This window comes from Colletes latitarsis, chromosome 3 (assembly GCF_051014445.1).
Source record: "Colletes latitarsis isolate SP2378_abdomen chromosome 3, iyColLati1, whole genome shotgun sequence".
Classification (NCBI taxonomy): domain Eukaryota; kingdom Metazoa; phylum Arthropoda; class Insecta; order Hymenoptera; family Colletidae; genus Colletes; species Colletes latitarsis.
Window position 1 is genome coordinate 41,716,441 of NC_135136.1, and position 232,598 is coordinate 41,949,038.

Genomic DNA, 232,598 nt, shown 5'->3' on the forward strand with positions numbered 1-232,598 from the left:
GAGTCTTTTCGGCCTATATTCCCTTTAAAACGTTCACGGACCCTACTGGTGTAATCAATTAGGTTGAATCACCGACGAGTTTCGCTTCCCCGAGCCTAATATTCTAAATGGCCGAAGCGTGGGCGATAATTTCGAAGGGTGAACGTAACGAGTGACCGTTGCAACCGAGAATATACGTGCACCAATTGAATTGAGACATGAAAACGTTCAGCGGACTCGGGGATCCCGACAATCAGCGGCGAATCGAACAAAAACGAGACGTGAAATATGAACGGGCTGATTTAAGGCGCTAGATTATCACCTGGCGAGCACTTATCGCGTAACCAAACGAACATTAACCGCGCCGTCAAATAGCGTCAAGGGCCGCGGACGGACGCGCTTAATGCGCCTATTCCTATTTAACTTCTCAATTAACATAAGCGCGTGACTTCGTTACTGCCGTCGCACGCAACCCCGTTTGCGTCGAATGGATAATGCAAGTCTTTCGTCGTGCTTACGTCTCTTGCACCTGCTATTCAAATTCGACGCCCACCTGTCACCCCTCAAACATAACAACCACGTGCCGTTCCTTTATAGAGTTTTGACGTAAATTTCATCAGAAAATCCCTTTCGATTTCACGTGCTTTTGCTGTCTACCCGTTCCAGCGATTCACTCTTCCTTTCATTTTCGTGCTAACCATTCGACTTTCGCTTCGCTGGTTCGAGGCGATAGTCTGGGTTATGTCTTCTTTCATGCATGGTACTTTAATAAAATTTGTAGCTTTCCATCCTCCGCAGAAATAAAGGAGGCTTTTGAGATAGTCTGCGAGAAACAAATTGCTTCAAGGCCCTTCGAAATAGCTCCTAGGGTCGAACTGGCTACCTATTTTCGAAAGGATTGCGGTCGAGTTGTTGCCGGAAACGGTCATGGATTCTAGGGTGAATCGGGGGAAACCGAGATCCGAGGCGAGAGAATAAGAACGACCTTGTAGAAATTTGGTCGAGGACTTCCGTCTTCGAAGGGAGAAAAAAAGGGATGAAAAAATTGCGGTCTGAATTGCCGCAATCCTCCGAAAAGTGAAATCTGGCCGTAGCCTCGCCCCATTTTCCAGAAGGAAACGTGTTCCTAAATCATTGCAGATGGACGAATTTACGAAGAGGATTTTTTTATGCAAAAGAAAACCCACAGTAAACGTTATTGAAGTCCTTTTTGATTGTTTGAACGGTGAAGGTACGAAGTAGCGAATGCTTTACGTGCGTGGCAGAATAGAGGAAAGACAATCGCGTCGTTTTTCCGAGTTATTGCACGATCCGGTTCGATAGCGACCGATCGTTTCGTGCGTACGTAATCTGGACGATTAAACGGTCGTGACTGCGAGGGAACAGGTGATAGAACCAAAGTTATCGTCATTGTAAATCATAACGATGATCGTGTATTATTCTTGCTTTCTTTGCGCTGTATTCTAACAACCGATCGAAGACAATTTGTTTAGATCTTGTGTTTCGTAATTCCTCGACTATTTGTTTGCAGAATCGACGACAGATTGATGGTCGTTTGAAACCCGCCAACAGCCAAGAACGTATACAATCATTCGAAGACTTATTGCCGCCTTTATGTCTCGTTATTCGTAATACTTTCTTGTTGAAACGGTGGTTTGAAACGATAATCCAAGTTCACGCGTGAAATGCACAGATCATACGAGAGACATTTTCCGTTTTAAGCGCTTTCGCGTCGGCGTAAACCGTGAATGAAAGCTTATTCATATTTTAGAAGATTCGCTTCTCCGCGTGTTCATTCATCGCGATGCTCGAGAGGTAACAGTAATACTTTTATCGAGTACAGCGAAGTACTTCGTGCCCTCTGAATCAGTTTTATACGTTCCGTGTCTCGATCTTGAAGGATCAAACTCGTTGTCCTTGATCTGGACGTTGGGTACAATGTTTCTGAAGGAATAAAGATTTAACGATGAATGCTCAGACCGGCATTTATCGTTCAAATAAGCAAGGAGGACTTTAGTAGCAATTACTGTACGTTCCTTTTGCTGCAGAAATGTATTGCAATGTCTTCTTCTTCCAAGAAAACGCGGTAGAATATTTTATTAATTATTTTAAACTATTCTGTGCTTTTGAAGACTGGTGTACTCGTTGAATATAAGAAAATCGAAACGATATAAAGAAAATAAAGTTGTCTTATTTTGGTTTTGCTGAAAGGAAGAAGAGTATAGCGGTTACCTTATTTTACGCGGGAAACTCGACAGTTACCGATGCATGCAGTTAAATCAAGTTACGATATTCGACCCATTAACGTCGGTTATGAGGCATCATGTACTGGAAAACGACGACGTTTGAATATCCTGGGGACGCGATAGGCGCGCGTGTTTCGAAACCGATGGAAAAATCGAGATTCCCGCGCTCGTAATCAAACAATTATTGCCCCATATTCGCGATGGCAGAAATTTGAACGCAAATAATAAGAACGGTATCACCATGCTGCAGAGTTTATGCAAACGATACACACGATCTCACGCTTCATACTTTAAAGGATGTCACGCGTATCAGTACATTCGCGTTACTGTCGTTATAGCCACTGAAGGCTAGTTACGATCGTAACTTTAATACGAATTCTTTAATAGTGGAGAATGAAAGCGAAACGACGAGTGTATAAATTCGGGGAGCCCTTGAACACGATGAAGACACGTTGCAATAATTACACGGAACGTGGTTCTTAATGTTCGACTCGACTGTTCTGATTTATAAATGAAACGTAAAGGGAATAAAATTAGCCCAGCTCGAATCCTCGAATCACTGCCGACGGCACACTGCGACGATCACAAAATCGTTATGGCTTCACCATTTGGGGCTAAACGGATGTGTCTAAATTGTTCTCCATTTATGGAAAACTCGGTTCGAGGGAACGCGAATAAAAATTGTCGATGAACGATTGAACACTCACCGTTTTCGGACAGCGAAGGCCGATGTTCACTGAACTCTGGGAGGAACTCGAGGAACTTGGCGAGGCAACCGAATATCCTCTTCGTGGAGTTGACACGCGAGAACGAGTCGCAGAACTGGCAAAGTTTATGGTATTACTGACGCCGATAGGTCCGGAACAAGTGGCCAGACATAAGTAAAAGTCTCTTCACCTCTCGAATCGAATCGAAATGGGGTGCGGGTATCCCGGCTGCGGTTCCGGGTTCCCGTGGACCCTGCGTCGGCGTCGTTGCACCCTTGCGCGGCCGTCACGGCGCAAATTCATTCCGTCCCCCTTTCCCGAACGTCGCGTCCCGATGGACGTCCGCCCTAATCCTCCTCTGTCGCCCCTCTCGCGGTCCCATCCTGCCTCCATTTCCACCACCGTCACTCCATCGCGATCCTGTGTGCGTCATACAGGGACGTTTCTCTCAACCCTTAGAACGCACCCTTCTATCACGGTCCCTTTCGTGCCTTTCGTGCTCCTCTTCCTTCGATCCGCGCTGCGTCTGAAACATTCAATCGCTCGAGTTTATCTTTCCCTTCGAACCGACGCTTTCAACACTTTCAAACGAGCATCTTGCTGCAACAAAAATACAGCCATTAGGATACAATAACCATTGTCGATCTGGGGAATAACAGTAACAGTTAAACTAACGTCCAAAATACCAAAAGTTTGTTGAGTAAAAGATACAGATCAAATATGTATGATTGTTAGAAAGTGAGATCTAAATTCCCGTGGTCCATGGTTGACCAAAGATGGCAAAAGAACGCCAGTGTCCGTAGAGATATCGATGGCCATGTTTCGACCGTTCCAACATGGCGAGCTGTAAACGCGGCACGCAATTTTCTTGTAACTAAATGAAAATAAATTCACGACCGCCTAATGATATTCCCTTCGACAGGGCTTCGGCCGTGCCTTCGTGGGGTTTTATGAACACAAATTACAGAGCCCGATGGCCGCCTCCTGCCAGCGCCGACACCCTCGGTGTTTCAGGGCCTTGGTAACTTTTTCAATTTCACGGTCAACGAACCTCTAACCTCGTCTCACCCCGTCTATCCGCGATTCTGCGATCCACGAGGATATTTTTTATCAACCCCTTGCGAACGAGCTCGATTGCAGGAGTGAAAACGTACCCGATGACTCAATTTCCCTTACGCATATTTCAATAATGCAATTCTTCTTCGATGACGAATCGAATCGTGACCACTCGATGTTATTTCTTTATAATAACACTCTGCTCGGAGTAATTAATAAGACTATGTGTCATGTTCATTATTATTAATCAGATTTAAGCCACTGAGGACCCCGCCCCACGTATATATCTATAATTTCGAGAGGGTGGACGATGTCTGGGGCGTTTAAAATTGAAATAAAAGTACGCGAGATTCGAGATTCCGTCGGTTCAGCGAAGTCGGGAATTCGGCGCAGACCGATCGTTCAAGGCAAAAACATTACCGGCGTCCAGAAACCCGAAGAAACATAAAAGAGTTATCTCCTTCGCGACTGGCGTCGTATCCCCGCTTTACTATTTCCTACCTAGCTCAGGATCTTGATTGTTCTCCCCTTCTTCGTCTCCTTTCGGTCGAATTCCAACCCCACCCAAGAATTCAGCAATTTCCACGCGAATCCTCTCCGTTCAGGTCCCTCGATGTTTAATTAGCAATCTATGAAAACGAGATAGGGGAGTAACGACAGTGGGGAAAGGTCACTGGAGGGAGGGTGACATCGTCAACCCGTTCGCGTTCGTTTCAACGCATCGCGCGTCGTAAACCGGGAACGCGATTATGCGTCCCGAATCGTTCGTTACGCGACAGTTATCGTGCAAAAGACGATTATGGAAGACGTAAACGGGTTAGAAATAAACAACTGCAAAGTGGCGCTTGTGGTTGCTCGATTCCTCGATCGAGGATCGATTAGTCCGAAGAAGAAGAAGAAGCGTCGTCGCGAAGAAACGTTTTCCGTCGTGTGTTCCCGGAACACGAACGCCAGCAGTTTAACGGGTTAATGAGCGACGATAATTCCCTGTCCCGTGAACGGAACCGCCATAAATCGCCGTGTAAACCTTTTTATCGTCCCCGCCGGTACAAACTCGAATATCATTCGCACCCAATATAAAGAGCACCACCGCGGACTGAAAATTGAAGCTCGCGTCCGGTTCGACTTCGATTTATTAGTATCGTACCGATCGATACCACCCCCAGGGTGGAAGCCACTATAAATTCCCAGCGACCAGATACAGGGGGAGGTCGAGAGCCACCCAACGGCGTTGCAGCGGCACGAGGAGGTCGTTGCGGTGGTCGTAGGCGGAGGCTGGCTCAAGTTGGGTCGATTTTGCGTCCACCAGCGGGGGTGGAGAGCCAAGGGTGGAAGCACGTAGGGCTGCGTGCACAACGGAAACCCAGAGAACTCGAGGAACAGCCAATGGTGGCGGCTAGAGGGGGTGGAATGGAAGAGACAGAGAGGAGGACGGAGGGATTTATACCGTTGGCTGTCGTCGTAGGTTGGATTGAGAGCCGCGAAGCATAAATAACGATGCGTCAACCCCCAACAAGGAGGGGAATGCAACGACGACTGAGCTACCCTCGAATTCATCAGGACGAAACAATGGACGGATTCCGGGCATGAATAATTGAACGCGTCGGGGTGGGGCTGATCGGGGGTGGTAAGTGATTCGCCTCCAAACGATGATGGGACGTGGAAAAATCATTGATAATGCGTTTCTGATGTCTGTCGCGTTAACGAGACCTTCACGGGAAGCATTTACTGCTACGTAGGTGGACGGTGAAGTCTATTCGACCTTGTAACAGGAAGAAATCGTTGTTCCACGGTTTTACTAGCAGTGGTATTTCAATATGAAATACTTCGAATTACTCTTTCCTACATCCCGGCGACTCGAAAAAGATCTCCCGCGATGGCAGAATACTGGTTCAACCTCTTCTCCCACCGGGAGTCCACTCGGTTTTCCCTCCTCGAGATTTTTATGCTGTTCCAGCTCGAATTCCACGGACTCGTGTTCTTTTAAAACGCCTTTTCTGTCCCCCGAGTGTTTGTGCGAGCGAAAGTAGATAATCTCAAATACCTATCCACATTCTTTTCGTGGAACAGTCGATTTGCAAGAAAAAAGAAGAAAATTAAAATGTACGTCATCGTTGAATATTTTGGTAGTATGGATTTTACGAGGGAAAGAATGCAGGATATGGTGCAGCCCGGTTATTTTCCCAGTTTCCACGTCGCATACCAATGCCACCCCTCGGGTTCGGCTCGAGCACTTAGAGTTTCAGTAAGCGGTAGTTTATGAGATCTTAAACAAGCTATGAAAAAGGTATACCGCGAGGACGGTTCGCCCGCGAGTAGATAATCGCGGAATATAGTCTCGCGATTATAAACCATACGTTATTGTCCCACGAATTACCATAGTTCCTCCGATAACGATCTCGACGAAATCAATTTTCGAATTTCTGCGGTTTCTCGACGATTTTCGACCGTTTTAAAGAACATTGCGTCCAGGTTTTCTGTATTTTTAGAAGGCTGGAACGAAAGTCCAACCAGGCGTTTAATCTCGAAGGGATTCTCCAATTAACCAGGTCGAAAACCGTGCTACGACGGAATCCGAGATCCCCTGGTAATCAATATAATCCTTTATGTCGACGTTGTAGAATTACGTTCCTCGTTCCCCGGGACGTCCTATATAATACGGTGTTCCCTTAAGAGCTGTATTTCTTCCTCTTATCCCCGTCGGTTCTCCGGTTGCCGTCGCTTCAGCCTCGTTCCTCCACACGCTGAGCGTGGATCCAGTCCGCCCTCGGACAACCTCGTGTCAGGCAGGCTTAATTCATGGCCATCTTAGTTATCTCCACGAGTTCGTATCTCCTTATTCCGACCGTCGGCAGAAAAGGAACGGCGCAAAAATCACGGTGGACACGGCTCTCGGCTTGGCCCCGTGCCATAAAGTAACATTAATTGAAAATCTCGTATATTCGCCTCCGATGCGCGTCAACGCGAGGACAAAGAGCCTGGCGAACATGGCGGAACGGTTTACTATGCGCTAGATAACACCCTTAACGATCGCGACGAGCCTCGAACATCGACTCGATGATCTATGGGTCGTACTATTTTCATTGTTTCTACTTGGGAGCAAACTACAGCGAAATCAATGCAATAGAAATCAATCTACGTGTTTCTTTTCTTTGCGCAAACTAACAGAGAAGAACCACCCCTTAACGCGTTCTCTGTCAGGTAAAACCCGTACAATTTTCTGCAAGATTAAATTCAAGGAGAAAACCACATTATTAAAGAAGTAAAAACAAATTCATGTATCGCCCTTAATTACATCCCTAACGAAGAAAACGTGGAAAATCCTGTCGCCCAAATATGAGTGGCAGTCAAAGAGACTCGCATCGACTAATAAACGAGATTTGCTATTTTCTCGATTCGAAGAAACACCGAGGCGAAGACGCCATCGTTGCATCTCCGGGGCTTTAATCTCCGCAGTAAAAGAGCGAGCAATCCGAGTAGAAATAATTCTTGGTCCACCCTCCTCGCCGGCGAGGGGAGAACCAAGAAGCAAAGGACGGATAAGAAAAATCTCTCATGAATAAGGGATGAGACGAAATCCCGTGTAGCGGTGTCAAAGCCGAGGAGTCTGAATGACGAACGGAGGCTCGGTTTCGGTGCGCGGTACCGCGCTTACGGCGCCATTAAAATAAAATAAAGCCTTCCTCTGTCTTCCAGCTCGCACCCGACGATGCTCGTTCTGGCTGGTCCATCCCTCCTCCCGTTTCTCCCCGTCCCGAGTATCCACGTTTCATTTTTCTTATTCTCCATTTTGTGCTCTTGGCACCGCAGCTTCCTATCCTCCCGCCTTCGACTTCCTCTCCCGCCATCAGCGTTTTCAGAATGTTGCCAGCGCGGATAGCCAGGGCGTAAACGTAAAATCATTGCCCGGAGTATACGAGCAGAAGAGCCGTCTGCGTGCTCCTCTCCTCGAGAGAGGGTCCGGCGTCGTTCCTGCGGATCACGACGCTTATAATAACACTTAACCACCGACAGCGAATGGCCGCAAGTTGCAACTTCTCTTCTTTGTGCTCCTTCCACGCTTTGTACTCCTCTACAACCCTCGGTTTATCTTCGTTTCGCGGCCACCTCAGTCTTTCGAACCTTTTGTCTCTCGAAAATATTCTAATCGGAGCGACTGGGAGCGTTCGAGTCGCGATCAGTTGCAATAGAAATCAATCTACGTGTCAAAACCGTACAATTCTCTACAAAACTAAATTATTAACTATTTAGAGCCTATAAAGTTCTAACAAACGACGAAGCATCGTTTCTCATTAGTTTCACTCCACAAACATTTAATATTATATAGCAATCTCTTTAATAATAAATGTGAAATCCTTGTCTGTGATTTTCTACCCCATGCGTTCCAAGGTTTGTTGAAAACGGCCGACAAGAGAGTCGATACCGATAAGATTCAGCATAGTTCGAGTGGTTCCGTTCGACACAATGTAAAGTTATCGCCTCCCGGGCGTATTGCCGTACGAAACGTTGCGTTAAATATTTACTCTCTATAAACACAGAGCGTGGCCGTAAAAATCGCGCCAAGTGCCACGTGGTATGTGTATTGCGTTGTCGTCCAGAACAAGAACGGACGACGACGCCTCGAACGCGCGTGTTTCGTCCTAAATTTAGCCCTACCTTCGACCTATGGTCCAGCCAGGCTCCCAAACTTCCTATTTCCGGTGGCCAACTCCTCCAAAATCGAACGCGAGTAATTTCAATCTCGATATTTCACGAATTCACGCATATTTTTTCGTCATTAAGGATTCGTGTTTTGAGGCGTCAGGCATTTATTTTTATTTATTCTACGACTCCGCCCACGTTTTCAAGAAGGCGATAAAGAAGAGGAATTGCTGTTCGTCTTATCGTTGTAACAAGAAAACGCGAGAGTACGGCTCTTCCGCTCGAGGATCTATTTCGTACGAACGGAACGATTCTATTAGCGATACCATTAACGAGTCGGGTTTATTATGCTTGACGCTCGGTTTTATAGTTATAACGCGGGCCACATTCCCCTCCGCTCCCCTCCAGAGATTTTACCGCCGCGATAGGGGATGACTGGCACCAATTAGGTCCGATATGGATATCCAATTCATGGGGAACGTTTATCGACCCTTTTTCGAGCACAATTATTTATAAACTATCTTGAACCACTTTAGTTTTCAAGACAAACTCATCCTCCTCGAGTTCTTCGACTATCCAACGTCGAGAGGCAGGAAATAGCTTCTTTGAAAAGTAATGTTTTCCGAGGGAATACGAAAACGCCTCGAAGGAAAAACGATCGAACGTCCCGTGGGGACCAGCTCGCGTTTAGTTAGGGCGAGGTTGTTGCGTCACGAGAAGGGAATGGCAGCCCTGGCTTAACAATCCCACGCAGGGGTGGGATTTGTATGCTTAAGGGCGGGTAACGACTCCGGGAGGGAAACGAACGAGGGAGAATAATGTCTACGGAGGACGAGAAGCCAGGTCCACGACCACAGTCGAAGGGAAAATTCCGGATATTACAAACGCACACGCGAACCCCCGTGCCACATGCGTTCAATAAGGGTTGTTGCCAGCCAACCTTCCACTTCCTCTCGTAAATCTTTGACTTCGTTCCGAAAGAAAGATCTTGCAATCTTTCGCGAATTATTGGAGAACGCTTCGTAAATTAACTTCTTCCTATTTCAGTTCTTTTAATAATAAATGGGAACTGTTTCACACAATCAGGCCTTTATCCAGGCTCGGAGGTCCCTTCAGGATAGTAATTTTAACAATTCTGCGTTACACGGTTCTCAGAACAATTGTTTATGGTACTCGAGTCGCTTAAGAGCGTGTAACTTAAGGGTTGTTTACCCTTGGGCTCCTTTGTTCTCAACTTTAACGATGGAAAGAAAAGTTAAAATCTATTTTTTATTAGACTCTTCGAAAATTGAAGCTTCAATCGAGACGTGACAATGTATTTTTTTTAACTTCTCGAGGACGTGGCTTTATCGATGTTAAACGACGCTTTTATCGTCTTATCGCGGTTAAAAGCGGAGATTGCGAAGGGAGAATCGCGGACAACGGTTCAGGAAATGTCGTCGCAATTCAACCCCTTGAATACCTCGTCGTTCGTACTTACGTCTCTCGTCGTTGCATCCCTTCATAGGCGACCCTTCCGTGTCGAACACGGTGGCCACAAAATCGCTGAAACGACGGCCATTATCGCTCGTTCGCATTCCCGGAATATTTCACTGCCGCCATCGCGTTCCGATAACAGTTCGCGGAATCGATTCTCGCGTCGTATCGAAAATTACACGCGTCGTTTGCTTCGTAAAATGCTGTATAACTATCGCGATGTCGAGGTCTTAATCAAGTGGCCCTAGCAGGGAAGAGTTTGCGAATTATTCCACAACTTCATTTCTCGATTCATCGTCCTTTGACATTTCCAATCGACGAGTCGAGGACGATGATGTATAAAAATTGCAAATAATTTAGTCAAAATCCACTTCTTATAAAGATCGTAAGATGTACCTGGTCCTGTGGGTAGAAGATTTTGATTTACCACGATTTTACCACAGATTTATAGAAGCTTGGACCAAATTGGACCCCGTCAGAGGTATCTTGGCGCAATAACAATCGGAGTATTGTCTCACGGAAGTCGATCCGACCGAAGCGAGCTCGTTCAACTGGTCGTTTGATGGGCAATAGACACTCGGTGACCGTTCGACCGGTCATTCGGCACCGGACGACCGCCTCCCGCTCTTCCTGTTAAACGATTATTTTTGTTGTCGTCGTAAATCCTTTTAAACGCACCACTCTTCTGGATCCTCTGCGTACGTCCACACCTAGGTCTCCCCCGAGGACTATCGTCTCCTCCTGATATCTCACTCGGACGTTCCACGAGCGATCGTTTCGACATCGACGCGTTTCGCAAACCGATAGCACTATTCAGTTTTCCAGCAGTTTTCCGTGTCGTTTCTGCCCTTTGCGCCTCGCGAGCACGACTGCCCGCTACCCAGAACGCCAAAATCATCGACCCTTCGACGAACCACAGGGTGCTGATTTCACCTGGTTTTCTCTCGAGTTTCTATTTTTTTTTTTTGCACTGTGTTTAGTCGTTTCCCTTCCTCCTTCAGAGGTTTTCTTTTTGGCTGTACATATAAAAAGATTGTCGAATAGTTTTTGAAGAAACTGTCTCTATTTTATAGTTGAAAATGGACGCTGCGGAGTATCCTCGAGCAACGACCGTGATTGCATGGACGCGATTAAAGCGAGGCGGTGTTATTAGCGCACTAACGAGGACCGTAAATGAATTAATCAAGATGTTTAATTGAACCTTAAGTTCTCACAGCCACAGTTTCATTATCGTCGCTGTATTCCCACGAGTAAGTTTTTGCTTGACCCTCGACGTAGCAAGCTTTTATTAATCGAATTAAATTCTGTCAACTATTCCGTCGATCTCGAGCTTTTGTCCCAAGGAAGAGCCACCTGTTTGGCTACGCTTCTGCGTTCGCCTTACGAGCTTCCTGCATTACAATGGACTTCGAAGGATCGAGAACAGTAATCTGACGCGCCATTGTTCTGGACATCGTAACTCAGTAAGCATATCTAGTCGAAAATCATGTTTGTACAATCATTTCATAGGAAGTCTCGATCTACAAAAAATTCTGATTCCATCTAGAATCGTTCTTGGAAAACTGTGTTTGCGTTTATTTTAACAACGACCCTTTGTTTTTTCCTTGCAAGGGCTGCTCCTGCAACAGGATTACGCGATTCCTCGAGGTCATCCCGGAAGCAGAAAGTAGGTAGTAGGTAGTCGAAGGGTTCCCGATGACCTTAATTAGTTTATTGGCAGGGATTACGTTTTGGTCGGCCGCTGAAAAGCCTCCTTTTCGGCATCAAAGGCTGCAGGTCGAGCCATTTCCGCATTCCCCTTTGAAAATTTTTTTTCTCGGCGGTCTGGACGGTTTCTGCCTCGCTTTCGAACGCAACGAAACGTTCAGATCGTTTTAAAACAGCAAATCTTTACGAAAATATCGATAAATTGACTTCGAAACGTGGCCATTTGTTTCTGTTACAATATCTCGTTCGATTAAATGTTTTATTTTTATTCGATGAAACTTTTTACCCGGACTAGAATTTCGCCCATTCTCGAGATCGATATAAAACGAGACGTTATGGCGTCATGAATCGCTCGAGCCTGTAGAAGCTTCTCTATTTCAATTTCTACTTTTTTTCTCCGATCAAAAGCGCCGCTTTCTTCAATGGACTGTCACGATACTATCGTGACGAATTTCATCGCACGAATGTCGCGTTTTTCTCGATCAAGGGTTCCGTTCGACTCGGTCCATTGCGGATAGGAGTCGCTGGCACTTCCAGCATACTGGGTGTCCCGTAAACTACGCGAAAAGATCCGAATGAAACGAGGGACTTTGAGCATTTTGTAATCCTCAAGTTTATTCTCATCCCAAATCCTCTTCATTGTTGTAATAATGTTATTTCTCAAACACTTTAATTTGTTTATCCTCGTGGGAGTTTATAACGAGAGACATTTTTAAAAAAGAGCATCGTACAAACTATTTTATATGAATTTGAGAAGATGCAGAGGTGCAGGCTCGTAAAAATGTAGAAATATTTCAAAGCAAATCGTCCGTGAGAAAAGGAACCGCCATGTGCGTCCTCTTTCGTGGCATGGGGGGGAAAAAAAAAGGAAACAGAACGACGAAACGTCGCGGACAAAGTGGCTTCTGCGGTAAAATAGTTCGCCACTCCCACGGAGGCCAGTTAAAAAGTTGAAATCCCACCCACTCCACAGTTCCTCGGTCGCCATTACAAATAATTTGAAACCAGTTCTCATCGGGGACCAGGAATCGCTCTTGTCGGGTGTGTCGCCACGTTTTAATGCCCCGTTTCGCTAGAACGGAACGCTCTGTCCCTTTGGTCGTCGAACGAGAAGCGTGAAAGGTCCCTTATCGGCCCCAGAGAATTCCAGTGTAAAAGGAAACCCGCTCCATCCTGCATAATTTAATCCTTCCGCCGCCTTTCTTGCGTCCGCGTTTCGTTTTAACACGATCGGGGTAAACGTACTAAATTAATCGACGCTTCCCGCATTTTTAGTTAAATATTAAACTCGAAGAGGGCGTTTTATCGGTCCAAAGACTCTACCCTTTGGAGACACAGTATTTACAGCGGCCATAAAGCAAGAAAAATGTATTGGGAATAAGTACTTCCGAGAAAAACCTTTGGTTAAAATCGACAAACGAGGTAACTTCTATGTTGGGTTTCTGGGTAGCCTAGATCGAAGTGGCTCGTTAGCTGAAAAAGTAATTATCGCGTCCAGAAAATAAAATTCTCTGAAAGAAATTGTAAGAGAGAAAGAGTGACGAGGAAACTCGAAGGTGAAAAAAGGGGCGTGCCAAAAAGAAAGATGGACGAAGCGTAAAAAACCAGCTCGAAAACGAATTCGAAAAAGCGAGAAAAAGGAAGGTGGAAGGTGAGGAGAGGGTGCAGGGAGCAGTAAAACGACCAGCGGCCGCCAAGGAGATCCCGCGAGCAGATAATTGTGTAAGTGGATCCCGTTCGTTCCTGTGGAGAGGCTACGTCGACTCCAGGACGACTCCGAAAACCAGTCCCGAGGATTATTCCACGAGCAAATTGGAGGAGACACGAAAACAGGGGAGAAATCCTCGGCCGTCGTTCGGTAAAAGCCGCCACGATTTCAGCAAAACGCAAAGTTCGCCCCGATTCCCCGTGTATTAAGTGGTCCAGCCACAATTGGGGCCAACAAAATCTAGAAACTGAATTTTATTTGAAACAAATTGTGGTTCTCTAACTTGGAGTAGCAAAGAAAAGAAAAAACTCCAAGAAAACACTGTTGCTGTTCGAATTTTAAGTTGGATTGTGCTTCGGGAAGATGAGAAACTTGTAATCTCGTTTCTTAATCGTTGGATCTAGAACCTCCGACTGAAGTATCACGACTGCTATAAAACGAGAGGACCCAGCAATTAGCGATTGAGACCTCAAGGAATCTCATCACTTAACGAAGCTAAGACAGTCTTCGTTTTACCTTCTGATAAAAACACTTGGCTCGTGTATGGAGCTTCGTGTCGCGGCCATTTCGAATATCAATGGAGCAAAGGAATTCCTCGACGACCTCTTGCGAGATCAACTGGCATATTTTTCATATTAATACCGATGTCTGAATGTTAAACTTAATGGAACATGTCGAACGATAACAAGGTTTCAGAATTTACTTGACGACCAACAATCATCCAACTGGAATATTTTTCGTACAAATATCAGTGCCTATAAATGTTAAATTAAAAGCTAATGGGACCTGTTGAACGATACATTCGATGTATAAATTTTGATAAATGTAACAAGGTACCAGAATTTATTTGACGATCGGAAAGAAAGGATCGAGGATCGACGAGGCCGTTCGTCCTCGAGGATCGTGGACGCCTGGCGTCGTTGTATCGTGCACATAGTGTGAGCAGGGGCAGCGGTAGCATTTATGGGCATCGCCAGCGTGAATATTTATGCGGGGACCATTATCGTCTACATAATAGCGGGCATGGCGAACACGGATAAGCGAGCCTCGAGCCCGACGCACGATGACTCGGGCTCTCGTGCCTCGGAACGAGATAAAGCGAGCAGGGCCGTAGCGTAAATGGTTTCGAAATGGGTGTGCAGCCACGCGGGAACGACCGTCCTTTGTCCAACCGACGGCCAAAGTGACCGTACGAATTATAGATCGCGATAGCGAACAATGTTTCGAAGACCACCCGGTGTTGTGCAAATTTCACTCGACTCGTAAACAGCTACACAAAATTCGCAGCTCAATATTTTATCTTTCGTTGTCAAACATACCGAATAAAAAATTTTATTCGCTTCCTGGCTAATTCGCGTAATTAAAGGTGACGATCCTCATTAACTTTAATGTTTCTATATGGCCAACGTTCACCCCCCTCATTTTTATCGCCGATTTATTCCCAACGTAAATTATCCCCAAGAGACTGTCTTAAACTGTTTCTAGAAACGCTAGAACTAAAAATTGTAAAAAATTCACTCGACTGGATTTTTGCAAATTTATCGAGGTTCTCTATAAAAGAGGGAATAGATCTCTTTGGTGCAAATAAATACACTATAATTGTCGGTAGTTCCAGTGTTAAAGAACGTAGGGTTGATTCGATCGGGTTGCAAGGTTGATTGAAATGGGGGACACGAAATTTCTGAGGGTTTGGAGAACCGTAATTTCATCGTTTTTCCATGGCAGTGGCCGGTCGCCATTTTCTGAAAACCGGTCCAACCTGTTAGGTTCTCGCTGACCGGTGGTCGAGCAAGCGGGAATCGGCGTACGCTTTGAAAATCGAATCCCTTCTACGGTCCTGAAAACGCCCATAGAGCCTGGTTGGAGAACTCCGGAGAACCATGGTTGGTATCTGTCCCGAGGAGATACGAAACGCCCATGGAGCGCAAGGCCAAGATCCTAAATCACATTTGACTCTGGTAATAGGATTGCTTGGAAAGCCTAAACCCCTCCGAGGAATGAAATCCGTCTGATAGTAAATCTACCTCTTCCTACACCTTCTCCTTCTTTCTGCTTTTTCTTACGCGCCTCCTGCGGATCGCCACGGTTCAACGTTTCAGACCCGCGCATTCCACGCGACTGGAATGCGAGCTCGAAGGACCCTCCATCCACGCGAGATTGGAACACATTTTTCAGCCTGTTTATCCCCGCGGTGCATTTTTCGAGTCATTTAGAAACGCGTGGCTCGTTAACACGTTGACCAGACCCCTCAAATTGCCCAGGAAAACGAAACTTTGTTTTTTGACAACTGGAAACTTGGCATACCCATCATTCGTTGTTGTACTTATTTGTACAGACGCGTTAAAATTCGAGACTTCTATCTAGATTTATTTTCTTTAACGTCTAATCTTGAGAATCGATTGTTTCAACCCCTTAAAGTTGAAGGGCCCTTGTATTAATTTTTGACTAGTGAAGTTTTCTTTATTTCAAAGATATTGATTCGAATATTGCATGAATTTATTACTCGAGAATTGATTAAAACACACTAAATAAATGCAAAAAGAATATACTTAATTTCTGATAATAAAATTGAGATTTCTAGACAGTATAATCTCGTGCATTGCAAGGAAAATTGTTTCTACTACTTCTAGTCGAGTTCTTTTAGCTGGAGGAAGCTCGAAAATTCCGACTCCCCCACGAAAAGAGTGAAATCGAGGCTCGAGTACCCTTTTTGCCTGGACGTTCCATAAAATCCTTTCGCGGCTGCAGGAAGTGAAAACGGGGGGCGGAATGTAGGCCAACGGGCCAGTTTTTCCGTCGAAATAACAAACGACGAGTGCTCCCGAGCAAGATGTTCCCGAAACGGGATAAAAGGCGCAGGGAAAACGCAGAAAAAACGGCGGAAAACTCGAGCCAGGAAGAGAAACTGAGAAACATCGACCCACCAAACGCGCCGTCAAAGAAAACATTTCCGTCGGTCCTTTTCAGGGGCGCTTCTCTGAAAATCTGATTTATTATTTCAAACCCTTCCTCTGTTTTACAAGGATCGCTCTAGACATTCAGAATTTGTCAAGATTGCTAGGAAATTCAGGCGTCGAGTAATATTAAAAATTATTTACAGGGTTGCAATATAATTTAAAGACTATCTAACTCCATTTAGGAGTTTAATTTAATTCGATGCAATCTTTCGTTAGATATGCACACTTCCACTAAAGATATCAAGCGTTTGAGTTTCTAGGGCCACCAAAGCACCGCCATTTTAATGGTGAGATCTAAATATGGATCTAAATATCGATAACGCGATAATACAAATATGTAAAGGAGTTTGAGGGTGTTCGGGAGTTTAGGGGTGGAACGAAAGCTATTCCTCGGGCGTAGAAAATGCGGTCGAACGACGACGAAGAAGAAATCCACCCCGAGCGTGTCGGACATGTTCGTGGCGTCTCGTTTCACGTGTTAATAAATAGCCGGGTTATTACCGACAAGCTAATTCCTCAGTCACTCTCTTCATTTAACGAAGCCAATTATGAGAGGCATAAATGTAAGCAGTTAATAGTTGTGTACACAAGCACACGCGCGCGAAATTCTGTTCTTGAACCAACAGAACAGTCTCGATCTATTTCCGCGGACGAAACATCGTTGTTTCAGTACCCCCTTTACTGTTACGAAACATTCTCCCATTCTGTTTAAAAAGATTTATAATAGAGACACTCCTTTCAAAGAAAACATTGCTAACTTCGCACTCTAACATTTGTGGAAAGTTTCATAGTGTTCTTTAGCATTCTTTTGTTTAGAGACGATTGTGGATAGTCAAAATTAAATCTGATTCAAACCTGAAGATAGACACGAGCGCCAGAGGGGTCACAAAGGACCCTCGGAGGCCAAACTCGACGGCAGCCATCTTGGGGGACGAAGGAATCAAGAGATTGCAGCCTGTGGAAACACTTTTCGAGCCGTCTGCGCACGTTTTGAGGGTTTTAAGGCGATCCCTCGCGACAAATGAGACTCGAAGGAAAGAATTCGAGGCTGAAAACCCGTTTCTATTCGTTCGACACTCCCGGACGAGACTGAAACGCCGCGAGCGGTTCGCGGTCGAGCAAGTGCTCCGCTTAATTGCCGCCATGATACTTTTATTGTGCGTTAATTCCGTGATTGTCGTTACGAAATCAATTTGCCACGATACTTGGGGCCTCGTAAAGTTATTTAACGCGTATTATAAAAACACCACGCGGTCACGTGACCACCCCCACCCCCTCGACGACCAGTTTTCTTCGATGAATTGCCAACCAGGCCACGCGCCATCGTAAAATTCCATGTATTGACTCGTTATTCTATCTCGAGCTGCTTTAGGCGCTTTTGGTGCGTTTCTTGTCGCGAGGGTAATCCACTGGGGACGCAAAAGGGTGCAAGAAGAGACAATTTTGGATGCTGAACGCGATGGCGGATGAACGAAACTTAATTTCCACGATTATCTTTGTTTATAAGCTATAATTCTTATAATACAAAAATACAGAACACGTTATCCGTGTATTGTAAAATTAATTCTCAAGTCGAAACGTTAAAGGAAATAAATTCGATTAGTATTCATAAATTTTAGCAAAGTTAAATGTTAAGTTGCTTGTAATTGTTTGAGATCAAAGCATAGGTCTTGCAGTCAAAGACTCAAGTCAGAATCGTGTAAAATTAAATCCCAAACTGGAGGCTGCAATTAACGATAGTAAAAGCAATGTATATTAAGTTACCTCGACGATTCGTTGCAAGCTCTTGGCGGTGGACTCGAGGAGACTTCTTGCACGGAACATACAAACTGTTCAGTCCATCGTAGACTGTTCTTTTTTCGATTTTACACGATGGAACGCGATGCAGTTACACGTGTTGCTCGCGAGGGACTGATCATTTGCAGCGGCCACGTATCGCTGGCTGGCCAAAGCGACGGCCGTCGCCGATTATTTGTTCGACGAATTAACACGGCTGTCGTGCAAACACGCGGTGTATCTTTTAAAAGCTGGCTACGTACCTTTCGAACGGGTTCTTCTTAGGTGGCAGCCTCGAGCAGCCAGCCGACATTTCTTTTTCTCTTTCTTTTTATTTCCAAGACACGTTTTCCCCGGCGTGGAAACCAGAAACGTGTCCGTGAAATTCGTCGAAGATGGAAGAGCAAACATCACGGGAACTTTGGAACGCCTCGACGTCGCGTAGAAATCGCGGCTCGTTATTAGATATCGTCTGGGACGAAGTGGAAGAATCACTTCCATGGTGTACAGACTGCTTGGATCGAAGTTATGCTACTTACCATGGTGATCCAGAGGTGGACGATTACGTGTTCTGTGGATGAAGCCGGAAGCAAACGTAGACTTAATTTGAAACATATTTTGAGAGGAAAAATAGAGAGGAGTCGGTTGGAAAAAATGAAATATATATTTTGAGAAAATCATACGAGACAGTTGGATTACAATATAAAATAAATATTTGATAAATGCCAGTCGTTTGCGTGTATGTTGCTGGAGAGTCATCTAAAGATAGGAAACTATGAGGAAGTAATTATGGCATTAAACGCAATATACTGACTATAATCATGAAATAATTATTGTAAATTAAAATTTGCATGATACGTATTATTAAACATTATTGTAGGTATTGTCTGGTGTTTTAATTGAGTGTACAGGTCACTGAATTGAATGTACTGCTCCTGAGATCTAATTTTAATTGTTTCTGAAGTAATTAAACTCCTCCAATAATTAGTTTTAAGTACTCTTGGAGTCCCTGTACCATTTCAGTGACAAGTACAATGTAATCGATTGAGGATGGAATAAAACTACAGCATTATCAGCAATAAATTAATAATTTATTCATTATTAACGATTAGGTGACAGAAAAATGACTAACTATAAATTAAATAACTCATTCTCTCTCGAACACCTCTACTACAGACGAGTTATATACTCCATTTACGATAGTTATGAATAAACAGAATACTGTGAGATTATATGTACGTTAATCTAATTAATAAACGGTGTCTAAAACGTATTATTACTGTAATAATCACAGTAGTGTACACATAAGTGAATCACACTTTTGCCCACTTAATTGTCCGTTTACCTTGCCCCTTACTCTAAGGGCGGACGCTTAAATGGGGAGTCTACCTAATTGACTGTATATCTATATATATCAAAACGACATCTACCATAAAACGCCCAAGTTTGTCGAGAAATAATTCATTTTTTACACACTAGATGGGGCACCAATCATTTACGATCGAAAATTAATTTTAATTTATTTATTAATGCAACAATAAAATCCTTAATAATATAGATCACTTATAAATGCTTCACAATTAACGCTACAGGTCCAATTTTATCCAGAAACACTCCTATTCCTGTCAAAAGACATCGTTAACCCGAGCTTGACACTCCAACACATATTCCTAGATTCTACGTTTCTTTGAGCAAATACACGGTTTCAAGCGTAACACACATTAACTTGAGACTGTCTACACGTCAGTTTAATTAATAAACACTGTCTAATTATTCCTGAAGACACCAGTAACCTGTGCTTGAAACTGCGACACATATTCCTATTCTCTATGTTTCTTTCAGTAACTACACGTTAACTTGAGACTATATGCACGTCAGTCTAATTAATAAACAGTGTCTAAACCTTATTATTATCATAATAATTGCAGTAATGTCCACATAAATGAACCACACTTTAGCCCACTTAATTGTCCGTTTAGCTTGCCCCTTATCCCAAGCGCGGACATCTAAATGGGCACTGCTCTACCTAATTCACTGTATATCTATATATATCAAAACGACATCTACAATAAAACGCCCAAGTTTGTCGAGAAATAATTCATTTTTTGCACACCAGATGGGGCACCAATCATTTACGATCGAAAATTAATTTTAATTTATTTATTAAGGCAACAATAAAGTCCTTAGTAATATAGATCACTTATAAATGCTTCACAATTAACGCCACTGGTCCAAACTTATCCAGAAACAGTCCTATTCCTGTCAGAACACACCCCTATCCTAAGCTTGACACTACACACATCGTGTCAAATGTAATACACATTAACTTGAGACATGTACGTCAGTCTAATTAATAAACAGTGTCTGAAGCTTATTATTATTATAATAACGAAGTAATGCACTGTATATTTATATACATCCTCTCTAGAACTAAAATAAATTGGTACGCAAGGAATTTATATATCCAGAACGTTTCTTGTCCTTATTTTAATAACTTGTTGCTAAAAAGAGTTATTAGATACCTTAGAATACAAAGTAATTGCAGGACAATCATGCCTCAGCTAATCCCTTAAGATTATGTGAATTGAACGGAACTTCTACACGTTGCACGAGGAATCCTGTAAGATTTTAACAGTGGCCGATGTCATAGCTAGATTATAGTGTTTTGATGTTGTTTTGTGGGTTCAATGAATTAAATATAGAGTCAATATATTACATTGTATTTATTGAACACATAGAAATATTAGGTTTACAAAGAAAGACATATTTATAATTTATACGTTTCTTTAGGCTTAGTATCTGATTTTACATCGTGTCAAGCATAATACACATTAACTGGAGACTGTATGTACGTCAGTCTACTTAATATACAATATCTAAAGCGTATTATTACTATAATAACTACAGTAGAGTCCACATAAATGTACGCATTATTGCCCACTTAATTGTCCGTTTAGCTTGCCCCTTACGGTAAGGGTGGACATCTAAATGGGCACTGCGATACCTAATTCACTATATATCTATATATATCAAAACGACATCTACAATAAAACGCCCAAGTTTGTCGAGAAATAATTCATTTTTTATACACTAGATGGGGCACCAATCATTTACGATCGAAAATTAATTTTAATTTATTTATTAATGCAACAATAAAGTCCTTAGTAATATAGATCACTTATAAATGCTTCACAATTAACGCCACAGGTCCAATTTTATCCAGAAACACTCCTATTCCTGTCAAAAGACATCGCTAACCCGAGCTTGACACTGCAACACATATTCCTAGATTCTACGTTTCTTTGAGCAAACACACGGTTTCAAGCGTAACACACATTAATTTGAGACTGTATATGCTTCAGTTTAATTAATAAACACTGTCTAATTATTCTTGAAGACACCAGTAACCTGTGCTTGAAACTGCAACACATATTCCTAGTCTCTACGTTTCTTTCAGTAATTACACGTTAACTTGAGACTATATGCACGTCAGGCTAATTAATAAACAGTGTTTAAGGCCTATTATAATTATAATAACTGCAGTAGCATCCATATAAGTGACTGCATTATTGCCCATTTAATTGTCCGTTTAGCTTGCCCCTTACGGTAAGGGTGGACGTTTAAATGGGGCAGTACTCTACCTAATTCACTGTATATCTATATATATTAAAACGACATCTACCATAAAACGCCCAAGTTTGTCGAGAAATAATCTAATATTTATACACCAGATGGAGCTCCAGTTATTTACGATCGAAAACTAATTTTAATTTATTTATTAATGCAACAATAAAATCCTTAATAATATAGATCACTTATAAATGCTTCACAATTAACGCCACAGGTCCAAACTTTTCCAGAAACAGTCCTATTCCTGTCAGAAGACATCACTAACTTAAGGCACAGGTAAACAGTGTCTTCTGACAGGTATAGGACTGTCTCTAGATAAATTTGGGTCTTTGGCGATTTATAATAGATATAAACACTGTTCATTGATTAGACTGATGTATATACAGACTCAAGTTAATGTGTGTTACGCTTGAAACCGTGTATTTGTTCAAAGAACCGTAGAATTTAGGAATATGTGTTGCAGTGTCAAGCTCAGGTTAGTGATGTCTTCCGACAGGTATAGGATTGTTTCTGGATAAGTTTAGGCCTTTAGCGATTTATAGTAGATATAAATACTGTTTATTAATTAGACTGATGTGCATATAGTCTCAAGTTGACGTTTAGTTACTGAAAGAAACATTGAGGCTAGGAATATGCGTTGCAATGTCAAGCACAGGTTTCTGGTGTCTTCAAGAATAATTAGACAGTGTTTATTAATTAGACTGATGTATATACAGTCTCAAGTTAATGTGTGTTACGCTTAAAACCGTGTATTTGTTCAGAGAACCGTAGAATCTAGGATTATGTGTTGCAGTGTCAAGCTCAGGTTAGTGATGTCTTCTGACAGGAATAGGATTGTTTCTGGATAAGTTTAGGCCTTTAGCGATTTATAGTAGATATAAATACTGTTTATTAATTAGACTGATGTGCATATAGTTTCAAGTTGACGTTTAGTTACTGAAAGAAACATTGAGGCTAGGAATATGCGTTGCAATGTCCAGCTCAGGTTTCTGGTGTCTTCAAGAATAATTAGACAGTGTTTATTAATTAGACTGACGTATATACAGTCTCAAGTTAATGTGTGTTACGCTCAAAACCGTGTATTTGTTCAAAGAACCGTAGAATCTAGGAATATGTGTTGCAGTGTCAAGCTCAGGTTAGTGATGTCTTCTGACAGGAATAGGGCTGTTTCTGGATAAGTTTGGGCCTTTGGCGATTTATAATAGATATAAACACCGTTTACTAATTAGACTGGCATGCATATAGTCTCAAGTTAACGTGTAGTTACTGATAGAAACGTAGAGAGTAGGAATATGTGTCGCAGTTTCAAGTACAGGTTACTGGTGTCTTCAGGAATAGTTAGACAGTGTTTATTAATTAAACTGACGCATATACAGTCTCAAATTAATGTGTGTTATGCTTGAAACCGTGTATTTGCTCAAAGAAACATAGAATCTAGAAATATGTGTTGGAGTGTCAACCTCTGGTTAGCGATGTCTTTTGACAGGAATAGGAGTGTTTCTGGATAAGTTTGGGCCTGTGGCGTTAATTGTGGAGCATTTATAAGTGATCTAAATTACTGAGGACTTTATTGTTGTATTAATAAATAAATTAAAATTAATTTTCGATCGTAAGTAATTGGGGCCCCATCTAGTGCGCAAAAGGTGAATTATTTCTCGACAAACTTGGGCGTTTTGTGGTAGATGTCGTTTTGATATATATAGATATACAGTGAATTAGGTAGAGTGCTGCCCATTTAGATGTCCACCCTTACCGTAAGGGGCAAGCTAAACGGACAATTAAGTGGGCAATAATGCAGTCATTTACGTGGACATTGCTGTAATTATTATAATAATTATACGCTTTACATACTGTTTATTAAGTAGACTGACGTACATATAGGCTCAAGTTAATGTGTATTACGTTTGACGTGAAGTGAAACCGTCTATTTGTTTAATAAAACGTAAAAATAACAAATAGCAGTTACAGTATCACACATCACAACCGTCTTAGGTATCTAATACATAACTTTTCTCAAAGGATCGCGTTTACTATTCTTCGAGCCAGGAAATTGTTTATTCGAAGAAATAAATGTTCTTTAAATTATTGTATTATTATATGCGTGTAAGGGTCGACGTAAAATTACATAAAACCTCGTTGATTTTTAGCAACAAAGTGACAATAAGTATTATAATTCCGAGGCATCTTGCATAGGGTCATTCAAAGAAAAAGTGTAAAGTTTGCCGTGGGCTGCCCGTTATTACCACCCATAAAATTTTACGAACCGAAAATATCAAGCCCGTTCAGATGTGCTACGTGCCACTCAGACTCCGATGTCCTATGGTTTCCTTTCGAAAGCTTGAAACGAGTAGAACTCGTCTAATACCGAAATCACTTTAACATAAGTAAATACAGAATATACAAAAATTATAGAAAAAGTTACACAACTCATTTAATCCCTACTAATCACATCTAGAAGCTATTACAATCAACCCCCGTACAACACAGTGCTTCTGGAACACCATTTCACTCTAATAATCATGTCCACTATAATTACCAAAACGAAATAATAATTCTATTAATTGGAATCTACGTTTGCTTCTCAAACAAACTTCTTCAGCGTTTTCTAGAGGTATAACTAACGTGTTATACGGGGTTGAGTGTATGATAATAGCTACTGCTTTTTAACTATGCTATTTAACCACAGTATTGGACATAATTCATAGACCATTGGGGGAAGGCATTAGTAATTAACAAAAGATGAGAAAATGTATCAGTTTGTGTCCATAAACAAGTAGGTGTTTAGTTTACGATCAATTTGCAAGTTTTACGAATACACAAAGCCCGACTACGCTTCACGAAGCGATGATTGACGATCAATTCATCAGCCATGTTCTTAGCAGCGCGAAAGTAATTGCTGCAACAGCATCCCTGCGTCCGGTTACCATGGTTGTAGGTGTTTTTCGCGCGGGAATACCTGCCACGCGTTTTAAATTTATGGCAAACGCATAGTAATTTCGAAGAGACTATTATTTTAACCACGACGCGGGAACCCGAACTTTTCAACAGCCTCTGACAGCCATAATGGACCGTAAATTCTAAAACGAGCATACACACTGCGACGAAAATGTAAATTGCAGCTGAAACATATTTGGAGACTTCTAAACTCCAGTTAAGTTCCTCTAGATATTTTTAATGCTGCAAGAAATCAATCCTTGGTCCTTCGACCAAATTGCAAACAATATGTTTATTGTTAGAACGATTAGAATGTCTGGTTTCTAAACTTAATGACCAGATATTCTAAGGATGTTATCGAAGGGAAACAATGACCAGATCGAAGCAGTTGGCGAACTTGTTTCGAGGACGCTTTGAACGCCAGCAGGCGGATTTTACGATCGAAACACGATTGGCTCGACGGAAGAACGACGAACGTTACTTTTTATCGGTCTTTTGGATGGATCGGTGAGACCAACTGACGATTCAGCACAGCCTTACCCGACAACAGACCGGTGCCACGAGGAAACTGCCCCTCCGCTTACGTACGACCTGATAAAAAGACAAATGGTCGATCGAACTACTGAAATTGGTAAAATTAGCGAACGTGGAACAGTCTTTCTTCTCTTACACGATGCACAGAGTTGCTATTATTAACAATTTTACCCGATATTTAACTCTAAACCTACCGATACTTCATTATGTCAAGATTAGTATATTAGATTTCAAAATAAACATAGAAAACAGCATAAATAGTAATAGTTTATATGGTCATCGGATAGGGGATGAAATACCCTTTAAAATGAGCGTTTGTGAGAGTCGATAGCTTCATTAGTTCCGGAGATATAGCGATTTTTGTTTCAAGTCGATCGCGTCAAAGTAAATTGCAAAATAAACATAGAAGACAAAATAAATTGTAAAAGTAGTTATGTCCATTGGATAGGGGATGAAATGCCCTTTAAAATGAGCGTTTGTGAGAGTCGATAGCTTTATTAGTTCCGGAGATATAGCGATTTTCGTTTCAAGTCGATCGCGTCAAAGTAAATTGCAAAATAAACATAGAAGACAAAATAAATTGTAAAAGTAGTTATGTCCATTGGATAGGGGATGAAATGCCCTTTAAAATGAGCGTTTATGAGAGTCGATAGCTTCATTAGTTCCGGAGATATAGCGTTTTTAATTTCGCGTCGATGCGGCGGCTAGTTTCGGAGATGCAGTTTGTTTACGATTTGTTGTGCGCTTGCGAGTTCATTGATTACGCGCGCGTGACAATAGTAAACAGTGCGTAGTAATTTCTTGGAAATACTACGCCGTCACTAGGTCACGAGACTCACGTACGCGAGGTAGGTCAGCACACGCACGTGCGACAAGGAGGTCCGACTCCGCTAGACGAAGACAGAGATAGTCGAATTACAAAAATTAACATTTACATAAATTGCGATATCTCCGAAACGGAAAGTCCGATCGACAAAAACCAAAAGCCATTTCAAAGAGGAGGCTTTGCCGCTGCCAACGGTGGCCCGATCATGGAGAAAATGTTAATAATTTCGTAACTGCAGGTAATTAAAGTTTTTAGTAATTTCAATGCGCGCTAGTAGCCGCCGTAACACGGGAAGCGCCATAAGAGGATTTTCTAAAAATTACCTATTTACATAAATTACGATATCTCGAGAACGGGAAGTCGGATCGACAAAAACCAAAAGCCATTTCAAAGAGGAGGCTTTGCCGCTGCCAGCGGTGCATCGATCATGGAGAAAATGCTAATAATTTCGTAACTGCAGGTAATTAAAGTTTTCAGTAATTTCAATGCGCGCTAGTAGCCGCCGTAACACGGGAAGCGCCATAAGAGGATTTTCTAAAAATTACCTATTTACATAAATTACGATATCTCGAGAACGGGAAGTCCGATCGACAAAAACCAAAAGCCATTTTGAAGGGGAGGCTTTGCCGCTTCCAACAGTGGCTCAATATTTAATAAATCCCTAATAGTTTCGGAACTGCACGCGTCTAAAGTTTTATGATTTTTAATACGCGTTAATAGCCTTTTCTATGGCGGAGACGGAGATCATAGCGGAAATTGAGAAATTACCCTTTCACTTAAATAACGATACCTCGAGAACGGGAAGTCGGATCGACAAAAACCAAAAGCCATTTTGAAGGGGTAGCTTTGCCGCTTCCAACAGTGGCCGAATAATTAATAAAACATTAACAATTTCGGAACTGCACGCGTCTAAAGTTTTAGTATTTTTAATACGTGTTGTTAGACTGTTGTAAATGAAAACTGAAGCTTCTCTTCTTCACAGCTTGACCGGTCGTCGTAGGCAAGACAGATTACATATTTTTCTCAGGAAACAAATAATAAGAATAGAAGTGAATATTGTACGTATACTATAAGAAAGGTCGTGAAGTTAAATGGCGCTAAAATGACATTGTATATTAAAAATTCTAAATGAAATTTTAAAAACGGTCATTTGAGGAAATTGTATGTTTAGTGTTAAAGAAGCTATACTAAGTACGCAGTCATTTGCTCGGCCCTACCCTGGAGGAAAGTATTTAGAATACTTTCGTCGCAGGTAACACCGATTACCAGGTCTCACCACGAGGAGGTTGCTGCGATTGGAGACCCATTTTTACTAAACTAAAGAAATAGAAGGAAGCATAGTTCCTTCGATCTTCTAGTTCAGTTATGTCAAGTAATTATTTTGTTTAAAAGAGGGATGAAGCTAAATCGTGGGAGATGCAACGCGATTTGTTTGACATTGTCGATTATCGATGACCATAAGGTAACTATTATTGATGATGAAATAACCAATGGCCTATTAAAACCACCAGGAAATCGAAGATCTATTGTGTCCATGCTTATTCCAATACTAATAACCATCTTTTTATAAGCGTAAAGAGTATCAAGAAGTTCACAGTTTTCTCTTATAATCTTGTAACACTAATTGAGCAGCTGCTGCCCGTCGGTAGACGTCCAGAAGCAACGACCTCCACCCTGTCGCTCTCAGAAGAGACATATTGGCGGACGTTACTGCCGTAGTAGCAGGTTCTCCGATCGTTTCCAAGGAAACAGAAGATATTAACGAATAAAGAACACCGTGATAAGCTCCTCGCCTCCATTCTGCTCGCCTTTAATGATTTTCCACGGACATTTTCCTCGATAGCCAACCTAACGACAAGATGGAACGCGTGGGATGCAAAGAACTCACTTGAGCAGAATCTAAAATGATAAATTATTATTACCGTGCCATCAAACCTGTGATTAGTCATTATAATTTCTGAGTAATCGGAAATTACGATTGACCATCGATATCTACGTGTATCGTATTACTAAAGTAAAAAGAATTGGAGGAGATACTGTTCGAGGTTCACGATTTCTGTCAAAGAATTTCCAAGTTTTTCGTTCCGGTTGTATTTTTCTCCCTTTTCGTTTGGCCGTGTTCAGAAACGACCGCCATATAGGTGCAATAAAATCATAACTCCGGCGGTCCATTCGTCGAAATCCTTTCGTTAAAGAAAACTCCGCGAGACTACCTGCACCGTGTTACACCTCAGAGATTTAGCTATGGTTTCGTCTCGGTCCAGTTTTATTACCTTTTTTACCATTTTTTCGGGGCCAGTTTTCCGTCACGATTCTCCTCGGTACCAGTTCGATTCTATTCCACGGTCGGGGCAGAAGTTTTGTTGCGCAACACTCGCGTGGAAAACGTCAAACATTTGTGCTTTTTAATCCGTGCAATCTGCACAGTGTGTAATAATTCTTTCACGTTCGAGTAAACATTTTGTGATTCCAAGATGTGGACAGAATTCTGTTCTCTTTTGATGTACAGAAGAATTCTGAGAACAAAGTGGATAATTTTGCACATTCGGACGTCACAAGGATCGTATTTATAACATTTAACTCAATTATAAAGCAAAATTCCCATAACTTCTATTAAAATTCACTTAAAGAGTCCAACTAGATCGTATTAGATTAGTTGTGTCGCGTAGGAAACGTCTCTATTGACGATATTAGTAGAATTAAACACTGATTTGATATTGCAGTTGGTTTCTTTGCATGAACAGTGCACAAACAAAGTTTTCGAAATGTATAAATACAATTAGATCTTGAAAGAGTGATCTAGAAGAATGTATATATTGACTTAACGTTGTTTAAATTATCCAATTTTGCATTATATCTTTAAAAAAATGCTCGAAGAAGCGATAGATTCGTGAAACGCCATTTCAGTGTACGGTGAAATTATCGAATTTCTCTCACGCCCCAGAGCCAAGATGGTCGCTCCAGTATCCATGGAAACACCCTTCGACTTTCATATCATCCCTCTCGAAACGCTTGCACTGGGAATAGAAGGGGCGGTACGCAAAGGGGGGTGAAATTATCCCGAGGGTTGAACTCGAGATAACGCGACAGAGCCATGCAAAGAAAAATATTTCGTGGCCATCCGTCGGCCATTAAAAGGACCGATATTTTCGACTAACAAAGTGTCGTTCATCCTAGTTAATAATATTAATAAACAAATAATATTCTACCCAATTCGAACGACTCGACACCTCGTTTAAGTTACATAATTTCGTCAGTTTTTCGAATTTTAAGCTTCTCGAGATCTCAAATCATTCTTGAAGATTCATTCTATTAAAAATATTTCGTAGCTATCCGTCGGCCATTAAAAGGACCGATATTTTCGACTAACAAAGTGTCGTTCATCCTGGCCAACAATATTAATAAACAAATAATATTCTACCAAATTCGAACGATTCGACACGTCCTCTGTAAGTTACATAATTTTGTCAGTCTTTCGAATTTTAAGCTTCTCGAGATCTCAAATCATTCTTGAAGATTCATTCTATTAAAAAAATGTCCCTCGATAGTCTAATTGCACGCTCGTTTCGTTCAATATTCCATTGTCTTTTACTAGCCGAATGTTTCTAACGTCGGCGTATCTACTTAATTAACTTTGTTGCCATTTTATTCCCCGAGGCGAACGGAGGGAGACGCATAGTAATTTCCGGAATGGATACGATAAAAGCCTACGGCCCTTCCCCTGGAAATAAGTATTCGGTAAATGGATCGAATACTTCCTACTCGTCTTATCTGTGGAGGACGACGAGGAAGAAACGAGTTTTTACGCGGCCAGGAATTTGCAATACAAGTTTATTGGACGATAAAGACAAAGCAGCGAACTCCGCGGTTTTCAAACTGCGTAAAAGCTGCGACGTGGGAGGGTTAAAAATCTTCAAGTGGTATCGTAAACGTGCCAGAAGCCCCTCGACCTGTCATCAATAAATTCTGGACTCTCGAGAAATAAACACCGACCTATCGTTGCTGACACTAAAATTATTAATCGACAATCGGCATGCGGCGTCACGTACCGCGTGATCGAATTCGAGTCGCGACTATCGATACCAGACATCGTTTGATATCAGTAAAGCATCGACGTCGAGCTAGGTCGACGACGTATTAATTGTAAGAATTATTTAACACATATTGAATTCCTTCTAAACTTGTTAGACAACCTATCAGTGTACAAACAGGGTGTTAAAAATTCAATAAGAGAAATCCACGTGGCTTTAAACCAGGTACGAGGCGTGCAAGTTATTTTTATTTGAATAAAAATCACTGTAACGATATTGACAAAATTATCACAGCAGCGTGCCTTAACTTCTTAGCTAAAAATAGAGAGTAAATCTCATAAGAATATTCTCTGATACTGTGATAGTATCTAGTATCAGTTTCTATGCCTCTCTCTATTACCCCAGCTGTTAATTTGATTCCATAATTGGAAACGTAATTTTCATCGAACGAATCACAGTATATAATCGGTATATAATTTGTATATAAAGTTAAACAACGCCACTGTACTAGTCTAAGAAGCAGCTTTGCAACCAGTTATTTCAGAATCTATTTTTATAAACGAAACGCTAACGAGGACAGGGGAACCACGACGTCTCGTGTAATTTATTGGGTGGTATATTTTATTTAAAAAAATATATATTCCCTTGCACGCAATCGTTTCCCTGCAACGAATTCGCGTACTTGGAAGCTTCCCTTTTGCCAGAAAAAGGTATTGGCCGTTGGCTGTTGTAAAAGTCTTTTAGTAGGTCGCACGTTGGGGTAAAAATACGACGCGCGGACCAATGGCGTTCGTTTCCTCTTGGGGTTGCTACCGTGGACCGGGTGCCTCGTTGCAAATCGTAAACCCTACGATGGACCAATGGGAACCACCCTGTTCGTGCTCCAACCGCGGAAGGAACCCCCTTTGCTTTCTGAAGTCTGCTCGTTCGACGTGTAATGGCGAATATCTCGCAGCTGATATACTTCAACGACTTTCATCAAACGTTAGTTGTCTTAAATTAATCTCGTAAAAAATGAGGGTCAAGAGGGGAACGCGGACAGGGGGAGGTCCGTCGCGAGAGAATAAAGGTTTTATAGTTTCGCCAGATGGAGTCGTCCGTTAAATTGGAGGCAATTCTAATTTGTCTTCTAACTATTTTCAATTATTGTTATCTGACATTAAACAAAACATTTGCTTTTTGATGCAAACCTTGTTCTTATGGATGAATTATCCTAATGTTTCACGAGCAAGCTTCGAGAAATACCTATCAAATTACTTTTAATCAATGTGTGCCCTTAATTAAGCTAGTATCAAACGAGTAAATAACAAGAAACTGTAAATCTATAACTATAAATCTAAATTCGTTTATTATATCAAGTAACAATTCTAAATTCGCAGCCATTAACTCGGTCTTACCCACGATAGAAAAGCTTTTTTATCGTGGGTGACACCGATTACTGCGAGTGGAAACCCAAAGAGAGATAGATGGAATCCAAGTTCCATCGATCTCCCTTTTACATCCTTAGAAACTAGATTAGTCATGCCAAGTAATTATTTTGTTTAAAAAGGGAAGAAGCTAAATTGTTGGAGACGCTGAACCGTGCAGCGGATCCGAGGATCGAACCTACTGCCCTTGCTAACTCGATCTCAACAAGAAAACAGATAATTGCAACTCCGAATCGAGGCCTCCACTTCTCCAATGCAACCGGCTTAGGTCTGGGTTAGGAGGGTCGACAAAGACTAAATAACATATGCCCTTTTTCTCGATTCACCGAAGCTGCCCAAAGTAAGTTCGGACCGTCTCGTGGGAGTCGAGAGAGAAAGGCTCACACTTCCCTTCTCGCTCTTGAACAACTAATATCCAACCTCCCGTCAACAGGTTTCCACTGGCCTCTGCTGACCGCTGCTGACCACTCCTGGAATTTCTGACAACGTATAACGATTACTATTGACGTCTGCCAGCCTCCGCTGGCCTCTGCTGACCGCTGCTGACCACTCCTGTTACTTCTGACAACGTATAATGATTACGACTGGCTACTGTTAGCCTCTCTCAGCCTCTGCTGGCCCCTGCTGACCACCGCTTATATTTCTGACAACGTATAACGATTACTACTTGTTACTGCTTGCCCCTGCTGGACACTATTTGCCTCTGCATGCCTCTGCTGACCGCTGCTGACCACTGCTGACCACCGTTTATATTTCTGGCAACGTACAACGATTACTACTGGCTACTGCCACCCTCTGCTGACCTCTCCCAGCATCTCCTGGCCTAAACTGGCCTCTGCGAACATCTTCCGACGTCAGCTGACCATCGCTGACCACTGCTGACCGTTGCTGACAACGTGTGACATGATGTAATATAATATAATATGTTTATATGTATTAAAGTTTTATATAATGTAAATTTATATCAATAAATGATATAATTTAAAAGATTTCTATCTGTTCTCATCATTTTTGACCGTTCTTTCCCTCTCCAAATCATTCCCTTAGTTATAAGACTCGATCGACACTCCGTATCTTTAAAAATTTTCTAAGTTCTTCGGAAAGATTTCAAATCTCCCGCCGCCAGAAAATTTCTGGGAATTCCTGGAAATGACGTCATTTCTAGGAATTCCTGAAATTTCTCGGAATCCCTGAAATTTCTCGGAATCCCTGAAACAGATCGGAAATCCCTGAAACTTTACGGGAGCCCTGAAATTTCTCGGAAACCCTGAAAATTCTTGGAATCCCTGAAATTTCTCGGAATCCCTGAAATTTCTCGGAAGTTTCAGGCAGCAGCTGCGGCCTGAATTTTTCGGCAAAAATTTTAAAGAGCCCCCCCTGAAATCTTTCCCGGGCACTTCGATATTTCTCTGGAAGCCCGGCTTTCATCTCTCCTGCCAGCCGTCAACCGCCAGTGCCTCGTGTTAGCTGTGGGACTTTGAAATTTTTCCTCCAAGTGTTTGTTGTCCTCCTGTCAACCGTGGGACTTTGAAATTTTTCTGGAAGATCGTCGCTGGCGCCTTCTCCGCTCTCCGCCCATTGTTGTTGTCTCCTGCCGGCTGTGGAACTTAGAAATTTTTCGGGAAGGAACATCCCGAAAATTTTGCAGCGACACCCCCCCCCCCCCACTGGGTGGGAGACCGCCAGCCAGACCTGGCCGGACCCCCACCCCCCCTCCAGGGGAGGACCAGCTCCTGCCGGCTCCGCTGCTGCTGGAGATGTTGCTGCTAGGAAGGCATGTCATGAAATGGCCCATTTAGAGTTGGGTTAACGAGTGTATATATAGAAACGAAGGCCCGAGCGAGCACTTGTGAGAAAGCCCAGGCGGCGGTAAATTCGAAATCTTTCCGCGGGACTTTGAAAATTTTTGCCTCTGGCAAGCGGCGCAATATTTGAAATCTTTCCGGGGAACTTAGAAAATTTTTGCCTCTGGCAGCTAGTACGCGGAGCTGGCGTTTGCCTATCGACCGTAGCTATGCCGCTGACGGTTTCAGGTCCATTTTAGACTTAAAAATTTTTATCTCTGGCAGCTAGTACGGGAGCTGACGTTTACTGAATGAATGAATAAGTATCTCTAATCGACCATAAGTAAGACGCAGATGTTTTATGTCCATTTTAGACTTTGTTATCACGAGGAAATGAAATGGGAAGGGGTGGCACGTATCTTATAAGTAAGGGAATGGTTTCGAGAGGAAAGGAAAGGTAGAAATGATGAGAACACATAGCATTCTTTGAAATTATATCATTTATTGTCATAGATTTACATTATACAAAACTTTAATACATATAAACATATTATATTATATTATATCGTGTCACAAGTTATCAGCAACGGTCAGCAGTGATTAGCAATGCTCAGCTGACGTTGGGAGATGTTGGCAGAGACCAGCTTAGGCCAAGAGACGCTGACAGAGGCCAACAGAGGAAGGCAGGAGTCGTAGTAATCGTTGTATGTTACCAGAAATATATATGGTGGTCAGCAGAGGCCAGCAGTGGCAAGCAGAGATCACCAGGGGCGAATAGTAGCAAATAGTAAGCGTTATATGTTGTCAGAAACATCAGGGGTGGTCAGCAATGGTCAGCAGAGACCAGCAAAAGCATGCGCAGACAGGCAGAAGCCTGCAAAGACAAGCAGAGACTTTTAGGGGCATGCAGTAGCAAGTATGAATCGTTATACATTATCAGAAATACCTGCAGTGTTCAGTAGCATTCGGCAGAGGCCAGGAAAGGTCAGCAGAGACAAGCACATGCTGACAGAGATCAGCAAAGACCAAAAGAGGTTAGCAGAAGTCAGTAGTAATCGTTATAGGTTGTCAGAAATATAAGCGATGGTCAGCCGAGTCCAGCAGAGGCAAGCAGTAATCAGGAGCAGTCAGTAACAGTCGCTGTATGGTGTCGAAAGTTGTCGGGAGTTCTGTACTTTTGTCAGCACTGGTCATCAGAGGTCATCAGAGGCAAACAGAAACCAGGAGTAATTTGCAGAGTTCAGTAATGAACTCTAGGAAAGGCAAGTAAAAATACCTGGGCAGTCGAGATTCCGAATCGTATGCCGTTGACGTGAGGTCGGATGTCAGTTGTTCAAGAGCGAGAAGGCAAATGTGAGCTTGCCTCTCTTAACTCCCATGAAACGTGTCCATGGTGCACCCGGCGCTTCGTCTGGCATCTCTGGTTTATACCAGAGATGACAGATCACGCGTATGTACGTGAGCTTGAAGTGTTTCGGAAAGACGACAAAAGTAAACTGACTGCTCTCCTTCAAGAGCCTCAGGCTCGCACGAGGCGACCCGAAATTACTTCGGGTAGCTTCGGAGAAAGAGGGCATTTCAAATTAAAACTAAAACCATACACTATTGAAATTATTATTTTGAGTGAATATTCATTTCCAAATTTAAAAGAATCTTCATGTTTCTGCATGTAAAATAATATGTTAATATATTTGATGAGCTCTTTGTACATGTATATAATTTTTATAAAAATGGTTATAATAGAAATCCAAGCCTGCATCTAAACTGAAACTGAAACTAAAAAGTTAATTATATCAAACAATATTAAACAAAATATCACATTACAAATCACCTAATATAATGCACAAGGAAAAATATATAGAAAAATATAAATACAATTACATCGAACAGTATTAAATAAAATATCACATTACAAATATATCACACAATGAAAAATATATAGAAAAATATAAGTACAATTACATCGAACAGTATTATACGAATATAAAGAAATCTTTGAATAAGATATTCTACCTATATCCGTGCAATGCGAGATAAAATTTCCACACCAAAGACTTAAACAAAATGTTCCAGTAAATGTTACGAGAATTGGAGCAACAACGACAAAACAAAAACCACAAATGTTATTACTATCGAAACAGAGAGAGGAAACATTCATGATAATCAAATAAATTCAGATAGACAAACAAAATTAAACAGACATTAAACAATCAAATAAAATAAACAAGTAAATTTTGTGGCAATAATATAAATAAATGGAACGGACTTACTACTTATTGTTAGTACATAGGTAGATACCAATGGGTCATCTATAAAGTAAAGAAACATTTGATTGTCTTCTCTCTAAAGGTCTATACGTATACCTCGTCTGTGGGTAAAAAGCCCAAGTTTGTCATGGGATAGTTCGTTACCTTCAACGCTAGATGGCGCTTATTTACCGACCTCAAGCCCCCTGGTGCTAAAACGCCCAAGTTTGTCGTGGAATAGTTCATACCGTCAACGCTAGATGGATTTCTCGACAAACTTGGGCGTTTTAGCACCAGGGGGCTTGAGGTCGGTAAATAAGCTCCATCTAGCGTTGATGGTAACGAACTATTCCACGACAAACTTGGGCGTTTTAGCACCAGGGGGTTTGAGGTCGAAAAATAAGCGCCATCTATCGTTGAAAATAATAAACTATTCCACGCAAACGGGCGGTTCTCTCGACTTTACGAGGCGGTTCGAAAGAGGGCATATGTCAGTTTGTCTTTGTTACTCTACAAGCTACGTACGCATGATCTGGCATAGTGTGACTAGTGCACCCGATGCTCAATCTTGTATCTCTGTTCATAAATGGGATGGGCGTTAGGATTGTTTCTTTACACGCTGTGATCGATCTGAATTAAAGTAATTGTTTATTTTATTATCGAAAGAGTTGTTTTATTTAATGACAAGATGACGAAAAGTTGGCATACGTTTCTATTTGTCCTATATTTTATGTGGCAAGGTAAGTCTCAATGAATTTTTAAATTACCCATAATTGTATACACCATTGTTATAAATTAAATTCTGCTTCGTTGGAAAATAAGATCTTCGCTTCATATAACCTCGTTTTAATCGATGCAATTAACAGTTTATTGTGATTATATTTAAGAGGTTATTAACAAATATATTTGTCTTTTAGTTGCATATTCCCATGAAGAATCTACTTGTCAAATTCCTACTGTAATAAGAGGATCATGGTTTTCATGGGAGAATGGAAGAAATACTTTGACTGAAATAAATGCTGAAACAATGACAAATCGTGGCATCTGTGTGAATATGGTAGAAAAGTATTTGGTTAATTATACATTTGTGTTTAGAAATGACAAATGTTACCATTGTGTTAACTTAATTGTTCGTACAGTAAATGTGTTGGAAAAACTTGAAGGTAAGGAACCCAGAATAGCTTGAGAAAAATTGATAAGGAAGCTGTAAAAACTATAGGTTATGTGTCTTACGTTTTCAGCAAGTTGTGTGAATTTGCCTAATGATGTTGAGCCAACTGTGGAAAATGTATGCAAAGGATTACAGCCAGATCAACAGTTAATAACACTATTTTCTGAAAATCATGTTCCTGTAAATTGTAGATCATCTCTTGAGGGTGTTTGGCAGTTTGCTTATCAGGTTAGTATTTAAATGTGCAATAGCAAAATGATTACAAAGGAAATTAATTATTTCATTCTTGTTACAGAATAGGTTCAGATTTACAGGAGAATGCGATCATCCTGATGCACAAATTCGATCCTGCCAAACAGCAGGAACACAGTTTTTGATAACTAATCAGAAATTCAATATAACATATAAACAGTGTTCGGGTATGAAGAACACTTTTGATGGAGGTAAAATTTCCTTTACTTGACCAAAATCCCAATGAATATTTTACATTTTTCTCACAATTTTTCTATTATAAATATTTCAGTTGTGGAGTATAGCTGTTTGGGAGATTGGTTCGTGGATAAGAATCATTTCTTCGCGGTTGCGAATACAAAAGAATCTCGAAAAGACGAGAAATATCGATGTTTCTTAAAAAATCGCGATGACGATCTCTTCATTGGAGTATCGATCACCGCCGAATGTAATACGTTGAAAACTGTTGAGAAAAGTCCTGAGCGTCTACGAGTAACGCCTGTTAAAGCTGAGGTGGTAGAGCCAGGATGTAGATTACCGGAAGACATGAGTGGACAATGGATAAATACCGCTAATATCGATGCAGATATTTTCATTAACGAAACGCATATAATCGAAACTTGGTATCCAGACGAAGGTCGTTACAGACGTACAATTTACGTTTGTCGCGAGTCGAGAGACAGTAGAGTCATGATGGCAAGATTGACTGTCGACGGATGGTATGTATACGTTGCATAATAATATATCGTGATGAATATCGTACCTGGTTATGTTTTCACAATTCGGTGAATCGTCTTTTCAGTCAAAAAGATTATGTTTGTTTCGATTTCGTGCGTCGACATCACAATATCATTAGATATCGACGCGGTATCGCGGTTATCAAAGACGATTTCCACACTGTTTGTTCTTGGGTGCAATTTCCTAACAAAGAAGCTTGGAAATACGACTTATTCTTGGGTGGGTGTAACATTCTTCTTACAATCGTACGGCCATCTACAATCGATATTTTTCATATCGATATCTTTTACACTTTTAGCAAAGAATCCGGTACCAGTACGTTGCCCAATAGCCGGGAAATACATGTTTACTCAAAAAGGGGACGTTCTATTTGAAACTAGAATTTTAGGCGGTGTTACATTATCTCCCCGTCCGAATATCCATTGCCAACAAAATATTTCAGATTTCTCGGTTTGCGACACCGATCAGAAAGAAATCGCGATTGACGAAACCTACTGCTTGTCGGTGGATTATTTAGGGAAACCCGTCGATATTTACAGTAAGTTTCGAATTGTCACGAGTTAAAAGATACTTCTTACGCGTTATTTTATTTCGACCGTGTTAGGTTTGCCGGATTACAAAATGAAGTGTATCGGATTTTGGAAAGAAAATTTGAAGTCGTACTTGATAACATACGACGAGTTGGATCCGTATAGTAAATATCGTTGTTGGGTGTATCAGAGGGCCGATTTAAATAGAGTCCTTATATCGCAAGCTATTGGTCCATTCTGCGATCTTAAACAAGACGTTACAAGTAATAATTATACCGAAGGCGCGGCAGTTGCATTAGAACTACAGGTAAATTGAAATTGATTTTACGTATCTTTTCTAAATATACAGGATGTCTGACTTTAATTTATAAGTGCAAATTACTCGTAATAGCGAGTTAACGCTATTTTAATCATAATTTTAAATGTAGGAATACGAGAGAGAACGTGACCAATGTCCGATGTATTTCGATGATGGGGCTAATCCCTGGGTAGTAACCGAAAATTACATCAAAATATTTAAATATGGCAATGGAGGAGTACAAATTTCGAGTTCGTATGTATCATTCATTTCGATAATTAGCGTAGTTCACATAGTTTTAATTAACGCGTAGTACCTTTAATGTCTGCTTTATCATGATAATATTAGTGTTATTTAAAGGTACTAGCAAAAGTATTAGACTTTCAATTTTATACCTTGATTTTTATCACTCTTGATATATTAATTCCGTCCATTTTGTGTACATACACTTTATTAAATCTGAATGTTGTCTACATATATCGAATTTTATAATGCATTTTTGTAATATACATTATAAATTATGAACAAACTTTTCTGATATTGTAACATATTATGATTTAGATTAATGTATGTTACAATGTAAAGTGCCTTGGCAAGTGTGCCTTTTTATATACTACAATTTAATACTAGTTTTAAGCATTATTTGTGCAAATCAAAGATATAATTGTAAGACTTCTAATTCCATCCATTTTACAAAGGCCTGATATTAAAAGATTTTTTTACAAGCATTGCAATGAAGTACAATCTTATATAAGATCAAGTATTAATTTTAATATTATTTTAATTATTTATATTTAAGATATGTAATAAATGTGTATGAATAAAGTTTTATACAGTTAAAATGTATATAAAGAATTTATTTTGTCCAGCTGACTTTTGGTATGTCAAAGTGTTCTGTTAAGCTATCCAAGTGCCTATTGAATTCTTCTACCCTCTGTTTATGTGTCATGGAGGCCTTTTGTTTTATCCTTTCATTTTGCTGCAAATAACATTCACTCAAATGTAATTATCTCTTAAGTTTAAAGGTTAAATAGATATTTACCATCTTTTCCTGCATTTTTTGAAATGCTATTTCAGCTTTTGTTCGTTTGATATCTGTTGTCTTAGATTTTTCTTCTTCTACAATTTTTGATACTTCCACTAGTTTCTTCTTTTTGCCTTCTTTATGTTTTTTTCTATATTCCAAGAGGTATGATAATAGTAGTATTGTTATTATTTATTAATAAGTAATACTTCTATTTTAAACAATATCCAGGACTACATGTAAGAACATTATTTCAGAAATTTAATGCAAATGAAATAGTATTTTATTGCAATTACAGTAAATTGGACTTTGAAGAAACAGTTTTAATTTATTATTTACTATTCGAAACGTATATTTTACTCGAGACCTGTCAATTTCAACATAACCTATATTAAGTATGAAATCTGTCATTTACATACTTCTTGCTAACCCCTTGATCATTTTTTAGTTTCAAAAGGCCCTTTGCTGCGTGTGCATAAGGGTCGTCGTTAGTTGGTGCCATTATTACTTTTGCAAATAAATATTTTTCTACAAAACACTATTTGTTTTCTACGCGTGAGACTGTCTTTCAACCACGCAGTGTGACAGCTCACACACAACTGTGTTACACAGACAAGAATTCTAATATATCGATTCTCGACACAACGTTCAATCGATTATATGGTGATGTCATACGCATCGCTGACGAATCAAAATGACTCATTTCAGTTTGAATGTTTGTTAATTTTATCCTAAACATTGTCATTTTAAAAACATATAATATTTTATTATTTTTGTCTCTTGATAATAGAAATTTCTTTAAAGGCGATCTCCCATTTGAAAAAAAAATGGATTACATATTTTTATTCCGTTATATATATATCTGTATACGTGTATATACATAACACAACTGTTATATTTTTAAGGATCATAATAAATCGGTATAATATTGTTAATAATTCTCCATTAATTATACAAGTTTACTTAGCATCATGTTCGTGTACATACAGCGATCAAAAGTACTCTATGTCGTGACGTATTAATCTTAAGTAAATAGTTCCGAGAATATGTACTATATGATAATTGATATTATTATGCGCCTGTATTCATACTAGCTGAAACTGTCTCTATGTTGACCAGTAAATGCTATTTTTCTTTCATGGTTTTAAGTTACAGAAACGGCACTGTTATTTAAACAGACTATCTAAAAACACAATATAAAAAAGTTACTTATTCCTAACGTGCTTGCAAGGATGAACGTGTCTCATTATTGTTCACACGAGCATATTTGGCTTAAGCATAACATCCTTGGTTTCTTTTCATTCAATTTTCGACGAGTTATATATTGTTTGAACGAAGAACAGCTAAAGCTTAGATACAAAAAAAATTTTCTACAGTAATAAATCAATCCAATGTGAAATCATCGCTGAACACTCCCTCGTACGTTTGATCCCAATTCTGCTATCAATATTTTGGGCTTTTCGATAAGAATGTATAAGTATGTAAAATTTATTACACGTATTAGCGAACACCACTTCTAGAATGTGCTATAAGCCACTGCAACGTAATATCGATATTGTCTTTTTCTTTGCACGAAATGCTATAGCAACAGATCTCGCGATCTTGAATAGCAGCTAAGTTCCTAGAAAAATATATTATTTAGTATTGTTTTGCCACTGTACTCATTTTCATTTTTCTCAAAATAATATACATACATTCTATCTATGAGTCCGTTTTCATCTAAAGCACGGTCTAAATCCCTTTTGTTGCCAAGAACCAACACTGGTATACCAGCCAGTTGAGGTTTATCCAATAAATTGTGCAACTCATTGCGACTTGCTTCTATTTTGTCAAAATCTGCTGCATCTACCATATAAACTATCGCATTCACCCCTCTGCAATATCTTTCCCACATAGATCTGAACCTTGGTTGACCTCCAATATCCCACACCTTTATGGTAACGTTGCCTTTTGTTATTTTGCGCATGTTAAAACCAACAGTTGGAATCATGTCTTCGCTAAATTGTCCAGACTGAAAAAACAAACATGTTTTTACGATCGTCTTAGACAACAAAACATTTTAAAACAATATGAGTAGTATCCTAAGAAATTATATCAGTATCTAAACTCTCATTAAAACGTATTAACATCTGAATCTCAATGCAAAGAATAAAAGTAATAGCCATTAAAAACTCTTTCCTCTAACAAAATTATCGTAAAAATGCGTATTTATGGAATTTTGGAGCAAGGGCGGATACGAGAACAATTTACATCTACGATAGACGAAATTATTTCGAACGGGTTATAGAATATAACCAAGACGGTGCATGTTACATTGTTTCGCAAAGGTGAATTTTATATGTTTAACATCAAACGACCATAAATTTTGAAGACCGGGAATAATAGAGTTGCGACAACGGTTAGAAACTTTCGTACCGCTATGACATTTACGAAGGTAGTTTTTCCACTGTACTGCAAGCCGACGAGAGTAAGTTCCATTTCCTCTTTCCAAAAGAGGGACTTAAACCAGTCCAAAATCCGATTGATGAGGGCCAACATGTTTTATACGATCGGAGGAAATCCAGCTCCACCGGTAGAAATTATAAATTGTTCACTTAAAGTGCGCTGTTCACTGTCTTTGACATATAGTCATTTGCGTTCGAGTACGACGTCAGGTTGTCAGATCCAGAGGTATGCACCGCGCTAGTCAGTAACTGACAACAACTAACCGCGCGGCACTCGAGTGTTTCTGATGCGTCACAAGATGCTGTGCCCAATTTTATCTCTCAAAAAACCGATATCTTGTGTATCAGACGAGTTTATCGTGGAGGTAGTCTACGGTGTCCAAGCGTTCTTAACAGTTCGGGCATTGACGTGCAACAAAAGACGTTGCAGCGATTCTCAATTCGACGTTGCCCGCATTTTGGTACAGTTCCGTGGATTAATAATTCAGCGACCAAGTAAACGTTGGCGACCTCTGTTCGGTTATCCACCAGTCTATTATCGCGTGTATATGCACAGCTGCTGTCATAGTTTTACATTGTCTATAGAAAATGCATCCGTACTGCATATAAAGTTTAAAATTATGCAGTGCTCGTAAAATTGGAGAGTTAATTCTCTGAAAGAGTAGATTTCCTACAGAGGCACGCGAACGATTGGTATGATCAAGTATAAACGTTCTGTAATATTTATGTTAATTTATTTGACTAATGAGTACGTAGGCGAAGAAAATAATTATGTGTCATCGCATTGAGAGACGATAACGACCGTTATTATAGACGAACCGTCGCGGCAGTTGATTCTCGACAGTTTCAGGTTGCTACATACATTGTAGGTAGACAGTGGTTTTCAACCTGGGATTGTAATAAACGAAGTTTTGTAATTTCGTTCTTTTTAATGTCGTTACTACAATATCTAACGACTTTTAACAACTTTTCATGCAAAAACGAACCGATGGTTTAGGTTTCTATTCGATACATTTGATGTTGATTTGTTTAGGTGTTACGTTAAATAAAATATTACGACGTATCGATTGAGAACTATTGTTTCTGTATTTATAGAAGCCATCACATCGCGCATATAGCTACATGCAAATGCACCTGGAACGAAATCGATTTATTTCTCTTGTTATCCGTTAAAAACATTCTAAAATTATTTAACGATAAGCACGAATTCGTAGCACAGTAAATTTCAGTCGGTTTATTTAATCATTTTGTAAAACCGTATCGTGTGAATAACTACATGACAATTACTAAAATCTGGTATCTTATCGGCGTACAGGATAACGAGGCACAATGCAATTAAGTCCATGTTGCATACACGCGATAATTAGTTTTAAATTGTTTTATTCTGCGAAATAAAAGAATAACCAGAGACTCTGAAGATACATAACGTCACTCATCGCTGTCCATATTTAATTCCATACTTAATCTTCATTTAATTCATTTGGATCCGTCTAGCAATTTGCATTCCAGCGTCCTGTTTATTACATCCCATCGTTGGGCATATAATTTAATCGCCTGGTCGTGTCTCGGTTCGAGAATAATAATGTCGATAAATATTAAGTTCGTGTCTAGACAGCTTTTTTTTTTACTAATTTAAAAATAGGAAAAAATAAATTTAGCATTTGGAGAAGGTTATGTTAACGTAAGAAGTATACAAAGTTGGTTTTTAATATTCAAAGCTGGCGATATGCCATTGGAGATTGAGCCAAAACGTAGACCGGAATTTGATGTAACTGTTGTTTGCTCGACAAAGACTGGAAATGTTTTATTCGAATAATAGATGACCAATAAGACCAACGTGTAGCTTTTAGTCGTAACGTTTATTCGATCGAACAGTTAAATTTTTATTTAGTTATCGTTTATTCGTTAATAAAAATTTTTATCTAGATAGGAATTTTGCCTATCATCGATCGAGTTACACCATAGAAAAATTCTTTCTCGCTATGTCTGATATTTAGAAAATGATAGTTGTTTACAAAATTACAATGTAACTTAAGTAACAACAAAAAGAGAAATAAGACGTTTAAGACTTTCACGGCCCAGGATTTTACAGTCGACACTGTTTGAGGTTTCTTATAATGAAAGCCACAAACGCGACGGTTTATTGTACGATAAGATGCTCGTCGAGTTGCAACAATAGTCATATTACAACGTTGTACTTCCCTCCAAGATTCACTTTAAAATTATCGTTCAAAGAGTCGTATCTACGATACTCGTATAATTTATTATTAATAGCGTTATAGGGTAGATTCATCGATGGTTTAAGTATATGTTTGTTTAAGATTGTCATTATGGATCATCACGCTCGGATTTAATCCAGACGCATATTAGTATCTTGTTATTACATTAGAAAATGTTCGATACTCGATTTTATATTTAGTATTTTTTGGCAGGTTGTGAGGAGGGGGGAGATACGTTTTAATTCGTAGTGTCTTATATTGGCATCAGTTTCGCTTATTCGAAAGTTTATGTACATAGCCGCGATTACAAAACAATCATTAATTTCTGTGTAAATTTCTGTTTGCTCCATTTTTTAACAACTCTTTATTCGTAATAATATCTAGATGTAGATTCGTACGTAAATTATCATTATGCGTGCGATACTTATGGTATCTGACTTTACTTTTATTTCTTTCTCATTTCCTTTCATTCTTTAAGCTTTTCCGTTCGTGTGTCGAAATGATTGCTACCTTCGTTTCTCATTATTATTATTTTTTTTTTTTTTACCTTATGACAGTACAAAACTAACCTACCTATGTACAAGGTGTACGAAACGTGCAAAGCGAACGAAACACCAAGTGGACGTTTTGTGCACATCGATCGTATTCGTCGTAATTCGATCTTTTATGGTCTGTCCGCATGGTACAAAGTTCAAAGGATCAGCGATCTACGCGATCGGTTCCCAACCGCTACGATTGTACTGATACTTACTAGTCGCACAAACGATTGATGCTGATTAAGAAATTTCTATAAAAAAGAACAAACGTGAGCAAATATCCATAACAATATTACAAACCGCGATCGCGCGAAATTTGATGATTTAGACGGTCGGAAAGAATTTTGATTTATGCAATACACGAATGATTTACATCACAGATCTCATGGATCGCGAGCGGTCGCATAAAAAAATAGAAATAGGTAACTATCTGAGGGAGAGGAGTGAAGAAGTATTAACGGTGCAGAGTCTTAAAAAGTTTGCTAAAAGAAATACAAACGCTCGCTGTTCTAAACTCTAACAACAATTTCAACAACCATGATTCTGAACGCTCTGTTAACGATTTCGTTCTGAGCAAAAGATTTAAATACAGGACAGCGTGGTAAAACAAAAAAAAAGGGAAGTCGGGGAATTCGGTGTCTGTAACGATGCGTTCTGAATCGAAACCTTAATGTCTAGATCACAAGTGACACGCGATCAAATACGTTTCGGTAATCACAGCTCTGATATCGGTGACCGTGTTGCAGACCGAAACGGGACGTTTTGTGCATTCGTTTACGACGAGACATCGACGACGGATCGTTCGTGGCGCGCCATTATTAAGTTTCGTTGTGAATTTGAACGATCCTCGCACGCGCGATGGTTAGAACACATCCTAGATATTAAGGCACATCCGTTTACTTTCGCAAGGCACGTTGGAGGAATCTAACATTTGGTCGTCGAAAACGTACGTTTCCTTTGCTTTGCTCGGCTTCGCGATGCGTATAACATAGTCGGCAAAAAAGCCAATCAGCGAGAAGTCCTAAATACGGGGTGGACCGTCAGAAATGTGGATTAAAATTGTATCGTTTCATAGGACAAACGAGATGCATGGAAAGTTATCGATACTTTTTCAATGAAACCGTATGTTCCTTTCCCGTTTAGGCCGCCGTTGGTCACCGGTGACTGACACTTCGACACACGACGCTCTCTTAACAAATAACCATAAATAAACTAATGCTCGTAAAGTTCTACGTAACGACAATGTCATGGGAAATACTCTAAATTAATAAGTACACCATTCAAATATTTAATATTCCTAGTTTTTACATAATAATTTAAACAAGTACTTGGGATAATCCAGAACGCCTCGGAGGCGGGAGAAGCATGCAAAATTCGCTCGTCATTCGTGATAAAGAATTTTCGTAAAAAAGAAAAAAAAACAAATTTAATTTTGGTAATAATATCAGCACCTTCGCTAACGAAACGCGTCGATGCGGAAGGTCATCGATCCGAAGTGAGTCCGTTGTCTTACGAAAAGAATACAGATTTCACGAAAAAAGATATCGATGACCTCGGTTACTCCAGAAACTATCCTGGCGTCTAATTCATCCTACAAAACCATTAAAAACAGACAATCATGCATTTAGTTCCTACTGGACCACCCTGTATGTACCTACAATCAACTATACAATAAATCGTTAGATCGTTCTTATTACCGATTAGTAGAAAATTGCAAACTTTGTACAATCCTTCGATTTCTCGTTCAATATAGATATATATTCATATATATATATATTTTTAAATTCGAACTGAGTGGCTTTCGAGTCGAGCATACCGAAAAGACGATGTATTTTATGTACAATGCTGAACATATCGTACACCATGCACACGACCGCCGCGCAGATCGAGCGCCTGCCTCTCTAAATGCGAATTTATTGGCCAACGATTCGGTACTGTCCACGGTTTAAATATGCAAACGTTTGTACGCGTAAGACCAGCGTACGACTCGTTTAATTTCCATCCCGTTGTTTGTCCTGTTAAATGTTTACGAACGAAGATACACGTGAATTTCGTTAAATTTTCGTGCCTGCGCGCGCGAATGTTTAGAGATCTTCTGCGCATGCACGCGGTTTACGTAACGCTCCGGGCTCCCGTCTCGAGACCGTTCCCCGTTGGATCTGAATTAAGGTCACCGGCTCTCGAGCAACCGACAATAAAAGGCAAACGAATAATTCTAACGGTTCCGACACCGAAAAAACGAGATCTTCCCCGAATTGTATAATCGAATAACGATCGGTGGCATTGTTACGCAATCCTGATCCAAGACTCACCGTTAACTCTCTTATATAATTCCCTGTTTTTATATAATCTATGAACCGTCGTTGCCACCGCGCGCGAGCACAACCGATGACAGCAAAAATATTTTGCGGGCTGGCATCCCGCGCCTTTAAAAATTATGTAAACCGTAAATATTGCTCCGATGTCTGTTCTAATGAAACGGAGTGTGTCCGGAAGGGGGGAAGCGAACCAGCCAATTTCACGCGGTTTGCGAGATAGCGAGAGTCCCCGTCTGGCCGCGGAAACCGCGGCAATTTCACCACGGTCAATAAAAAACCATTACTCCTCCCCGTCTTACCTTGCTTCTGTACCGTAATGCGACGAAAATCACCGTCTCTCCGGCAATGTACGATCGCCGCGAACATATGTATCCGAATTGCTCGTTGTGTAATCGTCGCCTGCGTCCCCGGGTTCCCGTCGCGATTTTATTAACGCGAAGGTTTCCTTGCTCTCGACGACGGTCGTGGGCGGGTGTACGAACAGCGTACCCAGGAAGGGCGTCACGGGATACCTGGATCGGCGATCCGTGACATTGAGTCGCGACACATCCGGGTCGCACCGTCTCGGGCACGTTCCTCTCGTCCTACGCTCACCCTTTGCTACTCCTCTTTCTATTCCTCTATTCCTCTACGAATACGCGGAACAATTTTGTACTATTTTACTGTACACATGCTTTCTCGATGTTTCGATGCCCCGCTGAGATCGCGAAGGATCGTCGGACCGGAAGCGCGAACAGAGCGAAACCCGGATGCGACTTGGAGGATCGATGGTACAAGGGGGATGAGATGAATCGATGACGATCTAACGACGTGGCGCGATCGGGTCATTCGGTCGTCGTGTAAGATTTTCGAAGGTTCAGCTCCGACGCCGCTAGGCTGTCCCCCTTCACGTAATAATCGGCGGCGTCCCTTCGTCCCGACGACAACGAGTTACCAACCGCCCCGTTCGACACCCCGTTCGCGTGTTGACTGTTCGACTGGTGGCCCTTTGCGACCCCGTTCGCCACTGATCGTTTCTTCTGCAGATAACTCTGCTGGTAGAACTCGTTGAACAGGAAGAAGAACATAGTCGCGTGCAGACCGATCCACCAGACGAACGCCTTCGGGTAGTTGCAGTCGATGAACAGCAGCTGAAACGCGTGGATCATCACGGCGACGAACTGGATCATCTGGAAAACGGTCAGGTACTTCTTCCACCAGAGGTACGGCTGCAGCCTCGGGCCCATCGCCGCCAGCAGATAGTACGTGTACATCACGATGTGAACGAACGTGTTCAGGAGCCCGAAGAACGTGCTGTGGCCGCCTGGAAATCAAAAGATCCAGCTTCGGTTAAGGTGGGAAACCACTGTGATCGATTGAAAAAATAGAAATTTTGTATCTCTTTTTAATGCTTGGGATTTTAAGAATTACCTCCTAAAATATCCAAGTAAAATTCACTAAAGGATACATCGAAAACGAAAGAAAGAAAAGCTTTGTTGGGTCTTACGTGACACCGGAAACTCGGGACACCTATGACGCTATTTAGTTTTATTTTTATCTGAAATTTCAATAACCCTGCATTAGCTGCACGCTGACAAATCGCGTGTACCGAATTTTTTTAACGGCAAAAACGAAAGTTTCTGTGTCAACGGAACGAATAAATAATATTAATCGAAGGAGAAAAAGAATCCGATCCAGGGCATACGGACACGCACGTGTTTAATGTCCAGTTTACTTTTTATTCCCTGTTCATGTCTCACGAAATAATCTCACGATGAGTAATTTACGGGGTTTACAAGCTTCGATTTAATATTGGTAAACTTGTAGTAGAATTTCATGGCTGTTCTCCCATTTGGGCGATGCAACAATGTTAATTAAAATCAATTATCGGTTGATAAACGGCGTCACTCGACCCAACGCAACGAACAATTGAATTGCTGCTTAATCTTACGATTTAATCATCGATTCTACGTACCAGGTGTAAATTTTACGCCGAACCACACTGACATTGGCATGCAACCATGGTGAATGACGTGCAACGTCGACACGTGATCATTCTTCTTCCTCAGTACGAAGAAGATCTACAAAGACGACGAACAACAAGAGATCTTAGACAATTGGTTGATGATCGAACGCTGAGGCTGATCGTTAAGACTCGATCTTTACTAGATTACGATTACTTACCGTGTCCATGAATTCCGTGAATTTGGAGAAGTAATACCACCAACAAACGTGCACCATCTGCGTTTTGCAAAATAACGATTAAACTCTTATAAGTTCGAGATCGTGTGAAACGTAGCAAGAGAGGCAAATCGTCGGAGATCGAGCCATCAGCAGCGTCGAGATCAAGTCTAATATTTGCATAGTAATCCTCGATCCCATCGCCACTGATAGAGTAAGATTATGCACTAGTTATAAACAAAAGAAACTGTAATAGCAATCAAATGCTCCAAAGATTTGCTCTTGATAGGTTCGCGGGAACGATAGTCTGTAATTTGTTCGGATGTATATCGTTCTGTGAATCTACGGTGATAGCTATCGAGTGATGAACTGTAAGTAAATAAAATTGTCGTCGTGTAAGTGTATTTATTTTCAAGTTTTTTTTTTTGTTCTTTCGCACACAATTTGTTAAGTGGTGTTAATTGCATTAAGCGGCTGGTTTGAAGTGAGTTAGCTTGCCCGATTAACTACTGTCTTTTTCAAATACTACTTGGAAACTTAGTGGCGTGGAACGGTAAAGTTGTCGAGTAAAGATCATGTTAATAGAAAGAAAAAAGGAAAGACGCGAAAGAGAACGTAAACGTTCGAAGAATTAAAAAGAAATTATTTCTCGTCTGAGAAACAATTTTCGTTTCAGAGTGTCGTAAGAGACACTTCGAAGCACAATTTATTTTTACCAAAGTAATTCTTTCGTAAGAAATATTAGTTGCACAGACTCGACTCAAGATTATACTTTTCAGGCGAATTTCCAGTTTAATCGTGTACTCGACAGAATGTTTGGAAAGTGTGTTGGATTTAGTGTAACGTTTGAGTGTTAATTGGGAATATCACCCACCCTTAGTACTTGGGGTCGATCGCTGTAGTCTACGGGTTGACACTTTAGAGAATAGTCGCCAGTCAGCCATCCGGACATTCCTATCTGCAACCACAACCGCCCAGAGTCCATTCTCCGATCAGTGAAAAAAAAAATAAATGGAAGAGGCACAAGGAACAAGGTACACGCGAAACGGCGTACACGCCACGTGGAAAAGCTTATCTACGACCGCAGTAATGATCTTTGGTTGCACACCGTTAATTAAGGTCGATGTCTTACCTATGCACAGGCTGTTTCCTTGAAATCAAACATTTACGAAACGCTTACGGATCCGTCGATGAAAACAGAGTAACGACTAATTTTCCTTCAGAGAATATTCGCCACGCCTACTTACACATCGATGGATTGAGGCTACGTTGCTGGAAAGAGGTCGGAATCGAAGGAAATAACATATACAATATATTCCCGTAATAAATGTAAAAATATTATTCTTTTATCTATCATGGACTGCTTTTCACGTTAGTCACTAGACTAATTGGAGTTTCACATTTATCCCAGGAATACAGTATATTGTTTCTACATTCTTTCTACCAACTTAAGCTCAGTCTATCGATGTATAAGACTGGAATCAGACGAGGGTCGAAATAGCGTACCTTCCTATGGGAATATACACCATTTTAACACACGTCCGTGCATGGAGTAAATGGATCTTAATCCAGCTAGAATGATCATGCAAGCAAACACAGTTAGGAACAGTACACGCACACAAAACAGACGAGAGACAGATATTCGAGGCTGCACAGGGTAATTCTAGAAAATGAGTCGTAAGCGTTTTCTTAAAAGGTCCATCGATGCATTTGCAAAGAATGACTTAAACGTTTGACAATTATTGCAACATGTTCCTGGTAACGATCGCTATCTTCTCATATTATAAGCGGAAAAAACGACGGTATTGAGAATTTCCTATTATCATTGAAAGCGAAGATTCGTCGAAAGATGCCACCGCAATTACACGTGCATCGACGCATCCTTTGAAATGGATATTAATCATGGGAAGATGCATTCGATAAAGTAAATTTTTCCCGACTTCGTTTGAACAAGTTTCGTGCCATGACCCAGTTTCTAAAATTATCCCCGTAAGGCCACACATGAACTGCAAGCTCTAAGGTAAGTAAAGACTCAGAAAAGCGACTGCGAAGACACGCGACAATCAAATAGTAAAGAAGCGTCAAGCGTTTTAGTACGATCTACTCCTCCTTAATAATTGAAAGCAACAAACAATCCGCATCATAGCATTCTTAAACTTCCACCATACGAGGCTCTTGAAAACATAGGACTTTTTAACATCAGCATATGCATATACGTCGCCACACACGAGTAAATAATTTCTAACAAATTTAAAAGGAGGCTCCTAAAATAAAACGTGTCTCTTCTTTACGAATTATTACACCCCTCGTATGTTACTACGATTCTCGTAATTTTTTAATAAATTAATTCACGTTAATCGGTTCAGTCACGTGTCGTTTAACAGCAAAGTAACAAAAGTTTTTCTCGGTATTTTCGTATTATTTCCATCATCGACTTCAGAACTGGTTATACTCGCTTTTAACAGGAAAATTATCGTTTCAAGCTTGATTAGTGTCTCGAGCAATCACACATAACACAATTTTTTGTTACACAGATACGCGCGTACGTATATACATATTTACAAGTACAGTTGGACAATTCGAATTGGCATTTGTTGAGTTCCGTCCCGTTCGAATGGCGGTCGATCATCGTCTATCTGCGAAAGAGACTACAGACAACTTACCCTCAACGCGATTGGATTGTTGCTATAGTCCACCGGTTGGCAACGGAAACTATAGTGGCCCCACCATCCGCCCATCAGGCTCTGTTGTTGTTGTTTGCAAAATTAACGTTTAATCCAGCACTCCTCGCTTTGCATTCAAATGCTTATATCGTACTTTGAGGGAAAACTACCCCTAGCTTTATTTACCAGCGTGTACGAGGTAAATAAACATTTCTTACACGACAAACGTGCATCAGAGGCTTCGTTTTGGTCCACCATGCAATTGTGTGTGTTTTATTTGAAAAATGGCAAAGCCAGTAACGAGAATTACGCAAATACTAATTAGGATCGCGTCATCGACGAGAGTCGACGACGATCTCGAACCCGATGCCTCGATGCACATTCGCGAAACATTTTTATATTTACACAGAAAATTTGTTTTCCACGGAGGCAGCAATTCATGCGACGAACACAACTTTGTTTGCAAAGATAACACGACATTCGATACAAAGGCGTGCACTTGGACTTGAGCACGACGGAGCACGTTACCTCGTAGAACAGCCATGCCGAGAACAGCATTTGGAGCATGTTGTAGAATACCAAGGTGTTCTTCAGTTGAAAGGGTTTCCTGTTCTCCATGAGTTTCGGACCGAGAACCTTCACGCAGTACACGTAGAACAAGCAGATGAACAAGGTGGGAAACGGCGAACTCATCATAAACCAATTCGTTGTTCTCTGATCTGAAACGAGAAACGAGCGACACCAGATAAAATTAACGATACATTTTGATATTTTGTTTTTAGAATTCATACATATTAAAAACGATCGAGCATCGATATATGGAGAGTCCTTTCAGGACAGCGTAGAAAAAAGGCCTTTCTGGCGCAATGGAAAAACGATTGCGAAAGAAATTTATGGATTGAGTTGGGTACCACGGTAAAAGTGTAAGAACCTCGACCTTGAGGTTTCTCCACGCGATATCCTTTCCTCACCCTTCGCGTCCTTCGCGAGTTCAATCAACCATCGCGTCACCGTGTTAAAACCAGTCGAACAGTCCGTTTCATTAACTCTCCTTGTCATTTACGCGTTCCGAACGACCTTGGTGCACTTTCATCCTGTTCTTCAGGGTCCTCCCGAAACGTACAGGAACGTTTCGAGGGAACCAGGATCCCCGGGGGCCTCTTTGTTCGTTCGGGGAAAATTCTAAATTTGGAAGCGAACATTCCAGAAATGTGATTCCATATGGTCGTATTTATGGCAGCAGGTTCTTCCCAGGACACGTGAAATGAATTATTCATTTTCGCCGAAATGCAGCGAGATGCTTCGTAATTCTACCCCTCCGGTTTCGTGGCTTGTCCATTCGTTGAAATCACCGACTCCGTGCCTCCCGAGCGTCCATAGCGATTCGCATTAACTCCACAAAAGACGTACAGTGATTTTTTAAATCTTCATAGCGTTGAAACTTTTTCCTTAAACTGTTAAGTTACGAATAAATCGAGCTTGAAGACTCATTTCGTTGTTCTTGCATTTATAAAACCGCCAAAGTACTCGTTATCCTTCCCATATAGTTTGGGAGTATTGTTCGTCCGCGAAAAGAAGGCTAACGAGTGTTTACATCCCCCACCATCACCGAGGACAACCACAAAGATCGACAATCGATGGCCTCCGCCAATAAACGCACCAAAGGTACGCAAATTGTCAGAAAATTTGTTTTAAAACTAAATAATAAATATGCATTTTACAACCGGTGACTTTCACGAAACCTTTCCTCTGTTTCTAAAAAGATGCTGCCAAGTCTACGTTGAACTTATGTAATCTCTTATCTGAAATATTGTTTACAGGAGAAAAATGAATAAAAAAATTTAGGATCCACGCTTTCGAGCGAAATCCAGACACAGATACCGTAGTCGGCGAAAGTTGGCATTACGAAAGAAATCGATGGGTTAATCTAGTCGATTCATTACCATCGAAAGTTGTTGGATATTAAATTTGGAAAATGTTTTGTCCCAGAAAGAATTTCGATATCATCGACAGTAACCTAGATATCGACCCTTTTGTTCCAGAATAAAAATTCTTGTAAAATAAAAGTCTTGCGCTAGAATTCTTATTTTGCTTTGTATTTTAGAATGATTAGAACCTCTTGTCCACGATCATGGTCACGGACTAATATGTGTACCTTTTTCGTCGTTTGTGTTTATCATTTGCATCCATTCATATGCTGACGCAATAAAGTGGACATTACTTATTCATCAGTTCAACCGAATTCTTTGTTGTCATTTCGCTCGTATCTGCATTATTTACATGCACTTTGCATCCCGGCTACATTTCGCTTTTTGCTTGTTTGTTTACGCTAAAAATAAATATTGGCGAACGTATTAAATCGCAATTATTACGTTCGAGTATCTAATTTTCTCGTTTCTTCGTATTCCGTTCGCGACCGTAGTTTACGCAACGCGTACGATTTCTTGCCTCGTACTATTGCAATTGCTTTTTCCCCTTTTACGGGTACATGCATCCGATTTACCGAAGATCCACAACGGGATCGAGAACGACTTATCGAACGAATGGTTCCATTGCTAAAAATGTGAATTATCACAAGCATGGTCACGAGCAAAATATTATTTTTTTAAATCGTCGACACGAAATGTAACGCGCAATTGCAAAATTGGAACGCAAACGTGCTCGACAAGTAAATAAATATATTTAATCTTTTATTATTGCTTTATACAGAGTTGTAAGTTCTTTTCCTTATGAAGTTTAAAAGATCTAAAATCGATTCCTTGAATTTCAGTGAAGTTGTTTCATGGAAACGTACGAGCCACGAGGTGGGGGGTTGTTATTGTACTTTTAAATTCATTTTTAATTTATTTGTCACCAATGACACAGACATGCCCATGAATAATTCGAGGAAACAAAAACCAGATATTCCGCGTAAATAACTCGTGAATATTCTACGGCGAAAATTGAAGGTAACCTACTTTTAAAATAAAATATTTAATTCGAACAGTGATTCTGCCTTTTTTCCATTGAACGATGAACTTAAAATATTAAATGAGCTGGAAGTATCGATGTTCCGACCAAGGTGCAAAGTTCAAGGATTCCATTGTGTTGTTTCGTCAATTCTGAAAAAGCTGGGAGGAAAAGAACGAAAGCAGAAAAGGAAGAACGAAACGGAGCAGCCCAGGACCCGGTCGAGTCTTTCTTGTTTCACCTTAATAAATTCGTGTCTAGTCACCGGGTGGCTGGTGATCGTCCCTGAGATATTTCTCAATGCTTAAGGTACGTTCACAAGAACGTTCAAGCTCCAGGAAATCGCCGGTTCGCTTACTTATTTATAAGGCTTGCTTGTTGCACGCTTACCTGCATGTTTGTCAAGTATCTCGTGGAGCCGGTCCACGTACTGCATTACAATCGACATTGTTCCTCGTTTTTTCCTCTCTGAGGGTGCCTTCACGAGATCCTCGCGACGTCAGAATCAAGGGCGTAGACTTCCTCGATCGAATTCGCGAGTTCCTGGAACAACGAACGACGGAAGGGTTAAGAGACGTGTCTTGAAGACCAAGGTCGGTCAAGATTTTTTTTCATTTCATTTGCCGTGTAAAAAATCTTGCCGCGCAGGAAATACGTTGCTTTCGGCCACCTTTGGTGGGAGGGGGAACAAATTCCCACCTGTTCTCGCGCCAATTCGGTTGGAGGCGACCATTTCGATTCGTAATTTAAATCTACGCATCTCGAATCTGCAACGACTTTCCTTTTAGACAATTGGATCGTTTTCCATTCGTCGATACGGTTTTTATACGAAATTACAAGGTGTTTGAAGGCTAGACGAACCTTTGGAGGCTCTCAGAAACCCGAAGCCACGTTATTCCCCAGGGTTGGCGGGCACATGAGAGCTCCGGTCGACAACGAACTTCTTTTGTTACACGAACGAGGTATTACTTAACGTCCGCGTAAAACTCCCCGGTTACATAAAATGTCGGCCGATTTGCGTCGCGATTTTCGGCGTGGACGTTGAATTAGAAGCGATCGACCCGGCTCGAAATTCACCGCGCGCCCCGATCGCTTACGAAATCGAATGCATAATTTTTTTTGTTATGGATTACACGCCACCGATCCGGACTCGCGCAATTCACGACCATGAATCGCCACGGCCTTGAACCACTGTGCCCGAACGCTCCTGCTTCCACCGTCGATCGGTCGAATTTCACTCGCGATCGTGATCGGTTCAGTTTATTTGTTCGAAGAACATTTTTGCGACGTCTAGGATAGATTAGAAGCTCTTTCTAGTTTAAAATTGTTCAAAAATAATTTTTAAATTCCTAGTTTAATTAAGTTTGCCCACCCCTAGCCTCTTCTTGGACTGCCAAATTGGGATCTATAGCGATACGCGGAGACGTCGATCGTTTCCAACGATTTTCCTGGCGTTGGACGCGGAAGAATCACGATAGCGGTTAATTGTTTATTTCGATGCTGTGGTTATCGGTGGTGATTAATGGCGTCCCTGAACACAACCTCGCGTCCGTGCACGTACGTCCGCCCAGCATGGTGGTCGGCTCAACGGACGCGGTTTGGTAACCCGTTGAATTTCGCTTTCAATACAACTCGGCCGACGAGAGAATTCTCGTCAAGGCCAATCGACAACGGACTTGAATGGGTGTCGTCATTTATCATCGGCCAGCCGGTCGCCGATTTGTACACGGACATCGGAGTCTGTAAGGCCACCTACCGTCCACTCGTCCTGTCCTTTCACCGATCGATCGGGAGGGGAAAAAACGGGGATCAAGATCCTACAGCCTTTCTGGATCGTGACAACCCCGGAACGATAAATACTAGCGACCAGAAACGCGGTAGTAACTTCGTTATCCGTACTATTAGGGGGTTTGGATCCATCAGGAGGCCGCCATATTGGTATTTTCACTTATAAAATCATCCAATAATATTTAAATACAATTGCGTGAAAGTCGCGCTGTAATAAAAGTTGGATAACACGGAAAATGGAACGGTGAAAGAATAAACGAGCTTTAAATACGTAATTATTAATAAGAGAAAAGATGGCGAGGGATAAGGATCTGCCAACGCCGGAAGCGTTCGCTGGTTACGAATTTCACAGGGAAGGGAATTGTACTGTAACGTTGATGTAACACGCGTTGCTGAACTATAATAAACCGTACGAGTATAAAATTATTGTCGATAAACGTGGAATACCAACAACATTGAAAGTGTAAACGTATCGGCCTCGTGACGGATTTTTCTTAGTCGCGGCGACGATCAGGTTTCGCACGATTACGAGATAATTGACCATTGTGGTGAAACGAGCGACACAATATACTGTCACGCACAGTCAACCCTCCCGGTACAACGCGAGTGTTCAAAAAAATGTCGAGTTTAAAGGACAGAGGAACCGTTTTCAGACTAGAAAGGCGATTCTTTTTCGTTTGATCGCGTCTTCGCTCGCGTTGCAAAACGAAAAGTCAAAAACGCGCCGAGCAAGCAAAATACCCGAGGAATAATGTTGCGAAAACTGTATACATTATAATGGGCCGGGCGCAGAAAACGGGCCAGCGATGGTGCGCCTCTTCGTGTAAGTTACGCAAGGAAGAATCGACCGCTCGCTCGTGTCCGCGTCGAAGCTGTGTGTCTCGACACTGGAATCGTCATTAACGATAGGATGAACAAACCACTGACCTCAATACGCGCGGGCTAAATGTTTCGATTCACTGGCAACAACCGCGACACAACACACGCACACTGTCGCGAATTAATGCACCGCGGTGGATCCCGAAAAAAAATTTACATACGCGCTCGATGATACTCGACCGATCTTTGGTCCGCCATCGCGATACCACCGGTACCCTAACGCAGAAACGTCGCTCCCATACGTTAGGATTAACCCCGACAAGGAACTGGGCCCCACAAATTAATTTCCACCGCCTTTTCGTGGGTCTAGGATCACATATTAAAAACGTCAAAGTGGGTCAACCCATCTGCATCTTCCAATAACACTAACTTTTATTGTGCCAAGACTGTGCACACCGATAAGTTCAGTAATCGAGTGAAAAGGAAGATAGAAACCTAGGGAATTAGAAATAAGTATATGTTTGGTACAAAGACGAGGTACAGTTATATGTCATTATTAACCCAACCTTGAGTTGCATAACTGAATGTACAACTTAAAAAGTAATCGAGAGGTATTCTATCGATTTCGATACTGGAAATCATTCGAAAGAGCTTCGTCGATGTTTGAGAGATCGTTTAAAGCTGCGAGGAAATAGCACTGATCGACATTTTGGAAGATCGTAACGCGCTCTGGATCGAGCGTTGTGTCAGCGTTGCAAAATAATTGCGCAACAACTCGTGACCCATCGTGGCGGACTGTTAATTGTTGGAAGGTGTTGGGCCTCGTCAAGGTTAAGAACTGCAGAGAAGTAAAAGTTGCAAACGGTTTAAACTGAAACGTTCAGCAAATACCTAGGAAAGAACAATATAGTTTTCTGGAGCAAGGATCGATGACGATCGAGAAACACAGTTTCGTGGCGCGAAGATTCGAATCGAGTCGAATAAAAATTTGAGGTTTGCTCGCTTCAGGCGGCTCTTATGCATTTTCCTACCCGACACGCGGCTGTTGCTATACTTTGTGGCATACCTTGGCTACGAATCGTGCTCCTTGGTTCGGTTATCGTTGCGAGAGATATCCGTTGGCGTTATGAAAGCTCGTAGAAGCGCGGGCGATGGAATGCTGCGGTTCGCCGCGCGGAATCGATACAGGAATTTGCTTTCTGCGGTAACAAGAAGACTCCTAATAATTCAAGCGGATTATTTTCGGTCACGAACAACGCAATTCCCATGCCATCTTTTCCCCGACGTGCTCGTAAACAATTCTACTCGTTAGCGGATACCGATATCGCGTGGAATAATTACAAACGTGTTCTCTCTTCTATTGAAAGAATCAAAAGAAGATGATTTATCATCGAACGAAAATAAGATAAACGTCGATTCTTCACTGTCTCGGGTACCAAAGTAAACATAAAAGCGTAAACTCCGTTTAAAAACTAAATTAACAATAATCAGAATAAAGCTCAATCGTCCCGGAGGACACTGAACTCCCACATCGTCGATTAGATAACGTCTTTTCGACGAACGTTGCAAAGTGTATTCTTTTTTTTTTATCTCAAGTCCATCACGTCGCCGTTTACCAGCGATATTAAACGTCAATTAAGCGTTTTATTTGATTATCCGCTTACGCATCCGTATCTGCCGGGAGGAAGTTTGCACAAAAAGGTGACTTTGGCCGTTCCGTGGGGGGAAAAGAACTTGCGAATTCGTGTTTCTCGGAAGCTTTCGAGACCGCTGAGATCACTGCTCATACCTCCCAGTGACACAATCGGTATTTATACTGGCAAGTTATTCACAATACAGTCGGTGCATAATCGTCTTAGGAACAGGGATTACTGGCGAGCGGTAAAATGACGAAAGCGACGTGATCGATCATTTCCAACCGATTCCTGACGAACGGTGCATTCGCGTGATGTGCGTAGATCGCGTAGATCCACGCTTTCGTAACGGAGACAGTGAAAAATCGAGTCTCTTCTCAAATATCTAGCTGGCTCGTGAAAGTTAATGCTCGACGCAGCGACTTTAGTCGCGTACAAATTATTTTAAATGATCTGCATTTAAACTGATAGTTTTTTATCTGCATACCAGCGACACTAAGAAGAACAGCGTCGTTTCGAAAACAGTATGTTGAGAATTCTCGTTCTAAGAGTCCCAGTTCTGGTCGATCAACGAGTAAATAAATAAGTATCGCGTGATTGTCGGGAAATTAGGCGTTCGCGGAGTTAGTACGATAGCTGGGCGCATCTTTATTTAACTCAAACTGCACCTAGCCGGAGTCTATTCGCACTCCGGCGTGTCTAAATATACTGTCACTCGAACCTTATCTAAATGCGGGAAAGATTATTGAATCTGAACGATGTCACTCGCGTCGAAATGGTATAATTTAACACGCGAACGGACTCGTACCATTGCCGTACGAAGGTGTACAATTAACGTTATACAATACCGGTCGTTAATTGCACGAAACAACTTCGTTGGACGCCAGTTGTTTACACGTGTCGCGGTAATGTGTAATTTAGCGACAGAGACGACCGTGCAGTCGCGCAGGAAACAAAAATTTATCTTCGATCGGGCACTGCAATCGAGCCTCCTGTATGAAATTAATTTATGTTTACGTCAAATAGACGATTTCGAAATATTCGGGCTGGATGTAATTCCTTTTCTTTTCACTTTAATTCCCATTGACGAGTATATCCTGTGCTTCGCTACGGGATTATAATCTGCAACTAACGACAGGAGAATGTGGCTGGATTTATTCTCGATTTATTTATCGTACGTTACTGCAAAATTGATTGCATTTGAGACACGAGTCGAATGCATTTGTACTCGTCGAATTTCGCGCTCGGATCCTTTTAAGAAATAAGTAATAATATTTTCGCAACTACGCGTCGAGCAATTTCCAATAAATATTCTTTGATCGATTGTAGATTATCGCGCTTGTGAAACGTCGGTTTTTAGGATTTGTCAAAGTTTGCGCGTTTGTTGCAACATTTCAATCAATTGCACGGGGACCAATTGGAATTTCGAAATCGTATTTTCACCGAAACCTGCTCAGATTCTTTTAGAAAGCACCTGTAAAATTCCATAACAGTTTAGTCGCGTTCAATCGATGCTATTACAGAAATATTTATCGTTCTTTTTAATTATTTCCATACATCGAGTGTGGTTCATTAAGTTTTCCTTCGTTTTTCTTAATGGCTTTACAGAGTACTTTGGATGGAAAATTTATGTTCTTCGCTAAGTTTCACGGAAAATAGTTTATGAATGTAAATGAAGTTTTTTAATAACTAGTAAAACAAACATTAACGTCATGAAACGATACTTTGTAACCGGAAAATGAACAGTAGATGGACTCGCCATGGACTCGACCTCCCATTAATTGCACATATTAAAAACCAACACTTAATAAGCGCTCAAACTGCTCATCATAGTTCAATCAGTCGACTCACGCGTTCACAAAGAATTACTTTTAACAACGATTTTCTAAACAAACAACTTTTATTGTATATAATTAATCCTATCTATAATAGCTAAAAAAATTCTGTTATTTTGAAAAAGGAAAGGTTATGACTTATAGTTTGAATCATCAGTCTCGAATGCGCCAAGCCAGATCGACCTATCGAGAAATCCATGCGGCCCACAACTGGGGACCGCACATCGAGAAAGCCTGCAACAATACAGTGTTTCCCAACCTTTTTTGGCTCGTGTCCCCCTTCTGAGGCTTATTCACTTCTCCGACCCCCACCTCCCACGCTCTTCGATCAAAACAATACTATAAAAATGTACCATAAGACCAAGTCCACTAATATACAGGGTGTTCGGCCACCCCTGGGAAACATTTTAATGGGGGATTTTAGAGGCCAAAATAAGACGAAAATCAAGAATACCAATTTGTTGATGAAGGCTTCGTTAAACAGTTATTAACGTTTAGAGTTCCGACTGTACTGAATTTTTTTTCTCGAAAGTGAGTGGGATTTCGGGGGTATGTCTTATGACCAAAAATTATTGCAATTGAACCCCCTAGCTAAAAATAATTTTTTTAGAACGATTTGAAATTTTTTTTTTCGCCGAGAAATTTAGGCACCTACTCCCTGTCGATTTTTCTTAAAATTTCGTTTTTCATTTTTAATAATTTTGTTTGACATCCTACGGAAATTTTGTCTAATACTTATTTGTAGGTACCCATGAGCTCTACTTCAGAAAAAAGTTTCATTGAAATATATTCACAATTGTAGGAGTTATGGCTGTTTGAAAATTGGACCACTTTTATGGGGTTTCTCGCATTTTACGGGGTCAAGGACCAACTTTTCGAATATTTTTGCAATTTGTACATATTTTACATTAAAATACGCGTAGTTTGCTTTTTTAAACATTAAAATCGTCCAATCCGTTCAGAAGTTATGACGTTTTAAAGATACACATGAAATTTCGGGATAACATTTCTAGCCAGAAATTATATTTTCGGTAAGGAATTTTTTTCTCGAAACTGAGTAGGATTTCGGGGGTATGTCTATTCACCAAAAATGCTTACAATTGACCCCTGCAACTAAAAATAATTTTTCCAAAACGATTTGAAAATTTTTTTTCCCGTCGAAAAATTTCACACCTTCTCGAATTTTTTTCTCGAAACTGGTTAGGATTTCGAGGGTATGTCTATTCACCAAAAATGCTTGCAATTGACCCCTGCAACTAAAAATAATTTTTCCAAAACGATTTAAAAATTTTTTTTTTCGTCGAAAAATTTCACACCTCGAATTTTTTTCTCGAAACTGGTTAGGATTTCGAGGGTATGTCTATTCACCAAAAATGATTGTAATTTATCCCTGCAACTAAAAATAATTTTTCCAAAACGATTTGAAAATTTTTTTTTCCGTCGAAAAATTTCACACCTTCTCGAATTTTTTTCTCGAAACTAACTAGGATTTCGAGGGTATGTCTATTCACCAAAAATGATTGTAATTTACCCCTGCAACTAAAAATAATTTTTCCAAAACGATTTGAAAATTTTTTTTTTCGTCGAAAAATTTCACACCTCGAATTTTTTTCTCGAAACTGGTTAGGATTTCGAGGGTATGTCTATTCACCAAAAATGATTGTAATTTATCCCTGCAACTAAAAATAATTTTTCCAAAACGATTTGAAAATTTTTTTTTTCGTCGAAAAATTTCACACCTCGAATTTTTTTCTCGAAACTGGTTAGGATTTCGAGGGTATGTCTATTCACCAAAAATGATTGTAATTTATCCCTGCAATCGAAAATAATTTTTCCAGAACGATTTGAAATTTTTTAATTTAATTGTTAATAACTTTTTAACGAAACCTCCATCAACAAATTGGTATTCTTCATTTTCGTCTTATTTCGGCCTCTAGAATCCTCTATTATAATTTTTCCCAGGGGTGGCCGACCACCCTGTATATTGTTCGTGGTCCACCCATGAGCTGTGGTTTTCTATTTTTGTATAATATGAAACAAACATTAAACGAACGGATGATAATTGAATTTGCAGATGGATATCATTATAAAATCGTGCTAATATATGATTTGGAAGTCGTGGATCTGTTTTCCAGCCGGTGTTTCAGAGAGATACGAATGTGGGGGACCAGATGGGCCCGCTGAGAGTCGCTGGTACAGAGGAGGAGATTAACGAGAGTGCGAGAACAACACCCGTATAGAAAGATCCGGTAAAAATCGCCGTGCAAGGAACTGGTTCGAGAGGCCAGACGCGTTCGAAAGAGGCTAGGAACGGTCTCGGGTAAAACGACGCTCGGCGGGAAAGTCGAAGTCGCGTGGCTCGCTGACGGGCCCCGGCATGAAAGTGCAAGTGTAACTATTACAAGCGACGCAACCGGCCGGTGCTCTTAAGTAATACGCGGCGAGGCTGTTGCGCGCCTTGAGTAACGCGAAACATAGTGGAGATGCAAGAAAAACACCCGGGCGAAAGGAGAAAAGGAGTGGGAAATGGTGTTGAGCAAAACGGGAGGGGAAGTGAAACGGAGACAGAATGAGAGCGAGAGTAGGCCGACGATGGAAAGGAGCAACCACACACGCCGTCAAACCTTGTTGACACTCGCGAGAAATTGCGGCCGCGTACACGCCGAGAAAACTGGAGGACGTCGACGAGCTTTCCAGCAGGTTATCCTATCTTATCAACGTCCATTCGATTATGTCACCATTTTTCTCGCTGTCCAATCGATTCCGCCGCACCACTTCGAGCAAATCTTTATACGAACCAGTCTTTCCTAACCTTAAGCCTCGAACATTTGGACCTACACTTGGATCTCGAATTCTCGAAACGAAAATGCACCGTTCCGACCGGGAAAAGACATTAACGCTTAGGAAACTGATCGAGTTACGCCAGACCGGACGTAGCCGCGATCTGTTCGACTTGAAAAGAGAGTAACATGCCTCGCGAGTAATTCAAGCAAATCGAGTAAAACTGAAAGTCAGTCAATTAGGTCAAGTAAGTCGAGTCGTTCGAATAAGAATAAAAGAGTCGGAGACCAAAGCTATGACTTCGTTCGACGTACGAGCCGCCTGCCATAACCCTTAAGCCACATTCCCACACGCGCCGAAGACATTCCGAGCATTCAGGCCAACGATGGCGAGTTCGATTCCACCTGCCAAAAGCGAAGAAAATCATTTTATCGCGTTTCGAATCGCAAAACTCGAAACATAGTTTGCGATCAGACGAAATTTTCAAAGTGAAAAGTAAATGTCGATTCCATGCTTATGGAGAATCGAGCACCAGGCCATTTGGACCTCGTTTCTGCTCTCTCAATGGGAATTTCTCACACCTGCTGCGTTACTATGCTACCAGCACTTACACCAGTCACGTGCTACCTTCTCCCACGCATCGAGCACCTCGTCGTCGAATTTCCCCCTCCAAACGAACGCTGGCCAATCGCCTCAAAGCTCTAGCTTCTCGAAGAATATAAAATATCGCGTCAAGGACATTCTTGGCGATTATCGTATCAAGAATTCCAACAAGCAACAAGTCTAACTCGTTACTTGAAGCTTTGAGCCGCAGACGGAGTCATCTTTTAGCAACCGATCGATTTCCAGTATCCACATGCTGCATTCATATTTTTCTATTTCTACGTAACAGCGTGAAACAATTACTCGACCAAACGAAGCACTAATGTCAAGTATAACGTACGACATTGTCGCATCGTTGGCCTTATAACCCGATAGATTTGTTCAGAATTGCGGTGAACGAACAGTTGCCTTCTAAGGTTAATTCTATTAGAGTAATTGACCGAAATACTGCCACGATACCGAGCTAGAAATTTATCGTACGATTACCAAAGCAATTCTTCCCGACAACGAAACATTGTACAAAACTGTTTTATTCTACATATTTTTTATTTGGTCCTGCAATTACTGGAGACACTCTGTATGCGATATAATTTTCTATATTTACTATTGAAAGGGATCCAATTTTAAAGCCAGCGTACAGTTTGATCTATAAATATGAAGTAATTCTGGAAGCTGAGGACTACAAATTTTTTAGAATAGTAAGAATAGTAAGATATTTGAAGAAGGCTTGGCGATCTTTTTTCGAAATTCTAGTTCTGGAGGAAGGCAGGTCTGGTCAGCGACGTAGCTTTGGAAACACGTATACCGCGGTACGTAACAAGCAACGATACGTGAAATCGTCGAAGTAGACTGTATCGAGGTCAGAATAGCTTCTGTATTCAGAACGTTAATTAAATACGTAATTTTGTCGTACGCAGAAAGAAAAAGTACAATCCGAGCCATTGGCAGTGTCTCCGGATCCTTGGATCGCGCAACGAATGATCAAATACAAAACAGCCGGTTGATATCGCGCGATAAATCCTCCTATTTGCCAAATAAACATAATCCCCTGCCTCGCGTAACATAAATCAATGGAATTGCGTCGACGACGGATCGGAGGGTTTCTACGGGCGTGAAATGAAACGTTAATCGAATCTTTCTCGGATACTTGCGAAACCAGAGGCTACCGACAGTTGCCTATCATCTTCGTTACAAAACAAATCCGTCGACATTTATTGCGAGCATCGTAATTTACCGCGGCTAATCTTGCATTTGAATTAGAAACTTGTAATTTGATTAAAAGAACCAACCGTTCGTTTGACTTTTCAAAGCAACTGGCACACACTCGCGTTTCTGAGTTGTAATTTTATCGTTCGATTATTATTTTATTATTATTTAACGCGTTCGATCGTCGTCTATTTTATTTTTTATTTAACCTGGGCAATGGACCATTTACGTGGGGTATCGAAAAGATTTGAGCTGAAGGAAAGAAATTTTTCTAAGCGTACGACCACGTGGAAAGCCATAACGATCGACCATGGTCTCGATCAATGGTAACGTTGCATAATATAACGGTATAACGCAGCTATATCTCGCAAAGATGATTTGGCATTCGTTCAAAAAATTTCGAGTTAGAAATGCTGCCAGCGACAAAATTATGGAATTACGTAACTATGCGAATCCTAGCGCATGATAACATCGACTAATAAGGCGTTTAAGTGACACCAAACCGCGTGAAATTAATTATGCTAAGACATTGGGTGCCAGGATTACGCAAAATCATATGATCGGCCATGAAATATCTATTATATATTATAAGAGTCTTACGAAGGTCAAAAACAGTGATCGAACAGTTAATTATTATTCGTCATTGGTATTCAGTCGTGTCGTTCGTAATGACACACGTTTGAAGCTACTAAAATGGTAACTAATTTTTTCAACGATAAAAACAGTCGGACCAGTAACTAAAATAATCTTTGTATTTGATTCTTAATAAACACAACCACGTGTAATGTAATAATACAATTCTCTACATTCAATAAAAATTCTACTCTATTAGATGTATTTATTATCGGAGTTGTTGAATTCTATTTCGAGTATTTTAATCGATCGAATAGTGGAGTTCTGGAAAAAATGGAGTATTCCTCGGCTGGATTTTCGATTGTTTGGATACATCGAGCAATAACGAACAAGTTTAATCGACGGATGTTCGCAAAAGGCGTCATCGACTCGAACAAAACGTTGCACGACCGGATATGCCGAACGAAAGGGAACACACACGGAAGCTTTATTGTTCGCCAACGTGGGTGAGGTTTGCGCCTATAGTGTTGGGAATAAAATTCAATACGCGCTCGCAAATATAAATCGATTCGACAACGATTTATACGTTTAATACTACAATCACAAAAAAGATTAAATTATTCAAATTGTACGTTTCCTGTGTTCGCTACGTATTTGACATCGATTGTAAATATGTTGAAAATATTAGCAATTCATAGGTTTAAAATAAGGTTACGTTAGTATTATGTTGCTCAATGCCAAAGGTGTGTTATTTATGAATTTAACGCGCGGAAAATCGAATACATTCGATGCGAGACACGTTCGGTTCCGAAACTATAAAACGGTTTTAAATCGTTGGTCGCAAGCGTACATACATAGATGCGAGGTGTCTGTATATCGCATTATCTGCTCGTATAAGGATTGAATGCGTTAGGTTAGGATCACGATCCATGCTAGCCTTTAAATAAATCGAGTCGCATTTTATCACGATGCGACGTTTTCGATTTGCTCTTTCGGTCTTCTTCCGGTACGTAGAGCTTTGGTCAAGATTATAAATAAACAGTCCTGAGTGTTTCAAAAAATAAAACTAAAATTCAGATCCGAGGAACGAGTAAACCAGACCAATAAATTTTCAACGATCTATTTATCGAGTTTCGATTACTGACTGCGTTATGGTTGATCGGATCTGCGATCTATGGTGCCCGGTAGAAGAGAATGCGAGTGTTAGCACGTGTGACGAATCAAGCATACGATAAACCGCGTTGAACGACACGTTAACAAGGTCGACAGACTCCACCGTCTCGAGGTTACGTCCAAATTTTATTTATTTATTTATTTATTCAAAAATTATACGAAAAAGCAGGTTGCTACCCGAAGGAAGATGTTCCCCCTGGCGGCTACAATTTGTTTTTCCATGCATCCTGTATACTGAATACTGTATTTTTAGAACACCCTAAAGAAAAATTGTGTATACATGGCTGTGTCCTTATTACGAACATTTCATTTGCTTAAAAATTTCAGAGACCACGTTGTTTTGGGTGAAAAAGCTTGATTTTAAACAAGGAAGCTACGAAGGAGGCCTTGAGCGAGCATAGAGTTTTATTAACTCAAGAATGGTAGGATAATTTATTTGGCCATTAAGAATTTTAAATAAGAAGATAGCATCGGCCAGCTTCCTACGACCTTCCAGTGTTAGCATATTCAGTCGACGAAGGAAACGATCACAGTTATGCTCGGTGCAATCTACTTTGTAGCAGAGATGGGCAAAATATTAACAAAATCAGCGACACGATTTATGAAACCAGAACCGTCCAAAGATTTATTAATCGTTTCGATAACATAGTGTGAACGCACGAGGATCGATTACCTCGTTATTTCGAAAAACGATTTCACTAATGTAGTGACGAGAGTTACGAGTAAATTCCATTGCATGGCACTTTGATATATTTGGTTCCTGGTTATTGACCCTACACCAGGTTTCAAGTTTATGTAAGTCGGCTTGGAGCATTTGAGCATGAGTTTCGGTGCCAACTTTAAAGAACAATTTTAGATCATCGACATACAAAAGTATTTATATAAGAAAAAATATTACCAATCTCGCTGATAAAAGTAAGAAAATATAACGACTTTGGATTATGGTCGCCCGGGACACCTGAGAACGCGCGCAGCTTGTTCGAATAATGATCGATGATTAAGGACTCTTGCTATTTTTAAAAAATATTGAAAACGTAAGCAGGTCTTCGCGTTAAAATTACTTTTCTGAATAGGTGTTATGATCATAAATCGAAACCTTGTTAAAACTTGTTGAAACCTAGCATAGATTTACCGTGGTGCGATAATATTGCAGGAAGCGCGCAAATTACACAAAAGCTGCTAATGTTTGAGCAAAATATTCATGAAGAAGCGTTAATTTGTTAGTGTTCAAGGTTACTGGTCCCCCTGTTAACAAGAATAAAACACACCGCGAAAATAGATCCCAGTTCGAAGTAGTTTGTTTTGCGACAACGATAGATCTAACTGGGAAGAAAACGCGAAGTAACCAAAATTAAAATTCCAAGTACGGTCGAAGATAATTTCAAGCCTTCGAAAACCATTAATGTCCATCGTCGAATTACCTCAACGATTCGTTCGAGCAGTGAGACGTTCTTTCGCGAAGTAATTGCGCAAACCTAGACGGTGGATGGACTATTTGTGCAATTTCGTTTGGCAATACGAGCAATCTTCTCGACTTTACGAGATAAGAAGAGAAACATACTTCGCAAGGTTCTTCCTTGTTTAAAAAAGAAATTTTAAGAAGCCTTACCGTGTTATCTCGATCGTCAGGAAACTATAATCGAGAAGATCGTTTTTGTATTTGCAAACGAAGTTGGCCAGTCGACGTATCGTTTACGTAATTACCGATAATTAATTAGAGCAGCCAAAGTACGATCGTGATCCAATAGCTCGTTAATTTTTTCGCGAATTTCGCGTTCGAGCAAGTCAATGGCTCGTGTTTCGCGTACTTTCTAAATGCGCAAAAAATTCTTCGCCCAAAGGCTTCTCCCATCCTACAAATCCGCGATTGTATCTTTAGGAAGACTGCTTTCACTCTCGAGTGCCATTTATAAACGATTATTATTACGGTGCAACGCGAACGATGACCGAATTCATTTTACCACGCTATTGCATATTCCTGTAACAATAACATCCACGCTCGTTACGTCGATTGATCAAAATACGCGACTGTTTGTGTGTGCGTTTCACGCTGCATCGTCGTACGAAATTGTACTTGCAGGATTACACGCGTTCGATGATCGCGTTTGCGTGGCCTGCAAATATAGTAGAGCAGATAACGTTACACGTTGTTTACTATTAAACAATTAAGCCTGACGTTCTCATCGCACGGTGGTTTACGGTTGCGCAATTAACGACTTCCCAGGTATGTAAAAAAAATCAGAGATGCACTAAATTCTTATCTAGATTAAAGATAAACATCTGTTTCTCCGTTGCACGTTGAATAACAGTAAAAATTACAGAATGGGATGTTTCGTAACGAAGTGACTTAAACGTAATCGTTCCTTCCATTTATCGTCGCGAATTAATTATATTTTTCTAAATGGGGGACGTAACCCTTAATTCTGCATTTCTGCAATTGGGAAAATTGTTTGAGGGAACTGGGAGAAAGATTCGAAGGATGACGAATCAATGAAACAACGGGAGTCGTTTTCCGCGAGTCGTCTCCCTTTCTATTCGTGAAATCTTCACAGGAAGAAGAGAGGAAGACGATCAAACGCGAAACTGATCGAGTTTTTTTTCCCGTGGAAATCAAAGACCGCGGTTTATCGGGTCCCCTGCAGCCACGGCAAGTGCAGGGAAAGTGCATAGCTGCATGAAGTTGCAAGTTCCACAGAGCCGCTGTAACGCGTTAATGGTACCGCATGACGGGATCTTGGTTCAATATGGTGGGGATCGAGAGAATCCTCTTACATAACGATCGCTCTGAAGTCCTTTCTGAAACATCGATCAACAATCACGGAAAAACCACCAAACTGCATCCTTCGTCCACCTCCTCGAAATTTCAGATAAATATGGGCAAATAAAATTTAGAAAAAGAATAATTCTAAACAAACATAGGGGAGTAAAAAAGAATGGATGTTTGATTCGAACTTCGATCTAAGAAGGAGGGTAGCGAGATTTGTTTTATAAAGAATCGACGTAAAAAAATTATTTTCTGTGATTTACAGATGTCCCCCTTACACTTTTGATGAAAGTTTAATTTGAATTAATAATGATTTTTCCAGAAAAAATTCACAAATGTGAGATACTTGATCCTTGATCCTTCGATATTGCGCGCGACTACGATGCATTGAAGGCGTATTATTATTAATATATTTCTTGAAACACATAACCAAGGAATGTAAGACAAGGTAACAAAACCTGTAACGCAGGAAAAGCGGGTATTTAACGATAGATCGGAGATCAATCGCGGCTCGCCGTAGATCTGCGCTCGTTGCCGCCTTTTCCAGCATCACGCGCGCTCTGACAACTTGTCTCGCGTTTCCTTCGTTGTTTGAAGAGGCCCGTCGTTTTATTATATCGACTGCACGCAGCTCCGATGGACGGTAATCAGTCGAGAAGTGTATTTATCGCGTCGAAGAGATCGATAAAGCTGTCTCGATCTTTCGTCGCTGTATCCAACGGGTGGTTAATTGTTCGGTTGCACGTCAGTCGGATTAGAACCGATCAGAAGTTCGCGAAGTCGCTAAATCTACCCCGTTTCGTCGACGTCGGGGCTAACGAGCGAACCAACAATTAACATACCTACTCCATTTTTTTCTTTCTCGATCGCCTCGCGGTTAGAAAAATACCGACAATCCCGGCGGAAAGTTTAAAAACTAATAGAGAGAAAGCAAAACTCGTTTCGACCTCTTTCAGAAAATTGTGTCGCAACGTCCTCTCACGTAATAGCTAAACGCGTATAAGTTGTACACGATTGCTACGTCTGCGTGAACCAGCCCCCATATATCAAATATTGAAGGGAAAATTGGATTCTTAGCTTCTTCGGGGGTCAAATGATAAATTATAGCGAACGCTAATTTAACATCGTATCTACGATACCTGTAAAAGTCTGTATATTTTCGTATGGGGATTTAAAAAGTTACCAGAGGCGCAGAGAGTCGTCGAACGTTTCTGGAAAACGGAATATGTAAATATCTGATAAAGTTTTGCTGTTTCGAAGGCGAATAGAAGCTCGTTTTTAGAATAAATGACGATATGTTAGGTGATTGGAGATTCACCGCGAATCACGAAACTCGAAAACTTCCGTGTTGAGGCTCTCAAGCAGGGAGGTCGTTGTTTTAATTCGTTGTTCGGTTCGGTATTCGACTATGACGAATAATTCTACACACGGCGTCACTTGTCAGAGAAACATGCATTATTAACGATACGCCATGAATATTGCGTATCAGATTAGCAGGGTATGGCAATTAAATTATACCGTGACGCGATTGACGCCAATAGCAATTTGTGACATTCAAAACAATGAGTTATTAAATAATCAATCAAAAGCATTTCGTTTAATCCTTCGATCCGTATTCTGTACGAGTATCACGCAATAGAGACTCTATTATTATCATATTTAAACTCGAGCCTTTATTGAGCAAACGTGATACAAATTACGATTCCAAAACATTACGAAAACGAGTCATGTTCATAGTAAAACTGATGTTTTTGAAACTTTCTAGCTGCAATTTTATTATTTTCTAATCGGTGGATGAAGGTAGAAAGTTTCTTCTGATATGCAAGAAATTCGCATAACCATAAATTAAATTGTAAGGCAAGCGGTTAACAAGCACACTTCGAAATGAAAATGTTTTAGCCAAATTTCCAAATGTATAATTGCATATTTCGCAAGAGTAATTATAGTAACGAGAAAAGTCAGTTCCTTCCAGGCATGTTTTTCTACCGATCGTCGTAATCTTGCAAAGTATACGATTTCTGTGGCGGAACGAACACAGGCCCTATTTGTTCATCTCCTAAGTGGGTTAAAAGATATAAATCATTCCCGCCTAGATAAGAATATAAAACGCTGATAAACGCGAGTATGAACTGAGGAGATACCGAAACATCTTCGATCCCACGGGCCTTTACTCGATAAACTTCCAGAATCGAACAAATTCTATTTTCGATCAACCGATACAAACTTTTAGTTCGATCGTGAACAACCTGTTGCGTTTCATTCATGAATTAGAATCCGTTAATGAACGTTTCCTCAATCGACGTCCAGACGACAATCTCGGGCAAAGCACAGCTTGCGAATGAATCTAAAATGTTTATTCATATTTCTTAATCAGATTCGACATTAAAGCGTCGATATGCATCATAATTCTGTCGCTACAATGAGTCTATTTATTGCTCGTACGAGCAGCAAGAAACGTTGAGAACGTAAATACTAAATTGATAAATAAAAACCGAAAGTGCATAAAAATAAAGTGCATTAATATTTATACCAAAACGATGGCGAGACTTAGTTTCACTTAAAGTTGATCGATGCCCCTATTGCATTAATTCATATTTCCACATAATAAATACCGAAGGAACAGACTTCCGGGCATTACCCAAAAATTTTTTATTTCTATAGATCGATCATCAAGAAAAAAATTAATAATCAGTCATATTTGGCTCCCGCGTTTTGTGTACATCGTTTTTCGAAGGTTGTGGGGACCAGGAAACGGAAGAACGCGTTCCTCAAATCTTGTAGCGAGAAGGATCGAAAAACATTACGATATGCTAATCGAGCGAACCTTGACATTTCTAGATCTTCGCGAAATTTTTACGGAAGACGCGTGGGTCGTGTCTGAGAGCCGTGAAGGACACAGCGTTTCGAGGATCGAATCGGTAATTAAACCAAGGATCCAAGATTCGCTTCTCCTTCCGGCTCTCGATCCCAAGGAACAACCGATTCGACGATTAATATGCGCTTCGGATCGTACATCGGATCGAAGGAATACAAAAAGTGTTCCTTTGTTGCTAGCAACTGTTTATTCCAACGTTAGTTTCATCGACCCTACAATAATTCTCTGGATAAAAATTTTAGATCTGAACTCTTTGTACCCATAATGGCTACCTGGAAATAAAAGATACTGGAATACCTGTGCTAATGAAGATCAATTCGATCGATCAATTACGAACGACATTTATTATGTAACAGAGGTAATAATTTACAGATTCGAAGCAGACGTTAGCGAGGGGGGACGATTCTTTTTTGTTAAATTCGTGGTAACTCAATTACGAAACGAACAGATACGAATGCATATTGTATGAGTTCAACGTTACGGTGACAGAGTCGATTACTTAGTAACCTATCTTTATGCAATTTACGACGTTATGAAGATACGATAAATACTACGTACTCGAATAAACGTCTAATTTGTTTGCGATTGATTTATCATCCCGAGTTCATTCGGTTTTCAAATCATCTCCTGTCAACTTTTATCGAGTTTCGTAACGCGAAGCATACCCATCGGGTCTGTTGTTCGCCGAACAGCTGACGATAACTTTTATTTTACTTTTCTGGTATTTTGCGAGCGCCGATGGAGACGGAATCTCGCGTCGCAAATATTTTCCTCGTCGAATGGAGCGAGGGAGTCTCGAAAAAAATTTGCATGGCATTCGAAATTTGTCGCGATCTAAACTCTGGACAGAAGACACACGAAATGAAAACTTTTGGCCTTCGAAACTCTTTCGACAACAGCCTAGTCTAGTGGCTTCAAACACGCCCCTCGAATAAGCGCGTGGCGAACGACTGGAACGTGAATCGAAGTCAAATCGACTGCTCGTACGCGATGATTCACGAAGGGGCGTGCATGAGAGTGGAAGAAAAGACTTTTCACGAAGATGACACTACTCAGGATTCCTAAACTTGGAAATCTTGAAAGTCTCGAGAATCGTAAGACTTTAAAGATTTCTAAAGACTCGAATTGAATCGAAAGCAATTCGATTTTCGTATCGTTCTCAAACATCATCGATTCGAAGTCTATTTAGACCAAGAAAATTGCTCGCTCGAAGTCTGTTTGTTCCAAGAAAATAGTACAGCAGCCCAATTAACTCTCGGTACGATCGAATCCACGCGTCTGAAAACGAACTCCGGTTATTCGAAAGGAAAATCAATAGGTAGCGTTAAGAATTAGCGTTTGTCCCAATACAGGTTCGGATAAAAGAGCTAAAACTAGATCGAAGCACGAGCCCACGACTCTTGGAAGATTAACTCCAGCTATTCTTGCGAAACTAAATTAATTTTACACTTGCGGTATTTTTTTTTAAATTTTCTATATAAAGAAATAATCTTTTCGTGTTTTGAACTGTTAAACGAGCGTTTATATTTAAATTTCGAAGGGAAATCGAGCGTCCAGGCACACGAGAATCATTTCGATTCGACGTTCTCTCGGCTCCTTTAGGAAAACGAAATTGCATCAGCGGAATGCTCCCGACTACGAACGACTTTAACGATTCCGTCAACTTGTTCCACGGATCTACGTCCTAGTTTAGAAACTCAGTTTCAGCAGTTCGATGTAGCCTAGCCGTGTGCATGTACAGCATATGAAAGCGTTTTATCCGCTCGCCTCGAATCTCCTCGTTGGACTCGTTCCTAAGGTTTTGTCTCGCTTCGAAAGTAGATCCCAAAAAACGCATTTGTTCTTCCCGAGCAAATAAAACAGGGGCTAACGATTTTCGGGCAATCTGATGTTTGTCTTCGATAAAATATCTCGTTGACAACCTCGGAACTCAAACGGAGACCAAATAGGGACTCGTTCCCGATCTAAACACGCGCGAAAGTCAACGAACATGGGTTCAGCGGGCTCTCGTTTCGTCGAATGATTATTTCTATTCCTACATCAAAGATAATATTTTTATAGTTTGTCCGAATAGCGTGTCCAACTCTGGTTCAACCGATAATATTAACGATTTTTTGCTGAGAGATACTAGTATACAATTTCATATTCTTCTAGCGTCGAGTAAAGATTGGAACTCGAAATACTCAACGATCAAAAATTTATCTGCGATTCGAAGGAACTTCTGTCGATTTCTGGCGACCAGGTCCGCGAAAGATCGTTTCCGCGTGACTGTTGTTACGTCAGAAGGAGAAACAAAGTAGCCACGGTTGTCTAATACCGGGCTGGTTCCACGACTAGTTACTTTCTTCACTTACCGAAGAATCGAGCGACCACTGGGACAGCGATCTCGCGTAATTGTCTCTTCCTCTCCCACAATGGAACACACACTTCCCCGTTTTTCTCGTCGTTGACACTGACGACGATAGTCTATTTATTTTCTAACGATCCGAAGATCACGGTAGCCGGGCACGACGGGTCGATGATTCGCGACGACTTGTTCAGATCGATCATAGAGGAAGCATTTGGTACCCGGAAACGCGTGACAAGATGCGAATGGATGCGTGTAAAAATTGTAGAAAATATAAGAAAAAGGCGGGAGTGTGCGTTTCGCGACGCGGATAATATATATATATATATGTATGTATGTGTGTGTATATGTATATATACTCGCACGAACGAACGCGCTACCGCCGTGCCAAGTCGCGGACTGACAGTGGTTACGCCGGTGGATTGCTTTTAACCGAGCCGCCATATTGGTACCGCATCCCTTCTACTCTTTTGCGATCCTTCGATCGTCGACGCGGGATCGAGCAACGTTCGTCGCGCGCCTCTTGCCGCCCTTCGCGATCTTTCGTATTTTTTTTTTTTTTTTTCCTTTTCCTCTCCAGTTTTTTTCCTCCGCCTTTCCTTTTCTTCCGTTCCGGAATTATTTCCACCTGCGAACGCATTCCGTGGCGTCTCGTTATTCGCTCCCGGATCAACCTCAAATATGTGACCAGCGAATTATCGGGCGAACCGATAACTTCGTACGCAACGAACGGACCAGCACCATTTACATCAAACTTATCGTTTGCCCGTCACTTTTTCCACAACACGGTTAATCAGCGCGTAGACCGTAATTCGTGGCGTTTCCGCAATCCTGCTGTAATCTGAAGATTATACCGCGTTTAAAGCTCGCGCGATCGGCGCACGTCGCTGTAATAATCGCGCCAATTTGGAAACCGTTTAGGACAAATTTCTTGTCCATTTCCAGAGACGGAAACGTTTTAGTTTTTATCGATAAATAATTATATTACGCTTTGAATGAAACTATGGATCCGAGGAACCTGAGGATTCTGAGTTGCAATGACGCTACTTGAGACGGTTTCTGTTCATAAGTACGAAAAACAGGAATGTTATTAAAAACACAGGCTGGCGATTGAAATGTTATAACGAAAATATAAAATACGAAGGCAACGATGACAGACATGCCCATAAAAGGAGTGTCTGGGAGACGGTGACTATAAGCGAATCCTAGAATATAAATTACAGACAATAATGCTGTTAAAGTGATCCAACTTGAATCTATAAAATTTCGGCGCGGATATACCGGGCGTTTCTTCTCAAGGTTCTACCTGCTACAAAGAGGCTACTTTTTTTCTCGAACGGACCAAGGAATTTAGTATGATCATCGATGACTTTGAAAAGAAACGGCGGATCATTGACCGTTCTATGTGTTTTTTTTCGGGTGGTCGTACATCGAGGCCGCCCAAAGATGTTATCATAAGCGTTACACAAGTCGCGTAGGAAAAAAAAATGGATTTGAAACGATACGAAACGCGATTCCTTCGATATTAGAAGAATATCTGTTAAATCTTGCTTGAGAATTTTATTCGCAAAAAATCTAATCTCTCTTTAGAAGGTTTTCGTTTCCGTGTCCATCCAGATTCTCGATTCTCGATTTCCAATATAAATATTGATTAATACAAATATTTGATGCGAGTTTATATCGACAGTTAGAAAAGAATCGATTTGTATTACTACCGAATAAAAAGCCAATCGAAGATGGCTATCGATCGTTGACAAAAAAAATAAATATGCACGAGGCAGCGAACGAAATATGTAATTTGAAATTTAGGAATATAGGAGAATGCATTATTTTGCATAAAAATGACGTCAATGAAGCCATTATTTAATTTTTAAAATGGTTTGCGACCAAACGGAGGACCAATTTAAGCGACGCATCGATAAATAGTTTGTGTTTTTTGAGTTTCCTGTAGTCTTGACTTTTAAAGGAATTTATTCCATATTATATTCACGTATGCTTATATATATATCGAGAACTAATTTACAATTTAATTTACAAATGAAAGTACATTGAAACTAGTTCACGAATAAATCTAAATTGATTGTATATCAAGAGACACTCATTAAATACGTACTATTACAAATTCAATCTTGGTTTAACATTGTTAATCATTGTTCACACACGGTCGAAATGTCAACACAATGAAACTCCTATCCAGTTGCGTTTATACACATATTTAAACAAGCTTCTTGCACAATCGTGGAGAAAAATGATCACAAATTTTCAATCGAAAAATCCACGTAAACTACATCTGAGCTCGTTTGAAAAATTGGTCAAGACTCGAATTGTTAATTAAATGTCAAACGACGAATATATATCGTGCTACGAGTATTGTATTTGGACATCGACTGCAAAGATTGAGAGATTTTCTCTATTGTAAATATTGGAAAGATCTCTTATGACACTGGATGCATCCTGGTTGTTCTAATGCCAGCATACTTTTCATTTAAACCAGAAATTGAATATAATAATGAAACAATAATGAATTCTTTATTTGTCAAAGTGTACATGCATGGAAATTAGAGTCAAAGTACAAACGCCAATTTATTTCGCGAAATTATGTTGGAATGTTCAACTTGAAAACACCGACCGTCACCTTGGCTACGTTAAGTAACGATTATTTGCAATTCTTTAACATATGTTTCCTGAAGCAACCGAGGAAACTCTGCGAAATTAATTGTGTGACGACAAAATACTTGGACGTTGGATCGTTCGTTGCCACTGCGCACATGCACGGGCAATTTTATTCACGAAAACCGTAAAATAATTTGCATGTACGCATGATAGTGAATTAAAATTGTAATGGTCGAAATCGTGCTTATACATATACAAATCAACCACAATCTTAGCTTTTCGAAAAATATATAGCAGTTCCTTCAAAAAAGCAAGTTAATCGTTCAATAAATTATGTGCAACGGCTTTTTACATTACAAAAATTTTTTTATAATATTCCATGTAATTTTCCATGCTCGTATCTTATCATTTGCTGTGGACACGATGTAAATAACGTGTAAGTCTATCGAGTATTGTTCGGAAAAAAATTTATGAATTATTAAAACGACCGTTTTTCTTCAGATTCAACAAGTATACTTCACGTATTCGATCAATTAATATTAGTTCCAAATGATTTCTCATAACCTTGTTGCACATTGCGTGTAATTTTTTTCAAGATTTACGGACATCACGCTGTCGATCACATTAAACTGTACGGTATTTCTTTTGATTGAAAAATGGAGATTCTAGAAATAGTTTTTAGTTTTTCTATGACTTGGATCTGTTCAAAAATAAAAGTCAATTTTAAACATCACGAGTTTCGCGCTCGGAAACAGAATTTTTCTAATCGATTGGAAGGATACTTGTCAAGAAAATAGTTTGCAACAGACGCGATATCCTGTATAGCCATAGTTGGCTCAGAACAAACAACCCGACGGTTAAGAGTATTGTATAAGTACGTAATGTTGGCAATAGTTCTACGATCGGTTCATAATTGTAGTTGTTATAGGACGCTGAACTCGCTGTACGCTGCATAATGCAAAAGTCTCCGCGAGGAGCTTTTTCTGCCTCGAATTCTCGCGTTTATCAAATCACAAACTCATATTTGATAAGAAAGGGCTACATACAAAGTATTCTTTCGAAATGGTTTCAATGTCATCGATATTTTTCTAAGGGCCTTGAAAATAAAAAATCTCATATCTGAGCACCTTAGAGAGTCACGTAATATGATTTAATAATTTTTTTTTTAAAATATGTTCGAAGATTTCGAGGTCGTCGACATTTCTTTTACCGGAAGTCCGTATTTTCATGGCTGTTACGTTGTAACCGATGTCAAGGCGAAACTTTTACTTATCGAGCGGGAAGGTAAAGTCTGAGAAACCCTGTTCCAGCGAGCACAACATTGAGATTAAGGGCTTTTTTATTGGGTGTCGACCTTAAGAATGACGAGGCAACTTTCAACGCGAAGGCTCTTCCGGTTGCTCCTGCGAAAGGATTGTGAAATTCGCCATTTTGAGTCCCGAGAACTCTCTCATAATTCGGCATAGAAATCCAAGGACCTCTTCGCCCTGGTTCCGAATATACTTACAACAGCGAGGCAAATTTAGAAATCCTATTTGTATAAATGAAATTGCATATTTTAAGATCTTCTCGATTTGTATTAACGCTAGATTTACAAATTGAAGTTACAGAACTCGTAAATATTATTTAATAAAGATGTTGAATGTGATTCGTGTAATTATGTAAACATTTGTAACGATTGAAAGAAAAACCGCATTTTAATATAACCGATAACACGACAAGTTTTAATAAAAACATGAGCAATTAATTTCCATAAATCTAGATGTTAAACATCACTATTCCGTTCCGTGTATGTTAAAGAACATAATAGACTAATTATCAATCTCTACCAAACAGATATAAGCAATTAACAGTTATAAATAAAACATAATTGCGTTTGTTGTTTCGCTATTCTGTCAAGTTTAAAACGTATCCCTAAAATAGACCATATTAAACATACAATAATAGCGACAATTTATTATGTATCGTGTATGAAATTAATGATCGACTGACAGCACGCGTAGAAACAAAAATAAAAAAAATAGAATTGTCAATTTATTGGCAATATTAGTAATAGATTCAATGACGACGTTGTTACTGTCATAAATGTTGGACTTCTTATTTTTTACAATGATATACAACGACTTTATTCGTCAATTCAAAAGAAAAAAATAAAAATGTACATAAAAGAGTGGATAAAACGGGTCGAAAGGGCAAGGTTAATCGAGCGAGGCTGATTTATAATCCAAAACGATGTGTATATCTTGGTCGCAATTGATTGTTTGTATCGCGATTAAAACTGATGAAATATCATTAATATATAATGCGAATAATAATTGGCCTAAATGTGACGTGAATAAAAGTAGAGTTGCATAAAAAAACTTCCATTTCCATTAGTAATTTCCAGCTTTTGCTGGAATTTTCTGAAAGGACAAAGTTTGTTTGGACGAGTATGGTCATCATGGATTCTTGATATTTTATTTTTTAACCTTCCGCCGCCTTTTTATACAAATTTGCGTCATCGTCTTTTTTTCAAGGCGTTTAATTTATCCCAGATTTCAACATTTTCGAGTTTATTCGACTGGATATTTTGGTCATTTTCACTCGTCGATCGCGCAATTTTTTTTTCTTTTCCTTCTTATGAAAATAATTTGCAATGCGTAAAATAACGATACTTATCTAAATTGAACGAGACGTAAGATACTGCATCTCACACTAGGTTGTCAATAAATTAATATTACATTATGACCAAAGTGCTCTTGATATATGAGTAAATAACGAAATAAATATTGATCAAGGCATAATGAATTGTGTCTGGGTAAAAAAAATTCTCTAATTATGTAAAGTATCATAAGAATTGAAATGCATACGAATGCTTTTTGCACACGCTGTAAATGAGTATGAATGCGTAGCAACGACGCTTGTTCTTACGACAAATAAGCTATTTGTTTCAGGTCGTTGATAAACATACGTCAATGTATGTTTACGCGGTATTGTACTTGATAAACAGTGCAATTATAGGATTCTAGAGGCCAAAATAAGACGAAAATCAAGAATACCAATTTGTTGATGGGGGCTTCGTTAAAAAGGTATTAACAATTAAATTCAAAAATTTCAAATCGTTCTAAAAAAATTATTATCAGTTGCGGGGGTCAATTACAATCATTTTTGGTGAATAGACCTACCCCCGAAATCCTACCCACTTTTTAGAAAAAAATTCAGTACGGTCGGAACTTTAAACGTTAATAATTGTTTAACGAAGCCTTGATCAACAAATTGATATTCTTGATTTTCGTCTTATTTTGGCCTCTAGAATCCCCCATTGAAATTTTTCCCAGTGGTGGCCGAACACCCTGTATAGTAACAAAAATAAAGAAAAGTATAAAAACGTAAATTTAATAACAAATGAACGTGAAACGATACGGGGGAAATACATTTCTAAAAATTCCAAGCAACGTATAAGAAACAAACGAATCTAGATTATTGTCGTCGGTCGTTGTTATGAATTCTTTCGCTCAAGGAGGTTACTATGACGCATTAAAAGAGTCAAGGACCGGTTTCTAATAAAAAGTCAAACACGTTTCATTAACAAATAGAACACACTTCCAGGAAAAGTTCAATATCCAATTTTTCATTTTGCAATTCAAAATATTCCCTACACGAGTAATACTAAGTTTTGGTCATTCGCGCTTGTTAATCTAGAGTAATGCTTATTTTAAACGCCAAAGCATTTTCGATCAATCAAACGCTTTGAAATAATACTCGTGAGAAAAATGATTAGAATCACGCGTTAAAGCTCACGAAAGATCTGCTTGACTAGGGAGTAAAATAGCGGACCTATTCTATAGTATCAGATCAGAAAAAATATCAAAGTATTTTTTGATTTAAAGGTTCCACGTTTTCGATAACATCGTGCTTATACTTTGGGTCGCGCTGTAAAATAGGTCGTTGAACTCTTCCGCGTATTTTGTTTTATTAAGTCGTCGAATAAAAAAAAGAAAAAGTAAAATAAGGTACGTGTTTATTTAAATGACTCGAGTGTGACGAATTGGTCACGACGAGGTAAGAGTCAGTTCGAGGATGCATTTTGTGTTTTATCGTATTTTGGATTTGCTTCGAAGGGCAAAAATAACAGACAAGCGACGAAATGATTGAGAAAGAGAATCCCAACTTTAAAAATTGATCGATTACGCGCGCAATGGACGTGTCAATCGGTGATCCACGAAAATTGCCTATCTAACTCCAAGCTGCGACGTTCGTAAAATTATTTTACAAACTGTGTCGGTCCCTAAGTTTATTAAAATTTGTTTTACCATAAATACCGTTCCAACCTTCTGCGTAATGTAATATTTAAACTAAGAACCCGTGTTCGTGGCGACGTCTTCAAGGACGAGCATCTAATGATTTAGACGATCGTGTTAGATTCGCACGATGAAAAGTTATTATCATTTCGCCTACCTAGGATCTACGAAAATGAATGTGCCCATAAAACCAAGGTCTGCGGGTCTTAAGTAGTTTCGATTAGACTGAAATAATGAAGCTAATTGATTAATGGAAACATTTTTAAAAAGAAATCGCGTGGAAATGATCTCGATCGAATATATGAATTTGTTTTCAATTCGCATGTGCCTAATGACGCAGATTAAAATTTTCCGTGTAATTATCTGAACTAGATGCAACGATTAACCGGTAATCGATGTCCTGAGAGTCTGTTTCAATCCTTACAATAAAGATTTTTAACCTTGAAAAGTGCCGGAAGTTGACCTAAACATAGCGTTAATGTACAATTGTTGCGAAATTTAGTTGTTCCAACTCGAGGGAATCGTTTCGAAGCAAGGATTGCGTCAGACTCGAGCTGAAATCTACGAACGTATTTGCATAAACCGAAAAAAACGAAACCGATTGATTATGATAAGTTCAAGGTCAGGTATAATATTAAAAAATCGTTCCTCTGAACGCTTTTAACGTACCGATTACCAAATTCGACGCAAATCGTTCGTCCGTACGCCTGGAGGGAGTTCTTCGTGTCTTTGAACTTCCTTGACCTTTCAACCACGGGTCTTCTAATACAGAAGAACGTCGATTATACGAAAATTTATTATCCGAAAAACCGATTACACAAGCCTACGAAAAATGTGATTCTCTTTTAGTGTAATATATTGCTTCGAATCTTGTCTGGAATTTGTAAAATAATATATTTAATGTAAGATGGGTCCTAGTTGAAGATCAACCGAAAATTTGAGGAACTGAAAAACTACAGAGAGACACGTATTACTTTAAAAAACTCCAGCGTAAACAAATTGTTGCGAAAGAGCAAAATCTTTGGTTTTTTCTCGATTTGAATTGAAGAAAGATCTGTAAAATTCCACGCTGGCGGATCCAAAGAATTTCAATTTGAAGTTTTAATTTTAAATCGAAGATTTATGAGAAGCAAAAGTTAGCTAATCTTGCAGGTCTGTGTTACGAAAAGGAACGAATATAATCGATGTAGTATCGCGAGTTGCGCGTGTATTATGAGTAATAAGTCAACGATACTACTATCTGCCGAGACAAATTACGCTTGCTCGTTAAACGATCGAGCTAGACGTTAATATCTTAAAGGTATTAATAGTAAGCGTTTTTACGATGTAAGTTGTGAAACAAACAATAAAAGAAAAGAACGTCACTATCGTTAGACGATTGCTATGTCACTGTCGACGGTATTCATTAAATTTGTTTAAGTTCGAGTCTCGTGTCGTGCGTTCATTATCGTATCTTTACTTATAGTTCCTCGTAAATGTAGTTTCTAAAGTTCATGCCGTGTCAACCTTAATATACTCGAGGAATTGAAATACTGATTTCATGAAGTCTTAGTGTAAAGTCACGCTGTGATTAACGTTTCAAAAATTTGTCAATGTTTTGCGATCAAGACTGTCTGCCCACTGAATCGAACATTTTATTAGAAATTTTAATATTTCGACACTCCGAGACACTCTACCGTAATATTTATGTGCATTTTTAGTAATCATTAAAATGATAAATTCAAATGTTGTGATTACTACTAAAAATCGATTCTAAAACGATGTTTCGACGCAAGAAAAAACTCATGCATAAATCGAAGCAGCTGTTCACGGATATATACGAGTTATTTTAAGCATATTCCAGTCATTTTGTTGTAAGATATGTCAAAATAAATGTACATTACATAAATTTAAATACATTTAACTCGATACAACCATCCAACGCAAAAATCTATATTACTGTCGGCATAATGAGTGATTTCCTTTTTAAATAGGTATAAAAAAATATCGAGTATCTGATTCAGTGGCTCGGTAGTTACGAATCTATGACAATATTTTGTTGCACTTTCGAACTGCACTATCGTGTGAACCAGATATCGTTATTTGAGACCCTTAATGACGCAAAGTCTCTGTTTGCTCTTCTGCAACAATGCTCGAAATGCCTGAAGCATTAGGCAAACGATTACACTTTAACGGACGACTATTGCAAATGTGCTCGCTTCAAGGTTCGGGCACACCTTTTGCAATGTTTCCGTAACACGTCTAATATCTTCGTAACACTCGTCGCGTTTCGGTATCGTACAAGGATTGCAGCATTTCGAACCACTCGTAGCCGAAGTAAACGCGTGCACGAGTTTCGGATGTAATTGCAATACTGACAACGAAAACTACGAGATTGGGAAACCCCCACTCCGAAATAAGTCTAACGAACCAATGAAAGACACCCATAATAGCATCGAACGATCCTAGCCTTGGGGGAGTGTTTCCAAAACAATTACTGTCATTGACCGGGGGTGAAATCGAGGAACTTTTATTGCCTACAATTACAGGTAACACTCGTGGCCTTGCAACGGTATAGTGAAACAAGCTACAAGGTTCGAAATAGGACAACAGAATCTAATCAATATAAACAAAGATGCATCTCAAAATGCAATCTACTGCAATACTTAAGCGATATTAAATAACAGATATAAAAAGATATTAAAAGATATTAAACCGTTCGGTATACTTGATATTTGTTCAATCGTCAGACGAATGAGCGTAAGAGAGTCTCGTTTGCAGCCTCCAGCTCTCATCCGTGACGGATGACAAAGAAATAATTGTGACGCGGTGTTCGATCGCGTTTTTTCGCGATTTCTGACCATCGTGCCCCGATTGTTTCGATCGATGGACAACGTTCGACGGCACAGAAAGGATTCGAATTCGTCCTTGGCCCAGTTTCGTTCGCCGAACACGATCCACCGTGAAAAATATCGTCGCGCCGATAGTCGATTGCACAACCCTAGAAACGTGCGCCCGCGATGTGTTCTTCCCTGATTTTAATGGAGCACACTCGTAACGTTTGTGAATCGCGATTAACGCGATTCGGTATGCCCGACATTGTGCCCCGTTTTTCCTTTCAGTCAGCTGATGGCTCGCGCCTCGAGGCCTCCTGACCTACATTATTTTTCGCAACTCCGACCCGCCGCCATTTCGGGAAACGATACGCGCCTCGAGTCACGTTTCCACGGGAAATCGAAATTTTTATTCGTCTCTTTCCGATGCTTGGGGTTTTAAGAACAACTCGGTGCCTATGTCCGTCGACGATCTTTCGAGTGTACACGTGTCGTACCAAAATTTCAAGGTTACGTCCGTCGATCCATCTCGTGACCGTAATTATAACATTCCGTCGAGGATAGACAAATGTTTGAAGAAAAAAATTGCACGTTCGTAAGTTTAGTAATTTAGCGATTCGATGCCAATGGGTTGGGTTAAACTTCCTGGAGCGTTAACTATCAATACGAATCGCCTATTAGAATATTTGTTTGTATTATGTAATCGTTTCGCGAATTCGAGAGAGAAGAGGGGCCCTAGGAAGTGGACCAAGCCCCTGTCGAACGATTCAGGGGGTAACTTGGGGGGAGAAAAATAATAGTTTTGAACGTTCGATGCACCGGGTGATTCCTCCTGTTGACGTCGTTGTCGATTGCATCCGAACGATTCGCGCATAGAGACGGAGAGAGGAATTTCTGATCGAGCAGGCTACCGAAGAGAAAGTTTCGGTGTCGACGGGAATTACACGCCGTCGAAATTATTGTTTGTCCGCGCAAATGCGTCTTCGACCACAACAAGCATCGCCACCGGGGTTGGAACCGAATAAAAAGCCAAAATGACCGCGGTACGTCGCGCGATCTTCTTCGAATCTTCGTAAATTATACTCTGTTTAATACGATTAATCTTTTCTCAACCAAGTTACATCGTTTAACGTTTGCTTGTATTTTTCAAGGCTGTAATTGGCCTTAGAAACTGCAACATTCTCTACAATCAATTATTAATAAGAATCACAGATACCTAGTGAATCGAAAGACAAGAATGGGCACAAGGAATTTAGCGCGCGTGCTGCAAGAGCCGCAGCGTTAACAAAATAGAATTCAGATATGTGAGAAAATAGGTATAATATATTCTACTTACGACTTTTAGCCGTTTTCGCCTGGTTTCCAACTTTTCAGGAAACGCGCTATCCAGATCGTCTGATGCAATCGAACGTGGAAAAACGGAAAAGGTAACCATCCGTACGAAAAGTGACTCAATACCGTCGAAAACTATCGGACCCGTTTGATTCCGCCTTTCTAATTGCCCAATTTCACGATTAGACGATACAAAGAGCCCTCCTTTATTACAAACCATTCTTCGATACTCAAAATTTTGGAGAAAAAGTGTTCCGATGAAATACACAGATAGATCCATAAATCGATAGTATATCAACCGTTTGTTAACGCGTTTCAGAAATAATCTGTGAGTAGGGGGGTTGAACGATGTTTCCTCTCGGTTGGATTAGAAAAAAGGCGCGAAAAACTGAAATTAGACACGTTTATCGGTCTCGAGCGCCGCGAAATGTTCCCAAGGCCTGGCTATGGGGAAATATCTGCGACTACGAGATCGGAATACTTAGAGGATCGTGTAAACACGCGTGCCTCGTACTCGGTGTCTATGTACGTCAACGCATGATTCACGAATGTGGTTCATCCGTTCGCGTTAAAATGAAATTTTACGGAATTCCGTTCTTTACGTTGGAAACCATGCACGCGGCTCGATGCAACGCGTTACGCGCCACGCACGTAACACTTTCCCGCGCATTTTTCTTTTTTTATATTAAACACATTACGTTTCTAACGATCCGATATTATACTTTCGACGCACAATCGACCGAACGAGAAAACTCTTGCGCAAAGTTTCACGTATCAATCGATTGACATAAGGTAAATAATTCGTGAATAGTCCACGCTTTCGTCGATGCACTGTTTGCCCGCGAGAAGATGGCTAGTGGGTCAATGTTATGGTTACGATAGGTGGACACAATTGTTCCGGTTTTAGTTAAATAGCTTGGTAGAAAAATTGGTACTGGTTTTTAAAACTTTTTTTACGAATGAAAAATTCAATTCAAAGTGGATTGGGGCATCATAGAGCGAACAACGTTTCACAATTTCTATAGGAAACCTATGGTTCTCGGATTTTTGTGCCACTTTCGGAACCGCGAGTGTCGAAACGTCCTCTATTGTCACGAAATTGGTCAATACCGGTCTAGTCTTTATCGACTTTCCCACTTTCGATTTTTCTACCGATTTACGACACACGTGCCCGTGGAACCTCGACTTTTGAAGCCTTCGTAACGATCTCGATGGCATCGAAAAACGCGTTTTTCGACGGATGTGTGCGCGATTTTAGAATTTGTGTCAGATGCCAATGTAGGGGACAGTTGCCTAATACGTACTACTGGCCTAAACAGTGCCTCCTCGCCAATTGACAAACGATATTTCACCGATTTCTAAATTATATTTCGAAAAAGTCTCTTACGCTTAATCGTAACTTCATGTGCATGAGAAATACTTAAAAATGTTCTCGAGAAACAGGAATGAAAATCTGTCGAATAATCTCGAGAATTCTCGAGCACAATTACTACTCTGATCCTAGTTGACACCATTTTTCAATATTCAAGGCTCTGTTTTACTACGTACCGATGCTATTTTAAGTTTGCAAGAATCTAAACTGTTTCTGAATTTATCGTGTTCGAACCATAACCTTGTACGTTACATAATGTTACATTCACACTCGTATGGCGGTTCAATTACATAGCACATACGGATCCTTCGTATTTATCCTAATCATTCTAGTTTTAATATGCTCTGTTTTCTAAATTTTCTTACGACACCGTACACTTGTTTAACGTAATCGAAGTACGACCGGAAAGTGAGCCATTTTGTATGCAAAATCAAGTTAAAGGTATGGAATAAATTCTTTTTATATTATATATATAAAAATATTAATATGTACATATGCATAATTAATTGTACAAGAAATTTCTGACACTGTGGAAACATTTTGGTCAATTTAAATAGAATCTGTACTATTAAGTTACAAATATTATTACAGCAATCCAAAAATGCTGTCACGTTGCAGCAAATAAACAAATTGTTAAAGAGACTAAATCGACGTTTCTAAAAGCTATCGTTATTCTAAAACCGTACCATTACGATCGTAAACCATCATCGTTTCCAGTAATAAAAAAGACTGGTTTTTCTTCCACTGCAACGAAGCACATAAAAAAAAAAAACAAGATTCAGTGCATAAAATATTCATTGCGGGTTCATAAAAGTTGCGAAAGAGTTAGAAAAGAATACAAAATCCATAAATATCTCATTTGTTATCGACGATAGGATATAATGCCACCGCAAAACACTGTTTGGATGTAGCAAACACTATAATAATCGAGAAAATGTTCACCAATCTATATTATTCAAAATTTTAAGGTCATCGACGCTTCTTAAACGTAATGACAAATTCAATAGTCTATAAAACATTAACCTTCGGAGAACTTCAAACAAAAAAGTAGTCGGATAAGTTAATTCACACTATTCACTGCAAATATGTACCCATTTTTATTCAGAAGGCGTTCAAAATGATTATCGGTTAAGTTCCACGTATTTATTTATCGTACCAGAAAACGTAAAGACGTTAAATAGTAATCATTTTGAGCACCTGAAATCAAATGGGTAAATATTGGCACTATAACGCGTGATTTTTGGCGCTCAAGGTCATTTAAAAATATTACACATGGCTTAACATGGGTTTTTATCGGCAAAAAAAGTAACAATAACAAAAATATATTATCATATTATAGAAACATCGATGACTTTCAGAAAAAAATGTCTACTCATCGTGACAATTGTAAATTCCAATCAAATACAGTTTTACTATCGCCAAAAACTTATTAGAATATTTCGAGCGATAACTATACGTGGATTACTCTATAATATTGAAATTTAAATTCAATATAATTTCTAATTTGATACTGACAAAATAATGTCAGGGTTAAGTCCTTGATTAGGTCTCAATCCCGGCGTAATGCGTCACAATTATAGTTATGCAGTAAACGTATGGTTTGTTCATAATCAAACGTAACAATACTCGTTTGTTTCCCTCGCTTGACGATGAGTTGACGAAACCGTCCAAATGTATTTCGTACGATAAAAGAAAAGGATAAATATTCGATGTCGCGTTGGTGTGTACTATAACCTCTTTTTGTATGTAAAACATTCTGATACTCTAACAATATCTTAAGGATCGATCTCTAAATTAACCCCAAATACCCCCTTAACCACCATTTATGGAATCCTTAGTTAAATTGCCCAAGTATCATCGAAAAAATGCCGGACACCCAATACGTAAAAAATAGAATATCGGGTCGTGGGTTCCCCCAGCTTTCCTATACGAAAACACGCGTTGGTACGTCATCAGCCAGCATTTTTTGGAAATAAAAATATGCAGCGATCCGCGTTGCAGTGTCGAAATCGACGAGCAAAATCGCGTAAATGTTGGAGCACGAGTAGAATTTTTATAGTACTCGAGCGTCTCTAACCTCAACACGTGTGCGCGCGCCTATATGCACCTACCGTTTCGACGAGATAGATTGTACAACGGGTGGCCTGTAATAAGGGGTCGACGAAGGCATGCTGCCGCGCGTAACACGTTTGACGAAATGACGCTCGCTCGTCTACGTAGTGGTTTATGGTCGTCGAACATCGGTATATTCTGCGATCAGCTGATCGAAGGAACGCTTTACTTACTATATGCTCGACGCAGTCGGAACGAAACCGGTGCCCTCTTCACTTGTTGCGCCACTCTGACGTATCCTGCGTGCCTCCTACACGTCCTTCCGCCTTTATTCTTCCTGGCACTCGATTCAAGCCGCACTTCCTTACAAACGAACGGTCTGCCACGCCGGCTGAACTTTCGACAGATCTCGGTTAAAAATATATACAGGGCGGGGCTCGCCAGAGACGCACGAGCTTTCTCGACGATTCCTCTGCCGTTTTCCCGTGTTATCGTGCTACTTTTCTGTCTCACGGTATCATCGGCGTCGTCATACCCGCGAAATCGTCGCGTTCTCGTCGCGATACCGTGGTGCTCTGTGCTCTGTCTCGTTTCGGATGAGAACCACGGACAGGTCAGGCGCTACGAGCTCGGGGGCCCAGCGCTCAACATTTTCGTCCGCGGTTTTTATTGTCACGATACACAGACGAAACTGCGCGAGTTAAATTATTATTTTACCCCGATTCACCGACGACCCTGTTTCTATTCGCGACCAGTCGACGTTAGAGTGACTTTGCAAGAAAATTTCGGATCCTATGTGGTTACGCAATTACCGAACTTTATTGATAACACTATTAACGTTGAGATTGTCGTTCCATGGTCGACGATACGAGGAGCAACTTGCACGATGCACGATCTTGGCAAATAAGTTCACGATTGAAACGAATAACTGTGTAACTGTCTCGGAAAATAAACGGTTCTATAGCCTATCTCGACAGAAGATGATTCCCGTTACGAGAATAAATAAACGCGAACAGTGAAGCGTTCTCGTTCGTGGCTTTGTTTAGGAAAAATATCGATTTTTAAACGCGAGATGCTGTCACGAGGTTTAGTGGCACAGAACTCTGTATCTTTTGGTACGCACCTGCGCTTTGCCGGCAGTCTGCAATTGTATGTAGTACACCGCGCGGTTTTCTAGCGTCGTATACGTATAATACCGTACATTTTGGAACGATAAGACTTTTTAAGTGTTTGGCATATCTACGATACGATGTAGCGTGTATGTATGTAATTACAGAAAAATGTAGCGAATCGAAAATACACAAACATTAAACGACACCTTGTTCAATCGTAATCTCTCACTGGTCCACGCACGTGCCCACTTTACGAATGTCTGTACTTTACAGCTGCGTTTCGTATGAAAGAATTAGCTAGATATGAGTTTTTATCGCGTACTCGAGATAATAGTTGTATCTACACACATAAACTGTGCAAATAGAATTACCGGCGACGAAATGTAAACGAAAGACCGTGGAAAGCTGCTTGTACTTGCGATCAGTGCTATATCGTAACGTTCGATTGTCTATGGTGGTAAATACTCACGTGCCTCCTAAAATTCCAAAGTATCGGTTATCGTCGACGCCGGTATCGTCTGCCATGAAATTTAAATTTTCACGAAGAACATCGCCACTGAACTCTCATCTCTTTCACCATTAATAGCACCATACCGATGATTAACAGCCAATAACGAACACGGTCGACATTCTACAAACGATAAATAGTAGTGATGTCACTAATTATGGTTACCGTAAAAAATCGTGTCATGCGCAGTCGCGATGAAATTAACGCGGGATTTTCACTGCCACGTTCTACGTAACTGCAACGACACGGTTGGTGCCCCGTTGAAACACGATCGATGGTTAGATCGCGTAAGAAACATCTTCCGATTTTAATCGATTTGTTATCAAATTTCTCAGAAGCACAGTTTTTTCGTATTTTACGCGATGAAGTATTCTCTAACGTTTCGATAAATATTACGATATTTGTAAAAGCAGATGAGAATATTGTCAAGTACTGTAATATGTTCCATCGGACGACAAAGTAACTGCAAACGCAAGCATGTGACTGCAGCAGGGCCGTGTTGGCAAAAACCAATTTCCCGTATACGTACAAACAATTTATACAAGTATATACATGCAACAAGGATGTGGCTAGGTATTCTGGCACCCAGAGCAATGAATACGTATACATACTATACTAACCAATGAAACTTTGGTCACGCAACTTCTGTTTACATGTAACTTCATCGTCCATGGAACACACTATAGATATATCGAACGCGTCAGAATATCGAAATCGATATTGATTCGACAAAAGTTTCGAGATTTATGTTCGTGAACGTGATCAGGCAAACACGTCAACGAAGAAAGTAACCGTACGACATTATACTAATGTGAAATGCGTTTGTTTATGTACTATGGAGTGTGAAGGGGCATGGGATTAATATAACCTACCGCGTTGTATCGCGATAATCAGTAATTCTTACGTTTGGATCCTGTTTGACATGTTGATTTTTACGGAAAAGATCTATTGACTTCAATAATTGGACGTCACTGTGATCTAGCAATGCCTCAACGGATGATCGTAATTTTGCACGTGAGTATGTGAAACTGTTTATTCCACGAGAAATTTCCTTGTAAACTGCGATGTTCAGATATGTATCGTATAAATATCGATGGTGTGTTTGGAGAAGTGTTCGTTGAATCCCATACAGGGTGTCTGAAACAGTCAATGATACGAGGAAACGTAATAAATCTTTCCTTCGTTACTTTTAACATGGAATTTCGAACATTCATTATTCCTAACATGACTTCTCGTATACAGAAATTTGCATCGGTGAAATATAACGTGGAGGACGTGTCATTATACCGAATTCAACTCTAAATATATTTAACCTCTTTTAAGAATCCATCGATGGCCTTACGTTTCCTCGTGTATGCTGTCAGCTACGTATTTCACACTATAATTATTAAACAGCGGATTTTATGCATTCATGGGCGTATGCAAATGTGAAAAACATATTCTAAACGTACCCAGAATAACTGCGTTATCACAAAATGTGATACCGATATCGGTCCAATATTTTGTAAAATATATTCGACGTACATGTTGCATATGTTTTTCGTAACAACTCTTTGGCGGACGGTGTCTGCATACAAGATACTTTTATTGTAAACGTACATCGAGAAAATCTTTACAAAATCATCAAAAACGTATCGAAGGAAGTACCGTTTCGGATACAAAGTTACTTTCCCTGCGATTCCCCCGACGTCCGTCCGCAGAGTTTAACATACATAAGCTACAAATGTACAAAATTCGCAGGCTAGTAATTATGTGCGTAGTAGAATCACGGTTGTATGATAAATGGATCCGTGATGTAATATAGGACGGGTTGGTAACGAGATCCAGGTGTCAATGAGTCGTGGAAATTCGCAGGCCAAGAGTCGCCACCGTAAACAGGAACTATGAAAATGTATTCGTTAATCTATATTCAGAGGATGCCGATTATGCGAGAGGTTAGTCCGATCGCGGTCGAGTTTAATAATTATGCCTGTAATTTCTCGTATTGTGTCAATTGTTCTTGGGGGTTAGTCGACCATCGAATAAAAACGACACCGATTTTTCCTGTGTTCATGGCTGAAGGCGATTCGCTCCTTTTAAATTCACTTTATTCTCGTGTAATTCTCCCCAATTATGTACAAAAATATAATGAGAATCAATAATCATTACAGAGTTCGTAACATTAGGTAGGTACATGACGATGTGTGCTCTTGTCTCCTCGGCCTCGACACCTTTCACCGTTGCTAAAACAGTTTCTGAAAGTGAAAGACGATCGATCGTCCATTTTGCGTATCTGTACGCGTGCAGCCTCGTTTCGTTTTTTCCATCTACAAAATTGTGTGTCCGACTGATAAATCTACGGTACTATCGTGTGTACTCGGTGTCTCGTTTTTCTGTGTGACGCGTGCGGAAAAGAAAACTGTCGGTCGACTCGAGAAGGGAACTCGATTAAAAGAAATGGCGCCTCGCGGCTCGAGGGATCAATGCTGTGTGTCCTGGAGTTAATCTAACCCCTTCTTCGATATATGACCGTTGCAAAAATCAGTGGAGTGCTCCAGATTTGGTACGAGGAAACTTTGCGATTATACCGTTCGAGGGTTCTGAGACTAGCGACCATTTTGGGAAACAATTTCTAGGGAAGAAAGGAATACGATCCTCTGTATCAGTCTTAGGGACCTTTCGAAGATTCTATTTAAAAGAGAACCAAGGTTAATCTAGCAATGACAGCAGAAAACGTGGGAATTGGTTTCCCTCGTGACGGTACGAATTACAAAGGATCCTCGGGTGAATTTTCTTCGGAAAAACCGTGTCGCTAGATCTACTTAATAGTCGTCGAAATGTTCGTTAGAAAAGTGCACGGACTCGGCAGAAAAATAGCACTCGCGCGTGCACTGTTTTAGAAAAATACGAAAATTGTACATCGAGAAGCAGCCTTTTTGTACCGCGTTTAATCGAAAGGAACACGGAGAAATGCTTACGTCGTCCGCTCGTAAACGGCGATCGCTTTTACTGTGATAATAAAACGACAACTTTGTACAAACGCGTCGATGAAACATTACGAACTTTCGCTAGAATGTATGAACCGTGTGTCTACGTCGACGTGGCTTATTGTCCTCATTGACAGACACGATTTGGATCGACAGAACAGTCCTTAAGCTTTTTTTCTTCTCGAAACGCAACTTAATACTCTTTTGCGAGACTTTAACAGGTGCGAAGTTGCTGTGCCTCCTCCTCTAAGGTATCTTTACAAATACGTCGGCGGTATATCGTGCAATGAAGTACATCGGAATCTCTGTTATCCGAACACGTCCTCGTAAATCTCTTAAACTGTAGGAACGAATCTCAGAATAATCTGAAGAACGAAAAGTTCGTTGAAATAAAAGCACGGACGACTCGAAGGTCAAATAAAATTAAGAAAATTTTCACGCGTTTGCCTTGCCAAGTTCGGATAATCGAGGTTCAACGATAAAAGCGTATAAACAATTTCGAACGACTGTGCGTCCGAAATGGAAATATTCTTTCATGAATTCACAAGTAATGAAGAAAGTGAAAAAAGCACGAGCGATTTTAACCGATTAATTATCACACTAGATAAGACTTCATTCGTAACTAGGAATATACATCTGTGCATGGATTTTTATCAACGGAAGGGATCAGGGGAACAACACTTTGAGCGTAGACTTCATTGCCTCGAAAATATAAAATTATTCGCTAAATTGTAACTCGACGATCAATTCCTGTACACTTTGGAACAAGCGACAAAGATCCGGGATCCTTGCTCATCCGGCGAAAAAAATAAAACAACGGAAATACAACGTTAAAAGCTAGCGTATCAGAAGAAAAAGAGTTTCGTCTCTCGAGGATCTCGACGTAATAATATTTGCACCTGTACGCCATTTTACGACTACATTAACAGTCTTATCGACGTTGTTTTCTCTCGTTTTTTTTTTCGTCTTTTATTATACAAATCGTTTTCATCAAATATTTCTCTAATACGTTATTTAAAACTTGACATAATAAATTTTTTTTTTTATATACGAATACTTTCACCAAGAAAGCACGTCTTCGACGGCCATCGTCGAACGTCAACGTGTCTTGTTTATTTCGCGATCGATCTCTCCCTTGTAAAAATATACAACGTCGAATTCTTCTTTTTTTTTTTTTTCATAGGATCGAATTGTTCTCTCTCTGTTTTTTGTTTTCTTTCCTCAGATTTCGTTTTATTTCGGTGCGGTCATAAATAAAAAAATCCTTTCGATCTTTCCGTTCAATAGGAAGAGTACAAAAGTTCGTAACCTTAACAAATGGTCTTACACGATTTCCTACGGTGAACGCTTTATCTCTTTCCCTCTATGCGTTTGGTAACACGGTACATATGTATAATTGCGAACGATTGGCATTCGACTTTCTTTGATATTACGAATTTCGATCGGCTCGAAACGACGACCAAGAGATTAATCTTCGTCGAGTGAGAGTTTTCGGGTGTGCTCTTCGGAAGCTTGATTCCATAACACGCGCCGAGGGAACTTTATCGCGACAGAACTCGACCGAAAGAAACAAAACTGTTGCGTGTGCTTCTCGGGCCGTAAAAAAGCTAATTCGCGCCAATTACATTTCGTTTACGCTATGCGTGGAGCCGAATAAATCAGTAGCGGAACCAAGCTTCGAGAGGAAGGAACCGATGATCTCCTTCACGCAAATCGACGCACGCTTATTTCCTACGACGAACACCAAAGCTTTGAACACAATCGGGGCAATAGAGAGACAGAGTCGGACAACGATAAGGAAATACGGTTCAAAGTAGGACTGTGCGCTTACCCGAAGCTCCGATTTCGAACGGGTTCGGAGCCCAGAAAATTTCCCACTGCCTGAGCACGTTTGTATTCTCACACCTAAAAATCACTCGAGCAAACAGAGACCGCGCCGAGTAATTAGGGAGTCCCGCTTGCGGCCCATTCGAGAAACCAAATAACGGATCTTTCAGCTTTGTCTTGCGCAAAAATTTAATAAATGTCTCCGAGTTTCGTTGGTTGGTTTCCTTGAAAAATTAAAAATATCGCTTTACTCTACCGTGATATCATACAAGATTAAAAGGGCACAAAGAAAACGGGGCTCACTCGTGCAATGAGAAATCTTCAGGGTCTCGATCCAGTGTCTATCCAACGCGAAGCTTTCAGGTACGCGTACACCCCTGGTCGAAGGGGATCGTTTTCCAACGAGAAAAAATTCCTCGTCGCAAATCACGGTACAACCTCTTCCAACATACGATCACCATCACACTATTTCTCACGCATACGCGCGCAGCACACAATGGGAATGCACGTGCGTTCGTTTAGTCGTACGTGTCCAAGGGGGAAAGAACAATAATCACCGTCCGATTCCGACGTGGATCCGGGTAAACCGTTAATTAAATTACTGATCGTGTGCGCGTTTTAATCTTGTCCGCTTGTTGCTCTCCGTTCGTTCTTCTACGTCGTCTCACAGGCTCTCACGCGCACGGTCCGCGAAGCCCTTCCGGTCTACGTAACGTCCGCAATCCCGTTGCGGATCCGATTCCCAGCGATCGATCAAACAGACAGAAAAGCACAGAAGAGCACGTGTGTTATCGTTTGTTTTATGTTTTTTGTGTTTTTTTTTTTTTTCTTTTGTTTATTTTCCTCCACGAATGATAATTATTTATCGATAATAGTTCTTATGCGTAACAACCCCTTTCCAGAGATTACCCCATGACGATGGACGCGTTCGCGTCGGCAGCTCGGTGGACAGTTTTTTTTCTTTTTTTTTTTTTTCTTTTTTCTTTTTTTTTTTTAAACAAATGAAGATATACAAGTTTCGAAGCGTTTAGCGGGAAAAATCGAACGTGTGTGCGATTCGTTGGTCCTCTCGTCGACGACTCGTTCTATATTTTTGCACACGCAGACACCCGCCGCGACACGAAACTTCCATGCGAGCCCGTCTTCAACGCCCGGTGCATCCTGGAACGCGCGGTCGGAGTCTTGTGCGCGATGCTCTTCTCCGATGCGGACCGTCGGCGAGATCGAACCGTGTTAATGGATTTAAATATGGTATCGTGTGTGATTCCGTGTCCCGAGCTGTTTTTCCCAAAACCCAGAATGAAACTTGTCCTAAGCAAGCTTTTTCTCCGTGTTGTTGTTGGCCACGTAACCGTTGTTAGTTCCATTGCTGTAACAACTGTTGTACTCCTTGTTGTAGATCGTCGCGTACGACGAGACGCCGTTTTGCCGCGGCGTCGAGTCCTCGAGCACCGGCATGCACAACCCACCCGCGGACCCGTTTTGCGACTTCTGCGACCTGGGTCTCTTCGAGCCGCCTACGTACTTCGCTTTGTAAAAGTCCGAGAACAGACCCAGGAACAACACGCCGTGCAGACCGATCCAGATCATGAAACCGCGCGGATAATCGCACTCCCTGAACAACAACTGGAACTGATGAGACATGATCAGCACGAATTGCACCTGAAACAAACCGTTCCCGGTTCTTTCGTTACTAATGACCCCCTTACAACACGGTTAGAGACTTTACTTCCTATATCAAATCGTCTATCTTCAACACGGAACATTTCTATTCAATCCTATTCTCAAGATGTATCGATGGTGGTTGCAAAGTGTGATCTATGATCTATGTGTAACAGGCCTTAACAGGTGGTCGATTGAACAGTCGAAAATTTAGCTCAAATGGCTTCTAACTCGAGATTTTTGTGGAAACGAAACGAACCGAATTTTCTGCGCCAGTTTCTCAATCGTAGGCTCTGTCGTAAGAACTATACGCCTAATTGTAATCTCCGTAAGAAACTGTGTAGGAAATCGTGCGAGAGCGAGTGAGAGACCAGGGGGGCAAAAATCGTTGCAATTTGACAAGCTTGACTGCACCACACGGGCCACGGGAATGACTCATGCAACTCGCATAGCAAGTTTCGTGAGTCATAGCCCGTGTTTTGCCAAATTCGTCAGGCATTTGCAACTCGTAAAAGGTGCGGTCATGTGTCTTTTAATGAAACGGGTCGTGAGATGGATCAGGCTCGTGGACAATGTGCTGTGGCCCGCCAGTGGGCCATGGCCCAGTTGTTGACACTGTTTGTTATCGAAAGAAGAGACCAGATTATTATTAAAAAGGATGGAGAAGATATCGCGATGGGCTCACCATTTGCAAGGTAGTCAGGTACTTCTTCCACCAGATGTACTTCTGGAATTGAGGGCCCATCGCAGCCACCATATAATAGAAGTACATTATTATGTGAACAAAGGTGTTCAGGAGGGCGAAGAAAGTGCTATGGCCACCTGGCGCGAACTTCATCCCCATCCAGACCGAGAAGGGCATTATTCCATGGTGGATAACGTGAAGCGTCGACACGTGCTGATTCTTCTTCCTCAGGATGAAAAAGAGCTGAAAAATCGCAAACACAGTTGCCTGTACAGACCCATAATCATACGACTTATTAAATTAGCGTATCGACGCGAGTGCAGAGTGTAACAAAATCGGATAAAGAACGTTCGAGCATCGATAACAACACCACCCGCCATGTTTAGATCTCCTAATCAGATTTAGTTACCGGACACAACGAAGTCGATTTTCCTGATCGTGAACACACGCGTCTAACGGTTCTATTGGCAAATGGACCAGAATGTTACCTGACCTAGTATTACCGGTTTACACGAAAAAGAACGCCAGCTTGGCTACGTGCAAGAACAATTTTTATAGCCTTGAACCTTGGAAAAGCCACGATGTGAAAAGTGTGGGTTTCTCATATTTTATTTACTGCTACTCAGGTAAAACAAACTTCTCTAAGAAAACACTTTGGTAAACAAAAATGATGATCCTATAAGTTTTCTTTGCGTTACATCGGATAGTTTCTGATTGTTATTTTCAGGATGGAAAAGGATGGAATCGAATAATACTCACGGTATCGAAGAACTCTGTGAACTTGCTGATGTAGTACCACCAACATGTGTGCGCCATTCTCATCGCCATAGGGCTGGTCGAGTAGTCGACCGGTTGGCACCGGAAACTGTATCCTTTCGCCCAGCCACTCATCAAGTACTGAAACAAGAAAACGGCGGAAAGTGAGGACAATAAAAGGGCTGCATTCAGCGTAGACTCGACGGACAATCAGCGTATAGAGGCACGATCGCTCGCTTTTCACGGAGAAACTCTGTCTCGCTCGCTTTGTTCGATCAAGAAGCCGGGAAAGCCACGGGGGGGAAGCACCGGGAGAAAAGGGTGGGTTCGTCGGAACGGGGACGCAGAGGGGTAGAGGGACGTACAAAAGAGAGTCCTCGGCTACGTTTCTGTCGCGAGACGACTGTCGGTTGTATTTAAAATTCTAAAAGCTCGCGCTCCTTCGGAGAACGACGAACAATGGGTCTTCTGTTTGTTTCGCGTTTCGCCGCGTGTTTTTCGCGAGTTTTCGCGGGAACCAGGCCACGGTTCCGCGCGACCTTAAAAAACCGAGATCGATCCTAAGCGGCAACCGGATCGCGATTCAACCCTCGACGACGACCTCGCGCGGTCACCCGTTCGCGGACCAATTTCAAGGGGGTTGTTCTCAACATTTTTCTTTCCTTATTTCCAGACTCTTAAGTCCAGAGTCGTTGGAAAACAACAGAATGCAAACTCCATTTTTACACCTTTGCTAGGTATTGACAAACACAACGCTTCTAAAGTGCACATTCCCAGACGATAATTAGTGGTTGTTAAATTATTTTTATCTGCAAAATATGATTGCCTTTCGCTAATCGGTCTTATCGGTTGTTGAATGTTCGAATAAAAGCTTTCCCCCGTCCTCACGGTTGCGGAGCTCCGTAATCGCGCGCATAATTTCTGATTAACGGAAGCAACACACGCTAGGAAACGAGACCGCGTGCGCGAAGCATGTCACGGAAGCGAAAACTCGCGAGGTCGTCGCGGTGTCTTAATAACTGGCTAAGTGGCACCGAGAACGAGCAACTTGCACGATTGTCTGCGAAGGACTCGTGTCTTCTTCGCGGATTTTTAAGCTTTTGAGCCGTTAGCGCCATTTTGGTACCAGCTTGTCGTTCGAGGGACAAGTCTCGAAGCCTTTGAAAACCGAAACAAGTGGTTACATCGCGCTTTGAATAATTCACTGTTAAATTTACTCGTTGCACTTTGTGTCTATTGAAAAATTCTATGCATCCGTGAGCGAGTCGTGACATTTCTTACGTCATGCTAGCTTTTTGCCGAGTTTACTGGATCGAGCTTGTTCCGTACGTTTACCGTGTTTCTTTACGAGAAAGCCGGAGGAAATTTCGTGGATCGCGTGACCGGATCGACGACACGCGACGCACGATTCTCGATCTTCGATTCGTACTGCAGAGGACGGGACATTCCATTAAACTTGACCGTGTTAAACGGCTAGAAAAGCTCGAGTATGGTTGCGTGGGCCGGCGTCCGCTCTAACGAGAACACGCCGCGCGTATGGTCGTGGCAGCGTGTGGTTATGTGTCAAGGCCACGCTGTGTGATCCCGAGTTACAGTACACTCACGCTATAGCAATTTTCCAACCGAATTTTCCCAGCCACGTCCATAAAAGGCGTACCATTCGCGTATTTAACATTATATTCCAGCTTCTGGTGCCGTGTTTTCCCTGAAAGCGTTCCTAGAAGCCCTTGCAGTACGATGAGCTCATGATTGGATCGAATCACTTCGAATCTGCGACGTCAGAAGCGATCAGACATTCGATACCGAAAGTCTCGATGGGTCTTGGGAACTTTCCCATAAAATTTCAATTTTTGTGAATTTCTACCAAATTGAAGGATCGAAATTCTTTGTAAGAGACGACACTTTGTCGGAAACGGAGTGCCGAGTGCATTTTTTTAAAACAAAACCAAGCTTCGCGGATCTATACGTTCGTTTATTTGCGCAAAATGTCCAAGGCTCATTAAAAGTTTCGAGATCCATCAAGACTTCGAGACCGATCGAGACTTTCAAGACCTCCCCGTATCGAATAATGCTCGAAGCGATCCGGAACTTCACAGTCTTGAAAGTTTCGAGTCTCTTTCAAGGCACATATTCCAACGACCATCGCTAGAACTGGATGATGCAGTGAATGCATGCTACATGAGCTTCGTAACGATACCTTGCTCGATACACTTAATACAGAGGATATTAAATCACTGTACTAAACATACCTAGGTTATGCTGTATAATATTAAAAGTGTATCGAGTAGAAAAGACTACAGAATAACTGCTTACACGCGAAACATTTAGCATATATCTACTAATAGGTATACCTGAACTAGTCTTACGCCTAAATAGCAATCATTTATGAACATAGTAAGCGGAAACTACAAATAGGCAGTTACACGGTACCAATTTACAATAATTTTCACGAGACTGTGTTAAATAGAAGCAAAGAATAGTAACGATTCCTCCGAGGTTATTCTTTTATTAAAAATATTAATTTCACAAGATATTCGAGTAACTGTTCGATCGAATAAACGTAACAAGTAAATCGCTACTCGCTGTTTCCATTCGACGATTATTATTCGAATAAAGTTTCTGCCATAACTGTTTCGCCGTACGTATGCAAGAATCAGCGAAACTCCCTCGAAACTCGTGGCCATTAAATGTAGGGGAGAGTTCCCTAATGCATACGAGTCGCCAAAATGGTACCTCTTCAATTTCTCTGTTATTACTGAATAGAAACGCAATCTAGCACTAAATTATAGACGGGAATATTCAAGCAACGTAGCGTGGAAAGAAAGAATTGCCCGGAAAGTATATTCTGTACTAAACATTTCAATCAAATTAATTTATTTGCTTATCAGTCATCCACTGTTTCAATCAATTTATCGTTCGACCCGTGAACTATTAGACGTAATAACTCGATCGTTTCAAAGATATAACTAATTAAAATTACACGTTTAGCATATACTGAATTATGCACTATGAATATCAATGTCTGTCACTTTCTTTCGTCGAAGTGACCGTGGCACAGGTGGCAGAAGTGGGAGTTCGCGTGCTCTAGGTCGCCCAGGCTCGAAACTCGTCCAAACACTTTTTTTCCAATTAAAATAAAATATTTAACGCTTATTCGATTACGTATCGTGGATAACGTTGTTAAAGTTGTTTCACGGGCACCCAAAACATTGCAAATCGAACTAGATGAAACATTTTGGATCTAAATGTTGAAAAATATATGCACGGATGGAAAAGACAATTTCCAGGATACAATTTTAATTGTTACATATTAAATCTAACGAGCTTTCTTGTCATTTCCGATACAACGACTTCAAGCAATTTCGCTTTTGAAAGTTGTAACAATAATTACAGGTTATTACTTCCACATTTTATCATTCCAAAAACCACGAACATTGCGTTCTAATACACATTAATTAAAGCTAGACCGTAGTCTTTCACCGACTCGTTCAGTAATTAATCGTAATAAGTAATTTCCTTTTAAGTATACATATTTTTTAACGTTACTTATATTTCGTTTCATCGTTATTGGTGAATGGAGACTCTTATAAAATATCTAATTTTCAAACTTCGTATTTCTGAAGTGGTTCAGAAACGTGAAACGAAACGAGTTTATTTTAAGTAACCTTTTTATCTACTGATAATTTATATCATATCCCGGCAATTATCAAGTTATTACGTTTAATATTTTGCGCAAACCAATCGGGATACGTGGTTTATCATTCTGAAAAAGTAGGTTAAAATCGAAGGTGGACGAGTTTGGTCCTTCCCTTGTTAGAGGACCGATTCCCCTTCTCTTTCAAAGCTCGTAATTTTCGCTTTCCCTCGAATTGAGATCCCACATTACACATAATACTGCCATTTATAAGTTAACCAAGGTTCGTTTATTCCTGATATCTTCTCAAACGTCACTTCCAATGAAATCATTCTTAACAGATAAATAAAGAAATATGGTTTCTTTGCAATAAAGCACGTGCAGAAGATCATAAAATGTGCATTATGGGTTCATAAAAGTTGTAGAACCGTACGATAAACGAAATAAAATCTATTATTGTTCCCAACGACTTACACAATGAACGTAAACACGTTGTACAGAAGTTACGTAGTACACTTGTTGGACTTTCCCCGGTTTTATGAATAAAATAATGAGTACGATTGAAGTCTGAGGATCGGTTGTCAGAAAAGATGTTACGTTTCTGTTAACGTTTCAGATTCCACCATAACATTCTATTACACTACTCCCAAAGAGATAAAGTTCGAATGCAAAAAAATCTTATTCGCTATCGCTGCTTCCGTGGAAGATAATCAAGAGGCAGTAAATTTTATCGCATTCCTCGTTAGTACAGTACTTTTACTTGAAAGTCAGAGATTGTCTTCAACGCGTACACGTCAATTTAACCCTTTCACTATAGCAACACCGGTCAGGTGTATGGGAAGACAGAGCCACGAGACTATGCGTTGCTATATACAGAATTTAGGCCTGTTCGTTGCACCACGCGATTTATTACGAACTTATTCTCGCGTTGCCAGTGACTCGTACTGACCGTTTGCAGCGAAAGGGTTAAGTAAGTTCATGCCATAAACTGCCAAACGGAAACGCATGCCTCCGATTAAACGTCGGAGTGTACGCGACAAGGTTATCGAAATAAACGTCATCCCTGAGTCACTGCATAGATAATCCGCCATCGTTTATTATATTTAAACATTCCGCGGGAAAGTCGTAGATCAAAAAATAAACGTACGCGTGGTTTCTGTTTACAGCTTTCTCGGCACACTGGCGCCTAAACGTTCATTCTCGAACGTTTGGAGAAATTTATAGAAAGGTTGGAAATTAATAAGAAAACTGGAACACCGAGACTTAAGAATTTTTAGAGGATTCTAAGGCTAGAATAGAACGTCCACGTTCGCGTATCTGTTGAGTCTGCAGGCTAATTTTTCGGGAAACACGAGGCAGACAAAAGACGAGGCGGTCCATCGATCGTGGTGGCCAAGTTGGCGACAAAGAACCGGGGCCTGCCGCGTTCGCAAATTTCATTTGAATTCTATTAGACGCGTCCGCGTCGTCGATGGAAACCGGAATGTCGGATATTCGCCTCGAACCGTCCGCCATCGTTCATGAATAAGTCCAAAGATTCATTATTGCACGACGAGGGGGCGATTTACGGTCCTTCCTTATTGAAAGAGAAGAAGACCTTGTACACGATTAGACACAAAAACGTCGGACCCGATAGACGCCTAATCGAATACTTATTAGACAGATCCGTTCGATCGCCTCCATATTTACGTCTGAAATATTTACGTATAATTTATGCTCCTCGTTCGACCAAGTTGAAATTTATCAGTTTTGTCCCTGTCCATTTAAAATCGTCTATGGCAAAAAAACTATTTCCTAATTGTAACTTAATAAGATCGGAGGCGATTAGAGAGTCGATCGACTCGGCATTGAAAATATTTCTATTTCGAACCGATGACGATTTGCCGAGATTTTGACGGTCGTATCTCGACCTTTCGATTTCCTTGGAATAAAATGAAACCGAAATATCGGCTGCCAATCATCGAGACATGTTCTGAGAGGATAGAAAAGACGTAGCGACGTAGTTCTGTCACAGACGATGTAGACCTTACATCCAATGTATATTTCCGGTAAAGAATTTTTTTTCTTGAAAATGGTTAGGATTTCGAGGGTATGTCTATTGACCAAAAACGATTGTAATTGACCCTCGGAACCAAAAATAATTTTTTTAGAATGATTTGAAATTTTTTTTTTTCGCCGAAAAATTTAGGCACTCCCTGTCGATTTTTCTTAAAATTTCGTTTTTCATTTTTAATAATTTTGTTTGACATCCTACGGAAATTTTGTCTAATACTTTTTTGTAGGTACCCATGAGCTCTACTTCAGGAAAAAGTTTCATTGAAATATATTCACTATTGTAGGAGTTACGGCTGTTTGAAAATTGGACCACTTTTATGGGGTTTCTCGCATTTTACGGGATCAAGGACCAACTTTTCGAATATTTTTGCGATTTGTACATATCCTCCATCAAAATACGCGTAGTTTGCTTTTTTAAACATTAAAATCGTCCAATCCGTTCAGAAGTTATGACGTTTTAAAGATTCGCATGAAATTTCGGGCAGACATTTCTGGCCAGAAATTATATTTTCGGTAAGGAATTTTTTTCTCGAAACTGAGTAGGATTTCGGGGGTATGTGTATTGACCAAAAACGATTGTAATTGACCCCCCTAGCTAAAAATAATTTTTTTAGAAAGATTCTAAAATTTTTTTTTTTCACCGAAAAATTTAGGTACCTATCTCCTTTCGTGTAAGGTCTACTCGTAGACCTTGTCTATGATTCTGTCTTCCGATTGATGCTGTGGTATTCTCGCGATAATAGACTGGTCACATGCTACCGTCGACGATTCTCTCTCGTCGCCACTTGATAAAATCCGACGACGTAACCTCGATATTTGAAGATGGCTCTTAAACGTCACTTCACGGTCTTCGATCGAGTCTAATATGCACCGGTCGAGGATCTCCTCGAGGAGGCCCAGCTTCCGGTAATAGCTTGCTACCAATTTCAAACTGCACGTGCCTGAAGCTGGTCCTTCTTATATAAAATTGAGAGGCTAGGCTAGAACCTCCAAAAAAGCTATATTCACAGAACAAGAATTTATTTTAAAAATACTTTGTGCATTTTGGACCCTAAGTTAAACAGATATCCGAGCGTTAAGGGGTCGATGCTGTAGAAAAGTTATCGAAAGTTTCGGGAATCTTAAAATTTTCAAGAACCCCTTCATCGATATAATTGGGAGAAATTGTTCTTCCGACAAGTTTCAAGAATCGCAGCTTCGTGGAGGTTGAATTTCGCGAATAAGAGCCAGCTGGGATGTCAAAAGCGCTCTGTGCTCGCTGGGTATCGGTCGGAGCGATCGGTATAGGCAAATAATAATTGGACCGACGAAAAACGCGTAGAAAGTTACGCGACAACCAAACCTACGTGAGTACGATTCTCACGAGATAACTGTACTTGGCCACGCACTCGACATACTAAACGCAAACCAAATACGATCGGTATTTGATTAAATACGCACGCGCATTCTTGACCCTCGTCGCGTGAACGAAACAGGGGGTCCATTTTCATAGAACTTCATTCATGCCTCCCTGAACGATAGTAGATAACTAATTATAGTTCTGAGATGAAAATTGCAAATGAGCAAAAATCTAATTGTAAGTTCTCTATCTAACCACGCGATGTCCAAGTGGAAAGTCAGAATTAGCAGTTACGAGTGAGACGAATTATCCTAAACAATTTGAAATTTAGTTTTTTGCAATCGATCGCGAAAGATAACGATAAGAAGAGGCGGGTATAAAGGAGTCGTAGAATAATGGCGGCTAACGACCAGGCAGTTTTATAAGAAACGGCTTCAAAGCGCGACGGAAGGCTGAAAAATGGTAAATCGTCATTTGTAGGATCGCGGAGCCACCTTTTCATCCGAGGCGATGAATTCCATTGACTTGGTCGACGGAGCGGACTTATGCAACCCACGAAACGCCGAATCGTAGCCGGCAGGCAATAACTTTCACGAATAAGGGACAGGCGAGTATCGCAGCCGAGGTCGGCTATTAATTATTCTACGCGGGGATCGATGATACACGTCGGAATGGGATTACTTTATCGAGTTTATCGGCGGGGTACACGGCCGTATGCGTGTTTCTGTGCCAGGGTAGAAATCGTGAAACTCCTGGGAGGAAAGGGCGTCCACGCATTATCAGGATACGTTAACCCTTTCGTTTACTAAGTCCAAACGATCTATACTTTGTTTTTACACGCACGATTCCAATCGAAAACAATTGAGACAGACGCATCGAGCCTGAGTAGTCTTCGTTTCTTTGTCGATGGAAAAATATGGATTTGGTTTTATTTATTGGCTGATTATTGTGTCGCAGAGAGAAAGAAAGAACAGCCGTGGCGTTAATGTGTCAGCGTAGGTAGAATGTGGACAGCGTTGAGTAATTCTGGCTTACGAAGGCTGACTATAACGTCTGACCCAATACGACTCGCACGGAAGGTCTTTCTTTCTCCACAGAATATTAAGGGTTAGTTTCATTGTTCGTGAGACATTGCCCGCTAACGACCCGGTATTTATTTCGCCCAGAAATCCTCCTATAGACAAATTAAAAAGACTCCGTTGGCATTAAACAAATCGGAAAGCAAAGGAGAGAGATTACCCAAGCGCGATTTAAAATTTATTTTATATTTTCTACGCGAATTAATATCGTAACTCGTGGCTGAAAGGGATTAAAAAGAAGAGAAAAATTGGACGAACCTCGTAGAAGATCCATGAGGAGAATATCGTTTGTATAAAGTTGTACACTATCAGGACTTGACGAAGGTTGAAAGGCTTTTTATTTTCCATTATCCTCGGTCCCATAACCTTGCTGAAATAAGCGTAAAATAGGCATATCACCAACGTCGGGAAAGGACTGCTCATCATCGCCCAATCCTTCACCCTGGGATCTAAAATCAGAACACAGTCCGTTAAAGCAAGGGAAATCGTGAGGCAAGGGTTCGTCGAACTTTAAGCCACCGAATTACCTATGTTTACTATACAGATCATTATTTTTTCACGAGAATTGGCAGAAATATTGTTCGAAGTATGCACTTTTAATACAGACACGAAACATTTATATCGGGCATTCCTTATCGTCGCAAGAAATTCCCGAATTTTCAAACACTGGCTGATCAATTCTCAGATTAAAAATTGTCATGGAACCATGATTTCTTTTTCAATTAATGCTCGAAGCCTCCACCTTTGCGGTATCGTGTTTCGATTTTCGGTTTAACGCGTCCCCGACATCGTGTGTTCGGTGACCCCGAAGAATTGCAGAGCTTAAACGTTTCCCGGGGGTCAGAGGTCGCAAAAATCGGCGGTGGTCGTCGACATCGTCTTTCCCTGGTAAGTCGGATTCGACGCGGGGGCTGATTAATATCGCGTTCAATGGAGGATCGTTACCGGAGAGTCTGAGCAGCCTCGAAATTAAAGGGGCAACGCGCCTCTATTTAGAAAGCCGTATTAAAGTCTCCGGGCGGTTCACGACGGTTCTGCACGACCAGAAACCACCGACAAGCAAATGAAAGATTTCGCTTCGAGCAATACCTACAGAGATGGTTCCTTGCGAATTTCACTCTCGTCCGAGCGAATCCGCGTCCACTTCATCCACAGTTACCCGCTAATTAAACCTCGCTCCCCTGTCCGCGGTAATAACGTTAAAACCGCGTTTAATTATCGGATCTTCGCTCGAGATTCCCACAAAGCAAACAATCCCCCTACTTTTTTCCTCGCTCGTTCATTCTTCCAATGGCTAATTTTTTTTCTTTTTCTTTTTCGTTCGGTTCCGTCGTGATATTACGCATCGTCATTACGGAACAATAAACCCTCGTCACGACGATTTTCCTATGATTATGCGACGATAAAGTACGATCTTCCCGGTTCGTCGACCTCTTTGCAGCGCTATTATTTTTAGGAGAGAGCAAAACAACGAGCACCGCTATTTTTAACGATTTGTTTAACCCTTTCTCTCGGGAATAATTTCAGAGTTATTTTATTATATATTATCGTCGTCCGTGAATGGTCCTTTTTATTTCGAAGAATGCAGAGTGATGCACGGTGTTCGCCGAGCACACGGTCTGAGTAGATGCAAACATTGTTATTGGAAGAATTAGAAGCAAGGGAAAATTCACAGTTGATGAAAACGCAGTGACCTCGTAACTTTTGAGGTTTGCGAATTTTACGTTTATCCCCCTTTGTTGTTTACTTTCTTCAGCCCCATTCTCCGAGACAATGGCATCATTAGGAGCATCGCCTGCGATGAAGAACAATGGCCGACACGACTGTGGAAACTGATGTAACGAACGGAACGGAGCATAGGATAATTGTTCCGATACACATGCCTCGAGTTTCTGACTTCGATGCAAAATATAGAATATTTCCAACCCGGGCACGTGAGTATTTCAACAAAATATTAATCTTGCCTCAAGGTAAAATTCCGTATTTATTTTTGCCGGTGCAAAAAGGGTGTCAAAAAGTGTCGTCGTTTGCGTAGAATAAATTATTGAAATGAGCAATCGGAAATATCGTCATTATTATTGTACCCACAAAAACAACGTCGTTAAATTTGGAATTCCGATTTTGAATTTGCAATTTTAAACTGTTGACAAATTGTCCTTGCTTTTATTCTTGCCATGGACCCGGCACGAAGCATTTCACTGTCCAATCAATTATTCCATCGTCATACGCAACGTAATCGTATTGTAAATTATCGCCGCGCAAATTTTATTTGTAACTGTACCGTTTGTTGAAAAAGTTTCATTATAGAAATGCCCGTCCGTCGAGTACAATATCAATTAAATGGCGCGTGAACTTCAATCGTGTACGTGTGCACATAATTCGTTACCCTCGGTCGATCACTTTGACCTATTTGTGCCTCCGTCGCTACTTATTTGTAATCGAACATTTCATAAACTTATTCCTATCCTAATACAATATTTTTTTGTCGTAAAACATTTGCCAAGTATTCTCAGGATTTTGGTCATTTCACAGCCACAGAAACTCTAGTTTTAAAGGGTGAAACACCCTCGAAAGTTTCACCCCTTCGGTAGTATCGTATAAACTATTGGATGTACAGAGAAGTTTGTTCAACAAGTTCTTCATACTTGAATGATTATAACGAAAGATTTAGAAAATGCAAATTTCTGTGGCCTTTGAGCAGTATAAGTGCACGTTTTGACCCATGTACAAAGTCTTCTTCAAGTTACAAAATTAATATAACATGTGATTAGTTATTAATAAGGTCTATATGTCGAATAAATCAGACTTCCTTGACGTCTACCTTAGCATCGGAATTTATTCAACATGTAAATTTATTAATAATTAACCGCATGTTACATTAATCTTGTATACAGACCGAAATGTAAAGCATTACAACAAACAACAAACTTTGAAAAATATCCACCAAAGATTACTCTTCGCCGAAAGTCGTAAAACTTTGGAGTGTAGTTTCACCCTTAAACTCGAGTTACCAGGGCTAATAAAACTACTTATTTTACTTATATCTTATTTTTGGCCGCTCCGAGAATCTACAAAGTTTCATCGAAATCTAGGGAGGGGTTGCGCCTCGCGGATGTTTCTTGTTAGTTTCGCCCTAACTTATTCATACGCCAACTTAATTCTCTTAACTCCTTCACAGTCTCTTCATCCACTCTCCTATCCCTCTGTCATTTATTTTTCACCTAATTCTTTCCGTCCCATTCCCCGAACTCGAGCACCTTCATATGCATCTAGAACTCTTCTCGAGTCATTTCACACCGAATCGATCACGTCCCTCCCCCTCCTGGTATCAGGGATTTTGTTCAAATTGAAGTTCAAAAATAGGTGGTATCTTGCTTTAAAAAATCCACGAGCTCCATTGGATCGCCATGAGGGGTCCGTGGATAAAAAGGTTACTTCGAACCGATCGGTCGCGAAAGTAAAAGCGAAACTACCGATCGGCCACGAGAACGCTAATTATTGCAGACGGTATTCGTCACGCCACGCGTAGTTGACCCACCGTACAACCTGCAGTTTGATCATGAACGCTCGTCGACGAGTCCACGAATCGCGAGTGCGCAAAAAAAATGACGTAACAATGGGAATAGAGAGCAAGGTGACATTCCACCGGCCGCAAAAAAGGACACCGGACAATTTCGCAAGACGTTATTATTATACGCGGCTCGAAAAGTGGAGCAACAAGCGCGCGATTTAAAAGTCTCCTCCTCGCGATTACGCAACCACGATGGATGTTCCATCGTGTACCTGTCGCAGGCATCAAAGTCCTACCATTCCGACAGGAAGTCGCTAATGAAACGAATTTATTAACCAAGCAGACCTACATAATAAAACAAGACACCATGACAACCCATTGTTCCGCGATGAAACTATCAACGACCCGTTCACGCGATTCGGTGTTTAAACCCGTGAGCACATCGATCCACCGGTTTCTAGATTCCATCGTTTTTCTCGCGTTTCAATTTTATCAAACAACGAAAGGGTTAACACACCTTTGTGCCGTCGAGCGTTTCGCGAACCCCGTTCTCGATGGAATATTTGTTTTGAAAAGCAAACGAGTCGCGTCGTTTGCAATTGTAAAACGGTTCGCTCGTTAGGAAATACCTTGTTACCGGTAACAATGGATCGCGGAGATTTAAATATCCGTCAGCGAAACTTTGGAAGTGGTGCAAGGAAGATAAACGTGCAGATGGTCTATGACGCGATTCGTTTTGGTTTTAAACGGGTCGCGAAAATTGCAAATGAGTCGAAATATTTGTTATTTGTATAAGTAAATGAGCCCAAACATGCAACCGATAGGCTTCTCGTGCCACGATAATCGTCTTACTTAACAACGATGTTTCCAATTACGCGTAATTCAGAAATAATTCGAAGTTGTATCGCCAATTAATTGATAATGTTTTTGCGAAGATGCAACGGTAATGATAAAAATTAAAATTTCCATTAACGAATGACTCATCCCACGCTCGATAAGGCACGCGCGCGACATGAATCATCGAGCACATGCGAGCCTCGGTCTCAGCCTGAGATAAGAAAGATCGATATGTCAACAAAAAAACTGGTACAATAACCCAAACTTAATTGACGCCTCCTTAAAAGTAGCGAAGTCAAGCTACTGTCATTGTTTATTCCCAGTTTCATCCGTAAACAAAGATTAAAATGTTTACATATATTATTGCATCTTCGTGAAAACATCATCAACGAATCAGGGAAGATTTCCCGATTAAAACGAGTACAAACACGACCCACTTAAAATTATTTTTAATCCCAAGCAAAATGAAGCGCGCCCTCAATTCTGCAAACATGGACGCCGCCTGAATAGGGTCATGTTTGAACAACAATGCTCTGATTCATTGTTAAACGTTGCAACAAGAAGTATGAATGTCCAAGCTTGCGAAAGAAACGACATCGAGGACGATTCTATTTCATTTATCGAGGCCGAAACTCGTTCAGTTAACCGGGTGGCGGCTGCAGGCGGTCGCAAAATTAATCGACCGGGAAGCGAGCGATTCGATTACGCGAGGGAGGCCATAGGAGAGCAGCGACACGAGAGGAAGATTCTCAACCGTGGAAAATTTGCCGGCTCGAGAGCAGAGCTTGCCTGGTTGCCCGTCAGCTTGGATAAATTTCTCGGGCATTTTTTCCCCCGACCCTCTGCGGGAAGACGCGGCAGGCAGTTGTTCAGGAGGCGGTCGTCAGACCTTCCGGTAAATTACCCTTGCACTCGCATGACCTGGACGAACCGACACCGCGCCCCGCTTCGTGTCCACGCGGCACACACCGGCTGAACACACGCTTCTGCGACTCCATGACGACCCGTTCTCGCAATTTTTTTCTTGCACTGTGCCCACCGTCGCTCCGCAGGAAAGATATGCAGCGCAGTTTGCCGCGCGAATCGTGGAGACGATGCACAAGTGCCCGCTTTGATGTTAAAAGTCTCGCGAGATGGGCAGCGTAGTTAATCTGAGATTATCTGATCGAGCAAAGCAATGGATACACCGAGAAGAAGCGAAATACATCACTGCCCGGATAAGTGAAAGAAACGCGGGACCGAAACCTTGCAGTTATATGAATATGGTCCGTTTTCAGTTCCCTCGTGAATCTTCGGTGTGAAACTTTTTTATTTCTTGTTAGTGGGACATATATTTGCGAGGTTTTTGTTGTCGTTCACTTATCCAAGCACTGCTGCATACCGAGGCAAGATTGACGTTGCGTGACGCACATGCATTGGATCAAGAAAGCTTCCATACATTTGATTAAAATCCACACGTTTCTCTGTAATAGAATGTGACACACAAGGTTTACAAAATGATTTACGACGGTTTTTAGAGTACTTCTTGTTCGACACATGTTTTTGGTTTACACGTGGCAATTGTACAACACTGATTGCACAACGAAATTAACAATTCCGATATTAATTGATTTATCGCCGCTAGACAAGCGTTTTTTTCGCTTTTCTATGATCTCTACATCTTATTCATAAAACACCACGATAAAATATGATGCATCGACAGTTTTGTTTGCAAATATTAATATTAATGCGTTTATCGAATAAATTAATCAATACCGTTCGATCGAACAGTACGTGGAATACAAATACTTGTAAGGGCGATAAATAAATAAAATAAGTGACAAGACCACTTTTATTGTGGCAAGAGAACACGAACTAGACCTACTTATAAAACAGAATAACGAACAAGGTTGGAAGATATCAAGGAGTTATCGAGCATTAGATACAAACAACCCTTGGATACATGCATTTACAATTTAAAAAATTCGATTCAAAACGTGGAGAACGCTTATACTTTTGGTATGGTGTGAAGTAAGTCACGTAGGTGTGAAGATGGAAAAGAGTTATGAAAATAATCATTCGCAATTTGAGACGTTTACACGTATAGTTTAATGAAACTATCGATTGCATTCGATCATACTGCTTCGTGTTTACTCGTGCCTGGTAATCTAATCTTAATCTTTTCTAATGTACGCTCCGAAGCCGGTGTCTCGCGTTTAAAATCACACGTAACACACAACGATTCCATGTTCTTTATCGAAACAAACAAATGCAAACTTTATTTTTCATTTACACAAAACCAAGTAAATCCATACAATGTATCAATGTATCTAATAAAAAGTTATAAGAAAAACATTCGTGCAACAAGTAGTTAAACGAAGATAACAACGTTTTGGGAAGATGGAGGCGTCGTTTACTGTGTTTCGGTGACTGTGACGAGGCAAATGGCGTGTCCCTTACGAAAATTATGGTTTCTAGTATTCCCCCTCCGATAATGTGCAACATCATCGTGTTCTACGATTCTTAAGAATCGATTTGCGATGACTAACAGTTCAAAAGACTCATGGTCAAGCCCATATGGTACACTCGACTGGTCAAGAATTCCAGTTCACGCATTGTCGATCGGTGAGTGTGCCATTTAGGCGACCAGTCCCGTAAATTCGTTCGACCCTGTAGCGTATCGAGGGGTGTCGCGAACGTACTATCCCTACTACGAATTAATGCAATAGAGGCGCGTGGAAATCGAGTTACGCCAATTGGGGAAGATCAAAATGAACTTCGTTGTCCTGTTCGAACGTTCCTAAAGAAATTTCAATCCACCGTTCATCGCACGAATTTTATTCACAATTTCTTTACGGAGTTTTAGCTACGCTTAAAAATTATCTTTTATTTTTTTTTATAAAAATCGTGAATTGCAACAGGGGAGCTCGAATCGTAGACGTACGAATGATCAACGAACCGCGTTATCCGTGTCATCGATAATCCGTGGCATTTAAGAAGAGGGAAATTTTCGTTGAGCGAACCAGCAGACAAATCGGTTCGATACGCAAATGAAGTAACAAAAAAAAAAGAAGAGAGAGACGAATGTATGAAGAGAACTCGACACAATAGCTACTTTCCTATCACCGAATATTGCAACGTAACGATTTGACCTGTTTTCACAGGTTTCCCCGGGAAGCCTTCAATTTCGCGCGACGTTGAACGCGTTAACCGAACCGACCGTCGAAAGTAAATGCAAGAACGGATTCCACTGATGCAGTAGTGGAGGTGTAATCAGGCAAGGGCGCCTCTTGGTCTACACGGGACATGATTAGCGGAAAATACGGCCTGCTGGCTTGCCGATATTAAATCGATAATCCACACACGCCGTGGAAAACATGAAAAAAAGGGCCGGTCAATTCTCCAGCCCCTTAACCGCTCGCAGAGCCACGTCTTGTCGCGAATCCACGACGCCATTTTTGCTCGACTTCGATTTTTACTATAGCAGAGGCCGTCTCTCGATGTCTGCGAAGTGTCAGACGCGGATACACGACAGTTTTTCAGATATAAATAATTGAAACTCTTCGATGACTGAAAGTCGCAGAGCGGAGAACAGGATAGCGAATCTGTTTTATAAAGAAACGAGAAAAGGAAAAAGAATTCCAGCGTGACCCAGGAGAGCATATTGCGTTAATATATTCCAAGAAAGGCGTTTCACGAGCGGATGGATCGGTTTGGGAAACGCTGACGCGGTTCTTTCGACCAATGGCGTCTTGAATTCCAGGATGACTCGACCGAACCGGGGTTCGAGAGTCTCCAGTCGATCGTAGGGAAATCGGGAACATGATGGAAGCGACATTACGACACTTTATTGACACACACACGCGGTGAGGAGCGAGAGGTCATTTTGAAAATATGCACGACAAATACGACGCGTTTCCGATCGCGACGTAGACTCTTGTCCTCGTTCGGCAGGTGTTGTGAAAGCTTTCTCGAGGAATCTGTCGCATTTCTCCGGCTGTGATTTCAGTGGTTCGAAATAATCTCGCGAGAATTTGAGTAATATGTACCGTCTACCGTCGAGCGCGATCTCGACTCGCTTACAACTCCAATTTCGTGCGTTCAACGAAGAGAAATTTGACGATTTTAGTCACGTGCAATTATTTTAAGACGCGCGATTAAACCGCGATTATCTGTCGAGATTAATGTATATTTAAGTGGGGAAATTTTTTTTTATTTGCGTACGAGTATGTATAACAGGATTGATAATGTTCGAAAGGGAATAAAAAATTGAAATCTCGTTACTGAAGATTCGATTTCGATTCTAAATATTATCAGAATTGAAAATGAACGCTTGATTGAAACCGTCAAATTTTACTTCCTCGTTATATCATCAACCTATCAATTATTTTTATATGTAATACTAGAATTTCGTAAGTTCTTCGGTTTCGTAGCTTGACTATTTCCTTGTCAAGTGAAATCGGCATCTGGCGAATGCCGTGTCGCGTGAAATCGCTGCTTGGCGCTCAAGAAAACAGCAATTCATAAAAATGAAGCGAAATCGAGTACGAATTATTTTTAATTGCGAGAGAAACATTTTTTTGTAGCTTCGTTCGCAGAGGAAAGTTGTCTAATATATATCGGTCACCTAAACTGTACAACTTTCTTGTTATTTCTTTTGCAACTATCTTCTATATTTCTGTTCCGTTTTCTTGAAACTCTCGAGGCATTCTCTATCGTGAATTTTACACTAATTAAAAGATCGTCTTACCGGATTTGTTATCCATGAGGTCCCTATATCCGTGCACAAAATCCGCCACTATAGTCGTCATCTTGATTGGGCTCTGAAACCAAACAAACATTCTATTTTAACTACGTTCGGTCGACAAATTTCGCGGGAGCAAAAATTCGCGTTTGAAGCAATTCTCTGTTAAAAAAAAAAATGGAACGATTCGCGATAAAATTTAGGCGAGACGGCTGCCCTAGTTCCCACTTTTAATATTCTCTCCGCGACCAGCGCGGAGTACTGACACAGAAAGAACAGTGATCTACGAAGTTCAAACAACTTCCCGATTCCACGAGAAATTCATTCACTCAGAAGACTTTGACAAGTATCAAAGGAAACGCGATGCATAGCATACTTTTATCTGTGATCGCTCGAGAGATTATAGTAAAGCGATCTACCCTAGTACGGCGGGCAAAAAAAATCAACTTTCTTGTTATTTTCTTACCGTTCATCCCCTATTCTAAAACGATGGTTCTTAACTCGTGGCCCACAAACTCCAAGAATGGCCGAATGAAAATTCGGTTGTTCGTATGTAATATTTCTTGTCTCGTGTACGACCTTGCTATCTGTTATGTAAACACTATTTTGTAATGTGCTCGAATCAGTTCACTGTATTCTCTTGCCGACAATAGCGTCTGTCTGTGTGTGGAAAGTTTCTAATACTGTTCTGCGACGATTTGCATCCGACTCGGTAATTAATGGCGGATTATATAAATGTAGAAATGGCAAACATGCGTTTAATGTATGATCGCGGACGGACGGGAAGTGTTTAATAACACCGTTGGTGGCCTGCGTTCAGCCAGAGTCGGGACAACTATTTCAAATGCTAATTAAACGGTAAATTCTACGCGGTTCAAATCAAATAATATTTTGAGAGATAAATCGGATGTTTTAACTTTGTATTTTACGTATACAAAGGCCTTGGTTTTTTCTAACATGAATTAATGAAAATTAAAACGACCTTTTTACCGAGTATTGAAACTGTTTACAAGACCATCTAAATGCGCATAATTAATAAAAAAAGAAAATTAAAAAAGAATTCTTCGTATCACTGGGTATTCGAACCCTGGATTTGTTACTAGAATTTTTCCAAATTTCATACTTGTTTCTTTTATAAGTCTCGTGGAATTTCAGAGTTAGTACATCGAGCGTTGTTGAAATACCGTGGATCGTTGTAACTACCGGTTGCGTTACTTAACTTCCTTTTGTAAGAGGCTTTCATTGGGATTTCGCGAAGTGTAACTGCGACGAAAAAGCAGGACGATGACTGCGCGAATCGATTAATTACGCAAGGCGACTACGGTCGCGGCATTAACGCTTTCTGCACGTATGCATACGCGGATTTTCTACCGAACGCAAAAATCAGGTCACCGGTGTGCTCGTTCGTTGAAAAAAAACCACGAACGAAGTTCGCGGCCTTGGCGCGCATTGTTAGAATTCGGGCAACAGACCCAGAACGGCCGAATTATGCGCGTCCGCGATGATAAAATATGTTTCCGCCGCTGAAAAGACTCGAACGAGACGACGATTGAATTTCAAATCGATTCAGTTCCGAATTAATTCCGTTTCTCGATCGAAATTTCCCGCCCGCGAGGAAACTCGCTAATCTTACGAAACGATCATAAACAAACCTCGAACGCGAAAGAATTCGATTGGCAAACTGGAATGCATCGCGTGATGCAATGCTGGAAACGACGAACGCGGTAAAATATTAGAAGAAGCACGGTTCATTTGGAATACAAGGTGCTTTGAACATTTTCGGGGCATCTACGAGATCAAGCAGTTATATTTAATTTCCCTTAAACGAACAAAGAACGATGCACGAGAGGGCGGTTATCACCGAAAGTTTTATCAGAAAGAGCATCGCGGGGCGTAGCCAATCAATTACGCTCGCGATAAAGGCATGACGACCGCGTACGAATCCTCGCGATCGAGAATCGAATCGATAGGTTTAACAAACTATCGATCCGGGTTTTCCCCGCGCGATACACGCCTGTACGACTAAAATTACTCGGTCGGTTAAAAATGCACGCACTAAATATAAAGACGCCGGAGACTCGGGCGCTTTTCTCTTCGTGTTATCGACTTTATCAGACCCCTTTCCGCCCCCGTGAACAGGCTGTGTCGTTGTATCGTTTACGCGCGTGTTATAAACAACGGGGCTGGAAATTGCTACGTTATTATTGATACCCTCTCGAAACTAAAAAGAAGTTCTTACGGCCACGTCACGAAATAAGATCCACGATACAGGATGGAATTTTTATCAAAAACCCTCGGTATCGTTGGGTCACGGATGAGTATTTAAATCGGTTTCATCTTTGGAATAGTTAAATTAATTTCTTTCGTTTTGAATACCAATGGGGCTAAAAGGATGTTACCAACCTTCAGCATACTCTGGCGAATGTTACTCAACTGTGGACAGTTAGAAAATATTGGAGGAGAAAAATGTAAACATCTCGTCGAAAGTATGCCGAGACGTGTTAAAACTGTAATGAAAGCGAAACGGGGCTACAGAAAATATTAACGTTTCGACTTATTAAACGGCCTCCCGGAACAGTTTTGTCTTTGTAATCTGTTAAATGAAATATAAACTCTGTATGTTTATTTTCTGTATTCAGCGGATTCCAATACATGCATTACGAAATATTATTTCCTGTATACCGATTGGGGAATTCGATTTTTAAAAATTAAAATACACTTGAAAGTTAGTGAAACGTTTCGTACGTGCATCCTTCGTTTCGTTAAATATCTTATCATCACGAAGTACAAATGACCCGCAATGTTTCTCTACCGATTTCTACGTGGTACTGTGATAAAAGTGCGTACTGACCTTTGGTTTACTGTTCTCATCGATATAAAAGCAAGTTTCATACCGAGGAGGACCGAAAACAAGTCGAAGCGTTTCGACTAGCAAACTATGCACGATTACGCTATAATTAGCTACATTGTTCGATAAAAATGTTTTGAACACAGCTGTTTTTCGCGTCGATGAATTACAGTAATCGCTACAGCGACAAGTCGATCGTGGTGCAGAAAATATTATCGATATACGTTCGTACAAACGGAAAATCCCCAAGTACTTTCGGGTACTCGTTTGTGTATGAACGTCGCAGAAAATATTGAAGAAAAGTTCGCCGAATCGAAACTAAATACGCGCCATTTGCGTTTGGATACCGATAAAATTATGATAAAATTATGAAAATTGCCCCTGGTATCTTTCGTGGGGTCAATTTCGTTCCAAAACGTTTGAAATTTCGTCGATAATACGAGCACAGCATCCCTGCTGCGGATCAATGAACTTTTCGCGAAGTTAAACGGAAACGATTCGCTGCTAACTTTTACGACGATTATAAATTCTATTACAACTAGTCGTCGCGCTCTCAGCATACTGTTACAAGGAACATCCGTCGATTTTGATGAAACTTTTCAGGCTCCCAGGCCAGCAAACGACAGAGGTATTTTTCTCAACCAACTCAAGTTTAAGGGAAACTCCCAAGTTTCAACTATTCGACATTGTCTTGAAAATTACAGAAGATACAGGATAATTGTGAAGGGGGATATCATGACGTTTTATTTAACTTTCAAACCTGACGATCCATCAGAACTGCTTTTTCTCTTCGTACCCTTTCGTTTATTCTCTCTGGAACAACGTTTTCTTCTTTCGACGACGCGCGACATTGCGAAATCAAAATTCTTGCGCCTCCGAGCGCTTTCGTAAACCGTTGAAAAAGATCCAGGACTCCGAAAAAGGCGTAGATCGGCAAGGAACGGAGAAAGTAAATGGCTTTGCAATACGCGACGTTAAATAATACGAAACGGACCATAAATTCGACGCTTCGACCCACCGAAAAGTGAAAATCACACGTTAGAAGACACGGTTGGTACAATTAGGAGTACGCGGAATGATCGATAGAATTTGTGAACAATAAAACGCTTCGAGCGGCGTTAAAGTTTGCAATTACCGTCATTTTCGATTAGGTGGCCTCTTCCCGGAGTAAAACCGGATTCCGGCCGCTGGTAGTTCGATTATTAAATCGCGTGAATTTCTCTTTCTTCCTCCGTCGATCGCGGATGTCGCGCAAGGACGTCGATCCGTGGGCATTTCGATGGAAAAAGAGTCGTCGGGATCTGAGAAATGGTCGTAGAAAAAGCGAACCGTGGCAGAAAAAGAGACGAACAGTGACGGTGTCGAGAAAGTTACTAAACACGTGGTTACGTCGTGTCGAGATCGATTACACCAGACAGCTAAAGTAACTTAACGTCGGATCGAGAACTATGGGGGTCCTTGCGATACGTTCGAACGCAAATTCCTCAGCTAGCATCTCATTTACCTTTCTTTCAACACACATACATCAAACGGAAGAGATTGAACGCTAAACTTCAGTATTATTTATTCCCCAACTCGAATTAGACGAGAGAAAATTAACTGGGATTCGCCGGTCTCGACGTAGAATCCTTTGGCCATTGTCACATCTATCCTCGATGCAATTTTGATATAATACGACTGAGAAAAGACAGTGTAATTTGCTTTTAATTCCCAAGTCTTTTTATGGCAATTTTGGCGTTGAGAACCATTGCTTCACACCCTCTGTTCGCATTCAGAATGCTAGAAAAGAAACAGCGCCTCGATGGCAATTCAACGATTCGTTGCTATTACTTGTTCTTAGTTGCAATCGGTGCACGGTAATAATACTGTTACGCCAGGAAACACCTGTTCCGTGTAAACTACAGTTCGCCATATTTAAGTAGCAATTCACGACGTAAGTACAAGCAATGCCTGTGCAATAAATAAACGGGGACGTAGAAGAATTAAGAATCGCAGTCTGGCATTTCGATCGTCCGGACCGACGTGGTAACAGTGTAGCAGCCGTGGAAACGGAGAAGAAAATTATGCCAACGCGTAAAAAGCTACGGTCGTTTCGCGAAACGAGCAGTTAAGTGAGTTTTCTTATTCATAGAGTCGCTCGTTCGAAAACAGAATTTCATGGTCAAGCCGGAGGAATCTATTTTCATCTAAACCAACATTTTCGTTCCCGGAACGGCGTCGTTAATTGTAATGTTGGACGCTGGGAACAGTTTTGCATTTACTGCTAACAAACGCTATTACTGTGTATTAATAGATCAGAGAATTTCTAATTCTTTTTATCTTTCTAATGACTCGATAAAATGCTGTTTAAAATAATAAAACTGCGACCCACCCGCTAGCGACGGACGAATTAAATTAAAAGAATTCTAATTAGTAGTTGGCGTGCTCCGAATTTCGTCCCGTTGCCGGATAACGATCCTCGATACGCGGGGAAATTGTGCTTTGTTCGAATAAAACGAGGAGCCCCCGGAATCGGCGTCAGCAAACATAAATCTCTCCCAACTAGTCGAAGTATTCGAACGGACCGAAGTATTGCACGAATAATCGAGGACATCTCGATCAAACTCCCCATCGGAACTTTAAAGTAAAATTGCGATAGAGAACGATGATAATTTCTGCCACTCGACGTTAAAATTCTTTGATAAGTTATTGCACATAGGATAGAAACGTGTGTTTTTCCCCGCGTTTCGCAATGTTTCCGGTCGATCGTGAGATTCGGCGGACCCAAAGAGTAGGCGAAAAACAGCGACTCGTTAATAAAATACTTTCTAAAAGGTGTTAGAGACATTCCGTATTGACTTTCTCCGTGGATCAAAATTCACCAATTTCAGCGATCGACGATAAGCAAATTTGTCGGATGTCCCAAGAACACGGAAGAAAAATATGCTTTCGGCTACTTTTATGCAACGCTAAATAACAGTGCCATATTTCTTCGTTCGCGAATGATACATTCGCGACTGAAAGAGAAAAATGATACAAACGCGAGCTTATGCCATTTGCTTCGCGGGCGACTTCGATGAAACGGATCAATATTCACAGTATACAACGCAATATATACTGTACACAATTTTAATTATTTATACCCAGAAAATTACCAAGTGTCTGCACTTAATATTTTACATGTTGCAAAAGGGTCTTCTATCATCCTGAATATCAAAATTAGAGGGGGACCTTGGATTTTTCCCTCGCGAATGATGGTTGGATTTCTTTGATCAATCAGGAGTCGTGTAAAAAATAAGCATGTTTAAAACATGAAATTGTATACTTTGATTGCAACGGAGTGATCTTCGCATTGCAAAGAACTTTATCTCGTGCTCGCATTTATTGAGACTGAAACTGAATGTTATTCCGCACGATCACAAGGAAGTTAAACCTTATTGACATTGAAATCTTTTTACAGAAAAAATTAATGTGTCTTTAAAAAACATCTCTCGATTAAACACGTCTGCCACGCCCGTAATTACGTAGAAATAAATTGTCCCAGAGACCAGTGGAATATTTCGAATACGGTGTTGGAAATCGATCGCACAAATGTTAAATAGAAGAACCAAGAACAGGTCCTTGGAACATCGCGAACTGACCTAGTATTAGAAAGAGAGAGTGGCACGATTGAGCACAGCACGCTGATTGCGTCGAGAAAAGTATAATAGGATTACGGGAAAGTTATATCACTCCGACGATGGGCTAAAGTTGTATAATTTAGAAATCAACAGGTTGTTATCAGTCGCGTCAGACGCTTTTGCGGAGACCAACAAAATAATGTACGCAAAAATATGCAATCGACTGAGATCGTGACGAAACTCTGATTGAAAAAAAAAGCATTGGTCGTTGCTTTATCTTTTTGATGTTTAATATACCTCGGCGAATAGCCTATAATCACTCGGTTTTCTACACCCTGGCCTATCCCAAGGGGGCAAAGACTCCGGAACGACTGGCCTTTTCATCTTTTCGAGTCGCAGAAGAAAGGCACACTTAACTCCAAGTATATTTGATGGTAAGGGCGTTTTCTCCGGGGTATTTCTTTTCTGAATGGAGACTATTTTTCACCGGTCGATCCGCCCAGGGACGAGACCCAGTACTTCAAAAAGCATTACATCAGTAATGAACCCATCCGCGGAATGTGTTCGTACGCAAACATTGTATCTGCCTCTCTGTGGATTTCTTTACGGGCTCGCAATAATGTCGCCATAAAGCGAATCACAGCCTTTTCTCGCTCGTCGGTGCATACAAGAATCTGAAAATCTATTCATACTATCGTTTGTCGAGCGCACAATAGCAGGAAAGGAGAGAAGCAAAAGTATTTCGAGTATTTTCGACATTTTAAAGGAAATAATTACGGTGGGCTTGCCTCCATCGTCTGAGAATCCTCGTTAATATACTTTCGAAAACATTACACATTTATCGGAAAAAATTCTTAAATTGCTTTTATTTTCAGCCGTCACAGTGGTTTCTCCCCTTAATATACATATGTACCGGGTGGAACGCTAGATATTCGTCGTGCGTGGCCCAGAAAAAGCCACGTGTCCAACGTGCACAATGAAATACGAGGGTTCGTCGAAGGGAAATGAAAAATCAATAGCAAAATGATCGAGCCTAGTCACGACATGTGCGATTATGAACACAATGGTGAAAAAATTACCGCGTACGTGGGAAACGCGATACAAATTCACGCACGTGCTACCTGCCTGAAGGGGAACGCTGTTCCGACCAGCGTGAAAATACTGTGTGACTTTTCGTAAGTACTTTTGTTATTTGTTTGTTAATGTAAATATTATAATGAACCAGAAATGTTAACTTTGTAAATTAACTAACTGACCCTTCGACGAACAATACCTCTAATTTCAATAGCGACGATCATCGTTCGAATATGACTCCATGACTCAGCCAAAGTATCTATTGTTCTAAGTTTTAATACGTTATAGAAGTTACACATGCGCTAAAGTTATTACCGCGTCATACACGGTGCCTTGTTTCGGCCGTGATATTTCGTTCGTTTCCGAGAATTGTCCACATACGTGGCCTCCTAAATTAATTTTCGAACAAGTTATACTTTTACGAAAAGTCTACGCTTACGACAAACAGACACGTTCCACCTACGAGATGAAATAAATTTTTATATAGTTTTATCGTCCCAGAGACCGTGAGTCGATCTTCGTCGTATGATCGACAGTATATTAATTATAGAACGAGAGATTTGATCGGTGTGCTGTCGCAGAACACGTCACAGAGTGACGACTAATAATGACTTGAAATAGATTAAAAAGTATCGTATGTCTGTGGAAGATAAACAATACAGCTCGCAGTTTGAGCTTACCTGCCTTAAATATAAACGTAAAATTTATTAAACACGAATACACATTTACTCCTATAGAATTCGAGGGACGTGTATGCGAATTCCAGACAGAATTCGGTATATTTTTAAAAACTTAATTCCTTTTCCGTGTTTGTTGTCTGTTCTCGGAGGTCTAATAAAATGATTAAACATCTCTCTCGAAAGAATGGAACTGATAATGCGAAGTTATTCAACTCGACCATGACGCATAGGTATTACGTAGTATCTGCCGACCACGGAGAAAGTAATGCCGTTTATCGCGTTGTTGAAAGGATATTTACTTTCGGTCGAGACTTTTCTGTACGTTATTAGCGAGCATAACCTCAAGGTTGAGTTAGGCGCAATTGATCGACAAGAGACGTTCGCACCGATATACTTTCTCGACACATCGTTTTAACACAGTTCTAATTCGAGAAAATAATTTAGAAAACAATATTCGACCATACTATAAAACTATATTCGATAACTTCTCAACGAATTATATTTTATAAAAGCTCGATACCTTAACATTTTATGGCAATGTTCCAAACCTGTTTTCCTCCGAACGACTTTTATTAAGCGTTGATAAGAGCTACGAGAAACAACAAAGCAATTGACTTGAAATTAGTGGATTTTTTTAAAGAATTCTAATAACGATTTATATTGATAATATGACAACGCGGAAACTAGAATGTGTTTATCAGATGCGATTAAAGTCGCAATGAATGAACAGTATGCATTGGCAGTATGAATTACGGCTTCGTTTAGACTAACGGAGAACGCCATTTGGCTATTCGTCTGTATCGATTCTTTCGAATCTGTTGTTATCGTCGAATATACCAAACAAGTGCTTCTACCGTCGGTGCCCTTATTTTGCTAGCCTGAGAGGCTAAAAGGAAAGTTAATTACCGCGATTTTTGAAATGCTTCTGTCGATACCGATTGCTCGGTTAAACGGAATCCGCCTCGGCGATCTTTGACCGATGCTTATCAGAATTATCAGGTCATCCTATAACGAACAGGCAGCCTGCAATAAAGCAATAAAACCGAACGCGACTCGCGTTTAACCGTTTAAGGAGGATAACCAGTGTAAATAGAGACTTTCCTTCAATGCCGAGACCAGGTTGAATACCTTGCTTGTTTCTGGAATTTAAAATCGAAGCGAGGACAGCTGTACATTCGACATCTTGCGCAATACGAGGTCGAGAAACGAAATGCTACCGCAAAAGGCAAATAACATATATCCGGTGTACCGAGAGAACATCATCGAGCAATATGTAATCAACTTATACGGTCGAAGTACGCTTCTTCAACTTTGCATAACAAGTTTCTTCTTCGATAGAATAATTAACGATACCTCACAACACTTTTATGTTAATCGTATATTTTCTTCTCTGATAATCAAACCACAGTACCTAATTAATTTCAATGACACTCATCGTCTATCGCTCGACTTACTTTAACGTTCTCGTGATAGCTTATTTCTATCTTTTTGCTATACTCTACAGGAATTTGTACGTTTGTTGTTTAGGTGGACTCTCAATCTCAACTAAATTATTTTACTTGAAACATTTGAAAAATAATGAACTAATGGAGGAAAACTTTAGGAATATTAGCTATCGACGAACTCCTTCCCCGTAAACCAAATACTCGGAAAATGGCGTCGATTCGAGATTCTATTTCGTCGCGAAGAAATTTCCTACGCGTATCTTCCTCGATTCCCCGTTTCCGTCGTTCGATCGCGGTCGGACGAAACGTCTCGCCACGTTGGGATTTTCATTTGCAAATAACGCGAACGCATTCATGCCGATACGATAGACGTCATTCGTTGGAATTGGAATAAATCGACGCAGCTTTACTCCCGATCGCCTTCGGCGGCTCTGCATCGCGAGCAGACGTAAGGGACTACATTTTATTTATACAGATTAACGCATCGCTGTTTCGCGAGTACGAGAGAGAAAACTTGGAACGCAATCCGACCACCATCAATGAGAGCCAATTGTACCGGAAACGGGCATAATGTCCCCGTATTATCATTTTCAAATCTGACGCGTTTGACGTACGCGTGCAAAGGAATTATTAATTTCTCGTAACCGTACGCGCGCTCGAACCGGATGTAACGGCATCCGAACAACGAGCAGCACCGAGTAAAATATACGTTTCGAGCGATAAACAGCTCGACTCGTTACGATCGAAACAAAACATCGATGCTGCATCGTTTAGAACCGAGCGTACCGATCTTTCAGGCAGATGGAAAGAACCACGGGACCGTAGAACGTTTACGAAAGTGTTTTGTAACGCGGTTACGCTCGATTGCGTCGACCTGTGCGATCGGAAATGAAAGGGCAAACGACACGGCAGCCGAAATTGCATCTGCCGTCGGTATAACTATACATTGCAACATAAACATAATCCGTGAATCACAGATTCGACGCGTCTTCCTGATTTACCGCTGTTTCCTGCTTTTCGTAATCTCCCATGTAACGTATTCGCGATATTTGCATTACGAGACGAGAAATTAATTCTTTAAATCGTATCGCCATTAACCGTGTATAAATATTTTACGAACCGTGAGAACTCACGTCAAATATTCAAATATAGCGTGTCAACTGAGGTTAATATTTGACGTTTACGAGTTGAACGATCTTGACCTGTCGACAACGTATTAGGGTGTCGTAAAATTTTTGAGGCGATAAATAAAGCATCCATTTTACCCTCTATTTAAACTTTCAAATAATTTCGCATAATGCCCAACTCTGGAAACAGAAAGTACCGTTTTCTCTTCGGATTTATGTAACGAAGATTTTTGTCTCGTTGCAATATAAAAATCGGAAACCGAGAATTGTTGTTACGTGTTTGAAGCAAACACGTGCCAAAGATTACGTTCCTGGATCGAGGGGATTTCGATCGATATCGATACGCCGTTCTAACGCACGACGCTGATAAGGATTACAATTATTATAAGAGCAAAGAACTAATTTATAACAGTATTGCCGTGTATGCCATTCGAATGTTTCGAACAAATTATTGATCGCGATTATTCCGTTACATCGTTGCTGTCAAAAAAGTAATCTTCGAAACGGGATGAGTCAACTAACTATACTTTGGAGACTGATATAACCGCGAATTAAAATAACACGTTATCCCTGGTGGACTTGAAAAGCTATTCGGCACTGTTAGAGGTTAGGTTGTGCCCATCGCGAGGCTCGAAGCGTACGATCGGTGCTCGGCGACCGTTTACCCGGGAAAATCCTTGGCGATCGCAAGATCGAGTTACGATTGATCCGATGCACAATGGTTTCTTCTCTGGTCGATCAATAATCGCGACACCGGTCGAAAAGAAAAGTCTAGAACGGATTTTCACGGAGAATCACGTTCGTCGTCGGTCAGCGCGTCTGGTTTCGTTTTTACGAAGCTCGGAATCGATCACGGCCCGTCCTAACCTCAAAAGGCGCGCCGGCGGCACGCCTCGGCCAACCAACGGTACACACACACTTATTTGGAACCGAACACAGTATGTCAAAGGACTACACCCACCTGCGTTTACGTCGTTGTCTCTTCTTCCGTTCTTCTCTTCCTACTATCTTCCCTGTTCGTCTTACGAGCGTCTCGCGACACTCGGGTTACCGGCTTCACCGACGCTTACGAATCTCTCGTCACACGGTCCCGTTTTCTTCTTGTCACCTGACCGACGGTACATACGAAAGAAACCACGTTGCTTGTCTACGAGACCGGGGGAAATAAAACGACGTTCGTCCTATATCCTTGTGGAGTTTCCGTGTATCTTCCCGGCGACGATAATCGGTTGAGTTTCTTCCGGGAGCCGTATCGCGGAACGGACTCGCCGCTGTTAGAAGCGAGCGAACGCGAGTAAGAATGATGACTGCTCGTCGCCAGTTTCCTTCATCGGCGACTCGCGTCTTCTTCCTCCTCTCCGTCGTCGCGGGCGCGTAGTATCACACAGATGGGAGAGGCGAAGGAACAATGGGGAGAAACAGAGGGGGACAGACAGAAGGAGAAAAGATAAAGGAGTGGATAGCGAGGGAAAAAAGGAAGGAGAATCCAACGTCGTCGAATCTCCAGCGACAGTTTCCTGTGCACGCGGTCGCACTCGACTGACGGTTTCTTTTCGTACGCTGTGACGTGTGGCCGTTTAACGTTTACGCTACCTGACCGCCCGTCTGCCTCGCTGATGCTCGCCGTCGCCCTACTCCTCGTGTCCACGATGCTTCATTCTACCGCTACTGCCTCGCTCCCTCCTTTTTCCTTCCTTCCGTCCCCTTTTTCTTTTCTCTTCCTCCTGTTTCTGACTCCCACTTTCGACGACAAATACGCTCGTAACCTGTCACACTTCTGCGTGCTCGCATACGGATTTCCCACTTCACTCGTGCCAGATCTCCGTTCCCGATTGATTCGTCTCTCTCAGATCGAACGACACTGCGCGATCAAACGAAGTCTTTTCTTTTTTAAAAGGGGAATAAAAACGAAGGATCGCGGCAAAGACGAGGACGACGACGGCGACGAGGACGACGCGACAAAGACGATGGGAACCGAGGGCCACCGTGCCGACGACGAAAACGACTGCCGCCAACTTGCCATCTCGCGGCCGTTAGAGCAAACGTTTTTAGGTGGTTCTCAAATGGCGGATCCCAAATATTTCATCGCCCCGATATTTTAATGCTGGAATATATTTAAAAGACCATTTTAATCGTTTAAAATATACGGAAGGTAAATCAATTCCAAACAGCACTTTTTATTTTATCTTATATATCTTCTATCAGCTGTAATTATTAAAATATCTTTAAAAATATCTTCGTAGACAATAGAAATGAAATTTAAAACAGATTTCAAATCGTCTGTGATGCTGTAGCATTAAGAATCTGAAACAAAATATGATAAAGTTCAGTAATATTTAATGATGGTTAAATAGGAAGGTTGACGGAGCACCAATGGGGAAGCACGACGAATCAGAATAATCTATTCTACGCGGGAAACCAGGCTGATGGTTGCTCGTAAAGTTTCGATTAGTTTCTACCAGACTTGGCCGTTATCGAATCATGCGTTACGTTATTTCCAAAGAATGAAAAGTATGCCCTTATCGCTAAATTTTGTTATTAAATTTGAGCACAAATACTTGGAGAAATATTACAAACTTGATACTTGTGAGAAAAGAAATAAATTTAACTGCACCGCGTGTCGGTGGGTCCATTTTTTTCTTTTCCTTGTATCTTTATTTCGACGCTTACGTCATTTACTTACGCGTTCCCCTTGTGTGTTTACAGACGCTCATCCATTCCACCAACGCAAGGAAATAATGATGTGCCGCTGCGATTTAAGTTTCATAATGACTTCTTCTTGTTCACGGGAGTGGATTAGGCGGCAGCCGCAATTAACGTGAGCGCATAATGTAATTGCGTAGTTCGATGTTATTTTTTAACCCGATAAAATAGGTTTAAAAAAAATGTTATTTAGTAACAAGATGGAAAAAGCAACTTCTTGAAAAACTTTTGATTGCTAGGACAAACATCCTACTTGTTGCTAATTGAACAATACTCGTTCGAGATTTCAAACATGTAAATCGCGTTTAATAAAAATTTAAAGGGACATTGTTCGATCCGACAATTTGATCTGTATTTCTAATTCCACCTTATACTGAGATACTTTGCAAATAAATATTTATTGCATTGCATTACGATCGTTGGGTCCTTCGATATTGAAATACTCTATCGTAAGGCCGGGAAAGTGGCCAATTGTCGGTCGCAAGCCATATTTGTGCAGATTAACCTACTTTGAGCCCATCTAAAATGGCGGTAGCCCTTCATTGTAAGACGTTGCATCACGCTTTCTTTAAACGTTAACCGATTAATGGTCTTCTGCGTATCTTTATTAGCGCTCCTAACATTCTGCTGATCGACGTTGTAAAAATAAAATCCGTGTTTTCTTCGTCAATACCAATTAACTTCCACCTTGTGGCACAATTACATTTGAGCATAATGACATAATGTAATTGGTGCAGAAACCAGTTACGCGCGTCAGGTGGATTTGACACATCTATCATTACGCTTTCGTATATAAATTAAGGAATGTTACGACTACGGTAATCGCGTTATTATCGCGTTATTTTTTTTCTTCTGCTGTGTACGTAGAGAAACACGATGCAAAATAGTTAGCATCGTCGTTTTCCTCGTGTTACCAACCCCTCGCGTCTTGACATCTTGTTATCTTTTCGCATGATTTACCACGTTTCTCGTTGGCATCGCCGCGGTGCACACATTTTCCTCCCACCGTACTGAATTGAAGACTTTGGCCGCGGTTTACGGAGTTCCGTGGATAGCTCGGATTACCTCGTTTCGCCCCGACAAATTTTACACTAGGTGTCTCCTTCCGAAGAATAAATTTAACGAAGGAACGAACCAATTGCTGACTCGTTAAAAACCACCTGATACGTTCTACCAGCGACCTCCAACTATCGTAGACCCTACGAATGAAGATTCATGTTCCCGAGCACTCGTATCGAAGATAGTTTACGATCCTCCTATTTTGCCAATTATTATACGCTACAGACACAAAAGAACCGACCCATAACGATTTTTCTTCGTGCAGTCGACGTTTCGAGGCTTTTTATCGTATAAAGTTTCCTTTTCACAAGCAACCCCAGGACCGAATTAACGTCAACTGTACACCCTTTAATTACCAAAGGGGGTAATCTATATCTACTGTAAAAAAAAATTAAAAAAATCACCTCTTAAACGAGTCTTTTAAAAGTCGTTCGCGCAACACTTCTTTCAAGGACGGAATAGACGTATTATTTGACAAATTTCCATTCCCGTTTCTCGAAAAAACAACACCCAACTATGTAGAAAAGAAAATCTTTCACAATCTCGAGAACTTTAAAAAACATTTTATATTATACTCGACCGCGCATAAATTAATACACATGCATGCCTACGCAGCAAGTTCATGCGTTTATTCTTTGTCCTTCTATATTTAGAATGACATTGGAATATTTCGCTAATTTCATCGTTAAAATTCTTACAAAATCTCGAATCGCTACGAGGTGAGTTGCCAAAATCGTGCCGCTTCGAATATTTTATTCGTATCTAAAAAAAAACGCGGTCGAAAAAGAGGAATTGTTTTATCCATAAATAAACGGAATGGAAACGTCTACTACAAAATACATAATAGTGATCGAAATCGCCTGCAATTTACAAAAATCTGAAATTGAAATGAAAATGAAAAATAATATTAATAACCAACGTATTTGTGGCCACTCGTTTGAAATTGAAAGTCATTCGCACGCTCGAAATTTGAATAGAAAAATTCATATTTTTATTTCTAAATATGGAAATATTAGAATTTTTAAAATTGACCGAACGCGATTAAAAAATAGTCAGCAAAGTAGTGACACTGACAACTACAATTTTATTAGATCTATATTTTAAAAAAATACGTAACAAAATTATAATCAAATAGCTGATGTAATCTTAAACAAAAATTACTAATCCGAGTACCCGTCTAAAAATAAAAAAAATCGTAAAATGACATCAGCTGCAACTATAAACTTGAAAGTGCGAAGCTACATCAGCGATATATTTTATTAATGAAAATCGAGAAAAAAGATGACGAGTTATGTTCATTTTAAAAGCCACGATTGGGATAGTTTAATAGACGCGTTGTTTTGTCGACAACTTCATTTACATGTCACATAATCGAACTGATAAACCAGGTGCATGATAGCGAACATGTTAATCACGAGTTCATAAATTATAGTGGTACGATTTAAGATGCACGATAGCCTCTAGAAGAATATCGATTTAATCTGTTTAATTGTTGTGTATTTAAAATAAATGTAAAGTAATATACAACGTGTATGCTTTTATTTAAACGTAGATACGTAGAATAAAATTGCATCCCTATATTTTTATGAAGTTCTCGCCTTCAAAACTAATGATTTTCTCCCGTGTTGATAGAAACTCCGCGTATAGCAATTTTCGAGGAAGGTTGCCCATCCTTTTGCATTGGCAAGGAAAGAACAAACGAATGGACCGGAATGAGAGTAATTCCGACTACCAAGGAAACTTACAGAAAGTGTAATGTCGTGTAACAGCCTTGCTGGAGGTTATGCAAGTCACGAGTATCTCGGTCCCAACGGCGAAAGTGATTCTCTTTGCACGGTCACGGGATGCCTGAGACCAGTACTCGAATAATTTCGAACAAGTATTTCGATAGTTATCCACGCGAAATAATTTTATTTCAATAATTCCATTCGCTGGTTCTCGATCCTGAAAGTTTCGAATCTATTTCCAGGCACTGAATTCCATTTGACCGGTACTTTGAGGTTTCGAGAGCCACCACGAACCATAAACAAACGTTTCATCTACCTTTCGAAGGAAACATAATCTCTTAAAAGTAATAAAACGACAGAAAGCGCGATTCACGTGAGAAATGACGCGTCATCGAGGGACCCTTTCTCTTGACCAACGGTCCTGTCGTTTCTTCATCGATAGAAGAATACTGATCCGACGTAAAGAACGCAGATATTACAGGCACATTCCATCTTCGTCCACACGTGTAAACATCGAAGTCCCCCAGTCCTATTCTATCCTCGAGCTAGCGATTATTGCAACGCAATAAATCGAAGTCCGAACTTCGAGTAGCGGATGTTCGGATTTTAAACGTCCGCGAGAGCAAACAGTTCGCTTTGAAGGGGTTTCGAGCATTCCGTCGTCCTCGATCGAAGGTTTTGCTTCTTCGTTCGAACTGTGCCAAGACATTATGCAACAGGAACGACGGATTACCGCCTCCAAAATTGTACGAGAGAGCGAGTAAACTGGAGTCCGTAACCACCGATACTTTCACAGGAAGGGTTCAAGGTTCTTCGCGGATCGCTTTCCTGCGTCAATCAGGTTCGTTACCTACGTAAACTTTAACGATATACTGTCGACGAAATTATTATAAAAAAATTTTAGCGATTTAATTTTGAATAATTCATCAGACCTATACTATTTAATTTTATTTAAATTTGTTCGGGCAAGTAATGACCACGAAAAGAAATAGATTTGTTTTATGAATACTTCGTAAGTGTAAAAAACCTGACGTCAAGAACTTATAACGAGTCAGACTTACCAGGTAAGGGATTAAAGAATGTATAGAATTAAAAAGAAGTGTTTCAAAATTTTATAACCCAAACCTCTGTAACTTATTACGATTAATCTGACCTTCCTCGTTTCGTTATTTTATTGTTTCAATCCATCACAATCTTCGATACGTACAGTGATGGATTTTTGCTTAGGTACGACTAATACTTGGAATATTCAATCGTAGATCTCTTTCTCTATTGACACAAAAAAATAAACAATTTATGATAAACCAAAGTCTTACCTCACTGCTATTAACGTTGTATATAATTACTTTATTAAACAACGTACAACAACTACTAAATATGCTTCATCCTTATGCTATCCACGTTTCAGTAATAGTTATTTGAATTTGATACTGTTATTTCGAAAGAGACCAGTATGGTTGCAACGTCGAACGATAAATAAAGATTTATTTACTGGATTCGCACCCAGACACTAAAGAAGCAGCATAAATTATTCCTAGCCACTTATTTGTTTTGATGATTCGTAAACTGCAAAGTCTAAACGTACAAAGATTGAAACAGTTGTTATGAACAGTGTGCAAGATACAAACTCTTGAAACAGTCTTTCTTTGCAACGTTTTAAACCGGAAGATCCTCTCAAAAAAGAACTCCTGTTAACAATTTTGGATTTACACACACCGATCTTTGTTTTTATTGGATCAGGCGAGGTTCGTACTGATACACACGATAAAGAAAATAAAAAAATAACGTAATAGAATACCTTCGAAAGCGTGTCAGCAAGCACACCTGCCAGGTATCAACGCATTTTTCCCAGAACTATGTTTCTCGGTACCGGCGCGATGGTATCTCTGGAATTACCGAACCCATTGGTTCGAAATTTCGTGTAAACGTGAAAAATAGACGTCCGTTTATAGTCTCTGTCTTTTACTTTGCCTTTGTCAAAAAAATCCAACGTCTTTTTATTGCATTTACCATGACATTTGCCAAAAATGTCACAAGCTGAGAAATCAATAGAGGTAACAACTTTGTTCGCAAAACGTGAACATTTGCAATGGATTTTCCAGGAAGCCAATTTGATGGACCTTCGATAAAGAAGTAACAGCAAAAATACGAGATGACGCGGTTAAATACAGTCTTTTTGCGCATCGAAAAAGGTCAACACAAAGTAAATTAACACTTTTTCACTCTGTCCAACGAGGAATAAAATATGACAATTTTTTCCACCCAGTGTAATCTTCTCGGAAGTTGCAGTTTCACGATATTAAATGGTCGCGATAACGTCGTATAATAATACGAGTTGTTTTAGTCGTCGACGAAATAAAACTTCGTTCGTGTAGGTAAATTGTTGTTCGTGGAAAAGCGTCGTCGTTTCAAATTTCTGTCTCGATCGTCCTGCATCGATCGTAGGTGCGCGTGACCCACATGCGACTTATTACAAAGGTATCCTCTTTCGTAACGCGTCGACGAACCCGTTTACCGATACTTAATTCGCGACGAAAACTGTTTCACGAAGATTTCCATACGCCAAGGAAACACGGATTGCATGTTTGAATCGAAGACAAGCACGCTTTGCGTACGTAATACAAATTAATTGATCTATTAACCGTCTAAGTAATCCTGGGAGAATTGCTGACGCTAATGTATTGTTGCTAGTTGAACTGTTGACGAGCGACCGTGATTGGGTGCAGCGCGGCAGGTCGATCTTCGTGAACGTACTGGGATATAATTTATAACTATGGTCTCCAATATCGCCATTGTGCGAGCAATAAACAAATTTTAACTTGCATAGCTTTCAGTTTCCTATATAATCTCGTTGCAGAACGTTTATCTTGTTACAATGGCTTATTACACTCGCAGTAATTGTTATTATTATTATTATGTGTCGCGTGCCGTTCAAAATCCGGAAAATAAAATTATATAATCGGTATAGGAATTAAAATAATTAGCGGCGACGTGATCACGCACGCCCAGATACAATTATGCTTGTAACTTATTTTCTTGTTACGGTTATTTTTGTGTTTCGTATATTATTAATCGCGAACCAAGTTTAATACCATTGATTTTATTAAACTGTTTGTATACAATGCACGATAACTAGTTTTTCTTAGTGAAAAATTAACAAGTTAATATCTTCAATAATTAATCGTATGAATTATTGAAAGAAGTTCCATTATGTGGTGTGTGTATGGTATGTGTGAATCATGAGTGGTATGAGTAAGCGACGAATACTTGGAGCCGAATGATTGTTTATGCAAGGGTATCGATGCCGATGCCATCAATGTTGCGGGTGGCGTAATTTGTTTAGAAGACACACGTGGCTGGCCCTGGGAAAAAAGGGCAGAGTCGAGCGAACCGTCGAAGAGTCGACACGAGCGAGTTATATTTTTTACCACCTTTATTTTATTTCATGTTCAAATAAACTTAACATCTTTTATTTTATTTTAATTTCATTTCCTACAATTATACGTACGTTTCTTTTACGCATGACTATACACCGTCACATTTCGTCCGAGCAGTCAGTTAGTTCGTAAACAAATCATTTTTTTTATCAAACGGATGAGCTCTACAGAATTATCGTTCCACCTGCCCGTTTCCCTAATTCGATCCGCGGGATTTTTCATTTCTACGAACTAATTGTACAAACAGCAGAGTTAAACGAATAAATTCAAGAGCAAGAAAATACTCGAAATAGATCGAAAATGGTCTCGTAAAGCAAACCACTCTGTGTTTATAATCCGCTGCAGGAAGTTGAATGAATTCTCATCATTATATGAAAATAGATTATTGAAAACTCTCACACGGTCGTACCATTAATAATTCATCGACTTTTAACCTTTGTACTTTTAATTGCACGCTATTATACGATATTACGAAACTATATCGCAACTCTGTCGATGAACCTAAGCAATGCTCCGGGTCATAATTACGCCGGCTGATGAATTTGTATAGCAATGCGATGGGTAATGCGTGTTACGCGTACCGATATTCATCGCAACTTCCTTCCGCATCGCGGTTAGAACTCTTGAGCTTTGCGCTTTCCGCGCGATCGAAGCTCTTCAATCGAATCGGTGAATCGCGTACACGCCTTGACGCAAACTGATATCGCTTGTTAATGCCCATTCTTGTTTACCAAAGCACTTTGCACCGTCGTTCGTTCTGCGCCGCTCATCGGGTCGCTCGTTGTTTAAAAAAGAATTTTTACGAATACTGGGAAAGCTTTCTGCACGATCCGGAAGTCATAAAAAAACACACTGCGATTCGTAAATTAAGCCGATCGAAGTTTTCCGTTCGACGAAATCGATCAAGGAGACGGTCGTTTTGCATTCTCGTTTGTTTATCCATGGAATTATACCAGACGTTGTTTTGACGATATTATTATTCATTTATTACCGGGAATAAACTCTGTAATACAAAACATGTAATACACCGGGTGTTCGGCCACACGTGGGAAAAATTTTAATGGGGGATTCTAGAGGTTAAAATAAGACGAAAATCAAGAATACCAATTTGTTGATGGAGGCTTCGTTAAAAAGTTATTAACGTTTAAAGTTCCGCTCGTACTGAATTTTTTTCTCGAAAATGCGCAGGATTTCGGGGGTATGTATAATGACCAAAGATGATTGTAATTGACCCCCGCAACCGAAAATAATTTTTTTAGAACGATTTGAAATTTTTTTTTTTCGTCGTAAAATTTCACACCTTCTCGATTTTTTTTCTAGAAAGTGGGTAGGAATTCGGGGGTATGTCTAATGACCAAAAATGATTGTAATTGACCCCCGCAACCGAAAATAATTTTTTTAGAATGATTTGAAATTTTTTTTTTTCGTCGTAAAATTTCACACCTTCTCGATTTTTTTTCTAGAAAGTGGGTAGGAATTCGAGGGTATGTATAATGACCAAAAATGATTGTAATTGACCTCCGCAACCGAAAATAATTTTTTTAGAACGATTTGAAATTTTTTTTTTTCGTCGTAAAATTTCACACCTTCTCGATTTTTTTTCTAGAAAGTGGGTAGGAATTCGAGGGTATATCTAATGACCAAAAATTATTGCAATTGAACCCCCTAGCTAAAAATAATTTTTCCAGAACGATTTGAAATTTTTGAATTTAATTGTTAATAACTTTTTAACGGAGCCTCCATCAACAAATTGGTATTCTTGATTTTTATCTTATCTTGGCCTCTAGAATCTCTCATTAAAATTTTTCCCAGGGGTGGTCGAACACCGTGTATAAGGAACTACAAATGTGGATTTTACATATTCAAACATTATCGCTTATAAAATTTGACAAAATAAATTAATTTATAATACGTTGCAAGAATAATTAACATTTTATTTACGAACGAGTTAAAGTTTCGTAAATTCACTCGTAACGATTTGTTCGATAATGCGTTGAATAGAAATGTTTACTTCATTTTATTCGGTTTTTAAGAGAATGTAAGGGAAGGTAGCACGCTTCGTGATCTCCTTCGGTCGAAAGACGGGAATTAGGGGATTTCGATGGAGGAAAAGAGGATTGGGAAGACAGCGGATAGGTGTCAAGATGCTGGGAAGATTTAGGTATTGTCCGAAACGACTTTACCTATAAAGGCGTTCGCATACTCTGTGTAAAACCTCTGAAACTGCTGAAGTTCTATTTTAAAAGATACTAATAAAATTGTAAAATACTGTACAAGAATATGTCTCTACAAATTACGTACAATGAAACCTCGATACTAACAATTAGCAGAAAGATCGCCTGGAAACATGTACAAGGTGAGTCACATGACCTACCCTCCCTGAATAATTCCTAAAGTACGCATAAATATGCATAGATCTACGTAAAAGAGTTTTATGTAAAGATTATATTCACCATAGTGACGTAAAATTCTCTCTAACAATTTCATTTAAAAAACTAAACACGTGATCTCCTAACCTGAAACCAAACGTACCCGAGGATCTAAAAATAGAGGTCGAAACGTCGAAGAAAAAATTTAAATCAGTCCTTACGAAATATATAACGTGCTCTGAAAGTTCAAATATTACTTGCAAGGGGAGGCCGTGACCTGTCAATCTGGGATTTGAACCAAATTTGGTTGTAGGGGCTGATGTCCAAACGTAATCTGTAAAATACTAAACGTTTATGGCCAGTCGTTTTTGGTTTCCTTCTTCTGAATTGTAGGTCTCGACAAGATGATCACAAATGTCCAATACATTGTTAGTAAAGAAAAAATTTGACGTCCATGTTAAGTAACGTAATAGTAAAGGTTTTGTTGGTAATCCCGAGCATTAGTCACAAGTTCTAATTAATTGCGACAGTTTCTGTCTCGTGTATGGGGCTTTCTTCTAGCCACTTGCACGAGAATTAAAGAACATTAGAGCAATTTAAGAAACTCCGCGACTGTCGTTAAAGACCAAAAGACCATCGCGCCAGTAATAGCCACGAAATGGACTGGGAAAGTACCGTCGTTTTAAATACCGAACCCAGATATTTTAAAACTTTTATCGCGGAGGTGTTTCGCACAAAGGCACGTGCACATCGTACAATGAATTCACAAAATGTCGCTGCTCCGAAATTTTATCGCGTGTCTATAATTATGCTCGAACGAAAAATAACATGTAATAACGTAGACGAAAGGTACCAGTTGCCTTGTCAGTGCTGTCGGTCTAATTATTAACGAAAGTATTACCTCGCGTTCGAGTCACCCGTAAAGGAACATGATCTGTAACGCTAGACCGCAAACAAGTTTGGTCACGCGTCGAACTTGTGCAAGATTACGAAATTAATATCTGGGACTATTACTCGATCAACGATTACGATTACTATGATTATTTTCAGTCGAAACGGCGTCAGTGGTCGTCGAAGATTGAACGTGCACGCTTTTACGTTGCACGACCCGAACGATTCGCTAATGGCGCCCAATTCCTCCTGACCCTCGATTAAGAATTCACGTTTCGCGCAGCCCGAGCCCAGCGTATCGTAACCGTCGGCCAAACGCATGATCTATCTGTCGTAACGCATTAGCATGTACAACGCATGCATTAGCGGGGCTATATGCAGTTTATCCGAAGCCTCCTTTATGTCGCGTGGCTCACGACTTTCACCCGACCGCCACTTTCACCGATGAAAATTAGTACGGCTTTGGGTTGCTCGTTCCCCAGATCGAATAGATCGTCTCTATTATGAGCGTAGGACCATCGCGCGTGTCCCCCTTTCCAATGCCTCTCGAAACGAATGAAATTATCGACGATTGACCGGGTACCGCGGAACCAGGGAGCAAACTATTCTTCTCGGGGGCCAGATGTTACGTACTTTTTGTCTTTCGAGGCTGTTGGAATCCGGGTGGTCAAGCAATGCTCTTTTCGTATTATAAGGGTTTATTCATTTACACTGAACTAGCGTCGAACTCAACTATGAAGAATAATGAAATTTGCAATGGACTTTGACTCTTCGACAAGGCGTTAACACCCGCAGACTTCTTGGGCAACAACTCTGAGCTCTCGGGCCCCGTGGTCCGGGGATATACAGGGTATTCTTAATTTTCGTCTTATTTTGGCCTCTAGAATCCCCCATTAAAATTTTTCCCAGAGTTGGCTGAATACCCTGTATAGGTCTTAGTAATAGTAGGGGCGGAGGACCCTTAGACCTAGTGACTAACGAGCCTTGTGACTAACAGACGATGATTTATCGATGTTTGGCCTAGTGGTCATCCAACAATGCATATAAAAATATTACTTTTTTATTCGAATGGGAACACACAAGCTTTCGTGTCCGAAGCTTGTCGATCTCGCGAGACGTGTTCGTACATATGTGTTTAGTACCAATGCTGTGGAATCTCGGTAAAACGAAGCTGAAACGTTCCGTTTGGCATCGAGATACACGCAATCAAGGTAATCGATCCAATAAGAGGTAGCCTCGCTTGCGCCATACATTTCCACTACCTATGGCCTATGCTTCATCTCTCGCGTAATCGTTGGTCTTTCACCGACGATCTGTTGTTGACGAGACCGAAAGACTTCCACTCCAATTTCACTTGTTGCCGAACGATCGTGCCTTCCACTCGTCGACACAATGCAAACGGACGAGGTTCGCATACGTGCATCGAGGTTGCATCTATCGTTGTTCCACTGTACCCCGATTGCGATTACAGCATCGGAGTTGGGCAAATTTTATTCACGAATAACGAATAAAAACGGCGAAGGACTATACTGAAATAAAATACGCTTGAAATTTATAGACACAGAACGTTTGTTATTTCTATTTTAATAACTTGTTGCTGGAACGAATTATCGGATCCCTTAGAATGAGACGTAACTGCGAAGCAATCATACGTTAGCAAGTGTCTTTGAGATTATGGGAATTGAACAGGACTTCTACAATTACATGAGGGATCGCGTATGATTTTAACTCTGGCCAGTGGATCAGCTGCATTATAATGATTTCATCTTATTTTGTTGGCTTAAATAATTAGATAACGAAGCGATATATTGTATTGTATTTATTAAACAAATAGGCTTACAAAGAAACACGTATTTGTAGTGTGTATGTTTCTTTGGGCAAGTACATGGTTCCACATCGTGTTAAGCATATTATACATTAGATTATAATTAATAAACACTGCCTAAAACTTATAATCAACGTAATAACCATAGTAGTGTCCACATAAGTGAACTACATTTAAGCCCACTTAATTGTCCGTTTAGCTTGCCCCTTATTCTAAGGGCGGACGTTTAAATGGGCAGTACCCTACCTATTTCACTGTATATCTATATATATCAAAACGACATCTACCATAAAACGCCCAAGTTTGTCGAGAAATAATTCATTTATTATACACTAGATGGGGCACCAATCACTTACGATCGAAAATTAATTTTAATTTATTTATTAATGCAACAATAAAGCCCTTAGTAATTTAGATCACTTATAAATGCTCCACAATTAATGTCAACGGTCCAAACTTATCGAGAAACAGTCCTATTCCTGTCAGAACACACCACGAACCTAAGCATGACACTCTAACACATATTCCTAGTTTCTACGTTTCTTTAAGCAAATATAACGGATTCACATCGTGTCAAACGCATCATACATTAACTTAAGACTGTATATACGTCAGTCTAATTAACAAACACTGTCTAATTACTCCTAAAGACACCAGTAACTTGTATTTGACACTGCAACACATATTTCTAGTCTCTACGTTTCTTTCAGTAACTATACGTTAAATTGAGACTATATGCACGTCAGCCTAATTAATAAATGATGTTTAAAGCTTATTACTATTATAATAACTGCAGTAATGCCCACATAAGTGATTGTAATATTACCCACTTAATTGTCCGTTTAGCTTGCCCCTTATTCTAAGGGCGGACGTTTAAATGGGCAGTACCCTACCTAATTCACTGTATATCTATATATATCAAAACGACATCTACCATAAAACGCCCAAGTTTGTCGAGAAATAATCCTTTTTTTACACACTAGATGGTGCCCCAATTATTTACGATCGAAAATAATTTTAATTTATTTATTAACACAACAATAGTGTACTTAGTAATTTAGATCACTTATAAATGCTCTACAATTAATGTCAGCGGTCCAAACTTGGCTAAAAACAGTCTTATTCCTGTCAGAACACACCACTAGCCTAAGCTTGACACTCTAACACATATTCCTAATTTCTACGTTTCTTTGAGCAAATACACGGTTTCAAGCGTAACATACATTAACTTGAGACTGTATATATGTCAGTCTAATTAACAAACACTGTCTAATTACTCCTAAAGACACCAGTAACTTGTACTTGACACTGCAACACATATTTCTAGTCTCCACGTTTCTTTCAGTAACTGCACGTTAAATTGAGACTATATGCACGTCAGCCTAATTAATAAACAATGTTTAAAGCATATTATTATTATAAGAACTGCAGTAATGTCCACATAAGTGAACTACATTTAAGCCCACTTAATTGTCCGTTTAACTTGCCCCTTACTCTTATGGCGGACGATTAAATGGGCACTACCCTACCTAATTCACTGTATATCTATATATATCAAAACGACATCTACCATAAAACGCCCAAGTTTGTCGAGAAATAATTCATTTTTTATACACTAGATGGGGCACCAATCACTTACGATCGAAAATTAATTTTAATTTATTTATTAATGCAATAATAAAGCCCTTAGTAATTTAGATCACTTATAAATGCTCCACAATTAATGCCACAGGTCCAAACTTGCCCACAAACAGTCTTATTCTTGTCAAAAAGAACTATTAACCACTGTCTTAGGTTTGTATGTCTTCTGAGAGGAATAGGACTGTTTCTAGACAAGTTTGGACCGTTGGCATTATTTGTGGAGCATTTATAAGTGATCTATATTACTAAGGGCTTTATTGTTGTATTAATAAATAAATTAAAATTAATTTTCGATCGTAAGTGATTGGTGCCCCATCTAGTATATAAAAAATGAATTATTTCTCGACAAACTTGGGCGTTTTATGGTAGATGTCGTTTTGATATATATAGATATACAGTGAATTAGGTAGGGTAGTGCCCATTTAATCGTCCGCCATAAGAGTAAGGGGCAAGTTAAATGGACAATTAAGTGGGCTTAAATGTAGTACACTTATGTGGACATTACTGCAGTTATTATAATAATAATATGCTTTAAACATTGTTTATTAATTAGGCTGACGTGCATATAGTCTCAATTTAACGTGTAGTTACAGAAAGAAACGTAGAGACTAGAAATATGTGTTGCTGTTTCTAGCACAGGTTACCGGTGTCTTCAGGAATAATTAGACAGTGTTTATTAATTAGACTGACGTATATACAGTCTGAAATTAATGTGTGTTACGCTTGAAACCGTGTATTTGCTCAATGAAACGTAGAAACTAGGAATATGTGTTGGAGTGTCAAGCTCAGGATAGCGGCGTGTTCTGACAGGAATAGGACTGTTTCTGGATAAGTTTGGGCCTTTGGCGATTTATAATAGATTTAATCACTATTTATTAATTAGACTGACGTGCATATAGTCTCAAGTTAACGTGTAGTTACTGAAAGAAACACAGAGACAAGGAATATGTGTTGCAGTTTCAAGCACAGGTTTCTGGTGTCTTCAAGAATAATTAGACAGTGTTTATTAATTAGACTGATGTATATACAATCTCAAGTTAATGTGTGTTACGCTTGAAACCGTGTATTTGCTCAAAGAAACGTAGAAATTAGGAATATGTGTTAGAGTGTCAAGCTGAGGCTAGTGGTGTGTTCTGACAGGAATAAAACTGTTTCTAGACAAATTTGGACCGTTGACATTAATTGTGGAGCATTTATAAGTGATCTAAATTACTGAGGACTTTATTGTTGTATTAATAAATAAATTAAAATTATTTTCGATCGTAAGTGATTGGTGCCCCATCTAGTGTATAATAAATGAATTATTTCTCGACAAACTTGGGCGTTTTATGGTAGATGTCGTTTTGATATATATAGATATACAGTGAAATAGGTAGGGTACTGCCCATTTAAACGTCCGCCCTTAGAGTAAGGGGCAAGCTAAACGGACAATTAAGTGGGCTTAAATGTAGTTCACTTATGTGGATACTACTATGGTTATTACGTTGATTATAAGTTTTAGGCAGTGTTTATTAATTATAATCTAATGTATAATATGCTTAACACGATGTGGAACCATGTACTTGCCCAAAGAAACGTACACACTACAAATACGTGTTTCTTTGTAAGCCTATTTGTTCAATAAATACAATGCAATATATTGCCTCGTTGTCTAATTATTTGAACCCATAAAATAAACCCAAAACACTATAATCAAGCCGAGCCACTGGCCAGAGTTAAAATCATATGGGATTCCTCTTGTAATTGTAAAAATCTTGTTCAATTTCGAAACCATTAATTCAAATAAATTTCTCGATCGAGGCTGATTTACCCTTGGTATTCTGAACATTTAAAACGCTACACTTTTTTACGATAAATTTTAATTCCACGAAAGTGTGCTTTCGTTACTATATTATTGTCCATAGATCTTTCACTTCTTTGTTCATCGATATAGTAAATAAATAATAAGGGGGGGGGGGCAACGCATAGCAATTTATTCGTGACGCCGATTCGATCGAACGACTTTTAGTCGTTCGTCATGGAATACTTCGTTCTACCATTTGAACGTTTATTTTTATTTGCAGAACTCGTTGCGCCTGGTTTTTCAGGAATTTGCTAAAAAATAGCATAAAATCATTCATCGACGATGTTTATTTCATTCTATATTGGACTTTAACCGGAGCAAGTTCGCATTTAATCTTTCCTAATTAATAACGCGTATCGAATAAATGTAATTATATTGAAATTAAGGATTCGACTGTCGACACGACGATGATCGATCGATAGTAACTGACTGCAAATTATATTAAACGCACCTGTAAATTATGGCTAGCAATTGCGCCTCAACGGTACATGTTTACTTGTATCGTTAAGTCAGAACGCCGGGTCATTGAGCATCGACCTGGATATCCGGCGATTGTAAGCGTAAGTGCACGTAAATTCTTCGTTCCCACGTATCGTCTACGAAAATATGGATCGCCTTATATAAGGATATACTTACGCGAGCTGCATCACTTCCGGAAATCGACGTAAAATATTGTCTCATAGGTCGCAATGCAACATTCCGTGCAATTTACACGAAAATTTCCCAACTGCCCTTCGATAGCCATGATCCATCGATCAATGCTACATTTACTGGCATTCTTCCGTAAATTTAACGTTGAAAATACTTAGGTTTCCTCGTGTCTCGAATAAAAAGCAATTAATCGTTAACCCTCCGACAGCGACACTGGGTCTGCTTCGACCCGAATATGATTTACTTCTTTCAAAAATGAATTTTAAATAGGTTGAGGAAAAAGAAATCTATTATTTTTCACCTGGATGGCAGTGACCCCTGGGAAAAATTTTAATGGGAGATTCTAGAGGCCAAAATAAGACGAAAATCAAGAATACCAATTTGTCGATGGAGGCTTCGTTAAAAAGTTATTAACGTTTAAAGTTCCGCACTTACTGAATTTTTTTCTCGAAACTGAGTAGGATTTCGGGGGTATGTCTAATGACCAAAAATGCTTGCAATTGACCCCTGCAACTAAAAATAATTTTTCCAAAACGATTTGAAATTTTTTTTTTTCGTAATTAGACACTTAATGAGATTTTCGGTAAGGATTTTTTTTCTCGAAAGTGCGTAGGATTTCGGGGATATGCCTACTCACCAAAAATGATTGTAATTGACCCCTGCAACTGAAAATAATTTTTTTAGAACGATTTGAAATTTTTTTTTCCCTCGAGAAATTTCACACCTTCTCAAATTTTTTTCTAGAAAGTGGGTAAGATTTCGGGGGTATGTCTATTGACCAAAAACGATTGTAATTGACCCCTGCAATTGAAAATAATTTTTTCAGAACGATTTGAAACTTTTTAATTTTGTCGAAAAATTTCACATCTTCTCGAATTTTTTTCTAGAAAGTGGGTAGGATTTCGAGGGTATATCTATTCACCAAAAATGATTGTAATTGACCCCCGCAACCGAAAGTAATTTTTTCAGAACGATTTGAAATTTTTGAATTTCACTGTTAATAACTTTTTAACGAAGCCTCCATCAACGAATTGGTATTCTTGGAAAATAACTGGAAATTTTTCCCAGGGGTGGCCGGACACCCTGTGTATCTCGTAAAGTATTGACCAAATAAATTGAGACTCGTGATCGTCGGAAAAGTGACGTTCAGTATTAAAAAAAAGTTCTTTTACTGTTTTCTGGTTGGTCGATTCAGTTGTGAGTTATAGGGTGTAAAAGATGCAAGTTAACAAAGAGAAATTTCGGTATATTTTATGATTTTTGCTTTGAGAAAAGCCACTTTTGGTTTCGTCGATTCTGTTCCGGTATTTTCGGCGTTAACACTAGATTTACGGAAGCCATCAATTTGTCGAATGTCAGATTCCATATTTAAAATTACAGAACACGTAAATATTATTTTGTAACAACTTATGTTAAATTTGATTGATGCAATGGCATGAATACATATTCTAATTAAAAGAAAAATCGTATTTTAAGGTAATCGTCAACATGAAAGGTATCAATACGTGCTATCAATGCTCGTAAATCTATTGTTAAAGATAAAATCATGGAAATGATCGAAGTAGACCGACATTTTAGCAGTCGTATTTGCATAAAGCTGGATTAAAAAAGAAGCTGGATGATTGGGTGACGCACGAATTTACGCAAAAACAAACATGATGGATCGAATTTCAAGACATTATAAAACAAAATGATACATATTTAAACATGAAAATAATGGATTACTTTTTTTCCAATCTAATATTACCTGTCCGTGTTTCTAGACACAAGAAACGGAATAAGGAAAATTATAGAATATCCTGCGCGAAAATAGGAAGACTAAATGAAAGGAAGACCTATAATAGCTTTCTAGAAAGTGAAATGAATTACGATATGCGTTCCGTTTTAATGTGCTTATACCAAAAGGTTTACACTTGTGCAGAGTATCGTACGATGCGGCGCAAAGTTCTATAATCGAAATGGTTCGTTCGTGGCACGGTGGTATCCTTAAAAAAGGAAGCGACGATTCTGTTACAAATTATGCCACGTATCAATGATCTTTGCTCAGAATCGTACGTAATGCGAAAAAAAAGCATTGTTTGTAAATGATAAAACACCCGACAAGTAATAGGCGAGAGGGTCAAGGCGAGAATACTCCTACGTTTTCGATGACTCGACGCGATTTTTATTTTTTCGTTTTTGGCCTGTGAACATGGTATATTTATTATTCAACGCGTTACGGGAAGCATTATTAATTATACGCGTCAGCAAAATATACCTGACTCTGCGTGCTGAAATAAAGCAAAAGTCCAGAATTACGAAATTGCGTTTTAAACACTACAAATGATTATTTACCGGACCTCAATGACATTCTGTATTTAAGATATTATAATCTCACTCGGAGAATAAATTTTCAATGAAACTGCTGTACGAATAACGACGTTATTTTTAGAAAAAACTATGTACAAATAATGTTGATTCTAATTGTCATATTATTATACAGGGAGTTCGGCCAACCCTGGGAAAAATTTTAATGGGAGATTCTAGAGGCCAAAATAAGACGAAAATCAAGAATACCAATTTGTTGGTGGAGGCTTCGTTAAAAAGTTATTAACAATTAAATTCAAAAATTTCAAATCGTTCTGGAAAAATTATTTTTAGCTAGGGGGTTCAATTGCAATAATTTTTGGTCATTAGACATACCCCCGAATTCCTACCCACTTTCGAGAAAAAAAATCGAGAAGGTGTGAAATTTTACGACGAAAAAAAAAAATTTCAAATCGTTCTAAAAAAATTATTTTCGGTTGCGGGGGTCAATTACAATCATCTTTGGTCATTATACATACCCCCGAAATCCTGCGCATTTTCGAGAAAAAAATTCAGTACGGGCGGAACTTTAAACGTTAATAACTTTTTAACAAAGTCTCCATCAACAAATTGGTATTCTTGATTTTCGTCTTATTTTGGCCTCTAGAATCCCCCATTAAAATTTTTCCCAGGGTTGGCTGAACATCTTGTATAATGCGTTACGATTTCCATCTGCAAAGATGCTCTGACAAAGCAGGACTTTCTCGAGCCTAACCACTTTCTTCCTATGCATCAATGAACAATACATTCATTTTTACCTCTCAGAATCCCATCCAACGATTTATTTAATATTTTTATACGATAAATAATTCGTCTTCACTACCTGTTCAAATTTAAGGATCGTAAATTCTAAGTAAAAAAATTGACAATATTTGAACTGCTGTAACTTCGTTAAAAAAAATCGTACGAAGGTGAACCTGCGCTCATTTTAAAGGGCAAAGCCTCTACTTTCCCCATTCTAAATTCAATTTTTTTTTCAAAGACGCCCTTTTGCTTGGTTACGGGGTAGAAAAGTAAAAGATTTTTTTATAAATATTCTCTAACTTCATACTAGCCTACGGAGTATAATAAATTCTTTTTCTGGCTCATTTTGCAATGAGATTGAAGGGAGAAGCCTCCCCTTTAGGATAACCCCTTAAAAATTGACCTATGATTTTTTTCACCTGAGTTATTGCACTTTGAGTGAAAACTCAAACTTGTGCCTCGAGTGTTTGTGTTCTAAGTGTGTTTATAGTGTGGCTTGTTATATTTACTTCAATTTAAAATTATGTATTGTCCTCTCGTTGCATTTTTACCCTTTGGCATCGCAATCATATGTTTATGCATCGATCTAAAGTGCAGACACAATACTTCGTTTCAAATTGAAGTAAACAAAACAAGACACATTTTAAACACACACAAAACACAAATACACAACCTGCAAGTCCGGTCATGCAACCTCCACATGGTGCACCTCTGGTAATTCTGACCTGCGGCACAGTTTTCGTTCAGAGTGCAATAACTTGGAAACAAAAAATTCTACATCAACTTTTGGGAGGTCTTTGTAAACGTAAGACTTCCCCCTTTAATCTCAGTGCAAAAAGAAGCATTACAAAAATTTATTACATTCCACAGAGTTGTTAGAAGTTGGACAATCTTGGTACAAAAAAGGTACTTCATTTTCATGCCTGTTACCTAATTAAAAAATTCTTATCGACAAAATTGAATCCAAGAAGGAAAAAGTAGAGGCTTCTTTCAAATGAACTCTCGAATCTATGGTATTGAAATTAAAATATCTCCTACGCTAATGAAGATATACCAATTAACGTGTTTGAAAATTCAGGATTCCATCGATAAAATAAGGTTGACCAGGGCCACGTAGGATAAACTTAGTTATATCGAATGACGTATCTCTTAAAACGAGTCAAGTTTTGCTTTGAACATTTTTTGGTACCCAACAGTTTCGACTGGGTCGGATAATAATAAAAAAAAATCGAAGGAACTGTTCACAGAAATAATTTTCAAGCGATGGAAGTCGTTGAATTGTAATATTTTCCGTGACTCCGTAACACGGGGAACGTACGAAGAACTGGAATCTAGAGGGCACGAGTAAAAATAATTATCAATTCCAATAGAAGCATGGCACGGCCATTAATTAGCGTCGCGACGCTTTGTGTCACGCAGGGGTGGAGGTAGAAAGGCTCCGGTTATAAAAGAGATCGCGCAAAGTCGTCCAAGCAGTCCGGTGGTGGTTCATCGGCAAGAACTCGTCGCGTGAGTGGTGCGATCGATAGGTGGGTGAACGATTTTATAAATCTCTTAATCGTGATCGTGGAGATCCAGCAGCGTGTTGCTCGAGAAAATTCTTCAGAGTGCTGTGAAACTTCGAAGTGACCGAACTCCGTGTGACAATCTTATTTTCAAGTAGAAATAACAATCTCTTCGAGATCCTTCGACTCTATTAACAATTATTTCTTCGAGCAAATGTCTTCTTCATTTTTTCTACCGTTCTAGTAAATTCGATCACGCCTGTGTTCCAAAGATGAATCGAACTCTACAAACTCCTTGCTTCGAAGACACTTATCTTATTTACCAATTGACCCTCCTATTAGTTCCAAGCTTTGCTTTCCTGTCTGTCTGGCAAACGAAAAGTTATTTAATATTATCTCGACTCTCACGACACTTGATTTTTGTCTTCTTCTTGTACCAGCATTTTAAAAGTGGATTACATTCGGATTTCGTATCGTGTATCATATGTAAACTTTTAGTAGGCAAATAACAAAATGTTGATTATGGAATCGGAGGATCTTGGAATGCGTTTGTCCTCGAAGAAATTCTTATCGATCACGATGCTCTCGTTTCTTTCCATATTAAAATAGTATCGAAGCGTCGAAAGGTAGTGTAACGTGTACGATTCTATTAATTTGCTTTCTGTTTTCAGATACTTAACGCAAAATGTCTACAACTGGACCGGAAATAATGTCTGGAACGGTTGCCGCAGCATCATCGGCCTCCGGATTCTCGGCAACTGCAGTCTTCTTATCCCTTCTTATCCCTGCATTGGCACTCTACTATGTCTACTTCAGAATCTCTAGGCGTCACATGCTCGAATTGGCCGAAAAGCTGCCAGGTCCCGCAGGTTTACCCATGATTGGAAACGCTCTTGAATTCCTTGGCAGTTCTGACAGTAAGTTGACTTTAGACGTCACTGAATCGTGAAACTCATTAAACGAGGGACATTAATCTATCTTTTTCCTCTCTGTAGCCATCTTCCAAAACTTTTACCAGAGATCTTTCGAATTCAACGAAGTGATCAAGGTATGGATCGGCCCCAAACTGATCATCTTCTTGGCGGACCCACGGGACGCTGAAATCATTCTCTCTAGCAACGTGTACATCGACAAATCTGAGGAGTACAAGTTCTTCAAGCCATGGCTTGGAAACGGTCTTCTCATCTCCACTGGTGAGTATTTTCCATTTTCTAATGGAGAAGCTGGCTTCTATTTAATTTGTAGTCAATAAGTAGATCATACATCTTGAATTACAACTGGTTTGCAACGTGAGTCTTCTCAAACATATTAAACAGAAGAATTTCTCCCTTTGCTTTTGCTCAGTAAAGTTAATTGCCAGCAAGCACTTTAACAAAATGGTTTAACCTCTGCCTGACCACAATCCTGTGGTCGAAACGTAACGCTTAATATTACTATATTTGTTGCTGAACGTCCAGTTACGACTTACAGTACGCTAACAATTGGAGAACACACGCTAAAATGATTATGATCTTTCGTATTGAAGCTTTTCTAAAACCAAGATTTGTCCCTATTTATTTACGATACCAATGGCTTCTGTTCGCGTGTTTCCGCTGAGCTACAAATCGCGACCATGCTAATTAAAAATTACGCGTATAATAGTGATTACAGAATTCTTGCTTTTACTTTACGACAGGTGAAATTGCCTCGTAAACATCGACGAAAAGAACGAAGGAGAAGTTTTACGCTATTAAAAAATCAGCAACTATTTGTTCCAAGCATTTCAAGCGTCGATAGATTCGGGAAGCTCTGATGAATCGTTATCGACGTCGTTTACGATTCTAAGGTCGATTTTTATTGAATAATTGCGCGCGTACAGATTTTTACACGCTGTTATCGTAACTTTCTAGTGTCGAGATAGCTTTTTTTCGCAGACGAAACTCTCTCGATCGCTTGTACGACCACGTAACAGATCTAAACGGCGGTGCACGTAACGGTCTCGCGTTTAACCTCGATCGGCACGCGTCCATCGCATTGGCGCAAACTCTATTTGCACCCTTAAAACGCTTCTTCGGTCCCAAAATGTACAAAATTCCAGTTCTTTCGCCCTGAAAATATTTATGCTGAAATTCCACGAATGAAACGTCACGAGTCATTGTATGTCTTACATCTGTGTGTCTTAATAGTTTCTAAATAAGGAGTACGTTGGTTTCTTTGAATACGGTTCGAGATGAAAGGTACTGGCGAAAGTTCTACGCGGAATATGTACGCCGTTAAACAGATAATCGCTTGGTATCGTTGAGCGTAACACAGGGAGAAGCCTATTAACTTTTTACAGCACTGTGACTACCTTAGACGATCGTTTAAAAAATTTGGTACGCTTGTAACGCGATGTGAGTTAACCCGAGGCCATAACTTTGCCACGAAGTCTCCTTAATCTTACTTCAACATACCTGGACGTGAGTTTTGAGGATTACGTATCACGTTAGAGTAATTACAGGGTCTATAAGTATATTTGCTACGCGAGTAACGAGCAAAGAAGACTCAACTATTGAGATTTCATGATCACGTAATCGAAACTAGACGCGTAGCAATTACGTCAATCGAGTTCGAAGCAGGAAGAAAACTCGCTGAGAATGCTTTCATCTTTGTTTTGGTCTTTTTGTAGCATAATCCGGTGACAGTCGTTACTCAATCGACGATCCTTCACCCATTTCTTTCTGGACACGTTTTCCCTCGCAGGAGGTGCGTTTTCTCCTCTTTCATCTAATCGATGCGTGATCTATCGTTCGTTACAACCGAGAGTTTTTCCAAACTTTCTCCTTTGGCGTGCCGACCTGTCTTCCCCAACTTCCTGAAGCATTTTCCTACTTCTGAATTAGGGCAAACAGCGTTTCGTTGTTTACAATCCGTCTTCGACTTCATCTTTGTGCCTCGAGTTTTGATAATTTAGGAAAACTGTACTGAATCGGATGGCCACTATCGAAGATCAAAGATCGTTTAATTCCAGTCGTATTGTTCGAGCCTGTGGGGCTGTAAACTGTGCTGAATTACAGGTCCAAAATGGCGTGCTCACCGTAAACTGATCGCCCCGACCTTCCACTTGAACGTGCTGAAAAGCTTCATCAACCTATTCAACGCAAACTCCCGCGCCGTCGTCGAGAAGCTGCGCAAAGAGGGCAACAAGGAATTCGATTGCCATAATTACATGTCTGAACTTACCGTCGAGATTCTTCTGGAGACCGCCATGGGAGTCTCCAAGTCCACCCAGGGTCGTAGCGGATTCGAATACGCTATGGCTGTGATGAAGTACGCGATTATGTTTCTTGCTGGCGCTTTCTTCCTCTGGAGAAAGTCCGCCGATGTTTCGCGACGCGTGTACTATAGTTAACGTTGCATAAGAACTAGATAACAGAGATATTTCCATAAAATGCAAACGTTTTAAGTAACTTTCATTCGTTTAAAAATACAAACAAATAGAATAAAATTTCAATTTCAAATCGAAAAGTGGGATCTAGGATTTTGAATATCGAGTTACTTTTTTTTTAAATAATATACATAACAGTAATATAATGAATTTCTTGCAGGATGTGTGATATCCTCCACCTCCGTCACACGAAAATATGGCTCAGGCCCGACTGGCTGTTCAACCTGACCAGATACGGCAAGAACCAGATCAAACTGCTCGAAATCATCCACGGATTGACCAAGAGGGTCATCCAACGCAAGAAGGAAGAGTACAAAACCGGCAAACGTAACATTATTGACACCAGCGCACAGAAAGCTGACTCCAAGGTAGGCTTACGGGCTCGATTTGCATCAGCATTCCCCAGCAACCTGAAACAATATTTATATGGTTAGAAAATTACATTGCATTCGTTTATATTATAAACTCAATTGCGTAATCGCAGACTACCACCGTTGTGGACGGAATTTCCTTCGGCCAATCGGTCGGCATCAAGGACGATCTCGATGTAGACGACGACGTCGGCGAGAAGAAACGTCAGGCTTTCCTGGACCTCCTGATCGAAGCTGGACAGGAAGGTGTGGTCCTCAACGACCAGGAAGTCAAGGAACAAGTGGACACCATCATGTTCGAGGTAAGATTTCGTGACCCTCCGCGGTATCAGAGCAAAACAGAGACGATCAATGAGACTTTATTCGAAAGGGACACGACACAACGGCATCCGGATCTAGCTTCTTCCTTACGATGATGGGTTGCCACCCAGAAATCCAAGAGAAAGTGATCCAGGAGCTCGATGAGATCTTCGGCGACAGCGACAGGCCAGCCACATTCCAAGACACTTTGCAGATGAAGTACCTGGAGCGTTGTCTCTTGGAAACGCTTCGTATGTACCCACCTGTGCCTGTCATTGCCCGTGACATTAAGACAGACTTGAAACTGGGTTAGTATCATCTGATCAAATTCGCTATAAACAAATAACATTTACAAGTTCTTGCGACTGCAAGTATGGAATCTGAAATCATAAAAATTACAGTGTCAGGAGACTACACCATACCAGCCGGCAGCACGGTTGTTATTGCTACGTTCAAGTTGCACAGACAGCCACACATCTACCCGAACCCGGATGTCTTCGACCCGGACAACTTCCTGCCCGAGAAAACCGCCAACCGTCACTATTACGCATTCGTGCCCTTCTCTGCTGGCCCACGATCCTGCGTAGGCCGAAAATACGCGATGCTGAAGTTGAAGATCGTTCTTTCCACGATCCTCAGGAACTTCCGCGTGAGATCCGACATCAAGGAATCCGACTTCAGGCTACAGGCCGACATCATTCTGAAGAGAGCCGAAGGATTCAAGGTCAGGCTCGAGCCCAGGAACCTGGTAGCGGCGACAGCTTAAATGGAATACGTGTGCGGACGATGTTTGTAAAAAAATGATTGTTAAAAAAAGAAAAATTTTGATAAAGGTGTAGCGGGTTTTAAATGCACGCGCGAACGCGCAAGCATACGCGTCACAAAACGCGCGCGCGTGGATAACCTTCTTTAGCGTCATACGATTGTTTGTAAATGTTGTGTCAATAACGCGGATAGTTATATTTACTTTCACTACGTCGATATTTATCTTGTGCAATAAATTATACAGCCTCTGTGTTGCGAAATCTGAATTTTAACGCTACTCGTTATTTCGAACCGAACCACTTCCCTTGATCCACCATTATTGTTTTAATTTAATTTCGTTGCGCTTTGAATTTGTGCTTTATATTGTAATCGATATTTTGCGGTGTAGAAATAAACGAGCGTCTGTCGCAAAGCAATTTTGGCACCTCGTTTGAGAGGTGCAGCAGGTTGATTTAACAAAATGGCCACGAAGTACGATCGCGTTAAAAAATACGATGTCGTGGAAATTTCAAAGCGAAACGACTATAAAGAGTGGTCGAGCAGTTCGGAGAGCAAGGTAAACGAACAGGTTGTACATTTTCCTGCGAAATTGAAAACTTTGCCTCAAACTAAATGGCGCAAGGACAAGGCTATGGCTGACTTAAAGACCGCATTGCCGGATATAAGTCCCAGACAAGTGAGAAGGTTCTTATTATTATACGCTTAACAGATTACCTTTACAATTCGTTATCGTTTTATCTGGGTTAGAGTTTATAATATTCTCCGGACAGATTTTACATGCCGTATCACGAGGCGATTCTTCTCGAACTCGAGGAAGAAAATTACCAAGAAGCGGCCCGTCGCATGAAACAGTTTTTAAAACTGGACGAAAAGATTGGCGAACAATCGCCGGTTAGCCTGATGAGGAAGAAACCGTACTTGAAGGATCGAAAGGATCTCGTGGATCGTTTGAAAAGCGGATTGATCGCGTTCGAGGAAGCTGGGGGGGCAGGTGCCGATATTTCTCATCGAAATTTCTCGATACCGGCGTATACATACATATTTTAGATTAAATAAATATTTCTCCAGGCGATCGCGTAGCCCAAGCAACGTCACTGTTGAACATCGCTTTGTTTTTCCAGTCAAAAACTTGGGAATGGTGGTGGATAGCAGAGCGTTTGTACCAATCTGCTCTCGCGACTGCTGAAATTATCAAAGATGATGATCGTCGAACGATCACCTTCATACGTTACCTATACGGTCGATTTCTTTTTACCGAAAGTTGGTAACGTGATCGTTTAATCGTCGATGCATTCCGGTTTCTAACGATGTACAAATAAATATTATAAACAGTGCAGAAACCGAAGGAGGCGCTAATTTATCTGAACGAGGCACGCGAAGTGTCCAAGAAGAAAACGTGGAACGCGTCGAAGAAACTGGGAGAGAAACAGGGTTCCATTTTCAGGGAATGCAACGTTCTTCAGTACAAAGCACTGTTGATTCTCGCGCGAAAGGAACGACCCGAGAACCCAGAGTGGGCCATGAAAGCTTGCACGGAAGCTTTGGAAAGAGCTACGGACTGTAAACTTTGCTTCTTTTCGATAATTCGACTTGGAACGATCGAAACATTAACTTAATACGAAATGTTAAAATGCAGCTGCCAACGACGAGTACGTGAACGAGGCCCTTTACGAGCTCGGAAAAAGTTACATTGCGATGAACGATATCAAACACGCGTTACATTGTTTCTCGAAGTTATTGGCCTTGGCGAGAAGAATTTCGGACGCTGAAGGCGTTTGCAACGCGCACACGGAACTAGCGTTTGCGTACAAGGTGCCTAATCCTTTCGATACGCGTCTCTTACAAGCTTAAATCATAAATTATTAAACATTCCTTACGAGCAGCGATTGAACGACAACGCTTACACGGAGAAACATTTGCGTTTGTTTCGCGAGAACGCTGAACAATTCGGGCTCTTCGAGAAGCTCGCCGATGCACATTATTACACCGGTGAACATTATTTGAGCCAGGTATTGTAAATAAATAGACACGAGTGTTTGCTGTTCTAGCTAATTTACAATACTGTCTAACGACGATACAAAAACAAAACTAAACGACTAAATTACAAGAATAAAAGTACAAAAAGAAAAACAATACAAATTATAATGGCTATTCGCGTCATGCGTTCTTAACTAATAAAAACGATACTGCGCTAGTTTTATAGAAAAGAACATAAATCGAACGATACATTGCAACGCTATTATATCTACAGGGAAGTTTGAACCTTTCTACTGGACATTTAGAAAACGCTCTGCGTTTATACAATAAGCTCGGCTTGTCCCGCGAGGCTGATCGCGCCAGAAGTATTGCGGGAGTATCTACAGGTATTACAAGTCTATAAAATTATACAGTCTATCTTTTAAAACGAACAATGGTTTTCAGAGTTTCGGTGGAGATGCCCTGTTAAAAAGAAAATTACTTACTTTGATACAATTGACAAAATTTTCCCATTTTAGAAAATACTGTTGTAAAACAATTTAACGTGTAAGTCGCGATCGCTTTATGACAATGTACTTGCACTGGCAGGCATATAAATAGAAATAACCATGCAATTAACATAGTTAAGTATACTATGAGATTTTTATATGCTCGCGCCACTCTAAGTCCATTGTTCAATGAAACTGAAGAGTTTAGAAATACGTTTACTCTTTATTCTCTATTATAATACATAGTCTAACATTTCTATGAATATTCGGTATTATGCGATCGGTTGTATCTCTTGAGATCGAATAATCCCTACCATAAAAGTACAAATACAGATATACAAATCGTTTCCCTTTGTCCGTTTCACGTGCGGCCGATCGATCGTGATAAAAAGTTACAAAATCTCTCCACGATGGCTTAAGATCCACAATGCAGAATGTTCGCAGGGCAAGAAAGAATCGAAGACTATTTCGAGTTGCTTTTGCGATGCGGCGAGCGCGACGAACACGCGACGCTCAAGATCTGCCTGTGGAAATGCCATAGAGAGCCATTTTGGACTGACGAGATACACGGTAAACAAGAAAAATAGTCAATCGTACAGAACAGTCTGATAATAGAAACGTGATTCGTTCTTCCTTCCCGCAGATTATATCTCACACTCTTATCCCATACAAATATCTCTATATTATTAGGTGTATATTTGTTCAGCAAAGTTTAGATTCTTACTAAATTTATTTATCGTACTTAATCTCGGATTTAATATACATTGTATTCAATATACATCGACGAACTTGACTGACGCGTTATAATGGCCACAGTTTTCTTCGTTTAAACGTTTTAACTTTTATCAAAACACTCGTACTCTATGAGAAACGAGTTACATACGTTTAGAAACAATAATGCATCGTAATTATCGTACGCATCGATACGAATAAACATTTCCGATTCTGTTCAATTGCATTAATGTTTCAGACGAGAAGTCGGACACGGAGGCTTTGTACGAAACTTCAGAGGACACGGTCTCTTCGTCGCAATCATTCCCTATCAACAATTAATTGCATCGCGAAATTAAAGGAATCTCCACACGATTCAACATTTATCTATACAAGTATTTCCTTCGTTTTTTTTTTTTTCTTTATACGATTTATATTCGAATAACGTCGCATATAAATATAAGAATATTAAGTCCATCGAGAAACGCCGAGAATGGTGACTTCTTTAAGTCGTGTATCGAATGAAACGTTTCGTAGCTTACAATGTCGCATGAATTCGTACCACTAGCGAGTAAACAAAATAAAAGTATCGGATTGCTAAACACGAGGAGTTCTAAGTGTCTCGATTTTTCGTTCGACAAAAAGCAACGACTAGTGGGTAAAAATCATTGGTACTAAACAGCCACTGCTACTTACAAAAGCAAAGAAATTAATAAAGACGACGTTTGCTTTCAACTAATATTGTTTCGTTAAAAAAAAGGAAAAAAAGGAACTGTTACTTAATTGAGACTTCACCGAGTTTTGATAGTTTAGCCATGTTACATTACGGTAGTGACTTGAAAATAATGTAAATTGTTTACCGTTTGAAAGGCATATTTCATTCAGTTCGGATCCTAGGAACATTTATCAGAACTATTGTGCAAAACGTGAACGCGAAACTTCATGAACATTAATGTGTATTTGGAAAAACAATGTGATATAACACATTAACTATAATTAATGGGCTCGATGACGGTCCCTTGAACACTGGTGCAAGATAATCTAAGACCAATCATTCATTCAGCATATACATTATGACTCTCGATAGAAAAGAAATGAAATGAAATGTAGCGAACGTTTAATGAGTAGCAAATCGCAGACCAACGATAAAACCTTTAGACAGTTCTTCGAGATTACATCGTACAGAAGCAACTATAAAAGCCTTAAATATACTTTCGTAATAATGATTATTCTGCGCGCGAAACTTTCATTCGGATGAAATTCGTTAATTCGATTATGTTAGTTGAAACAAAGTTCTATCACCCAAATCATCGCCTTTACTTTGTACTATTATATTAGAAACTTCTTGTCACGAGTTTCACGCATTGCATACAAATAAAGAACATTTTTAAAAATAATACTTTAAAGAATTAATTGTTAAAATTTGAGAATACTAATTGCGAGACAAATTTCATTAATACCTCACACGTCCTTGCTAGATTCACTATAAGCAACAGACTGGGTTTAACAAAGTAAAGCTAAAGTAACATAAATGAGCATTCCGGACAATAAACGACATTCATTAAATTTGTAAAAAAAAAAAAAAAAAAAAAAAAAAATTACAAAATGATTAACCGCAACAATCAATCATTCTTCTATTAGTTCTTATAAAATTAATTCTTGAACAAGTATTTTTGTTGCACTATTAAGAACGATACTGAAATTCAATAAAATTACTCTATACAAATTAATGATATACTTTAAATGAGTCATGTATATGCCATACCTTTAAGCATATGCTTTTCATGTATCAATCGATTTCTTCCTTACAAAACAAACCTGTGCAAAAACTAATGTATAGATGTGAAAAGTTGATACTTGAATTTCCATAGGAGTAAGCCTAAGTCTATTCATGGCCCTCGAAATGCTTCTTAATTTCTTCGCTCGTCAAGTATCAACTTTTCAAATATGCAGGGTGTCCCGTGACATGTAGAACCTATTTCAAACATGGATTCTACACAAAAAAAAAAAAACAATAACAAAAGTTCATATAAACATGTATCCTATTTGTTATTGTTTTCTTGCGTAGAATCTATCTTTGAAATGGGTCCCACATACTACAAATTCTGTATACTATGTGAAAAAACGAACAGTCATTCGCACAATTTGTTAAAATTCGAGTCGTCAATCAACCAATCTACAAATTTTAATCACATAATGATTTTACGGTAAAGTCGAATTAGTGATGCAGTGAGCAGTTTGAGTAATAAAAGCAGGTAAAGTATAATGTCCATACAATATAAAGGCCTACACACAACTTATAAAGAAATAACAGTTGTCTGACTACTGTTCAATTTGAGAGGCGATGCATTCTCACCATTACGTATTTCGCGCGATATGTTTTCTAAAGTTTCCATGTCGTTCGAATCGTTTTCGATATTGACATCAACAGATTCATTGCGTTTTTCAACCTCTGCACTCGCCAAATCAAGAACTTCTTGTAACACTTCTGCCGCTGCATCGGCGGAATCTTTTGCCGATTTTCTCTGTTCCGTAATTTCGACTTCTTCAACGTCATCGTTGCAAACCGAACTGTTTGTTTCGGATATTACAATCACCTCTTTTGTCACTAAAGGCTTGTCATTTTCTACTTGTGTACACTCTATCTCATCTTCGGAGCTGAAGTCTACGTTTTCCGTTGGATCAGTCGACTTTTCTTTCGCCGTGTTTTTTGAACTGTTTACATTAACAATCCTTATGTCTTCATCGCTTGAATCTTCTACTTCTATACTCTTTCGTTTGACTGTCTTAGAAGAACCTGCGACATCTTTAACTGTAGATTCATCACTACAATCTTTGCTGGATTTCACTCCATTCAAACTTTCTTTATCAGTTGCCTCGCTTTCTTTAACAATTGACTCACTTTCTTCCTCAATTGTTTCACTTTCCTTATCATTTGTCTCACTTTCTTTATCGTTTGTTTCACTTTCTTTTTCATTTATCTCACTTTCTTTGTCGTTTGTCTCACTTTCTTTATCGTTTGTCTCGTTTTCTTTATCGTTTATCTCGCTTTCTTTATCGTTTGTCTCGTTTTCTCTATTGTTTGTTTCACTTTCTTTATCGTTCGTTTCACTTTCTTTATCGTTCGTCTCACTTTCTTTATCAATCGCCTCACTCTTCTTATCGTTGGTCTCACTTTCCTTATCATTTGTCTCGCTTTCTTTATCCTTTGCCACATTTTCTTGATCGTTTGTCTCACTTCCTTTATCATTTGTTTCTTTATCAATGATCTCACTTTCATCCTGGGTGTGTATAGTTTCTTTTTCGCCATCAACATCGTCGTTATCCTTTTCCGTTTCTTTCTGTTTTGATTCCAATACTGCAAGTCTTTCCTCTGTTGTACTCTCAACGTTTTCCTCCTCGTCTTTGTTTTGCTTGGTGTCCAAATTTTTCTCATTCTGCACGAGCAAAATATTCTCATTTTCCTTTGCCTGTCCATTTTTTATTGGTGTAAGTGAAATGTCTTGATTTCCTTTTGTCCTACTATTTTCATCCTCTCTGAGCGACGTATTCATATCTTCTTCTGTACTTGTATTGTTTTCTGTCTCAGACTTATCCGCATTTTTATCGGTACTCTGATCACTGATTTTGCGGCTCCTTCTACTTCTTGGCGAATGTAAACGTTTCCTGCTTCTGTCCTTCCTTGAATTACGTTTGACTTTTTCTGGCGTTGATTTGGTTACAGTTGTTTCTGCATCTTCTTGGCTTTGTGGTTTCTCGACTTTATTCTTCGTTTGTTGATCGTGATCGGAGTCGTGATCATCCGATATAGATTCCACATCAACAATTTCATTTAATTCTTTCATAGAAGATTGAGTTTTATCCGTTGTAACATTTACGTCTAGATTGGTTGCATCCGTTACTGCTTCTTCCTCGTCATCATCTACTCTAATTGCTATAGTCTCGGACTGATCTTCGCACAGATCTTCCACAGCTTCTTTCGTGTTTAATGTGTCCTTTGTTGTATCACTGGCATTCACTTTTTGCAATTCCAATTTTGGTTGTTTATAATGTGTCAATTTGTGCGACAACCACGTAAGTTTGGTCTCGTAATTAGCTCCACATTCTTCGCAAGTATATGTCTCATTCTTATCGTCTTCAGTTTTTTCGTTATCAGACTTGGAGTCATCTGATTTTTCGGACGTTCTTTTAATCGAAGACGGTTTTGACTTTAACGCCAACTCCTTTCTTCGGGAACTTTCTTGCGTAACATCTTGGTTAGTTACATCGACCATAATAGGTGCCGCGTTTTCAAATCTTATATTCTTCTTCCTTAATCTATCATACACTGACGATGACGCATCTAAATTTGTTATCACAATGTTACCTGCCAAGATACTCTTTAACTTTTTACGATCGGGTTTATTGTCAACATCTGCATCAGACAAAGATGCATCAGTTGCTCGTTTATGTCTAGTTAGTTTACGCTTATCTACGTTTACATTGTTTGTTAATGTGGAGTCTGAATCAGGACGTTGATTAGGATTACGTTTATCAATTTTTTGTCCGCGCAAGTTCGGTCTTTTTAGAAGAGACTCGGTCAAAGATGTTGACTTAGAATCTGTATTTTTTTGTTTTATGTTAGATTTTAATTTCTTAGTTGCAATCTCTTTACTATCTGTATTTTCAGTTCTCATACTTCTAAGAGAACGTTTTTGACCCTGCCTTGCTGTATTACTTTCTATGTCACTAACTATTTTAGGAGATTTCTCACCTTGTGTTTTACTGTTTTCCTCTGGCAATACATCTGTTACAATGTACTTCTTCTTCCCCTGGCCATCTTCTTTGACTTTGTAAAGCTTTTGATTACTTACTGTTTTATCTTTTAATACATCTTTTAGAAAAACTTTACAAAATTTGGTTTCTGTAAGACTCTGCTGCTTATTAATTTCATTTGTATCAGAACCTGTTTCTGCCCAACAACTTTTGCAGACAGGAGGTCCTGATTTTTTAGATTTGTGCACATCATTATTAGTTCTAAAGGTGCTCTGACATTTTTCACAGATTTGTAATTTTAGTTTGTCACTTGAGTTCGTATCATTCAATTTGCCCTTCTGAGATCTTGTACGTGTCATTTTGCTCAACTCTGTATCAGAGTCCTGCAATGTGTACAGAGCTGTTCTAGCAGAATCAGTGATAGTAGTTTTGCGACTTATTACAGCTGTATTTATCTATAACAATATAAACAACAACAATAATACAAGGTTAACATATATTGAATAATATATGCAAGTAGTATTTACCTTGGGGAAATTTGAATAATCTATTTCGTTGTTGATTATATCTTTCAGATTGTATGCAATTTCTTGAGATAGGTTCTTCAAATCGAATAACACATCCACTGTGTACCGGCAAGACAAACATATAAGTTCACAAGCTTCCTCAAATTTTTCGAACTATTAATTAAGATAAAAAATAATTTTAACAAGACAGAACAAAATGATAAGTTAACTATTTAACAGTTATATGAAATATATTTCTTACTTCATTGTTAAAAAGTCTTTGTATTTTGTGGAGCAAATTATGTTTTAAAGTATCTTCACTGAGATTGAAAACATATTCCTTCTTTACAGATTCAAAACATAAACCACAACAATTCTTGCGAATCTTTTTTTTGTTTACTGTAATGCAACGTTTGTATTTGCTTACAAAGGAACTACACTGGTTTAACTCATATGCACACTTGTGACAAATTTTAGTTGGCAATTGATCTACTTTAGGTACCTGTATGACAAAATATACAACAAAAACTCTGTAACATCAGCAATTTATTTCAACTAAATAATGTAATTAGAAGAATGTTTGAATTCACTGTTTTATATTATATTTAATAATGATAAGAACAAGATTGTTACAATATTAGCTGATAGATTATTTGACTTATATATTTTGGCTATATTATCTATTGTGAAAGATATTAACTATGGAACAACACATTAACCAATGTTATATTAAAATAACCTCAAAAAGTAGTAGATGAGAGGTTATTAACAACGAGAAGCAAAAAAAAACAATATACAGCAATAACCTAATAATATTTAATTAGGTTTTTAGAAATTGAAAAAAGAAATCATTCAGAAAACTGAATAAAAATTACATTAGCTAAAAATTTAATGGAGTACGGATGAGCATAACAATATGAAACAAATTATGCACAAACAGATTATACAATAACAAATCACGTACGACAAAAATACAGGTATTAGAATTGGGAATAAAGTTTAAAAAAGCAACAATAACCTATGTAGCTAAAACATATATAAAAGATAATTACAAACATGCCTAAACTTTTAAGGTTTACTAGGAAATAGGATTTATCCCGCAAAGTATTAAGATTTTACGTATATACGTAATTTAGACGTATACTGTGATAAATGACGCGATATGCACAGTACCAAATATTCTAATTACACAACAATCAGTCATTTAATGTATATCATCACATACTTGCAAATTAATTCAATAATTTTTATGAATAGAAGTAACAATGGATTCAGTTGTCTAACAAATACAGAATCAAATAAACTCTGTTCACAGAGTATTATTGTTACTCAATGTGTATGGTTATCGACGCACGCTCAGACAAAAACTAACGAATTTAACAAGATTTGAATGTATTGCTGTGAAGTAATTCGCGAGCTACATACCGTAACGAGTGAGCAGATTGTGAATTGCTCGTGAAATAATTTCTTGTTGGCATCTGTAATATCCAAGAAAACGCCTTCGTCGCTCGCACAGAGAAAACAGTATTGTCTTGACATAGTAACACACAGATACCAAAATATGTACGAAAACGTAAATTATATAGAAGAACTGATAAAAAATATTCTAAACATATGAAAAAAAAACAACTACAACTCCGAAAAGAAAGTTTAACTATTTTGGCGGTTACAAAGCAAGCAACGAATTCGTTGCAACGCAGTATATTGGCGGTAACGGTCGCGTAATCAATATGGCGTCCGCATTCGTCATATCGATATATCGTTAAGTGTAAGCGTCCCTTCCTCATATCGATTCAAAAATTCACATTCGAGATACAAACGATCATAAATTACCGCGTTATTTAATTCTTATTTTTAGGGTATTTTTAAGAACAACTTACAGTCGATTGTTTTATCATGACAATTTTTTTTTTATTAAAACAATTTTATGAATTTGAACATCTATAGTACTTTCAATATGAATTGTTTCAATTTCTTAATCAGATTACACAGCTTTCAATCATAATATGTATTAAAACATTAATCTATCAAAAAACATCGATACTTCCCCGTTTTTTAATTTATTGTTCACGTTGAGTCCATTTGTTCAGATTAGACAATGTCAATAATTCAAATATAGTCTGATTATCATTACGAAATTGTTCGAACTGAACTTTTAATTCGTCTAAAAACAACCTGAGAAATAAATACAAAAGGCGTCAGTTTAAAACATTCGCTAAGATACGCACAACGAAAAATAAAACAGTTTCGATCTATGATTATACTTCGATTGTACAATCAGTCACCTGAAAGATTGCATCATTTCCTTGGAGAACTCGAGGAAAGTTTGCATGGAGTGGATTCTTAAGTCTGTAATATTCATTTTTAAAATAGAATTGGCATGCTTGTTCTCTTCTTTTATTTCTTCCACTTTCGGTGGCTCGGTAGGATCTTTAATCCCGGTCATCGCACTCAATTGCTAAACAAGAAAAAGTTCAATGACATCGAATTAATCTTAACAAAAAGCTTGTTATTTAATATATATAAAAAAAAAATTGTCGCAGCAATTATTTTCATATATAGATTTGATTGTCGCGTCATAAAATACATACGAGATACGTAAACTTTCGAATAGTCCAGAAATGCTTGTTACAGACAACTATATTGTTAGCAAATTTGTTAAAACAAAAAGAGAAACAAAATGATCTCTCCAAACGGCAGGAATATTTTTTTCCCGTTTCGTTGGTTCAACGACGCATACGTCATTTTGATCATACACATGCACGTATACAACGAGAATTTTTCTAACACGAAAAACTGTCAAGTGCGACCACCACTAACGATAAGCTCGGTTTTCTTATCGTCGGAGTTTTCGTTTAATTATACGCACACGATACGCGATGCACACTAGAGCCGAGGGTCTCTCGGTGTTGTTTCGGAGAAGAGACGAATTTTTCATGATCTAGACCACCCGTAGCCCCGTATGTCACCGTAAACTACGACGAAGGCTGACCAAGGACGCACAGAACGTCACCTGTCGTGCTTCGTGCTGTGCTGTGATTTCTAAATATAGCGACCGCTTCTCTACAAAATTATTGTTTTCGTCGATTCGCTCGGTCCAACATAGGGACTGCTGATCGAACTCAGGGTTGTGTCGGTGCGCGCATTCGCGGTTTTATGCGTCTGCGTGCAGTTAGCGTGGGTAAATTCGAACGAGTTTAAACTCACCCTTCGGTGCATGATAAAATACATATAAAAATCTTCCTGTTATTACAACGTTCTTCGAACACAAATGACGCGTTCATATTGTCACACATAAACATTTATATTTCTTAAGGGACCTCGGCCTTGCAGATAAGAAATGTTAATAAATTACGCGAGTCAATTCCTAAAGAAACAAGGAATAAGCAGAATAACCGAAACGTATTTCTTTTTAATGAAATTTAACAGCGATAAACGATCACAAATATTAGACGCTGGATTCGTAAATAACAATTTGCACTATCGGTTTGTTATTAGACTGTGCGTTTTGTGCCGTTGCCGCGATATCGCGTAATACGACCTCAACCGCTTCCTCCCAATCTCGATCCTTCGAATCCGCCCGATTAAACGAAGCCGACCATTTCAAACGTGGCATCGAGATCACCGTCAACACTTTCCTGTAATCAACAATTTTATTTTAATACTGAAATACGTAAGTACAAGGGCAAAAGATGTATAGTCGTTACGAGCCGTGCTTGCAAATTCCACTTAAGCGCAGGCAATGTATTAATATATAATTCGTTACGAAATAAATACCTGAGATCGGAATGGAACGCGGACATGTCACCGCCAGCGTGTTCGCCAAGCCTCCGCATGGCTTCGGCCAATGGTCCACTGAGTCTTTGCAATCGTCTCCACGATTGCGTGTATTGCAGCCTAACAAGTTCGATGATGGTGCTGGTCAACGCCAGGCCGACAAGAATGTACAGGGTGCACAGTAACGTGTACTTCGGCTTCTCTACGTACGTGCGACGACACGAAGCGTAGCTATAATAATGTACAAACACGCGCTACGCGGATACAAACACCACTATATCGCCTACACCGCGCGTACGATAATAGCTAACGAGGGAATGCAATTGTCCCTATAGTTAAATTTCAGTACAGCCATGCAATTGTCAGTTTTTCAATTTATCTGAACTAGGAAGAAGTTGGTCTTAAAACGAGGAGCTACTGTAACGCGATGTTATTAATCGCTGTCGGAGTGCAAAGTGCACGTTCCACTACTTACTCGGGACCAGATCGCCGAATCCTATGGTAGTCATGGTCACGAAACAAAAATAAAACCCATCGAAGAAGTCCCAGTCATCTTCCCACAACATAAACATGCCCGCGCCGCAGGCAAGGTACAAAAAGAGAAGCATGATCGCGGCCAGTGCTCCTACAAGAGAAATTTAAGCTCGTTCGTTGTTCGAAAATAAAATTTGCCTAACTCTGCACGATGTTTTAGACGCAACGAGGAGTTCTTTGGGAAGCAACGTCACGGCAAAGTGATCTTTAATGGCCCTATATTTTCCACCCCGTGCGAAGCACGCTTGGACACGCATACTCCGGACGTAAAATTAGTAATCGACTCGCGTTTCTTCGTTTTAGATTCTTCGAAGTCGACGGTCGAACTCACCGAGCGATCGCCTTCCAGCTAAATTTGTCGGAAGACAGGAAAAGGTAAAGCGAAACGGAAGCTTCGATTTCACGGCCAATCCGACTTTCACCACGGCTGCGGCGAACAGCTTCCCCCAATCGGCTATCACCGTCAACGTGAGAGGAATACCGACGAAAGCGAAAAATATACAAAAGATCCGCCCCCAGCTAGTTGATGGGACAACATTCCCGTATCCTAGAACACGCAATTATTAAAATAAAATCTACATAAGCGGATTCTACGCTCCCAAATCGATGGAAATTGGATAACTTCGAAACTCAACGCGTTTTCATGATCGACGCATGCATGGATTTAGAATAGATCATCGAATATGGTTATTACCGATCGTGGTAAGCACAGTGCTTGCGAAAAAGACTGCTTGAAGAATGCTCCACCTTTCAGACACGATCGGTGGCATGTCCACTGTGCCACGATCTTCTTGATCGATCGTATCCGCTACGAAACTGATCAACAGGCCACCTTGTGCCGCTTCTTGAACAGCCTCTTCGTAAGCACGTAATTTCACGCTGACCTGCAATCGTCTTTTGACATCGTATTCTTTATAATTCTAATAATAATAGAGCGATTCTTTGAAGGCTGACTTACCAGAGTTTCCAAATTAGACACGTCGGTGTTATTGGACACAGAGTCGACGAACGAACGCCTCGAAGTGCGTAAATTCGCGCGCAGATTTTCCAAACGCGCCAGTTCCGCCGGAAGCTCGATGTGCCGAAAAACCTGACAGCGAGGGCAACAGTAACAATAAAGTCGGTGGGTTTCGAACTTTGCGAACGTTAACGCCCAAATCCCGCGAACGGGGAAAATAGTCTGAAACGTGCAAACCATTTTGTCTAACGTCGACGAAAAGATTTGTGGCCAGCCGCGTTTGCGAACCACTTCAATCTCGAGTGGGCGTTACAACGTCGAGAAGTTTACCGTCGATACTCGACCGTATTTACCGAACGAATGTCCGGTTTACATTTCGATTGGCGTCATTGATCATTATTCCCTCTGAGGCTAAATCTTAAACATCGATCGTGTCAAGATGTTTGATAGCTACCGTTTCCCCATCAAACGAATCGGTCGAACCGAGAACTTAAAAATAAAAACGATGTTCATAAACGTTCGAGGGAAGAAGCAATTGCAACCGGCCGTGCGATTGGTCCGCTGCTAAAAATAAAGACACCTACTGGTAATCCAGACACGCGTTGTTATTTCTATAAATATTGCGTTCCGTGTAAACTCGCATAACTAAACAATTAGAAATGTATACGTTCGTCAATACGTAGAGCAACACTGATCGAACGCAACAGTCGATGTTTCTTTGTATATTTTCCAACTTTCAGTAAGACATAAACTGTGTCTTGATCGATCACGGGTACTTTATTGATCTAACTTAACACACGATGAATAAACACATATAAGAATTAAATTTTTATCTAAAAATACGTTATGTTTTTCTTATATAGAGTGTTCGGCCAACCCTGGGAAAAATTATAATACAGGATTCTAGAGGCCAAAATAAGACGAAAATGAAGAATACCAATTTGTTGATGGAGGCTTCGTTAAAAAGTTATTAACAATAAAATTCAAAAATTTCAAATCGTTCTGGAAAAATTATTTTCGGTTGCGGGGGTCAATTACAATCATTTTTGGTGAATAGACATACCCCCGAAATCCTACCCACTTCCGAGAAAAAAATTCGAGTAGGTGTGAAATTTTTCGGCGAAAAAAAAAAATTTCAAATCGTTTTGGAAAAATTATTTTTAGTTGCAGGGGTCAATTGCAAGCATTTTTGGTCAACAGACGTATCCCCGAAATCCTACTCAGTTTCGAGAAAAAAATTCATTACCGAAAATATAATTTCTGCCCAGAAATCGTTCCCTGAAATTTCATGCGAATCTTTAAAACACCATAACTCCCGAACGGATTGGACGATTTTAATGTTTAAAAAAGCAAACTACGCGTATTTTGATGGAGAATATGTACAAATCGCAAAAATATTCGAAAAGTTGGTCCTTGACCCCGAAAAATGAGGGAAACCCCATAAGAGTGGTTCAATATTCAAATAGCCATAATTCCTACAATAGTGAATATATTTCAATGAAACTTTTTTCTGAAGTAGAGCTCATGGGTACCTACAAAAAAGTATTAGACAACTTTTCTGTAGGGCGTCAAACAAAATTACTAAAAATGAAAAAGGAATTTTTAAGAAAAATCGACAGGGGGTAGGTAAAAATAAAAAAATTCGAATCTAATTCAGTTCCTCAACCAGTTTTCTATACATTATTTCATCTAATTAATTAGTTATAAACAATTTCTGGCAGTTATACTTATTTATTCTAATATTGCGCTAAAACTGACAAAGTGTCGCCATCTATCGGAATGTTAGAGGAAGTATCTAGGGAACTGTCCCCTCACCCCCCAAGGTTTGGTGCACACGAATAGTATCGCCATCTAAGAACAGGTTTTGAACTAAAAAAGTTACAGCTACTCCTGATACGCAGTATGTACCTTAATTATTCGTTAATAACTCCTTTTCTGGGAATAAAATATGAACTTTTAGAATCGAAGCATATAGTATAGACCCTTGGCAACATTCAGGGATACTATTATAATTTTCACACCTTCTGGAATTTTTTCTAGAAAGTGGGTAGGATTTCGAGATCGATTACAATAATTTTTGGTGAACAAAAATTATTGTAATCGATCCCTGAATGTTGCCAAGGGTCTATACTATATTCTTCGATTCTAAAAGTTCATATTTTATTTCCAGAAAAGGAGTTATTAACGAATAATCAAGGTACATATTGCACATCAGGAGTAGCAGGAGTGGGGGTAGCTATAACTTGTTTAGTTCGATACCTGTTCTTAGATGGCGATACTATTCGTGTGCACCAAACCTTGGGGGGTGAGGGGACAGTTCCCTAGATACTTCCTCTAACATTCCGATAGATGGCGACACTTTGTCAGTTTTAGCGCAATATTAGAATAAATAAGTATAACTGCCAGAAATTGTTTATAACTAATTAATTAGATGAAATAATGTATAGAAAACTGGTTGAGGAACTGAATTAGATTCGAATTTTTTTATTTTTACCTACCCCCTGTCGATTTTTCTTAAAAATTCCTTTTTCATTTTTAGTAATTTTGTTTGACGCCCTACAGAAAAGTTGTCTAATACTTTTTTGTAGGTACCCATGAGCTCTACTTCAGAAAAAAGTTTCATTGAAATATATTCACTATTGTAGGAATTATGGCTATTTGAATATTGAACCACTCTTATGGGGTTTCCCTCATTTTTCGGGGTCAAGGACCAACTTTTCGAATATTTTTGCGATTTGTACATATTCTCCATCAAAATACGCGTAGTTTGCTTTTTTAAACATTAAAATCGTCCAATCCGTTCGGGAGTTATGGCGTTTTAAAGATTCGCATGAGAATTGCATATCAGGATTAGCAGGGGGTAGCTGTAACTTGTTTAGTTCGATACCTGTTCTTAGATGGCGATACTATTCGTGTGCACCAAACCTTGGGGGGTGAGGGGACAGTTCCCTAGATATTTCCTCTAACATTCCGATAGATGGCGACACTTTGTCAGTTTTAGCGCAATATTAGAATAAATAAGTATAACTGCCAGAAATTGTTTATAACTAATTAATTAGATGAAATAATGTATAGAAAAATGGTTACGTAACTTAATTAGATTCGAATTTTTTTTTTTACTTTAGAATTAAAGAAATTAAGGAATTAATGGGAGAAAAGTAGAGCAAAGTAATTTTTTATATATTAAATAGTTATTAACAAATATCTGAAGTTGGAACATTTACGGCTGTACCACTGTCGACTTTAATGGATGAATTATCAATTTTTCAACAATGACATACATATTTTGACTATTAGAGAACAAAGTGAACATCCCTAACAACATTCAAGGGCCAATTTTACTACGCTCCTTGCTCTAATTAATTAATTATTAGCGATAGATCCCTAAAGTCTATTGTTTAAAAATTATTTCTAGTTGTGAGGGTCAATTACAATCATTTTGGTTATTACACATACCCCCGAAATCCTACGCATTTTCGAGAAAAAAATTCCTTACCGAAAATATCATTTCTGGCCAGAAATGTCTGTCCGAATTTTCATGCGAATCTTTAAAACGTCATAACTTCTGAACGGATTGGACGATTTTAATGTTTAAAAAAGCAATCAACGCGTATTTTAGTAAAGAATATGTAGAAATTATAAAAATATTGGAGAAGTTGCTCCTTGACCCCGAAAAATGAGGAAAACCCCATAAAAATGGTCCAATTTTCAAACAGCCATAACTCCTACAATTGTGAATATATTTCAATGAAACTTTTTTCTGAAGTAGAGCTCATAGGTACCTACAAAAAAGTATTACACAACTTTTCTGTAGAGCGTCAAACAAAATTACTAAAAATGAAATAGGAATTTTTAAGAAAAATCGACAGGGGGTAGGTGCCTAAATTTTCCGGTGAAAATAAATTTTTTTTTATCGTTCTGGAAAAATTATTTTCGGTTCTGGGGATCAATTACAAGCATTTTTGGTCAATAGACATGCCCTCGAAATCCTACGCACTTTCGAGAAAAAAATTCAGTATGGGCGGAACTTTAAACGTTAATAACTTTTTAACGAAATCTCCATCAACAAATTAGTAGTCTTGATTTGTTTATAGAAATATTTGACAATTTTTAAATTTATCTTACGCACCAAACCGCCAATTGCCGTGTACAACATTAGGGTAATCAAAAGTCCCACGTGTCCGGCGGCCGCTTTGACCCTTTGTACGTACTCCTCGCGGAAGAATCGCCTCTTTTCCACGGTCTCGTTAGCGACATCGCTTTCCTGAACAAGTTCCACGTTAAAATTTGCTTTCTTGGTCGTCATTTTAAACGCGTGCTTCTCATGGACCACGTACCACCCGCGCCGCCCAACCAGAACTGATCATGTTCGCTCGAATCTTCCACAATCGCCACGGTTATTTCCGTATGAAACGGAATTCAATTTTCCACGACGCATTTGGAACATGATCGGTATTGCTCCTTGAGTGCTCAGACGGTTCTGACAGACCCCAACCGACAAAATAAATATCGCTTCATCGCTCCGCGCGAAATCGGACACTTTGTGAAGTACAAGCCCTTGATTTATACAGAAAGCTTTGAAATAGATTTAGGGTCGGATTAGAGTTTCCAAGGCTTGTAATCTATGTAGATATTTTTAAAATGGAACATGTTTTTAACTTTAAATTTATGGAAAATATTCTAGTGTCTTTAATCTTTTTACCGAGTTCGACGATATTTGTAAGTATGCTCGATTGAAAATTAATTGAGAAGAGCCTGTACAACTTACATATTACTCGGTAGTCACACATACGATCCTATAGTGCCGCTTTGATATTACCATAGACGAGGTATACGAGTAGACCTTTCATCTTATGGACTTTCTCATGGATGGTGATAAGTTGAGAAACTATTCACTGAATTAATATTGATAGGCAAACAGCTGTAGTGTTGCGTAAATACATGCGAGTTGACTATGGAAGAGATTAAAATACATTTCTAAATCAGTTGGTAACGTTGCGAATGACACGAAAATGGTAATGGGGGTTCGAGATCCCATAAAAATGAGCCGAAAAAATACATTGGGTGAAAGATCTACTCGTATACCTCGTCTTTGACAATAATCTAGAAAAATAATCTAGCGAAGAAGCACTATATTTATGATGACCTATGCAAAGCAGATCGCAGCCAATTTGCTAATATTATTTAGTTTTTAATTAATAATTGCATTACCCAGCTAAGAGTATTACGATTATTACTTAAACCGATTCCCAACCACCCTCCATTAATAAAGATCTTCTGTGGCCAACGATCGTTGGTCAAAGAAGAAACAAACGAAAGTGCAACAGAGAGTTGAAAGAGTTTTCAAACGAATTTGTCTTCAAATAAAAATAACCTGCCTAACATAATGGTTAACCAAACACCTGCCTAACTATAAATCTAAATTCCTTTATTATATCAAGAAACAATTCTAAATTCGCAGCCATTAGCTCGGTGTCACCCACGAAGAATAACTTTTCTATCGTGGGTGACACCGATTACCAGGTCTCACCACGTGGAGGTTGCTGCGAGTGGAGACCCGAAGGGAGATAGATGGAATCCAAGTTCCATCGATCTCCCTTTTACATTCTTAGAAACTAGATTAGTCATGCCAAGTAATTATTTCGTTTAAAAAGGGATGAAGCTAAATTATGGGATACGCGACGCGACGCGATGCTGAACCGTGCAGCAGATCTTCGGATCGAATCAACACTACCCTTGGTAGATTGATTCCTATTTCTAGAAATCGATCTATCATTGGCAGGCGATTAGATCTTTCGGACAAACTGGACGGCCGATCACATGTTCCGTTCGACGAAACAGTGGTGACCGAAGCAAGAAACGAGAGAACGAGTCGAGAGAAGCTATTTGTTAAATAATTACTTGGCAACATTGGGAGACGCATACAATAGGGACTTAAAATTAACGTCGAAGCTCAAGTCTAGTCAAGTTGAAGCTAAAATTCGGACGTTAGAAGGAAACAAAGTTCCTTGGATGTTAGTTTTACCAAGCAATTATGTGATTAAAAAGAGGGATGAAGCTAAATCGTGGGATACGCGACGCGACGCGACGCGATGCTGAACCGTGCAGCGGATCCGAGGATCGAACCTACTGCCCTTGCTAACTCGATCTCAACAAGAAAACAGAGAACTGCAACTCTGAATCGAGGTCTCCATTTCTCCAACGCAACCCGCCGGGAGCCCGAAGGACCCGACTTAGGCTGTCTGACAAAGAGAGAGTACCTGAGACAGTGTCGACTTCCGCTGGAAGGTATGCGTTTCCGCAGAATACGGAAACTCCACACCTTCCAGCGAAGTGCCGTTTTCCCTCAATCAAGCTTACCAAGGGAAGGCGATTAGATCTGTAGGACCAGATACACGGCCGATCACATGTTTCAATCGATGAAACAGCGGTGACCGAAGCTAGGAACGAGGGAACGAGAAAACGAGAAGCTACTTATTGAATAATTGCTTGGTAAAACGCGAAAATATGTACAATAAAGATATCTTCGACGTTAATTTTAAGATTCGCGACGAAGCTTAAGACTAATCAATTTGGAATTAAAAGTCCCTCGATGTCCTTGCGATTAATCTAAATTTAAACTGAAATCAAAACTAATATTTATATTAGTGAGATATGGGAGGAAACTAAGCAACCTATTACAAGAATTTAAGCTGAAACATAAAAATAAAAATCTTATATTAATCAGTGTCATCGAAACAAATATGGTATATGCATCGACACAATGTTATAGATATCAAAACGAACATTCGTAATAATGGAAGAAACTTTGATCAAGATACCAGATTGAATCAACACCAAATAATCAAACGAAATGGAAGAATCAAACAAAGTACCTCCGCAGATTATTACGAGAATTCGAGAACAAAAACAAAGATGGAGCAGAATTGAAAATCCAACGATGAAATCGAAGAGTGAAAATATCCAAGAATTAAACAAAATTATTGACATCAAAATTCATACAAAAATATGCAAACAAAAATGGTATATGATACAACACAATCATGTCAATTCAAAAAATGAGGCAGTAATAGAAATAAAGGAGGACAACATAATAATCGGATAAAATCGGACAGTAAAACAACACCGAATTATGACCAAACAAATAAAATAAACCGGTCAATTTTGTGATAATAATATAAACAAGTAAAGTGAACTTACTACTTGTTGAGCATTAGTTACCATTACGAAGGAAGCAGCACCAGAGGTCCAGCTGTAACATAAGAAACGATTCGTAATTTAGCAAAAGCGTTAGACAGTTCCATAACGTTGAATTGGTATCAAACGACAAAATAGAAGTGGGGAGAGCAATTTTAAATAGTTCTTACCAGTGGTCATCACGGTCCGGCACTGGTCAGTAGTGGTCAGTAGTGGTCAGTCATCGGATCTCCACTGGTCAGCACTGGTCAGTAGTGGTCAGTTCTGGTCAGTTCTGGTCAGTTCTGGTCAGTCCTGGTCACTCCTGGTCACTCCTGGTCCCCCCAGTGGTCGGCACTCCACGAATGGCCTGACTTCGGCCCGCGAGACCCGGTTCCCCTGGATGCTCCAGGGGTACTGAAGAATTTGTCCAGCGGTAGTCTTCGAGTGGGAAAGTCGAAGAGTGGGGAGACAATGTCAACGTGAAGACTTAAGAACCGCTTGGTCTAGAGAACAATACTATTTCGATTGGTCCCATCTCTTGACCATTTCTGGATCTTCACTGGATCGCTGACCTTAATGTCCACCTCGCTGTTGACCACCAGTGACCATAGTCATTGTTGATCATCGACCCATTAAAACTATTACGAAGATTAAAGCCTTCTTACGAGGATCCCCTTACAATTTGATGCATGATCTTTTTAACATTTTGTTCTACTTTGGAAGAGAGTATCTCATGTTATAAAACACTCATGGTACAGCGATAGCGTTTATCCCACTAACGATAGGTCTATTCTTTACCTCGGATTTCAGCTGTTTCGAAAGGAAGAAAGAAAGACTTACATTCGCCTTCTTTCTTGAATTCCCGAAGCTGTCCATGCGTAAATACATGTGAGTTGCGGTGTACGTATCAATGAGATACATCCTTAGGTATTTTAATAATCTTGAAATTTTTAAATAATCTTAATCGATTGATTTTTTCCAATGAAATTAATCGATTAGTGTCCAATTATGAACCGTACAGCTTTCATTCCGTTAAAAAATAATAAAATTTCTGTAATTTAATTTTCTGTCTCACTTCCTCTTGTGTTCATTTCTAAATCTGTTGGTAAAGTTGCGAGTGGCACGGAAATGGTAATGGGGTTCTAGAACCTCAGAGAAACGGGCCGAAAAAATACATTAGGTGAAAGGTCTATTCGTATACCTTGTCTGTGACATTGCACTCGATGCACTGCCGATAATGCAGTACTGTGAAAGATCTGTAATCATACTGAAAAGAAATTTTCAAGAAGAGAAAAGGGTGAAAGCTTAAAAGAAAATAGACACAAGTAGTAAATAACTGGGAAGAAATCCAGGACGTTCACTAGACATTAATTTAATGACCAAGTTCAGCTGATATTATTCGTAAGTATTTTTTGTAAATAGTATGACAGGTTATTGTATACTATCAATAACTGTTCAATATATTTAGAAACAGATTGAATAACAATGATCTAGAATAATAGTACTGTCACAATGTGCAATACAGCTCAAACAAATACTGTAGTATAATGTGTATCTTGACAGAAGAAAACAGCATCTATTTAGTTGCTATATGCATATAAACCAGTAAATTTAATTTCGTCGATGTTTGTGACGTTAAATCGAAGATAATATTGTTATTTAACTTATTTTGATCGCATTTTATACTTTTAGGTCATGACAACTGTGAAAATTCATGGTGGAATTGATATCTTACGTTTGCCTGTTAATGAAGATGAATGTGTTCATCCACCATGGCACATTAAATATACACAGTCTCATATACTACATTCTAAATGTTCCAAAAGTGAAAATGGCTGTAGCGAAAAGGATAATCCATGCCAATTTTGCATGTATGACTTTAAATTTTATTCAAATCTAAAACCACTATATTTCAATCATATAATTAATTTAATAGTTTCAGCCATACTTTAGACCTACCACACATGCCAGACATGGTATTTCCAAACAATATATTAATTTTAAAGCATCAAAATGGTGCTGACATACACTTTAATGCTTTAGATGCCTTGAAAACTGTTTCAAATGGAAAAGTTAATGTACAACTAGCATGTGCAGAAGCTTGGAAAGAGTCTAGGTGGAAATATTTGTGTTCCCCATTTTATTTCTTGACACAGTTACAAATAAATATTGTTTTGAAACAGGTCAGAAACCAGTGAGTTTTTGGAAGAAAAAATAAAACCATTCGATTGGACATTTACAACTAATTACACTGGAACAGCAGCTAATTTTAAAGTTCAAGATACTAATGAGAGAATCGATATGGATAAATTGAAAAAACGGGAGAAAATTTTATTTTATAATGATTTAACACTGTTTGAAGACGAACTTCATGACAATGGTATTGCAGTTTGCTCTGTGAAGATTGTAAGTTAGCAAAAGTATTATATGCATACACGCTAATTGAAAAAGAGTATGTAATTGGATTCACTTTGATGTAATGTTTTTATTTCACAGCGTGTTATGCCCAGTGGGTTTTTCATTTTGCTAAGATATTTTCTGAGAATCGATAATGTAATGATAAGAATAAACGATACTCGGATTTATCATGAGTTTGGGCAGGACTATTTGTTGAGAGAGTATACAACAAGAGAAGCGAAGGTTGAAGAAATACGCGTAAGTAGCATTCTAACCTAAACAAGATTACAAGTATGTTCATATTTGTTTGTCCTTAACGATTTATTTTACTGTTTTAGGCTCCACCTTCATTCTTTATAGAACCAAGCGAAATAGCACCATATTTACCGTTAACCGGAAGCTACTATCACAAATTAATAATTCTTCCAAACAAAACAGAGTCAGTCACAAACAATGCATTGGTTAATGAACAAGTAAATGACGATGAAGTCGTTAGCACTAGTACAAATAAAACAGACAATTCTGTTACTTAAAACTAGCACATGCATCGAAAATATCAAAGTCCACAATAATTAATAAATAAACGTCTACTGATAAAATTAAACACTGTCAGAATTTCAGGAGCAATAGAATAACTATAAAGTTTGTACGCGATTCACCGTGACATCGTAAAAGCTTCAATTTTTTTAAAGTTCTCTTGAAAACTTTTAGTCGAAACATTCGGAATTTATAATATATTAAATATAAGAATAGAGCATACAAGTATTGTTTTATTGTTCAGATCTAAATAAAGGCTTTTTAAATAATATAACGTTATCGTATATCAAACGTACATGTACAATAAGCACATAAACCCTCCTGTTCTCACAGATACTTTTATACCTTTTCATTTTGTGAAAAGATCTCTGGTTCATTTGGATGTTCATCGTATCTTCTTCGAACAACAGTGTTCAACCATAAACACAATTTAGCATTATAATCCTTCTCTTTTATGCCTATTGCCTTGGTCGCGAGAAAATGCAATTTTACATTAGATAATATTTCGAACGTAATTTCTTTTTCTGGCCTTTTATTGAACATAAAATCAAGTGCACAATATCCTATTGCATGCACATAATCACAACGATTTATTGGCATCCCCAATAAACCATTGTTAGTCTCTAATGACCAATTATGTTCAAGAATCTACATAATAATTGCACAAATTGTCATTTTACTTTTTATCTGTCCCGTATTAAGCAAAAATCTCTTACTTACAGCCATATCACGTATACTTGTACCATCAGGATACCTGAACTCTGGCCGTGGATTAGGGAAATGTTTTGGACATACATGATGTTTCAATAGTTTAGTGTTCATGGTCTTTGCATAATTAGAATACTTTTCATCGATCATGCATCTTTCCTGATGTTGCATTTCAAAATACTTCTTCTCAAAATAAACAACAATGGATCCTGTACCATCATCAACTACAAAATTTTTTTAGGACAAGAACAAATACTTAAATATTTTTCTGAAATACCCTGTATAATAGAGCTTGATAATTACATTAATTATATTTACTTCGGTATTGATAAAATTTGGCATCCTCGTAAATAGACATTACAAATCCCACTATTTCGATTTTACCTATTTTAATGTGTGGCATGTTGAGGGGATGAAATTTTACACAATTATTTTCCAAGTATGGTACAAATCTGTTCAATTCCATTATCAAGAAAGGTTCATATATTATTATTTTACCTAAACCGATTTATCGTGGTTTTTATATTGTTACAAATACAAACTAAAATAGGTACTGATCCGTTCAAGGACAAAACTTATTCTTCGTAAAAATAAACATAACATTGATATACCCTTAGAATCTTTCTTCTTTTTATGAATGACCCATTCTTCCTTTTCAGAAAGATATAATGGAAAATCATAATCTCCACTATGTGAAACGAAATCTGGTTTTATTTCTTTTGGCAGATCTGTCCAATCTACTACATGCGACGTTTTCGGAGTACATACACTTTTTTCAGTGCACATATCGTTACAATTCTAACCTTCTACGAACTAACTAACTAACTTTTACACTTTAAAGCTCGTTATTTAATGCGTGTGTCGATAGAAATCAAACGTACGCAATAAGAAAATTAGCGGGAAAATATCTTCGGTTACTGATAGGGGAAAGTTCAAAACACTCCGAACTCAACCTTTGCCTGAACTATACTGAATTTCAAGGTTCGACGTTAGGGTGCGTCATTAGTTCAATTTCAAAATCGTAATCATAGAAAATAATTCGTTGATTGCATCGTTTCTATCTAAATTTTTCAATGCAAACGAAACATATCTTTAAGCAAAAACCTGTTACAACGATATTATTATTATTTATACAAATCTAGCCATTTAAATGTTAACAAATGTCCTTTCTTTTTCTTTAATATCTTCCTTTGTTATATTCGAGACATAAAAACAGAATATAAGTGTAAGAAACGTTGCTTTTTACAAAAGCAAAGTGATAGGACGAGTTTTACAACCTAACCCAACTTACAACGTATCTTAAACATAAGATGAACGATAGGACACAAGAAATTAAAGAAATGTAACTTTAATATTAAATATTTGGAAGATGTATAGGTACCTATGAAGTGTTAAATGAATAAGACAGACACGTAGGAAATGAAAGTTTGAAATTTGGTAGCGTGACGAGTAAGAGTACAAAAATGGTGATCAATAGCTGAATGATCGAAGAAGGGGACACGTTGTATTTCCTTTTATTAGGATCGTAATTGCTGTTACCAGTCGTACTGTATCACGATCGACTAACACGGATCGGGTCCCGTGTGCATTGTTCCTTTACACACCGTTTGACCTTGAGAAGGTCACGCCTGTTACACGCACCTCGCATTCCACGAATCCCCCGCGTTCCATTCTTCGCGAGCGTACTTCGATAAGCAGTAACGTCTTATTCTTACCAGTCGGTTAATAAATACGTGACTTTTGTCAATTAAACTCCGTGCAAACAAAACAAAAATGATTCAAAGACTAGAAAATGTTGCACTCTACGATGCTACGCAAGAAACGTATCTCACGTTTACAAATTGAAAACAATTTCAGTCAGATTGAGGGAAATATACTTGTTCTTATTTATGTGTTTGCCGCTGTGCGTATAAAAAAAAAGAAACGTGATTTATTCTAGTCGAGCCACCGAGAAGGACATCCTAAACCCCAAACGCGGCAAGGGGATGCGGCAGATAACCATTTCTGGCTTAACTATCGGAATAAAAAGTAGAGAAGGAAAGGAGAAGCGAAGCGAATGAATCGTTGATCGTCCGACATTGTGTCACGGTACATGTATCTCTGCGAAAGAGACTCGAGCAAAAACCGTCCAGCTTCGTGACACGGCAGAAGAGGAAGGAGCTCGAGCAGGACTAGCACCGAGATTCTTTTGGATAACTTTAATCTTGTAAAGCAACCGCAAGATCTAAGAGAAACTAGTATCATTAATAATATAATTCTCTATCTGTATGCTTTCGAAGAGTTCCTCCTTTTTATTGGGTTTTCTAACAACTCTCATTCGAGTTCTTGTAGGCAAGCGTCGTACACCTTAACCAATTTTCATTAGATTGAATCAGAAAGTAGACTCCTTGTTCAGCCTCGTATATGAACTAATTTTAATCAGAAGAATCTGTTACAACCATTTTCTTTCTTTGTCATAGTTCTACAAGAAGTACGTTAACCGGTTACTCTATGAAACTGAATTGGGAGAGAACTGGAGCTCGCGAGACGGTCGTTCCCATCGCTGGGCATCGCTACCTCGCACGCTACCATGATGCGTAGGTGTTTCCGGCCGGCTGAAGCACGGGCATCTGCCTCGGTCTCTCAGAACGCAAGAACGAAAAGGACAGGAGAGAGAAAGAACGGGATATCGAAGCGAGGAGGAGCGAGCGAATAAGGGAGCCAGGCGGGCAAAGCGAGAAAAATAGAGTCCGCCGGCGGGCAGAGCGAGTGGAAAAGCAGGATGCGTGGTGGAAGGACGGCAGATAAAGAAAGCATGGCGTGAGAGAGAGGGAACGCTCGGCCGGAAGCAGTTACTCGTGCGATGTAACGAAAATATCAGGCGTCCGTTTCGCAATCGGCCTACCCGCGTTCGTCGAGTTTAATATAGAACACTCGCATGCCCTGTCGCGAAAACATCACGCTAACGTCGCTAAGCGCGCGCCGCTATCGCGTTTATCGCGTTATATCGAAAATTATCGTTCCTCTTTCTCGCGCGCCTCCACTTCCAGCCTCTACGAATTCGTTGACGGTCCGCGCGACCGTTCCTCGCGCCCGAACAACGCGCATAAGTTCGAACAGCTGTCGCGTTTCATCGACGTCTCGATTTCTTTCCGTTAAGGGCGGATCTACTATGAAACAGGACCGGGACTATTCGAACCTAGTCATTGATATTTAAATTACATTAAACACTGGCTAGGAACTGCTTGAACACCCTGTATGCAATAATTGTGATCATGTTCTCTGACCAAATGCTTTCTTGAAACCAGTATACGCCAATAATACTTATTTGACCGTTGTTGAATATTACTAGCTATTTCCTGCGACTTCCAGTGGCGGATCCTGGGGGTGGAGCGATGGGGCCCTCTCCCACAAGTTATATAAAATCTTTTACATTACATATTATAAATGTTTCGAGTATGGACTTGTATAGATCCTTCTGTGACGTTCTCCATCTATCGTCCATCGACTTTACAAAGAATTCGAGGAAGCGCTGGGGATATATTGATACAGGGGGTGAGATTGTTTTTCTCTTGTGGTTTTAAAGTCGTTCCAAGCTTCGACTATTAAACACGATAAGATTTGATAGCTTCTAAACCGATACCAGGAAAGTTGTGCAACACAGTTACCAGCTTTTTTCCCCTTCGTCGCGACGGCACGCGAATCCACACGACGCAGACGATCTCCGTGGGTCGATTCGCTCGTCTCGACCGCGGCGTCCCTTCGACTCGAATCTCGCGCGGACGGCGTTCCGTGACCTCGGTCATTCTAATCTCTCTTTCATGCTAATAAATTTCTGTGCAGCGTATCTGTGTATAACGTGGCTTAATCTGCCCTGCCGGCTCGTAAATCATATTCGTACAGCCGATGGCTCTCTCGTGGATCTCTTTCCTCGCGACCTTGCATCCTCCGCTGTCCTGACGCGATAATAAATTCATACGGCGGATACCCGTAAAATCTCGCTCCACCTCTATCTGCCTCGCGGACACGTTTCTTTCCCTTCTTGTCGGATATTTCGCTGCTTCAATCCGTTGCTCGATAAACCTGACCAACCGTAAAAGCGTTCGCATACCGGCGATCGTTTCGCTCGGTCCGAAATTCCTCGAAATTCGCGTCGGATCGCAAAATGCGCGAGGTAAAAAGCAGAACCTCTCAGAGATCGATCGAGGCGCGGTTCACTTGCCTTTTAGAAGCTAATGTCTATACGAAGAAATGTCAAAAGGGGACAAATATATGCTCGTCACGAGTCTTGTCCCCCCCTGTACAAGCGCCGTCGACTTTTCTGAAAAGTTTATCGACGATTCGCAGACCTCCGATACCCGTTGCTAGTTCCATCCGTCCTCGTTTCACCTACCACAGAGCAAACAAACAACCAATCAATAGGACGTTCGTAGAACGACACTAGAAATATCACACGATTCCTGGAATATCGCGAGCATTCCGCGAAGATCTCCGTATCAATCTCGATTCTTTCCCTGGCCGCATTATTGACCGGTATTTTTGCGTTTCCGGGACGATGCACTTGGCGAATGTCTACGTAAGTACAATGACTGCCTCTATTAGGCTGGGAGCGCATCGAATGTCGCTTTTTTCCTTCCTTTTCTCTCGAGTTTAACCCTTTCGTTCCTTCTGGAGTGGTCTCGTATATATCTGAACCTTCAACAATAAATGAACATTAGAAGGAAAGTTTTTGATGGGTAATTAGTTTTAAAAAAATAACCAACGACCATCGCTCCAAAGACCAAGCAGATGCAATAAAACTTTCAAGTTCCACGGTGTCCTCTTCGCGAGGCTATAACTTCTTTAAATCTTCAAGCATCGTCGTAAAACTTTAACGACTTAATTTTAAGGACCGGAGAGCTTTCAGAAAATGTGATTCGTAAAGAAAAAACCCGTCGATTTTTCATCAAAAACGAGCCAGAAGCCTGCCTCGACGTCGAGATCCGTTCGTCTACAGATTCTGTCGAACAATCGGTCCCTTGTGGCCTCTCTGTTTATGGTTGGTCCGGCGTCGTGTGACATGCAGCCTTTCGTTCCTCTTCTTCCGTGGCTGCATGTCACCGTGTCACGCCAGACCTTATCTGCACGCTTTTACGACTGTTCTTCCATTAACGATTACATTATTATCAGGCCGTTGTATCGAGTTTAACGCATGCCACCGGAGATTACCGGCGCGTAGAACTTTTTCGTCGGTTTACCACCCTCGTCTGGCTTGCCAGCATCCGCTCGGCCTCGTATCCTTCGTCGAGACCGATACGATAAGTGCCACGTATCGTGCCGCGCAACGTCCCGATAGTTAATTCGTACCGTGAAATTACCGTGTTGTGCGTGCACACGTACATTGTATCGGGGAGAAAACTAGTTTCGAGCAGGAAAGGGTTAAAGGACGTCTCCCGGTAGCGTTGACTTCTTCGAACGTGGTTGAACGAGTCGCTGAGGCAGGCAAAAGCAAAGCAAAAGTAAGCCAGGCCAATCTTCCCTCGTTGATGCGTTCGTTCGACCGGAGAGGAAGGGATAAGTAACCGGAGGTAGCGATGGCCTCGAGACTCTTCGAGTCATTTAGGTACAGTCGAATCAACGTAGTTTGTAGTATGTTTACGTTTAATTACGATACGGTAGTTACTCCATTATGTAGCTTCTTTTACAACATCCTCTCTGTAACGTTACTTCTCTAAGAACTAACGAGTATCCCTCTTACAGCATGATTATTTCTTTAATACTGCTATCAAAAGTCTTGCTCTTTTCTTATACAAATTTCGTCCACCGTGCAAGCTATACTTTTCAGTCGAGATCGCCTGAAAATTGGGTAACCGCAAAACGTTTGTCCGTAATGCAAGGTAGATAATTAGCCATCCAGTTTCTGACGGGGCACCCTGTATAGGTAAATCGCTCGAAAACTTGCAACAGAGGGAATTGAATGGCCATCGCTAACCGGATGAAGCCGGAGGAAGAGGGAAGGGGATTGTGTACAGGTCTCGGCATCGAAGGTGGAGCCGAACGGTGGGGAAGAGGCCACTTCCGGTCACGTGACAACACTGGACCAGCCAGCCTGCCACTTTTCTCTCTTCTTATTTTCGGCTCCGACGTCCCTTCCCCCCGTCCCTGGCCCCTCTAACCACCCTTCGACCACTCCTCAGCCACGTCTTCCTCTTCTTCGTCTTCTCCGCCTTGATTAACTCGAACCGTCACGAATCGGTCACGAACAAGTGAAACAGATGGCGGAGCGTGCTCTCTCTTTTTTCATTTTCCCTTTTTTTTTTTATTCTCGCCAGCTCGTGGAATTTTCGTCTCCGTGCGTCGACCGTTTCGCGTTAACTCCTGGACCGGAAGTCCCCCAGAGAACGTTCCGCTCGCCCATCGATTTTCTACTAGATCCCTCGACCCGTCGTTCACGGTTTCTAGCGATTTCATTGGCAGACTAATCACTGCATTGCAATTTTTAAGAAGTTTCAATGGAAATTTATTTGTACCTTTTCACCAATCAATGTAAAGAAGTGTTCGTAAAATATATGTAGGTCCGCCATTGTACTTACGTTTGAAGCTCGGGTCTCGGTGAATTTATCTTAAACCACGTACGCATCGAATTTAGATTAAACCACTGGAACTTAGGCTGACCGTACCAACGTTCACGCGTTCTCTCTGAAAATGTCGAATAAAATAACGACGATAAAAATAAATGAAATCGAGAAAGTATATATATTTGCTTACTAACTTTATTAACAATTGCCGGTATAAACCTGAATCTACTAACAATTAGATAACAACATGTGCGTCAACGCATTCCTATGGACGTAACGAATTCGCATCAACCGGAAGTGAAGAGTGTGGAATTTCTGTTTTCGTTTTTTTCTCCGAGTTCTCGTCGTCGTAATACAATAATATACGTATACAGACTATATTTATATATATATATTATTATCATCAAACGTAAAAACGCGTTCAGCTTGAGGCGAATTTGTATCGATCGTCCATCAGGGGTTGAGGGGAAGGGTTGTTGTTTGGGGGTGGGGAAGTTAATACACCGAATTGGTACGTTTTTCTCGTTTTATACATCGTTTGTTCACTCTCACTTTCTCTCTTTCTCTCTCTCTTTCTCGCGCGCGCGCGTGCGTTTTAGATATCGTACGTTCGTGTACGTAACATGTACATAAAATAAAAAACGTAGGTACGTCGATGTTTGACCGCTCTGTGCAACGAGGGCTGAGGATTTTTCGTGTAAAAAGTTTTCGAAGCTTATAATTTATCTGGATGGTGGGAGTTTTCTTTTTTTATTAGGGAAAATTGAAGTGTGTTTACTAAAATGTTTGGAAACCACTGGTCTAAGCAGAGTAATCGGTTTTTCATTCTTTCTCTTTGCTCTCCCTTTCCCCTCCTGTTTATGGATCTTCCCTTTCGCGACGATATTGGTCCAATTACGCGACAGTCTCTGTTTTTCTCGTGATAATTGTTTCCTTTTCTCCCCGATTTGTCCGTGGCACGGTGCAACCTCGCTTCTTGCACCTATCCGCGTTACGGATACTTGCAACGGGATCGCTGTTCACGTTCCTTCGGCTGTGTAGTCGAAAACCCACTCGAGTTCGACCGGTTTCGAGGACAGAGTCTCGAGATCGAGAACAACTCCGCGTGAAATTTGACTGTTTCGATATTTTTCGCAAGAAGAGAGGCACAGCATCTGCGTTTGGAAGGACACCTCGATCGAAGGCTGCCGCTGCCCTAAGTACGATGCGACAACGCGAACGTCGGAAGAGGGAAAGCAGAAAAATAAAAAGAAAAAAAGAAAGAAAGTGACGTTTCGACGATATTGCAAATTAATCGGTGGATCGAATTATATGCCCGCGGGCGCAATTTTGGCTGTTTCTCGAAAGCTACTGACTTCTCAGTTCGTTAAACAGAAATGCATAAATATATATATACGTACGCGTGTGTGTGTATGTGTATGTATACATAATATTTATATATATATGTATGTATATATATATATATTTACAAGACATATACAGAGCATATTAAAGTTAATATTAATAAAAAGTTTTTGTTTCGCTTGGTGAGACACGCGCACACACATACGCACGCACGCAACCACGCATACATACATGTATGAAACATACACGCAGGGACAGGTATGCTCGAAACATCAATGGGATCGTTGTATGCGCACGGTGGGACCTCTCTCATTGATCATTTTGGTGATCGTTTCGTTTCGGAGCTCGACGTTCCGTAGTTTTCAAAAACGTTGTGATATCTATTTTTTCGACTGATGATTGCCTTCTAGATACTTTGTTCCTCGCGATTAGTTATTTTACGTGTAGCGGAAAAATTGAACGATCGACCGAGAAATGGTATCGACGACAATGGCGCCACGTTGACGCGCAATAGATCGCGCGCTCGTGTCAGAATTATTTTCACTGCGTTTCCGATCGAGCATATTACGCAACGGAAGATTAAATATTCAAATAAGAAATTATTTATGCATTTGCGCTATTTAAATAACGCGGATACTGATGTATTTAAATACTACATCTTCCCGTTGGCTGGATTCTAGTCACGCGCACGAACGATCCGTCGCGGTGATCGAGATCGACGATTCGTAGAAAATCATAAATGATCTGCATGAATATAAACGCGTATAAATACTGTTGTATATAGACGTATACGAATAGACGTGTTCGAATAATATTTTACGAATGATTGAACGACCAAAGAGCTCGAATATTGGAATACGGAAAGGTACGACAGGAAGTCCCAGCCCCGCTTCGCGAGAACGTGTAACAGCTTAACAGTAGCGAGTGTTACTTTGAGTTGCTCGTCACGGTGTTACGCGATTCGTAAAAGAACATTCGATCAACAAACGCACACATTTATACCTCGAGAGTTCCGCGACTTGAATTAAAATTGTTTACATCCATTCGGGTCGCGTATCTTCGTCTTGGAAGCGAAAGAGGATCGATTTCGAAACGTAAAGTCACGATCTCACTTGTAGGATTTTAAAAAATGGGATCACAGGTCAGTCTAATAAAATGAATCCTACTTCGAGTGGAAATTGAAACAGTCTACAGTTCTTATTCGTAATTGTTAAATTTGTTTCTGATTCTGAGAGTGCAGAACGCGAGTCGAGGGCCGCCAATCGCGATCGTTCGACGCGTTCACCGCGGGCGGTGATCTTTTCACGATCTATCGTCGCTAGCTCGATCGCGAACGCGCGAACGTTTCGTTTCTTCGGACATCTCGCTACCTCTTCGCGGGTAACGAAGCGAGCGAGCGATCGGAAGAAACATCGTTCCAATAATCTTTGGAGTGATCTCGTTGATAAACACGACTGCAACCTCGATGTTCAATTACGAATAATTGAATGAAAAGACACTGAATCGAAACAACCGTCCTTCTATGAAACTAGAGAGGGTCTACAATCTTGAAGGAATCTTTTAAACAGAGCGTAACGCTTTCGAGAAAGTGGAAAGGTGGCTTTACGTTTGTCAAAGTCGATAGTCGATACCGAGAACGTTGCGTAATCGTTTGCCCGTTCGGATTGAAGGATTCGCGGGACTCCGAGGGTCGTTTTCGTCGGATTTTCGAGAACAATCGAATCGAAGCTTCGAGGAGACGGTGTCTCGAGAAACGTTGTCAGCGCGAGCGTTCTTTAACGATCGAGCCCCGCGAGGCGAGCAATGGAAGGTTAACACACCTTGGGCCGCGTGGGAAGCGCTGTTACCGTGCAATTAAACGCCGCGCCTCGGCCTCTGGCGGCGAATCAGCGGCCTCGAAAGCGTTAATTATTCCAAAAATCTTGCTCAAGAGAGAGAGAGAGAAAGAGTTTGCCCGGTACTCCCGACTAACGAGGAAAACGATTACCCGGTACGTTAAACTCGGCGTTCGTTAAGGCGAAGATTCTCGTCGCGTTTCCTCTATTTGCCATTCGTCGCGGATTGGCAGCCGTACCCCGGCGCTCGCCGCGGAACAATTATTAATTAAACTCGCACACACGACTAGATAATACTGGAAAAAAGAAATTAATAAACGCGTTCGTCGCGGAGGAGCTGGATCTGCCCCCGTTTGCGTTCGTTTGGAGGTACGTCGCCTGCCGTTTTGTCAGGGATCTATGATAGTTTCCGAACTCGAGTGCACGGAATATGAATTTAGAAAATATCAACCGCAGAAAAGACGTCGTCGGGAAAATATTAACGCGTTGACTGCCATGATAGTTACTGGTAACTACCATTTCAAAGTTGCACGCGCATTTAAGAACCGTTAACACTCAGGGAACCCGAATACTTGTGTTAGGAATGTTACAAAATAACAGGTACACCATTGAATTGTCAAATATTTCTATTTTCAACACTACAATTTGAACAAATGTCGAGGACGTCTCTAGACATGGAAAACCAGCGTGGCAGTCAACGTATTAAAAATCGCTATGCTATGTCGAAATTATCCAGAAGGGGCCTCCCCCCCCCTCCCCATCGTAGTCCAAAACAACAACATACACAGAACATTCTATTACCTTCGGTATCAACAAATCTGCATTAACCCTTTCAGTACCTTACAATTTGCTTTCCAAGGGTGACGTACTTTCGTGAAAATAAATATAACATTTATCCGTAAATTAAAGCTGATGACAAACGTTCTGGAGCCGATTACTCGATTTTTTGGTACTAAAAGGGTTCAAGTATCGCGTGGGAACATGGCTTTAGGCCGAGTAGCTGGTAGCTCCCCGTCTTTGCACCTTATTCAATTTACGAGCACACGGTACGTCTTCCACGACCAGATTTCACGCGTATGCCCCGATATCCGTTTCCCTACGCCCCCGCGAAATTGTCCTTTTTCCATCTGCCCGCATTTCTCGGCGTGCCCCGTGCACGTACACCCATATCACACACAAACACCCACACGAACACGCAAATCCCGCTCCCTCCCCCCCCTGTTCATTCTTATTACAGACGCTCGCCGCTCTCACGCAGCCGAACACGCGTGCGTTATCTCGATATCTCCGTGTGTCGTACAGCCACGCTCGATACGTGCCCCACCAGTTGTTAACGAGTATAAAAGCGGGTGTATGTACCGTGTACATCGAGAGAACCTGGAGGAAAACGCTCGGAAACGCGGACAATGCTTCTTTTCAGAGAGCATCCTCCTCTTTTTCTATCTCCTCCCCTCCGTTTCGCTCCCTAACTTCCTTTTTCCATTCTCTCTGTCTCTCGTTCAATTTTTCTCGCCCCGTTTCTCCATTCTCGCGCGCGTTTTTCTATCGTATGCCTATACGCGCGCGTGTGTCTCTGTGTGTGTGTGCGTTGAGTGTATGTGTAAAGGCAACCTGGAACGGTCCCTGAAAATTCTTTCACCGCCCGCTGATCAAACATTCTCGCCCCCTCTACACGTAGAATATTCTATTTTACTCGGCGACGCAGCCACGAATAAATTAACCGTAGAAAAGTTTGCTCTTTATACAAATGTAATATACAATATACATATCTATATCTATGCGTATACAGGGTGTTCGCGTTATCACTGATCCGGCGATACTTTTCTAGAAACCGAAATACCTTCGGGACTCGGTCGCTAGAAACCTCCCCGAGGGATATCTGGGGGTAATAAATTACTAGGGGCTGCTTGGAGGGGCTAAATTAACCCTCCATCGCGTGAGTTTTATTTTGTCGTTCGATAACGTAATTTCTTCGTTGTTTGTACGTCCAATTGTTTAATACTCGGGGTAAATAAGCGAATAATCTGCGGGGAATCCAGTAAAACTTGCCTCGGTTAACTGGGAGTTACGCAAAAATACTATTACTTTCCCATCTCAATTTTACACGGGAAGAAAGTTGGGAAAATTCAGCTGTCGTCGAACGGTACCAAGAAAAAATGAAAGGGGGAAAAGTTTTACTATTCTTCGTAGGGAAACTTTTAAACAATTTACAAAACGTGGAATAAATTTCGAATCACAAATGCGACTGTAACTTCTTTCCTTAATGTACTGTTTTGTTTCTATCGGTGTTTCTCAGGAAACATTTGGTCCAAGACTCCCTAGAATAAAATAATATTATTATTTTCTACCTGCATTATAAGTTCATATTCTTCAATTCAACCCTCTATATACTTTATATATTATAAAGATCCATATCCACTATCTATTATGATTATCAATATGTACAAATTATAATTTTAAAGCAATAGTGTGGTCCACGAATAATCTCTTTACAATTACTCAGACTAGGATGGAACCTTGCATTTGTTACAATTTATATCCCATTCTACTATTACGTAATGTTTTTAAGAAACTAAGTATAGTTTGGATTATACAGGATTAAACTGTTTATAAGTTTCCTAAGCAATGTATCAAAATAAATATGGTAAGAAATTAACAGATTCGCATCCTGTGATTTTAATTAATACTGTATAATAGTAGATTAATTACTACATTCTTGGCTTTCATTTAGTATTTTTAGCGAAAGCAGAATAAATATGTTATAAGTACAAAACAATGCAAACAATTTCAGCAGTTCATTTGTAATGTTGTTATTATTAACAACAAGAAACATTTTAACCTGTACTTTTGAAAGATTAAGATACGATGGGAAGCATTTATGTTCAGGGGTCCATGGACCTCAGGTTGAGAAACACCATTGCATATTGTATTATGCAGACAAAACCAAAGATACCTAATACAATAGCGTTCAAGGCCACGCGATTAATCAGAAAAAAATGACTTGGAACAGTTTCCTCGAAAACGAACAAATTTTATTGGTCCACTGTACGTGCTTGTATAAAATACTCAAATAAACAAAATACGAGCATCTTTTCCAATCTCACATAACCTTGAACATTGTTGCACTGGACATTTTAAAGTAGCATTAATGTGTCTTTATGATTCGAAACGTACTGTAATCGGCGAGGTTAAGTTACGTTTACGTTACTAGTATAATAGAGATATTATGAAACTAAATTACCATTAAATTCCAGTGGGCAAAGAAGAAATTAGTAAAACTTTTACCCCTTTCGAACGCGATTCATTCGCGAGAAAAACGACGGGCAATAATAACGCGAATATTCTGTACTTCCACATACACGCATTTATACAAACTGCACGTGTGTCTGTACATACGTACACACGTACATACATACACACGTGCATGCGTTTAATATACTTTAGCGTTTCTTCTATTTACCCTCTTTCTCTCTCGCACGTTCGTCCACTCGTTCTCCGTGTGTGCGCGCACTATTTATATATTTTATCGTGTACAGACCTATCTATACGTAAGTGGTATGTCTCTGCGTAATACGCACGCTCGCGTACCTTATCATCGTCTTTCTCGCCCTTTCTCCGCCATCTTGTTCCAACGTTCCCGCGCTCTTCTCTTTCGCTAACCCCATCATCCTCCCTTGTCCTTTTTCTCTCCAATCTCGCCACCACGCTTTCGTTTCTCCATTCCGCCATTTTCCCACTCGTTCGACATTCTCTCTTTTTTCTCTTTCTCTCTCTCGCGTGCTTTCTTTCATTCTCTGGCTCGCGCGCGAGCGCGTGCGCATGGAAGAGAAATAATAAATAATAAAACACTCGCGACGTCAGACGTACAAACTCGTCGAAACTTCCAACGCACGTATCATCGTTTCTCGACTTAAATGCAACTGCTTGTACTTGATGCGATTCACTTTGTTCCCAAATGTGTCCCTCCGCGCGATCGCGTACACAACTCGTCTCGAATCGGCGGATATCGGCCCCCGTCGACGATCGTTCGTCTCTCGACACCAGCGCCACACGACACTCCACCGTTCCGATCGTCCGTCAGATGGCTCGTACGAGCAGAGGAGGTTCGCGGCAAAAAAATGGACAAAATCTTTCATTCGAATAACATATTTCGAACGACGATTAAAAGGATCAACGACTTCCGATCGATTGATCAGAGAAAGTAAAATTTTATCGATCACGGAACGAAATTTATTTCCATCGAATAATCGTATCCGTCGTTCGATATTCCAATAAAATCTTGTCCATTTCCGGTTCGCGGCTGATTTGCCCGTCGATTGCCACAGGTTGCCCGGATATGTTGACACTCGTATTTTACCGTGTCAATTATTTCTGATAGATTGTAGTTGCGTTGGATTCTTTCGAGAATAAGGCACCGCGAAGTCAGAGAAAATAAAACAAGACGTTCTTTCGTTTTCCGTAGCGTGGGAAGGATTTTCGGGCGAATACGCTGTGGCAGTCAACGCGTTAAACCTCGAACGCGTAATTCCTCGCTTAAAGACAGAATTTCAGTACGGGATCCAAGAAATTAAGTCATCCCCAACGCTGTTTAACGTTTGTTCGAACGACCGTCCGACAGGTGGTCACCGGATCGGCTACCGTAAAGCGAGGAATTCCCGTACGCGCCGCTTTAGAGCTCGGGTGTAACCGGGTCGAGTAACCTCTTCTCCGGGTCCCTCGAGTCCCCGATGTCGTTGGTGATCGGATGATGCCTGCCCGAGGCCTGACTCCCAAGAGTGCCCGGGTTGCACCTGCAGCCCTGGGCGGCGTGTCGCGCGTAGCATGCCTCGCAAATGGCCACGCAGCCCTTGAACGGCCAGTAACAGAGCAAGCACGGCATCACCAGGGTGAGGGCGGCCAGACAGGCCCACCTGGAGGCCATCTTGTTCCCCGTGCAGGAGCACGGCTCGTCCGCGCAGCTTCCGGCTGCCTCGCCGTCGATCCCGCTCCCGCCGCTGCCGTCGGCGCAGTGATAGAACAGTCCCTTCACGCAACAGAGGCAGGACGCATAGTCCAGGATAGTGTCCGCGGAACAGAAGCACTTGTTGTCGCACAGCCACTTGCTGGGCAACGGCGGCGGCTCGCGGCAGGACTCGCATCGGCATCTGCCGCAGAAATTGCACATTATCGACAAACCGGCCGGATCGTAGGTTCTGGAGGCGAGGTTGTTGGCTGGCTCCTTGGTGAAGGATACCGGTTGTTTGGTGACAGCGTTCGTCGCCGTGACGTTCGCGGCTGTGGACGCGGCCACGTGCGTCCCCGTCGGGTTCAATCCGCTTCGAAACGCCTGGTGGGCCCTGGCCGCGTGCAATCGATGATGAGTGGCGGCCACCGAGGCGTCCGACGGACCCTTCCGACGCTGCTGTCGCCTGTCGAGCTTCGGACAGTCTGTGGTGGCGGAACGCTTCTCGTGGTCGAGTCGACGGTCCTGGTTCAGGCAACAATGCTTGAACGGACCCTCGACGTACTCGTTGATGGTCCTCTCGCCGTCCGGTCGCGGGACGGTGAGACTAACTTCGCCGATGGGACTCCTGGGCGGCGTGTCGCCCGGTACAACCCCTCTGGGCGACGCATCGCCGGACGTCTCGACGTTCCGCGGTCTGCTTCGGAAGGTGCTGGACAACGGACTGAGCGGCGCGGTGGTCACTGGGATCCTAGGGTTCGACGGGGTGGTCGAGGAGGCGGTGGTGACGACGCTGGTCGCCAGCGAGGTCGCGGCGTTCACCGGCGTCGGTGTCGGCGTCGGCGTCGGCGATGCTACGTGCACGGTTGGCAACCGCGGTGGCGGAAACGGCCGATTGTGATCGTGCACTCTGCTCGGCTGAACGACCTGGTGAATCGTCGATTGTGCGTCCCCGTCGTCGGCGTCGGTCGCGGCACCGTCGAGCCCGTTTTCCGTTCCGTTTATTCCGCTGGTCTGCGAGGAGGGTGGCCGCGAGAGCGGCGGTATCGCATTGTTCTGCGACATCGGCCGACCGGATCTCAGTCCAAGATGCTCGGCTTGGTAACGCGCCGCTGCGTCCACGCGACGCTTCCGGTGCTCCTCCTTCTCCTTCGCCTCCAGCTCTTCCTCCTCCTGCCAATGATCCGCGAAACGGACACCGGTGACCTCTGCTCCCACTGCTCCCACTGCTCCTCTTCCTCCACCGACTCGACTCGACGATGAGAGGACCCTGCTTGATCCTGTTCCCGTTCTCCTTGCTGTTGCTGCTTCTGACGAGGATGGTGACGCGGAACCACAAACCGACAAAGCCGACGACGACGATGCCCGCTCGCTAGCCCATTGTTCGACGGCTCTCGGTGTACCTGGACACGATGTATGATGCTGCTGCTGCTGCTGCTGATGACGATTAATTGACTGAGTTGGGGTTGTAAGTGTCGCCTCGTTGATACGCACTGCCCAGCCCGCGCGAGGTGGTGGCACTCTCGACAAGGGCGTTCCATTAGCGAGGATGATGCTCGGTAATGCTCCGCGTCCGCTTCCTCTCGCCCTCGCGACACGCGCTTCATCCCCACCTGAAACGATACGCAAACTTTTAGCAATCTTTCCTTTCGAGATTAACGATACTTAGCGCGTTTACTGTCCGGTCTCTTAGCGGCGTATCCAAAAATGTGGCGCTAAGCCCAACATACGGGTCATGGACAGTGACGGTGTTAGCTCTCTAAATTGGACAATTGATTCGTAAGCTAACTTCCGTTTACAAAAAAATAAAGACTCCCAGATCCATCTTACGTCAGGATTCGAGCAATCTAGTCTTTCTTAAGTTATCAAGTCCAATTATCCTCTCAGAATCCGACGTTTGGAGGCACGCGATGGTCGAGACTACGCGCCGGCTACTCAGGGAATCACAAATCAAGAGGATCAGGATGTTCAAGAGAGATCGTCAGGAAATGAGAAATTAGAAGACGCGAACAAGTAGCGGCGATAAATCGTCCGGAGAGGAGAGAAGGAGCGGCGATCTGAATGGGCAATAGTCGAAAGCGATATATTCGGATCACACCTCGACAGCTGCGAAGGATGCCGTGTACGCGGTTCACTACCTACGTGGCTTCGAGGTAGGTTTGGTCTCCGAACGTGGGCGAGGACTGCGCGAGTGGGCGCGCTCGCGGCCCGTGCACCAGGTTTCTTGATTCAGTGGTCACCGGCCCACTCGAGGCGCCCACAGTTCTGGAAGAACCGACCGTTTTGTTCGGCCGAGACCAATCGTGTCCTCCACGCATCCGTGCCGCGTCAGGGCTGTACCCACCGAATGTACATTCTATTCTTTTCAAACTAGTAAACCGTCAACCATGACGAATGGCTGAGATCTGCGTCGAGCCACTTCCTTAGACAAATTAGACCTCTTTTTAAAATTGGCTACTTATCCTTGTCACGGCTGGAACAAAGCTCAATCAAAGGGTGCATCGTTTTAAGTATCGTATAGTTTCCTCCGAGATTCCATTCTTAGATGGCAAACAAAGGCGAGAAATAGAATCGGTGATCGGAGGAAGACATGGACCAGGCCATTGTGGCAAACAGGAATGCTAATATGGGGAGTAACGCTGTTTGTCGAACGTATGGCGTGTCAAAACAAACCTTGAAGAGGAGATTGGAAAATTCGGTTGTCTCGAGCAAAACGATACTTGGATTTTTAGACCTACCACCTAAAATTAATACTGTTCTTTTCTGTAACGTCATTCTGTGTGGGGATACGAATGCATCGACACGGATATTTGACGAAAATAAATTCAGAATCAAAGACAGTTTTAACGTAGCTAGATAAGATTGCTCTCGTCGCTGTCCAGAACCTAGAAACGTCTATTGCGTTAAAAAACAAACACCTAGTTCGGAGTTTCGCCGTTGCAAAAACAACATATATATTTGCTGCACGAGTGCATCTAGAGTCTACGTGCCTCCCATGCTTGTTTTTAGAGGCCAACGCTTCAAACTAGAACTGAAAATTGGAGCACCTTCTGGCACCGCCTTTGCTTGGTCTGCGAGCGGTTGGAGTAATTCCAGACACTTTCCCGCAGTGATTGGAACATTTTGTTAGGACCTACAAATGACAAAAAGGCTCTTCTAATAATGAACAGCTACGCCAGTTACGCGGAAAGCTTGCAGGCAATAATGTATTCCAAAGAAGAACGGGATCGTTGCGTAATATTTCCATTTCTAATAACAATAAGAAGCCCCTCGTCTGACGCATGAATATTCCTCTAAATTTTCCGATAGTTGCATAAGTCTTCTCAGGCTTAACGAGAAATGCAGTAACTGTCCAAAGGCTTTCCGTGCGGCGATGCGCGATTCCGGAGCCGCGAACGAGAGCGTTAAAACGCGTATTCGTCGAGGATGGCAGGAATAATTGGCCAGCAACGAATGTACGGACCCACGATGACATTAAATCCGCCTCGTAATCCGTTCAACACCATCTCGACCCACTCCTCTTTTCTCGAGGTGCTTACAGAACTGGAAGAAACGACGTTTGTTCGCACAAGACCGATCGCGAGCGTCCTACACGCATCCGCCGTGTAGGTACCAGGATCGTGCGACGATGCCGGCGCCCCGACGCTTACGAAACACGGAATACATTAACTTCCTGTGCTCCGCTATTCAATCTTCCCCCTTTAGAGAACGAAACTACGCTGACTCGCGACGCCTGGGGCTTTTGTCGCTTCCAAACGTGGGCTCAAAACGACCAAAACAAAGAGACAAAGTTTCTTACGAGACAAATGAGTACCCCCAACCCCCTCAAGTCTAAAGCATCCCACTTGTATTGGACAAAAACTATAGCAGTGATAGAGAAATCACAAACATACAGATTTTGAAAAGTAGGTATCTATGGTGTCGGCAGACAGAAAGTAATGGCGCTACCTAGCGCCAGGAATGGGAATTATTTCGCTAGATTGATCGTTTTACCTGCTGTCACCATGGTATCATTTGTACTAATTTTATTCAATGTAATGCATATGTTGTTAAATACAGTACTAAAATAGGAATTGCAGAGAAATCAGACACTTAATGACTGCTCGCTTACGCTTCTTAAATCGTAACTCCTTTAATGCTTAGTCAACCTCAGTTCCCAGTAACATGATCTCATTACAATGTTTACTTCCAGTACCCTAGATTTGTTCATCTATGATCTAAGTTTTGGACTTTCGTACAAGCGATTCATGACATATTCGGGTTCTGGGACACCTCCAACAATTAAGCTATTGAAAATGTTTATCTGGATAAGAATTTTGCCCATCGAGGGGGGGGATTGTGTGGTCTCTGTACGCGCGACTCACGCGCCCCGAACACGTGTGAACCCACGCAGATACGCGTGTAAACCGCACCGACGGACACACACGCTTGTCAACTGCACGGGCGTGTTCGCGAAGAAACAGGCGGCCCATTCAGAGAGTGCACTCGGAGAGGAATGTGCGCGGGCTATCGCCGACCGACTGCCATAGGTCAGAGCTTTTAGTCGCTCTATACGGCCGAGAGAGCAGATAAGAGCGAACGTTTTGTGAGCTTGTGCAGCCGGTGTACGACCACCGAGTGTAGCCTCTTTTGCTCCCGATCTATCTGCACCCAAGACAAGATATTTCGTTGCTACGCCGTTGTTCCGAACGATAGAGATCCGCCCCGCTAATGGGTTTCGAGAAACCCACAGTTTCTACAACTATACGAGCCCGTTCATTGTCGAACGTTTTACGCGCCAATTAAAAGTCAGCGACGATCACTCAGGCAAACAGAATCGTAACTATTCAGGGAAGGTCACTTCCTCCTAGACAAGGTCCGTTAATTACTTAACATTCGTTCGATGCTTCGTTGAATAAAAATGGTAATTGTGGTAAAATAAAAGTTTGCACAGAGTTTTCTCTCTGGCAAGAGCCAGCCAGACGAGGCAAATTTTTATTAAAAACGAAACGGAGGTGAAAGGAAGTTCCTCGCGCGAAGAATTCGTTTTGTCACGCTAGACGAGAGATAATCGCGCGAACGCGTAGCCTGGTCACTGAATAAGCGTGCCTTCCTAGTAAGAATCACGAATCGAATTATGAATCAGTTCGTAGGTAATATGGATCGAGGAAGGGTTTCGGGGAACATTGCCAATCGCGTAATCGCGACACGATGATTGTTCCGACGATGACAGCGATACGTCGAGTATTTAGCGTAGAGTCACGTTTCGCGATCCTCGTTGTCTCGTTGCGCGCGGAATAACAATGATTAAAATGTTCGTTGTGTACGAAAATCTGAGCGATAAAATATTTTTCGAAAACTCGTCGCGCGCCTTGGGAAAATTCCTTTGGTTCTACTGTGTTTGCAAGTTTGTCTATCGAGCTTGGATAATTTGAATAGAATTTCAATTGAAAGGCCGCCGCCATTTTTGACAGGATGTTCCGAATAAGGTCCATTTAACTGTCATCTCCGTGGAAAAAAAAAGTAATTTTTAAACGACGTTCCGGTACAGATACGTTTTAATTCGCGACGGAAACGTGCGCGATAAGACCGGACGTGCTTCCTCGCTGCGCGCACGTTTCCGTTCAATAAAGTTATCTAGCGCTGCTGTTTAAATAATATCGCGTCTCGAAAACTCGAGATCCTGCACGTTTTTCACCGTAACCAGAGCTACAAATTATTAATTTTCGCGATATCAAATAATTCTACTAAAAGATTTCTGCCGGAAATCCAAATATTTGGTAATCGATTGTGCACACAAAGTGCAGGAAGACGTGCTACTGATTTCGAAAATTGAAATTCAATATTGCTCGAACATGTTGTGAACGCCGCTGGAAGCACGTGCAGAAGAAAAACAGTAATTGAGGAATCTCGATAACGGGATAGATGTTACATATGTGTAAGAAATGATAACAAAATTGTAATCAAATGCGAGGCATGTTTCCATTATGTTTATAAACTGCATTTCATAACTCTACAAAATATTATGTGCATATTGTACAGTGGAATAAATATCGTCCCCGGAATTTCACAATTTCGATCGCTATTTGAAAGAACTTAAACGTCATTCGTTCGCGCGCTGTAAGCCTAAATGTACAAAGGTTGCGAACCGTTCGTCCAAATGAGGATTCTGTCCGTCTGTGGTCGGATTGTCGAAACATTTAAAGAGTATCTATAGGGGTCGAGAAAGCGATGTCGGAGAAACTTACTGAAAATTCATGGGACTAGCGAAAATCCAGAAAAGAACGTGGGCTCGCCCACGCCGGGGCCGACGGGATTCTTCGGAGGCGTGTCCGGTGTTCTCACAGCACGCACGCGCACCAACGCGACAGCTCCGGAACGGCGATTCCGTTCAAACGACTGAACGGATCTATGAATGTCCTCGAATTCCACCGGACGGCAGCTGCTCGTCGCCCTCTCATCGGTCGCTTCGTTCCGTTCTCATTTCCCGTCCGCTAATATTTCCGGGGACCGGGTTTGCGACGCCGTGAATCTGACGGCACACGTCACGCGCACCAACAAATACCGACAGATTCGACGGAGCTCTCGTTCGAACCCGTTACACGCATCTCGCGATCGTACTTCCGCCAGATGTACTTCGATTCCATGAAGAACGGTACTTCCCGAGCAAGAGGAACGTTTCGGAGTCGTTTCTATGGTTCCCGAGCTTCCCCTCGAACTCTCGACGACAGGAACGAGCTGACGGAAGCGTTCGACGACACGAGGCGACGATGAATGAGACCTTGCTCGGCGCAGGCGAATCGTAAAAAACCGAGAGAAACGCGACGACTGGTGGCGAACGACTGACAACGAGCTCACCGTGAGCGAGTCAAGCTGGCGAGTAGGGGCGACGAAGGGAGGGGAGCGAGGCGGTGATTGGGTGACTAGCGAGCTGGCCGCGGAGTGGGGGAGACTGGGAGACTACGGACGAGGGAGAGGGGCGCACGGAGGTGAAAAGGGTACGTAGCAAGAGGCAGTAGGACGAAACGTCAGGGGAGGGAGGGAAAGCAGGAAGAGAGAAGGTGGGAAGGAAGCCATGAATGGCGACAGTCGGGCAAGGGAACGGGAAGAGAAAAAGTAGAGACAGAAAGAGCAAAGGAGGAGGCGAGAGAGTGTGACGAGGGCCGGTCGAGTTCCGTGCACGGTATGCCATCTAGCGATATCGTGGCCAACGACTCGTTCGCAACACGAAGCTTTTTATGAATGGGCGGAAGCTATCATTGAAGCTTTAGATTGAATGAAAACATTACCTATGTCGTCACACCGTGTATACCACCGACAGCGTCGCCGCGGCGACAGTGTCGGTCGTCGGACGATTCGCTGGAGGTGGCAATGCTTACGCGGTGATTTTTTTCTTATATATACATACATACATACATATATATATTTTTTTTTTATACTCCTCCGTGTGCAACGCGATCCATACGTCTCGCGTACAAGCTGTGGGAAATTTTTGTCGTCCCCACCGATGGGGGATACACGATGCTTGTTATCGATCGAATTTAAAGCGTTTCATTGGCGTTTGCTCGGGTTAAGGGCCTCCGGTCGCTGGATAAAGGATCGACTCGAGTTACCGTAGATGCTACGAAGGTTAACGAAAGTATTCGATTGCTCGAACGCGAAAACCTTCGTGCTGACAGGATACTTAAATTGCACCGATAATTTCACGATATCGTTATCGCGACACTGGGGGACGCAACTATCGACGGTATCGACGTAGTCACGAATCGCAAATACCGTCTTCCGGTCGAATAAACGAAGCAGACGTTCCCTGGGTTCGTTGCAATATGCCCGCCGTATCTATGTTTGGGTCAATGAAACAATCGACTCGAGAGATCTTCGTTGAGATCCTTTCCCTCCCTCTTGCTGCTTTGGTCGATGACTTGGACGCTCGGAGTTTGGCAGTTTTCAATGAAAGTAAGGATGGAATCGACCGTATCGTGTGAATCTTTGTTTTTTTTTTACAGTTGGCCGGAATTTTGATGCAATTATCATTCCTTCGTTGGAAATATGTGGAATCAATGCTCCAAAATCTAGCGTTAAGTTATCTCGATGCTCCACGACGAGCAAAGGCTTGTTCGACTATGAAATCGCGAAATGCATCGAATACTTCGCTACAAGCATCCGGGACGATAGGAGTAAGGTAGAGAAAGTGGGGGGCTTTCGTTCCTGGAACTTCTCCCACCAGACGAGTCGATTCTTTCGTTTACTCCACCGTAGTTCGACGGATACTGCGCTTGAAACTACGGTTTTTCGTTTTCGCGCATACCCGATCGTCGTCGGCGCGTTTAGGGAGATTAGCAATAGGCACGGGATGCCTGGAAGCTGCGGACGCGCGATAAATAGAAGAATAAAGGAGTACCGTTACGTTTTAATAACGATGCCATTCTCGAGCCAGAGGAATCTCCGTGGCTTATTAAGTAACCGGGTTGCATCTTTCGTCGCGTTTATTTAATCGCCTGACCGCGTACTCGTCCATCCGCGATCTCTCACCTACACGTTCGCGGTATCCGTTCCATTATTTGGAACGTCGTCGTCATTAATATTAATCGATCGCGACAGATGTTCCGTTACAGTACAATTCGAAGGTCGTACCTCGTGTTTGCTCCGCTCAAACATTATTTTTTAGAGTAACAGACGGTCAAATTAGTTCCTAACAAGCGAGGAAACTATTTTAAATAAATTAAACGAACGGGGGATTATTCGATGAGCACTCCCCCCTCGTTGAAATCAATTCGAAATCAGAGTGAAATCATATGTAAATGTGACCTACTGGTACGAGTCTAGAACATTCAAATTAAAATACGCGTATTGCGATTCTTACTCGCTAGGTTGGTTATAGTTATAATTACGCGAGAAATTCGTATTTGTCATTCGATAATAAAGTTTTCCCAACTCTGGTGGCAACGATCCGGAGGATCTTCGATCGTGAGAAGAAGGCGCGGATTAAAACAGTGGCTAACAGTACTCTTGGCGAAGCAACGTATCTTGAACCAGTTCATAGCTGATTTCGCTGTTCCGCCTTTTAATTTCTAGCACGGAAGGAAAATCTGTGAAAGTCGAACGGTTCGCGGGAGCGCGAGAGCCGACCACGATTAGAATACCGTCAGGATAAAAAATTTCATTCTAAGCGGAGTATAGTACGCAAAAGTGCACGACCTTGAAGTCACCTTGACACTTTCGTGCATACAATGAACCTAAATCAGAATGGTCCACGATTTTCAAATTTTCATTTTTCAATTGTTTATCGCCTTTTCACGATATCAGGGGCCACTGTGCGATCGGACGTTCGGCAAGAAGTCCCATCCGTAACCGTGACGCGGGACGATTACAGAAAAAAGCTCCGTCCAATTCCGTAATCGCGTTCCAACTCGAAAAACGGCCACTTCCTACGCGGCACAGTTAGAGAGCTCGAGGCGAGAGAGGCTGAAACGCCTGTCGAGCCTCGCGAGAGATCATGGCTGAATGAGCTCCCCCGAGCGTACTATACTATCAATAAGTTGGCCTAGCATGTTCACGCTATAGCGTTGATTCAGCACCAGTTCCGCCGGTGTGCGTCAGTGTACACCGTAGTACGACGACGAAGAATCCTTTCGTTCCATTTCGTTTGGTCTTGTACCTGCCTTGGCTGCCTACCTCCACAAGTAGTCGTTCGATCACGCTGGCGCAAGCCAGTCCGCCGTGGAACAAGTCAGGCGATCAACCGAGCGAGCGAACGAACCGAACGGACGAGAGAGGGCGCAGATAGAAAACGGAAGAAGAGGAAGGGATAGGTCGTCTCGTTCTGTCGCGTAACGCGCTTGCTATATTTATCCCACTCATTAATTCTATCCTCGTCGTGCACCGTTCATTCATTTGATCGTCCGTCTCGTCCTATCTCGCACCCACCTCGTCGACCGTCGTCGTTGCGTCTCTTTCTCTCTCTCTGCCGCGTACGCACGTTCATTCATCTCCTCTCTGTCTGGCCGCGTACTCTTTCCAACCGGTCCTCTCTCTCTCGCGCCTGCTTCACCCCTTTTCCTTCACCGTCCTTCTCCGACCTTCCGTCCTGCCTCTCGCGCTCTCTTCCTCGTTCTGGTTCGTTCACTCAGTCGCGCAACTAGCCACGTTGTTCCCACTCGCTCCTATCCCAGCCCTCCCTCCCTCCCACCTCCGTACCGACACACATCCGCACGGCAGATGCCAGTAGCGTAATGAGCACGCCGATTTTTGGACGTTACCGATCACGCCTGGAAGCAATCGATCAATTTTTTTCGAACGCTTGGTAATTCGAATGTAAGAATTATAGCTGACTATCCTGTAATACTCGAATTATTTCGTATTCGAATATTGGTAATTCGATACGATTCCAACACTCGAGCACTGGACTCGATTCAGATATCGAACCATTCGAATACTGTTCAAACTTTTCGAGCACTTGAAACGGGCGTTATCGTAACGTAGTTCCTATTAGTTACGTAACACCGTGCTTCCGGGTCGCCGGTCCTCGTAGCGCGAAAACTAAATAGCGCAAGATAAAGAACGGTATCGCGTTTAAAGCGTAATATTTCTTTCGGTGTATCTCGCGTCTCGCATCGACGGCGATACCGTGGCTCGCTAAAGCTTCACGCTGTATCGCGAGCTTATCGTTAATTGTCGTGACTGACAATTACCTCGAAAACACGCGGGACGGAGCCATGCGTGCGCGTACACTGACGCAGTTATTTTCGCACGTTTCAGAGACAGGGTTCCACGGATTTGGCGATACGAGACTGAAGCGTAGAAAGACAAGCGCGCGGGAACGTTGGACGAAGTGGACGAGCAACGAGCGAACAACCAAGCAAACTTGGACGAGGGCTTGGCTCCGAGTCGAGCAAACATACGAGGTGTTAGCTCCGAAAGTGGTGTAGTTCGATTAAAAAATAAAGATGGATGTTTTTACCAAATAATTACGATCGTGATTACTTTTGTTCCCCGATCCTGTGCCCCTAGAATATATGTATTTTACGATACAACGATTTGCTCGAATACGTTCGTCCGGTACGCGCCACTAAATAGTGCCTTCTGCGGATGGGGTCTCTTATAGGGGTCATAAACGTAACGATTTATTATACGAGTACACTGACAATGAGTTGCAACGATAGTCGTATGGCGGAGTCGTATAGCCATTCAACACAGTTTGTACAACAACCCTACGTACATTTATTATTAAACGTCTTTATTACGCACACGCGAAGGCGCATACTCGCGCTTTAAAATCCGACTCGAATCTTTATCTGTATGGACGATCACAGGAAGGGGGGATCCTTTTGTTGGAGACGATAATGAAGCCGATGCGGTCGACTAATAGCTAAGAACGGGACACACGCTCGCGAGAACGAATGGGCTCGCGAGTACTCGCGACGAGTCAGCGAGCGAGTCAAAGCGGCCAGTTTATTTCGAGCGTTTCCGATTTCGAGGAGGCAGCAGACTCGCGTGCCTCTGCAGAAGCCAATTACACAACGCGGACCGCGATGAAAACCGCGTGGAAAGCTTTCCAACTGAAATGGGCAAAATCCTTTCACCCCACAGAAACACAGTGCGACGAACAAAACGTCACAAATCGACGTTTTGTTGCATTCCACAATTGAATTACTTAATGTTGATTTTTACCAACTTTTCTTTGAAACATTTGAAAAGAAATGAACTAATGGAGGGTTTCTACGTTCGACGTTTGCCAGAATAGCAAATTCTGAATCCTCGATTATGTTTTCCAGAGTTTAAAGAGGTAAAAGTTGACGACGAGCGGGAGAAGTTGACAGTGATCCAAAATATTTTTCTGTCAACGGGCCGTGTCACGAAGTCCGTCCGCCGGAGGACCGGTAAAATTAGAGAAGACGCTCCGTGAAGTTATTTTAATGAGAATTCTGCTTCACAAGCTGTGTCAAGATCGCGCGATTCCAACCCGAGGTTTAGCTACGAGGCAGGGCGCTATCTTTCCACCCGAGAAATTCTATTTTGCGACAAAGTCAAGGCTCCGGATCGCTACGACAACGGCGAACGAGATCGTTTAACCTCTCCGTACGTAATTTTTCTTATTCGAAAACGAGAAATTGTACATTGACTATTAAACCGCGCGAGGGTTCAGGAAGAAGAATCGTTCGCGAGCCTGGTGTTTTCGGATTTGCTAACAACGGAGTCGATCGAACAGGAGGCGCCTTCTGTTCGCCGTGATCGTAATTCGCGATGGAGTCGCGACGCGTTTCCAGGTAATATTCTACCACGAACAACGCTCCGCCGCGTCCCATTCGTGAAAACGTCACGTCCCTCGCCGAGGAGGATGGATATTGATGAGAGGATCCCGAAGAAAGTTGGCAAACTTGCTGCCAATTTTCCTGGTACTGGCTTCGAGCACATTTTCCCGCTTTTGATAATCGAAACCAAAAATAAAAACGTACGGTTCGCTGTTTGTCTTGCTTTGGTAACAGATAGCAATTAGGATACTTGAGGGGGTACGGATCAACCCTCAAGTGGATTACTGAGACCGCTAATTCTTGTAATCCTCCATTAGATTCCATTGTTTTTTAAATGCTTTAAAGTTGATTTCCATTTAGCAATTTGGTAAAAATCAAGTGTGAGTCCATTTGAAATGGAAACAGTGATGTACAAAACTCGAGGTACTATGAAGATGAACGGTATGTAAAAAATAGTAATTGCGAGACTATGAGAAGGGGATCAGGAGACGGGACAGGTTGAGAAGCGCTGGAGTCGCGAGTTAAAACGAATTGCCAAGAGTAATTGGCAGAAACAGAAAGAGCAAGGCACTCGAACGCGACTAACATCGAGAATAAGGAAATGAAGAAGCGTACTCGCGTGGTCGTTTTCCAAGATGTTGCGTCTTTTTGTCGTTATCCGACAGGGAACGCGCGCCCCACGCAGCGAGAACGTTGCGACAGATGTGTTTGCCCGGGCTCTGTTCAACTTCCCTACGGCGCGAGTGGAAGCAAAAGCGTCGTCGGAAGCTGTTTTGACTGGTTCGCATGCAAAGTAGCTTTTTGGTCGAGCACGGGAAAATTAATCGTTATATAGTGCCTTAATACGGTCGTAAATATCGACCAACGAATCGGGCATAAATCGACCCTAGCTATAAATTCCTATCCTCGACGACAGCGCCGCCGGATTATTAAATTTTAATTTCCGCCCCGTCCATTAACAGAGGATTAACCGACGTCGGAAGATTAGCTTTCTCCGGTGTTGCAATTTCATAAATTCTTACGATATCTTTCGCGAGGGATCCTCGAGGGTGGAAATCGTTCGATAACAATTAATGAACGATAACGGGGATCCGAATAAGAGCAAACCGGCGAGCAGAAGAGAGGTGAGAGAGGGAGGAAAAAGAAAGGAATGGGCGCGCGGCGCACCGGATATCCTTCAGACTGCGCCCACGCAACGTGCACGCGTGCGTGCACATACTCGCGCGAGATCGTCTTTCTCTCTTCGCGATTACTCGGGCCAAAGATGGGCAAAACTTTACTCGGAACAACGGACGACGAGTAAAAAACTGTACCAAGGTGTAAAGTTGAAAGAAAATTTACAAGAGCCTCAAGGAATTGGGGGGGGGGGAACACGGACATCGATCCGACCGAACGTGACAATCGACTTTTGCAAACGTCGACCGCTGGTTTTTACGAACGAAGCCCCTTCGACAGGTATTACCCACGGTCGTTTACGATGTGACACCAGCAGAAGTTACAGAAAGAAATTTCGAGGAACCCGAGAGGCCAAGGGGAAGGAGGAACGAGTCATTTTCTCACAAAGGGAGGAAGGAAGGGAAGACAATGGAGAACCTACGATCCCTTCTTCCCGTCCCCGGGGTTTCTGCCACCTTGCGTTACCTGTTCCACTCCTCAACCGTACCTGCAACGCCAGCTCGAGAGCTGTTACCTTTGTCCGGCATCGGTTTCAAATTTAAAGCGCAATAAAATCATTCGTTGAAGTATCGCGTTTTAGTAGAAAGACTCGGCTTTTATGATTTACGACGGTGATTAACCTACGGGTACCTTGGGATCGCCGTAGGAAGACAATCAATCACTTATTTGCTTACACGCCTTCTGCCATCGAGCCTTGAATCATTATACGTTTTCCTTTTCTTACGTTCTTCGCGACAGTTTTTCCAAACATTCAAACGATGGAATCAACTTAATCGCTTCCACTCTATCCGGACACACGAAAATTCCCCTTTGTCGATAGAAGATCGATTAACAGGGGGATCGACATACCCATATATCTCCGTACAGTAGAAGAAATTTTCGCAATATTCCCAAGGGTTCGTTTAGCAACTCTCGAGACGGATCGATCCGACAGGGGTATTGCGCAAGTACGCGGCTGCAATGGTTCTCCGGATCGATTATAAATCGATCTCGAAAGGATCGAGAGGACTCTCGAACGCAAAAATCCGTCGAAAACTACCGCGATCGAGCCCGTCGAGTGGTTGTCTCGCGAATTGACGGGGAGCAGCAAGAAAGCTGGAGGATTCGCTGTCGAAGCGATGATACTTTTTTCCCCCGAGCGTCGTAGACGCAGAATTACACGCGTGTCCGCGAGGCGGGAGGCAGAACGAGAGAGCAAACACGCGGCTCGATCTCGCTGGCACACGAGAAATGGAATGTGGACACCATATGGCCGGGATCTTCGTCCAACCACCCACTCGTCGTCGTCGTCGTCGTCGTCTTCGTCTTCGTCTTCGTCTTGATGGTTTCGTGGCTGCTCCCCGTTCGCTCTCGCCGCGTTATACGCGCGTCTACACCTCTAACGGCCGACTGTCGGGGCCTGGGCCCCCGGAGAAAAGTTCGTTAGCGATTTCAGGCCCCGTAATTGCACGGCTCGCGGAATGGAAATTTATAGCTGTTATTATCACATTCGCGTTACGTGAAATCATTCGACGGCCGGGAATTCTGATTGTGCGTGTTCGCGTCGTTGATCACCGTTTTATTCCGCCCCCTCTGCTCGCCCCTGCTCCTAGGAACGATTCTCTCCTCGTCCACGCAACCTACGATCCTCCCTTTAACCCTTAACCTCCAAGTCAAACAGGGTTGGAGAGGGTTACTTTGCAATTTCAGTACTCAGAGTCTCGAGATTTAGGAGGTCACTCGAGTAATTCCACCGTACGAAGAATGTTTCAAGAGTTTTCCATGGAGGATCTCGATTTACCACCCCTTCCATCGTGACGTTAATAACGAGAGGGGGGGTGGTACGAGGTTCGTCGAAAAAATACGAGGCAACACGTTGAATATTTCGCGCTGAAAACGACTGGCTGATTATCCAACGTGGGCCCGGAGAAATCCGGATATCAAATGCGCGGTCACGTACGCGAGTTTACATGTTCGCTGGCGCGTATGTATAAATACAAACCCACGCACCGCCGAACCACACTTCCAGCGGCCGCACATGTGTCGTGAAACTTGCAGTGCGGCCCTCGTGCACATTGAAAAACCTATTTTCGACGCGAGCATTGTGTATACGCGGACTACGGACCGCCGGAAACCTCTGTTTCACGTACGTAAACATATTGCCGGCCTACATGCGTCCCTATTTATCCAACACGGAGAAATTTATCTCGTTAAGAGGTACATTCACGCTCGAGACCGTCGATTCTCTAAATAAAGAACCATTATACGATTACAGATCTTTCAAATTTCTTTACACGTTCGGTTATCTTTCCCACCTGAAAAACAATCGAGCATTCGACGGTGGAGCGTTTCCCTCGAGTGTTCCCTGAGAATACGATCGCAAAAACTGTGGATTTTTCATTTGGAACGAAGCAAGATTGTTTGGCGAGGCCACCTGTTTCTGGCGGGACACCCTGTATAGCAACGTCGATCTTGCTGGCATCGCATTCTGAATGAAACCACGTTCGGACGACCGTACGTACGTACGGACCGTCGGACGGTCGAGAGGGTCAACGTTCCCTTCCCTTCAAGGACGGCCTGAGAAAAGTCAAAGAACAGTCGAGCGTAGGAGCGGGACGAACCACAGACGGAAAGGGAAGATTCGAGTTATTTCGGGACTACGAATTTTCGCGGGACTAATAATAGCACCGCAAAGTGGAATAGATAGCTCTATGTATTTTGTAATTTTCAGTTCAGAGCACGTCGGAGTCGTACATTTATCGTAAGTGAAACGCGGCCATCTTGGATTCACCAGCGACCACCGTAACCAAACAAAATAAAGCTTTAAAAAATGATACAGACTTACGAATAGTCGTCGAGACTGTACGATTGGTAAATTTCGTTTGCCACTCGAGATTTTCAGTCGAACAAAAGTGTTGCTTTTGCTTTTTCTCGTGCGAAATAAACGGACGTGTACGGTTTGGGCCGATAACACCTCGTCGGTCCACGTGCACGCCACGTCCGAGAAGAAAACGAAAAGACAAGAGAACGAAGCGAGGAGGAGAGGGCAGAGCGTCGAAGAGTCGAGCAAAAGGAAAACAGAGAAACGTATGGTTCTCGTTCTTAACTCGGCAGAGGTCGCGCACCTCTCGATGCCGACATGTATCGCTGTCATAGCGGTCCGCCTTTATCGGGGCAATTCGTAAAAGTGTTTTCGAGATAAGAGTGCGCCGTTCCGCGCGATACAGAGGGAACGTAGCCATGTGGGTCAGAATACTGACCGAGAGCTCAGAAAAACTCCTCTGAATTTCGGGCAAAATCGATCTTTAGTCTCGTTTTAAATGCCCGCCCGTCGAGATAGCGATAATCGAAACGACGCCGATTCCGTTCCGCGATATCGTCGGACAACGAGCTCGCGATTGACGAATTAATTCCCAGCGAAGGAGGGATCTAAAATTTCGACAAAATTATTTACGAATATTATTTATCAATGAATACGTCTTTTTATCCGCCAACCGACTGCTACGCGTAAACACTAATTCGCGTACGTTTGAGACTCGCCATAATCGTCGGTGCGCATCCCGACCGCGCAGAGTTTCCTTGCCGCGTAAAATTAGCCAATAGGAAGTCTACCTGGGATCCATAGATAGATTTTTAGGGTGTCCCTCGATCTCCACAGGGAGATATTATATGTTGTAATTTACTCTAATAATAAACAAGTTATTTACCGATAATGGAGGTGAAAAACACGAACAGATTCTGTCCGCAGGGGCCCGATAAGAGCGTAATCGTTGGAAAAGTAAAATCAGCGAAGTCGACGGAGGGAATAGAGAAAAAAAGTCGAGGAATCGCGAGCGAAGAAGCGTCGTGAAACGTTTCTTTATCGCCCGGTGCGATTACGTAACCGATCGTTCACGGTTCGTTTATGCGCGTATAATTCGCGGTCGCAGTAAAAGTCCGTGGATCCGTGTATCAGGGCGTCGCGGTCCCGTGACAGTGACGATAAATTAATTCGCCGAGGGGCCGATTCGTTGAACCCTGAACCGAATCGAATCCTCTGCTCGCCAATTAAAGCGACGGCAGGCAGCCCGTCTCGTATCTTCGTCCCTGCGACTTCCGGTCAATCTCCGCGAGCCGATCGCGACACACGATATCTTCGTGGCAATAAACTGCACACGACTGCGCTCTCGGCTCGGTTTGCCTCCGATCACGACCGCCGTATAATTTTCGATACACGCTCGGGGAAATGCTCGGGACACGCTAAACTCGAGAACGACGCGAACGTTGACCGGGGATCCAGCGGGGAAAGAAACCAAAAAGACCCCTCGATAAAATACCAATTGCGCCCCCTTGCAATTATCCAAATTTACCCTCTGATTCTTCCAAACCCGACATTTGGATACTGCGTCGAAGGACAATTTTTAAACAATTTTTGGGATTTCAGAACGAAAGGGTCAAGTATTTGTACGTTAAAATGGTAAATATCGATCTTGAGTAGTTTCGAAATAATTGTCTGTTTGATTTAATATCTACGAAAGTGTGCAAGTGTTTAGCCATAGCATTTTCGAATTTGAAAAGGAGAGGGTTGCGAGTTGGTTAAGGTGAAATGGTCGTAGGATTTAACGACGGAGAGAAAACCGTGGAGAATGGGCATCGTCGTCAGGCTACGGCGTAGATCGGCCCGAAGAACCAGCGACCCAGCAAGAAGACCGAAAAGAGAAGCATTAAGAACTGGGAACAGGGGAGGGAAGGGGAGCGATCGGGCAGACCGGATATGACGCGACAGCACATAACGATGATCGTAGATTGCGTTCAGTGCTGGTGCAAAAGCAGGCGAGCAGGAGCGAGTTGATGAAACGATGACGAACAGGGAGGCTAGAGCCACGGAGTGACGGAGCGACGAGGAAAGAGACAGGGTGGAAGAACCGTGAGGAGGGGGAGGGAGGGGGAGAGAGAGAAGGGTAAGACACGGGAGAAGGAAGGAAAGGAGAGACACGGGATCAAAGACGGAGGAACGGGAGATAACGGGGTTGGCAAACACCAAGATAGCGTGGCGGCGGTGTTCTTGTATTACCGAGATAGTTCTTCTATGCTCCGGAGTATCGATTCTCAATATCGACGCGATAAATTCATCGTTAGGGATGTTCGATTTCTCTAAAAAATATCGACCTTAAATCGCAATCGACGAAACAAAGATCGTTCGACTTCGTGTGTTCGTTTACGCGTCCAGTCGGATGATCGATAATCGGTTTGGAACGCTCGAGTCACGTCCCTTATTAGAGATTCGAGTATGACTGCGAAACATTGCACGGGATCGATAGGCTTGGCGTACATTTCGAACGCATGCTCGGTCGCTGGCATATTAGAAACGTTTGTTTCCCAACTCGAGATCGATACAATATCGACGAGATACTAGATAGCATTTGAATACCCTGCTATCCAAACGCTTTGTTATCTAACCAGAGCTCTCGCGTTTAGCGATTTGAATATTAAGCGTGTTGAAAAATGAAGCTGATAGATCGACGATCGCTAGGGTGTTGCTCGACGGATCCTCGAAGGATCGTGGTCGTCGAAGCGAGGACGAGGATCCGAGGGACGCGCAATTGAGATGCTTGGCCGATGAGTGAGAAACCAGCGATGTTATGCCGCGGCACGCCGCGTTGGCCACTCCTTTCGCGACTTTGTTCGTACTCTTTCGATTCATTATTCCGGGCACATGTCGCTCAAGGACACGGCGTCTTCGCGCCGGAGAAGATCATCCGCGTGCATTTGCAACGCGTTACCACACGCGCCGCGTCCCGTCGCGGTGTTGCGCCACGTTACATAAGAAACGGCTCGAAAACGCGCCTTCCTTCGACCCTACGACGCTCGCGAGTTCAAAGATCGTGGAAAACCGCGCACAGACGCCGGCAAAATTTATATCGATATCGAATAACCAATTAAACCGACGTGCATCGATTCGAACCGACGCATCGCAAATTTCCCATTTTATTTCTCTATTTTTTACTATAATTACGCTCCTCGTCCTAATCGACCCGCATAACGATCCTACCATTATGACTAGCTTAATCTTCGAATGCAAATTACGAGAATTTTTCATTAGCGCCATTTGCCTTGTTTCGATACGCTGCGATAATTCTAGCCTCTAATTTGCGCCATTAGGATAACGTTTCAGTAAAAATGCTGTTCGAAATTGCCCCTGTCAACATAATACAGGTTATTAACTTTGATTTATTAAGGAGCAATAATGGTTTCTGACGTTGCATTATTCATTCAGTAATGAATGCGTTACCAATCTATATATTTTAAGTAACACTGATTGGTCGTTGATAGCGGTCGATGATATCTCGACAGTTGGTCGGAATTATCCGATCTTTTGGTTCGTCGCGTTTTCATTAATTAGAACCGCTCACTTATCGCCTTTTAGATTCAATCTAACATTTGTTACTTTTAATATATGTTGTTGTTAAAGGAAGCTCAATCGTTATCGTATTTAAAAGGAAAGCAAAACAAGTTTTGCCATTCCCATCGACGCGAAATATCTTCGAGATACGATAAATATCGTTGTCGCGTATCTCGAACGTACTTCGAATTATTCAGCGAACGATACGCTCGCTCGAGAGTATCGGAAAATCACGCTTCTCGTCGCGTTTTACGTCACCGACTTCGCATCGTCCCTTTGAAGGAAATGACGTACGCAAACAGAATAACAACGCATCGTTGCAGTGTAAACTAAAGGCAGTTTGCCCCACGAAACTATACACTTTCGTTATTCGGCTTTATTTCTCACGGGATACCATAGACGATCGTGGCCTTCCTTGGGTCATTTTTATTACAATTTTTATCTGAAAATCTATCGAACCGATTTCGATTAAACCACCGTTACTCTGTTCTGTGTATATCAGAAAACAAGATAGGCTATCGGAGACGGAGAAAATTTTATTCGAGTAATAGATAACGAACAAACACCAACGTATAGCATATTTATTCACGACGTTCGTACGATGGTTAAAGCTAACAGTAATTACGATTACTTTAAAAGTTTCTAAACATTTTCTGCGTTGAATCTGCAAAAATTCGCGATAAATCGATGCCACGTATCTTCGATCGTTCAAAATTGTTTTTAAAAACAATGGCTCGTTGCCGGTCAACGGATTGCAAATAGACCAACCGATAACAATGCTAGATACTCCATTGATTACCGCGGAAGGAGTTACTGAATGAGCAACTTATCGATTTCTCGATCAATTGAATTGGAAGCAAATCGAATCGCTTTCCATATCGTTGACTTCAATGCCCCGATACAAACAGCAAATTACTGTGTCTGTTAGGGAAAAAGTCTACGTTATCTGGCGCAATAGAAACAGAATACTTTCGAATGTCATTGAAATCAGCAAGAATGGAAATCACGATGGAATTTAAGCGTTACGATTATTCGATTACAGACGTCGGTTTGCGTATTTTAATTATTCGCGGTCCTATGTCGACCTGGACTTGAAATCGAGTTTTCCCCTACTGTTCGTAAAATACAAAGATCGATAGTTTGCTCGATACTTTGGTTTCAAATTGTAATAATAACGATGATAATAGGAGTACGTTTTCACGTCGTATTTATCCACGCTACAACACCGCGATCTTTCGACGTTTCGTAATCCAATTGCAAAATATGGAATGACTGCGAGGACAAACGAAGACCGAGCCGGACCTTAATCTTTCTCATCGGTGAGTCGAGCCAGTCAACTCACCTAGCTATGCGCCATGCGTGGAAATCATGGTTTCATTCATGCCAGACCGACACTGGCGCGAGTGTGTGCGACCATAAGTGCGTGTATCTGTGTCACGATACGCGTGAACGTGCCGATATCTCGCCTCGCGAATCGCCGTGCGAATTGCTTATACAAGTTGACCCAAAAGTCTACAACTCGTGTCCTTCGTACACGATCGACGACGGACATTAACAAAATTTTTATCCAACCGAAAGTCCACGAACAACGAACGAAAGTTGCAACTTCTTATTCGTCGTTCGTTGAACGAAAATTAGAATCGTGGAACGAGGTATTTCGCAATGAACGAACGTTACACAATCAACCCCCGTGCAACAGGTTCGTCGAAGACTAAGACTGAAAGTTTCATGGCTTCCAAACACTTTCATGCTTCGGAGTAAGATTACCGCTCCACCTGCTCGATATATCGTGGATATCTAATCAACGATCTGATATTGTAGTTACACGCGAGATCTTGTTTCCTGGGACTGAATCGATCCAACCAACGACCCAAGTTTCTCCAGATATCGTCGATGATATCGATTCATCGTTTCGCTGTACGCGTCATCGACCGTGCACGCGATTTTCGAAATTTCGTGGAAGGCAATCATTCATCGAGGTCGCGACGAGTCACCGTGACTCGTAAACAGGAACGAATGAAATTTTATTCGAATGATAGATCGACGAATGACATCACGATGCAGCGATTTATTTGCGCATTGTTCGACCAAACAATCACGCGTTCGTTTGGCGTTGACTATTATTGAGTCTTAGTGAAATGTCCGTTCTGTCGAATCGAGTTTTTGTTTTTCCCATCGCGCGAGCCGGGATTCTCGGAGCACCCCGTGTATAAATCGACGTATTTATACGCGAGAGACTTCTTACGTGACACAAGCACGCAAACGCGCGGGCGCATGCGCAGGAAAGTCACCAGGTAACGTCAAACCGAACGGCATTCATTCTTATTGCCGTTCGAAGCGAATGACGCGTCTGTGTTGGTGAGAGTACGCGCGCGCGTGCGCATGCGCTCGTACTCCGCTCGTATTCCGCTCGAAGAGAGAGGAAACTAGCGATGGGAACGATTCGATCGGTCGTATGGAAATTTTCGAACGTCTCCAGGCCTCGATACACCGTTCAATCGCGAGAAAACGAGCACGTCCTATTCCACGGAAAGTAATTTTACCACATCCGTTACGGAATGGAAAATATCTGAAACGAGCGATATTTTAATGCTGCTTTCGATTACGTTTTTCAACCAAACGTTGCAAACTAAATTTATAACAAGTATATTTCAGGCTTCTTTACGATCGAACCTAAAAAATTGTATCGAAACACCCGCAACCCATGTTTATGATGGACTATGTTATCAGTTTTACGAGTGATCGTCGAGTTTTAATAGATTGCTTCGTCGAATACCATTCACATTCAGCAGGCATTCATAGACAGTCGAGCAAGGAGGGAATAGTTTCCGCGAAACTATAAACGAGCCACCTACGAGGTCACCATTCTCATCAAAGCTGGTAGGAAAGCGACGAGACTCGCGCGTCGTACGAACCCGTGGAAGAAAACGCGACTACGTCGAACGTGTCGGTGTCACGAACGGAAAGGTGGCGGCTGTCGACTTTCTCGCTAACTTTCTACACGGTAAATTTCATTCACTACTTTGCCCGCGCTCTATGAAAGCGTAGTGTGACTCAATCCGCAGCGAGTCACGCTCGCCCGATCGTCGATGAAGTTGGCACGAAGAGAAGTCGTGCGACCTCGTCTACTCCGAAACGTTCGAGACCGACTAACGAAAATTTGACTGTCTACCAGCGAACCAGTAAAGAAAATTATAATATGAACAAATTCTACGGGCAACTTACGAGGAACCGAATGAAAATTACAACCCGTTAGGGCAGCGAGCCTAAGGTGTACCGGAGACTTTTTCGACCGGGTGTATATTGTACCCTCGAAACCGTAAAACCTTTTGTACGCTTGTCCCCGACTGGTCTGCACGCGTATTAGATTCCAGCTGAGACAATAGGGAAGAAACAGGAAGCAACTACTTGGGGCACATCGATTCACGAGAAACTAGAGAACCGGGGGGAAACGGTTGGCTTTCGAACTCGCGTTTACCAACGCTCCTCGGTTTATTTAGAGTTCGTGCCATATTGTATAAGCTTATTGCGAAAAATCCTATTTTTGTAACGATAGAACTGAACTGTTATTTCGTACGTGAAATTGACTAATTGACTAATTGAATCTTGATTTTTACATTTAGGAACAAAATGAGTTGACCTCTTGAGTCATTAAGGTGAAGGAAGAAAAAATGAATGGATTTTGACTCACCGTTTCGACTAGGGGGCCGTGGGGGCGCAGGATACTGGGGCGGCGTCAAGGGTGGCGGCTGCGGCGACACTCGCGCAGACGAGGAGGTCGTTGAGCCTCGGGACGCCGGTACTAGCGTCGTCGACGTGGTAGTCGTCGTAGCCGCCGTCGCTGTCAGCGAGGACGTGGTGGTGGAGGTGGTGCGCTGCTGCCCGATGTACCTCGAGGCGGTGCTGCTCGGGCTGTTGGACGGCCAGGGCGGGCGCCGCGGTGGCAGCACCGGGGGCGGCTCGTAGTCCAAGGTATCCACACTTTCGGCACTTCCGTTTCACCTGTACCCTTCACCGCGAGCCTCCTCCCCTGATCACGCTCTCTCTCCCTCTACCCCCTTTTATCCGTCGCGTCAGTCCTCACGACACGTCGCGCACAAACTCATCGGCGGAGGATCAACGATCGCTTCTATTTATCTCGCAGTTTCTCACTGTTTCCGCGAGCACAAGATTCAACGAAATAATAAAAAAAAAGGAAAGGAAACGAAACGACGATGGTGTTGTACGCGGTGATTTACGAAACTCCGACCGGGTGTATCTCTCTTTCGTTTCTCCTTTCCCTCGATCTCTCCCTGTCTTCGACGCTTCTGCTTCTCCGCACTGGTCACGTCACAACACGTAAACACATGCTCGAGTTATATATATACGTACTATATATACATATAGAAATATATATATGTGCGTGAATGTAACAGACCTCGACGCGCGGTGAAACGTAACAGAGGAACAAGTAATTCGCGAGGCTAATATCCTGCTCGCAAGCGGTACGGATTATCAATAGGTTTCCGTGGTTGGAGGAACGAAAGACGGCACGACGTTGTGGCTCGACTCCGTACGAGCCGAGTGGAGAAAAACACAGGCACCAGAAGAGACCGGACGACGCGAGGCAAGACGAGACAAGACGAGACAGAAGGACAAAATCGGTGAACACACACCGCGGGTTCCTCTCGCGCACTGGCCACACATACGGCTCTCTCAATGCTGCTGCTGCTGCTGCTGCTGCGCTTGTCCGTCTCTCTCTTTCCTATTCGCTACGGGATGCGTACTCGAGCGAGAACGAGAAACACATACCGCATCGACAGAGAGAGGGAACAACGATCGGGGCGCGCGAGACAGAGTGAGAGCGCGAGAGAAAGAGAGCCGACTGAATCTCGCGTAGGCCGTCTGCCAGTAAACAGGCTCCTTCATTCACTGCTTATTTTATACGGGCGGCCCCCTATATGCTCCACAGAAATAGCCACTTCTCGCTCTGTCCTTGTCGCGCGCACATGCCACGGCCGGATATATGCCCTCGCTGCTGCCGCTGCTGCTGCTGCTGCTGCTGCTGTCGGGTAGAGAGATCTCCTTCTTCCTCCTCCTCGTTCCTGGCTCCCCTTTCTCTCGCACTCTCGCATTCGTGTCACGCGGCTCGCACCTCGAACAACAGTACTGCCCTCCGTGGAAAAGCGACGAGTAGGAGGCCCTCACCGGCGTTCTCCTTCTCGCGCATCCTTCTCTTTCCTCTTCCACCGTGTGCGTGTGCGAATGTGCGTTCTTCTCGTTCCTGGTTCCTGTTCCTGTTCCTCCTCCGTGAACTTCTTCGAGCCGAATGCCTGACTGCCTCCCTTTATTCCGCCCTCCGTTATTCCGCGCCAGACACTGCCACGCTCTGCCACTGTCAGCAGCACCCTGAGGAGACGACAGGTGCGTGATCACCGCGAACGTCGCCCCGTCTTTCGACAACAAACGCAAACGATTCGTTCGAGATATCCTTCGGTCCTGAATATCATCCGGAGATCCTGTCCCTGGACAGTCTTTTGTTGGTAACGTCGTTTCTCGTTACGGTGGTCTTCTTCCCCTGCACGTGCATTGATTCCCGCGATCCACGCGAGTTAAACCGATTACCGACGGTCGGTCCAATAACCGCACAATATTTTCGATGGATCGCGCTATCGTGACTCGAACGGGCCACTCCTGTGACGCGCGTGTTCGTAGTTACGCGAGGAGTTCTCGCTCGCGTTCACTGGTTTTCTCGAATGGCAAGCCTCCGCTCGATTTCCCCGCGATGGCTGGCGAACTGCGCGCACACGCACACACGTCCGAAAGAACGAACGCGCGGTACACATACGCGACGAGGGTCTGGGTATTCGTGGCGCACGGTCTCCTCTCTCGCGTTAAACGGAAAGAGAGTCGGAACGAGTCGGCTGGAAGTAAGGAAAAAAGAGACGAAACGACGAGACAGCCGGCAAGATGCGGGAGGGGGAGAGCGTGTAAAGAACAGACGGAGAGGGAACGAGCGAGAAAAGAGGCAGGATAGAAGGGAGGGAGGAAGAAAGACGGATAAAGAGGGTGGGAGCAACGATCGTCGTGCGAGAGAGAGAAGAAAAAGTTCAGCTGGCCTCGGCGGCCATGCCAGTGTAGATCGTGCGAGCGCAGCCCAGGCGCGTACTTTCCGGCCCGCGGGGCCACCAGTCAACGCACGTTCTCTCTTTTCTCCCCTTTTTCCTCTTGCTCTCCCTTCTTCGTTTCTTCCCCCTTTCCACAGTCACTTTTTTCCTCGTCGACGTATTCCTACCAGAGCCACGATCACGTACACAACACGATCTCCTCGTTTCTAACCTCTCTCCCCTTCTGTTTTTTTCACGTTCGTCCGTGTTCCCGTGCCGGTCGACGGTCGGATCGATCTCGGTACTTCGTATCCATCGGTTCACCGTTCTCGTCACTTTCGATCGCACCCACACCGCTTCAAAGTACACGTTACTTCGTTCACGGTAATATACCCCGCACAAACCGAGTCGCGACGAGCCAACTGGACGCGTTCGTGCACCGGATAACAGTCGAACGGAAGGCGAGAACGAGCCCTTTTTCGATTTTCACGCGACAAGTCCTCCGCGAATACGTCGGCGTTCTTGCTCGTAGACGATCGAGGGAACGTATCAACAACGCGCACTCGCGATTCCTCGCTCTCCCCTTCGATTCGTATCGTCCGTTTTTTTACTAAATACCGTATACCGTTCGTTCTCGCAGCAGGAACGGTCGTGTCTCGTTTCGAGCCGAGGCCGGCTGCGCTCGACGCTGGTGTGGCGTTCTAGACTCTCCGCTCGTTACAAACAGCGGAGCAGCGGCCTGTCGTTCCGTGGGTGGGGTGTGTTCGACGCGCATGCGCGCTCGATATACACCGAACTTGCATACGCGCGCACTCCCACACACCATCGAACCCTCCACACGTAAACAGTCGCACACGCGTCGCCCGCAACCTCACCGCCACGAAAGCACCGTGACGCCTGCGATCCCCCCCTTTCCACTCCCCCTGGCCATCGTCGCTTCACCAGCGTATACCGTACCCCGCGAGCCAGACACGATACTTCATTCATGCTCGTATTGTGCGACCAGGGCTGCTTCTGCCCGTTTCGGCTCCACGCGCTTTTCAGAAACTCGCGTACACGCGCCTACTCCGCTACACCCGCGCACGATTTTCTCTTTCCAGATGCATGGATACCTTTCGTATCGATCGTCGACCGCCCTTTCATTTCTTATACCATGACCAAACAACTTTTTTTAACCCATTGTGATCCGTCCTTGTTTATACGTAATACATAATATATGCGATATGAATGGAGAATTAACATGTTAAATAAAATTATGCATGTTGTTTTCTATTTAAAGGTTGTGGTTATTCTCCACAAACAGTTTAGACATAAGATTGCAAAGGGTTCATTCCTTCGTAAAAACACGGTAGCAATGTAGGTTTATTACCAACGTATAGCGCGTAAACGAAAATATTTGGACAGTGGGATATGTTTGGATCGGAGCTGGATAAATTTTATCGGCTATTAACAAATAACGTCTCGAAAGTGACCAAGCTTGAAACGAGGATTCGTACAACTTCGAAATTCGACGGTCTACTTCCACAGAAAATTCGTAATTATCTCTCGTAAGTCGTAGTTGTGAAATATCGACGATTATTTTGCACGCGATATTCTCGGAAAAAGCGTCGGGCGAAATTAACCTTTGAGATTCGTCAGAATTTTCTTCGTAAAAATTTATCTGGCCACGCCGGACGCGTTCCCTCGGTCTCTCGCTAGTTGTCGGCGAATTATTTCGCAAAACGTTACGCAAAAAATCACGTTGCTTCGAGCGAGAAGCTCGTTTAAAATTTCTGCCGTCGGTGGACGCGTTAGTAGAAGACAGTTTTATTCATTGAAGGATATCGAAGCGAGTGACGATGGTTCGTCGTTCCCTCTTCGCTCCGCGCGACGGCGCTTGAAAAATCTTCGTTCAGGTGATCGAACGTCGTAAAACCGATATACCCCTCTCTCTGTGTGTACTACGGGCTCACCCACATGTCGGGGAGACTCGGTTCTCTTCGTAAATGTCCGCCGACTACATCCTCTTTCGTCCTTCTCGATCGCGTTCCCCGACCCGTAATGGCGTCCCCGTCCCGCGTTTTAGCCCCGTCTCACTCTGTCCGTTTGCACGTAAGCCGTACCGTAACTCCGCGCCTCTGTGTGCACACGCGTTATTTATGCGGCCGTGTGTGCGTGTTCCTCCTCCCACTCCCTGTCGTAAGCCAGACAGTGAGCATAAACCAGGCTATCCTCGTCGTTTCCAGGTCTAACCGTCTCTTTTTCACCACGACCGGCCGGCGCAAGGCGGTTCGGCTATTAATCGGACACGCAAGTCCTCGGAATCACGAGAGCGGAATATTGTCAAGATAAATCGACGGGACTCCTGCAAATAAAATTACCGTAAATACGCGACGGGTTGCATCACGTTCGCGCTCTTTCCGTCCGCGGACGTTCGACTCCTCGAGCTTTTTCGTCGAATACGATTTCGAGCCAGTAGATTCTCGGTGCTGTTTACTCCGCATGGTAGCACCCTCGATTCTTGCGAAAAATCGAGGAGTGAACATTCTTGCAATAATCGAGGCAATGAGAAGTAGCCCCTAAATTCATCTTTTCTTTTAAGCTTCTGCAACCAAAATAAAATCGAATGTAAATTTTACTGCACGTACACGAATTACTTATTTAATACTAGCCAGCCTTCCAAAAAATTTGGAAATCGCTGGTTTAACCCATACGATATACGAGAACCAGGCGAACTGTTTAGTCTACGCGGCGGACATCCAAGATAAAGTGTTTAGGCCGTAATCTCTTGATTCGATAAACAAACATATAATCTTTGTATACACGGAAGATATGAAAAAAAAATGTTTCTTCTTTTCATAGATCAAACTGCGTAGAATTCATTTGGCCTATATAAAAAAAAAAAAATGGAATCTCGAATAAACTGATTATTCAAGTACTTATAGAGTAATTTGGAATTGTATCCATTGTTTTCGCGTCTTTAACAGTCGTATCATAAAAATCTGCCCCTACTTTAAGGCAACTGTTATACTATATCTCAGTCTTCTTATCGAAAGGTGTCAAAGGGAAGGAATCTCTTATCTTCCCTACTTTGTAGCCAAATCCCTAGTCTAATACTCTTCTATTATAGTGAAAGTGTGTTGTAGAGATATCCATTGTAAAGTGAAACCGTGTTACACTTTAGGTTCTCTTATACAGCATTGTAATGCGCATCGTAACGACCAAATATTATAATAGAAGCGAATACTTTTACGGATGGCATAAAGTTTCATAAACGGGACGACTAGCGAATGGAAAAAGCAACCGACAAAGCTATAAGGAGCAACGGGACGTGATCTAGAAACGTGACTGACCAGACTCGTCTAATAACGTGGCACTGGCTCTGCTGCAAATCATGCTCTCCACGTATGAATGCAAACAGCCAGCTGAGGAGACATTCAAGGTTTCCATGGAACGTTAGTTTACTTCGTAGTTGCTGGCTGTTTGCAGGCTCACCTGTTGCATCGACTGTGAGCACAAGTGTACAACTATTGTACAATCTATGTATTTTACCGAGCCTCCTGAAAAAGATTGCCTCTAACATTGTTACTACGATTTTTAACATAACTTAACAACGATGTCTCCGCGAAGGGAGAAAATTTAAGTAGTGAAACGGGGTACAAAAAAAATGTTGTATCGTCGTAACGTTAAAAATGCTCGTTCGACGAGATAACTGCCGTCAAAGAAGTTCTCGAGAATATCAATGTTTGGCATTGCCAACGTAATCTTGGCTGATATATTCGCGAGTGGCACAGATACGACGCAATGTTTATGTATACATTACCAAGGAAACACCTTTTTTTATCATTATGATATAGAAAATGTGATATTTTTTGTATATATCAAGATGGTCTATGCGTTTAGAAAATAATTTATCGGTATTTACGTATACGTTTCTTCGTGTACCCAAACCTAGGATCGAAGGCATTTCGATAAAGCTTGCTCGGGCAGCAACGATTATAATTTACGACGTACAAATTGTGCGTAGCGGTAATAACTAGGTGGCGAAGGCACGGTCACAAATGGCCACCATTGGTCACGTTGTCTTTTAGACAGGGAATGAAATATCCAACGGTGGGCACGTGGGACTCAACGTGTCAACTCTCCTGTAATTACTTTCCAGTTGTACCGAGCAATCTCCGCTCGCTAAAATAAACAAGCACAAACGATTCTACGTAAAAATTTCCCGACGAAAACCGCTTGCAACGCGTTCGAATGAAATTAGTGCGGCCGTTTATCTTTCGCTCGTTGCGCGAAACGCTGCATTCGGATAAGAGTTTCGCCCATTTCTGTTCGCCGATCTCGACATCGATATATCTCGCGCGTAATAAGACTTCCTCGAGAGCCGGGCAGCAATTAATTTAAACAAACTAGATAACGAAGTACGAAGAAAATCGCGGTTAATGAGACGTGAAACGCAAGTCCAATTAATGCGGTGCTCGGTAGGCCCTTTACGTGCACACATTGCCGTGCGTTGCATTGTTGTCGGTGTAATGTAAGCGACGAATTTATAATAATATAAATACACGCTCCGCGGGCGTGGCGATGCGAATCGCGTGCACCACTTCCCTCGGGAGGATATCCGGTGTGGAAACGCTTCGTCCTACCTCTCCCTTCCTCTCCTTCTGACGCTCGAGCCTCCCCCTCTCGCCCCTCCGTGCGGTCCCACCAAACCCCTCCTCGTCCACGTACGTTCGATGATCACCTTTCGTGGCGTAGCACATAATAGCACGCCCTGACGTATTCTCGACCCAGCAAACGTACGTAAGTAGACACGTCCGTCCCATAATTTTCGCCGCCGCATGCGGGCCTATTAACAGCCTTCTTGGACTTGGATGAAAACTGGACTGTCCATTGAGGAATAAAGATCGCGGGGATGAACGATCGCGAACGCACAGGCCGAGTCTCGCAACTTCGTCACCTGAAATAACCCGTGTATCATTTTGCATAGAAAAGTATTACGGTACCAGTGTTTCTCATCCTTTTCCGGACCATGCCCCACTTTGACAAAATTGCTTTCGATCTGACTATGAATTTTATAGCTACCTCGCCTATTACGGTCGCTCTGTCGCTCTTCGTTCGTAATTCTCAATGGTTCTGGTGCGTTGCAAAACCGATTGAAGACCGAGGACAAATTAAGAGAACAACAGAAGTTTTCGCCTAGCGCTGCTCGAGCGTTTTCTGCGCCATCGGTTTCAACGGTTGCAGGGGTTAATTGTCTAATTAAGTAAGGCGCTCGTTCGCTCGCTCTCGGTCCCGGGACGCGAAGCGAGCGCGATGGAAACCACGATGGCGAAAGTTACCCTCGTTTTCGCAACTTTATCCCCTCGCTTCCTTTTCTCCGCTCCACATTGTTGCTCGACGGATCTCGTAACACTTCGACGCGATGCGTTTCGTTCTATTTAACGATCCTCCCGCTGCATCCGTGAAAACTCTAACCGTTGCACTACGTAATTCCAAGAAGTTGGTCGAAAGCGTAAAAACCAACAGTTACTCTAAAAATTCATAAGAAAAAGATCATTATGTCGTTTATTTCTGGATGTAATTTCGACTATAAAAACTTTGAAAGTTCCGTGTATATAGAAATTGTAAATTTGAAGGAGCGAGATTAGCATTTTGGCTAGGTTTATGGGATTCGAGGAGCCCTCTTTTGCCGCGAAACCGTGAAATCCGCATCGGTTCACGTTTCCACGAATTAGTCGCTAACTAGTCGCCAGAAGGGAATTAAAAACGACGACGCCCTTTGAAGACTAAATTAAGAATTGACCCCGGGGACAGCGCATCTGGATCCAATGGACGCCGGAGCTGTTTCTATTTCGCGATATACATCTCAGACGATTCAATTTTAGAGTGAAATATATATAAACAAAACGATTGTCGATATTTTCTGAAATTTGTTGTAATTGGTTCCGACGCTGTTCCCCTTAATAGACGGATTTTTTTCTAGCTAGTAGCGTCACCTTCCTAATTACGGTGGATCGTTGCTTTAAATTGATTCGAAGAAGAGCGATACGCTCATAAACCTGTACGATCTCGCTTCTCGAACGTCCTTAACTTCGCCAATCGTCTTCTTTGCAGTTTCGATCGACTGCAAATAATACACCACTAAGTATAATATTATCCGTTATTGGCTCGAACAAAACGTAATTAGAGCTAATGGGGATCCAGCGATCGGTAATGGGGTTAGTTACCTTGTTCGAATAAAATATTGCCCATCTCTGGAGCACAGAAAAGTTGTAAGTTCCTTTAGCGTCTTGTTCTCACGGTATCGTTTACACGGGAGCATCAGGCGAGATATAGCCGTGACGCAGAAGTCTTGGTGATCTAAATGGGCTGTATTAACGCCGTCAGGCTGAGAAACACTGGTTTAGCCTATATTTAAACGGCGGCACGCCGCGTATCTTAAGCGCGTTCATTAATGCACTTAAGTGTGTACGCCCGTTTAACCTTACGCCTGTTTACAGTTCTCTCGCCTGGACGATTTGTAACCTACGACACACTAAGACACATTTCTGACTCTCCGCCACCCGCGCCAGCCAACGGCCCCCTGGCTGGCCTTGATTAAGCTGTTCCCTGCAAAAGAATGCCGCCGCTGGAAGCGTGCCGATAACTCGGTCGCGATTTTCATCGAACGATCCTACCAGGAAAACGAACGTACCGTTCCTTTTGTTTACTTATCCGTCAGAGTCCTAAAAATACTACCGTTCGAGCTGCTACGGGTAATAAAAATAATTAACACGCCCGCAGTCCCATATTTACGCACAGCGGTTGGCCTCAGTGACCACTTGTTTCCATCGGATAGCAAAAGTATCATATTTTCACGATTATTTCTTTTCTTCTTTCGAAACTACTCGAATTCTTGGGCTACGAGGCGTCGAGACTATAGAAATCGCGTCGATAAAACGTCGCGGTTTTCCTCGAGCCGGTCGAGGCAAACACTGATAATGAATTTACATCGATGCATGCAGATGATAACGCTGATAGTTCGCGCAAACATGTGATTTAATCCTTGCAATTGCTCGATCGCGCCTGATGTTTAAACATTATACGATTGCTGCTCCGCGGCGTGTGTAGACAACGATAAAATTTCACGTCCTTCGAAACAATGTATTTACATTTGAAACGAGGCAAACATGGACGCAGGTGAGAAAGAATAATACCCTGACAGTGTTTTCCAAAGTGTGGAGGGGGGGCGTTACACCTATGGGAGATCCTTCGATCCGAAAGGGGGATGAAAAAGGAGGAACGTCATTTCGAAAACGTGCCGTGTGAGCGGAAAGAACCCGGAGTCAAAGACACGGCCACAAACTGGCTGAAAAGGAGAGGGAGGCGAGACGAGTGATAACGATAACGCGTTTTTCTGGACGCACGTAAACGCCTAACTATCTACGCGATCTTTCGTGACCTAAGCCACGGACGAGTGCAGAATTTACGCAACGGTCCGTGTCACGCATGGGCAAAGATTTTATCTAATTAATACGCGACGAATAAAACAACGTACGATAATTTATCCCTGTAATATAACCGTGTGTCTGTTCCATATCGTTTCAGACAGCACACCCTGTACATTAACCACGCGCATATAAATGCTCGACGAAGTTTAAAATTTATAAATGCACAGACGGCATGCATCGGGAAAACAAATTACGTAATATCTTTCATAGACGACACGTAATACCGTCGTAAAACCGATGAGCGAATAGTATTCCAACCAGACCTGGGCTCTTTTCAATTACTACATCGAATAACGCGTTATCTTGTTTCGCTGCTATTTCATTTTTTCGATACAATTAGTAAGCGAACGATAAGTTCTTTTTAAAAATAATTTCCAGCAACGGAACGGTCCCGTACTTGCGATCGTTGGGTCCGGAAGGAGCTGGTGCGCGTTCAAAACCATGATCTCGGGTTTGGTGGCCATGCCTTCGACCGAAAACCGTCGATACGCCGCTTGCGAGGTCATCATTCCCATCGCTAACGCACACGCAGCCACGTGCGTTGCGTATGGACGCGCGAGGACAACCTGCAGATGCATGAATGACTCGAAATGACGTGTGTTCATTGAGCACGGCTTGGCGTGCCGACTTGGTGCTCTCGGTTGCTCCCAGCAAGGACACGACATATTTTCTGGTTCGCGTAGGAAAAGATTCGAACCGGCAGATCTCGACGTTCCTTTTTTTCTGACCCTAAAGTTGCGCCTTGAAAATCGCACGAAGGAACGATTGGCGCCATTTTTCGGACGCGTAATACACAAAAACAGTGCAAAATGGCATGAGTCTTTGAATCGTTATACAATTAAAAGTTTCATATAAGAAAATTGAATTAATAGTTACGGGTTCACTCTCGCTACCAGTCTTCCATCGCCATTTTCCTTGGTCTCGTTTTATAGAATTATTGCATCATCTGGATCATCGGGGGAGGGCTCGAACAGTATGTAACAGGGCCTGTACTTCTCCTTGTATCCACTGCATTGTTATAATTTACTGGAAAAATTGACCTGGTCTTTAATGAATTATCAAAAGCTTTGCTTGTGTTTATATAGCAACGACAATTTACAGTATTTTGTAACTTGATAATACGTAAAGTGTCATTAGTATATGACGCTATATTACGCGGAAACAATTGAAGAGACGAAACGAATGATCGAAGGAAGTGTGTAGGAATTTGTTCGTATCGGAGGTTCGTTCCTATCCAGCGTCAACTCCGGCAAGCAGTATCGATGACTCTGGAGGGCAGTGGTATCGGCAAGTGGTGGGGAGAGAAGAGGGGACCGTAAGGGCACGGAGGGGGGAAGGGATTGGAGGAAATGAGCGCGCACACACTTAGGCTAGCGCACGAGCGTGTAGTAAATGCGTGTAGAGGCAACCGCATCGGTAAACCGATTAAACGACTTACATAAGTCCCTAGTTGGACGAGGCGTAAGTCCAAGACACGTAGATTCGATGGAAAAAGAGGCCCGGCGAGCGCGCGGACGACGTCGAAGAATCGACGCGCGGACTGCCAGCGGAAGAAAAGAAACGTGAGCGCATCGCGTACTCCACGGATGCATTTCCTGCGTTATACAGTGTCGAACATAAATATTGGCACAGAGCAATTCGAGGAACAAAACTAATAATAATAGAAGCAGTAGCAGCGTTATAGTAGACACAGTTAATAGTGTTAATCCTCTACACTTGCCTGCCCCCTCTGAGGGGAAATCTCTGGTGATTATACATATACAGAAAAATTTTAATGAGAGATTCTAGAGGCCAAAATAAGACGAAAATCAAGAATACCAATTTGTCGATGGTGGCTTCGTTAAGAAGTTATTAATGTTTACAGTTCCGCCAATACTGAATTTTTTTCTCGAAAGTGGGTAGGATTTCGGGGGTAGGTCTATTCACCGAAAATTATTATAATTGACCCCCGCAACTAAAAATAATTTTTTTAGAACAATTTGAAACTTTTCATTTTCGCTGAAAAATTTAGGCACCTACCACCCTCTGTCGATTTTTCTTAAAAATTCGTTTTTCATTTTTAGTAATTTTATTTGACGCCCTACAGAAAAGTTGTCTAATACATTTTTGTAGGTACCCGTGAGCTCTACTTCAGAAAAAAGTTTCATTGAAATCTATTCACAATTGTAGGAGATATGGCTGTTTGAAAATTGGATCATTTTTATGGGGTTTTTCTCATTTTGCGGGGTCAAGGACCAACTTTTCGAATATTTTTGCTATTTGTACATATTCTACATTAAAATACGCGTAGTTTGCTTTTTTAAACATTAAAATCGTCCAATCCGTTCAGAAGTTATGGTGTTTTAAAGATTCGAGTGAAAATTCGGGCAGATATTTCTGGTCAGAAATGATATTTTCGGTGAGGAATTTTTTTCTCGAAAATGGTTAGGATTTCGAGGGTATGTCTATTGACCAAAAATGCTTGCAATTGACCCCTGCAACTAAAAATATTTTTTCCAAAACGATTTGAAATTTTTCAATTTTGTCGAAAAATTTCACACCTTCTCGAATTTTTTTCTCGAAAGCGCGTAGGATTTCGAGGGTATGTCTAATGACCAAAAATGATTATAATTGACTCCCGCAACCGAATATAATTTTTCCAGAACGATTTGAAATTTTTGAATTTAATTGTTAATAACTTTTTAACGAAGCCTCCATCAAGAAATTGGTATTCTTGATTTTCGTCTTATTTTGGCCTCCAGAATCCCCCATTAAAATTTTTCCCACGGGTGGCCGAACACCCTGTATAATGGTATTTAATCTTCGATACATTATGTCAAAACGCAGCTGTTACTGTTGCTAAAAGCTGATTGACAAAATATTAATAGGTGCTCTGTATGCCGATACTTGTGCACGACGGTGCAGCCTTGTTTCGAGCTCCGTCGCTAATTATATTTCAAATTCACCGATCTGCTGCGGCGAGAAGGAAGCGGAACAGTTATATCTACCATTAAAAAGTTAATGAGACATGGTATCTCGCCGGGGAATTTTAAGTATTCCGGATTCGGCGGTCGTACTTCGTTTGGCTTCCGGTATTTCATCGCTCGAAGTCTCGTCGAGTCGGGAGTGAAGTTCGTTACGTGTTACAGGTTGGCCAGAGACGCCAGGAGTGTCGCGAAAAGAGGGGTAATTCGTACCTGAGAAAGATGGATCAGAATCTATAAACACAGAGCTATCAATTCGATCCGCTATAAACGCTCGAACTGTTGAATTACAAATATATTCGTCATCGATTAGGTTCTATTACCACTAAAACACAGCCTAGTTTTAATCTCATGGCTTGGCCCAGTTTCGTGGAACACCCTGTAGCTTCTTCCGAAGCCTCGTGACACCGTATATGCTCTCCGAGAGGCGAAAACAAAAACAGGAAGAAGGTTACGCTGATACACTCGAGTGCAAGTGTCCAGTCAATCGATCTTTTCTTGTGAAACTTGTAGTCTTTATTTTTATCGCGATAGTTCACTCGATTATCTTATACAAAGTGAGTACATATACAAAACACATGAGGCTCTCGTATATATATATATATATATAATTTCCCATCTTTCTCTCCTTTCTCTAGTAATGCAATATAATTCTACCATTTTTCGGTGAGTGTGTCTCTAGTTCTCTCTCATGCTCTCTCTTCCTTTTTCACTCTAAATTCTCTCACACTGTTTCACTCGTTCATTCGCTATCTTCCCTCTGTTCGCGTATATCTACACCTACTTCTTTCTCCTCTCTCTCCGCGCGCGCGCGTTCATCGTTCGTACGATGAAACCGGAAACACGTCGGAGACTTTTATGCAAGACACGCTTCTGCTTCCACGAATCGACCGTGAGTACCGACCGACAGACGAGTTTATCCGTCGTAGCTCTCACCGTTGCGATCTTCGTAAAATCCGCCGTAATTATCAACGTTTCCTACACTTCACTTTCTCGAAACGTTTCCTACGTTTCAAGACCGACTTCGTCCAAAAAATACTTGAACTTTTCGTATCCCTCCCCCTTAGTTAGCCACTTACGCGCATCGCAATAACCTGTGACTAGTTTAATTTTGAACTCGACGTACCTGTGATCTAAGACGCTGATAACACGCGTGTCAGAAGTTCGTCCTAACTTCCAAGACTTCGTTACCTTCGAGCACCTTTCTTCGAATGACGCCTTTCATAGCGACTTCTTTGTACCTCCAATTGCACTTGAGCTGTGCCAGCATAAAATTCATTTACTCTTCTACACGTTTATCTTCGAAAGCTAGATCCCCTCGAGGATTCGCTTGGAACGAAATTTCTGCAAAACATTCAACCTCACATTAGAAAATGCACATGACTTCGAGACGAGTGTTCGTTACTTCGGATTGCTGATAAACCTACACTGATATTAACGCTAATTGTCCGAACTAGAGATAGCAAAGTGTCTGAACGAATTATTTTTGCTTCAAGTAATATTTCACCGAATTAATTACGCTACCTCTCCGTAGTCACTTTACAATTGTGTTAAGTAATTAATAAAACATCAAGTTAGTTTCGAACCGAAGAGCGATATAACCTCAATGCACGAGAGCTTCGATAACAAAATCGTCCTTCGAAATCACTTTCGATTTCTTGTTTGATACTATTGGACGTAGATGAACTCGAACTATGGAATATATTCTAATAATTAACAGACACTTACTCGTTACATAGGTACATTAAAATTAAACTATCTCATTAAACTGAACACGTGATAGGACGAAAGAATTTACACAATCCGCAAACATCAGTACACCTCGTGGCACTACGAAACAAACGCCGGGGAAGTCGAGTCGAGCGACCTCCATTGTTTTCGTGTCGAAATCACGAAGCAATATCTTACGAATACAAATTAGGACGATTAATTTAAAATTTAAGAGATTAATGACTACAGAGGGTATTTATGTATGTTGGAAATACGACTGCATAGTCGAAAGTCTCGTAAGAAATTCCGGCAACATAGCCATGCCCAAAATATATTAATTATTTGTTCCGTGACTCTAGACTTGAAACGAAAAAGTTGTGAAAATAAAAATTTGCCATTTCGTGGCAATCTAGATGAAATATTGGTGTTTCTTGTTCGACGAAAAGTCTAAATTATACAATAAAATTGTGTTTCACATTAACCAGATTAAGGCTTATTCGACTAACTGTTACAAATAAGTCGCTATAGAAAGTTATATGTATATTCAACGTCTATTATTC

At 41.2% G+C, this 232,598-nt stretch overlaps 12 protein-coding genes and 1 long non-coding RNA gene across 19 annotated transcripts; 5 read left to right on the top strand and 8 right to left on the bottom strand.

The window, feature by feature from the left end:
• The first annotated feature begins 36,234 nt into the window (after positions 1-36,234).
• On the top strand, positions 36,235-38,952 carry Udt (protein undicht). The gene is made up of 9 exons (XM_076762346.1): positions 36,235-36,405; positions 36,583-36,828; positions 36,907-37,064; positions 37,132-37,279; positions 37,360-37,786; positions 37,870-38,024; positions 38,104-38,343; positions 38,410-38,642; positions 38,764-38,952. The coding sequence occupies exons 1-9, from the start codon at positions 36,354-36,356 to the stop codon at positions 38,944-38,946; spliced, it is 1,842 nt and encodes a 613-aa protein (XP_076618461.1). The 5' UTR covers positions 36,235-36,353; the 3' UTR covers positions 38,947-38,952.
• A 114-nt stretch (positions 38,953-39,066) lies between these two features.
• LOC143340425 (protein FAM32A) lies at positions 39,067-40,216 on the bottom strand. The gene is made up of 3 exons (XM_076762353.1): positions 40,077-40,216; positions 39,676-39,808; positions 39,067-39,612 (listed from the first exon to the last, which is right to left on the bottom strand). The coding sequence occupies exons 1-3, from the start codon at positions 40,157-40,159 to the stop codon at positions 39,490-39,492; spliced, it is 339 nt and encodes a 112-aa protein (XP_076618468.1). The 5' UTR covers positions 40,160-40,216; the 3' UTR covers positions 39,067-39,489.
• Positions 40,077-42,718, bottom strand: Arl8 (ADP-ribosylation factor-like protein 8). Its single transcript, XM_076762352.1, has 3 exons — positions 42,073-42,718; positions 41,352-41,668; positions 40,077-41,278 (listed from the first exon to the last, which is right to left on the bottom strand). The coding sequence occupies exons 1-3, from the start codon at positions 42,193-42,195 to the stop codon at positions 41,158-41,160; spliced, it is 561 nt and encodes a 186-aa protein (XP_076618467.1). The 5' UTR covers positions 42,196-42,718; the 3' UTR covers positions 40,077-41,157.
• A 1,223-nt stretch (positions 42,719-43,941) lies between these two features.
• Positions 43,942-90,184, bottom strand: LOC143340423 (very long chain fatty acid elongase AAEL008004). 3 transcript variants are annotated; one of them, XM_076762350.1, is made up of 7 exons: positions 90,040-90,184; positions 55,337-55,489; positions 52,526-52,716; positions 50,209-50,292; positions 49,338-49,394; positions 49,129-49,234; positions 43,942-48,477 (listed from the first exon to the last, which is right to left on the bottom strand). In XM_076762350.1, exons 2-7 carry the CDS (start codon positions 55,392-55,394, stop codon positions 47,999-48,001), a joined length of 975 nt encoding a protein of 324 aa, XP_076618465.1. In that variant the 5' UTR covers positions 55,395-55,489; positions 90,040-90,184; the 3' UTR covers positions 43,942-47,998. The 3 variants fall into 3 exon arrangements, with proteins under 3 accessions (XP_076618465.1, XP_076618466.1, XP_076618464.1); XM_076762351.1 differs by lacking the exons at positions 50,209-50,292; positions 90,040-90,184 and adding exons at positions 51,998-52,078; positions 75,352-75,761; XM_076762349.1 differs by lacking the exon at positions 90,040-90,184 and adding an exon at positions 75,352-75,760.
• Positions 90,185-93,496: 3,312 nt separating this feature from the next.
• On the bottom strand, positions 93,497-129,151 carry LOC143340422 (very long chain fatty acid elongase AAEL008004). Its single transcript, XM_076762348.1, has 6 exons — positions 128,235-129,151; positions 116,507-116,579; positions 107,688-107,878; positions 99,326-99,463; positions 98,567-98,809; positions 93,497-97,881 (listed from the first exon to the last, which is right to left on the bottom strand). The coding sequence occupies exons 2-6, from the start codon at positions 116,565-116,567 to the stop codon at positions 97,531-97,533; spliced, it is 984 nt and encodes a 327-aa protein (XP_076618463.1). The 5' UTR covers positions 116,568-116,579; positions 128,235-129,151; the 3' UTR covers positions 93,497-97,530.
• Positions 129,152-129,190: 39 nt separating this feature from the next.
• Positions 129,191-130,251, top strand: LOC143340426 (uncharacterized). 2 transcript variants are annotated; one of them, XR_013079437.1, is made up of 3 exons: positions 129,191-129,325; positions 129,628-129,784; positions 129,980-130,251. It is a non-coding gene; the product is annotated as an uncharacterized LOC143340426 (long non-coding RNA). The 2 variants fall into 2 exon arrangements; XR_013079436.1 differs by having other exon boundaries at positions 129,212-129,425.
• A 19,628-nt stretch (positions 130,252-149,879) lies between these two features.
• Positions 149,880-155,122, top strand: Cyp4g15 (Cytochrome P450 4g15). Its single transcript, XM_076762921.1, has 8 exons — positions 149,880-150,038; positions 150,686-150,931; positions 151,010-151,207; positions 153,050-153,302; positions 153,581-153,788; positions 153,905-154,093; positions 154,162-154,399; positions 154,493-155,122. The coding sequence occupies exons 2-8, from the start codon at positions 150,700-150,702 to the stop codon at positions 154,855-154,857; spliced, it is 1,683 nt and encodes a 560-aa protein (XP_076619036.1). The 5' UTR covers positions 149,880-150,038; positions 150,686-150,699; the 3' UTR covers positions 154,858-155,122.
• Positions 155,123-155,600: 478 nt separating this feature from the next.
• LOC143340625 (uncharacterized) lies at positions 155,601-158,374 on the top strand. The gene is made up of 8 exons (XM_076762804.1): positions 155,601-155,847; positions 155,925-156,116; positions 156,189-156,416; positions 156,493-156,668; positions 156,740-156,865; positions 157,108-157,219; positions 157,766-157,891; positions 158,292-158,374. Exons 1-8 carry the CDS (start codon positions 155,634-155,636, stop codon positions 158,372-158,374), a joined length of 1,257 nt encoding a protein of 418 aa, XP_076618919.1. The 5' UTR covers positions 155,601-155,633.
• Positions 157,525-166,621, bottom strand: LOC143340223 (uncharacterized). 3 transcript variants are annotated; one of them, XM_076761913.1, is made up of 6 exons: positions 166,163-166,621; positions 165,558-165,751; positions 164,719-165,468; positions 163,556-163,795; positions 163,315-163,467; positions 157,525-163,242 (listed from the first exon to the last, which is right to left on the bottom strand). In XM_076761913.1, the coding sequence occupies exons 3-6, from the start codon at positions 164,830-164,832 to the stop codon at positions 160,330-160,332; spliced, it is 3,420 nt and encodes a 1,139-aa protein (XP_076618028.1). In that variant the 5' UTR covers positions 164,833-165,468; positions 165,558-165,751; positions 166,163-166,621; the 3' UTR covers positions 157,525-160,329. The 3 variants fall into 3 exon arrangements, with proteins under 3 accessions (XP_076618028.1, XP_076618026.1, XP_076618027.1); XM_076761911.1 differs by having other exon boundaries at positions 165,579-165,751; positions 166,163-166,611; XM_076761912.1 differs by lacking the exon at positions 166,163-166,621 and adding an exon at positions 165,885-166,156 and having other exon boundaries at positions 165,579-165,751.
• A 120-nt stretch (positions 166,622-166,741) lies between these two features.
• On the bottom strand, positions 166,742-173,288 carry LOC143340226 (TWiK family of potassium channels protein 7). 2 transcript variants are annotated; one of them, XM_076761918.1, is made up of 7 exons: positions 172,692-173,288; positions 168,563-168,694; positions 168,299-168,488; positions 167,936-168,151; positions 167,546-167,695; positions 167,071-167,272; positions 166,742-166,931 (listed from the first exon to the last, which is right to left on the bottom strand). In XM_076761918.1, the coding sequence occupies exons 1-7, from the start codon at positions 172,866-172,868 to the stop codon at positions 166,742-166,744; spliced, it is 1,257 nt and encodes a 418-aa protein (XP_076618033.1). In that variant the 5' UTR covers positions 172,869-173,288. The 2 variants fall into 2 exon arrangements, with proteins under 2 accessions (XP_076618033.1, XP_076618032.1); XM_076761917.1 differs by having other exon boundaries at positions 168,563-168,784.
• A 3,669-nt stretch (positions 173,289-176,957) lies between these two features.
• On the top strand, positions 176,958-178,949 carry LOC143340678 (TIP41-like protein). Its single transcript, XM_076762908.1, has 6 exons — positions 176,958-177,142; positions 177,434-177,612; positions 177,678-177,857; positions 177,925-178,147; positions 178,238-178,396; positions 178,477-178,949. Exons 2-6 carry the CDS (start codon positions 177,437-177,439, stop codon positions 178,669-178,671), a joined length of 933 nt encoding a protein of 310 aa, XP_076619023.1. The 5' UTR covers positions 176,958-177,142; positions 177,434-177,436; the 3' UTR covers positions 178,672-178,949.
• A 36-nt stretch (positions 178,950-178,985) lies between these two features.
• On the bottom strand, positions 178,986-189,566 carry LOC143340679 (uncharacterized). Its single transcript, XM_076762909.1, has 5 exons — positions 186,114-189,566; positions 179,995-186,040; positions 179,702-179,881; positions 179,396-179,607; positions 178,986-179,323 (listed from the first exon to the last, which is right to left on the bottom strand). Exons 2-5 carry the CDS (start codon positions 180,167-180,169, stop codon positions 179,015-179,017), a joined length of 876 nt encoding a protein of 291 aa, XP_076619024.1. The 5' UTR covers positions 180,170-186,040; positions 186,114-189,566; the 3' UTR covers positions 178,986-179,014.
• A 140-nt stretch (positions 189,567-189,706) lies between these two features.
• On the bottom strand, positions 189,707-227,880 carry Sty (sprouty signaling antagonist). The gene is made up of 5 exons (XM_076762805.1): positions 227,763-227,880; positions 218,995-219,239; positions 218,796-218,914; positions 217,499-217,797; positions 189,707-195,653 (listed from the first exon to the last, which is right to left on the bottom strand). The coding sequence occupies exons 1-5, from the start codon at positions 227,878-227,880 to the stop codon at positions 193,768-193,770; spliced, it is 2,667 nt and encodes an 888-aa protein (XP_076618920.1). The 3' UTR covers positions 189,707-193,767.
• Positions 227,881-232,598: the final 4,718 nt, after the last annotated feature.

Coding starts and splice junctions, on each gene's coding strand:
- Udt (XM_076762346.1), top strand. CDS start 36,354: ATGACGAAAAGTTGGCATACGTTTCTATTTGTCCTATATTTTATGTGG. Junction 37,065..37,131: donor TTTGGCAGTTTGCTTATCAG/GTTAGTATTTAA, acceptor TTCTTGTTACAG/AATAGGTTCAGATTTACAGG. Junction 38,344..38,409: donor GAAACCCGTCGATATTTACA/GTAAGTTTCGAA, acceptor CGACCGTGTTAG/GTTTGCCGGATTACAAAATG.
- LOC143340425 (XM_076762353.1), bottom strand. CDS start 40,159: ATGGCACCAACTAACGACGACCCTTATGCACACGCAGCAAAGGGCCTT. Junction 39,809..40,076: donor GATCAAGGGGTTAGCAAGAA/GTATGTAAATGA, acceptor CTTGGAATATAG/AAAAAAACATAAAGAAGGCA. Junction 39,613..39,675: donor AAAAAATGCAGGAAAAGATG/GTAAATATCTAT, acceptor TGTTATTTGCAG/CAAAATGAAAGGATAAAACA.
- Arl8 (XM_076762352.1), bottom strand. CDS start 42,195: ATGTTGGCCCTCATCAATCGGATTTTGGACTGGTTTAAGTCCCTCTTT. Junction 41,669..42,072: donor CCTTCGTAAATGTCATAGCG/GTACGAAAGTTT, acceptor TTGTTTTTTCAG/TCTGGACAATTTAGCGAAGA. Junction 41,279..41,351: donor AACGGACTCATAGATAGAAT/GTATGTATATTA, acceptor ATATTTTTCTAG/GAACTTAGCTGCTATTCAAG.
- LOC143340423 (XM_076762350.1), bottom strand. CDS start 55,394: ATGTCGATTGTAATGCAGTACGTGGACCGGCTCCACGAGATACTTGAC. Junction 52,717..55,336: donor GATACTTGACAAACATGCAG/GTAAGCGTGCAA, acceptor TTCTCGTTTCAG/ATCAGAGAACAACGAATTGG. Junction 48,478..49,128: donor CGGCGTAAAATTTACACCTG/GTACGTAGAATC, acceptor TTTGATTTCCAG/GCGGCCACAGCACGTTCTTC.
- LOC143340422 (XM_076762348.1), bottom strand. CDS start 116,567: ATGACGACTATAGTGGCGGATTTTGTGCACGGATATAGGGACCTCATG. Junction 99,464..107,687: donor CCTCATGGATCTTCTACGAG/GTTCGTCCAATT, acceptor TTCTTGTTTCAG/TACTTGATGAGTGGCTGGGC. Junction 98,810..99,325: donor TCACAGAGTTCTTCGATACC/GTGAGTATTATT, acceptor GCGATTTTTCAG/CTCTTTTTCATCCTGAGGAA.
- Cyp4g15 (XM_076762921.1), top strand. CDS start 150,700: ATGTCTACAACTGGACCGGAAATAATGTCTGGAACGGTTGCCGCAGCA. Junction 154,094..154,161: donor TGGACACCATCATGTTCGAG/GTAAGATTTCGT, acceptor TTTATTCGAAAG/GGACACGACACAACGGCATC. Junction 154,400..154,492: donor TAAGACAGACTTGAAACTGG/GTTAGTATCATC, acceptor TAAAAATTACAG/TGTCAGGAGACTACACCATA.
- LOC143340625 (XM_076762804.1), top strand. CDS start 155,634: ATGCCGTATCACGAGGCGATTCTTCTCGAACTCGAGGAAGAAAATTAC. Junction 156,117..156,188: donor TCGATTTCTTTTTACCGAAA/GTTGGTAACGTG, acceptor TATTATAAACAG/TGCAGAAACCGAAGGAGGCG. Junction 156,669..156,739: donor AACTAGCGTTTGCGTACAAG/GTGCCTAATCCT, acceptor CCTTACGAGCAG/CGATTGAACGACAACGCTTA.
- LOC143340223 (XM_076761913.1), bottom strand. CDS start 164,832: ATGTCAAGACAATACTGTTTTCTCTGTGCGAGCGACGAAGGCGTTTTC. Junction 163,796..164,718: donor CAATCTGCTCACTCGTTACG/GTATGTAGCTCG, acceptor TTTGTCATACAG/GTACCTAAAGTAGATCAATT. Junction 163,243..163,314: donor ATTATTCAAATTTCCCCAAG/GTAAATACTACT, acceptor ATATTGTTATAG/ATAAATACAGCTGTAATAAG.
- LOC143340226 (XM_076761917.1), bottom strand. CDS start 172,868: ATGACGACCAAGAAAGCAAATTTTAACGTGGAACTTGTTCAGGAAAGC. Junction 168,489..168,562: donor TGTCTAATTTGGAAACTCTG/GTAAGTCAGCCT, acceptor AGACGATTGCAG/GTCAGCGTGAAATTACGTGC. Junction 167,696..167,935: donor AGCTGGAAGGCGATCGCTCG/GTGAGTTCGACC, acceptor TTTCTCTTGTAG/GAGCACTGGCCGCGATCATG.
- LOC143340678 (XM_076762908.1), top strand. CDS start 177,437: ATGACAACTGTGAAAATTCATGGTGGAATTGATATCTTACGTTTGCCT. Junction 177,613..177,677: donor AATCCATGCCAATTTTGCAT/GTATGACTTTAA, acceptor TTAATTTAATAG/TTTCAGCCATACTTTAGACC. Junction 178,397..178,476: donor CGAAGGTTGAAGAAATACGC/GTAAGTAGCATT, acceptor TTACTGTTTTAG/GCTCCACCTTCATTCTTTAT.
- LOC143340679 (XM_076762909.1), bottom strand. CDS start 180,169: ATGTGCACTGAAAAAAGTGTATGTACTCCGAAAACGTCGCATGTAGTA. Junction 179,608..179,701: donor CAAATTTTATCAATACCGAA/GTAAATATAATT, acceptor AAAATTTTGTAG/TTGATGATGGTACAGGATCC. Junction 179,324..179,395: donor CAAGTATACGTGATATGGCT/GTAAGTAAGAGA, acceptor ATTATTATGTAG/ATTCTTGAACATAATTGGTC.
- Sty (XM_076762805.1), bottom strand. CDS start 227,880: ATGGGAATGATGACCTCGCAAGCGGCGTATCGACGGTTTTCGGTCGAA. Junction 217,798..218,795: donor CATATATCCGGCCGTGGCAT/GTGCGCGCGACA, acceptor GTGAAACGGAAG/TGCCGAAAGTGTGGATACCT. Junction 195,654..217,498: donor ACGGCCCCCTAGTCGAAACG/GTGAGTCAAAAT, acceptor GTATCGTTTCAG/GTGGGGATGAAGCGCGTGTC.